We start from the raw sequence: 278,059 nt of genomic DNA, 5'->3' as shown, positions 1-278,059 counted from the left end.
TCAACAAAAAAGTAGTAGCGTGGTCTCCCCGCACCGGGCAGGAGCGCTGCAGGCATCGATGCAGCACCTATTTAAAATGCAAAGGGCTTTTTGCATCAGCTGTCAGTCTGCGGCAGACCCTCTCCCGAGTTTCCCGGGGGCCAAAGCGTGCACGAGAGGGGGACCCACGTTGCTGAAATTGCCGCTGCAGCCTGGGGAAGAAAGCGAACGTAGCGGTTAGAAACCAGCCTGGGACGAAAGTTGGGGAAGCCGGAGCGGATGAGCCGGCTGCAGCTTCGGAGCTGCCGGCGGCTGGGATATTGCGGGCGGTCGTGCGTTCGCTGCCGTCGCTCTGCGGGACCCACCCCGCATGGCGTTCCCCTCTCGCGTGGTGATGGTAACTGCGGGTGCTGCCCTGGAGGGAAAGCCTGCGTCACTCCAATTTCTGAAAAGTTGCATGAAGCAAGACATAGAGCAAGAAATGCCAGGGTGCTGCTTCTCCCCGGCCCCAGGCACTGGCAGGGGGCCGGAGCGCGGTGGGAGAGCTCGGCTCTTCCCGTGGAGATCGCCGCCGCTGCCGCCTGAGGCTGTGGGAGCCCTGACCGCCTTCTGCAAGGAGGGTTTTTCCAGAGTTTGGTTTGCTTTTCTGAGGCAGGCTGGAGGGAAAGGGTGTGTGTTGTGGATGCCTGGGAGGCAGCCTCGGCAAGGAGTTTGGAGAACTGCTTTGCTCCCCAAGGTACTGCTTAGACTTACGTGACTTCTACCTGTATCCAGGCACTCTGACTCGTTGGTGTACCCTGCATCATTCTCCTTTAATCCCAGAGCGCTCAGGGAGCAACTGGCGCTTTGTAAGAATGAGGTTTGGCTTCCCTTTCCCCTGGCTTGCAAGCGCTCCGTTCTGGAAAATACAGAAGTGAGAGAGAGAGTTGGGAGTGAGGTGGAAAATACCTTGCAAATCGATGGATGAATGAAAAAGCTTTCAGAGATGAGCATGCCTTCAGCATACGTGTGGAATAAGAATCAGGCGCGAAGATAACCTGCTCGTTGCCGCACTCGTGACCTCTGGGAAGCTTTTGAACGCCAGGACTGAAGTGGGACGGCTCTTCTTGCTGAGAGGTAGCCAGAGGACAGTGTTTCCTGATACTGCAATGGCATTAGCAGAGCACTTTTCCAATTGATCGACCCTCCAAATTTTCCCCAGGAGGAAAAGGTCCCCATCTAGCTTGCTTGTTTGTGCCTTGCTCTTTTGAAAGCTACCTTTTGCATGCGTGTTAGGAGTAGCTTGCGCAGCCTCTGCCTTCCTCCATGGGTGTGGAGACCACAGAACGGTCAAGCACTGGGGGAAAAGGGTATCGAAGTCTTGATCTTTTCTTTCCGCTTGAAGCGGATTGGAAACATAGATACAGCCAAAAGCCACTGTTGAGTAGGGTGAATGCAAGGGATGTGGTAACTGGAGACGGTCAGCTGGACATCCAGGGAGAACGGAGGTTTTAGAGGGTGGGCTAAGGCACCAGGCACCCCAGGAGGGGTGGTTTGGGAAAGCAGGGGGGAGTTCGCAGGGCACCGGTGGGGACGTACAAGCACGGTTTACGAGCAGCTCGTGGAGGCTGGAGAGGAAGGGGGACTGGCAATCGCAGGCTGGAAGCAGGGTGGGACACGAACCTGCTTGGGGCAGCGTGCATCCTCGTTGGGAAGAATTTGGCCTAGGCGTGGTAACAACCAGCTTTTCTCTTCCAGCCTGGGTGAGAGCTGGGGCAAGGAGGCAGCAGAAGGTGGGCTCATTTGAGATGTCCTCCAAGCCTGGGCATCTTCGCCTCTTCCAGCCCTGCTCCCCAGCGGCCCCCTGCCCCCATCTGCAGCTCGCCCTCCCCACTGGCGTCTTAATTGATCTTGTTGCTCTCAGTCCCCCTGAATCCCCCCGACCCCAGCTGCGCTTAAACAGAGCAACACCTCTTCCAATTTCCCCACTGCTTAAAAGAAAATTGAATCCTTTATCTGCAGGAAGAGAGGAAAACCGCAAGCAACACGTGAAACAGTAAATGGTTAAATAATCACAGCAGAGACTTCAGATCGCCTGGAAAGTTAAACGTGAATGGCTTTTCTGCTCCGTGCATGTTGCTCCCTTTTTTTTGAAATACGCTCACACCCCTTGTTCCTTTTAAGTATTCTTACCAAATCCTCTCTGTAAATAAAGGGAAAGGGAGGAGGGAATTAGCAGGTAGCAGCATGACTGACGGATCTGAAGTCCTCGTCCTTCTGTCAGGGCCCAGTGCTCTTTGGCTGTGTTTATCTCTTTAATCTAAATATCAATCCGTGAGACCGAAACGGGGTGGAATAGGAATCATGACAGCCCAGGCGCTAAGGAGAGAGACGCTTATTGCAGCTTTTGCAGCCGCTCTGCGTCCTGATGGAGCTGTCAGGATAAATACACAGCTTCAGCGTGCAGAGGTGGCAAAAACAAGACCAAAAAAAAAAAAATCACAGCCGGAAAAGATCAACCCAACCCACGAGACAAGGAGGGGAAAAAAAGGAGCAAATGCAGACCTGAGCCTGTCCAGACTGTATCCTGCCAAGCCCAAGGCAGCCGGCAGGATTCCCTCACCCTTTCCCAGTGTTGTCGTTGGATGGGTTTTGCTGGTTCTACCTGGCTGCTATTTTGACTGCGCCGGTGCTTTGGGAGGTGGCTGCGAGATGGAGGGAGATGTTTTCCCAGGTGAGGCCACTCGCTGCTGCGAGAACCACGGCTGCACCCACCTTCGCGAGCAACCCCTTTAGGGCGATAACCGTCTCCACGCCGATATCTGCTCTTCCAGACACAGCACCTCTGAGCCCGGGAGCGGTGCGAGGCGGAAAGCCCCGCGCAGACCCCTCTGGGCCTCCTCTGAGCTTTCATCCCGTCCATTCATTCCTAACCTTCCACCCCCGTGACTCCCAGCACCCACGTCTGCCCCAGAGCAGCCAGGGCTCTGTCCTCCTCCGGCCAAGACCTCCCAGGAGAGTGTGCTCCCGGCGGGTGCCGTCAGCTGGGGTGACACCGTGACAGCAGCCCTGTCACCCGGGGACAGGCAGCCTCGCGTGGTCTCCCACACGGATGCTGAGCCTCTACTGAGGGGTTAAGGGGAGGCCAGTTACTCTAAATTGGACATTTAGGAAAAGAGACCTCTCTGCAGCTGTACTTGCTTCACACTTGGGGCAACCACTGGCGGTATCAAGTTAGAAGGTGAACGGTCTTCCTGCCTGCTGGACGCAGGCCGGGCTTTGCCGTGGCCTTTCTCCAGGCCAGGGTCCAACACGGTCACATCCGTTTCCAGGCATCCATCCAGGAGTCCATCTCTCTCCCCTCCCTCTCCCACCGCGCTGGCCCCGGTGATGCCTGTTGGCCTCCTTGCCTGGACGAGACGGGGTTGCAGGTGGTGGAAAGCACGACTGGCGCTTGTGAATGTTTCGGCAATCACTGGGGATTTATGTTTCCTGCGTCGGACTTTGACCTTAATTCCTTCCGTTTTGCTGGGCTGTAAAATTCATTAGAGACCTAACAGCGAAGCGATGGAGATGTCAGCCAGGCAATTGTGTGGTTATTTAATCTATCAGATGTGCTGCTTGCCATTTAGGTGGACAACAAGAGACTATGAAATCAATACGGTTCGTTAGCGGAGCGCTCGCGCCCGGCAGCGTGGCGGGGCTCCGGTAAAACCCGGCGAGGCTGCAGCCCGAATTGTCGCGGCGTCGCCTGGCCGGCGGATCGAGCGAGCGCCGCGGAGACGGGCGCCCGCTCGCCTCGCGGCGCCCGGGCCCCAGCCCGACCCTCGCGCCCCCGCGGGGGCGGCGCGTTGGGGGAGAGCCTCGTGTCCCTTTAAGCACTGCCGCGCTCGTCCCCCGGAGCCTCCCGCAGCCGCTGCGAGCGGAGTTAATCTCGTGCGGTTTAAGGAGCCGTTCAGCGGGGCTCGGCGGATGATGGATGTCGAAACCATCACCGGCGAAGCGCCGGGGCTCCGCGGGGCTGTTTAAAGATGAGTTCTCCCGTGTCGGTTTCTGCTCCATCAATCCTTACGACACGTCAGACGTTGCTGTTGTTTCCCGAACAAATTGCGCGCCGTGCCCCTTTCCGCTCGGAGCGGGGCGAGGGCGCCCGGCCGGGGCGAAGGGGCTCGGCGGGGGTCCGGGCTTTCTCCTCCTGGGACTCTTCCAGAGCTTAGCCGTGCGAACGGGCTTTGCAGAAACGAGCTGCGCTGGTGACAGCTCATAAAAGTACAGATGTGGACCCGTGTTTTCGTGCTGACCTTTGCAGGCTCCAGTGGGCAAATCCCATTTTAATATTCCAGGCAGGACGTGCAGAGCCGTAAAACCGTGTGATTGCTTCTTCGCCGTGGAGCCCCCGGTATCTTCCGCCCAGCTGCTCATCCTCCGCTGCCGCGGGTGTCCGACGGGCGCTCGGAGAGGGGCAGAGCCGCTGCAAACAGCTGGCGACGGGACGGGCGAAGGCGGCGCCGACCGACTGCCTGCTGAAGGGCGCGGGAGACGCGGGGGAGCGAGGCGGGTGGATTTTCGGGAGGGAGCAGCCAGCCGCGCACGTTGCCGGCGGTCCCTTCCCGGCCGTGCCGGGACCGGGCCGCGTACGGGGCGTGCCCTGGAGCTCCCCTGCCTTCCGCACGGCGCGGCTCCGCGCTAACCTTCCTCTAACCTTCCTTCTCCCCTGCGTTTTTTTTTTTCCCCTCGGCAGAAGGAAATTGCACTCGCCCGGCGTTGTCCGTCACTGCAACAAGCACTTTCGACTGCAATCGTAAGGGGCCAAATGAAGGGAATTAGTTTTCCCTGCGCTCCGCAGCGCTGCCGGGTCTCTTGTAAATCACAGTGTCATCGGCAGCCAGCCTGGGCGCGTGGAAAACGCCCTTCTCGTCTCCGTGCTGTCACACCAACCGTTTAAGACTCCACGGGTCCTCGGGTCTAACAGCGGCAGCGGGCACAGATGACGCCCCAAACACACCCCGTGCCTCCACCGATCCCGGTGGGCTCTTCCGTGGCAGGCCACGGTCCACACCGCTCGTTTGGGAAGGCCGCGTATGACAGCGAGGACGCCCAGGAAAATTCCTAGATCGAAAGTTGGGGACCCGCTCGTAGCAGACGACACTGCAACTTGCCTGCCAGGTTGGACGGCAGAAGCTTTCTGCCTGGCTCCGCTGCTTTCTCACCTAAGCAGCTGCCAGCTGATGCGCGCTTCTGATGGGAGTCGCCCGCAAGGCAAGGCATTAATTAATATAATACATCTGAAAATCGTGACAGGACCAGGGGAACGTGCCAGGCGTTGCCAGCAGTGGAGAAGATGATAGCCAGAAGAGGCAGTGCGCAGGCAGCGAATGGCTCAGGCGAGACGGAAAGGCTGGATGCCGCAGAGGGAGAGATGCCCCTCGGCTCGGGAAAGGCCCTCGGAGAACGGTGCGGAGTTGCAGGTTGCAAGCCAGGACTGACCGGGCTTCCCGACCCCACGTGGGTGGGCACCCAGGTGGACCTGCGGGACCATCGCTGGCGCTGAAGGACAAGTGCTGCCAGCTGGCTCTGCACCCTATCCCATGCTCAGCCAAAGCCTCGCGGTGCTTCTCGCCCACTTCCCCACCAGCCCTTCTTCTGGTGGACCGCCGCCTAGCGACGCTGACCTCGGCCTGCCGCCTCGCAGCGCGCTGTAAAGCCGTGCTCGCTCGGCAGGCTGGCGAAGGGCGCCCATCCACACGTCCCGTCTTCAGCTGGAAAGCTCTGCAAGCAACACCTTGCTGCGATCACTCGTTATTTCCCGGGGGTAGCTCTCGGCTGCTTGGGCTATGGTTATTCAGAGAAGCTGTAGGATTTCTTTCTTTTCCCCATGGGCAAAGTATTTTGCGCAGAGGGAAATCTGGAAGGGAAAAGCACGTTTTGAGGTGTTAGCTCCTAAAAAGCAGACAGGCCGTTTGCGTTCCAGCTCTGCAGCAGCAGAAGAAAGGAAGCGGGCAGGGGCTAACGGGGGGAAACGCTGGTGCAACGTGGAAGTTTGGAAACGCAGGGAGCAGCGAATCGCGTGGTCGAGCGGCAAATCGGCCGTACGCACGGCGGGTCGGAGAGGTCCGCTCTGGCGGACAAGTCAGCTCTCCCGGGCTGGTTTTCGTGCCTGCTCCCCTCGCCCCGCGCAGTGCAGGAGGCGAGCCGGGCGCGGGGCAGCGCAGGTTCATCCCGCGCCGATATGCTCAGGCTCCTGTCGTGCTCTCAAGGGTAATCAAGGCCGTAGATAAATCAGGCAGGTTTCGGGAGCGGGGTTGTATTCCGTGCCAGGCCTAAAATACAGCCTTTCGATAGGATCTGGACATAAAATGTGTCTTTGACCCAGCTTTTTCCAAGTAATCCAGACAGGACTCAATTTAGAAAATATACTGGAGGAAGAAAAGGATATTTGAGGGCTTTTATTCCACTTTCCTCATCTAAAAAATAAAATTTTCTGGTCCTTTCTCCTGCCGCCGCTCATGCATATTTTATATATTCATTAGAGGAAAGACTTCAAAACACACATTAATCTTGGCTTGCTCATCCGGAGCTGACATGAGAGGCCGTACGCGGGAGTGGGCCGTCGCCCCGCCGCGCGCCTGCCCGCGGCTCGGGCTCCCGGCGGACGTCGCCCGCCTGCTCCCCGCGCGGGCGAGGAGGGTCGCGGGGGATTCAGTAGGGCGTGCTTTGCAACAGCTCCGTAAGCACTTCCTTCTGCTAATTAGTTTGTTTGGTGGTTTTTTGTTTTTCAGGCAACTGACAATGACGTAGGCACGTACGGAAAAGTCAGCTATTTTTTCAGCGACGATCCTGACCAGTAAGTGTGGCAGAACCACCGAGATAACTCCAGTTCTTTAAAATCCCCTTCTAAGCTTAGCAAAGAGTCACTCACATGGAAAATTAGGGGTATTTGTTATGTCCTGCCTTTGCAATAACCCACGGGAAGTGGGAAAGCTAACCCCTTATTGAAACCTCTGACTCTGTTTTTCCTTTGGGGCTTTTTTTTAATTTTAATCCCTCGTTTTTTTCCTTGCGGCTGGGTGCTCCCAGCTTCAGGCAGCTGGGCAGAGGGAGGTGGCTCTGCCTGCCTTGCCCCCGAGCCGCGGGGGGACAAGCTTCAATGTGCCAGGCTGGCAGCGGTGCTCCCTGCCCAAGGGGCGAACGAGAGCCGGTGGCTTCTCAGCACGTTGCCGAAGACGAAATCAGGCACCGAGCTTCCATCGTGGCTTACTAAGGGGCAGGGCAGGTGTCCCAGCGCCTCTGAGTGTTAAACGAACCTGAGGTTTCTGCAGAAGCGGGATCCTGTGGGCTGATCTTCGGTGGGTGTTTCCTTCTCTTCAACCCCTCAGCTTCTCGCTGGACAAGGACACGGGGGTGATCATCCTGACCGCGCGGCTGGACTTCGAGGCCACGCAGCGCTACACGCTGACCGTCATCGCCCGGGACGGCGGCGGGGAGGAGACGGCGGGGCGCGTGCGGGTCAACGTCCTCGACGTCAACGACAACGTGCCCACCTTCCAGAAGGAGGCCTACCTGGGGGCGCTGCGGGAGAACGAGCCCTCCATCGCCCAGGTGCTCCGGCTCCGGGTGAGGAACCGCGGCGGCTCCCTCCACCAAGGCCCTTTGGGAGATGAGTGTCTCCTCCATCTCCGGCCACGCCTGTGAGGTGTCTGTAGGTCTGATGCCTCTTCCAGGGCACAGGTGCTGCCTGGTTATCACTGTGCTCTGCTTAATGAGGTGGGCAGGTCCCCGGGGTGGTGCTCTGGGTGGTGCTGAGAGAGCCCTTTCTCAGTGTGGGGTGGGAGGCGAGGCTGATTTGCAAGCCCTTGGGGCCCTGATTTTGGGGTGCACCTGGCCAAAGCCCTGCAGAGTGGAGAGAGGGGTTAGAAATGTCCACTGGTGAATGAATATGTTCCTCCTGTGCTTCTCCCCTTCCCCCAGACCCAGTGTGCACCTTCCCTTCCCTCAGCTCTCTCCCACGGCGTTTCAGAGGCACAGCTTCTGTATTTACGTGCAGCTCTTTTCTGCCTCCTGCTTTCACCCTAGGCATCCGATGAAGACTCCCCTCCAAATAACCAGATCACCTACAGCATCGTGCAGGCATCTGCTTTCCGGGACTATTTTGACATCGCTGTGTCGGAGGGCTACGGAGGTAAGGGATGCTGGCTCTGGGGACGTAGCGCCAGTGCCTTGAAAGCGGCACGGTCCTGGGAGAGCAGCAGTCACTCAGGCTCCGCTCACACGATTGCAAGCAATCAGGGCAGCAGATTTTAAGAAATGGCTATTGCAGCTCCTCCATTTGCAGTGACCTTACTGGAAACGTGGTCCTTCGGGTCCTTTGCAACACTGCGTAAAATGGCTCAGCCCGAGCTGTTGCGGGGCTGTGAGATGTGGCAACTTTCAGCTAAGAGATGGAAATTTCTGCAGACACATTACCTCAGTCCCTTACCTTGCGTGACAACTGTAGTTAAAAGGAAGGATTTGTGCTTGGGAAGAAAAGGGGGCTTTGCAGGCAGTCAGCGTACGGGAGGAGGAGCTGCTATCCTGCTGCTATCCTGCTGCTTGCTATCCAGGGCAGAAGACGAGGTTTCTAGAGGTGGTTCCGTTTTTTGCCTCCTGCTGCGGTTCGTTTCGAGAGCCTTGTTTCCCCGTAGAGCGAGCAGCTCACCCTGTGCAGGTCTGCCCCCGTACATGCCTCGGGGCCGCCTTTGAGAAGTCTTGGCGGGACGTGTTGCCCTTCGGCTGAGAAGCGCAGCTTTTAGTGCGGCGAGCTGAGAGCCGGCGCGCTTCCCCGCACCAACAGCAGTGCTGGGAGCTCGGGTGGCTCTGGCCCGCGGCAAACGTGGATGCAGCTCGCTCCGGCCTATGCCCGCGTGTGCGAGGAGCAGCGCGGACCCAGTGCGTTAGCAGGAGATGTGTGGGCTGTGCGAGCAGGCTGCCCGCAGATACCCGGCGCGGCGTGCGCTTTAGCAGAGCGGGGGCCTCCCGGCAGCACCGCTGACCGCAGCGCTCCGTGCCCTTTCAGTGATCAGCGTGAATCACCCCCTTGACTACGAGCAGATCTCCAACGGCGTCGTTTACCTGACTGTGATGGCCAAGGATGCCGGCAACCCACCGCTCAACAGCACCGTCCCGGTCACGATCGAGGTCTTTGTAAGTACGGCACCCGTCTGCGCCCACGTGGCACGGGCGACGGTCGGCGCAGGGCGAGCGCGAGCTGGCTTTGCTCGGTGCGAGCCTGCCTGCTCTGTCCTGGTCCTCCCTGGGCGCTCAGCGGCACCCTCTGCGCTTCCCTAGCACCGCTCCCCCAGCGCATCCTGGGCAGGGCCTGGGCGCCTGGTGCTGGTCAGCCCGCCCCTGCTTTGCCCGTGTGTAACGCGAAGCTCGGCCGAGTCCAAAGGACTTGCCAGCAGCGTGCGCTGATCCTGCGGCAGGCGCTCAGCTGGCCCTCGGCGATGCTGTCGTGCCAGCCCTCCTCGGCAGTGTGATTAACCGGCTTCAGAATAACCCGTGGCGTGCGCTTTCCCGCCTGGGGGGCTCTCCACCCTTGCTCTCCACCGCGGAGGCTTATTCAGCGCCCGGCGAACCCCTCTCTCGGCTTGCAGGAAGCCCTTTAGCTGTCGTCCCCGTGCCCGCGAGCCCGCAGGGTGAGCGGTGCTGCGCGCGGCGCCGGCGCGGAGGGGAGAGGTCTGGCAGAGCGCAGCGGAGCTCCGTTTCCGCTGACGGGGGTCTGGCATTGGCGGACGCTGCAGGAGCTCTCCGTGAAGAGCAGTGCTGTCCTCCCTCTGCTCTCCAACGTGACGGCCAGCCCCAGGAGAGCCTGCCGGTGACTTGTGGCACGTGGGGATCAAAGTGGTTGGCGAAGGAAGCAGCTGCCTGACAGGAGAACAACTTCATTTGTTTCCAGTGCTGCAGAGTTGGAGAGGATTAGTGGAGGATCTTCTCCTGTTCCTCCCTCCCCATCGCCCCCTCCAAGACCTACAGGTGCCTGGAAGCAAACAGCGCTGAGTCTGACGGGAACATCAAGCGCACATTAGCACTTTTGGTGTCAGCAGTTATCGGTCCTTGGATCAACCGCAGACCGCGCTGGCTGTGCCGCGTGCTTTGCTGCGTGTTTCGCGCGCTGGCATGGTACGAACCCCCTCGAGAAGGGGGTTGCTGCTGGGAGAGGTAAAGCGTCTCTGTTGCTCAGGAAGATTAGATCAGATCGTCGCTTTGAGGGATGTTGTGGCTGGCGAAAGGCTGCAGGGAGGCATCGGCGATGGAGACAGTTTGTTTGATAACCCGTCAGTCTCGCAGTGATCTGATCTAAGCCGGGCTGGCAGTCACGTCAGTCTGCGAGCCAGAAGATGAAGTGAGTGCTGCTGTAGGGTGGGAACCACGTCCCATGAGCACGCCTCTCCTCCCGCTCCAGGACCAGGCAGTCCTCAAAATACTCGGGAGAGCGGGGAATAAGGCAAAGCAAGAAGGGGTTTAGTGGTGGCTAATACGTCCCTTCCATGCCGTTCTTCAGACGGTATAATCACATCTGTCTAAAGACCACTCTTGAAAAGGTCATCTCCTTCTGGTTGGTTTTGTACGCTGGTGGTTTTTAAGTAGCTGTCATGTTCTCCACTCTTAACCAAAGGGATTTTCTCTCAACTGGAGGGGGGGAAAAAAGAGAGAGAGAGGGGGGGGAAAAAATGATGAGGAAGAAATGTTTTGCAAAGGCACTTCAGGAAAAAAGATGTGGAGAGGTAGCACGAGAACAAGCATTGGAGGGCGGTAATTCTTTTTCATCCTTTGGTTGTTGGTTTTTAATAAAGTCAAAGTGGCCTTGTAGACTTCCCATTAGGGGACAATAAGCTTTTGTAGAGGGAGCCACTGAATTAGAACTAATAGCGAGCGCGACGCCAGGATCCGGGGAAATATCACCGCTAATACGTTTCTGCCTCGCGCTGACGCTGCTGGCTGCGATGAGCCAGCAACTTTTGGTGTGTGCAAGGGTGGAGTAAAGGGGTGGGCACAGCTAGGGTGGGTGCAGCAACTACCAGCCCCCCAATACCTCTGAAGATAGCAGGATGCCCTCTTAGCCTGAGGGCGTAGGTCCAGCCTTTGGGGAGGAGGGTTGTGGAGCTGGAGCCCACGCTAAGCTGTTCTCGCCAGAGGCGATGAGCTCAGAGGCCAGTGCTAGCTGGGGGCCCTCTCCAATAGGACGTGAGCTGGATCCCATCACCGACAGCAGCTGGGGAGCGGTGGAAAGCTCGGGAGTTTGCCTGCCTTGACGGGGGGATTTATTTCTCGAAGAACGCCCTGCAGGCAGGTGCGGTCCAGCCCCGTCCAGATGGGGAGCTGGCCAGACATCGAGCCCAGGCCTTTCCGAAAGCCGGTTTACCGGGCCGCGGTGGTGCCGGGCTTATTAACTCAGGCCGCTGATGTAGCGGCACAGCTTCTCTTCTGGCTTGTGCCCACTCAGCCCGGACCACTGGCCCTCGGGCGATCACGCTGACCCCGCTGACAGCCACACTCGGCGAAGACGGACGGCGCAGGGGCAGCAGGCGGTTTCCTCATTACCATCCGAAGAAGCCGTGGTGGAAAGCCGAGGGATGCAAAGGCTGATTAAAGACCACCTGCTTCCGGCAAAGAGAGCAGAGGATGGCAATTTAATTACAGTATGATGGGCATCGTTGGCACGTGAAATTGCCTCAAATACCGAGCTCAGTGGCAGCAGGAGCAGCTGAGCCTGCGAGTCCATCAGCAGTCTCTAGGTAGAAGACATCTCCGGAGCAGCCCCGGGAAAATGGCAAAGCCCATAACGGTGTTTTAATGTTCTGGCGGCTCCATTCTTCCCTCCAAAGGCTATTGAGTTTGGTTCATTTAAGGCTGATTCTTAACACTATTTAAACAGCATTTAAAGCCCATCTGGGGGAGCTTTAAACTCGTCTCTAAATCCGTTCGGAGGAACGTTTCAAGCAATTGCCCCTGACTGGTTTCGCCAGGACTGCCACAGTCTCTGGCAGAGACAAGCTCGGGGGCAGCACATTGATATGCAAACCGGCTTCCCTTTGGAAAATGCTGTACCTGCGCTCCCTGCAAATATCCACAGAATTCCTACAGCTAAACACAAGCGAGGGGGGAAAAGCCTGTCTTTGTAAGGGTTTACTTAACCCGGCATGTGCTCTAGCACTTGGGGGCAGTGCGATTTCCACCGCTTCCCCTGCAGCGCCAGCTAGCTGGCTCCACTTGTATTTGAAAGAAAGCTAGGAACCTTGCATAACATGCTCCCTAGCAAACAGTAGGGAGGAAGCAGCAGGGTTTCCTCAGCTCTACTTGAATTGAATATGGTTAAATCACAGGAGGCTGCTCTGTGCCGCAGACCCTCGCCAAATCCCCTGGACCTGTCCCTAAAATCACCGCAGCGAAAACAGCAAGAGAGAAAAGCTGGTGCTCTGCCAGAGCCGCAGCGCCTCGGTGACCCCCTGCTAGCCCCTTCGCTGGGGCAGGCGCAGGCCCACCGGGGTGCCCGGTGGGAGAAACCCTCCTGTGGCCTCTCTGCAGCTGAAGGGTGCAGCCAGCAAAGGTATTTGTGACCAGAGCGTCCTTTCTGCTTCGGTCGCCTTGCACCATTCAAGCAGCTCGGAGTGGCCAACGTTCAGGCCAAAAGTGGTAGACCAAGAAGTCTCCTTGCTGGAGGCAGGCTCCCTGGTGCTGCCAGGGCTGGCCTCTTTGCAAAGCGCCTGCTCCTCGTCGCTGGCCACAGTGTGGGGAGACAGGGACACGGGGTGGCTGTGCCGGTGCCTGGTGTCCACACGGCGCGGTGAGCCCAAGGGATGTGCGGTCTGGGTGCCTGCGCTTCCTGCCACAGGCTTGTGCCGTGCGGGACCTGGAGGCAGGAGATGGGTGTTGTTTTCTGGCTTTCTTGGGTGGTGATGGTCTGCTCAGATCGGTTCCTCCTCCGTGCCTTAGCCCTCAGGCCGCCTTCCCCCTCGCTGCTGTCTTGAGGCACGGTGGGTCAGGAGTGTCTGCAGCCCGTAGCAGCCTCTGGCAGCTATTCAATCATTTTCTCTTTTCCAAACCAGCGTCTTGAACATTTTTGTTGCTTCAGGATGAAAACGACAACCCACCCACGTTCAGCAAGCCGTCCTACGTCATTACGGTCGTGGAGGACATAATGGCAGGTACGGGAAGTGCGCCCTCGCGGGCGTTTCTCCGGGTTGGGGATCGTACAGCCGTAGCGGTTTAGCTGAGAGCTTTTGGGGGAAGCGAGGCGGAAAGCCCAAAGACCTGGCAGACAAGGCGCAGAGCGGCAAGAGAAAGAGCAAAACGCCGTGGTGTCGGTGCGTGTGCGTAACGCTCAGGCCCTTCTCTGCACGCGCCGCTGTGACATCGCAGCCCTTCCCCAGCGGCTCCCGCCTCGGCTCGCGAAACGGCCTGCGCGAGCCGGGACCCCCGGCGTCCCCACAGCGAGGCAGCCCCGGAGCCGCCGCCTGCGCCCCGCTGCGCGTTCGACGCCGTTTTGTTAAAGGCTCGCTCGGCCTGGTTTTCCCGAGTTTAACGTTAAAATTAACGTGAAAACCCCGCGTTTGCGTCTCCCCACCAGGAGCTACGGTGCTGTTTCTGAATGCCACCGACATGGACCGCTCGCGGGAGTACGGGCAGGAGTCGATTATCTACTCGCTGGAAGGGTCCTCTCACTTCCGGATCAACGCTCGCTCCGGTAGCCTCCGCGCTCGGTCTGGCTGCTCCCCTTTCGGTCGCCCCCTCGGTCCCACTCCGGTCCTCTGGGCCGGGCTGGAAAGCACAGATCTCCTTTGCCCATCTGGCGTTCCCAGGCTAAGCTACGCCGTGGAAAGGAAGGAAGGGAGGAGGCGTCCGTGTGTCTCGGGGACTTTGAGAAGCTCAGGGCTATCTGCGCGCGTTGCCGATTCGGGGCAGCTGAACCTACCCTGCAAAGGTGCGCTTAGGTGGATGTAATTTTGTGGACAGGACAGATCCATCATTATGACACACGCACACCTAAACTTTTTTCCTGCGATTAGTTCTTTCAGCCTGTGAATTAATCGGTGCTGTGAAAGTTTGAAAGCAAATATATTTTAAGAAGACCTTTAACTTTACAAATTTCTCTTACTGAGATTAATTTTGCCCCTCCGGTCGCTTTGTGGGTGAGCTCTTCACATCCCATCCAAGCTCCTCTGTAGTGAGGCACGGCCCACGTTCATCACCTTTCCGGGGCGGGAGGCGGAGGGGAGGGAGCAGAGGGCCGGAGGGGAAGATGGGACAGTCTCATTAGCCAAGTGCTGCCGACACTGGACGCTGGGAAGGACAATCCCCAGAGAAGTGCAGTCCACGGTGTTGTGGCACTGTCAGCACTAAGGGTGGGACCAGTTTGTTCCTCCGGTGAGCCTGGCGTCATCATCCCGATGGTCTAAGAGGCACTTTGGAAGCAGCTCCCTGAAAACCCCAGGTGTGTCAGTTTGCCCTTGTGGAGAGTAGTGCAGAGGTATTCAGCTCAGGGATGTCCCAGGAAATCCCAGCCATCCATTTGCAACTGAATCCTTTGTGAAGGATCTGCTCTCCATTTTCAAGCGTCTCTTTTTTCCACGCAAGCTCCTGTTCCCCATGCCATGGTTGGGAAGTCACACTTTGACATCTCTATCTCCTCCCTTTTTTTTTTTTTTTTTTTTTTTTTTGGTGCTGCAGGGGAAATCACAACAACTTCTTTGCTGGACCGAGAGGCCAAATCTGAATATATCCTCATTGTCCGGGCGGTGGATGGAGGCGTGGGCCATTACCAGAAGACAGGCATTGCTATGGTGGGTGTATCTTCTTTCCAGCTGGACCTAAGACCTCCATCCACCCGTGGAGACTACCCCACGGCTGTCCACGGCCTTTGCGGAAGGACTGGCCGGACACGAGTAGGGTGTTTAACACTGGAAAGCGGGCTCTCTTTCCTAACAGGCCGCTCACCCTGGAGCCACTTGCTCTTCCCCTGCCTTTTGTGTCCCTCTTGGCACGCACACGGGAACGCGTACCTGTGACACGGGAATGCGTACCTGTCCCACCCACGGCAAGGCTCCCTTTGTTAACGCCTCTTGAGAAAACGCTTAGCTGGAGACCTGCAGGAGTGCTTAGTTATTCCTCGTGACTGCTATTCAAATACTGCCTGGATCAAGGGTTTCCAAGCTACTTTTGATTCCTGGGGTCCTCAGAAAGTTCCAGTGGAGGCAGAGGCCATTGTACAGCAGATTTAAACCTTCTGGCAATAAGTTTGCCTTGCCCTTCACAGACCTTGGGAAAGAAGTACCTGTCTTTTACAGAGCTTACATTCTACCTGTCATTTGAAAGAGCTTTGCAAAGGGTTTGTAAGGGTCTTTGGAAATAAAAGTAAGTCAGAAGCCAAGGATCAATCTCTCGCTGCTCGTGGCACCATGTCAGTTTGAACACATCACAGCATTTAGGTTCTCTTTCTCCTGGGATCCTTGGTTTGATTGCAGAAGAGATGTCTCGGGCAACAGAGCAATGTAGAGAAATACTGCAGTTGTGCTGAAGAGTTCACTGAAATAATTGTCACCAGTGCTGAGGGCCATAGAGAGGTGTATGTATCCTAAAAGAAAACTATAAGCTTCGTATTGAATCTCCCAGAGACACATTACAGGCCTGGTTGGGCAAAGGAGTACAGCCTGGAGGATGCTGGGTTCCCTTTGGAGCTCCAGATGAGAGGATGTTCTCCTAAAACCTTTGTTAAGAGGAGGAAAAAAGCTATCTGCAACAGAGATTGCAATTAGGAGGGGAAAAAAAAGCCTACAGAATGCTTTCCATAAAGTATCTGTGGTTAAAGAACCTTAAAACCTGATGGGAAGTTGGTGGCTGATTAAAAGTTTGCCTGCTGTCACTAGCAGGAATACATGTCTGGAACTCAGAGCCATTTCCTATCTTAACTTTTGAAGTGGGATTAAGGGTCCAGGTCTCAGGGGCTTTGCAAGGTCCCTAGGACATATATATACCTGGGCATCAACTAACAGTGTTTCATGTTTCGTAAATAGGATAGTTGTGATTGCTTTGGTGATCAGAGGTACTGGCATTCGCGTGTCTAGGAGAGCAGTCAAGGAACGCTTTTAGTGAAATGAGTTACTGTTGGAAAATGCCTTTACTTCACAGTTCTAACTTTGCCTTGGGTGCTAAGTAGATTTCTGATCTCATCAGGACAGGACGGATTTCTGATCACACCACAGCCAAAAGCCAGGGGTCTGATCATTTGCTTGGGGTGCAGGGGACCCCTCTGTCTATGGGTGGCATTGTGGGAGAGCAAAAGTGTTCCTCCGTGGGGTCTCTGGGTGAATGCACGCTCTGGAAAAAGCCAACTGGCTCTGCAGTTGTCTGAGATAAGGCTGGGAGAGAGAACATGAAGAAGGGTGAACCTGCTCATGGCGGTAGCCCTCCTGCGGTCTTTCCCATCCGTAGCACCACGAGGCCGTGCTGCAGCCGTGGTTCGTGATAACCCGTGCTTTCCGTCCTCGGGTGACGGACAAGCCCCTGGGGTGCTCGGGGTGCAGGTGGGCCGCTGGCCTTGCCCAGAGGTCAACCTGGTAGCTGGGCTTGAGAATCAGCACCCTGCGCATCCCCGGGGCCTGCAGTCTCCAAATTCCCCTCTCCTGCCGCGGGGTGGCACCAGCGTTTCAGCCTGGTTCGGCCGAAGGACCGCGAAGAGCCGCACAGCATCCCCGGAGCGAAGCGAACCCAAGCGCAGCTCTTCTCCCTCTGCGGGTACAGGGCTAGGCGGGAGGCGCTAACGTCCGTAGTAGCTGTGATGTCTGCGATAGCCAGTACAGGGCTTGTCGAGTTTCTGGAGGGGTGGTCCCTGAAGAAGGGCTAGGTAGCAGGAGAGCCCAGCTGGGGAAGCGCCCCAGGTCTGTCCTCCTCGGTTAATTCCCTGGCAGGGGTAGCTGGGGAACGCTGATTTTCCAAGGGCGTGCTGAACAGCAGTGGTAGAAATCTGAGCTCGATTCAGTGAGTAACAATTCGCACAGTAAATCAGCGCCTCCGTCTTTGTCCAGCCCTGACAAGGTGACCTGCCCTGCAACCCTTGTATCTCTTTGGGGAGATCTTGGGCACCGAGCAGTAGACATTCACATGATCCCGGCAGCTTTTCTGGGAGAAACCCTTTCTCATCTGCCAGAAACAAGGACTGGCATTTCCAAAGCAAACCCTATGAGCTCTGTCCACTGCTTGGGAGCCGCTGGGTGGCTACAAGGGACCCTATTGGTGATGTATCTTCAGAGGAAAGGCAGAGGCACCACTGCTGGCATCCATCAGCCCATATTCCTCCGGCTCTGATGATCAGAGCACTCTTGCTACCTTGCAGGCAGCTGAGTTGATGATCGCAGCAGTGATTTTCCTTGTTTTCTTTCTTGCAGGTGAACATCACGCTGCTGGACATCAACGACAATTATCCCACTTGGAAAGATGAGCCGTACTTCATTAACCTGGTGGAAATGACTCCTCCCAACTCAGATGTCACCACGGTATGGGGACGCAGTCTGCAAAGTGGGAAATGCAAAGAAACAAATTTAACACAGGGTTTGTTTTTGGAGGGACTGTGCAGACCAAGCCTTGCCACTGCTTGGAGAGGCCTGCCGGGGTTTGGGATGCTGTTGCACCTCCAGATGCCTCCACGTGGGCCCGCTGCAGAGCCTCTGGCCACGGTGACCATGATTCCCTGCCGGCAGGCACCCCTGGCGCTCTCCCAGGACGGGCAGGCTCCTGCCAGGCTCGTTTCCATAGCTTTTGCTGCGTTCGGCATGGTGCGGGCAGCAGTTACTCCAAAATCCAACGACGCTGGCGTGCCCAAAAGCAAGAAAGCTTTGGGCTGTAAGTCACGGAGCTGAACAGCCCTCTTGTCCGCAGGCCCACGAATCGATGGAGCACCGCTGCCCCAAGCGCAGCGGCCGCGCTGTTTGCTCGCCTCCCACCGGGAGCGTGTCAACGGCCCCCGCGCTGAACGGGGGTGAGCTGCAGCCAGGCACCGTCCTGCCCGTCCGCCGGGATTTTGGTGTGTGTTGGCAGCAGCGGGTATTTCTATGTGCAAACTCCTCCACCCTCACAGACGCTTTTTTTTATTCCACCCCCACATCAAAATGCTGGCGGTCACGTTCGGCCGCGTACCAGCGATGCTGCCTTTGCCTGACCCTGTCTCAGGTGGGCTCCCAGGGCCGTGCCAGGCCAAGGCTTGGCCTGTCGAGCAGAGCGCAGCCTGCGCGGACTGGCCCGGACCACGAGGCTTTGGACAGCAAGGGCCGGGCTCTCGTTTCGGACTTGCAAAATGGTCCCGTGGCCTGGAGGGGCTTGAAACACGAAATAAATGAGGGGGAAAGCAAAGAGGATCCACCAGAATCATTGAACGGGGAAGACCGAAAAAGAAGCGGAGAGGCAAAGGAAGGTCTCGTAGCAAAGCCTTGCTCCCTGCGGGGAGGGAGCAGGAGACGGAGGAAGCCCCTGCAAGAACGGCTCAGGCCAGCCGGTCCCTCTTCCTCCCCCATTTTTCCCCTGAATGGGGACATTTGTTTTGCATGCGACACGTTTTTTCTCTCTTCCACGTGTCACCAGTCCTGCTGCTTATTGCCCCCTTGAAGTCATCTTGTGTTTGACATTGCAATTAGTTGCTGGGAAAATAATTATTATATCATCAGTGCAATAGAAATTCAGCTGACGGACAAGCAGCAGGGGCCGTAGAAGTTGCAAGTGTAATAAATTCTCCTTTTTTTTTTTAATGTCAATGTCCCCTGCAGTTAAAAATGTCCTGGGGAAAAGAAAACACTAAATGTCAGGTACGAAGAAGAATTCCTGAAATGAATTATTTTCAACACTTTCTAAGTGGCAGCACAAGTTTCTTAGTGTGCCTCTTTCTTTGCTTCATTTATGTTATTTTTCTTGAGGGTGCTTATTTTCTAGCTGGCTTTCTTTAAAAAGGGAAAGCAAGCCTGGTGGGATTGCTGCGTGTGTGCATCTCTTTCCGCACCAGCGCCTTCTGGGTTTGCTGGCCAGTCTCAGCAAAATACAAAATCTGCGCCAGCTGCACGAAACTAGGCAGCCAGATGGAGGAAAGAGAACTTCTTTCTGCCCGTAACGGGACAGCCCATCACGTGAGCTGAACCCCGTTATCAGACACCGGTGAATCTACGTGGCTGTGCACCGTGGGAGCCTCAGGTCTTTCTATAGCATTGCTCACAGGCTTCCAGTTTTTCCTCCTGTAACTTGGCTTCAATTTTTGCTGGTTGTTGTCCCAAAGTCCCGCTGACCTTTGCGTTGTGTCCGCACAGGTGGTGGCTGTGGATCCAGACCTGGCGGAGAACGGCACCGTGGTCTACAGCATCCGGCCCCCCAACAAGTTCTACAGCCTCAACAGCACCACGGGGAAGATCCGCACCACCGGCGTCGTGCTGGACCGCGAGAACCCCAACCCCCAGGAAGCGGAGCTCATGCGCAGGATCGTGGTGTCGGTCACGGACTGTAGGTGCCCCTCCGGCCCGCTCTGCTTGCCCGCGCTTCCGTTCCTCCCTGCATGCGCGAGCTGTGCCCGCATCGGTGGCACGTTCCTCCGGCCTCTCGCCGACGGGCTGGGGCATTAGCGCTTCTCACGCGTTAGCGTGTGCCGTCGCCGCTCTGACGTAGCTGGGCTCGTCTAGGAAACCTTGCGGTTCAGGTTATGCAAGCTTTCTGCTTTCCCGTGCCGGTGGCTTTTTATGTATTAAGCTTAATTTCTTCCAGCCTGATTTCTTTCTTGTGACAAGGTGAAATGTTTCTTTTTCCTGTTTTGAATGTCATTTCTAAGGATCTTTTTGAGGAAAAAAATGAGAGAAGGTTGAAACTCTCTGCTAAAACTAACCAGAGACTTCCAAACCAAGACCTTGATAGTTCCACCAGCCCAGACAAGTGAGATTAGAAGGTGGAAACTCACCATCAACGTTGTTTTTGCTAAGGAGACACTTCTTTGTCCCAAGTGGCCACCTTTTGGTGGCAAAGGCCACCCGAGTGGCCTGTGTGTGTGAGCAGCATGTTCTGACAGAGACGCCCACTCGGGCTGTGTGTAGGTCACAGGGTCTGCAGCACGGAGACGTGAGTGTTTGACTCAGGACGTAGGACAATCTAGTTCTTGGGACATAATGATAAAATACATTTTCCTCTGAAAATATTGTCTGAGGAAATCTTTTTTAAAAAAAAAAAAGAGAGAGAGAGAGCAAGATTAAAGCTAGCCAAGGCAGTGCGGCCAGGTTAACACGTTGATGGGGCCCCATGCTGCCCTGCTCCCAGGGGGTGGGAACGGCTCAGAGCATTAATGTCAAAACCCTGCCCTGCTCCCGGACTCTGCAGGTGGGAGGCCGCCCTTACGAGCTACCAGCAGCGCCACGGTCTTCGTCAACCTTCTTGACCTGAACGACAACGACCCCACTTTCCAGAACCTGCCCTTCGTCGCTGAGATCGCCGAGGGCCTTCCCGTGGGCTCCTCTGTCTTCCAGGTGAGTGCGGCCTGTCCAGCACAGCCCAGCGGTGGACATGGTGCTGATGTCACGGTGGTCACTGCTCTGGGCAGGAGCCCTTCTGGAAAGGCAGTCCCTTCCTCTGAGAAATCATTCCTCCTAGCCTGCTTCAACCCGTGTCCTCGCATCACGCATGTCACTGGCAAGAGGGATGCCTGGAGGCAACTTTGCTTCTACCCGGTATCTTTGGGGCAAAGAAGTGCTCATACTGTAGAATTTTTGATCGTGGGGAAACAAGACCTAGGCCCAGCTGCTGGTGAGGTCTGCCTGCCCCATGCTCATCCCTTACCTCTGCTCTTTCCACCAGGTAGTAGCCATTGACCTGGACGAGGGTCCGAATGGGCAGGTGACCTACCGCATGCAGGTGGGCATGCCCCGCATGGACTTCCTCATCAACAGCAGCAGTGGGCTCATCAACTCCACCACCGTGCTGGACAGGGAGAGGATCTCTGAGTACTACCTCCGCGTAGTGGCCAGCGATGGCGGTGTGCCCTCCAAAAGCTCCACCAGCACCCTGACTGTCAAAGGTGAGTGGGCAAAGCCCTGCCAGCCTACAGAGCCCTCTGTGGTCTCAAGGGGCGGCTGCTTCACTCCAGGAAGAGGAATAGGTGATAGGAACCCCTCTGTTTGGAGAGGGTGGCTGGGAGAGAGATGTAGTACCACGAGTGAGGTGGAGATGGTGAAGAGGGAATGATTACCAAGCTCTCAGCACCCAAGAAATAAGGACTTCAAAAATACCAAGGGGAGAGATGAAACCAAAGGGAACTACTTTTCCACACCGTGTGTTTTTAACTCGTTGTTCCAGGGCAAGATGGAGGGATTAGGAAAATGCACACAGGAAGGGTGGCCGTTCAAGTGAGCAGTCCACCTGCAGCACTGGCCCAGCAAGTCTGAAAGCCTGGAAGCAGGGTTATCCAGTCTTGATCAGCTGGAGACTCTCTCTTCATGGTGCTGTTTCATGGACATCTCCATGAGTTGTCCTGTCCCTTCCAACACATTCTAAGTTCCTAGCTAATATAGGAGACAAATTAATGAGTCGGACATCACATCTGTTCTTGTGTGCCACGGAGAATAGGAAGGGCAGCCTGTTCCACTGCCATGCCAGGATGCTTCACGTCTTGGCAAGACGGAGGTCAGCTCGCTAAGAGTGCGAGCGTAGCACGGAGATGGGGAAAGCACCGTGGTCTTGCTAGGGACCTTGAACTCTGTGCCTGGTTTTCTCCATTGCTCCCTCTCCAGCATTTCTGCACCTCTTGGCCTGCCTTTTTACCCAGACTTTTACTTCAACATGTAATTTGCATCTGGGCAGCTAGTGCAATCCTGATTTCAGAGCTGGACCTTTATTATGTGGCCTATCTTTAATTGGATGTAGTTGTTTAGTGGCTTTGCATCTTAGCCTCTAGGACAAACGCTGGAAATGAGACGACCCTGAACCTTCCTCAGGCCTATGTTTGGGGAAAAAAAAGAAAAAAAAAAAAAAAAAAAAAAGTACCTTGTCCTGTAACTCCAGCGCCATCTGCCATATGCCAGGAATTACTGATCTTGTGTTTAAGCGCCAGATTTTTTCTAGCCTGAATGGGGATGGAAATCGGAGCTCCACAGGTTTTTCTTGCCCAGGTCCCACCTGCTTTGTAGCGACAGCGTATCTACTTCTGTTGGAAACTCCCAGCAGAGTTTGTAACTCAAGCTCCTGTTTGTGACAGTTATGTAGGGGTTTGTTTGGACGTGGGGTGTGAGCTGTATGCATCAGAGAGAACCAAATGCAGCCTGCAGCCTTGGGGACCAGTCCTTACGGCTGGTCTCCAGGCAGGAGGCCCACACGGACAGCAGGTAGCAGCGAGCAGAGGATTCGCTGGGAAGCTCAGCAGCAGGAGGACGTTTCCGAGAGCCCCGTGGTGTTGGCCGGGTGTTTTTGGAAGAGCAGGTAACCCTGGGGGCACGCTCAGCTCTGCTCTCCGTTTCAGTCCTGGACGTGAACGACGAGAACCCCACCTTCTTCCCAGCCATCTACAACGTGTCGCTGCCCGAAAACGTGGCGCGGGATTTCAAGGTGGTCCGGCTCAACTGCACGGATGCCGACGTTGGGCTGAACGCTGAGCTCAGCTACTTCATCACAGGTACGAAGCCCCTCCGAAGCCCCAGGTTTGCACAGCGAGGCCGTAGGTGCAGCGGGGAGAGGCGCTCCGTGCCGGCGCGTCTCCGGACTCCCGTGCAAAGCAGCCCGGGCAGAACTCATGCAAAGCAGCCTGCCGGCAGGCCTTTTCGTTCTGCCCGTGTTTTGCTAGCCTGATTTGCATGTGTTTTCCTATGACGCCTCACAACACCGCCCACCGTAACGCGAGCGCTGGGTCCTCAGCAGGAGGGAACCTGGCAGGGGAAAGGACTCCGCGGGCCCCAAGTGAGGAGATGCAAATGCCCCCGCCGCAGAGAAAAGCGTTGTGTCAGCGGGTTCGCCCCCGCCCGGGGCGGGTGTCGGTCGGTGCCCCCGGGCGAGCAGCCGGCAGGCAGAAATCCCCCCCCCCAGCCCCGGCCTGGGCCCGGCGGCCGGCTCGTGCCGCAGCGCTGCGCACCTGCAGCGGCAGGGCAGGGGATGCCCCCGCCGCGCTTTGACTTGCAAAGCGCGCGCGCGGCATTCGGAGGGTGCAGCAGCGTCGCGGGCGAGCTGCAGGCGGGAAGGAATGACGCCCGTTTCCTGCCGAAGCAGCCAGGAAATGATCCGTCTTCCCTGTAAAGGGGTTTGGCCCGTGATTGGCGCTCCTTGCCCGCGCAGTCCCCACGTCCCGACGTGTGAGATGGGGAGATCCAGCGGTGCTTCTTCGCGCTCCTGGGACGAACCGGTCGCCCTTGAGCCGGCGGGGCAGCTTGCTTTGCAGGGGAGCCATCGTTGCGTCTCGGCGATGGGTACACTTGTCCTTGTCCTCCTCTGCAGGTGGAAACCAGGATGGCAAATTCAGTGTCGGCTTCCGAGATGGGGTGGTGAGGACAGTCGTGAGTCTCGACAGGGAGACGACGGCGTCATACGCGCTGATCCTGGAGGCCATCGGTGAGGGTTTCCCTGCGCCCTTTGGGGGACTGCCGCCACGCTGAGCTGCCTGCGAGGCACAGCAGGGAAGCGGTGACCTTTGAAGCACGCTATAAACCAGAGCCTGCGTTTGGTGGTAGCATTTCACAACCCACGTGCATTAATACGTCTCGGTTCCACCACACCTGCTGCAGACAATAAATTTGCCCCGCGGGCTGGTTCGGCCCTGCGCTTTCCCTTTGCCCTGGGGGAGGGGAGGAGGACTGCCCGCTCCCCGCAAGGATCTGCCCTGTCCCGGGGGAGCCTCCAAGCACCACTGGCACAGCAGGATCATTCCCCTAATGCCATGCCAGGCCTTGGCTCAGTGACTGCCAATTAATCCAGAGCCACCTGGCACGGGCAACGCGTTGACATGCCAACGCGTCTTGGCCATCATCCCTACAGCCTTATAATGATGCGCTTGTTTACAGAAGACTTGGAGATTCATTTGGAAAGGAGAAATAAAAGGCTGGGTCAGGCTCCTGGGGGGCACGGAGCTGACCCCACCAGTGAAAGCGGTGGGCGCTGCGCCCGCTGCCTCTTCAGGACCAGCTCCGAAGTGGCGATGGGCCCGTCAGATGGGAATGAGCATGCCAGTGCTTTCCCAGGCCCCAGACCCCATAGGCTCTCGTTCGAGGGGTTTCAGCTTAGCTTGCCTCAGGGCATGTTTGCAAAAGCAAAACCGATAATACGTGCTCCCCCTTTCTCCTGCCCTGTGCCGAAAGCAAGAGCTGCACGTCCACCGCTCGTGCCGCGCTTCGGGGCGAGCACCCGCACTGAGTCGTTGCTTTGGAACTTTTAAGCCTATTATTTTTAGTGGTTGCTTTCTGCTGGGTGAAGTCTTGGTCGCACCACGTGAGGGATCATCTTTTTTGAGTGTCTTCTGGCTGTCCTTGGGGCAGTGGCCTAAATCAGCGCTGGGAGCACCTTGCCTGTGACGCCCTTGGGGGGAAACAGGCAGCTTTTAAGCGAGGAGAGGGGCAGTGCTGACAGAGGTGCCCCCTCTGCACCACCTGCGCGCACGGGCGATGGAGGTGACCGAACCCAGCCTCCCCTCTGCTCTCTCTCCTGTGCAGACAACGGCCCCGCCGGCAACAGGAGGACCGGGACTGCCACCGTGTACGTCACCGTCCTGGATGTCAACGACAACCGACCCATCTTCCTTCAGAGCAGCTACGAAGTCAGCGTGCCGGAGGACGTCGCGGTGGCCAGCAGCATCGTGCAGGCACGTGGGCGCGCTCGTTGCCCCGGGGCTGGGGGGTGGCGGGGGCTGGCTTTCCGCACTGGCAGAGCCTCGGCCGGCCTCTTGCCCGCCTTTGCGAGCGGAGCGCGCCCACCTGCGCCTGCGTCGAAGCCGCTTTTCAGCAGGCACCCGTCAAATTCGTCACCGCAACCATAAAGCGTGGCAGGCTCCGGCTCTCGCCTCGCGATGGGGGCCGGACCTTGCACGGCGCGGGCACCTGCGCGCGCGTCAGCCCAGCCCCGGGAAGGTGCTTTTCAGGGTGCTACGCTGCAAATTATTCCAGCAGAACGCTTTAGGGGCTATTTTTTTTCCCCCAATTAAGTCTCCACTCAGGGCTAAGGCAGCTAAAAGAATAAATGCATAAACACCCTTAAAAGGGGAAAATGTTTAAGGAGCACGTCTGCTGCGAGGGAGCACACAGGTGCCTCACAACTTTCCCGAAGAAATGCAGCATGATAGCTGCGGGTGGGTGTAGTTTGGATGCCTCCCTGGCTTACGCCGGGAAAACCGTAGCATGGAAGGCATTAGGGAAGCTGTAGAGACGAGATTGCCCATTCCCTCCCTGCCACCCTAGAGCTGCAGCCTGCAAACCAGCACCTCGATGGCTTCAAAGGGCTAGATGCGAGCGTTAGAAACTCAAAGCACGGTTAGAAGCATCATTTATTCGTCTCGGCTTTAGTTAAGCACGAGTGCTCGTCCCCAGGGAGTGCGGAGCGGAGCGCTCCGGAGAACGCTTTGCTGGAGCGCCCGCGGACCCAGCTGGCCTGCGCCCAGGCAGGAGCACCGGGCTCTGCTGGAGCCCAGCAGCGTATACGGGGATATCTTCGAGCTCAACGTGCCCCGTGGGAGGCGCAAGCGACGTTTCCTCCGCGCGGTCCGGACCGACGCAGCCCCCTCGTGCCGCGCTGTTCCCCCAGGCAGCAGAGAGGTCGGGGATGCTGCGGTTGGCGATGCTCTGTGGTGTCCCGCGTGCTCCTGGACGGTGGCAGCAAGCTCGTTTTGGAAAGGCGGCAGCTCTGGTTTCAGGCCAGCAGCCACCAGGGTCTGCCTGAGGAGGGGGCCGAGTCCGAGCTCGCGGCACACGCGGCTCTTCCCCCCGGCAGTCAGCACCTCCCAAGCTAACGCGGTTGCTCGTGCTACGCCTGCTCCTTTCTCGTACTGGCTCCGCAGCCCCGCCTGCGGGTGGGGATCGCCCTGGTGCCGAGCTGCAGGGTCACATTTTGGTGGACTCCAGGAAGTCCCAGTCGCAGCGGGCAGGGGGTCTCCTGGGGCAGGCTTGCTGGCTCTGGGAGACTCCCGCGGGCCGGCTCCTGCGGAAGCTGCCGATGGAGCGGCGCAGGGAGCCCAGCCGCTTCCAGAGCCGCAGCTGGGGCTCGCTGGCATCCTCCCCGGGGTAGGGCATGCGCTCGCGCGGCCCGCAGCGGGAGCCGTCCAGGGCCGCCGGCTTGCAGAGGGCAACGAAGACGAGGCAGCTGGCCAGGAGGAGGAAGATGCAGACGAGCGCGATGATGACGGGCAGCGGGTCTGCCTTCTCCGGTGCTGCGGTGCCTGGTGGCACCAGCGTGGCAGTCGGAACCAGAAAGCCAAAGAGGGTGGGAGCGGGAGAGGTCCCGTTGGCAACATCCTCCATGCTCATCTTTCCTGCAGCACCTAGAGGAAGCAACACAGATGATCACCGTTTAGAGGCGGTGCAGACACCCTCTGCCCAGCCCGAGGGCATTTTGGTTTGGTCCAAGGCTCTCCCAGCCGTGTTTTCTGTGGCATGTGCTAACATGCAGGTAACATGCAGTACCAAGGCTCCAGTGTCAGGGTCCATAGCCTACACCTACGCTGTAGGAAGCTTTTTGAGGAACAGTAAGTAATTGGATACTAGAGAAGGTTCAAAATCCTGTCCACAAGCTGTTGGGCTTTGGTTCCACTCCCTCAAGGGAGTCACAGCCAAATGTGACCCCCCACCCACACCCAAGACAAGGGCTCTGGAAATACTGCTCCAAACCCCCCCCCCCCCCCGGCGGCTCAACCCAGCCCTCGGTGTGCCAAGGGAGCAGCCGAGCCCTGGCACGCTGGAGGGAGCGCGCTCAGCCCTGCGCTGCTTAGACATTCAGAAAAAGGTGGAAGAGACGGCAGCTACCCGTCCTTCGTTGCTAATGGAAACTACGAGACGCCCCGAGAAGGATTAGCTGGGGACGGGGCATGCAGGCCCGCAGGGCAAGGCCGCGTGCCAGCGCGAGCTGCACCGAGGTTGCCCAGGCTACCTTAATTCTGGCGTGCCCTAGCCGCCCCGGCTCGGCTCGCTGACCTCGCGGCGGTCAGGAGGGAGGGAGGGGGCTGCAGGAAGTTTCTCTGGGTTGTTTTTTGCTCTGCTGGTGGTGGCTGTGGGGGGGGGGTTGTTGCTGTTATTATTTTAGAGCAAACTGAGAACATCTCCTAGAAACGCGTTGGGAGGCATGGACCTCTTTGGTCCGTCTGCCAGGGCTCTGCCCCTCGAGCCGTAGGCTGCCTTCCCTGGGGGGCAAAGGCAGCTTTGCCAGTGGGTTTCACAGGCTTCTGCTGGCAACAGAGGGTGGCGAGAGGGGAAGTTTGGGTCTCCTTGCTGGTGGGAAAGGACAGGCTCTTCCAGCCATGCCCTCGCCTGCTGTTGTTTCTGCTCCATCCCTTCCTCATGCGCGGCTCCCTTTGCAAAGCTACGGTTTCAGGGACGCTCTGGCCTGACCCTCACCTGGTCGAGCCCCTTTCAGAAATGGGGCTGCTGAAGATCTGTAAAGTCTTTGCAGAGCACACGTGAACCGTGCTGCTTTCGAGGGCCAATAACCTGGCAGTTGCAGGGCTGGCAAGAGTTGCAACCCTAGGACACTGCTTTCTCCCCATCCACCTTTCGAAGGTTTCCTCCAAAGTACAGCCTTTAGCCTATTACCATGGACAAAACGGGTCTTCCTTCACCCCCTGCCTGACACACTGTGCTATAGACATTTCCACAGAGATTGCTTGACAATTAAAAGCACCTGAAATTAGGGTCTCACAGCAGGAAGTGTCAGGACCAGGAGCAGCTGCACTAGCTGTGCAGCATCCAGCAGGACAAGGGCTTCCTCTCCCGAGATGGATGTGGGATGGGCACCTTGCACCTCTCCTATGCTTGCAAGTGCCTGCAAAGCTCCCAGCCGTCATTCTGGGTGGGAAATGGAGGGTTTTATTTTTGCCCCTCCATAATACATAGGCTTCATATGTGCCATACCAGGCTCTCATCTCCTGGGTCACCCTGCGGACCCGTTTATGCCCCCGGCCAGTTCAGCTCGCCGGGGCAGAGCCACCCCACGCCCTGATCTGGCTTCGCAGGTCTGCAACCTCTCTGCTGCTTTTTGGCAGGGCCCTTCCTGCCTGCCCAGCCCGGAGGCACCGCTCTGTGCCCAGAGGCCAGCGGCAGGGTGGGGAGGTTTCACCTCCTTAAGTCCAGCTGGGAGAGGAGCCGCCCCACAAGCAGTCTCCTTTCAGCACATCTGCAGCCAGCCAGATGTGGCCAACTGGCTGGTAAAACGTCAGCACTAGGTCCGTCACTGCTAACGCCCCGTTCGAGCTAACTGAGCATCCGGTGGTTTGGGTATGTTCCACCACTACGGCAACGAACCATTTCACAACCGCTGGCCAAGCGTCCCCGTTTGCTGCAGGGCTCCTTCCCGGCATCAGTGGCGCAAGGAGGAGCGCGCAAGCCGTTGTGCAATGCCGCGGGGCCCGCCGAGGAGCGCCCAGCCTGGCGGAGCCCCTCGACGGGCTCCACCGCGACGGGGCCGAGGCTCGCGGCGCCAGCGGAGGGAAAGCAAGCGGGTTTCACTTTGCAAAACGCTCCTGAAAGGAGCGGGGAGGAGGAAGCGGCGCTCTCTTTTTGCAAAACTCTCTCTGCAGAGAGACGGTTGCTTTGGGGCACTTGGGCGCGCGTCGCGGGGCCGGGATGGAAGGAGCTCTCTTCCCCCTGCCCATCTCGCCAGGTGCCACTGCCCTGGAGCTCCCCGGCTTTTCCCGGCGCGCTGAATCTTTCCACTTACTTGAGAGCCGTTTCTCGGGGCGGCTGCAGGGACGAGGGCAGCAGCTCTCCAGCCGGGGACGGCCGCTCACGCTGGCCTCTCTCCTCCTGCCCGGCCGCCTCTCCCGCCAGCTCCCTCCTCCTTTTCAGAGGATAAGGGAGGACGGGAGGGAGACGGCAGCCCCGGTGGGGCCGGCCCACACTATGGTCCCCGGCACGGTCCCTGGGCCACTGTGCCGCCCGCCCGCCGTGCCCACCTTGCTCTGCACCCTCCTGCTCCCACCTCGCCTCTCCCCTCTTCCCCCTGCCCCATCCCGACCCTTTTCCAGCCCATCTCCGTAGCCATCCGTCGCTGCATTAAAGGTGGCCTGCAAAAAAGCTGCTTCTGCTCAGGCCCTCCTTTTGCTGGCCAGAGGATAAAGCAGCTCTGCCCGATACCCTCTGCTGCGCAGGGGCGGCAGAAGGAGCCGTCTCACCTTTCAGCCGGCACCGGAGGGCTGATCGGGGGCTGGCGGCTCCCCGAGCTCGGCCACGCGAGAAAGGTGCGTCGAAGAGCCAGCGCTTGCCTTCGAGTTAAATCATTTTCTTAAGTTCTGGACGGTCTGTCCGACCCTCACATCAGGCTTCGGCGTGTCCAACTGCCGGTGTCACAAGCTTACCGCCTCTCCCGCCAGGCAGGGACTCTGCTGGGGCCGGCCGAAACCAAGGAGATCTGGCTTTCCAAAGCTGGCAACTGCCAGAAAAGCAGGGAGGGAGTCCTGCCGACCTTTCTGGAGAGCTTTCAAGCTTTCCAGAGTATAGGAAAGCTCTGCCTTTATCAGGTGACTAAGGCAGACTTCAGTCTGTGCTTCATTCGCCAAGACTGAGGGGAGGGGGACACAAAACTCTCCCCTTTGCTGTCCTCAGGATGTGTTTTTCAGCACATAGCACAGCAGGGAAAGGCACAAAAAGCTGCAAACGGTTGTCTCCCTCCAGGTTTCCCTTGTAGCACTGGTGCCTTGGCACATCATTTGCCCAACTTTGCTCCGAAGGGAGCCAGGGCGTGCAGCAGGCTGGTGTCCCCAGGCCGAGGCAGCTGCTCCGCTCGGGCAACACCTGCTGGAGATGGGTCCCTTGGTCCGGGGCACGAAGCCACGCCGGGGAGCAGGCAGCAGCCTCCCAAAGCTGCATTTCAGAGGCTCTGAGCACCTGCAGCTCCTGCAAGTGTTGTTTCAAGTTGCGGGTGAAAGCCAGGGCATTAAAGCTGAGCCCCTATAAATGGCCTCCTCGTTCCTGCTGCACCTATGGCTCTTGCCATACTGCTAAGTCTGGGTGCAAACCCGCACCTGGTAAAAGGAAACTGCTGAGTAATATTTGTAGCCAAGCGGTGCAGCTGAGCGCCCACGTCCCCAAGGGGACCTAGCACAACAATGAAGTTAAAGCCATTCCCTGAGATCTCGCCCAGATGATCTGTAAACAGCAACCGCCGTGTTTGTCAGCGGGCTCTTTTGTGGGCAGCGGGAAACGAGGAGATGAGCAGGGGCTCCAGCCCAGCTGGGAAGGAAGCACAGGCCCTGCCCTTGTTCCTGCTGCGCGCCATCCCGCTGCCCAGCTGCCGGGGCCCGCAGCTGCTGCGGAGGCTTGGCAGAGACGAGTCCTGCAATGTTGTGCGGAGACACCAGAGGGGACCGTTGTGTTAAGTTTCCTTGGGAACTGGGCAGCAGCTCCTCAGTATGGCCCCTCCAACGTGTCGCCGTCACTTTGATAAGCCCTTTGAAAGCGCTTTGTGCTTTGATAAGTATTGTGCGTGGCTTATTTCACGTGTGTGCACGTCCCAGCCGAAGGCCGCTCTCCCCTTCTGCTGGGGTTCCCGCGATGCTCAGATGGTTGTCCAGAGCACTGGTGTTCACTGAGCACGTTGTGTTTGTGTTTCCTCCGGTCTTTCTCACGCGCGTTGCTTTTTGAGTTGACCTTCCTGAACCTTGCAGAGGCATTGTAAGAAAGGGTAAATGTGCACAGTCCGGTTCCCAGCTGTCAAAGAGAATAGACCCACGTGCCTGCTCCAGCACCAGCCTGGAGGGGGGTCATCCTCTCCCCATAGCGCTGTGTATGATAAACCTGGAAGCTGTAGGTCTCCATGCAGTCGCCCAGGGGAAGGAGCCCGTCTTTGGGTGGCTCAGCCGGCCGGATATCTGCTGGCATTGTACGCTGGTGCAAGCGTTAGTGCGCGGGGCAGCGCTGGTGGAGATGGCTCTCCACCTGGGTGCTCGCCCACAGACCTCACAGCATGGGCCTCAAGCTCAGCTCCAACCCTGGGCCAGTTTGGGCAGGTGACCTGGAAGCCGAGAGCTCCTGAGCCCATTAGCCCTGTTGTCTGCGACCAGTCTCCTGCCTTACAGCTGCCGTTAGCCAAGCTGTCCTGACTTCTCGGTGAGTCAGACAGAAAAAAAACAACACTGGCTCTTGCAAAACGGCCCTCGGCCCGAGCGCGGGAGAGGGGAAGGAATGCACGCGCGAGGCTGGGGTTGCTGCTTTCTTCTCTGGCTGCTTTTCACTTGGCTGCTGGAGGTGCCCAGATCCGCTGGGCGCTCTCCAGCGTGCTCTTGGAGCAGCAAACGCTGTACCTGTGAGTCCGCAAGCGATGCGGGCAGGGTTGCTTTCTTTGGCTTGCTGTCCATAAGCTCCCTGCCTTAGGTGGGAAAGGGCCACAGTGCACCGAGGAAGAGGAGGCCCGTCCTTGGGGCTGCCCGGCCCGGGAGGGTTTGGCACCGTCTCCAGAGCTCTGCCCTTCACTGCCTGCTTTTCTCCCCTTGCAAAGGTGAAAGCCACAGACGTGGACGAAGGCATTAACGGGAGAGTGTGGTACAGGATTGTCAGGGGTGAGTCCAGCAGCCCCCTTGCCACGCGTGTTCGTGCATCGGCAGCTTTCTGGCAGCTTCTGGCCGCAGCTGCCCACAAACCGCCCTCGGCGGGGCTCCTCCTGCCTTCGCGTTGCCCCTTGCAGCCCGCAGACCTGTTTCCCCTCGCCCCGGACGAAACTGCCGGGTAATTGCCAGGGGACGGTCTGTCCTCAGCGGCCCGTGCCGGGGCTGAGATGGCGGGATGCTGCAGCTCCCGCTCCTCTCCGATGCCTCCGGCACGTACCAGCTTGGCAAACAGCGCCCAGCCCGGCCCCGCAGCAGGGAGCAAGGGCGCTCTGCAGGTGCAGCCTCAGCCTCTTGCCGCCCCATCTGCATGGTGGCATGAGGGGCTTTGCTTTTGGGGGTTTTTTTTGGCCTATTGAGGCAGCCCGAAGGCGTGGGGGAGCAGGCTGTGCTGCACAAGGTGACCGCGGGCGCCGGGGAGCTTGGACGGAGCAGCAGCGCGCACCGTTTCTTCCTTTTTTGTTTGGCCCGGCAGGGAACGAGCACAACAACTTTCGGATCAATCCCAGCACCGGGCTGGTGATGCGAGGCCTGCGGCCCTTGGACCGGGAGCAAAACTCCTCTCATGTCCTGGAGGTGGAGGCCTACAACTCGGAGCAGGGGCCGATGAGGAGCTCCGTGAGGGTACGGCCGCCCGGGGTGTTTCGGGAGAAGGCAGGACTTTCCACCCTGCGCCGAGCAGCGGCAGGCGTGCAGGAAGTTTGAGAGACCTGGCATGGAAACGCTGACGGAAATTCTCCGGGGGCTGCCTGTGGGTGGAGAATAGTTTTGTTTTGTTTTGCTTTTTTTCCCCCCCTTTTTTCCCGCGACATTTTGTAACGTAATTAGGCGGCTAAGTGGCTCGGCCCAGGAGGGAGAGCCGGCGCTGTCCCCAGAAGCACGCGCGTGGCGCTGGCCCGGGCAGATTCCCCCCTTTTCCTTGTGAATTCTGCAGGCCAGAAGCTCAGCGTCTCTTTGCCGCCCCCGTAGCGCAGCTGGGGAAGGCATCGACGCATCAGCCCGCTGGAAACCGTGTCTGCGGCCAGCCGTATATTTAAATAAAACGGGACCCGGTGGCAATAATTAGCAGCGATACAACAACTTCCTTCCTTGAGGAGGGATTCCCGTGAGCCTCCATCTAGCATCCCATCCCTCTAGCAGCATCGCCGCAGCTTCTGCATCTTATTTTTAGACCCGCCGAGTTCGTCGGGGGCTCTGGCCGAGCGCCACGTGCCCACAGTGCCAAAGCCAAGTAGAAAGCCAGGAGGAGAAGGGATGTTCCCTAGGGACGGGGAGAAAACGCGGCTCGACTCATACACGAGAGCAGAGCGAGAGCTTCCGACAGATTTTCCCATTGAGTCATCAGCGTTTCTATGTTGCGGGATCTCCGACTGCAAGATCTTGAGTAGGGGATCCCAAAGCATTCAGTAACTGATAGTCAGCCTATACCGACCTCCGGTCAGGAAAGGGTTGGCCAGATTAGCTCCCTTGCTGAGCCTTTTCCGAGCAGAGCAGGCTGCAGGCACGTGCCCAGCTCGCTGATGGTTTCTCTGGGGGGTTTTGCAGGTGATTGTCTACGTGGAAGACGTCAACGACGAAGTGCCCGTGTTTACCCAGCGGCAGTACAACCGCCTGGGGCTGCGGGAGACAGCCGGGGTAGGGACGTCGGTCGCCGTTGTCCGAGCAACGGACCGAGACACGGGTAGGAAGCCGGGGGCGAGCAACGAGCATCTTCTCCGGCATCCCCATCCCTCCCTGGTGCTGAGGCTCCAACATGGGGGAGACACGGTGTTAACAGTGTCGGTCTCTTAGGGAAGCCTGGCTTAAATGGTTGTTTCCTTCTGCTGCCCCAGGGAACGGTGGTCTGGTGAGCTACAAAATCCTGTCAGGTGCAGAAGGGAAGTTTGAGATCGATGAGAGCACGGGCCTCATCACGACCATTGATTACCTGGACTACGAGACCAAAACCAGCTACCTGATGAACGTTTCCGCCACAGACCAGGCACCCCCCAACAACCAGGGCTTCTGCAGCGTTTACGTGAGCCTCCTAAACGAGCTGGATGAGGCCGTGCAGTTCTCCAACGTCAGCTACGAGGCTGTCATCATGGAGAACATTCCCCTGGGCTCTGAGGTGCTGAGGGTCCAGGCCCGCTCCATCGACAACCTCAACCAGATCACCTACAAGTTTGACCCCAACACCAACGCCCAGGCGCTCTCCTTGTTCAAAATCAATGGGATCACCGTGAGTAGCCACAGGATCACCCCTGCTCCAGCGCGGTTGTCTAGCGTGGATTAGGTGTTGGGGGTCAACATGGCTGTTGGTCCTTGGTAGGGTGTGATCACAGTCAAAGGCCAGGTGGATCGAGAGAAGGGAGACCTTTACACCTTGACGGTGGTGGCCGATGATGGAGGGCCAAGGATTGACTCCACGGTGGTGAGTAGCTCCTTGTGGTCCTCACCCAAACAAGTTCTGCCACGTCTTCTAGCAGGTGCTGCTCCCCTGCCCTGCTCTTTTCCAACCCGTGCAGGCAAACATTAGGCTCTGGAAACCCTGATTTGGGGGGGATTTGCATAAGCACAAATTGTCGTATTTTAGCTTCTGCATATCACAGGGCCAGTTTTCTCAGAACAAACAAACAAAACAAAACAAAAAAAAAGCCCAAACTGTGGAATTTGCTGATCAGACTAAAACAGCTTTGAGGTAAGTAAATTTTGAGGCCTTGAAATACCTCAGAGTGGTTTATATTTGAGTGCATTATATTTGGCAGTTTCAAAGGCGCCTGAGCAGGCGGGTGATTTGCATTTGCCCGCTGCAGCGCGGGGCACGCAGGGTGCAGAGCGCACCTCGTCCCCCGCGCCCGGAGCCCTGCCGGCACTAACGACGCCGTGCCGATTTGGGCCAGCCGGGAAGCACCTGGCCCCCGGGCGGGCTCTGAAACCGGGGTCCGGCCCGCGGGGACGAGCCGCGTTCTGCATTTCGGGAGCTCTCGCTCGCCCGCCTGCTCTCCCGTCTGCTGCCTCTGGAGATGATGTTGAACGGAAAGGGCAGGGACGTTGCAATGGTCGCCCAACCCCACCGATGGGTGCCAGCGGCTTTGCTCTCTGCGCGCTGCCGTGCTCTTGCTCCCCAGGTGAGGAGCAGATCCCCCAGGATCGCCCCGCGTCACCTGAGCTTCCCAGGAGCTCTGCCCCGCTCCAGCCGACCTCACCACCGCTCGCTCGCGCACGCCCGCGGCGCCTGCCCTGCTGTCGTGCACTGGCTAACTCTTGCTTATTTATTTGTTTTTCTCTTTTCCCCCACTCTGCTCCCCTCCGGCAGAAGGTAAGCGTGCCCGGCGCCTGGCGCCGGCTCCAATGCCACAGCCCGTGCCGGGGAGGTCGGGGCCGGGATGCCCCGCAGCAGCAGCTGTGGCATCTTCTCCAGCCTCCACCCACGCTGTCCCCGCTCCCGGCTCGGTTTCTTTCTTTGGGCGGCAGCAATAACGGCTCGCGCTGCCGGGCCTCCTCCGGGACGTTGTCCCGTTCGGTGTCACTGCGCCTGCGGACCGCGGGCGCCCATGAGCGGAGCCCCCGGAGCAGAACCGCTCCTCCGCTCGCGCTCGCGCGCGGTGTGGCAGGTCCTAACCGCGGCGGCGGCGGAGCTCCTTCCTCCGCGCGGGGGCATCTCCCGCCGCGCGCCGCCCAGCCGCCAGCCCGCGCTCGCGTGCCCGCGTCGCGCGCGGGGCTTCAGCCCGGCTCGGCGCCCCCAGGTCACCGTCACGGTGCTGGACGAGAACGACAACAGCCCCCAGTTCGACATCACCTCCGACTCGTCCGTGAGCGTGGCCGAGGACTGCGCCGTGGGCAAGCGGATCGCCGTGGTGCTGGCCCGCGACCCGGACGCGGGGCGCAACGGGCAGGTGGGAAGGCGGCAGGCGGGCGGGCGGGCACGTGCCCCGGCGCCTTCGCCGCCCCCGGCGTGCCCCGCTCACCGCCCCGCCGCCCGCTCCAGGTGACCTTCTCCCTGACGGCGGGCAACGTCGGCCGGGCCTTCGAGATCCGCACCACCAACGGCACGTACGGCGAGGTGCTGGTGGCGCGGCCGCTGGACCGCGAGCTGCTGGACCGCTACGCCTTGCGGGTAAGGCGGCGGGCGGCGGGGGCGGGCGCGCGGCGGGGCGCCCCGCGGCCCCGCCGCCGCTAGCCGCGCTGCCCCGCAGGTCCAAGCGGCGGACGGCGGCGCGCCGCCCCGCCGGACGGAGCACGCCCTGCGCGTCAGCGTCCTCGACGTCAACGACAACCCGCCCGTCGTCGTCAGCCCCGCCGGCTACAACGTCAGCGTCAGCGAGGTGAGCGGCGGGCTCGGCCCCCCGGGCCCAAGCGCGCCCCTTCCAGCAAAGCAGGCTCGCTGCAAAGCACGGTCCTGGTTAGCTGCTCAGGGGAAGGGGCAGCTGTGAAGCACATCGCTTTGGGAGCCCAAAGCGCCCCCAGGCCTGCAAAGCGCTGTTCCCAACGAGAAGTCTGCTGTTAACTGCGTTGCGTCTGGGTATTTTGTGTTGCGGCGTGTTAGAATATATCGCGAGGTGCATCCGTTTCGCTCCGCTGTATCGCCCGGACGACGAGCTTGCTTAGCAGCGGGGCCTCCTCAAGCTGATTAACGGAGCCAGGACCTGCGCTGTAACCCCAGGGTTTTACCATGAGAGAGCTTTTACACGTACGCTTTCGTGGGTGTCTCCTTCCGAGCATCCCTCTCGCTACTGCTTCCTCTCCAGAACGTCGGCGGAGGCACCGCGGTGGCCCAAGTGCACGCCACCGACCGGGACATTGGCCTCAACAGCGTCCTCTCCTACTACATCACCCAAGGCAATGAGGACCTGACCTTCCGCATGGACCGCGTCACGGGGGAGATCTCCACCCGTCCCTCACCGCCGGACCGCGAGCGCCAGAGCTCCTACCACTTGGTGGTCACCGTGGAGGACGAGGGCAACCCGTCCCTGTCCGTAAGTAGCCAGAAGAGACTCATGCTTTTCCAGGGGAAGGGAGCTGGGAAGCGCTTCTCTGCATGTGTTTGCCACTGAGGCATCAATCGTGGAATGGGGATGAGGTTGACCTGGAAACTGGGAGCTTATCTGATGACCAATGCTTGGCTGGTGGCCTCACGCTGACACGTTGTTCGCGCCACCGTGCACCATGCTCAGCTGCACATCCCTGCTGTGTTTGTACTTGGTATTCCCATGCAAAGCTGTGCTCCTTGTGCCAAGGAGTGAGGGGCCACTTCAGATCCGCCTTGGTGAGTCACGTTAGGTCTCGGGCCTGCAATGAAAGCGAGGTCTTCCTCTTGTGCCAGCCCAGGCCTTGGCTTTTGGAGGAGGAGGTGGGGGAGAACGCAGGCTGTGACTCAGATTCTCGGTTTGCCAAGTGCACGTCTGACTCAGAGCTTCCCAAGGGCTCCTTGGAGGCCTTCTCCTGGAGGAGCCGGGCAGGACCCTCTCCTGCAGCCAGAGCTGTTGCTTTGGGACATTTGGGGAAGTCCTGCTGTCCTACGGCCAAGCGCTGGCTTCCCTTTGCACCTTCACAGCTCTCCCGTGTGCCGGGCTCTCGAAACGCGACCCCGCGAGAGCTGCCGGCACACAGCAGCGGTGTCTTTGCTCGGCTCGCAGCCTGCGTTTCACCTCGCTCTGTCTGCCCTGAAGTGGCTTCAGCAGCAGCCTCGAACTGCGAGCCCCTGCGCGGGTCGGCGTGTCCGCTGGCGCGTGGATCACTACGCGGCTGCGCCGACAAAGCCGGGTTACGTCCCAGGCAATCAGCGTTTTCCAGGAGGGAACAAACTATGTGCATTTCTCCTTGTGCTGGCAAGAGCTTTTGCTGCCTCTCTCTGGCTGGTCCCTCCAAAGCGAGGCAACGAGCGGGGCCCTCTCGAAGGTGGCTCCCTGAGCCGCAGGCGCGGCGCGTGCTGCGCTGCCCTCCTTCCCCTGCCCCGCCTCGGCCTGCTATCTCGCCCCATCTCTCTGGTCCCCCGGCAGGGCTCTCCGCGCAAAGCCTTGCTCTGCATTTTGAGGAAACGCGTTGCAAGCGGGAGGTGCAGGACGTGGGCTCGCAACTCTGCCTTCGGACTTTGCGCTCTCAAACTTCTCCGCCCTCGTGCCCAGCTGTTCGTCGCCGTCCTTTTCCCGTGCCCCGCAGTTGCATTACGTCTGAATCAGTCTCTTCCCCCAAAGCGAGAGGCGGCAGCTTTCCATGGACGTGTCCCCAGTGGCCCGGCTCCCTGGGAGCGCTGCTTGGTGGGAGGATGTCGCTCCGCGCTGCTCCGGCGAGGAATGCTGTGCACGGAGCCAGCAAGCCGTGTTGCCATGGGAATGTCCTATTCCTGCCCGTTGCTGGAAAGGACGAGCGACAGAGCTTATCATTTCGTGCCACACGAGCGGGGTCCCGGCAGCCTCGCACGTAGTGCAGCTTGGACTGGGGTTTTTGAGGTACGGCCCGTGCTCGTGAGGCAGAAGAGGCCTTTACTGAACCTCTGTGAGATCCTGAGAAACAGAGATGTCGTGTGTGCCCCGAGCAGCGATCTCCTGGGGGAGGCAGAGCTGATACGGACCGCGAGCTGCGTCCCTTTCGCTTTCCACTCCACTGATTTCCACCCTCCGGTCACTGCTGTCCCCCCGCAAACGGCCTGCGAGTATTAACAGAGCATCGCAGGGCTGGGCGCAGCGGATCCGGGCGGGAGCAAGGGAATTTCAGCTTTGCGGCCGAGCAAGCAGGTTTGTCGGGCCGTGTCCTTCCAGCTCGGGACGCGCGGTCCCTGCACGTCGCCGCAGCCCCGGTGACGGTCAAAGGCTGCCGCGCTGGGGGTGCAGCAGAGCACCCGGCGCAGAGGGTGTTGACAGAGCCGGGCCCTTTCCGGAGCTCGAGGACGTTCTAGCTTCGGCGGCAGCGTGTCCCGAGCTTCACGCGGTGGCGACGGGCGACGTCCTCCGCGGTGGCCTCGGAAACCGCGTCTGTCAAGAGTTTGTCGCCTGCTGGAAACTTGGATAGGTCTGGACGAGTGCAACGGGCCAAATGCAGAAAAGGGGGTTAGTTGGTTGCTTGTCGCTCGCAGTTCCCTCCAAGCGTATCGAGATTTGTGCATGTGGGAGAGGCAGAAGAAACTGAGCCGGGAGCGGGCTAGGAAGCCCGGGGTGAGCCGTAATACCTGGGCGAGTAAGAGCGGGCGCGAGAGTGGCCCCTTCTCAGAAAAACGAGCAGTCGGGGGCCACAGGCAGCTGCAAAAGGGGGAAATACTGATGACAAACGGGAGCCGTTTACCCCAAAAAGCTCCGGGGGAGAGAAAACCTCCGGGAGCTGGAGAACGGCGACCTGGAGGCCTTGCTGCTCGGCCCGGGGCACGCCGCAGGGCAGCCCCGGGGGGTCGCTTCGCTCAGCGAGGGCTCTGCGGGGCGTTTGGGAGCAGGACCGAGCCTCGGCGGGCGGGGGCCACGGCGCGGCGGGCGCCCGGGCGCCGGTTCCCTTCCGGGCCGCCCGCTCCGAACCGCAAGTTCGGACGAAGCGCCGCCGCCCCTTCGCCGCCTCCCGCGAGCGCCGCGCCAGCCGGCCTCGCCTCCCCCCGGGATTTTTTCCAGGTCACCGCGTCCGTACGCGCCGCTTTGCCTTGGCTTCCCGGGGCGGTTCGCTCGCGCCCGTGTCCCCAGTGCCGGGAAAGGGGCCGGAGAGTGGAGTGGGGGGGCCGAGGGAGAAGAGGGGGGAGCGCCGGCTCAGGTGGGGCCTTACGTAACGGGAGCCGCAGGGCTGCAAACAGGAAAGGCGGTACGGAAAAAAAAAAAGGCAAAAAAAAAAAAAAAAAAAAGCAAAAGCAAGGCGTGAGCGAGCGTAGGGGAGAAACACAACAGCAACAAAAAATCAGAAGAGGAAACAGCAGAGCGGAAGCCGCCTCTTCCCCACGCGGGCACGCGTCTGCGGAGCCCTGCTCCCGGCGCCGAGCGGGTCCTCCCCGCAGGAAGGCGTCAGGCCCCCCTGGAGCGGGGCGCTCGCGAGGCGGCGGAGGCGCGCGCGTTTGCGGGGAGCCCCGCGGCTGCTGCACACGCGCTCACTCGCTCCCGTGGGACCGTTTCTCCTCGGTGTGGGCATTTCCCTCCTCGGAGGTGCGGGCTCCCCCCCAGAGCACTTCGGAGCGTCTGTACACGTTAAAAAAAAAAAAAAAAAAATCACAAGCATCTTTTTTTTTTCTTTTTTAACCGACTGTGATAATTAAGCAAAGAGCCACGTAAATTCTGCCGGAAACGAAACGCCTGATCTCCAGCTGCGCGGCGGGAACGAGCCTCCTCCCCGGCCGCGCGCTGCCGGGGCCAGCTGGACGCGCGGCAGCCTCCAAAGTCCTTGGCAGCCTCCAGCCCCTGGTGGGGGAGGAGGAATCCTGCAGAGGGAGGGCACCTCTCCCCTTCCTGTTTTGCCAAAAAAAAAAAAAAAAGAAAAAAAAGAAAAAAAGAGAAAAGAAAAGAAGAAGTTAGCAAAGTGCTGGCCGGTTTTGTCTCGCAGGCAGACGTGGACAGAAAGCACGTCACCATACGGAAAAGGCTCGCACGGCCGCCGGCGTAGGAACAGGTTAATGTTGCCCGGGTTGAACCCGTGATAATAAGTTAAATCCTCGGAAGGGTTTGCCAGTGCGGAGAGTCGAGGAGCGCCGGCGAGGGACGTCTCCGGCAGGACCGGCGGCAGCTCGCAGCCGCGGCTGAGCCCCCGGACCTCCCGAGCTGGGCCCGTCTGCCCCTTCTCGGCAGCCTCCGCGGCGGTGCTGGGGGCCAGCGGCTGCTTGCTGCTATCCGGCCCCGGGGATTTAGGCGCGGGTGGGAAGCGCCGCCCGCCTCGCCGAGGGCGCAGTCCGTAAGGAAAAAACCAAAACAAAACAAAAAAAAAGGCGAGGCGCCGACGTCCGCGCACGCTCGCGCGCGCCCCGCTCCGCCGAAACGGCGGGGAAGGCGGAAACCCACGGGAGAGAGGGTCGCGTCGTCGGCCGGGGCAGGGCCCGGAGCGGGCGGCGGGCAGGGATCCCGCGCGGCGTGAGCCCCCCGGCGTCCCTAGGCCGTCAGCGCGTTCGGGGAGTCGGGAACGGGATCTGGAAGAGGGCAGAGGGCGCGGGTTAAGCGCCGGGAAAACGGCGGGCGGGCTCGGGGACGCCTTGCAACCCGCCAGCCGCCCTCCCGCGTCGTCGTCGTCCCCCCAGCCCGGCCTCGCGTCCCCCTGGGCTTTTCTGGCTGCGGCGAGGGGGACCTTGAGCCCTTCCCGCCTCCAAAGTCCTGGAGCGGGATGGGAACCTCATGCAAGGTTTCCAGGGAGTATTTAGCAGGGGGTTGCTCCCACTCCCCCCTTCCCAGCTGACCCCTCCCTTTGGGGTTTTGGGGGGGTTTTTGCCTCTTTCCTCCCGCCCCTCACTCTCACCCAGCGTGGGGAAGAAGCATTCGCCGGGGCCCGGCGGCGACAGCGGGGTGCTGGGCTCGGAGAGCAGGTGCCGGCCGGACTCGGACGCCTGCCGGGCGGGCGCGTAGGCGAGCGGCGCCCGGGGCCACGTCTCGGCGCCGCCGCCGCCGCCGCCGCCGGGCACGGCCTCGAAGACGGGGTTTTCGATGCCCTGCGCGCTGCTGCGGGAGAGAAGAAGCGGGGCGGGGAGGTGGGGGGCAGCGTGAGGCTGGGCCGCTCCGTCCCACTCCTTTCCCCGCTCGGATCGCGGCTTTTTTTCTTAGTTTCTTCCTTTTTTAAGGTCGGAGGGACCCGCCGGCGGCTGAGGTTACCGCTCGTTTGCATTTTCACTGCGGGAGCCTCTTTAGGGCGGCGGGTTCGGCCGCGAGCGAGGACGCGCCCCGGCGGCGGAGGGGCGAAGACCCCTCGCGGGGCGTGGGGGGGGGGGAGCACGGCGCCGCGGGGAGCCGCGACTTTCCTCACCTCTCCATCCGGACGAGCTCGTGAGCGCCTGCGAAGGGAGCGAGAAGGCCGCGTCAGGGCGCCGGGCGGCCCCAGCGGCGGCCCAGGGGTTAAATCCGAGCGGCCCTTTGCTCCTTTTCCCTGCGTGGGTTGGTTTGTTTCTGTTTTCCTAATTTCCCAAGCAACTAGTTCCCCTTTATATATATATATATATATATATACACACACTCTCTTAAAGGCAGTTTGGATGAGATGAATGGAAACTGCTAATTAATGGGGGAAAAAAAGGAGGGGGTGGCCCGGCGGCCATCCCGCGGGATACGTACGCCTGTTGCTGACCGCCTGCCTCTGCTTGTAGATGAGGAGCAGGATGAGGGGCAGGCAGAGGATGCCCACGATGCAGGCCCCCGTCGCCAGTGCGGCGGCCGTGATATCTGCCGGGGAAGGAGAAGGCGGAGCTGGAGCCCGGGCTTGGCGGCGGCGGGCTCCGCTCCTCTTCCTCGCCCGGCGCCCAGGCGAAGGGCAGAGCTGGAAGGGAGGAGCGGGGCGCCGGGCCAGGCGCTGCGCCCGGCGGCTCCCCGGCTCTGATTTGGGGCGGCTCCCCTGGGAAACCCGGCGCCTCCGCTCTGGGCCGGGCAGCGGAGCCGCAGTGCCCGGGGAGGCTGGGGCGCGGGTGCGCGGCCCTACCTTTGCCCGCGGCGGCGTGAAAGGTGCAGTTCTGCGGCACTCCTCGGCCTGCGGAGACCGAGAGAAGAGCTCAGGGGACGCGCCGGGACGCCAGCGGGTCCCAGCAGCGGGCGGTTCGCCGTGGGGATGCTCGGCCGCGGCTCCCGCCGGCGGGGCGAGAGCGGGCAGGGCCGCGGGCGCCGCTCTGCAGCCCCGACGCAGGGCGAGGGGCTGCCGGGCGCGCGGGAGCCCCGCTCACCCTGCCGGATGCGCAGCTCCACCACGCCGTGGGCCACCCGCCGCGTGTGCAGCTTGCTGTGCTCCCGGTGCGCCTCGGCCGCGTAGCAGCAGTAATTCCCGCTGTCGCCCGGCGTCAGGTTCGTCACGACGATGTGGAAGGCGCCGTGGCGGTCGAGGAGGAGCTCCACGCCGTGCGGGTGCGGGTGCGGCGGGGCGCCGGTGCCGTTGGCCGGCGGCCCGCGGCGCCGGCCCGGCTCGTGCCGCAGCTCCCTGTCGGTGGCGTTGCGGACGTGCCTCTTGTCGGAGCAGCTCTGGTCGCCGTCGCCGCTGAAGTACCAGGTCTTGTAGAGCAGGTCGTGGCGGTCGGCGAGGGGCCCGCTGACGCGGCACGTCAGCGTGACGTTCTGCCCCTCCGGGCAGACGCAGAGCCCGTAGGGCGCCGTCACCAGGAACGCCGCCGCCCCGCCTGCGCGGAGAGAGCGCCGTGGCAAAGCGGGCAGGCACGCGGCGTAAATGAGACCAAAAAACAAAAAACAAACAAAAAAAAAATAGCACGCCGGGGAGGAGCGGCCCCCACCCCGCGCGGGGTTTCGGAAAGCTGTTAGCAGCTGCTCGCTGCTGCGCGAGGGCGGCCGGGCCGGCGGTGAGGGAAGGGCAGCGCCCGGCGCGCCCCTCGGCCCCGTCCTTCGGCCCCGCACTTGCGGCGGGCCGTAGCACCTCGGCCCCTCCTTACATCAGCAAAAGCGGGAAGCCCTGCGCCGGCTCTCCGACCGCGCTGGGGGAAGGAGGCTCCCGGGCTTGGCTCGCTGCAGGGCAGGTGGTATTATTAGGGCAAGACGGTCTCTTATTTTGGTAACATCCTGTTGTTCCATCAGCTGCACCGCAGCTTTGCTTTGAGGTTTCTCACTTGCTCTATCTAGTAGGTGGCAACCAAAGGCGGGGAGCGGCGGAGCAGCCCGCCGGCCGAGCCGGGCCCCACACCCGCGCCTGCGCCGCGCCGGCCCGCAGCGTCCTTGGCACCGCTTGCGGAGGTGCCGCCACCACCACCACCGCCTCCCCGGCCCCGTTGCTTCTCCGTCCTCGTTTGCGGCGAGCTGAGCACAAAAGGCGCCGGGGATGTGTGTACGGATCCGGGCTGCGAGGGGAAGTGTCCCATTGACGGGGGTCCCCGGGGAGCCCGGGGAAGGGAAGCCAGGGCTCTATTGGAGGAAACCGCCCTTCCAGCACCTTGCGAGCGTGCGGACCCTGCCGGGCTTCACGTTGTGCCCGCCCGCCGACGACAGGCACGGGGATCCCCGGGGCTCCGGCGCCTGCTTGGGAGCGCCCAGGTGCAGAGGCCGAGGTGTCGGCCGCTCGCCCGCTCTGGTCCGAGCCCCGGCGGCACAGGGGAGGGCGGCGGGTCCCGGCGAGGTCGGCGGGCACGTGTGGGGCTGCCGCCGCCCCCCCCCGGGCGCACCGGCCGCCAGGGACGCCGCGGCCGAGCGCGCGCGAGACGACCGCGCGTTTTCTCCTGCTCTGAAGCGCACCGGGGCGGGTGGGCGGGGGCGAAGCGGGGCTTTTCGGCAGGGGAAGCCCCGCAGGTGGCAGCGCTGGCACCGGAGGGGGGGCTAAGCCCGATACGGTGCGCGTGCTGTCCCCGCACGGGGGGGGGACCGTGCTCCTCTCCGGCCTCGTTCCCTACCCCGGCGCCCGCGGACAAGCGGCGCGTGCAGTCGGCGCTGAGCCTCTTCCAGCAGCCAGCCCCCGAGCCGCTGTCGGAGAAGCCCTGCTTGCCCGGCGCAGGTCCGCGCGCGGAGCGGCAGCCCAGCCGGCCTCCAGCTCGCTCGGGGAAGGGAGCGGAGCATCCCCCGAAAGCAGCCCGCAGTGCGGGGCGCGAGCCCCCGCGCCCGGCGCCCCGGGGCCCGTGAAAGGCTCCTTGCAGCGCGGGGCCGGAGCCGGGGGAGACGTCAGCTGGGAACACGGTAGCTTTTCTCTCCCGGCCGCAGCTCGGGATGCTGAGCAGCCGGCAAGGGGGCGGCAAGGCGGGGGGGGGGGGTCGCTTTCCTGCCGTGCAAATGAGATCAAAGCCAAGGGAGAAGGGGGAAAAACCGAGTTGCAGGAGAAGAGGGTTTTCAAGCGCAGCAGCTCCCCACGGCCCCTTTGCTCCGAGCACGTCAGGTAAAGCACTCGGTCCCGTCCCCCCCCTCCGAAGCCCAAGCATCGCGGGGCAGGCGAGAAAGCACATACCCCCCCGCCAGGCACCCCAAACTCCTCGTGCGGGCGCCACGGGGCGAAGGTAGCGCCCGAGTGACGGCGAACGGCTTTTCCGCCCCGCCGCTGCCGGCAGGAGAGCAAACGAAAAGCTGGCGCTTACCGTGGGCAGCGAGCAGGCAGAGCGCGGCGAGGAGCCGCGGGGCCGGGCGCCCGCCGCGCCGGCCGGGCCTGGGGGGCACCTCCATCCGCCGCGCTCGCCCTCGCTGGCCGGTTCGCCTCGGCCGAGCCTCCCGCTGGCACTGAGCGGCCGCCGCCAGCCCGGCGCGCACAGGAAATTTCATTGAGATGCCGCGGAGCCGCCGAGAGACCTGCGAGCACCCCCAGGAGGTGAGCGGGAGGAAGGAGCCGGGGGCCGCCCCGGCCGCGGCCGCGGCCGCGGCCGCGCACATCTGGAGCAGCTGGCTCATCTGGAGCGGGGCCCGCAGGCCGGCCAGCCGGCCCCTGGCCCCCGGGTCCCCGCCGCGGGACGAGGCTCCGCGCGGTGCTCCAGCGTTTCTGCCACGCTCCCGGCCGCCGCTCAGGCTCTGGGCTTCAGGTCCGCAGCCCCGGAAAAGCCAAGAAAACATCTGGCTCCGAACTCCCGTAGTTCTGCGAGGCGGCCGCTTCTCTCCCGGGGTTTCCGGCCGAGTTCGGTGGGCTCGGGAGGAGAGCTGGGAGCTCGGAGCCGGGCGGCTGCAGCGGAGGGCCCAGGGAGGCTCGCGTTCCCTGGAGAGTGGAGCCCCGCGTCACGTGAAGGCTTGCAAACCACATGAAACTGCTGCTAACCTGCTCTGAAAGTTTGAGCACGTAGCGGTACAGAAAAGTAGCTGATTAGTAGTGTGTGGCGTGCGTTTTTCTTTTTACTGCGAGCACCTCTGCGAAGCTCCCGTGAAAAATGTCACCCCTGTCAGGCAGGAAGAGACTTCTGACTGGGGCAGGTTTAAGCGTGACGGCCGGGGGATCTTTCGCTCTTCTGCAGCTGGCGTCGAAGCCGAGCGATACCCTGTCTCGCCCCACTGGGATGCGTGGGAAGGGCAGAGACCTCGGCCGTCCTGCTGCGTCCCGCCTCCAAGAAGATGCCTAGACACGGTCATTTAAAGCTGGAAAAGGAGGGATAGAGGCTTGCCCTGCAAAGTGGCAAAGCGTGGCTTAGCAGCTGGATCGTGCAACCCAGAAGGAGGTGGCCCAGTTGCCCAGGGCACTCACTTTTAGCCTTCCTCTGAGCCACCATGGCAGTATCTCTGCTCATTTTCCATCCTCCCACGTTGCCACCCTCAGTAATGGTGGCCAGAGCATCTCTGAGGTTAAGGGACGGGCTCGCAAAGGTCCCTTCCTAAAGGAGTAAGACACAGCGATGTGGTTAAATCACTGGGTTTTGGTGTGCCGTAGCGGTCTCGCTGGTATGGCCCACCACAGGGCGAAGAGGAGAGCAGTCCCGGAGGTGTGGTTTGCTCGGGAACATCGGTCAGATTTTGTTTCTCCAGGCCGGTCTCCGTACCGGAGCGCCAACAGGAGGTGCCTTGCGTTGGGAACGTGCCCAGCGCCACGGCTCGCTGCAGTTCGCAGCAGCATTTCGCGTGTCCCGCTTGCGTCCCCTGGCGCGTTCCCCACGCGCGGCGTCTCCGTGTCCCGCAGGCGACGACCACGGTTGTCGTCACGATCCTGGACGAGAACGACAACGCTCCCGCCTTCCAGCAGCCGCTGTACGAGGTCACGCTGGACGAGGGCCCCGACACGCTCAACGCCACCCTCGTCACCGTCTGGGCCCGCGACCAGGACGAGGGGCCCAACGGCACCGTCGCCTACGCCATCACCGAAGGCAACATCCTGGGCACCTTCCACATCGACAGCGCCACGGTCAGTAAGGACGCCGGCCCCCGTCCTGCTCGGCCCCACCACGCGTCCTCCTTACCCCCTCCGTGCTGCCGTCGCGTTTCAGGGGCAGATCCGCACCGTGAAGGAGCTGGACTACGAGATCAGCCACGGGCGATACACCTTGATCGTCACGGCCACAGACCAGTGCCCCCTCCTCTCACGCCGGCTGACGTCCACCACCACGGTAGGGAGCTGCCGGCCGCGTCTGGCTAGAGGGGTTGCGACACAGTGACATCTCTGGGGTCTTGGGGTCCCCCCTCTGGAGTACAGTTTCACATCTTTTTCCCAGGAGTCACCAGCTGCTTTTCCCAGCTAAAGGCAGGTTGACAAGTTGCTGCAGCCCTGCTCCATCACCTGGGGCAGGGTTGCAAAACCCAGAAGTACTGCTTAGCGTTGACTGGCTGCTATGCAAAAATCTGTGTTTACTGTAGTTTACCTAATTAACCTACTGGTTAGTTAGCCCAGTTACTTGGTGCTGCAGACAGAATAACGTCCCTGAATTTCATTTAAGTTGCCTTGCATCTTCTCCTTCTCCTCTCAGTTCTTCTTGCGTGAAGGGATGGTAAATAATACAGCATTTCTATAGCATTCATTTCTCTCTCATCCTTTTTTGCTCTTTGTCTGCTTTTCAGGTGTCTTTTTTGTCCATCCTCCATCCAAGCATATACAGAGGTTATTTAAAACCTCCGGGCGTTCTTTACTTCCTCTGCAGCACTTCTGTCTCCGCTGCACTGTAGTGACCTGAACTAAAGTGCTCTGTTCAAAGTGTGGGGAGCAGTATGGTAGCAGCTCCAAAGCCAATGTTTTATGGGATTTGAATGCACTAATTGTTTTGGGACCTAAATCAAAAATCAGTGAGTCATACAACAGATGTTGCCCGTGTCAAGGATGATTTCAGAGTTTGCAGGTGGAAGGGACCCGTTGTATCTTTTCCTCTGGCTTCTTATCATGGACCACTATGTTTCACTCAGATATGGAGCCAAGCACTTTCTAGTCCTCCAAAAGAAGATAAGTTCTTGTGTGCAGAGAAAAAGAGATATCAGTATGAGAGATTTCAGCAGATAAAATCTATCCCTGTGAGCCTCACAGCCCTGTGCCCCATGCTGCTTGGGTAGATGAGAAGTCCTCAAATGTGTAAATCTGGTACCGCTACAGATTCCTTGCTCACACAGGCAACCTACAGTGGAAACCTCAAAACCTGGGGGTTTACTGGCTTCATGGAAAGGGGCAACTGCTATCTGCTGCAGGCAAAGGCAGGGCTTTCTTCTCCTTTGGCCATGAGGAAGAAAATGAACATAGAAAGTAACAAGCACTAAAGGTAGGAGAAGGGATAAAAAAAAACCCTCTCTACACAGGCCATGGAGTTGCTGCCAAGGCACTATGAAAACATAACTTTTAGGAGAAGACTTAGTAATTATTTAAGATTCCAAGTGATCCATCACTCTGATAAGGCCTGCCAGGATTTGTTTTCTCTGCTGCTATGAAACAGAGCAGAAACTCAGATATGCTTTTCTTTAAAGATTGGATTAAGCAATGCCAGATGTCCACCTGATGGGTTTTGCTATGCTTTTAGTCAGGCGGTTGAAAAATTCCTAATTTTCAGTATCTTTCCCATAACTATCTGTACCACTTCTGTGGCCAGGTAGAAGAGAGAGGTGCCAAGTGGAGGAGAAAGAGTCTGTCAGTGCTCCATAAGCTCAACCTATTATTAGCCGCCAGGGAGTCTCCTCCTCAGGCAGGGACATTCCATCATGCACGATGAGGTCTAGTGAGGGGTTAACTCATCTCTTTATCCTAAAAGTGAAAGTTGATCTAATAAAAGATCTCTCTCCCTGCCGTCTCTGCCTCCCTGCTGTCCTTGTCTTTCCGTGCTCATGGCCCAAGATCAGCTGGCTGGTCTCTGCTTCGAGTCCTCTCCGTTCATCGTTCCCTACTCTCTGGCCTTGTCTGCAGGTGTTGGTAAACCTCAATGACATCAATGACAACCAGCCCACCTTTCCGCGGCCCTACGAGGGACCCTTCGACATCACGGAAGGGCAACCAGGCCCACGCGTGTGGACCTTCCTGGCCCACGATGGAGACTCGGGGCCCAACGGGCAAGTGGAGTACAGCATCATCGCTGGGGACCCTCTTGGTGAGCGGAGATGCACCATTGGTGGCTGAGTCTCCCCAGGGATGCCCAGCTCCCAGCACGTGCACAGATGCATGCATGCCCTCACATCTTTCTTGTCCATGCAGCGATTTGGGGAGCAAAATAGTCATCAGATAATCCAGGCCCTGCTGTCTGCTATTGCTGTTGCTTGCTTTGAGGATCAAGGTGGTTGCAGCCATCTTTTCTTGGCCATATGAACCACTGCCCTGCCCACGTAGAGCTCCGAATACAGCTCTAGCCCTGCAGTGCTGTTCTTTGGACACCCTGGCCCCATCGTTCTCAAAGTAGGTTAGCTTGGCTTGGCAGACACAGGACCGGGTTGTTGTGATGCTGCCCCAGTCTCTGCTTGAGGGTGTAGAGATGACCGTAAATACTTGACATGTGCCTACACGGTTTCATCTCCTCAAACCCCCGTGCCCCACGCAGCTGGGCGCAGTGACGCACACCCACACACCGTCTCCGCTCCCCTGGCAAGACCTGCGAGCCGGCAGCGCGCCGCCCTCCCGCAGAGCAGAGCAGGCGTGGGTTTCCTTCCAGTGTTTCACACCGGAGCCCGGGTCACATCTCCATTCGCATCTCTCTGCCCTTAAAGGGACCTGCGTCCCTGCCCAGGCTCTGCAGAAGACCTACTCACCTTCTTTTTTGTTAAAAAAAAACCCAAGCACAGACTTGTCATTGGGCAGGAAAGGGGGTGGGTGGAAAAGCCTGCAATAGCTTAGGAGTGCTGGCGGAAGCGTTTCAGAAAAGCCATCCTCCGAACTGATTGCTTCTGCAAATTCAGGGTTTCGACACCAGGAAATCCTGTTTTGGGCAACAGGAAACTTTAACCTGTTAGCGGCCAGTGAGAGGGGTCTAGGGCTTGCACAAGTTAAACCACAAGTACAGAAGAGACGCCCGTAGGGATGGGATGGAGGAATCTGTTTAAAAATAAAGACAAAAAAATAAAAAAAAAAAAAAGTAGAAAGAGAAACTGAGAAATACAAACAGACGGCTCCGTCACCTCACTGCCCCAAGGATTTTGCAGGGCTTGGCTCCCCCAGGAGACAGCCTGACAGGCTCGGTTTCACTGGTCTCCTCCAGAAATCACTGCCCCTCAGTTCCCGGGACAGATTAATCCCCACGCAGGCAATGCAGGCAGATGTTTCACTCGGCCCACAGCCTTGGTGCCCCGGAGCAGATGGCAGAGCAGCCCTGGGCGTCCCCAGGGTGCTGTGGCTGCTGGGACGTTGCGTGCAGCTGTCCTTCAGCAGACGGGTGGCCACCACAGCCATGGTGACTTCAGCCAAGGGTTTCTGGAAGGCGAAGCCCCGTCCCGTCTACCAGCTGACCTGAGTTGCAGAGCGTTTCCCGAACAACCTGGACACAGTCCCTCGGCTGTGTGAGGAGCTGATGCAACGCAACCTGGCAATTCCCAGGGCCCAGGAGGTGCTGGCAAGGCTGGTGTCAGCCATGCGTGAGAAAGGCAGGAACCAAGGTGTCCGGACACCTCCTCTTTGGCCATTCAACCAACCAACCCTACTCCCACTAGTTCCTGTGGGAAAATCAGCCCTTGGGATAGACCCTGGGTGTAATAAGAGGCTTTGGGGGCTGTTGTCCGTGAGGCCACCAAGCTCAGCCCTGCGGTGGCCGGTGCCTCTCGCTCTGAAAGGCGGTGTCCCCCGGGGAGAGGGAGGGCAGGCGCCCCGCGGCACGGCACGGCGCCCGCATCGACGCCCTCTCTCCGCTCCGACAGGGGAGTTTGTGATCTCGCCTGTGGAAGGGGAGCTGCGCGTGCGGAAGGACGCCGAGCTGGACCGCGAAAATATCCCCTTCTACAACCTCACCATCGCCGCCCGCGACAGGGGGGTGCCCCCGCTCAGCTCCACGGTCAGTCCCGTGCGGAGGCCAAGGGGCAGCAGGCCACCACCATCGAGGGGAGGCCACCGCCCCCCTCCTCAACCTCCTCCCTTGCCTCTGGGTCTCCTCTGCCTTGAGTCTCCTCCCTTCTTCCTCCTTCCCCTCCACTCCTCATGCAGGAGCAGGCGGGAGAGAAGAGCAGAGCAAAGCAGGGCTTTTCAGCCCTCATTAAAACGGGGGAGAAACAGTGTCATCCATGTCCGTACTGGTGTAAAACACGCCAGGGCAGTGAGCATACGCAGGCAGCAGCACCAGGGAGGTCCTAGCCCAGAGAGCCTGGCAGAAGGTGACGACCTACACCGTGAAGCAAGAGAGTGATGGCAGATTAGCTTGCCCACTGGACAGTCCAATTTTTTTTTTTACCATTTCATGTATATCAGCATTGGACTTTCCTCTTGTTGTGGGGGAAAAGGCTGGCAGGAAGCGGGGAGCTGCATGGCAGAGGAGCTGGTCCATGGGGCTCGTGGGACCCGGCTCATGGGAAAAAGCCCAGCTCTTGCACAGGAAAAGAGTGAAAGGGATGGAAACACACGTTGCCTGTCAGGTCCCAGATTGCTTCTCTCCCTGCCAGATCCTGGTGGGCGTGCGTGTGCTGGATATTAACGATAACGACCCTGTGCTCCTCAACCTCCCGATGAACCTCACCCTCAGTGAGAACGCCCCTGTCTCCAGCTTCGTCACCCGCATCCTAGCCCAGGATGCGGACAAGGGGCCAAATGCTCTCCTGACCTTCGACATCACCTCCGGCAACTCGGAGAAAGCTTTTTACATCAACAGCAGCGTACGTCAGCTGGGGCTCGGGGCTCTCCTGCACGCCAGAGCCTGGGGAAGCTGGGAGGCGGAGGGTGGTCTCTGCATGCAGGCACAGCACCCGTCTTCACCCACAGGCACCCACCCACACGTGCACCAGTTTTGCATGCTTCCTCACATACGTGGAGTTTGCAAATGCTGGCCTGGTGCAGCTTTGCCTAACCTGGGTGGAAATGGGGGGCAGGACAGTGGGAAAAGGAGGAAGGCACAGCACCAGTAGGACAGGAGCAAGTGTACTTCACTTCCATTTAATGCCTCTCCTCCCTTTTCTCTTGACAGACTGGCATCATCTATGTAAATCGTCCCTTGGACAGGGAGCGGGTGGCTGAGTACAGGCTCACCATCACAGTGAAGGACAACCCCGAGAACATACGCAATGCCAGGCGGGTAATTACGGACGTGCTGGAACTTCCCAGTGGAGTAGGAGTCTGGAGGCAGGGCGGGTGGGAGAAGAGGTTCCTGCCACAGATGCTGTATTTACACACAGCATTTCTAATAGCAGCCTCGTGTCCTGAAAGCATCCGTGGGTCACAAGGAAAGGGCTGCAAACCCAACCACCAGGACCCAATCCAGAGAACTGCACCACTAGACTTTAGGGCAAATTCAACATTTCTTGCTGTACCTTGTGGCTGTGCTCTGGCTCAGGCCCGGGGCTCTGTGGATGCGCTGCTAACTGGCACAGGGTCATTAGTGGGGTATAGTTGGACCACCTTCTAGCTGCGAGACCAAGACTGCTCTCCTGGATCCAAGCAGGGAGCAACAGGCGGGCAGAAAGGTGCCCATGCCATGGGTCTCAGGCAGCTCCCATGTCTCCATGTGTTCCCTGACTAGGTTCTTCTGCACAGGGCAAAACTCCCTGGGAACTGGCAGATAGCATTTATGTCCTGCAGCTCCCTACAGAGAAAATTAATGAGCGGGATCTCTAACTGATCCACTGTCAGCACATTTCTACCACTCTGCGTGGTGTTGGTAACTCACTCAGACCTGGAGGCAGGACTCCAGGAGACAGTAATAGCCATAGCATCATGGAAGGTAGGCCGGAGTTAATCCCAGAGAGCTGTATGACTGCATTGATATTGATAGCATCCTCTGGCCCTGCCAAAAATCTCCCCCACATCACCCTTTGGGATGTGAGCTGGGAAAGGAAGCTCAGCCATTGGTTTAGGAGCCATACAAGTCATCCAAGGTCCTCTTGGGAGCAGAGCCTTGCAGTTGCACAGGGCTCCAGGTATGAGCAGGGCTGAGCTTGATGTAGTGGCGGTGGGGCATGAGCTGAGGAAAAGATGTTGCAGTCATCGCCCTCTTGTCCTTGTTTTCCTTCACACACCTTCAGGATTTTGACCTGCTGGTCATTTCAATAGCGGACGAGAATGATAACCACCCCCTCTTCACTCAGAGCTCCTACCAGGCCGAGGTGATGGAGAACTCACTCCCAGGTAGGTCTCTCCTCATTTCCTTATGTGGCTGTGGCCTCCTAGAGACTCTCTTTTGGGGCCAGACGAGGGGAGGTGTCTCCCAGGCTGTGCTGGAGGAGCCGCCGTCGGCTGAGCTCTGACGGTGCCACCAAGCAGTGAAATGCTGCAGGTCAGTGGGAAGGGGTGCTGCCTAGGAGGGGGTCCTGCTGACTGCCAGGAGCCAAGAGCTAGCAATATTCCTCTTTTTTTTCCCCTCCTGCCACTTAAATTGCTCCCTGCTCTATAACCTCAAATATCTTCATATCCAGCCTCAGAGGCTGGTAACTACTCACAGGCAAAGACCTTGGGCATTTTGAAAAGATGAGGTTGGATCCCAGACACGCAGAGGTTTCTCAGCAAGGTCTCCATGCACACGTGCACATGTATGGGGGGATCCAGGAGCAAACCCCACTGCCCACAAAGCCTCTGTATGCCGCAGCACTGGGGACAGTTTATCTGACAGATGTGTCTGTTTGTTTTTAGCCGGACGCTACGCCTCTTCCACCTGGGCCTCACGAGTCACTCTGCCAAGGCTGCAGCAGCCACCCTACACTGCCTCGCACCCACGAGGCCTCGCTCTGTTTGCTTTCTCCATCCATCCATTGCTGTCCCTCATGCGTCACCGGGGAGAGAGGGGGCCATGGGGGGCTCCATGGGGGTGGCCGCTCCTTGCTAACCCTTGTCATCCCATTCAGGGACTCCCATCATGGTGCTCAACGGGCCCATCCTGGCTCTGGATGGTGACCAGGGAAGCAACGCCGTGGTGACGTACCAGCTCCTGGGAGCATCCCCAGACCTCTTCGTCATCGACAACAGGACAGGTGACGTGGCTTTGTGAGCCTCCCACCCTGGCCTGGAGCTGCAGGGAGCCGTGCCAATGTCATGGTGCGCGTGGTAGGGTCTGTCACCCGGCTTCTCAATCTCCTCTAGGTGCCGTTTCAGTCAAGCCTGGCAGGGTGATAGACCACGAAGCCTTCCCGAACCCTCACCTGGAGTTTACACTGGTGGCTAGTGATGTGGGAGGGCTGAACAGCACGGCAAACCTCCGGGTGACCATCCTGGACGAAAACGACAACCGCCCCATCTTCCACCCAGCGTCTGTGACAGCACGGCTGCGGGAGAACAGCCCCCCAGGTCAGGACAGGTCCAGCCGCATGGGACAGCTAGGTCCCAGCGTGGGCACTGGGCAGCCCTACATGCACCGGGGCAAGGAATATCCTTCAGATCAGTCCTTCAGACCTGTCCAGAACGTGGTTGCAGAGGAAATCTGGGAATTAGGGCTGCTCATGCTGCCCTGGGCTTGACAGTACCTGGGAAACCCCAGGTAAAGACAGGGCAGTTAAGTACTTCGTTTGTCGCTAGACTAGGCTCTCTGGAAGATCCCAGGGAGCCCTGTCCATCGCTGTGGACCATTCAATGTACATCCCTTGAAACATGCCACCGCAGCCTGGCAGCAGTACCCAGCACATCCCAACGCAGCTCGACATGCAAAGCCCAAGCATCTGCGTGGCTCCAGGCATGCGCCTGAGCAAAGGCCTCACCGTGGGGCAGGAATTACCCCTTTTCTGCCCAAGTGAGAGCGCCCAATATTGAGCACATGAGTAAAGCCCGCAGCTACCGGGCGCTCTCCAAGCCTGCTTGCCCTGTTTGCAGTGCAAACGTGTTCAGGGCCAGGCAGAGCAGGGTTTTGCCGAAAGAAATCCCCGATTGCCTAGCCAGTGCCCTGGGACTCTGGCTGGCTCCAGCCGCCCTCCCTTCAGAGGGCTGTGTCCCCTCTCCCAGGCTTTTCCGTCCTCCGGTTGACGGCAACGGACGCCGACAGCGGCCTCAACAAGCAGCTGGATTACCGTATCGAGGGCGGGGGCCAGGACAGGTTCGTGATCGACTCCGCCTCGGGAGTGATCCGCGTGGCCAACATCACCATCGACCGGGAGGAGCGGGACGCCTACCGGCTGACGGTGGTGGCCGTGGACCAAGGCACGCCGGCGCTCTCAGGCACGGCCACCGTCAGCCTCCTCATCGACGACGTGAACGACTGCCGGCCCGAGTTCATCAACCCCATCCAGACAGTCAGCGTGCCCGAGTCGGCCGCCCCCGGCACCGTGGTGGCCGAGGTGACTGCCATCGACAGAGACCTCAGCCCTCGCCTGGAGTACTACCTCCTGGAGATCGTGGCCCGCGACGACACGGACGCACCGGTGCCGGACCAGCAAGGAGCGTTTGCGGTGGATTTTAAGACAGGTAGGAGGGCAGGAGGGGTGGTGCGGGCGGCGCGGCTTCCTCTCCTCTCTTCTGCTCCTCTTCCTCTCTGCCTCGAGGTAGGTGTCCAAGACACGTGGAGGGGAGGCGACGCTCCCCTCCTGCCTCCGCGCTCTTCTCCCGGCCGGTGCCTGTCTCTCACGCCGCCTTGTTCTCTCTCTCTCTCCTGCCCTCTGGCCGTGCCGCTGGCTGACTGACTTAACTAACCCTTTTCTTTTCTTTCCGGCTCTCGGCCCGCCAGGTTTGTCTCTGTGTCCGTGCCAGTCCTGCCCGTGTCTCTTGTCCGCGCCATCCGTGGTCTCCCCCCATCTCACTCATGCCCATCCCATCGCCTCCGCTGCCGGCCGCCCTCCGGGCACCCGCCGGGCGTGCGGTGGCTCTGCAGCCTTCGCAGACCGACCGCGGGCCCCCCCGGCGCACCTCGCCGGGGGCGGCCTGCCGGGGTAAGTGGTGCGGGGCGGTCTCTGCCACGGGCAGAGGAGGCCGAGGCGGTTCCCTGCGTCCCGAGCTGCTCTGCGGGGCCGAGGGAGCGCCTGCTCCAGAGCCCGCGTGTTTTGGAAACGTAGAGCTGATTTGGGAAAGAAAATTGTCCCTTGTCTGCACGGACAAGACTCTTCAAAGAAAGAGGGCAACAAGCTGACCTGATGTGGATGGAGATCACCAGAATTTTTCTCTGGAAAGCACCAGAGATTGCTCCCAACCCCAGTATCCCTCTGCCACCGCACAGCCCAGCCTCTGCCCTGGCTGAGGCAGCATGAGACCCCGTGTGCTGGGCAAAGAGGAGCAGGCAGGAAGGCAGCAGATAGGAGGCAAAGAAATTCCTTCCCCCCCTTAGCTGCCAGTTGCTTTTCCTGTTTAGTTTTCAGGGAGATGCAGGAGAGCAAGCGCAGTAACCAGTTGGCGCAGACCTGTCTGCCTTGGCTCCCTGGCAGGATACACAGGTACAACTTGTAACCCGAATCTTTTTGGGATTCCCAGGAGCTGTGAAGATCAAAACACCCCTTAACCGGGAGCTAGTGGCCACCTACGAGGTCACCATCTCCGTGCATGACAACGCCAGCGAGGTCCTTGACCGCTCGGTCAGCATGCCCAATGGTAAGTGTGGTCTCGCACTTCAGAGCAGGCCAGCGAGAGAAGGACTGGGGCTGGCGGGCGCCTGGGGTACACGCAGCCTTTCCCAGGCAGAGGCAGAGCTCCAAATCATTCAGCCAGCTCCCGGCCAGTTCTGCTTCTCCTCATCGGGTCTCCTTTACTGGCTGGCCCAGATATGGCAGGAATGGCTGCACAAGGGGTGGCGAGGCCTGTGTGCCCATCACCGCAGCACACAATACACCGGTGCCTGGTAAATCCCTGCCTGCGACCTGGCCCGTTCCTGCTCTCAGGAGGCAGTGTGCATTAGACGGGGTGTTTGGGGGTGGTAGTGCAGCGTGCCCGGGCACGTAGCGCGAGCACAGGGTTTGTCGGGCGCCAGGGGAGAGCCAGTGTGCGCGCTAAGGCACACACAGAACAGGGGTATGTCTGGAGTCACTGAGACTGTCACATAGCCAGCTCAGGGCTCAGGGGCTTTACTAAATATTGTAATTTTTCCTGGTGAACCAGCTCGGTTCTGTCAGCTTTCCCGGAGTTTCATGCTTCTGTCTTTGCTTCTCCCTTCCTTCCCTCCCTTCTCCTACTTATTTGTCCTCTTCCTCTTCTCCTCCCCCGGTGTCCACCTTGCACAGCCAAGCTGACCATCAACGTGTTAGATGTCAATGACAACACACCCCGCTTCCGCCCCTTTGGGGCCACCTATTTCACTGAGAGGATCCTGGAGGGAGCCACACAGGGCACAACGCTGATCTCCATCTCAGCGGTGGACCCAGACAAAGGAGCCAATGGACAGATCACCTACGAGCTGCTGAACCTCTCCCCGAAAGGCTACGCCTGTCTTGAAGACCAGTCAGCAGGTTGGTGGACAGGGAGAGGTGTAAGTCCCCTAAGTCCTGTCAGAAAGACAGGGGAAAGGGGAGAGTTTGACTATGACTCCTTGACACAGCTCAATCCTAAAAGGGCCAAGCAGTATTCCTTCTGTAAGAAAGCTGGCCAGGATTTGGCTTTTAACAGCATAATATTGGCGACAAAAACTGTCTAACCGCAGCATTGGGTAGATGGGCACCTCCATGAAGGTGCCGTGTCTGATTTCCAGCTCAGTAAGTGAGCCACCCTACCCTGTAGGGAGATTTCTTTAATTCATTTCTCTCCTGTGTCCTGGCAGAAGACACTCCATCCAACGACATTCCCTCCATCCAACGAGGCCATCACAGCTACCAAGCCACATCTTGTGCAGTGATAACTCTGTCTGGGGGGGGGATCTGGGGCGGGTTTCTCATATCAGCTGTCTGCCATCCTCCAGGGAAGGTCATAGCCAACAGGACAGTGGACTACGAGGAGGTGCAGTGGCTGAACTTCACCATCCGAGCTTCAGACAATGGCTCTCCCCGCAGATCTGCTGAGATCCCCGTGTACCTTCAGATAGTGGATGTCAATGATAACAATCCTGTTTTCAGCCAGCCGTCCTACCAGGTGAGCTGGGCTCACCGTGCAGTTTTGGGCCAAGAGCTGGGTGCTCCCAGAGGATCAACTTCTTCCCTCTGTATGTGCTTGAACCATCTGAAAAAGATGGTCAGCCCACTGTTGCTTTCACTGAAGGTCTGAATTAGCTCAGTATTAACTCCTTTTCTGCAGTAAAACAGCAAGTGATGAAACAGTCAGTGATGTCTCCTCCTCTTGCTTTCAGAAAGCTGTCTTTGAGGACGTCCCACTGGGAACAGTCATCCTGAGGGTCAAGGCCACGGATGCAGATTCTGGGCGCTTTGCTCTCATCCAGTATAGTCTAGGGGATGGAGAGGGCAAGTTTGGGATAAATCCCAACACGGTAAGAAGCCAACTGAAACTGGAACAGAGGGAAAATTGGGGAGGGGAGACTGCGGTGGTCACCTGTCTCCCCCAATGGCCGCGGTTGAGGGGAGCATGCGGCTGGCTCTTAATTCAGTGCAAACCCAGGCTGTTTGGCTGCACACAGCCTTGTTGTGGGTACCGGGGTCTGGTTGAGGCTGTTCACCTGAGCAAGGAGGTGAGACAGCCTTGCCCCCACACCTCGCCTGCTGTCCCCTCTTGAGTAGCAGATCTGCCAGGCAAGAACCACTTGAAGGTTTCCGTGTGCTACAGGGTGATATCTACATCCTATCTGCCTTGGACCGGGAGAAGAAGGATCACTACACGCTGACCGCCGTGGCCAGGGACAATCCCGGGGACATCTCTAGTAATCGTCGGGAGAACTCTGTGCAGGTAGGACTTGCCTCCTCCCACTGCCTCTTGTGCAAGAGATGTCCAGCCCTGTCTGCAAGATGATGTCAAACCTCTGGCCTTCCTCCCCAGCAGGTTTGCTCTAGGCCACAATTAGCCAGAATGAAAGCCAGATGGCCCCAAGAAACAGGGTCTGTTGGGTGAATGCTGCAGAGAGAAGGCTTGGAGGAAAGAGGCCATACGGGCACATTTGCACTGCTCCAGCGCAAAGCCACCCAACACCTTCCAGTTTGGCTCAGATGGCCAGCTTTGCACAGTGGAGAGCGAGCCCTTCAGGGAGGCGGACAGTGGGGCAGGGGGATGGGGGTGCTATTGTCCCTGTGCTTCGGCCGGCTGCGGAGTGAATGGGCCTCCGCCTTGGACCACTGCTGTTCCCATTGTCCGAGGCAGGAACTCGCCCAGCAGACAGAAACGAATAGCAGGAAGGGCACTGCGGGCCTACAGCAGAGGCACGCTGTGCTGTTTGGGTCACGGCAGCGCTGCAGTTGCCTAGTCCCTGCACAACCATCTCCAGCCTCAAATAACCCACCGACCTGTGTCTCAAACAATTCAGGTGCTGATCACAGTCCTGGACATCAATGACTTCAGGCCCCAATTCAGCAAAAGCCAGTTCAGCACCAGTGTCTACGAGAATGAGCCAGCCGGGACATCTGTGATAACCATGAGCGCGACAGACCTGGATGAGGGAGACAACGGTGTGGTGACCTACAGCATTGAGGGCCCTGGAGTAGGTAGGCACTGGCAGTGAGGGGGTCCTCCATGGGAGTGGGGAAAAAATGCAGGGTTAGGAAGAGGAGGAATTGGAAGGGATGTGTGGGCCAAGCCACATTTCCCATGTCTTTCTGTGGTGAGACACTCCTAGGAGCAGCCGCTTTCGGTATTGTTCTGCAGTTTCTAGTTCCTCGTGGTGTGACATGTTACAGCCTTGCCTACCTTTGTACTGCAGCCGGGCTTTGACCTCTGCCCTGGTCTCCTCCACCCCAGCCATCTCTTCCTGGATTTTCTACATACAGAAAAGTAGCTTGTGTCCTGGAGCAAACTCACCGCACACCTTAGAGGAAAGCCAGAAGGGGTCTGGGGTGCCTAATGGCAGGGCCTCAAATCCAGTATATCCCTGCAGACTGAGAGCTGGTGGGAACTAGGCGAAAGCCAGCGTAAGTGTGGAGGGGAAGGCTCAGGGGAACGCAGAAGACTAATTTTCCTGAGACCCATGGGCTCCTCCAACCTCCCTCTGATCCATTGCCCTGTCCTAGCCAACCTAGGCGGGAGTGAAACACAGCAGGAGATGGCGTGGGAGTGGAGGCCTTTGGAGCTGCCCCGAGGGAGGGACTCAGCAGCAAGCGGAGATGCTCCAAAATGGTGCCCTAAGATCATATTCATATCTCTGGCAGGTTGCTCTGCTCTGTCACTGTTGTCACCGGGCTGGTACAGTGCAGCCCAGGGGTTTCCCACCAGCAAAGGATGGCTGGAGGATGTGCTGTTCTGGGTAGCCTGGTTCCTAATTTATAGCGCCTCATCATTTATCTGGCTGTCAAGTGTCCTGAGCCAGAGGCATGTTTATTTTGTCCCTAGAGGCCTTCAAGATCAATAAAGACTCCGGGCTCATCACGTCCCGGCGGCGTTTGCAGTCCTACGAGAGGTTCAACCTGACTGTGGTGGCCACAGACAAAGGGCGACCCCCTCTCTGGGGCACAACCATGCTCCACATTGACGTCATTGACATTAATGACAACCGTCCCGTGTTTGTTCGCCCACCCAACGGCACCATCCTGCACATCAAGGAGGTAAACGCTGAGGCGGGGGTGTCTGCTTACCGGGTGGGAGCAGCAGGGGTGCAGAGAATGATGGCGTGCTGAAACTTTGACTGGAGTTATCCACTGCCCCGCTTCAACTCTTGGTGTTCAGCTTCCGACAGAAGGGAGGAATAGTCCAGGCATCTTCCACTGTCTGGGACCAAACTTGGCTTTGTGAAGAGTTAAAAGAAAGCAAAATCAAGAAAGATGTAATAAGAGTCGGATGAGAGTCTAGGGCAGAAAAGTGGAAACGAAAGCAGGGAAACTCAGCTGAAGAGAGTGTGTATGTGGTTGCATAGCTGGAAAAAAAACAACTGAGGGGAAGAGACTGTTTTTAGGTAACCACCACCTAAGAAGCAGCCATCAGTGGAATAATCTGTTCTCTGTGTCCATCAATGATAAAACAAGAAAGCTTTGATTTAAGATGTGACGAGAGGATTTTGGTTGCACTTGCTACGGGGGGATCTGGACAGGGGATAGCATCTCTATAGGGGAGTGTCTCCGGAAGTTAGACCAGCACTTCTCAGGAGCAATGTGAGTAGCGTTAATTCTGCCTTGGGGCAGGGAGGCTGACAAAACCCTTCTCCATGTGCGCCTGAGCATGAATGGTGAATAGGGATTCGCAGTGCAGCTTTGGGGAACAGAAACTCCGGCAGCATGCAAAATAAGGAAACGGTTGGTCGCTGCGTGCCAAGGGTATTTATAGATGAGGGCTGAAATGCTGACATTTAAGACAATTTCTCCTTTCTGAGAATCCATGCTTGGCTCAGGCCAATCCCGGACGCGCGCTTGCCCAACCGAAGGAAATCGTAACTCTGCATTTCCCATTTGGGACTGCACGTCTGGGCTGCACAGCTCCCACCCTGGAGCTGGGGGGCAGCCGTGGCCGCCGAACGGGCAGCAAGGCCCGACAGCCAGACGCGCTGTTGGCGGGGGCACGAGCGCAGTATGTTGCGAGGCCGCGCGCTGCTGACACGTGCAAGCCTCGGGTGGTGTGCAGGGCATCGTGGGCAGGCTGACCCCAGTGCGGCGGGGTTTGGAGAGGCGTGGGGAGCATCCAGCCTGGGTGCAATGCCATCCCTCAGTCCGGACTGCTTATGTGCCAACAGGAAATCCCGTTGCGGTCCAACGTGTACGAGGTCTACGCCACAGACAAAGACGAGGGCCTCAATGGCGCAGTCCTGTACAACCTCCTAAAAACCGGTGCAGGAAACAAAGACTGGGAGTATTTCAGCATTGACTCTGTCAGCGGGCTCATCCAGACGGCAATGAGGCTGGACCGGGAGAAGCAGGCAGTGTACAACGTAAGCAGGGCGGGAGCAAGCCTGCAATAGTGAAAACTTCGCATCAGCAACTTAGCAAGAACCAAAGTGTCTCAGGTCAACTGTTTTCTGGAGGAGAAATTGCCCCTACCAATTCCCTGCTAAATTCCCTGAAAATACTACTCTGTCCAGCCACCACCTCCATCCCTGTCTCAGCACTGTCTCCACACCCCATTTGCCCACGTGGCCTTGCCCAAGGCAGCTCTTTCGCCTCTCTCTGCAGCTGATCATCGTGGCCTGTGACCAGGGCCAGCCAGCCTATGAGACCATGCAGCCCCTCCAGGTCACACTTGACGACATCGATGACAACGAGCCCCTCTTCCTCCGGCCGCCCGTAAGGCCATGGGCCGCCGTGGAGGGCAGAGGGCTGGGAGGGACTAAGATGTCGAGAGAGGCATCGGGTGGGAGGGTGTGCTAGACAGTGGTTTGCATGCGCCTTGGTTTGCTTGCCCTGCGGTAACACTCCCTTTCCTTATCCTGGGGCCTCCTGGCAGAGGGACAGCCCCCAGTACCAGGCACTCTCTGTCCCTGAGCACTCACAGCCTGGCACCGTGGTGGGGAACATCACCGGTGCCGTGGACGCGGATGAGGGCTCCAACGCCATCGTCTACTACTTCATAGCAGGTAAGATGGGGTGCATGGCTCTGCTTTGCAGTGGAAGGAGCATGGTGAGTTTGAGGAGGGCTGAGATTGCTGCCTTCAGCCGCTTTGTATACCTCTGCTTCTGCCCATCGAGCCTCACCCTCCCCAGCTCTGAGCCTCCTCCTGCACATCCCTCACCAATGCTTTGTGTTGCTCATGTCAGCTGTGGGCTGGGTTTCTACCGTGGTAAGCAAGAGAAGTGACACTTCAGAAGTTCTGATCCAAAAGACAACTAACTTGGCTCTCCTTCCGGCATCCCAGCTGGGAACCAGGAGAGCAATTTCCAGCTGAGTCGGGAGGGGAAGCTGCAAGTCCTGCGAGACCTGGACCGGGAGAAGGAGCCATACTACTCTATCATCGTCAAAGCATCCAGCCAGAGAAACTGGGCACCACCCAGAGGCCACCAGGCGGGCAGGGCCGAGGCTTGGGACCTCAGCACAGACCTGACACTTCAGGAGGTGCGGATCTTCCTGGATGACATCAATGACCAGGCACCACAGTTCACCAAGTCAGAGTACACGGCAGGTAAGGGCAGCCAGACTGTGCCTGGGGGCACATGCTCTGGTCTTGAGCACCTAGAGCAGCTGGTGCCCCAGGGAAAAAACAGTTTTCTCCAAGGAGGCCAGGGGGAGGGTGCAGAAAGGGGTCAGGAAAGGATCTGAAGGGAGGACAGAAGAGCCAAGCCCACAGTCAGTGTGGCAGTGGCGGCTCTGAAGAAGAGTGGCTCCTTCAACAGTCTCCCTGCCTGGCTCTGGCTCGCCTTCCCTTCTCTCTCTTTCAAAGGGGTGGCCACAGACGCCAAAGTGGGTTCGGAGCTCATCAGAGTCATAGCCGTGGACGCCGATGTGGGGAATAACAGCCTGGTCTTGTACAACATCCTGGGGATCCGCTACATCAAGCAGCACTCCAACGACTCCGAGGAGGTGGCCAATATCTTCAGCATCGGTACATAGCCTGTGTGCAGGAAGAGCCATGGCCTCATGGCCAGGGCCCCCAGACAGCACAGCCAGCCCCCGTTCCTCACTCCTTTTTCACTCACCCACAAGACAGGCACTGGTTTTGCATGAGGAAATTTGCAGGGGCTGGGGCTGCAGTAGGTTGTCCACTAGGTCCTGTTTTTTAGGTGCCTTCACAGACCTCAGTTTTGCGAAGGACATGTAGAGCTGTTGATCACATCCTTTTCCTTTCCTCTTTAAGTTTTGCTTCGGGGCCCTTTACAGGGAGAGTGCATGGTGTTTAAAGAGATCAGGGTCTCTCTGTCAAGCACAAGGAGAAAGAGCAAAAGGATCGCAGTGCCTGGCACCCCTTTGCCTGGCCTAGACCCTAGCTGTCCTCAGCTGAGTGGTCTGAAGTGGCTAGGCTAATCCCGGGCTTGTGACCATCCTTCCCCCAGGTACCCTTGATGGCATCCTGCGAACCTTCGACCTGTTTACAGCCTACAACCCTGGGTACTTTGTGGTGGACATCATGGCTTCTGACCTTGTGGGCCACAATGACACAGCCATCGTGGGGATTTATATCCTGCGAGATGACCAGCGAGTCAAAATCATCATCAATGAGATTCCTGACAAAGTTAGACAGTTCGAGGAGGAGTTCATCAGTCTGCTCTCCAACATCACAGGTGCCATCGTCAACACAGATGATGTGCAGGTAACTGCCTTCACCCACTGCTTCCCTGGGTCTCTGTCCTGAGGAGATACTCTGACGCACAAATCCAGCCAGAAGGTTTCCATCATCACCACTTCCAAGAGAGCCATCCTCCTTTCCTTCACTTTGTATTTTATGGGTCTGTGCAGGAAGCTTCTCTCTCTGGCTGTGGATGGGGATCAGAGCTGCCTGGGACAGCCTGGCTGTGTTTAAGGGTAGTTACAGGGAACATTTGGGTTGTTGTTGGCCAACTGAGCCATCACGTCCTTGTTCTGGAAAGAGGAGGTTGCTTGGAGGGGAGGGTAAACTTCCACCTGCTGCCTCTTTCACTGGTGCACTGTCTGCACAAACCAGAGGCTCCATGGAGCCTGATCCTAGGGACTGGGTTGTCCCCACAGGTGCACAGGCAGTGGTAGCCAGGCACGCTGGAGAGCACCTCTTTGCTTTTTGCAGGGAGGGGACAAAGACGTCAAGGAGGGCTTTGGATGTTTGTTTTGCAGTGAAGCATTGCCCATTTGCTGTTTGATGGCATCTGCTGCCTTGATGTGAGCAGCCAGAGTGTGGGAAAGTAGCTAGCAGAAGGGCTTGTCAGAAGCATGATAGCTCAGGAAGACACCTGAGCTGGAGGTCTCTACTGGAAGGGGCCCAGGCCGGCCCTGCGCAGGGCCTGAGGGTCTCTTGCCATGCAAGCACACTTTGGGGCATTCTCAGGAGATGCTGTGGGAGCAGACACCTGTCCTGTGTTGCAGACCTTGCTGTCTCTTCCCAGTTCCACGTCGACAAGAAAGGTCGGGTGAACTTCGCGCAGACAGAACTGCTGATACATGTGGTGAACAGGGAAACCAACCGGATTCTGGATGTGGAGCGGTATGTTGTCCAGCCCCTCACCTGGTCTGCCACTCCTCAGGCTTGTATAGTCCTCGGGGAACATCATGAATCCTGACATGCCTGAACAATGTGAGGAGCCTCCTGTCCACCCCTGTATCCCTCCTCTTCCTAGGGTAATTCAGATGATCGATGAGAATAAGGAGCAGCTGAGGAACCTCTTCAGGAACTACAACGTGCTGGATGTGCAGCCCGCCATCACTGCCCGGGCACCAGATGACCTCTCAGCTCTGCAGGTAGCGCCCGCATCCCCACTCCGTGTCCCCAGCTGCCCTTGTGGTCCCTCATGGCATGACTGCTTGGCTGCACTCACACAGAGTTGCTGTCAAAGGGACGTGGCATGTCCCACCCCATGACCCACCTCCAGGCAGCCCTGGAAAGTGCAATATTTCCAAGGTGCTGGTGTGTAGCAGGATGGGACATTCCTCTAGGGACCTGTTGGCTTCTGAGCATAGATAGAGAGGGTCACAGTTGCACTCTGCACTGGCAAGCAGTTGATGTGATGTCCCTTCCCATTCTCCATGGCCTTCTGATGATCTGGAGAAGCTTTTTCCGCAGTTAATGGATGCAGTGTCCAGAATCAGGTGCTGGATCAGTCCCAGAAGTTGCTGATACCCCTCTGTCTCTCCCAGATGGTGATTATTGTGCTGGCCGTTCTCCTCTTCCTGGCTGCCATGCTCTTCATCCTCATGAACTGGTACTACCGAACAGTGTGAGTATCGCCCGGGCTCTGCCCCGCTAGCCACACTCTCGCTCTGGCCCAGCTGGGGGGCCAAACAGGCAGCGTCCCAGCTGGGAAACTGCATCGAGCTGGCCTCTGATTGCTGTAGTCCAGGAAAGCCTTTCCAGAGATCTTCGTATCTTAAAGAGCCTGAAGCAACACATGAAGCTAGTGGGTTCAGAAACTGTCCCTCTTCCCTCAGGATATTGTTGCTTTAACCATATTCTTCTCTCCCTGCCGTGCTTGCAATGTGTGGAGGGGTTGGTTTGCAGGATTACTGCAGATCTATGTGCCTCTCTCATTTAAAGCGTCAGGCTTAATTGCTTCCCTAATTTCCTCTCTGTCTTTATTTTGCAGGCACAAAAGAAAATTAAAAGCTATAGTGGCTGGCTCCACAGGTGAGCTACGCTGGGGTTCTGCAGCTCAAAAACAAAAAGTAAGGTGTATCTAACAACCTGGAGGAGGTTGGCCCCTTCGGGGAGGGGTGTGGGCGGGTGGTCCCGCGCACGAGAGAGCATGAGCACTGGTGGCAGGGAGAAAACCCAGCGACGCAGGGCATGGAGAGACGTGGGGAGTCAGAGCGGGGTGTGAGTCAGAGGGAGCCTGCACAGCTGGAGGTGGTGGGTGGGCATACAGAAGTACTGACCTGTGCCCCGGCCGTGCAGAAATGCAACCTCCACCTCTGCCTTTTTGCAGGGAACAGGGGCTTCATGGACATCATGGATATGCCAAACACCAACAAATATTCCTTTGACGGGTGAGTTCTCCCCCAGCCCAGGGTTTGCTACGTGGCACGTCGGGTCACATCATGGGCTCCGAGACTGCTCGTGGGCGAGGGATGCCGGCTTTCTTCGGCCAGCAACCATCAGCCTCCCGTGGCTCTTGCATTAACGGCCGTGTCTCCTCCCTGGGCAGGGCCAACCCCGTGTGGCTGGACCCTTTCTGCAGGAATATGGAGCTGGCAGCGCAGGCGGAGCACGAGGACGACCTGCCGGAGAACCTGAGCGAGATCACCGACCTGTGGAACAGCCCGGCCAGGACTCACGTGAGACGCGGCCCCGGGCCGGCCCACCGGCTGGGTGGCACAGGCATTCGCTCTGGCCCGCTCCTCAGCTCCCTGTGCGGCTCCCAGGCAGTCGCTGGAGTCCAGAGCAGGGCAGGGTGGTGGAAGTTGTCCTCTGTCACGGCGGTTTGGTTCAGGATGGCAGGGATGGCTGTCCCTCAGCCTGTCGGGGGAGGACCCAGCTTCTAGGGCAAGGGGTGGCAGTGAGAAATGAAGTCGCATAGGGATGGCCACGGGGGGACGAGGACCAACAGGAAGGCAGTCGGGACCCTGATGCTGCCTTCATCCTAAGACAGAGCAAAGCTCCTCCTCCTCCTCCTGCCGTATCTTCAGGTGCCCTCTCCTCTCGCAGGGGACCTTCGGCAGAGAGCCTTCTGCAGCCAAGCCCGAAGACGACCGCTACCTCCGGGCTGCCATCCAGGAGTACGACAACATTGCTAAACTGGGGCAGATCATGCGCGAGGGGCCCATCAAGGTGAGTCGGGCTGCGCCCTCTCCCTGCCCCGGACGGCCTTCGCGAAGGGAAGCAGGGGTGTTTCCTACAGCTCCCGCTTCCACTCCGGGGAGTGGCAGCGCCACTGGCAAGTGATTTTGCTCCAAGAAATGCCAGGATGGGGCCAAAAGGTGCTCGCTCGGATAACCGTGCTCTCTCCCCGCTCCGCCCAGGGCTCTCTCTTGAAGGTGGTCCTGGATGATTACATGCGCTTGAAAAAACTCTTTGCCCAGCGGATGGTGCATAAGGCCACCGCCAGTCTGGGGGACCGCTCCTCGGTCACGGAGGTAGACGGGGTGTGCGTGGGCATGGGGGAATGCGTGCCGTGCCCTCTGGGATGCAGTGGCTCCTCCCGGCCTTTGCAGGCTCCGGCCGCTCCCCGGCAGCCGCGGTGCGGTGCGCCGGCCGCCGCTGATCCCGCCGGCCGCGGGCGGGCTCGCCGCCGGGAGCACGCGGGGATGCTCCGAAGGGGCGCCGAAGGAAAACGCAGCCCCGCACGCGACGAGGCTGGGTTTCCGCCGAAGCTGCTGCTCGCGCCGGCACTTCTTTTCCTCCTCTCCCCCTGGCTCCCCACCTCTCACAACCCCCGGTGCTTCCCCCCCACCGGCTCTCGGCGTTGTTTGCTCTGTAGGGGTGGCCGCGAGACCCCGGTTGCCCTGCAGAGGCTGGCCGAGAAGCTGCAGGTCCCTGCGCGCGCCCGAGGCCGCTGTTGCCCCTCGTGGCCCTTGCGTGGGAGGTCGCTGGGGGCACGAAGGGGCTCCAAGCGGATGAGGCTTTCAGCCGCAGACATTCAGAGCTGTTGAGCCCATCGTGATGCTTTGAGGCTGCCTAGAAAGAGAAGGTTCCCGTTCCCGCTGGGAAACGAGGGTGGCTCCTGCGGTGGCGGCGGTGGTGGTGACCTCTGCATGGGCCTTTTGCAGCTGATCCAGAAGGACCTGGACGAGGAAGAGGAGCACAGCCCCAGCCAGGGGAGCCTCCGCTTCCGGCACAAGCAGCCCGTGGAGCTCAAAGGCCCCGACGGCATCCACGTGGTGCACGGCAGCACGGGCACGCTGCTCACGTCCGACCTCAACAGCCTGCCCGAAGACGACCAGAAGGGCCTGGGCCGCTCCCTGGAGACCCTGGCCGCGGACTGCGGGGGCTACAGCGACCCCAACGCCCGCACCGAGTCGGCCAAGTCCACCCCCCTGCACAAGATGCGGGAGGTGATCATGGAGAGCCCGCTGGAGATCACGGAGCTATGACCAGCGGCGGGAGCAGGGGGCCAGGAGGCAGCGCCCAGAGCCGCCCGCGGCGCCCTGCCTGCCCCGCCGGCACGGCACGGCACGGCACGGCACGGTCCGGCCCCGCGGAGAGAGCTCGGCTCCAGGAAAGGGCTCTCAGGACCGGGTTGCTTTTACTCGCGTGTCATTTAATCATGGAATCATTAAAATTTTTTTTTTATTTTTCTTAAAAAAAAAAAGTTTTTTTTTTAAAAAAAAAAAGAGGGAAAAAAAAAGGGAAAAAAGTTAAGTGACTGCAAGTGTTCAGAGGACGGGCAGGGGCTGAGACCCGGCGTAGCCGAAAGCAACGCGGCCTCGAGTCCGGCAGACTTGGAGGCTGCCCGGGGCCGGTGGCTCCGCTGTCCCCTGCCCGGATGCATGCCAGGGACAGAGCCGCGGTGCCGGGGCCGCAGGGAGGGCCGAGTCCACGTGGCATTAATGTGTGTCGTCACCTTGCCGGAAAGGAAAACCCCCAAAAAACGAAGACATTTCTCCATTTTGCTGACTTTACCAAAACACACCGCGACGTCAAAAAAAAAAAAAAAAAAAAAAAAAAAAAAAAAAAAAAAGAGAGCGCGAGCCCGACAGTAATTGGGGTTTCTGAATGTAGCGTGTTTGTGTGTATCTTCTCCTGTTTTCCTTTTCCTTTGCTCCTGGCGTTTGGGATGCTTTGTTTCCGGCAGTACCTTGCGGCAAGCGTTGGGAATGGTCTGTTACGGGAATCTGAAATAATACACTATCTATGGCTTTGGTTAACCTGTGTGTCGTCCTTGCTGGGGCTGCTGCTGGCACCCTCTGCCCAGGCCCGCACGCCTCGGGGCCCACCGGAAAGCAAAAATGGCCTTCGATTTTTATTAACCCATATAGATATATACATACACACACACACACACACACATATATATATTATATTTTATATTTTATAAAATATATATATATACCACCAGCAATGCATCCCCAAGGAAGCCCCAGGCTTCATCCTCCTGCCAGTGTGGGAATCCGCTGCAGGTTGCATTCGTTTGGCGCCGTACCAGCCCCATCAGAACAGCAGAATTAAGGCACCAGTTCCTCTTTTTTACATATAACTATATATATGCGGTGTGTGTGTGTGTGTGTGTGTGTGTGTGTGTGTGTGTGTGTATATGTATGTATGTATAAACATACACATACACACACACATATATAGGTTTTTAATGCTTACTCAGCCTACCATATCTTCCATCCCTTTAACTCCCCTCCAAAAAAAAAAAAAAAAAAAAAAAAAAAAAAATCAGTGCACTGCAAAAGTCATGCAAAGCCAGGCATTGCAGGTAAATTTAATCCACTTTTTATTCCATTAAATGGCAACCAGAAGAAAGAAATAAAAACACGAAGCCGCCCGGCCCGGCGCGCTTCGGAGCCGCCCGCGGGGCGCGCAGGAGCGGCCTTGGGGCGCCGGGCCGGGCCACGCTGCGGCGGGTGCCGGGCCTCGCCGGCGGTCCGAGGCTGGCCGGGGCAGCCGGCGGTCCTGGCGGCTCCTAGCCCCACACGTGCCGCTTGCAGTGCTCGACGGCCTGCGGTGGGGAGGGGGAAACGGCGTGAGCAGGGTGCCCGGGCCGGCTCGGGCACAGCCACGCGCCCCGGCCGCCACTTACGTTGCACGCGGCGGCGGTGGCCACGCTCTGGCACCAGTAGTCCGGGCCACGGGCGCAGGGGTCCGAGCCCAGCTCCTCCTCCTCCTGCTGCTGCTGCTCCTCCTGCTGCTCTTCCTCCTCCTCCTCCTCCTCCTCCTCCTCGGGCGAGTCACAGGCTCTGAGTTTCTGCATGGTGGCAGGGAGGGGAGAAAAGGGGGTGGGGGGGGGGCCCCCAAGGGGCCGTCAGCAGCCGGCCGCCGGCTCGCAGCCCGCCGGGGCGCCCGCCGCTGGGCACTTACGGTGCACACAAAGGTGGGGTCCATCATCTGGACGAGGAGCCGCACGGCAGCCGGCTCGTACTGCACGATGAGCGCCTCGCACTGCGGAGGACACCGCCGCGGGTGAGGCACGTGGCTGGAAGGGGGGGGGGGGCAGCGCTTTTTGGGGTGGTTTCCAGCTCACCTGGCCCGTGAACGGCGAGGGCAGCAGCTCGCAGCCCTTCTCCAGCATGTCGCCCAGCTCCGACAGCGTCTCGTTCTTGAGCAGCTCGTTGTCGAAGTAGGTGATGACGATCTGGCAGACGTTGCAGAAGGCGCCGGCGCCGGCCGCCAGCCGCTCCAGTGCCCCGGCCCCTGCGGCGCAGGCGGGCCGTCGTGGCACCCCGGGGTGCCCGGACCCCCCCCCCCCCCCGCGCCCCCCAGCCCCGTGCGGCGGGCGCGCGTACCTGCGGGGGCCATCAGGGCCTTGGGGCAGCACCGCAGCAGCGTGCAGATGGCCTGCGGGTCGGTGGCCTCCAGCAGCATGATGACCACGGCTTTGCCGTAGGCGTCCACGAAGTCCTTGCACTGGCTGATGACGCTGTGGGGCAGCATGTAGCACACCTTCTCGATGCCGTCAACCAGCTGCTCCTGGTGGGGCGAGGGCGGCTGGCTGGGACCCGGCAGGCCCCACGAGGGGTGTCCCCCACCCTACACACACCCTATGGCCCCCATCCCTGCTGCTCCCCCCCCCCCCAACCCCCGCCCCGGCTCGGGCAGTGGTGGCACCTCGGTCACGTTGTTCTCCAGGAGGCTCTCGGCCGCCTTCACGGCGAGCTGGCACACCTCGCACAGCGCCGCGGGCTTCTCCGCTTCTTCCTCCTGCTGCCGGTTCGGTGCCAGGGGTGGGGGGCGGCAGGTTTGGGGATGGGGGGGGGGGACACAGGCTCTGCGTCAGCGCAACCACGCTGCCGTGAAAACCCCGGGGCGCTGGGCAGGAGGAGACCCCGGGGCGGCCGGGTCTTACCGCGGCACGGCGCAGGCGCCCAGCAGCCCGCAGAGCTCCCGGGGGGCGTGCGGGAGGAGGCGCGCGTCGGGGCTGGGGACAGCGGGGTGGGGGGTGGGGGTTGTGTGTTTTTATTATTATTATTTTTTTTTTTAGCAGCATCGCGACCCTTCACGCCCCGGGGATTTGGGGAGGAAATGCCCCGGAGGAGGAGGGCCGGGCCGCGGGCTGCTTACCGCGCGCCGCGCCGCCGTCTCCGCGCGGGCCTCCGCGAAGCGCCGGCACTGCGCGGGCAGAGAGAGGGACGCGCGGCGTCAGCCCCGGCCCGCGGCCCGCCGAGGGGCCCGGCCCGGCTCGGCCCGGCACGGCCCGGCCCGGCGAGGGGCCCGCGCGCGGCTGCCTTACCCGCGGTGCGCGGAGCGGCCCCAGGCTCGCGCAGCGCCGGCGGAGGCGGGCGGCGGCCCCGGGGGCCGGGAGCCCCAGCCGGGCGCAGCGCCCGCACGCGTCCCCCTGCTCCTGCGGGAAGGCGAGGGCGCTCAGGGCCGGCGGCGGCGGCGGCCGGGGCGGCCGGGGCGGCCGGGGCGGCCGGGGCGGCGGTCGGGGCCTACCTGCGGCGGGCGGCGGCGCAGCCAGCCCGGGAAGGGGGCGGCCGGCCGGGCAAAGTCGTCCCCGGGGGCCGCCGGCGACGCCGGAGACCTGAGGGCGCCGGCGAGGCGCTGCCGGGGCTGGCACAGCCTGATGGTGCCGCACACCACCTTGGGGTCCGACTGCGGGGCGAGCGGGGCCGTCAGGGCGCGGGCGCCCCGCTCACCCCGCCGCCGCGGCCTCCCCCCCGGCCCGGCCCCCCTCACCAGCACTTGCTTGCCCAGCTGGGTGAGCACCAGGATGCCCGTGTCCACCATCTTCTTGCACTTGACGGACCAGTCCTGGAAGGGCAGGTACTGGCATTTCTTGTCCAGGAAGCCCCGGAGCTTCTCCTAGGAGGGACGGCGAGAGGGGGGGGCGGCTCGGGGCCGGGCACTGCCGCGGCCGGAGCCGCGGGGCGGGCGGGGGCCGGCACCCACCTACCCACCTCGGTGCAGTTGTCCTGCAGGATCTTCCCCACCACGGAGACCGCCACCTGGCACAGGTGGCACGGGATGCCCTTCTGCGGAGAGAGGGACACGTCGGGGACCGCCCCAGCCCCCCAAAAAGCCCCGGCTGCCTCCCCCCACCCGCCCCACCCCGTGGGGCCACCAGGGGCCCAGGCCGCCGCTGGTGGACGCTGCTCCGCGGCCGAGAGCGAAGCCGCGGAGGAGGCTGGCCCCGAACCCGTCCCGCCGGGGGAATGCCCCCGGGTGTCCCCCTCCTTCGGGGCGCGCTCCACACACCCACCCCCCCAACCGGGGGCCGAGCCGCCCCCCTCCCTCCCCGGGGCCGCGGCCGCCCCGCCGTTTACCCCCAGGTCCCCGGCGGCCAGCCGGCAGTACTCCAGCGCCCCGCACCTCGCCGCCGTCGCCGCATCCCGGCACCAGTCCTGGGGCCGCTCGGTGCACACGGGGTCCCCGGCGAGGGGGCCGGCTGCGGGCAGAGCACACCGGCGTCAGCGAGGCCCCCGGACCCCCACCCCGGCGCCCCCCACCCGGCCCTGCGGCTTTTGTCCGCGCGGGGATAACTCAGAAACAACCCCAGCACTGCCCGCCCCACCGCCCCGGCCGCTTGGGCGCTTGCTGTGGGTCGCACGGGGCTCCCCCGTGGGGGGAAGGCGGCCGGGCAGGGCGAGCGGCGGCCCCGCGGCCCCGCGGCCCTGCTCCTGCAGCACCCCAGCCACCCCACGGCCTTCCGCTTGGTCCCAAACCCATCCGCGCCGGAGCCCGGCCCGGCCCCGCAAGCTGCTTTCCGCCCCTCCCGCCGTGAGTCACGCTCCAGTTTTGCAACAGGTTAAATATATATACATATATTTTTTCAATTCCAGTAACAGCCTACTTTGCTGCCCCGAGAGCAGGTGCTGAGCTGCAAAGCCTGGATAAAACCCCACCCCGAGCCCCTTCCCTCCTCCGACCCCCCCTTCGTGCCCAGAAAATCAAAGCAAGCCAGCAGCTATCATATTCCTAACGGGGGAGGAGGAGGGTATTGCTTTTTCCCCAAACCTCTGCTTGCAATGTTTGCTATTAACGCCGCTTAAGACCGGCGTGCATGCACAGTAGTGTACAGTAGCAATTTTTTTTTCTCCTTGCTAATGACCTGCATTTGGGGGGGGGGACCACCTGGGGCTTTATAGTGCCCTCCGGCCGCAAGTTGGCAACCCTGGGGCGGTGCCCGCTTGCCCCAAAAAGCTAAATAACTAGGGCCGGGAATCTTGCGACACGCACAAGCCGTGGGCGCGAGGGCCGGGCCCCGCGCACCAGCCCTGTTAGTCACCCGGCCGCTCCGCTCCGGCGTTGAGCAACGGCGCTTCCCGCGCCCGGGCGGCCGCCGCGGGCAGCGGCCTTTTCCATCGGAAACGTCGCCTTTGCCGGTCGGGATTAATTTTCCCACGGCCGGCTAGGGCAAGCTTTTCTTCCCACGCCACCCCGGCGAAGCCGCGTTTGCGGGTGGGGGGAGACGGGGCTCCCCGGTGCCCCGGGGCAGCGCGAACCGCGCCGCGTTCCCACGGAGAACCTCCCACGCGCCCATCCCTCAGCAGCGACGGTCCTGGCTCTCCCCGCCGGCTGACAGGCAGGTTTCCTGATTTTTTTTTTTTTTTTCTGATTTCCCCCCCCCCCCTGCAGGTTTTCGGCAGGGGAGGGGGATCCCTGCCGGATGTGGAGCCAGAATAAAACAGCGTTTGGTGCCGCAACCCAAATCGTCAAAGATGAAGCTGCACCGGGACAGGGGGGAGGGGGGCGGCCCAGCTTGGCCAGCGCCGCTGCCCCAGTTTCAAGGCCGCAGCGATGCTGGCTGGAGAGCGCTGCCAGCCGTATTCGCCTCGGTTAATATCTGAGTCGGTCCAAAACAGGGAAATCTCCTTGGTAAATGGGACCTGTTTCCGAGGGTTTGCAGCCCTTTTTCTCAGGATGGCTTTGGTTTAGGAAAACTGGATGGCACAGAAAAACAGGAAATTTTAGTTTTTTAATGAAAATACCTTTTCACAAGGCCTCCCCTGAAAGTGGCATCTAGGATAGCAAAAAAAAATAAAAAAATAAAGTATTCGATGAACAGCCCCTAAGAGCAGCAGGCAGCTGCGCCATGGGCCGCTGCTGGCACCGAGCCTGCCAGGGCTGGGGGGGGGGAATTGCAGGAGAAGCCTCCCGCCGCGGTGGAGGAGGAAAGCCAGCGGCCCACGCCCCTGTTAGGAAATGCCTGGGATCGGCCCCTCGCATCATCGCCGGGAATTACAGCAGCCTCAGCGGGAGCAGCCCGGCTCCGGCGAGCGGCGCGCGGGCTCGGCGCAGCCGGCGAGCGCCCCACGCCAGAAACTGGGCCGGCCTCTGAGATGCGATCAACGCTTGAAAGCAGCACCGCCTTAACGTGGCTTAGGTCACCGTTTTATCCTGCCGGGTAGCGATTAACGAGCGAAGGGGTTACGAGCAGCGCGCTGTGCCTGCAGATGCCTTATCCCAGCGTAATTCCTCCCCTTCCTGTACGAGGGAGGCCTGGAAAGCGCAAAGCCCTTCGGCACGCACACGGCCGCACACGTCTCCCAAGCCCCACATCCTGCCGGACCCACCGGTGCGCACGAGCACGGCTCCTCTCCAGCACCTCGCTCTGCGCATTTCTCGCTCCGGGCGACTCCCTGCTCAGCTTTCGCTCCAGCCCCGCGGCCAGGGCTGAAGCCGAAACTTTGGCAGCAGGTGCAGAGGGCCGCATTCAGGCGAAGCGCTGCGCCGGAGCGACCCTGCCCGGCTCGGAGCAGGGCGAACGTGCCGCAGGTAGGAAACGTTGCCGTGGGGCGGGCAACCAGAGCGCTGCAAAGCCTCGCTCAAGAGCAAAGCCCGACGCGTCCCGCATGGACGAATGCTGAGGGAGAACCAAGGCAGGGAAGGCGATGAGCCTCGGCTCTTCTTCCTCCGCCCCGCAGGGCCGAGCACGAGTGCTCAGGGCTGGGGCCAGCCCCCGGCAGGAGCCAGCAGCACCCGGCTAGGGACGCTCGCGCGCTGCCCTGACCCATCCCCTCGGTTAGGAGGCTGCCGGAGGGGCGCTGCTCCGGGAACTGCGCGCTGAGCTCTGAATCTCGAGCCGGCGCTACAGCGCCCGACTGACCCGCGCGAAGTCCCTGGGCGAGGAGGAGAGGGCGCGCGTCTGCCCAGCCGGCAAAGCCTGGCAAACAGGTTATGAAGTAAGGCACCGGGGGTGGCGGCGTGGGCCCAGCCGCTGCAGCTCCCGCCTAGTCGGCGCACACCCTCGGCCTGGCTGCGGGCAAGCTCGCTCCCTGCGACCCACCTTCCCCAAGCCGTGCAAGGAAGCGATGCACAAAACACTGCTTTTTCCCCGCGTGTGCTGCACAGGGCGAGCAGCGGCGCAGGGAGGAGCTGGAGGCTACGCTATCTCCCCCCAAAAAAGCTCTGGCGAGTAAAAAAAACAACTTGCGCTGTCATCCCCAAAACTTCAAAAAGTTAAATTGTGGTTTCCTGCACGGCTCAGCTCTCTTCTAGGTGTCTCTGTCACTAACTGCGTAGTTGCTCCCCTTCCATCCAAGCTTTGCTCTTCCCGGGTTGGTAGGTTGTACGGCAGCATCTGAGGTACAATCTGAAGTATCCTCTCTTTACCAATGCTCTCCTATTCCATGAAGTATATTCTTGCAGTGCATCTTAAGAGAATTAGGATTCAGCTAAAAACGGATGTGCAGCAGCACGTGCACTGTAATATCACAAAAGCCAGAGCAGGATCGGGGATTATTGCCCAAGCCTGAAAACAGGAAAGCACTTCTCTGCCCAAACCCTCTTGGCTCACAAGCAGCCTACCAGTTTCACAGCAAGGACACCAGTTCCCTGCATGGACGCATTATGCAAGTTGCCAAACTGCACTACGCAGCGTGGAAATAAGAACGCCCATGAGCTTCAGGGGCAGGCTTGCCTAGGGGACTGACATGCCAAGTGCTGGTGAACTTTCCTGATCTTCTTGTTGCTGGCTTGAGCACTTCTGCCTTCTTCCCCCCGACCAGAGAACGTGCTCTCAGCCATGACTCTTCCACCACAAAACCAGCGTTTCGGTGGTTTATGTCCAAGGAGCCTGACAGGGTAAGCAGAATGCAAGAGGCATTCTTTCCTTTAAAATGCATTTTTGTTGTAGGCAAAAATAAATAAATGAAAAGAGTCCCTCAGTAGTGGGGCCACACAGATTCTCCCCAGGGGAATGCGCTAGAGAATCACCAATTTATTTCCCCAGAGCCCATTTCCATGAGCACGGGTCAGAAATAGGCTCCTCCCAAGCTGTTTCCTATAACGTGGAAGAGGATGAACCAGGTTTTAGCTTTGTTATGCTTATCGGAAGAGGCATCCAGAGGACAGTAAGGCATACGCAGTGTGCAGGCAGTATTTGCTCATGAACAGCCAAAATCCCAGGGAGGAGAGCAGGCACTGGGGTAGGTGGCGTTACATTAGATAACCCTAACTGGAGCTCAGACACAAATACTAAGGAGCACAGAGCCTCAGCAGTAGAAGCATGCTGCCTCTTCTCTCCCCCCTCGCAGGAGGGGGCAGCAGGGGCAGCTTTAGCCAGTGCTTTTTTTCACCCGCTGCGGAAGGAGTAGAGCAAGGCGATTTCTTCCCAGATCCCCCGTATGCAGCGAGGTCTCTATGCAGAGGGCAGCAGCAAAGTCAGTCCTCTCCCCCCACCACTACGAGATGTCCCATGGACTTGTCTTCCTTCCTCCCACTTCCTAAACAGCCCCCCATCCCCTTGAGAAAGCAAGTCCTTGCTGTCCAGCAATGGAAGGTAGCAAAACATCATCTACCCTTAAGATTATCTTTAAGGGCAAAAAGCGCAATGCTCACTCCCAGGTGGACAGCAGTTCATGCACAAGGCCTACCCTAGCTTTCCTCTGGTTTAATTTTCAATATCACAGAAGGTAAAAAGGTATGCTATTCAATTCAAGCATTTCTGACCTTTTAAAAGGCAACAGATACACCCAAGAAGAATCTGCAATAGCTTCAGGGGTTTGGAGGGTTTTTTGAGCTCTCCTCTGAGGAGAGTCCTACCCCAAGCCTGACCTTACCTTGACAGGACCCCAAGCAAACAGAAAGGATCAGCACCCAGCCACTCCATTTGCTCTCCATGTTGTTCCTAAGATAGTCCTCAGTGGCTGGTTCCTCTCCTGTGCTTCTCCCAGACTGAGGAATCTTGGAACAGTCGGGAAAAGTAGTGAGACCTGACACCTACACACAGCAATTACCACACCCCTCTCCTTATGTCTTGATTACAAGTCATCACTAGCAAGAGGAGGGAAGAATCAGACCTCAGCAGGTACTCCTTCCCAGCAGGTTAAAACCAGCCAGACACTTCCACACAGTGCTTGAGCCCTATATTTGCTGCTCCAAGTAGGGCTCAGCCTTCCCTGCAGCTAAGAGGGGGAAAAGCTGGGGAACACCCAGGCAAAGCCTAAATCCAGGCATTCCTGCACACCAAACAGAGGCCACAGCAGGCATCACCCCCTTCCCAGGCTTTAAGGGCACACATATTACAGAGCAGTTAGGTTTAGAGCACATGAAGTTAACATATTTAGAGGCAGCCAGGTCATTGCTTAAAAGCATTTTAAAAAAGTGTATCACTTAAGAGCAAATAAAAAAAAAAAATCAAAGATAAAACTAAGAAAATGCCAGTCAGCACTGAGGCCTGGTATCAAACAGCTCCAGCAAGAACTCCAGCGCAGAGGAGTTGCAACATCAAGGTGTTTCATCACAACAGGCATTGCGTTCGTCCAGGAAGGAGACTCACAGCAGCCATCCTTGGCAAGCCTTTAGCCCGCAAGCTGTGCTCTGCTCTATAAAAGGCTTGATCGGACAGGCATGATGCAATGTAATAGCAGTTAAATAGGAACCTGAACCCTGCCATTCAGCTGCAGGTTCCTGGCCTTGCTCTGCCTTTACTGCAAAAGGCACCAGAAGAGGAACATGCCCTCTTCTGGCTCTGCAGCAGAGAAAAGCTAACAAGATCTTTCAGCAGCTAGCACATACTAGAGAAACAACACACACACTTATTGGTTCACAGAAGTTTATTGTTCATTAAAGAAGCCTTTGTGCAAACAAATAAATCAAGACAATGTTCTTTATAAAGCAACCATATTCCCTGACACACATTACTCAAGCGGGTCAGGTGCAACGTTCCACAGGAAGTGAGAAAACTAAAGAGATTCCCTGCATCAGCATAGGGCTTCCCCAATTCATCTCGCCCTAAGGTTGCCAGTTTAAGTTGTTCAATACTAAAACCCAAGAAAATTAAACTTCATCAATCTGTAAGAGCAATTCCACCCCCCACCCCACAAACCCATGTTAAAGAATGCCATCCCAGTTGAAGAGACTGAAGACCATACTACATGGCGTGGTGTAACACAACCTGTACCTCCAGGGCAACAATGCTAAAGGAGCCCATTGACTATCCAGTGCATCAACCCTGATCAGGATACACCACAGGAACCAACGCACAAACCTGCCAAGAAAGAAAATTTCAGGCTTTACGTCTTCAGGGAACTTTTTAAAAAGCAACGAGCACTTCAGGGTTCTGTACAAATACAAACAAAGACAAACCTGTATTGATATCTGTCAACATTGCCCAGGCATTTAGTATGTACAAGCAACAAAAAGCTGCAACTGAGTGGTTTTCAGTTAAACTCCAAGAAAATTAGTTTGCTTGTTCTTAAAGCATTATTATTAGAGCTCTCACCTCGCCCAAGACACCACACAGACAGAAGCAATTGCTGGCACCTTTCTGAAGGGGACTGGAATTTTCAAAGCTCTACCTCCACCCCACCGCATCCTTTCAGAGCTACTTCAGGGCCTGCATTTCAAGGATTAACTTGTTCAGAATTATGCTCTTCCCACTGGTAAGGGCTACACAATCCACAGAAAGCCACAGAAGCATGATTCTTACTGCCCTCCTCTACCCCAAGGGCAGGGCTTCTGTCTGCATAGCAGCCTGCCACAGCAGCCTTCTGTAACTGGGCTTCTTGTTCGACACTCAGCAGTGCGCAGGCATAAAGACGTGCTCAGGCACCGCAAACATCAAGACATCACTTTGCGAGACTTAGGAAAACCTTAAAGTTCCTGGGCATCTTTCCACTACTTTAATAGCTAGATTTGTGCAGTAGTAGGTTCTAGTATGGGAAGAGTCACAACTCTTAATCTGCACATCACCGATAACAGAATTTAGGGCCATTTTAGTGGGATGCTTTCTACTGCACATGCATAAAGGTGGGTTCACAGATATGCCAGTAAAGCTGTCAAGCACCTATCACAGTATACTAGCAAGCAGAGATGGTTGGTGGCAACTTAGATGCAATTACCATTACTGTATGGAAACTCTGGAAAAAACTACACTTAAAACTACTCAAAAGGATGAGTGTCAGTCTGAATGAATGGCAGTAATGGAACCTGCTAGCAAACCTCATAGCTTCTCTGAGGTTTCAGAACTGAAATATACCATGACAGGAACACAAAGCAGGGAAAGAAACGGCATTTTACTATAAAGCCACTTCCCACGCATACTGCTTTTTATACCAGCCTTACTTTGACATATACACAGTGCCTAGTGCTTCTTCCCCCCCTTCATTTCTTGTTAACCAGTCCTTTCTACCCTCCCTATCCCCAATCTGGCTGCATGTAGGAAGCTGCTGGACTAAGTAGAATTGAGCCACTACAAGACAAAGCAGAGCTATTCCCTAATTATATCAACATGCCCAAAAGTGGCTATAGGGCCTGACAGTAGAACACCCACGTTTAGACCAAGTGGTCCAAGGAAGGAAGAGACTGATCCAAATGTTGACTGAGGGTTTCCTTAGCTAGGATAACATCAAGCCCTAAGTGCGGTCACTCAAATGCAAGTGTACTTTATGTACCAGTTACTTTGAAAGCTGCCAGGCACAAAGTCCCCTCCTACACTTGCAAAGCTTTGAGAATTCCAGCCAAAGGGAATCAGGGACTCAACATTACTTCTCAGAGTTCCCCTACAGTTATACAGAAAATTAATATTCCAGGCAGATGCTAAAAATGCAAGACATGTAATCTTCCAAATGCTGACTACAGAAAGACACTTGAAAATTTAGTCACTGCCTTGTTCTTTTCTTTAATTAAAAGATAATAGCCTTGTCTCATTTCACCTTCTCCGCCATTCTCAGTGCCTAAAAACACTTCAGCCTACCAATTAAAGTCTACAACACTGACTATTTTTAGGAGCATAATGAGTTAAACTTTACAATCAGAAATATCTTTAAGTGAACAATGAAGATCTGATCCTTCAACAGCAGCACTGCTACAGAAAAGTTACAATAAAGGAACTTGAAGGTCAAATTGTTAATGAGGCAGAGGAGGGACACTGGAGATGCAGCTCTCCACCAGCCTCAGCCCACGTTTTCAGGTGTCACAGCAAGCTTTCAGAACTGGAAATACTTCTTCTAGTTCCACACATGACGTTTGCAGTGATCAACAGCCTAAGGGGAGAGAAATAGGATACATGACTTGGGGGGAAAGCAAACAAGAGTGCACCTGTCTGTACCATCCAGCACATTATTGTGAGCCAAGGTTTTGGGGAGCAAGCGTAGGTTTTCTCCTTAAAACAAAGGATTCAAGAGAAGACTATAGTGAATACTTTCTTTGTTCCCAGAAGCTTCAGGGAAGAATGTTGATGACCCTTAACCATTAAGGGCTGCCCCTCGGCAAAGAACACATCAGCCAACAAAAGCCGGTCTAAAGAGCCTGATCAGAGGCCACGGCATGTTCTGTCAGCTGCTGGACTACAAAGTTAAATACACAGCTCATCTTGCACCTTACCAGGGATTCTGAAATGCTGTTAGAGGGGCAGGAAATAAGAGTAAAGGTGAGTAAGCAGTCTGCTCTAAAAAAGTTAAGGGCTAAGGAAAAGCCTCTAGCCAAACTCAAATAATCACCTCTAGCTAGTATCCATTTTTTTGAAAGTGGAATTCATCTACTTTATAAGCATGCTACAGAAGGCAGAAGACTCTGTAAGGCAGAAGATCTTAAGGAAAATCCTGCTTTACTTACATTGCACTGAGCAGCAGTCTCCATGTTCTTACACCAGTAGCCTGGACCCCAGACACAAGCATCATCCCCTAGAAGAGGCTGTTTAGCTGATGCACACACTCCTAGTTTCTGTGAGAAGAACAGTAAAGTCAGTATCTTTTATTTGCACCAAGAGACCTCAATTCCAACCTTGCAGCTGAGCTCGTAGCTGACCAGCTACCTCCAAGCATGGGAACAAGGACAATACCACAGTATTCTCAGGAGTGCCCAGAATAGTGGGCTCTGCTGCCCGCTAGGCACTTGCAACCCAACAAGCAGATTTCAAACAGTGAGACGGGATGAAAAGTTACTATAACTGCTTTTTCATGTTAGGTTCTGAAAAATGGACAGCTTCTGGAAGGGGACCCTTTTCAATGAACGGAAATTTAACTTCTCACCAGGTTCAGGGCATGCTATTCTTTGACATTGAATTTTAACAGTGGGTGACCACTGGCAGCTCTTATCCTCTATCCTCACTTGCGCAAGGCTGCCTGGCAGGCAGCTGCTCATTCATTATGCCTGAGCCTCTGCACAACTGAATTTGCTCCAAGCATTCATACAGCATGCTGATTTTTATTCTAGTAGAGTCTGCATGTTAGGCAATGTAAGGCATACAGAAAAAGAGGGAGGACTGTATCAGAGCCCCTACTGAATGGAACCAAGCATAATACTCACAGTGCAGACAAAAGTGGGATCCATCATCTCTGCCAAGAGTTGCACAACCACTGGTTCATATTGTTCTACAAACTGAACACACTGCAACAAAACACAGGTTGATAGATTCTTCTGTTGAAGGCTGAAAAGATCAGAGGCGGCATACAGCCTCAAACTATCAAGCCTGTACACTTCTCTTGGAAACACTCAAAACAGAGGTTTGAGTTCTACAGATCGAGGACTCAGTACTGCACTAACTGTGACTAGATCACTTAGCTCATACTTGCCTGCTTCTCTTTACAGACTGAAGCATACGAAGCAGGGGCAAAAGAACCAAGCAGAACAGGTTTTAATCCGCAAAGCTTTGACTCACATGCTCAGAGAACACTGCCACCTCAAAAGCACACGGGCTGGAGACAAGTGTGCTGAACAAAACGTAGTAGTAATGCCTCTTCAGTTTTAGCACAATTCTTTTAACTTCGGAACAGGCAGCAGCAGCATTAATGCCATCCATCAATAACCATCAGCCCTCTAGTGGAGAAAGGCTCTGAAGTGCAGAGACATCAGCATTCTCAGCTGAGACTAATGACACTGATTAATAAATGAATTACAACTGTATATAAACCATCTCGCAGTAGTCAGCAGAAATAACTGTTTCATAGCCACTTATAAGCCTGTATGTTGTATGCCTACTAAACTTAAGTAGTTGCCTCTTTTTGGCACTCGGCTGCCACATAAGAGTTCAGGTAAATCTTGATAGCAGTGGTCGAGGAGGTGTTGCCTTTTCTATCTCACTGGAATTATGCCAGCACACTTCCAATTACTTTGTTAATCCCCTGAACAGGATTCAGCATTAAGAAAAAACCCTTCAGCAGTTCCCACAATGTTCTCAGGATTTCCAGGCAAACCATTACTGACTGCAAATTAGTACAATTCAGTCAGCTGAGCCAGGTCCTTGAAAGTCCATCTATTCAAAGGATTGCCAACCCCAGTTGATGGGGAATGTGAAAACCCAACCCCTAACACCTCAAACTTCTGTCAGTCTCTAGCAGAAGAGTCCCTTCAGCTCTGATCTGCTTTATGGAGGCTACTTTTATACAAGTCAGTATGAGGTGCTGTTCTCTAGCTTTTCCAACACTCTGCAACATGTCATCTGTTAATCTTGTAGCCCACCCGTTTTTGACCAGAAGGCAGGCTCATGTGGTCATTTCACTGGCCTCCAATCAAGCCTGCCCCACTTTCTGCTCTACTGTACATGAAGCTTGTATCCTTTGGTCATAACTAGGGAGAGAAATCCTAGAAGAATCAGGCTGAACAGAGGTCTGAGCCTCAGCTGCACCTGTGGCCAGTTTCACCCCCTTGGTCTCTACCAAATTCTGCAGAGCAGAATTTAACAGCTCTGGCTGGAGATAACCAAATAAAGACCTCTACTATAAATGTCCAGATATCCACAGCAGAAGTAAAGTCTCCTGAGAGAGAATGACCTAGAAGTACTATGTACACAGATTATCAGGTGAAACACTAGAGTGAGGTAGGCGTAACTCTGAGAAGAGAACAAGAACAGCTCAAGAGTTAATATTGGTTTTTAGCCTGCCCTCTGCGCAGCAGCTTTACCTGGTCAGTGACAGATGATGGCAGGAAGTGACAGACTTTTTCCAATAAAGCCTCAATTTCAGCTGTTGTGGCATTCTTCTCTAGTTCTTTGTCCGCATAAGCTACCACCATCTTGCAGACATCACAGAAGCCTCCTGCAGGTTTCATTAAAACTGAAAAGAAAAAGAGTTAACACTTGTAGTTCCCCCAAATGAAGGAAAGGGGGCAACATCAAGCCAAACAGACTAAAGCATGGGCCCTTGACAGAAGATACAATCACAGGTAAGCAGCTCATTCTGCAACAACACTGATTGCACATTACTGACCTGGCTGAGGAGGCTTGTTGATTGCACAGCACTTCAGCATAACACACACAGCTTCAGGACTTGTTGCTTCCAAGAGCATGTCAATCACAGCCTGGCCATAGACTTCTATGAAGTCTTTGCACTGGTCTTTTACGCTTGCCGGAAACAGGTAACAGATCACCTCCATTTCATGTACAATCTCCTCCTGGAGCATAATGAAGTATTCGTGGCACATGAGGAAATAGAAATTCAACTCAATTTTATGTACATTTGCTTACTTATTTGTCCTGCCCTAAGAGGGCAGAAATCTTGCTTGCACAAAAGTAAGCAATAAATGAACAACCTTCCACCTCCAAAGCAGCAATAATACAGCACAAATCTAGTCAAAGCTTTGAAAGAGTTACTGTTTTCACCTCTAACACACCTCTGTCTTGTTGCTCTCCAACAGGCCAGTCACTTCCTTCACCACGGTCTCACATATTTCACATACAGAAAATGTCTTCTCTTGAACCGATGTTTTCTAAGTATTATAAAGATAATATTTATACAAAACAGTAAGTCAACACTTGACCACATCTGACATGGACAACTAAGTTTAAGAGCATTTAAATTCAGATGCATGACATCTCATTTACCTAGCTAGTCAGTTTATGAGCCGAATTCAAAAGATCACAGAAGCCCAAAGCCTCAAAAATCCCAGGAAAAAAAGTCTTTGTGAACGAGCAGTATTTTGTACAGTTAGTTAAGAGACCACTTGCTCATTTAAGAAAGGAAGCTGATTCTATGAACATGGAATAGGAAGCATCCCCACAGTGGCTGAAGTGAAGTAAAAGGGTGTTTTGTTTTTTTTTTTTTTTTTTTTTTTTTAAACAGCTGAAGACTAGAGATGAGAGCTTCCTCCTGCTTGCACAAGAAGTCCAGACATAGAGGGACTTGGAGATTCCATTCACAGTCTGTTAATCAGAAGTTAAAAGGGTCCTCAAAAGGCTTTTTTTTGAGAAAACTCAGCATAATTTTCAACCCAAAGGCCACCCGGAAGCTAAGGTGCTTTGTCCAAACTGAGTTTCAGAGTTCAGGCTCTGACCACCCTCATCTGTATGAGCATTGCTGTCTTTATTTTTTATTTTTTTAAAGGGATTGAAGGGTAACTCCAAATATTGAGCAAATCCCAAATTTAGCAAGTTTCACCCCCTGATTTAAAAGGGCTGCTGTACTTCAATGCTAAAACAAGAGTTCTACTTTAATCCTAAAGTAATACCTTATAGCTTTGGTTTGACATAAGCTCTGCCATTCTAACAAATCAGTCAGCTCTTCTACCTCACAGAAGAGCCTCAGGAACAGGAAGAGACCACGACTGTGGTTTGGAAAATTCTACACACTCAAGTCTTTCTGCTTCATCTAGTTTATTACAGCAAAGCAACAGGGACCACAAAGCTGCCGAGAGTACTATGCAGCCCATCTTACCTCCACAGTTTCCGTTTTTACTTCATGAACCACTTGAGCTGGCACTAGTGTCTGAAGAGGAACAGATTTCAAAGAAGGACAGAACCCAACCATGGCACAAATGTCCTTTGGTTGCTGGAAAAAAAAGGTATAATCAGTTAAAGTGTCTAGATGACTCTTTGCCCTTTTTGTGGTGCATGTGTGAGGGCAAAGAGGATACAGACCATAGGTTGTGACAGAGCCTTTTAAAGGTATGCTTCAAGACTACTTCTATTTCAAGTATAATGAAAGCACTGGATATGGTTACAGGTAGGACAGCAACCAGGTGAAACTTCTAGTTTCATTAAGCAATTTTAAGAGGTTAGGACATATCCATTAAAAACCCACTTACCATGAGCTAGCACAGTATGAAAGCCCTTTACAAAGGAGTTGACTTAAAAACCACCAACACCAGACAGGCCACCACCATCACAACATCAGACCTGCATCCATGAAGCTGCTCCCCCCTCCCAAAGTCTTAAGTTACCATATAGAAGATGCTAATTATCCTGGCTTCAAGTCACCTAAGAAGTAAAACAAACGCCTAGAAGAGAATTTCCATCCACAAACTACCTTCTTTAAAGCACAGAATAAGGTTATTTTTATGTAATCTGTAACATACATCCCTGCATAATTACTGGCCACAGCCTATAAGAAACAGAAGTTAACCCATCTTAAAGCCAAACCCTACAGGAATCCCCTCTACAAAAGTCTACAAGAATAGCATTTTGAGTGTTCTTCTCACAAGAAAAAGCAGCAGAACAAAGCCTTTCAAAGGGCTTTGAGTCCTTCTCAAAGGTTTTTGAAAACATTACTAAATAAGAAAATAAGTGCTAAACATACAAGGTAGAAACTACTGCAAGAGGCCACATTATACTAGCACAAAGTAAGAGAATATGTACAGAGCAATGCATAAGCTTTAGTTTCCCCTTAGAAAGGCTGTTTAAGCTAAGTTATTTCAGTCCCCCAGACAGTATCACACTCCACCCTGTCACCAGGGCATCAAGCTGCATACAGCAGAGGCTTACATGTGTATGTATCGTGCCATAACCTCATGCACAGGCAAAAGCAGTAACTCAGAGACACAGCACTGCTTCAGACTACATCAGGCAGTACCTTTAAGTCAAGCCCTTTGGTTCATGCATTGTAATAAGCACTTCCAGGTATTAATGCTACAGTACCACCACATACACACATTCTCTCACAGAGAGATGACAGACACAAGGTTCCCCAGGACTGTTTTTAATTAAAAGCCTGAACAGCTCCAGGAAGCAGGAGTCTAAAGGCCTCCTTCATCCTCTAATTCATACACCCTGAACATCTATACCACCAACCTAGTTTTAAAGGTCACCCAACAGAAGTGCCAGGGACAGCTTCGCTCAAGCCCTTTTGACCCCAAATTTAAAACCAGAAGCTGGCAGGAGCTGGTGGCATACATTTTCCACATCTTTCTTATACGAAGGTAACCATACTTTCTGCACCACTGGCCAAGCCGTAATCAAGCTTAAATCTTAGCATCATACAAACTGGTGTCTGGAGCTGGAAATAGGACTGATCCACTGAAGGAAGTCTCTCGTTCTTTCCCTATTTCAATCCCATAAATATCCCTTGTATCTGTCAAAACTGAGTACAATCACACCACGTATACAACTAATAGCAAGTGAACTACAAGCCCTTTAACAGAAAAGCAAGGTATCACCACAGGCATGTTGCTCACCTACCTGATCCTTCTGTTGACAGGGGAGATTGGAGACAGAAAGATAGGAGAAATTAGAGATAAGTTAAGAAAAAAAAAGCATTTGAACCATATGCTCTTTCCATGAAGATGGAATGTGATGTACTCCCCACCCCAAACACCTACCACTTAAGCTCTGGCAGTGCTAGAGCAACTCGCATTGAACTGTACAGTGCTAACCCGTATGATTTATTTCAAACTACTAAAGCATTCTGAGTAAGTCTGCCTCCAAAGAGTTCAAAGGACATTTAGTCAGATGCAGATTTCAGAACTGGAAACCAACTCTTGTTGGAATAGGTATGCATTCCCTCCCAAACAGCATATGCACAGATTTAATAGCCTTCATGAACTGAAAACAAAAGCCACTGGTCAAATTCAGGCAGTTAAATCATACAGGAAGTAATTCAAATCCTGTACATACTGTTTAAGGCAAGTGTTTGAGTCAGCCACGTACTCTACTTGGCAAACCAACTCCAACATGCTTAGATAGTATTTTGAGGCTAAAAATGAAGTAAGCACAAGACTGAGATAAGAGTAGAGAGGAATGTACATAATGATTCTTTTACTGTGTCTTAAAGGACTAGAGAGCCTTTGCACTGTCAAATAGGTAGTGAAAAAAGCTGAAGTACAAAGCCTGAGACCAAATCTACTATCTGATTAAATGCTAAGTTCATAGAATTAATACTAAGACTTAGGCCAAGAGCACTCCCCAGAGTTTTATTGTTAAATTAAGTGATTTTCCAAATAAGTTAGCTACACAAAGCAGAAAAGTGAACCGACAACAATTACTACATTCTGCAGATCTTACCATGTGCATCATCATTTGGATAGCCAAATCAGAATATTCTGAGATATAACTCTTGCACTGCAGAAAGGAAAAAAATATTGCTGTAAGTCATTTCAGCTATCCAGTTTGTCTTCCTTTAATACTTCTCATAGTATTATTTACCTGTCCTGCTAAATAACTATGTTGCTGCCTTCTAGGGCTTGCCCCAAACACAACATGGCATTTCATGTTACTCAAGCATTGCACATGCAAGATTCTTATCTCACAAGTCCTTTTCTCATCAGTGCACTCCCCTTCAATGATATTACAATGCTAACTTGGCAGGTCATTATGACAAAAAAATGCCTTTACAGGCTAGCAGGTTTTCTTTCTCTCACCTCTCCCTGCTACTTTTTGGCTGGAGAGCACTGAGCCATTACACAGTGCACCATATCCTACAGTTTATGCATTCTCTTTTGTTTTATTAAATAGAAATTACATTGAAAGGACTAAGGCATAAGCTATTTTATGTTCCTACATAACAAAAGATAACTTACCATATCAGACATTCCAGGTCCCAAACGGTCACACTCATCCTTGGCATGAGCCACTAATGACTTCACAAAAGAGGAGTTTGTCCTCACAGCTTCCTGAAGATCAGTAACTAGTTGAATGCAGTCTTTGCAGACATCCCCAGTCCCCTGGAGTAAGGGAGGGGGAAAAAAAAAAAAAAAAAAAAAAAAAGAGAGAGAAACCTTTGCACAGCACATCCAGAAGCTATTTTAGTTTTTATAAACACTTTCACAAATACTTACACAGAAGGCTTAAACCTGAGCCAACATGAAAAGAAACAAGCTATGATGTGGTGGTAAGCACATCAGCCACTAGATGGGGATGAGGTACCTGCTGAACTCTAAAACCCAAGATGACTGCTAAGATATCAAGTCTTCAAAAATCCCTTGGTTTTATTACAGAGGAAAGCCTCTGCATTTGGGATAGATCCATTCGCTCCATGTAGTCAGAGCATACTGTACAACAGCATTCGCTACCCACTTGACTGTTTCACTTCCAGATCCAAGCTTATCATCAAGACTCAACCTATACTTGCAGGTTCATTGTCTCATCTAGTCCCTCTGCCAGCTTTTCAGTGCTTTTCCCATCCACTTTGTCACCTTTGGATTCAGATACAAGTGGCTGTCTGAAGGACACAGCCAAGACATTAATTAGAATGCAGGAAAATCCTGAGTACTGTCAAAGTTGCTCTTGAAAGTTTTCTCCAGTAAGACCTGCCCAACTACCACAGCTGGATAGGAACAGCCCAGCACAAGACTTGTCTTAATAGACCACAGTTGTTAACTCCAAATTATGTCTACAGTCTATAGTGGCTGAAGCTATTGTCTTATTTAGCTTTAAATATACAGATTAGGAAAAAGGTAGCAGTCTATATGCAGCAGCACTAAATTCACCGTGGGACAGTCACAGTTCAAGTGAGATGTGCTGGCTTAATTCAAGTCCAGTAAGACACTCCCTTACCAATAATCATCAATAAGCTCTCACAAAGGAGCACCAACGCTCTAGAATGGAAAACATTCACTCCTGCACACTAACACTACAGCACCCTCACCTTGGACTCTTGCTTGGGTTTGTCCTGGGGGTAAAGGAGAAGAGGCACATTAGCCATGAATGGAGATGTCAGTTCAGACAAGTCCAGCTCTGGTATCTTATTGGACTGGAGCTGCTTCTGAAGTTTCATTGCTGCAAGGTGCTTCTGAAGGGACTGGCACAATGAAAGGGCGCTGCATACTACTTCAGGTTTATCCTAAGGAAGATAACAGACACACAAAGCTCTAGACTGACGACATTTTGGCATGACATTTATTGACAGTCATTCAGCTTTAAAATCATGACACAAAGCAAGTTTCACAGCAAGGAAGCAGTCTTCATATTTAAACTGGTTTCCTCAGAATACCTAGTGTTTATCTCCAGGAAACTTTAGGAGAACTTCAAAATATTTACTGCAGCAGCTTTCAGATATAGCAGGTTTTTGGTGATTCCACAGGTTTGTCTGAAGCATTAAACATTTTTTCTTTCCTTGTAAATCAAGAAAGAACAGATAGAGCCTATGGATCCTCTGCTTGTTATAATAAAGGCAAATGTTTGTATAGTGGCTTATAAGACTGACAAATTTAATTATGACACTAGTTATCAATACAGGATGAAAGGATCATACACAAACTTACTGAGGAGAGAAACTCAGGCATCTACAGGGGCACATTTTCCAACAATTTGTAAAGGTTCAAGTTGTCTACTTACTAGCTCTTCTTTGATCATATCCATGATAACTGGTAGGTAGGAATCCACAATTTCCTTGCACTCAGAGACAAGGCCTTGATCAGGAAGAAACTCGCATGTCTTCTCCAAGTAAGAGCGAATCTCATCCTGCAAGAGAAGGTGGGTCATAGGCATCATACACACATCAGAAGAGCTCTTTCCATTCTCAAAAGGCATAACACAAAGCCCAAAAAGGTCCCTGGACTCCACTGGGTCAAGACAGTTGGCAAGCAAAATCAGAATAAAGGTTTCACATTACAGGTCTATTTTCTCTAGGCCAGGATTTTCAGCTGGACATGCTGGCATCAAAACAAATACTTCTTGCAAGCCTGGAAAATAGAGCCCTACTAGCATGTACCATTTAAATGCAAGAAGTCGTGGCAAAATTACAGACTAGGACAGATTTATTTACACAAAGTGCTCTAGGTTCACAACAGAACAAGGGGAGGGGTAATGCAGTTGAAAGAGTCCATCATCATCCACTTCTACAGACCAGAGTATCCTACCTTCTAAGATAGATGTCCCACTGGCACAAGAAAAATTGAACTAAATATTTAATCACAAATGTGTTACAGACGGAAAGCTCTAGAATTTGCCAGTCAATACTAGACTATGCCTTTCAAAAGCTTTATCCTATGTATTTTGGCTCCTTTCAGCATTCACATGATTAGGCAAACATCATGGAGATTACTTTTCTACCCCCTCTGCTTGAGATCTTGCGACAAGAAAACCAACTACCACCTTTGAACAAAGAAAGGGGAGCTCTGCTTACCTCTGTGCCATTGTCCTTCAAGACTTTGCCAGCCACTGTCACAAGTTCTTTACACAAGTCACAGGGGATACTGTTCTGGAAAACAAGTAAAAGGTTATTCTCAGACAGAATTAAGTGCATCTGAACACAGCATCCAAGTAAGAATGCAGAGGATGAGGATCACTGAGAAGCAAAGTGAAAAAAGAAACACCGACTGAAGCTGCAGAAGGAAGGAAGCAAGCTATTTCAAACATGTTCGCTTCCAATTTCTTCAGTAAATCCACACAAAATGAGAAGTCAGGCATGTTACCATTTGCTTCTTTCACTTAATCCCACATCTACAGCAAAGTTTAATAGCTTGTCACATGCAACCTGAAGTACATTGCCCTGAGAAGCCTTTTCCTGAACTCTCTGAAGAAAGAGAGTTTCCAAAATTCTGGGACAAAATTAAGAAACAATTCATATGAATATAATTAAAGTATTTTGTGCAAAATGGAACTTGCAGTGGAGTACAGAATTCCAACCTGCAGCCCAAGAGAAGACTAAACATAAATTTTCCCTCTAAGAACACCATAAATTGTTACTTAAGTTCACATATACAGGAAGCATAGCAGCTTTTCAGCATTTTAACTCTGCTAATTAACTTAAGTTCCTTCTCTTACATTTCTTTCAGCAGAGATACAGCAAAGTTGACTGCATCTACCAAAATAGATTTTCCCCAGAAGCTGAAAAACCATACAGCAAACTACAGCTACATCTAGTAAAGGACCACTCTCATTTGGTACAAACGTTACTTGAAAAGCCATGACAAATGCAATGATTATGCCTTTATTATTCACGATTTAGCACACACTATCTTGTAGAATATTAATTCATAGTAGAGACTGAAGATGCTTAAACATATCTGTATTGTATTAGATATACAGAGCCACACCACACTGATAGAAGAAAAGGTTCTGAGTTAGGAGTCATTCAGAGGACTAAACTTGAAGACCACTAAATCCATTCCACATACTGCTCAGTGCTTGTAAAACAGGTCATAGCAGTCAGCAGACAAGTTGTGCAAGGTAAAGAGTAGAGGAAAGCAAGCTCTAGCATCTAAGTTAAGGCATAGTAACCAAGGTGTAGTCAGATGTAGCACTTAATTGATCAGTGTCTTGGGAATCTTCACTAGCACATGGAAACCAGCTACCCAAACCACAAATAGAAAGACATTTCATTAGTTGATACTTACCACCGTAGGCTTGCTCCAAACGGTCTGCTGACAGTGTTTCACAGCTCCACATTGTGATGCTGTCCGAAGGCTCTGACACCATACCTCAGGGCCCTTCACGCAATCCTTCTGCCACAAAAGGGGGCTTGCCACAGCTGCCAAAAGAAAAGAATTCAACTGCTCATTTGAATGATGTTCCTTCCAGAGTAATCAGGGTAATTAACGCAGTATAATTATTCCCTGTTATGCCACTAAGCTTAGGCACATTTCAATCCAGCAATTTCTACCCTGGAACACTCACTAGTCCCAAATGCAGAGAACTACAGAAAAGCCACGCAGTTGAACTTTCCTACAAAAGCACCTGAGCCTTATCACCTCAGCAGTGTATTCCTCCATCATCCACCTTTTGGAAAACAGGACGCTTAACATGAAGAATGCATGCCACCAGATGTCACGAAAAAAAAATTGTTCTTTGCAGAAGTCCACGCCTCAGGGAGTGGATTCTAGAAGACAACACCTCTGCTCTTGCCCTTACTGTCCTTGCAGTCACTAGTTCTGAACCAGCAGTCACACCTACCTTGGCACCTGCACGTCCTCTCCTAGCTGATGCACCTTTTTCTTCACACATCAACTGAGAGAGCAAGGCAACTGATTACAAGCCCCAACATATCGCACAAAGGACAAGAGCCACATGTAGACTGAAGCAGTCTGCTTTCTCCCCCTCTTTTGCTTTGACTTTCTTGAAAGTAACTGTAAACTAAGTGAGATCTTTCAAACAATTTTTAAAAGAGTTAAACGTATTTAGACTGCTTCCTCTTGGTTAGTTCTTTAGGTGTATATAGAAAGCTTGAGACATAAATGCGGCAAGCTCTTGTTTTTGACAGCAGCAGTCTCCCGCTGTTAGATCCTTAACTACTATTAAACTACCTAGTGTTATTTGAACAAGCTATTCATTCATGCAAGACATCTTAAGACAGGTTATTCAAGTACAGCAGAAGGATCACTTTACTTTGAAAACCACTTATTAACACAGATGCCTATATCTAGAACATTTTATTGGCTCACATTCCCTTTTCTTTCAAAAGGCTCTGAGAAGACAAGGCTGGCATTACCTTAAACATTGATCTTAAAGTGCTGTCAAAACTCACAAAACTTGTGTTCTTGCCAAGCCTTAGTCTTCCTTAACAAACTCTCCAGCTTTCAACCTCTGCTCCAACACAAGAATAGGAGGTTTATTTGAAGTGCCTACAAGAGTTGTGATTACAAAGATTAAGTCAGCCGCATCCTCCAGAGAGGCAGGCTCCACAAGAATTTAATACGCAAGGCATCTACATTACCTCCCACACCAAACTGTTGCATCCAATTAAGTTTTACTTCTAAACACAAACTACTCACAGACAGCCTTCCTAATAAAGCGTGAAGGATGCGCACTACTAGTAATAGGACAAGTCCAAACCAAGGGGGGTTTTGGTTTTGTGCTAGTTCACAAAGGCCCTTGGAAGAGAAACTCAACTTTCCCCAATTTTCTAAAGTCATTTTGTCAACAAGCAGGCCAAGTTTGTTCAGCAGTCTCTCTTCTAGAAGGGTTGCACTAACCTATGAAGAAACAACTTCCAACCCAGTAACCAGAGACACCTCACGAATGCTACAGCAGACAGGCTTGCATGAAATCCGCTGTAGTCTAAGTTTGAGGTACTACTGTCAGAGTTCTGCCTGTTCAAATTTTGCCAGTTATGGCAGTCAGCAGGAATCATTATTTTTATATCAGTGCTGTTTACACATCTCACTGTTGTAAGACTATATTATCTAAATTTAGAAACAGGAATTAAGCTTTTTGATTCCCGTCATCACCTCACTAGAAACTTTATAGAAGAGTTACTTTTTTATTTCCTACCTCTTGATCCCAGGTGATTAGAGGATTAACTTAATGGCTAGATTACCAGTGCATCTCTTAGGTAGAAAGGAAGCGTATCTCATAGCAAGATAAACACAGCATAATAGATGTAGATTCTGTAGTTTCCAGCTGATTCAAGGCCTATTACCAAATCTCAAGTGACTCAATCATTTTAAGTTTGCGCTTTGCAAACAATCTTCCACACACAAGCAAGTTTACCACCTGTCCTCTCCCAGAGAGGAACTAGACTGAGTATTGTTCTTTAGCAAGACATCACACTACGACTGCTTGTAAGACCATACAAGTCAAACTTCAAGATCTGGAGTGTGCTTGGTCACAAAGTATTTATAGATGGCCTACTCTAAGTTACAGTATTGTCCTGGAGATAGCAAGAATTAAAAATGAAACACACTTAAATCTACTGGTCAGCTCTGGCAAGATGACAACAAGCAAGTATACACTCCAAGTTGAAAAGTTTTCCTGTTCAGGTATTGAAACACTGGTAAAAAGTTCCTTGAGGCAGAGACAAGATTTGGCTTGACTTAAGTAGCTGGAAATCCATAATTCCCCCTGTTTAAAAAGCATGGCTAGTAACCATGGTTTTAGTTGTAGGAAGAGATAGAAAATTACCCATCCTCTACTTTGAAACTTACTATAAAACAAGACTCCCCAAAAGTCAGCTCAATAAGTTAACTGCTTGATATAATAGACCATTAAAAAAAAAAAAAAAAATCAAGCCAAGGAGCTCAGAGCAACTTACCCGGTATTGATCTAACTCTCCAACAGCTTTCTGTTCTTGTTTGGCTTTTGTTAATACTAATCTGTCACTTCTAAACTGGAAGTTCCATTCCAGCTCCTGCAGGATGTTTAACAGCTAGTCCTGTTCCTCCTTTCACATTGCTTCTAGTCTGGTCGTTACAGGTACAGGACAGAAGAAATACTATGCTTTAAATGCATGTTCATCAGCTTTCTTTGCTGCGTACCTTTAAAATTAAATTCCATACTGCTTGGCTTCTGTATCAAACAAGTGCTGCAACAGAGCAATCGCTAATGCTCTGATTTGCCAGGACACAGCAAGCAATATGGGCAGTACAGCAGGGTTTAAAGTTATGACACTACAGCAGAAGATAACTGAAGAGTGATACAGCAGTCTGATACCCTCTGCGGTATAGAGTGAAGGTTGCAGATGATTCTCTTCCAGATTAAAAAAAAAATAGGCTTATTAGAAGATAGTACCACTAACACTGTCTGCAGTCCTCAACAGCCAAGCGTAGCCACAAGAAACTTGGAAGAACACAAAAACAACAGGAACTATGAAGTGTGAGAAGCCTCAAGCACATTACTTGTTTGCAAAACAGAAGATTAAAAACCAGCTTTCAGATGCACAAAAATTCCCCAAACACCTCCCTTACAGTATTATTTCAAGTCCTCACTCCTGAATACAACAGCAGAGCAAAAGAAGTATTAGTATACCTACATGGTCTTTTTCTTTTTGTCAAAGCCAGCAGGTTCATGAAACCTGACCTATGCAAAGAGTACTTCATCCACAGAAAATAGGATACTGATGGACAGACATACTCTTTCAGCTCTAAAGGACATAAGGAACTCCTCCTTATGAGGAAGTAACTTTCCACTTGATATTTTCATCAACACAGACCTTCCTGGTCAAATGGTAACTAGGTAAACTCATTCTTTACGGGCATAGATCACTAAGATTTGAGAATGCAGCTATAGAACAAAGATTACAGGTACTAAGCATGGTTTCCCCCCCCCATCCTCCACAGTAATTTTTAGTTAAGTTTGTATTGTTCCATAGTGCACTGAAAAGTGTTATGTGCCGATAACTTCTAAAAAAAAAAAAAAAAAAAAATCTTCACTGCAATATTATTCATCCTCCTTTTCTGAATGTCCACGGACAGAAACAAAGGCAAAAAACACTGTATTAATTCAGATGCAGATTCAGAAAGTTGTCCTCAATCCTTTGCTGCTCACACTCTTTCCCCTGAGCTTGTTCTTCCATATCATTTGAGACAGCATTTTCCTTCACGTTTTAACTAGCAGAAAAAAAGTTGTCAAAGTGTTAAGACTGTTGGTTCACAGAAGACTGAACAGTTGGTAATTTGGAATTTCAACAGTTATCTTGCCTGTTCCCTCAAAACCATCTCTCCTGTAAGAAGAGCGAGGTCTCAGCATGGTATTCCACATCGCCTGCAGAGCAACAAACCAAGAGAAAACAAAGCACTGTCAGTTACCTCACATAGCTCTTAATGCTTGCTGGATAAGCCCAATGGGATTACAGTCTTAGTTATCTCCAGCATCCCTTTATTTTATATATTGTTCTTTGCCTACTTGAGGTCATCCATTTTTAAATAGATTTCTCCTTTCCCTGCAGATTAGCTCTCCAGTCACATGTCACGTCCACCCAATCCTGCCCACCTCCCCGACTTCTTAAAGCTATTTTCAGCATGCCGAACAAGTTTAGCTGAAGGCCAGGGTGTTTCAGCACTCCTTTTGATTGTTTTTCCCCCCTCCTTGACCTGCTTCAGACCTGGTTCCTTCAATTTTAGGAAGAACTTTACTCCATCAAGCAATTCCTAATATATTAGGTAGCAAAAGAAAATGGAGAGGAAGGGGAATGAGACTTGGAAATATCATCCAAGTACCAAATAAAAAAGCTTTCAGATCTTAAACTTCCTAACCTTTCCAGCTTTCTAGCCAGGCTGATGATCCAGAGCCACTCAAGTTGGGTTCCAGTATACACCTAGTATACTTTTTTTAAACCAAAATGAGTCATACTTACTATGACCTCTGATGGTTATGTCTGTCCTGCCAAGTGACTACTCCTTTCTGTCAAGCACCATCTCAAACCGCCTGAAGTCCAGTAACAAAAATCAAAACACTCCAGAAGCTGAAAAGTAACAGAAAATAGGAGGAAGCACTCCTTTGCTTGGTGGCCCAGGTCAGTACCTAACGCTGTTAGAACACCATCAATATAGTCCCGGAAAAACTAACTGGCAAGAAAAAGAAACTGAACTATTTCAGTGAGTCAAATGCAAATCTGGGAGATTACTTGGGATGCTATCGACTCTTAAGTCTTCATGACAAAATTGATTTGTTCTTAGTATTATACTAAGATTTATCAGGAGAAAGGCTCTTTTCTCAGGTTTGTCTCCACCTGGCAGTATTAAACATTATCTCCCCAAAACACCCACAGGCCACATGACTATCAGTCTGCACCATCTTGGGCTCAGCCAGTTACAGACTTTTCCCCTCTCTTTCAGAAGCTGTAAATTCAAAGTGTACTCACATTTCAGAAGTTGAGTAGGATCTATTTCTCTTCACCAAATCTAAAAGTGTCAACAAGCCAAGGAGTGACCTCAACCTTAAGTTACCTGAAGAGCTTGATATTCTACAGCCTTTCCAGAGTGAGTTTAAGCGACTTAATTTTACAAGATGTAAGTATGTGATATGCTAATAACATCATAAATTCTATTACCGATACCGTGGCCATCTTACTGTCTCATTAATTCAAAAATGTAAAAATGCAGACAGTTTGGGGCGAGAGGAGGAAGAACAGATGAGATCTGGCTAGATGTTATTGACACTCTAGATGTCAGTTTGAAAAAAGTGTCATCCCATCCAACATCTCATAAAATAAGTTTGAAACACTTGTAACTAGTGGAATTCAGAACAGATTACTTTTGAGTTAAGCCCATAATTGGGCTTTTCCTCAAAGTGGAGAGTGTACTGCCTTTCTGATACATCATCTCTGCAGTAAAACACTGTTCATATCTCAGATGCTTCCTTGCTTTCCTCACCAGAAGATGAGCATGGCATGAGGAGCAGGTCTGTTTACATACAAGCAATCACAAAATTAATGATAGAGCAGTGAGATCAGCTCTTTACTACTGAAGTAGTATCTTAGTGAAATCTGAAACAATATGAAGTCAAATTGTGCCTGTATATTATCCAGACATCCCTTAATTTACTGGTTGTCATAGTTCCTATGAAGGATGCAAGAGAACCATAGTTTCCCCATCGACCAGAGGTTGCCAGGCAAGCCATGACTTCTGCCCAAGATTCTCTTATGACAGTCTGGAAGAGACATTTGGACATTCTGCAAAGGCATCTGGCAGTCATCAGGAGAAAGCAGTCCCACAGAGTACGTTAAGTTACTCCCAAGAGCTGAGAAGCATTTTCACCTGCAGAAATATGTCTAGGAATTTTGAACATGCTTCCTCTCCATCCCCATTCATTCTGAGGGTTCCCCCACCCTCCCACCCCCAGGGGAAAAAGGACACATCTCATGCCAGTCTGTAGAAATTCTGTATTCAACATTTGCCTTTACACCAGACGCATTCATACCACAAAGAAGTGAAAAGCCTGCTCATTATATTCAAAGCACCATATCTGCAAGACAAAGTTCTTAATCATTGATTGCAGTTTACTCAACATGCTCTGTGACTGAGCTATAAAGTCCAAAGACATCCAAAGACTCCAGAAAACAGCATGGCAGTTGAAGACACTCCAGGAAGCACTAAAAGTCTCAGGAGCAACACTGCTTTCCCCACCAGCAAAGCAGCACTTCAGGGTAGAACGAAAGACACCAGACATGGAACATACCTAGGCAGGAAGCTCCTTTAGGAAAAGGAAGTAGCTTAAACCACTGCAGCTGAGCAGAGACAGGAGTACAGTAGAGGGACAATAAGGAACATTTCAAAGACTAGCTTCCATGAGGATAGCAGTTACCTATGGAAGACTCTGGAAGTGACAAACTATGGTGCAAGAGGTGAAAGAATAACCTACCCAGGAATACAGTGATACAGCAATTGACAGCAGAAGAGAAGGATGTGCAAATGCCTAATCTGTGAATAGTAACAGCTTGCATCCTAGCATGAGTATGGTCAAAGAATTAAACTGTTACATTTTTAAAGAGTAAACCTTGAAATCTTCCTGCAAGATTTACTCAGTATCTCCAAGAAAAGTCTTTCTACAGACTTTCAGTCTGTGAAGCAGCGTTTAAACAGAAAGCAGTGCAAACTTGAGTCTCCACTCCAAGAGGAGAAATATTAATATCCAAAATTAAACGTTGCTCTGTGGCCCAACACAGAGACAAGCATTAGCCTAATACGTATGCACATCATGTACACACACACTTTAAGGACTACAGAAGCGTCCATTTAACTTGCAGTAGGAGGTCTTAAATCTTAATGGCAAGAAAACAATTACCATAAAGTGCTACACAAAGGAAAAAGATACAGGAAAAGAATTCTTGCTTTTGTCATGTGGCACCCTCCTAAAACCAGCTTTGAAGAATCAGATCAACCATGAGACATCTAAACAAACTTACCAACAGCCAGCAGTAACAAATTTTATTTCCCCATTGATACAAAGTAAAGAAAAAACCTTCCAGCCTGTTAGATTAAATTGCCCTGTTTCAGACAGCACAGTCCAACCCTCTGGAAAATCCCCCCACTAACCTGAGTCACCCGATGGATACTGATTTTGTTGACAAGCTTCTATTCACTTTTGTTCCACTATCTACAGCATCTCCTTTCTTAGATATTCCCAGGGCTATTCATAACTGGTTTTGCTATTGTAAATAGCACAAACAGATTGCAAAAAGGCTACATGGATTTAAATAGTTCTGCAGAAGGAATTACACATTTAACTTAGTAGCCATGAATGTGGAACAGTTTGTTCAGTTCCTTTAGATACAAAGGAATTCTATTTATACCTTTCACAAACAAAGGCTGTCCAAAAACAGGTTTACATGTTAAGTCGCACCATTTTAACAACATACCTATCAAAGCATCATTTCCTTGTTGTAGCTGAAAGACATCATGTACCTGCAGCATCTTATGTTATTCCTCTAAGGAAACAAGGATACAATGCAAGAGATCAAAATCCCCCCTCCTCATCTGCCCACCTTCATCTACAGTAGATGGCTGCACAGGCATAGACTTTGGTAGAAATCACATTCCTAATCAGAACAAGCCTGTAAACTTCTGAGCTTAGCCCAAGCTCAATTATCTGCTTTGTACACCTTCCCCATCCAGAAACTTAAAATAATCAAACTAACACAGCCTTCATTTTTTCTGTCTTCCTGCTAGATATTCTTACCTATATGTTTACTAGGTGATTATATATTAGACTAAAATTCAGAGGAAGAAGGAAGATGAAGGCTATTTTAGGAAAACAAACCAAAAAAAAAAGTCATCAAGCTTTCTGCTTCTCCACTCAAGCTAACTTATTTTACCAAGAGAAAGAAAGAAAAATATTTCCAGCTCAGCTTAACTAACTTCTGTCACAGCTATGAACCTAGCATGAAAGAATACCTAGCCTTTCCTTTTTCCTGGTGTGAAACACCAGTAATAATCATAGAGCATATCAGCAGTCCTGAGGTCCAGTAAGAGCTTTATGCCCTGCTTTAAATTCAATGTCTCCTTTAAAGGGAAGATGCACAGTAACACTCTAAGTAGGTCAACCCTAGCCAGCCAAGTAACTCTATTAAGCTACAACAGAGTAGCTAGATTTTGGTGCAGCTAATTTGTTAGCGGGGTAGAAGAAATCAGTATTTCAGGTGTCACAGCAAAACCTAAACAAAAGGCTACATGTTCTTGTCATAGGCAAGTCATATAGTAGTCATAACAGAACTTGAAGGAAGAGACAGATGTTTGTGTTAGAACAGTGACTTCCTAAAGAAGGACAAGCCTAACAAGTCTTCTGCTATGCTCAGCTGCTACACACATTTAACTAGCAGACCAAGTAAACTCTCATGGCTAAACTGGTTTCTCATTACAGATGCCTTAATGCACCAGTGTGAAGTTTGGAACACTTAAGGACAAATCCTTTTTACTTTAAAGCACAACACTACACCTACTTCAATGACTCGAAAACCCCAGTAAAAACAACTGGCAGCACTTAATGTGGACAAAAAACAGAAGTCATACTATTAAAGCAAAAAAAAAAAAAAAAAAAAAACAAGAGCAGAGTGAAAGCATTTGTCTTCTTGTTTCCAGGCTGAGAGTCTTCATCAAAATATCAATATATAAGTATATTAAAACAATACTTCCTCAAATACTACAGTATTGACCAACTGCACACTATCTTAGGCATTACTTACTGTTGTCTGCCAAGTGGCTCTTTCCATACCTTTTGGGCAGCTAGTCTGGTTCTTCACTGGTTGCCTTGCACGAAATGTGGTGGCATGAAGGCTCTTAAGCAAACAGGCTGCAAGCTTACGAGTCTCTTAAAAGAAAATTCTCAGAAAGCCACATAAATCAGCGTATCACCGCTATTAGACCTTTAACTTGGGTGTTGCTGGTGATTAACTATAGCATGAACTTAAGGAAGACACCCTTCTAATCAGTCCATGAATCATTTCTGCAGCCCCATCTAGACATTGCAGAGTATAAAATAATACAAGCATTGTCTTTTCTAACATCTAGCCATAAAACTGCAGACAGGAATACCAATTACCCTCCCCTGACCTTATCATTTTCACCTCAGCAACAACCAGCAAGGCAGCAAAATCCAACAGAACAGTATCCATTTGGCGCAGGAGACTCAGGAAATGAGATCGCTAAGAACATACAACAGAGAAGGCTATCTCTTGCCATCTGGAAGTAGCTTAACACCTTTCTATCCTTTAAGCAGCAAAGATCAGCTAGAGGCTCTAAAGCAGCTGCTGGAAGAAGAAAATACGGTTTCTACCAATCGTTCTTTCTTTGATCTAGAAGAGGTCATATTCATTTATGAACCAGTTACATACTTAAAAAAAAAAAAAGAAGAAGAAGAAGAAGAAGAAGAAAGAAAGAGAGAAAGAAAAGAAAGAAAAAAGAAACTGGCGTTCCTGCTGACACATTGCTATCCCAAACAAGTCTGCAAGCAGCAGAAAAGGCAGGTTTCTCCCATGCGCTTCCTCCGACTGCATCTGACTGCTGTCCTTGGGCGAGCTTCCCTCAGGTCAGCTCTTCCAGCCCCACACGAGCACCGTGCGCAAGCCCGGGCAGCCTCGCTCGCTCTTCCCACCCACCGCCGCAGCTCCGCGCCGCAGGGCGACGGGCGGGCACGGCAACCCGCCGCGCAGGAGCCCCGCAGGACCGCTAGGCGCGCGCGCGGGGCGGCCGCGCCAGGGCCATGCCCGCAGCGAGGCCGCGGAGGGCGCTGCCCGGGCAGGCCGCTCCGCCGGGGGGGGGGGGGGGGGGCGGCCCGCCGCCGCCGCCTGCCCCGCCATCTCGGCCTCCTTCGGCAGCCGGGCCGCGGGTGACGCAGCTCGGCACGGACCGGCGCCCGGGACCCCGCCGGGCGCTACAGGGCGGGAGAGGCGGCTGGAGGGGAGGGGGGCGGCGGGGAAGGGCCCCGGTGTCCTACCGGCCGCCAGGAGGCCGAGGAGGCAGAGCAGCCGCCGCGCCATCCTCCCGCGCACCCCGTCTGCAATGCGGCGCGTCACCTGACGCACCGCTATATAACGCCGGCGCCGGGCGCCGCCGCGCACGCGCGCCGCCGCCCACCGCCTCCCCTCCGGCGCATGCGCCCGGGCAGGGGCGTGGGCTTCCCCCCCCGCCCCCACCCCGCTCCGCGCATGCTCCCTCGGCCGCCGCGGTCCCTCGCACGGATTCCGCGGCGCGCGCATGCGCAGCTGCGCCGTGCCGCGCGGGCGCGGCCGTTAGGGGGCCGGCGCTGCGGCGTCTCGCGCCGTAACGGTCGCTGCGCTGTGCTCGCCTGTGTGAGGGGGCGGAGGCCGTTATTGCCCTCACGGGGGCAGGCAGCCTGCTGCTCCCGGCTACCTCTCCCTGCGGGCTCCTGGACAGGGGCCCGAGGAGAGGCTAGCCACGAGTACCGCTGTGGCCTCCCTGGACTCGATAACTTCCCAGCTCCTTCCCCTGCCACCTCCCTTGCGCTTACCTGACCCATCCCAGCTCTCATTCAGCCAGCTGGAACAACAAACTAGCTCAGAAAAGAAACGCGATAGCATTGTTCTGGGTCGGTAAACAACACGAGTTCAGCTGAGGGCCAGCACAGGTACCTCGCGGACCTGCTGAGACCACGCAGAGCGGCAGCTCCGGCTCACACGTTCTGTTAGACCCACACGTGGGGCTCTCTGCAGCGTGGTGGCCGGTCCAGAGGAGCTCTGTGCTGCTCACAGCCTCGAGAGTTTCACTGGCCATTCTCCGCAGCCTCGCTGTAACTCAAAAAGGCTCAGCGCTCCACATCTGGAGCGCTCACAACCTGCAAGGCTTACACTTCCCAGTTCAGTTGAATTTATTTTATTTTTTGTTTGTTTCTGAAGAGACGGAGAGTGGGAGCACTGTACAGTGTTACACAGTTCCACCAAAACTGAGGCATTCTCCTTTTACCTCAGAAGGTCATCACAATTCAAAAGAGTCTCACCCAAAATTCTGGGAGATACAAGGACCACTCCATAGTTAGATACAGAGGTGAACTGAAGAAACAGACTCTTTGCAAGCCTCACTCATCTTACTAGCCTTCACAGCTGCATCTTTTTTCTGTTAAATATATAATTGGTGTAGATGTGTGTTGATCTTCAGGGTATTGCCCCTCATCTAAGGACATAAGCAGTATTTCTGTGTTAGGTTTATATGAACATGTCCCTTTCTTTAGGATCAGACTTGCTGACAGCTTCTAAGGTTTACTTGCAGTTTAAAGACTAGGAGCCATGAAGACAAGCAGAGGAAGTGGATCTGTTTTGTTTCACTTTCCCAGTGTATATCCAAACAAGATAAGATATATTTCTCCTCTTGTTATAAAGATCTTTCACAATAAAAAGCCAAGTAGAAGCCTCTGCAGGAGGCTGTTGGTTAGCCTACTCTTCACTGCAAGACAGCGAGAGCGCTCAGTGATACACAGGGCAGCACAACTTCATTCGCAGCTTTCCAAGACTGCTGTTACATTGCTGCAACAACCGTAAGGAGCAAGGACTCCTAGGCAATTCCCAAACTAAAGTCAGAGGCACCTGTACTGAATCAGCTAAGCAGAAAGTCACTGCAGAAAACAATTTTGACCAGACTAAGCAAGCAACCTTTACTCTGGCCCTAAAGCCACCTTGCATAGGCAGGGCTCAAAGTGTCCATCTTATCTAGTGAATGCACACAAAGTTTTGACAAGTCACCTTGACTTTCTACTTCTAGCCAACAGTCAGCTACTAGCTTAGGAGCAAAAAACAGCTTTATGTAGAAAAAATACTTTAAAGTGGGTTTTAAATAAGACTGTCTGAAGAAAGAAAGATATTTCAGGAGGCAAGATGTTTTCCTTCTGAAAAATGAGCAATAAAGACAAGGACTAGTATCAAGCTTTCTGCTGCCACTCCCAATCTGTTTTCGTTTCAGGCACCACTACAGCCAGCACTGGTGAGGGTTTATCTGGAGCTTTGCCACTTCCAACTGATTAGGGACTTTATCCTTAAGTACAGAGCATATAATAACCAGCTGGCAGCTTCCTGGCTATTTGTCTCTATGACACTGCTTTCCTGGTTTTGCCATGCTGCCTGATTGTTTTCTCACTTAAAATAAGATTACAAAAAAATAAAATGGCATCAAGACATCAAGCACTGACCATCTGCTATGACTGATGGGACTATTTGCAAGAGAGGAAGCTCCAAAGGGCAACTCATCCTAGTAAGATCAGGCCCAGCTCACAAATATGAAGAGCTCACTGCATAAAAAGATACCTGAAACGGACAGTGTGAACGATAGCTGTTCTCTTAACTGCCTGCTACCTTCTGCTTTTGTGGAGCTTTTGTTTTGATTTAGGGTTTTTTTTTTTTTTTTTTTTTTTTTTTTTTTAAGATAAACCTTCTAGATGAGATGTCAGATGAAGTTTCTCAGGAATGACTGCGGCTTGTCCGTGATCACATACGACTGATCCAGTTTGCCGCAGCGGGGAGAGAAGCAGGTCTCTCCAGCCCAATCCCTTGCACCAGTTCTGACACATTGTGCTCTTCACTGAGCAGCTTCAACTCACTAACCTACACACAGGGCTCTCTGAGTCAGCTTTCCGCTTGCCTAATTACACTGGCAATGTGGTAGAGCTGAGTGCCACAGACGACACAGGGTAGACAGGGCAGGACCTTCTCCTGTAGTTATTTCAGCTCACTTTAATTGGAAGACAGACTAGCAGATAATGGGATACTGTCTGCAAGATGCAGATGTTTCCTCTCGCAGGCTCTGATGTCTCATACTAGAAGCCTGTGGAAATTGTTAAACCAGTACAACAATTTTTCACAATATAGCTACACAGGGAAGACTTTCCAGAGGCCTTCCCCACCTTCCCAGTGCCCCTGCCTGGTTAGCTGCACCCTGCTAGCCTTGCTTCCTGGAAACAAAGGGACTTCTGGCATACAGATTTGGGCTGCTTATCCAAGAACTTGTTTTTAGCCCCAGTATCTGAGTGGTATGCGCCATGTGGATGGAGACAGTGAAGAGGAAGAGCCCTTCCTTCCTAGGGTTGGAAAGCTGCTGGCAGCTGACAGCTGAGTGAGGGACTATCTTGCAGCTCAACACGTGACTCATTTTTCAGGGGCTGGCATCCAGGAACACTGCCTCCACTTCCAACCAGTTGGACTGGGCTGGCATCAGAGCCCAGCTGGCTCTGGAAAGCTTGATGCTTGGTTTGTCATGCCTAAGGCACATGAATTCCTTTCACGGCTGCCTCACTCTCCGTGTGCTAAATTCACTGCTTTGCATAAGCAACACACATGAGACATCTCTATTTAGCAATCTCGGGAGACCAGCCAGAGGCCCCTGCAGGCTCTGGTTTTGCAGCCCGTCTGAGCCAGCTCTGCGGGAGAATTGCTCTCATCACAAAAAGAGGCAAAAAGAGGCAACAGTGCAGCTTTTGGAACACTTTGCATTTCCATTCTGACTGTACCAAGCTGTCAGAGAGGAAGTAAAAGAAAGCCACAAATTACAGCCTGGCAACCTTGGGAAGAACCTTGAACACTTCTGAAGTTCATTCCAACCCAAGCAGAGGCAAACTCCCAGTGACTCATCAACAGTTCGCTTGTGGGTCCTGGCTGAACAAGATAGAGATTCCCCACTGCACAACGGATTCTCTGCCCTCTTCCTTGCCATAAACATAATACAGAGAAATAATTCCAGCTATGAGGTACTTCTCAAAGTGGGAAGCATTATAACATTTTCCAAACAGGAACACGAAGAAGGCCATGCAGCAGATCATCTGGCCTGCAGCAGAGGCTGCAGCAGAAGCCGCATCCAAGAGCTGATGCCAGAAGGGAACAAGCCAGGTGGGACAACAGGGCCACCCCTCTCCTTGCACTAGCCCTGGTGCTCATCAGCCCTGTGCTGGGCTGATTCAGCTTCTTAACACAGTGAAAAACTGACACAGAGAAGCAGATGGTTCTTTACTGGATTAGCAAACTGAATCAGCTCTGGGCAGCAGAGTGCAGCAAGCATCGGAGCAGCACATGATGAGCAGGAAGGGCCACAGAAACAACCCTACATTTCTCCTAGCCTCCTCCTATGTTGGCAGAAATTGCTACACAGTCTACCCTACCTGGGTGACGATCTGGCTTTAGGAGCGATTTGTTCTTTTCCAGGCAGTTTTTAACCTGAATCCACTTTGCCACACACCTGTCACACCTTGTGCCAGCACAGGATGAAAGCAGTTGAGAACCATCCACTTCTGGTGGCTGTGCCACAACAGAGTACTCGGTTAATGCCAGCATGATCCCCAGCCCAGAGTCCTCTTTCCAGGATATATTGCTTCCCACCTTCAGCTCTGCAACAACTGAATTACCAAAGGGGTCATATCACGTGCACTGGATCTTCCAAACAAAGCATGAATATAGCCTCAAGTCAGAGCAGCTAATGCTGTTCTCATTTCAGTATTTACTTTTTGGGGGGACTTGGGGGTGCCTTTGGTTTTATTCACACTGCAAGAGAGAAAAGCCATCTCTCTAACATAAAGCCCAGGGAAAGAGCCCTGCTCTTTCCTAGCTTGTCCATTAAGATGTAAAGCAGATAGCTTCCAGTACACAGCCAGAGTTACTGAATTAAGACCTTCTCCAGTAAGAGGAGCAGGCTCAACAACTTTTAAGACTCCTGCAGTGAAAGAGTGAGATGAATGGAAGAACACACTAATCTATTCCTGCCCATCTCTGACTCTCCCTCCATCAGTCACATTCTGCCGTTGCATTGAAGCTCACCATGGTTTTCTACAGCAGCCAGGTCTTTGTCCATCCCATAAAACAACCACTTTTCAGAAGCTGCCTTTACTGTACCAGCTCTGTCAGAACAAGAAAAAAAAATGAAAAAAAAAAAAAAAAACTTGTAGAAACTATCCCAGCCCCACTTCTAAGAGCTAGTCCCTCTTAGGAAGGAGAGCATTGCAAAAACCAAGTAGGTTCCTGGTTTGGGTCTTCAGAACTCAGGGGGAAAATTACCCATGCTGTTCTTAGCTTCCAGCTTCTGGAGCTAAGCTTTTGAGAGGAAATACCTAGCCATAGCTGCTGTGCTCAGGTTGCCTGCAGCCCAGCGAGGCAGATAGCCTCACTGTCTCGCTGCGCATGCCGCCAGCTGGTGCTGAGACACATGACCAAAAACCGCTGATCTGTCAGCTTCCCAAAGGCGGCATTTGCAGGATATTTTGCATATACCCCAGAGAATACTCTGCCAAGTAAGGCACACGTTTTCCACAGCAAATACAAAACAGTTTGGCCAGATCTTGCCACTAACTCAGGTGAGGATTTCTAGTGCACCAACATCACATGGGCGGACCCTGTGTGCTCAGGGTATCTCTTTCACTGCATTTTTGAGTGTGGAGGGCATTTTTTGAGTGTGGGAGAACACCTCCCTTCACAGAGTCCCTGGGCAGAGTGAGCATTACCTCCATAACAGCTCTGCCCTCAGGGAACAAAACAGCATTGCTTGGATGAGACAGAGCAAAGTTCCTCTCTTCTGTACTTTGCCCTTTCTCTAAAGCAAAATTCAGCATATTCCCCATCCTCATCACCCACCTTCTCCTTTACCTGTCTACTGCCTTTTAGTTTGTCTCGGCTCTTAACAAAGAGCCCACAGCCTCCACTTCCACTGCTTTTACACCATTGTTACTAACAGCCAGAAATGGACAAAAACTGCTTGCCAAAATTAGAATACTTTTACAAAATATGGGGCTGAGTTCTTTTTATTTATCTTCGGGCTTTGTGGTTTTCAAGGATTATATTTTGAAGTTCTAAAGGCTTTTTCAGCAGTGCAGACTATTTAAATTCTCTCCCTTTACAGCACAGTGAAAATCTGCTTTGATACAATTCAACTCAAGCGGAAGTGATTATATAATCACATGACTCCAGGAGCTAAGACTTTAAGAAAAAGCACAAAGTAGTACAGGCTTTGCAGGGAAACTGAAAGAATTGGCACAGGATAAAAAACTGCAATGGACTGTATAAGAAAGAGGACAGACAGCACAACAACCCCTTCTGACTTTATTCATACAGTTTCTTCTGCTACTGTTGCTGTTGAAATGTTTGATTTCCCTTCCTTTAGTATCTGAACTGAAAGGGAAGAAACAGAAGAAAAACATGTTTTAGGGAGAAGAGGACACAAAACAAGAGAGCTTGAAAGGGAAGTATACACACTGTACTCTTGCACCCTAAAATTCAGACAAGCAAAGAGAGTGTTTGCTGGTGCACAGAAAAGAGTGGGAACAGATCAGGAGAATCATACAATCTGAGATCTTAATAAACCCCAGAAAGCAGGCAGGAATTGCATACATGAATTCCTGCTTGCTTGCTTTCCAGTTGTTGCACAAAGTCTGCAGTCACTTCTTTAGATCAGGGCTGAAGAGAGGGCATAAACTCAGAGGTATCAGTAAAGCCAGGCAGCCCCTCTTTACATAACGCTGTTGTGTCATCTGCACAGTCGCAATCAAGGACCTTTAATCCAGGCATCGAAAACAATGAGGTTTATGACAGAAGCTCAACTGCTGATGGCCAAAATTAGCTCGAGTTTGGATTAATCAAAGTCACGAGTGTAAAATGGGGGAATTGGTGAGTCCAGCTACTGTTGCTTCCCCTGAAAGGTCTTTTATCCTCTTACGTTGCATGCATTCACCAGTGGCACGCCACCCACACCAGTCATATGCAGCCAAACAGTTAACCTCAGCACTCTTGTAAGATAGGCTAAAAACACAGGGTCTCTATGTCAGACTTTCAGTCTCCCTCCTCTATCATCGCATCTAAATCTGTGATTTCAACCAGAGAATTTTGTCTCAGACTTTACAGCCAGTTTTTCTTTCTCTTTCAAAGTACAGATAGACTGCTCTGCCCATTGTTGTCTTGGGCCTCTAGAGAACTGGTCGAGAGCAAGTTGCCCACTGTAACATTCATGCTTTTGCTTGTTCTAAGTCTGCTGGATAGATCCCAGATCAAAGTTCCTGGTCTTTAAAAAAAAAAAAAAAGAAAAAAAAAAACCTTCTTCTTCACCTTCCACTTCTGCAGGGCAAAAATATTTTTCAGCCTAGGAAGAAAAACCAGCTGGATGGCAGCACAAGTAAGGCAGACAGCTATAATCAACACCTTTGAATTTCACAGGAAAAGAGCACAAGAATTCAGCAGTACATCATGGGTTTCCTTGCTAGCAACCTCTCCTTTTGTGTCCTTCCCACAGTTCATCTGACAATGACTGGGCAAAAGCCTGAGCATCCCCTTGTAACAGCACATGCAGAATGTGACAGAGATGTTCTATGGGTTCCATGGGCAGTCCTGTGACTAATGAAAGAACGCTAATCCATGGCCTGGTTTTCCATGGTTATCACAGTTTTCCATGGTTATCACATAATACGTATCTTTGAGACTCACTCTTCACTTCTTCCTAAAAGTGAATCAATTCAGTAAGGAGTTATTAACCCTCAAACTGTAAATCACTTACCTCAAAAAGGCAGCACTGTTCACCAATGCAAACTCAGCTGTAGTCAGGAAACAGCAAGATTGAAACTCACCCTCCTGCCAGGTTTTGTTTGCCATAATGACTGCCACAGAAGAAACAAAATCCCTCTTCTCCTTCCCAGGGCAAGGACAGAGAGGCGTAGGAGTTATGTTTTCAACCCTGGGCACTACAACCCAGCCAGCTGCAGAACAAAAGCATGGCCTAGCTAACGGCAAAGAGAAAAACACAAGAAACCGCTATGCAAAGCTCTGTTGGTATAACTCTCAGCTTAACATACTAGGCCAAATACACCACTTGTGAAACTGCAGAGAGGAAATAACCAAGGACTTCTCAGGATCCTGGTCCCAGACTAGTGAAAACAAACCTCCTCATTTCCAGGTCTTTTCATCAGACCACACTGCAGCTGCCCTTTAAAACTTATCCACCAGCTGCTTTCTCTCAGGTTGTATTTCGTTGTTCAGCTGTGACTGATCTCCTTCTGTGCTCATTTGATTGGACAAGGTTCAGAGTCATGTTCTGTCCTTGCTAACAGATCTGCAAATGAGAGTTAATTAACCCTGAGAGATTTGGAAATTGTTTTACCATAAAAATGAGGAATATCAGATTTGAGCTGCTCCTGCTTCACAGGGGAGCTCAGAAAGCAAAGTTTTTGTTCTTGTTTGGTGTTCCTGATACTGCCTGGGGCAATCAAAGATACATGAGTTGTTTCAGTAACTTCTAGCAAAAGTGTCTACATTTTCCCATAATCTTTTTCTAGCTTGCTCTGAACAGCCAGTGTAATGACAGCCTCCTCTAGCAGTGGGTTGAATTGTTCTCCAGCTGTATTCAAGGACTGTAAGGTAGTGCTGTTTCCTCCTAGAGGCATCCTAAACTGGGAATGATCTCCAAGGTGGATTTGGTCCTTTTCTCTCTTTGAGACTGGTGACCTATGGGGTTTACACCAGGAAGAGTCCTGCCCAGTCTCACACTTGATCTCTCTTTCCACAACACATCTTTCAAATGAGACACCCACCACTTTCAGTGCTGCTAAGGTGGGGTACCATGTTTCCTCCTTGAATGAGGTCAGGGTGCAGCAGTGCCATTTGATGGAGCTAGATCTTCCCAAGGCCCAGCTACAGGGCTTGGATGACCTTATGGATGGTTAAGTTCCTTGACTTCTGGGCATATACTGGTTCTCTGTTCTTTATCTGCCTTTATTTCATTTTTTTTTATTTGAAAGACCCTTTTCCACTGTGAGCAAAGCTTCAGAGGCCCTAGTACCCTTATTGTGTGTTAAGCAGCAAGGATTTGGTTATCACAAAGTCAGACAAGATTTCCAGGCAGAGGCGTTATCTTCCTTTTGTAAGCAGGCCGACAAGGCTGGCGTATGACTACTAGGAGACTTTCAAAAGCCACTGTCTGCCCTTACGCAAACAGTGGCTGAGCAAACAGAGTGAGTTCAGATCCTTCAGCCAGTGGTTGGGGAATCTCAGACCTTAACAGTTTTTCAGAATAGGATGAACGCATATCCGTCAGGTCAGGATTAAATTAGGCTTCTGTGGGTCTATGACGATGTTCAGAATTATAAAGTAGATGTTTCCCGTTCACTTCAAATTTTGCTATTTGTGACTCCTTCGAGGAACTACCAACAGGTCAGACTGGTGAGAGCAAGGATGAGTTAGTTAGCTTAGTTTTAGCTGATCTAAGCCTGAACTGATGCTGCAAGGGACTACCCTGCTGTCTCTTGCTCCCTAGCCTTGCGCTCCCGCCACTTCCCTTTTATCAGGTCTTGTAACAGTGTGGCCCTGAACCAGCCCCCAATCCAACCAGAAACTTGCTCTGCAAAGGAAAAACAATAAAAGGTAAGATTTCAGGCTCATACTGCTGGAAATGACACAAGGGAAGGGAGAGAAACATGTGCCAGGGACAGGAAGAGAGGACCATACAGTCTCCTCTGTCTCTCTGCCTTAGGTTTTCTTAAGCAAGTCATGAAATGATTGCAGAGCCAGAGAAAAGAATGGGAAGCAAATAGCAGATATCAGAGTAAGGAAATAAGCCATATTAATAACCTTATTGGTGAAAGCACTCAGCTTAATGACCCTCTTCTAGTCTCAGTTTCAATCATAAACGCTTGTCTATGCAGCTGAGGATCACAGTGACCATGTATTACCCCAGAAATATGTTTGGCTTATTAGTTATGACAACCTCCAAAATTTCTTCAGTCTCTTTGTTCCTCCTGTCCTATGAGCATGGTCTGTATTTTCAGTTCCTAAATGTACCACCTTCCATTTGGCTTTTTTGAAGTGCTCATCATTTTGTCACTCCTCCCTAGCATTATAAATTGAAAGTCTGAGGGACATGTCATCTTGTTTATTTTCACTCTTACAATCCATTCAGCATCTGCGAAATTCCTGAACAGTGATCTCATGCTTTCTTCCAGTCATCAATAACAATATAAGATGCTGGGAAGAGAACTAAATCCTTTCTGACCCTGTTGGCAAAATATCTATTTCATGTTGGTTTTCCAATAACAATTACACACTTCAGTTATAAACTCCCTGAGGCAGAGTCTGCTCTTGACCTGAGAAAGATGTCTGTAATGTCAGCAAGTAAGAGCCTACCTGGCTGACCGTTTTGTAAGTTAGTATAACGGAGGTACATCACACAAAATCACAGTCTCACAAGTATCTTGAAATCAAAGATTTGGTTAATATGTTAGTAACTCATTGTAGCCAGAAATTACTTTGATATTCATGAGACTATCTGATATTACTGATGAGGAGCAGCAGAGGGGGAAGCCCTGCATGCAGTGCATTCCCAGCATGTGCTGGTGCCCCTAGCATTACAGCACCACTGGGAGACTTAAGAGGAGTTAGCAGTTAACTTGCCATGCATCTAAACTAAAGCTTTTACTTTCATAGAGCAGGCTTCAGAGAAGCATAGGGAAAGCTTCGAGCTACTTATAAATCCAGTCACAAACAGGACCCTGCACTGCTATGGAAACGTCCCGAGCAAAGCCCCGAAGGCAACACCGCAGAATAGCTCAGCACATACTGGGTGCTGAGTGCCCCTAAGCCCTAGACTGCGGCCTCATCCCGGGGTTTTCTAGATGCTGCATACTTCTACATAAAAGGCCTTGCTTGGTCATCTGTGGTTCTGACTTCCTTCTTTCAGAGGGGAGAAAATTGGATTATACTTCTGTACTGCTAAGTCATGTTTTTGCATACATTTCTTCCCCTGCTAAGGGAATGAGATTCGAAGTGGACAGCTGGTTAACTGGTGCTCTTTAACACAAACAAGCCCTTTTTGTGATAGTTTCTCTTTATATGCAGAATAGTTAGAAAGAAAACCCTGCTATTAGCTTGGGCCAATCTCTCAACCATAAATATCAGGCAAAGTACAGAAAAGAAAGAATTATTCTATTTAGTTGGTCCTAAATGGAGTTTTCTGTCTTGGTGTGTTCCAAGAGTGGGATGCTTAGACAGGGAGTTATCTGCATTTGGCACTCAGCCTTCCTGTTAGTCTTGAGAATAGAGGGAGACAGATTTCTCCCAGATGAAGATTTTACCAAACTTACTAAGATATTGACAGATATCTTGATTGCATTTCGGCAGTTCAGTGCAGCTCCAAAGCCAGCGGCACCAATAGAAGCTCACTTGCAGACTATACTGTGCATCACCCTCTCTTGCTCAGCTTTTCTCTGTGTCACAGACTTAAAAAGAGAAAATGAAAAGCTCAAGACTTCCAACCCGATTGTTTAAAATAGGTCCTGCCTGAATCAACTTGCAGTTTCTGGACAGCTGATGACCAGAGGAATTGCCATATTCCTCTTTTCAGTGTTATTTTAGGTTGAGAACTGCCCTCTTCTGCAAAGCGAATGACGCTAAAAAGATGCTTATTCATTATCTTATGGCTGGTTGCCTCTGCAGAAACACCGCCTCTCTTGGCAGTAGCCAAGACAGAGCACAAGGCAGAGCCAAGACAGTTAGGACAGAGCACTCTCTGCAAGCAACACAGCACGTGTCCGGGTAACCCGCTGCAGGGCTCTGCTTGGACCCCAAGCCCACTTCTCCTATGGGAAAGGCCATTGCAAAGAGGAATTATGGCAGTGCTATGAGCCTCTGGTTCCAGAAGGGTCTGTGCATCACATACATGTTGTCAGAGGGTGGAGAGCAATAGCCTAGGTTTTCTAGCTTTCCCCAATGTGGTGGGCATGAGAGGCTTTTTCTGTCTACATCTCCATTTTAACCTTTGTTAGCCTATCCCTTCTCCACAGACATCCCTTTGGCTCTGCTGCTGTCATAATTCCAGAGTGGATTTCGCAATGCAGGCTTGAAGAGTATTTACCATGTTGGGTTTTCTTTAAAGAAAGCTGCAGTAACTTCTTTATTTCAGTCTCAGCAGTTTTAGAGAAGTAGAATTGAAAAAGGAACAGAAAATTCAAAACAGAATTGTTTCAAAACCTTGCACTTGGTGCACGTGGGTTTGCAGGAGACTGCGAGGGAGAGATTTGCAGAGTTCAGTCAGAAGTACATTGGCAGTGAATACTGAATTTCCTACCAAGCTCCCACCCTAACTATGTTTGTTTATTTTAAAACAAAGAAATAGAATAAGGAGATACAGGGTTTTTCTAAGGGAAAAATTATTGTCCTTTCTGGAGTAAAGGTAAGCAGTTCAGGTCTGAGCTGTTCTTGCTCTTCTTTTGTCTTCTAGGCAGTAGGCTGAATTTCACTGAAAAGAGGAGGAAGAGGTCATGGCAATAGAAAGCACAGCTGCTATCAACAGGACTGTCTCGGGGGGACAGCCTCCTTTCTGGAAAAGGAATGGTCGAGCACCTGCTCTTAGCAGAGAACTGACAAATTCATGCCAGCAGCCACCTGTTTGGTACATTAGCATTCGTAGTTTCCCTGGCCCCAGGCCCAGAATTTGTCACTGAGGCAGGGTTAGTCTCCAACAAACACTTCTGGTTTACGGATTCCCATTTCCACACTGTTTGCTAGACATGATCTCCTCCCAGTCCTTGGGGCCTGTCAGCAGACCTGCTGTTTGGACTAGCCTAATGTCTAACTTCTGCTGACTCTCACAATGGCTAGGTTGGACTTTTGTCACCTTGGCCGAGCTTAAAATCTCACCTTCTACCCAGAGTATCGTTAAACTCCCCCCCGACCTTTTCACAATGGTCAGGTATTAGCTGTCTCATGGAGGAGGGGAAGCTTAAGACCCTGAAAGAGCTGAATGCAAGTAATTCTCCCATTAAAATCAGCATCAGTCAGCATGCCGCACTGTTGTTACCAAGACCGGTCGAGGCATGAGATAGGCCAGTAGATGTGGGCTCACCTGGCTCTTCTAACATCACTCACCTTTATGCTCTTTCCCTCTCACTAGGTTTCATAAATCACTTGTCATACATTCCTCTTAGGGTCTTACCCTTGAAGATTTCCCATTTGCCAGCACCTTTTAAAGAATCGATTACAATAATTAATATGCAGCTTCAATAAGCTCTGTAAATGCTTCCTTTAGACAACTGAGTCTTGTTTTCTGTCCTCTCCTGTCTTGTGGACAGTAACCTTCCCTTAAAAGCTGGTGCTCAGGGCTGTACACCGTAGAGCTTTGTTCATTCCACTGGCAGGATTTATGTGACTACTAGCGCAAGGAACCAGTTTTGATTTTTCCATTAAAAAAGAACAGTGGTTGTCTCTGTAGAAGAAGCACTGTGGAAGATCTCTTCACACAACCCGTCCTTCTTAAGGGTGATTGGGAACAGGACTTTGGTTTTATCCCTGGGATTAACAGAATCCAATCCTGACTTTGCACACCGAGTGCAAGGGTGCAGTCATTGCAGAGACCATACTCCAGAAAAGTCCAGGTAACCCAGGCCTGTCAGCACTGGTCAAGAGTCAGTACTTATAGCCAAGTGCAGCTGACCATCATCCGTCATTTCACTGCTGCTCGAGAAGGGCACAGCTTCTGCCCTAGCTTGTGCTCAGGGGCTTGGAAAGCCTGGCTGGCTCCTTGCCTGTGTGCTGCTGGCGGCCATTCCCGTGGCACTGGGCTCCTCCATGATCCCCAGGCGGTGATGAGAGTGGCAAGCAAAATCAGCATGCAACACCGATGTCTCCTTGCCCTTCCTTCTTGGGATCCTGAGCAGAACGGGCCACTCGGGTTTTCCCTCTGGGAGCGATCTCTCCATCTCCACATGTCCATTTATGTCGGCTGCCTCGCAGGCCCTGGGGTAGACGGCTGAGTGCATTACAACGCGTCCTTGCAACACTACTCTACCCCCCCCAGCAGAAATGCTGTACTTCACAGTCCGAGTCACTTCAAAATGTAAAGGCGCCCCGACTGCGGTCCCTGTTGGACTAGAGCAAACATCAGAGTCTGAGGAAGCAGGAAAGATTCTCAGCCCGGGGCCAGCTTAGACCAGCCAGAAGGCCCACGTGTGCAGCACTACGCCCTGGATGACGGGCAACGTCGTGTCACGTGCCAGCGGTGCCGAGGACAGCCTGCCACTGATGGACTGAGCGTGTCTATGCGGGGACGGGAGTGCGGAGAGGAGGCCCTGGCTGCTCCCGCCCTGCCGCTGCAGCCTGGCGCGGGTGAGGGAGGCAGCAGAACGGGGACGCATCCTGCCAGAGGCAAGCAGGGCGACCAAACTGCTTGCCTCCGAGGGCGCCGCGTCTGAAGGCCTGGCAGATGCAACCTGGCGCACGCAGCTGCGGCAGCGCAAAAGCCAGGCGGCAGCAGTGCAGCCGAAGGCTGCGGGGAGCGACAGCGCTGCGGAAGGCAGGAGCAGGCTGGGGCCTGAAACAGCCCCCTGGGGCAGCTCTGCCAGCAACGAGGGGGCTTCGTTCCCTGTGCTGGGCACAAGTGAGGGTGCTAAAAACCAGAGAGAGGCTCCGCGTGGCAGCAGAGACGCAAAGGGAGGACAGGGCACTGGGGGAGGAAAGCGAGGGCCGGGGCAGAGTGGGCAGGAGCCAGGAGGCTTTCTGCTGAATCCGAAAGGGGGAGGTGGAAGGAGGAACCGAAAAAGCAGATGTGGGCCGTAGCCACGTTCACTTTTTCCCCTCCAGCTTGCACGGCGCCACGAGGCAGGCACAGCTCTGCCCCGAATGCAGAGGCCAGCGAAGAGGCTGGTATTTTCAGAGGCAGAGAAGGGCGGCTGGAGAAATTAGCTCCTTCCTCGGCTAGTGGCTACCAGCCCACGAGACTGAGTCTTTCGACTCCTCTCCCGACTGCACCGGGCGGGAGGCAGTTCAGACCCACCGGGCCAAGGGGAGAGGCCCCTCAGAAGAGGGCAGGGGTAGGCCGGCCGGAGCCATTTCCATGCCCCGGTGCAGCCGCGGCAGAAACGGGCGCAGCCCAAACGCGCGACGCCCGCGCGGCCGGCGCAGCGGCGCCGACGGGGAGCGGGCAGCCGAGAGGCGCCGCGTCGGGGGCTGCTGCGGGACCGGAGCCAAGTCACAGCCTCCGCCGACGATAACCGAACAGCGGCAGGAGCAGGAGCTGGGGCCGGGGCCGGGGCCGGGGCCGCGCCGGGGCTCGGGCGGCCGCGAGGTGGCGGCAGTGCCGCGCCCGGCGGGAGGCGCCGAGCGGGGCCGGCGGCGGCGGCGGGGGGGAGGCTCGGGCCGCTCTAGGGGCCGGCACCCCCCTGTTTTCTCTACTGATTTTTCCCACCCCACGGCACGCTGCCAAAGGGGTGGCAGGCGTAGGATCACGTTAAGAACCGTCGAAGTTGAGCTAATATCCTTTCCAGGCGTTAGCAGGAAGGCTGTCCATGGTGGAAGGGGTAAAACACCCCCGTATGATTACATGGGAAAGTATTGCAAGAGCAAATGTCTCGGGATAGCTGTGTTTATGTTTAAAAGCTATCAGAAAGATCATATAAAAGGTCTATAAAAGTTTCAACTAATATTTTTGTAGTCTCTGGTAAGCAGGCTAGCGTTGGCAGAGAGGGTCAAACACCCTTGTACAGTTACGTGGGAAAGTCTTCCAAGAGAAATAATCCTGGGCCGTGTGGGTTTCTCTTTGACGAATGAATTGAAAATGGCATCCCGCCCTTGAAAAGGCTATTTTCAGATTTATGCCTTAGTCATATCAGCCTGCAGACAGTGAGTCACTAAAGATGTCGTTAAAGCACCTGGGAGCGCTTTTCCTCAGGAGGTCAGGGTAGATTAGGACTAGGCAGGCTGGAAAAGTGGGCTGCTCTTTGGAATGAGCTGGGCTGGCCCCTGCGCTTCGGGCGCACACAGCCTCAGCGCTCCAGGGTGGCTCTGCAGCCATCTTTTGGAGAAATCCTGCCGTTTCATTGCGACCATTGAGTCGAGGTCTCTCTGGCCACTAGAGAATGTTGTTTGCCAGGCTGCGTTGCAAAAGGCCCTAACGCCAATGGAAACGGCTCTGTTTTCTTCCTCTTTGCTCCCCAGCTACTTTTCTGTCAACAGCATGTCCTAAACTCTGACACATCATTGCTGCGCTTGCTGCCAGCCACATTTCCCGTTGAGACGTGCCGAGTTGTCCCGTCCAAGTGCCGGGCACTCCTGCTTTTCGCTGTTGGCTGTGATTCACCGCTGCAGAGCAGGTTTGCCCCGCGCTCCCTTATCTGCCAAGCGCCCGCCGTGCTGGCTGCAAGCGCTGTCTCCAAGCGACATGCTTGGTGTTATTTTTGCTCCCTCTCATCCTGCATCTGGCAGCTCGTCCCCTCGTGTCGTGGCTGGTTAGCCATGGTGGCGTGCCCGGGCTGTGCTCCTACCTCCACCCATTGTTCACGAAAACGAGAGCAGCGCAGGGAGAGCAACATCCTCTCCTGTCCTTCCCCTGCCACAAACCTCACAGCCCACTTCACTTTTTATTTCAAGCATTGAATTTCTCATTTCTCCTCCCCTTGTTGACTGAATGAATTTGAAAGTGCACCTGTGAGTGCCTCAGGCTCTCCAGCAAGGAGTGAGAGCGGAGGAGACATCCAGGCAGGAACGAGCCCAACAGCACCTCGCTGGGACGCAGCCACTTCTGCACAAAGAGCAGAATGAGGAGCATCAGCAATTTTCAGCCTTTACAGGGACTAAGTAATAAATCCTAAATGAACCCCTGTGGTTTCACCTGTGGAATTACTCCAGGACACCTTCTCTGTCTCACAGCAGTCCTTGCAAGCAGCTGGACAACACGGGTGCTTCCTCTTTCTCCAGCTTCCAAGGCACATCTTTGCTTTTTGGGAAATAAAAGCCAGAAGTGCCTCCGAGGGAAGCAGGAAAGCAGAAGAGAAGTGAGCTTCGCCCGCTCGGTGTTTCAGCACCTGGACTATTTCCAGCTGCCGTGCAACAGTGTCTTACTGCCAGATGCCACCAAACAGTGTTTGAAGGAATGAGGGGACAGAATTTAACTACATCTAACTCATAGGGAAATTTCTGGAGAGATGATGCCCTGGGTTTAACAGAGCAAAGGCCAGGTAAGGCTTTTTGAAAATGAAGCTGAGCGTGGTCACAGACACACCACGCATTTGGCTCAGGGGCAGGTAAACACAGCTCCAGACTGAAAATGAGCATCAGCTGCTTTTCTTCCCCAAGCTCAGGGCATCCTGGTTGCTACAGCAGCATGGTCCCCTCTCCAGGCTCCTGATGTCACTCTTGGACCCATCACCCCTCTGCCCTGCTGCCAGCTTTACTTTGCATGGTGCATGTGTGTGCATGCATGCACATGCCCGTGCACAACCAGAGAAACAAGGAAAATCATTTTTGAGCTGGGAGCTGTTATCACTTGGTGGGACAGGGGTAGCTGAGGAAGGGAATGTGACCTTGCAGCTAGCAAAGGGTGGAGGAAATACAGCGCTCTGCCTTCCTTTTCGCCTCTCGCAGCAATGTGCAAGTTGCAAAAGGCTCTTTGTTCTTCCATGTTTGAGTTTTGCTTATTGATGGGATAGGAATGTGAGCTCCATCTTGAGATTCGTGTGTGTTTATAAAGCAAAACGACAGACACAGGAGTAAGGGCCGCGCGTGAATCGCAGGTTTGGGCCAGGGGAGGTTGAAATCCGAACTTTGCGGGAGCACTCGTCGCAGCCTCACAGCGCCTGAGCGGGGAAGATCCCCTGCTTCGCTGCTCCCGCCATGGGGACGACTCAGAACACCCTACAGAGCCAGGGACTCTCCGCTAACTCACGTGTCTCACCGCTGACTGTCCTCTCTCTGCACCCGTCTCAAAGTTATGAGCATCTTAAGTATGTTTTTTCACCAAGACCGTCTTTGACCCCAAAACCCGAGCCATAAGTGCCTTTTCAGTTGAAACAACAAATGAAGAGTTTAAAAATGCTTTGCTGCATTTCAAAACCCCACTAAATTCCTGTCGGCTGCAGCCAGCCCAGACACATCCGCTCTTTCTGACATGATTAATCTGACAGCCTCCACAGACCTGATCCTGCACTGGGAGCACTTTTGAGGGAGAACGTCCCCGGAGCTCCCACTCGATCTGTACCGGCCACCCCAGAGCCCCACCAGGAGCCTGTTTGAGCTGCCATAGCCACCTGCAGCAGGACAGCAGCGCTGTTGGCCCCAGCATACCCACGGAAAGCCCAGAAAGCGAAAGGCTGCGTACAGCAAACACGCTCAGCCGCTCTGGCACGGCAAGCAGAGCGTGAACGAAAAGCGGCGGCAGCAAACGCCGGTGGGTGTGGTGGAGAAACGGGGGCCAGAGAAGCCGCTTGCCAAAAGATGTGGAAACATCCTGCCGTTCTCCACCAATAAAAGGAGCCTTTTAAAAATAAGGTACTTCCCGTTTTGGGATCAGCTTCCTGGAAAATGAGGTTGGTGCTCAGCTAATAGCCACTCATGGCTAGATGGAGGTTATCCCATAAAGCGTTACGCTGCGGCTCTCCGACTTCGACGTTTGTGGACGTCGCCTCCGCCAGCCCCCCGCACTCCGAGCCACAGCAGCAGGTCCGCAACGTCCCACGCCTCTACGTGCCCATACACGCATACGTACACACGTCCAGGTGTGCACACACCCGCTATTCCGGAGAGCACGCACACTGGCATCGCACGCGGAGTTCACATACGTTACCTGCGGTAATAGGAAGCCACCACGAGGTTTTGCAGGTCGCCACACGAGTGCCAATAAAACCTGCCGGTTTTGCGTGCGCCACATGCGTAGCTGAAAAACTATTCTAGGAATGTTAAAGAGGGCCAAAACGTTTTATGGGGACTATTTTGGGGGGTCTTTCTGCCTGCAAAGCTCCTCCGAGTGTAATTTTGCAGAGCGCTGAGGCAGCCGCGCCAGTTCCCGCGCGTGAGCCAGAACAGCCCTTCCGATACGATTGAACGTTGGGGCTTGTAAGTCAGCGCTGCAGGGACGGAAGCAGCCTCTGCGTCCCCCAACAGGAAGCTCCCGGGCCGCTTGCAATAAGAAACTCTTACTCCCTGTGCTGCTGGGCACTGATGTTTTTACGTTCAGAAAATCTCACGCTGTTTCAGGCCTCAAATCGTGCCTGTGCACGGAGCTGTGCGTTGAAAAAATTCAGACGGGGCAGGTAGAGACTATTGGCGAGATACCGAACAAAAGGTGTGAGAGGAGGGAGCGCCCCGAGAATGGGCAATGCAGTCACAGCAGTGGCGACGAGTGGATTTCCCAGCTGGGCTGCTTATCGCACGCGTATCGCTGCTCGCGCTGCTGCCGGTGCCGCGTGTCTCGAGCGGCCATGCGGGTGGAAGCGTGCAGCAGGAAACGGCGGCTGCCTGCGGCGCCGCTCTGACCTCCCCCGGGGGTGGCGAGGGCCCAGATTTCACCCCGGCCGGCGGGTTCTCGCGTGATCGCGCACGCGCAGGAGCGTGGCGAAGCCCCGCGCGCTCGCCCGCATGGCCTGTCGCGCGCGGGGCAGAGCATGGCCGTGGCGTGCGTGGGACTGGGACGAACCCCCTGCAGGTCCTGCGCGGGGAGGGAGAACGAGGGTGGTGACGCTGGGAGACCCTCGAGGGCTGCTGCCCGGCTCGGCCCCCGGGCTGGCAGCCCTGGAGGCGCGGGCAGACAAGGGGCAACAGGCGCCAGCTGGAGCGAGAGCGGCCCGGGGCCGGGCCCGGGGCCCCCGCGGCGGCGGCGGCCTGGGCGGGCTCGGGGCGGGCGGCGGGAGCGCAGCCCGGCCGGGGGGGCCGGGGGCGCGGCGCGGCTCCGCCCCGGCACCGCTCCCCCCGGCAGGGAGGAATCGGGCGAGGAAGGAGGGAGGGAGGATGACAGCGCCGTGAAGAAAAGCAGGGGCGCCCCGCTGCCTGCCGCACGCCGCGACCGGGCGAGCTCGCCCCGCCGAGCCGCCGCCGGGTAGGTGCAGGGCGGCCCGGGCTGCCCCGGGCCGGCGGGAGGGCCGGGCCGGGCCGGGCCGGGCCGGGCGGCAGCGCGCACTCGGGGGAAGTTGAGCGGGCAGCGGGAGCGGCCCCGGGGCAGCGGTGAGGCTCCGGGCTGCGCCCGCCGCCGCCTTTGTGTCTCCCTCCGGCCGCGCCTTTGTCTCCGTGCGGGGCGCCCCGGCCCCGGCCCCGCCGCCCGCTCCCCCCTTCCTTCCTCCCTCCCTCCCTCCCTCCCTCCTCCTCCTCCCCGGCGCGCCGCGCCGCAGGGCAGCTCGCAAAATGCCTCCCCGCCAGCGGCGGCAGCTGCGCTCCGGTCCAAACTCCGTCCTCGGGGGAGAAAGTCTTTCTAGCACATGACCGTCCGAGGAGCTCGGGCGGCTGCTTTTTTTAGAAAGGAACAACAACAAAAAAAAAAAAAAAGAAAAAGAAAAAGAAAAGAAAAGAAAAAAGAAAGAAAAAAAAAGAAAAAAAGAAAGAGACAGAGAGAGAGAGAAAATTAAGGACAAAGCTCGCACTTCTGTCCGAGGAGAAAAGCGTCTGGTCTGACAAAAAGCCTTACTCACAGCTATGCTGGAATTGCATCAGCCATCGTGCTGGTCCCTACTGGGGAGCATTGGAAAGTTCTCCTCGGCCGCTGCCCGTCCTGCCCGCGAGCTGCTTGGGCATCCTGGTGCGCGCCGGGTGCCACGGGGTTTCCTGGTGGCGTTTCGGCATCGCTGCCCACCTGCACCCCGTGGGCTTCAGGCGCAGAGAGGAAAGTGCCGACTGCTGCTCAGCTAGCGGGTTACTGCAGCCAGACGGAGGTGGAGAAAGGGCCTGCGGGCACGGTCTGCCCGCAGCCCGGGCAGGGGGATGCCGGACGCGATTCCTGATGGTGCGCCGAGGAGCTGCCCACATCAGTCCCTCATCGACCGGCGGGAGAACGGGTCCCCCGCGCGCTTAAAGCGCGGGACGCAAGCCTGGCTTCCGTCCCCGGGGCAGGCGAGGGGCCCAGGCAGATGCTGCGGGTCGTTTTTCACTTCTGGTGATTTACGGCTCCAGAGCCCCTGACGACAGGGCAGGGGTTCGACTCTGCGCTACTCCCACATCTGCTGCATCGCTTTGCCTCAGGACTAGTTTGCAGGCGCTGGTTTTCCCGTGCTAGCAGGACCCAGGCCTGTTCTGCTGTTTCCCAAGGGCAGGGTAACACATTTCTTCCCTAGCAGGAATTCCCTGTTTCCTAAGCAGTGCCGCTCGCTGGCAGCCCTTCCCGGAGGCAGCCGGCGGGCTGCACACTGCTTGCGTCTCGGAGCAGCGTCGCTGGAGGAGCTTCCAGGCTGGGGGGAGGCTGCGGAGCAGCGCGGCAGGGAGAAGGCACGCGGGGCCGCAGGAGCTGCGTGTAGTGCCCGTGCCCCGGGGAGGGGGCTTAGCTGAGCGGAGACGGGTGTTTGGGGTTCCTGGCACTGCCGGGCAGCGCTCCTTTCGGCAGGGTAGCCGGGGGCTGGGAGATGCCCTCTCCCGCCGGGCATCCCTCACTTCCCAGGGGACCTCCCTCTCCGCGGGCACTTGGTTCGGGGGGCAGCAGGGCGGGTGGCAGTAGGGCACGGCCGCTTTGCCAGCTGCAGGGTGTCGCTCCCAGCTCGGCACGAGCCAGCGCCAGCTCGCTCTGGCACTCCGCTCGTTCCCTCGGGCTCGCGACCAAGCTCGGCTCCGCGAGGCGGAGGCTGTCCGGCGCGGCGGGCTCGGGCAGGCGCAGAACTTGGCCGCAGCAGAGCGGCACGACTGGCTTTTCAACGCTTCGGCCTCTCCTTCGAGATGGGATTCGCTGTCCGAGCCCCCCTGCTGCCCTCCTTCCTCCCCGCTCCGGCAGGGTTAAGTTCACCCGCCGGCGGTGGCAGGTGCCCACGCAAGCAGCTTTGCGTGGGAGCTAAGAGCCCCATGCTTCCGACTCCGCCGGGAAGTTTGTGAGGTCTTTTATCGTCCCGGCAGTGGAATTGCAGCCGCCCGTGCCAAAGCGAAAAACCTTTCCGGCCCGCGCTGGGGGAGGAGGCGGGGAGCAGCAGCAGCGCTCAAGAGCTGCCTGCCATCAGCGAGGTCAAGTGCTAGGGTACGGTGCGGGAGCAGTGGCCAGCGCAGGATGGAAGAGCCAGCACAGGAGCCGGTGCTTGCTGTCCCCCCTCCGCGGCGCAGCCCGCGGGCCCGGCGGGGGGTGGGAAGCGGGGCCCGTCTGGTGCCTGCGGACGGCAGCGAGCAGCCGCGTCCCCGCGGAGGAGCGCGCCGAGGCCGGAGGGCCGCCCGGAGGAGCCGCGGGCGCTCGCGGGCGCACAGAGCCCCTCTGTTCCCGCAAACAAGGGCCCGCTTGTGCCGCCGCCTCCGGGTGCCACGCTCGCCGGCCAGGGAGGCCTTCGGGGCCCCGCACGGCCCCGCGCATCCTCGGCGGCTCTGTCCCGGGCGCCAGCTGGTGCGCATCCCCCCGCAGATGACACCTGGGGACTGCCTCCTCCTCCTCCCCAGGCCCGGAGGGGAAGCTGCGGCACCCAGCGCTCTCCTTTTCCTCGGCCAGCGGATGGTTGGGAAGTGCAAGCTTGGAGCTCGCTGGAGACCACCCCCCCCAATCCCAAGTATCTTCTGTGGCACAGAAGCTGGAGGCTCGGAAGAGCTCGCAGGCACTGCGGCAGCACGGAGAGACACGGTGCTGCTCGGAGGGGGTTGCCTGTTTTATTATCCGACAGGTTCTGTCGCAGCACCGAGCGGGACCCCGAACGCTTTACGGCCAGGGCAGAGCGGGAGTCGGTGCAGCGACTGGCACACGCGTGCCAAGCGCCAGCCGCGTCCCGGCAGCAGGGTCTTGGCCCTGCTGTGGATGGGGACAGCAGCTGCCTCTGAGCAGCGAGCAGCCAAATTCCCACAGGAACATCCCTTGGCAGCCGAGGCAGCTAGTACAGACGGAGCCATGTAATCCTCCTCCTCCGGCCGCACCTCCAAGAGCATCACGGGTCTCTCCGCCTCTCCCTTTCCTCCACCGTTCCTTCCCCCATCCATCCGCGCCAGCCCCTTCCCTCTCGGCTTCTCTCCTCCTTTGCGCTCCGGAGGAGGTGGCCCCATCCCAGCAGGAAGGACGTATGGCGAGCACCAGCTGATAGCCGGCGTGAAAACCGTATACGTTTTGGCAGCAGATCGTGCTCAAGAGTTTTCCGCGCGACGCAATGCCTGGCGCAATGTTTCCCCATCCTCACCCTGCTGAGGGCCAGGGCTACCGTGGCTTATCCAGGGGCATCTTCTCTCCTGCGAGACCCAGGGGCTCCTCGAAGGACCAGGCGCTCCCGGGCTCGCCTCCCTCGCCCTTTCAAACAGGGGCCGGCAGCAGGAGCAGCACGGCCCGCGTGGGTCCGCTCCGCGTGCCTGAGCCAAACCAAATCTAAACAGACTTTCCCCAAGTCGCAAGGAGTCTGGCCAAGAGGAGCAAACAGCCTTATTCACTTGGCAGCAACACAAGCCATGCAAACAACCAGCTAAGTAACAAGCAGCAGCAAGTGTTAAACGTGAATCAAATTGCATGTGCTGGAGAAACATGACATCTACCAGACTGCAACCTTAACCGTGGCGTGCTTAAAGCAAGGCTCTGCTTCAGCAAGTAACATAATGATTTGTTTCAAACCATTTTCCTACAAAGAGCCTGTCCACAGCATTTCGCATGGAGCCGGCCCCAGACATTGCTGCGTCCGCAGCCTCAGCCCTCCAGGCTCTGAGGGCTGGTGCCCCCAGATGCTACTGGATGCATGAAGTTGCAACCCAGAACCAGAGGTCCCAACCTAGACATTAGGTGGAGAAAAAGCATCTTAAACAACAGTGAGAGAAATAACCCCCTCTGGGAGAGGGACAGACCCCCACCACCACCACAAGGGCATCAACAGTTCAGCCTCCAGCTGGGCAAAGGAGGTGCCAGGCAGCTTGGCAAGCACGTGGGAGAGCACAGGTCTGCAGGAGCGGCTCCCGCAATACCTGCTTCCTGGGCTTGCTCCTCCTCTCTGCAGGGAGGACTGTCCTGCGTTGCTTCCAGGTGGTGCGCGCAAGCTCCGTAACTTTGGCATCAGCTGCCCAGAGGCACCGCTCAGGGCACTGCGAGCACAGCCCCACTGCACAGGTGCTGCAGGCTCAGACCTCCTTCCAGGAGGGGTTAAATAGGAGCGGCAGAGTGACCCGGATGCTTCTCATTTAGCGAGTGTCAGGGAAGAGCTCCCAGGTGTGTTCGTTTGGCGATGGCAAACAGGAACCCGCCGCTTGGGTGCCTGCGAGCAGGGCTGCAGCCCCTGCAGCTCCGGCCCCTTTCCAGCCTTTTTGTAGCCACAGAAAGCGACCCGGGCAGGGGAGGCTGGGTTTCCCGTGGGAGCGCGGGCTCGCCCTTCCCTGGGCTCCCCTGCGGAGAGCGAAGCCGCCCGGGTGGGGGTGCCAGACGCAGCCCCGGTTCGGCCGCGCAGGGCGCTGCTTTCGGGAGCCCAGGAAGCGCGCGTGAGCGGAATGTGGCTTTTAAGGGGCGTCCGAGGAGGGGTGCGGGCAAAAGAGCCTTTGGTCTTGCGCGCTGGAGCTGCAAGAGTCGGTGAGGTCAAACCCGCCCAGAGCAGCCTTTCCGGAGGACGGGGAGTCCATTTATTTTATTTTCATTTATTTGAAAAACGAATGCAGTCCATCGCCGCTGGCCGCAGGCAGCTTCGCACCGCCGCGGTGGCCAGGCTCTCCCGCGGCCACCCCACCGGCACGGCCACGGGCGGCGCAAGGGTGGCAGGTACAGCCCGAAGCGGCACGGGGGGAGCTGGGCCCGGCGCTGCAGGCCCTCACGCTCACGCTGGGGGCAGCTGCGGCAGCAGGCGCCCCGCCGCTGCCTGCTTTCCTTCTCGGAGACCTCCCCGGGTTCCTTTCAGTGGCTGCAAGGAAGCCTCCGAGAAAGAAAACAGAAGTAACGCGCTGGGTCCTCTCCCCCTCGGCCCCCGGCGCGGGACGTGCGCGGGTGCTAACCCCTCCGTCTCTCCCTGCAGGCCGAGCGCGGCCCTGGGAAGGGATGCCGAGGAGCAGAAGATGCCTCCTAGATAGCCCAGGACGCCGGGTGCTGGGAGAGGAGCTCCTCTGAGGAGCGCGGGGACTTTCCACCGATACGAAAGCCTCGGCTTCTTCAGCCTCTCCCCATGGAAAGGAGATACGCTTTGCCCCAGGATTTCCGGGACGTGTTGCACTGCCTGAAGATGAGGAGCAAGTACGCCGTGCTCCTGGTGTTTGTCGTAGGGCTCGTCATTATCGAGAAGGAGAACAACTTCATCTCGAGGTAGGAGAAGGGGAGAGCAAGGCCTTGCTGCAGCGGGAGGGAGGTGCGGTGGGACCCGATGCCGCGGCGCTTCCTTGGTGCGGCGGGGAGAGCCTCTGCGGAGAGCGCCTCCGGGGCGCCTCGCGTTTTCCCGCTTTTCCGTCCGGTTCAACCTTTGCGCCCTCCCCTGCGGCCTCGGGGGCCCTGCCAAATTCGCACTGGGGCCTCCACGGAGCAGGACTTGGCTCTAGCGGGGGGCTCTTCCCCCCGCTCACTGCCTCCGCTGCCGGGAGTGAGCGCACTGAGCCCCGGCCCCCACTGCGGCCCCGCGCGGTCCCCGAAACCCCGGGCGGAGGGAGGCGTAACGGAGGGGGCGGCCGGGCGGGCTTGCACCTCCGGGGGCTCTTGGCCAGGCTCTGCTCGTCGCCCGCAGGGTGTCGGACAAGCTGAAGCAGTCGCCGCAGGCGCTGGCGGAGGCCAACGGCACGGACGCCAGCCTGGCGCCGGCCGAGAACGGCTCCCTCGAGTCGCTCCGCGAGCTGGACGCTGCCTTCTCACGGCTCAGGACCCGCCTGCGCAACGTCACCCTGGAGCTGAGCGGGGGCCAGGAGCCGGTGGGCACACCGAGCCCCGGGCCCCGGCGGCACGTGCTGCTGATGGCCACCACCCGCACGGGCTCCTCCTTCGTCGGAGAGTTCTTCAACCAGCAGGGCAACATCTTCTACCTCTTCGAGCCGCTCTGGCACATCGAGAGGACAGTGACCTTCGAGCCAGGGGGGGCCAATGCCGTGGGGTCGGCCCTCGTCTACAGGGACGTCCTCAAGCAGCTCTTCCTCTGCGACCTCTACATCCTGGAGAACTTCATCTCCCCGGTGCCCGAGGGCCACCTGACGCCCTTCATGTTTCGGCGGGGCTCCAGCCGCTCGCTCTGCGAGGAGCCCGTCTGCACGCCCTACGTGAAGAAGGTCTTCGAGAAGTACCACTGCAAGAACCGCCGCTGCGGCCCGCTCAACGTGACGCTGGCGGCCGAGGCCTGCCGGCGCAAGGAGCACATGGCGCTGAAGACGGTGCGCATCCGGCAGCTGGAGTTCCTGCAGCCGCTGGTGGAGGACCCCCGGCTGGACATGCGCATCATCCAGCTGGTGCGGGACCCCCGGGCCGTGCTGGCCTCCCGCATGGTGGCTTTTTCGGGCAAGTACGAGACCTGGAAGAAGTGGGCCTCGGAGGGGGCGGCCCCGCTCAACGAAGACGAGGTGCAGCGGCTGCGGGGCAACTGTGAGAGCATCCGCCTCTCGGCCGAGCTGGGGCTGCGGCGGCCGGCCTGGCTGCGGGGCCGCTACATGCTGGTGCGCTACGAGGACATCGCCCGCTCGCCCCTGCAGAAGGCCAAGGAGATGTACCGCTTTGCCGGCATCCGCCTCACGCCGCAGGTGGAAGAGTGGATCGGCAAGAACACGCAGGCGCCCCAGGACAGCAGCGGCATCTACTCCACCCAGAAGAACTCCTCGGAGCAGTTTGAGAAGTGGCGCTTCAGCATCCCCTTCAAGCTGGCCCAGGTGGTGCAGAACGTCTGCGCCCCGGCCATGCGCCTCTTTGGCTACAAGCTGGCCGGCAGCCCCGAGGCGCTCACGAACCGCTCGCTCAGCCTGCTGGAGGAGACGCGGGCCTCCTGGGTCACGTAGGCGCCCGCGCCGAAGCCGACCGACGGGCGCGAACGGGGGGGGGAGCAGGGGGCTCGCGCGCGTCCCCCGAGGCGTGGAGTCCCCAGGGGACGCCTGGGCTGGTCGCCCTCCGTAACCGGGCTCCCCGGCTGGCCCGGGGCGGGGGCAGCCCGGAGCGCCGCCGCTCCCGCGCCTCGGCTCCCAGCCGGCTGGGAAGGACGCGAAGCCGAGACGAGCGCCCCAACAAGGAGAATCCAAGCCGAGCCCGAGGGCGGCGGCCCCTTGCCCAAGCCGGCGGCCCAGCCCGACGCCGCGGGAGCAGGAGCGCTGCCGAAGGCCGCTGCCGCCCGTCGTGCCGCTGGGCTCGTCCAGCTGGCCTCGGCACCGCGATCGCTTTGGCGCTGCGGCGGCGCCGAGGCTGCGGGGACGTCAAAGCCGGGCCGGATGCGCTCCCGCCGGAGCGGACGTTTACCGGCAGCGAGCTCGGCAAGCCCGCCGGGCCGCCCCCCTCGCGGGCCTGGCCCGCTCCCGGCGGTGCCTTTTCCTTGCGTTAAGGAGCCCCCGGCTGCCCGGGGAGGGCAGAGCCGAGCACTTACGTCCTCCGGAACGCGCGGAGCAAAGCGCTTTCCCAGGTGCTTTTCAGGGTGGTTTTGTGGGTTTGGGGTAGCTTTTTTTTTTTTTTTTTTCCTTGCAAGGAAGACGCTGCCAACGCCTGCCCTGTCCGAAATCGGTTGGAGAACGGAGGCTTTAACAGTGGCGACTGCGAGGCAAATTTATTTATTTATTCTATGGAAAAGAGGGAAAATGCATCAGGAGTCAGAGCTAAGCCCAAAAATCAGAGCAGCAAAGAAACGGAGGGACTCTGCCAGCCCCCGGCCCACCAGAGTCGCCCAGCGGTGGTTAGGGCAGGTTTGGGGAAGCGGCTTTCCCCCCCCGGCCCAGGGCTGAGCCGGCCGAGGAGGCCAGATACCCTCTCCCAGCGGATCCAAAAAGCTCGTTTTGCTCGACGTATTTAATTAAAAAGAAAGAAAGAGGAATTGGAGCAGAATCGGAAGCACCTCCCGTCTCTTTGATGCGCGTGGGCACCCTTGCTCCGCCGCACAGCGGTTTGCGCGCCGAAGGCCGGTCTCCGCAGACCGCCCGGAGGCCGACGCCGGGGACGTGCCTGGGGCGTCGCGGGCGCTGGCGGAGCCCCTCCCGCCGCGGGGAGGCGCGCGGTGCTCTCCGCCATGCGCCGGGCGCAGCGGGCCTCTCCCCGCGCCCCACCGCCACCGTCAGCCCCATAAATATCCACCACCGGTGCCGGCTTGTAATTTATACCTGAGGTTTGGTAAAGCAGCAGAGCGGGTTTGGGTCTTTGCCACGCTGCGCAGTAGCCTGGTGCTGAACCGTCCCCTCCGGTTAGTATTTAGTGAATTAAAATCACTATTTTTAGCGCACTTTGCAGTAGGTGCCTTTACTCCCAAGCCAGCATATTTTGGGTTATAGTGGCCACCAAAGAGCCAAGCCACACGCTTTGCTCTGTGCTGTCCTTGCTGCTGAGCCCATGCAGCAGGTTTCACAGAGTTTTGGAGCAGACGAGTCATTCAGCGGACCTTCGCGTTAGAGGCGCGTTTTAGCGGAGGCCGGGGTCAGGAAGGCCGTCGTGTCCTCCCACCGCTCTCAGCGGAGGGGCCCAACCCGTCCCTTCGTTCTTGACCTGAGCACGACCGGCAAGGCGAGGCGGGATGTTCCAGCGCTCTTCAGCGAAGAGCCGCGCTGTGCCGGGCTGGCGATCCAGCATCTTCCATCAGCGGTGACAGCGTTCCCAATTAGGCACCTAATTGTCATTATTTTGCCGAGTCCCAGAAGCCCAAACAACAAACGCAGCCAGTCTTTCACATGCAATCACCTTCACGTTATGCCTCATTGCTTAAGCCTCATTGAAGCCAATTAAATATAACGATTGTCTTCGCGTAAGACAGCCGAAGGGGAGCGGAAGCGCCGCGGACGGGACGGGGCCCGGCAAAGGCAAGGGGCAGCAGCCGGCTGCGCGGGAGGGAGGCTCCCCCGGCCAGCAGGCTCGGCTCGCGTGCCCCTGCGCCTGTCCCAAGCCGGGAGAGACGGCGGGGCAGGGAGGGCAAGAATGAAAAAAAAGGGGGGGGGGAACAAAACCCACCCCCAAAGCAAATAAAGCCGCGCCGGCTCCGCACAGCTCCCCCGCGCTCGTGCATGCCGAAAGCAGCCGGCGGCGCGCTCGAGCAGCGCGGGCTCCGGCGATCAGAGCGAGCCGGGGACGTCTACAGAAACGCGCTTCTGCACCAAGCGCGGCGGAGCCGGGAGCACAGAGGCAGCACTGAGCGCGCGGGGCCGCCCGGCCTGCTGCGGAGCACCCGGCCTCGGTCCGCCGGCGGCTCCGATGGACCCGAGCTACTCGGCGCTGGCTGGCTCGGGGGCGGGAGGGGCGCAGGAGCGCCGCACGGCGCATTTAGGGCCGGCGAAGCGGCGGGCGCGCGGGGAGCTGCCGGCTCCGGTCCGCTGGCGCCTGCCGCCCCCCCGCGTCGCGCGCGCGGCGCCTCTCCCCGGTCCCGCCGGCCCTGCCGGAATAACAAGCAGCCCTCGGCTTCCCGAGTGAATTGGCTTTTTGTGTCTAAGCTTCCTGCTGGGAAAGCGGAAGGGTCACCGAGTTCAGCCGGGTATCCCGCAGATGTGCTCGGGGCTGGGAAAAATCCGCCCGGCGTGTCGCTGGAAAGCGCGGCGGGGGTCACGAGGGGGCAAGCTGCCAAAGGCAAAGCGGCGACTACGGGGGCGGCGCGCCGCGGAGCGGAGCGCGCGGCCGGAGAGCGCGGCGGAGCGCAGCCGCAGCCGCCGCCGAATCCCGGGCACGAGCCCCAGCGGAGCGGGGCGGGCGGGAGAGGATCCCGCGCGGTTGCTCCGGACAACGCCCGACTAAATACGGGTTTAACTCTCGCACCGAGAAACGCGCCCGGCAGCCCCGGCCCCTTCCCCGGGGCGTCTCAGGCAAAGCATACAACACCCTTGGAAAAACTTTTTCTTTTTTTTTCTTTTCCTCCCCTCTGGACACTGCGGAAAGAGGAGACGGTCTCCTCCGGCCCCGGCTCTTCCTGGGCATCTCCCGCCAGCTGCAGCCACGCGTCTTTCCTGCCCAGAGGCTCTCCCGTTTCCCCAGCCCAGCGCCACGCTTGCTGGCGGCACGGCACCGGCTCACGCAGCCAGCGCCAGCGGTGCGTTCAGGGTTGAGGAGCCCCCGCCAGCCCTTGAAAACCGCCACCCCCCCCCGCAGCAGGGTGAAGGCACCTCCTGCCCACCCTGCCCCAACCGCTGCCAGCCCCGCTGCGGCTCCTTCTCCGGAGAACAAAAAACAGAGGCGCGGGAAGACAGCCGGGACACGAGCAAACCCCCGCGGCAGGCAGTGCCTGGAGAGGAGGGCCCGCCTGCGAAGGAGCACGCCCGAGGGAGCCGCGCCGCGCGGGCACGGGCGCTTCCCCGCTTCGCACCCTCGGCCGGGGCCGTCAGTGCCCGTCTGCGCCGCCTCCGGCGTCCCCGGCTCAGAGACGCACGGGCCGCCCTTCCAGGGCTGCGCCCCTCGGGGGAGACGGGGCTGCGCCCTGGCAGCGCTGGTTGCCACCAGAGAGACACCTTCTGCAAGGTGGCCTGGAGCAGCGGGGGCACAGGCGCGCTCGTGCCGGCCGGTGCCTGCTCCTTCTCACCGGGCTTACCCGAGGGGGCAGGAGAGGCTGCGATACCAGCGAGAGCTCTAGTAAGTTATGTAGGTACCGGTCCCAGCCTAAACGGGGTCTCTCTGGTTAATGTTTTTCTCGGCCAGTTTAATCCAGACTTGACTTTGGACCGGCAGCTGCTCCCTGCTGTTTCTCCGCCTTTCCGCCGGAGACACTCGGGGCTTGTCTGGAGCTCCGCTGGCGTGGCGGGGTTTGCTGCGGAGAGACAATTCTTGTTTGAGTTGGAGGTGACTACCAGCACCTGAAGGCGGCTCCAAAAATCACTCACCTGCAGGAAAAACATCATCAGCCATTTTGACTTCTCCCATCGGCGAAGCACATCAGCGTGACCCTGTAAACTGGGGGTACCGGTATTTTCTCTTCTTATCGCACTCTGCTTGAGTTTTCTTCTGCTCTTTAAACAGCAGGGTGTTTTGGCGGTGATGTCTGGGGAGCGATGGCATTAGCAGGGCAGATGGCAGCCCCAGCGCAACCAGGTGCAGAGAAGGGGGCTGCAAGGGGCGTGCAGAGGGACGTGAATGCTTTTGGAGCAGGCAGGAACAGAGCCACAAGGGAAAACGAAGCAATGGTAAGCAAGCCAGGCTCCGTCGGGAAAGGCATCCTGGAGGAAGCGAGCACCGAGAGCAGTTAATGTCTGCTGGGAAGAGCAGCTGTGCGAGAAGCTGTACGAGTGCGGAGGGTAAGACCTCAGTAGAAGGCAGTACCTGTTAAGTGGGTGGTTGGGGCTGATCAAGCCTACGAAATATCACCTTAGATCACTGCGGACTTCAGCTCGGTACAAAAAGCTCAAAGGGAGGAGAGAAGGCCGGTCTGGGGGGCAGCGAATGTGGGTCCAAGAGCCCTGGCTGACTCTGCCCTGGAGGTACCGGGCTGCTCCCAGTGCTACGACACAGGAAGGGTAGGAAGTAGCGTATCCATCAGGAACGGCGGCCATGAAAGCATGGGCAAGCCTGGAGGTACCGGGCTGCTCCCAGTGCTACGACACAGGAAGGGTAGGAAGTAGCGTATCCATCAGGAACGGCGGCCATGAAAGCATGGGCAAGCCTGGAGGTACCGGGCTGCTCCCAGTGCTACGACACAGGAAGGGTAGGAAGTAGCGTATCCATCAGGAACGGCGTCCATGAAAGCATGGGCAAGCCTGGAGGTACCGGGCTGCTCCCAGTGCTACGACACAGGAAGGGTAGGAAGTAGCGTATCCATCAGGAACGGCGTCCATGAAAGCATGGGCAAGCCTGTAAGTCCGGCCGCAAGCACCTGTGCGGGGGGCTGAGGTACTCGAGCGGTTCAGAGCACAGCCGTCCCATCGGTGGCTGCGTCCATCCGAGACAGCAAAGTGTCCCCAGTAACAGCCCAGCAGGTGCCTTTTGCTGGGCCATGAAGTCAAACCAACAGACCGGCCCGTGTAAACGGGGCTGGCCCCGAACCAAAGTCCTTGCTGCTCGGCCGGCTATCCTCACCCACCGCCCCCTTCTCCTGCTTGGTTTAAGGGGGTTGGACGAGCTAAACCCCTGTGTCCCCCCACCTCGCTATCAGATGGGATGAAAAGGAAACCTGCAGCCCGAGCGATCTCGCGCGCTCGCACAGCCCAATTGACTTCTGCTGGAGGCCCGAGCACCGCTGCCGCTGCCCTGCCCCAGCCGCGCGGGGCGCCCACTGCCCGCTGCCGGCGCAGCCTCCCTTCTTCCCCGCGCCCAGCGCCAGCCGGGGCGGCGCGTTTCCCCGTCCCCCGGCTCGGCGCTCGCCCCGCTGCCGGCCGCGGGCTGGAGCTGGGCTCGCAGCGCGTCTCGGAGGCCGAGGGAGCGGGCGAAACGGCGGGCGCAGCTCGGGGCTCCGGGAGGGATCGCTGCGTCCGAACGGCGCCGCTCCTGGACAGAGCTGCTGTGTTCATACGGTCGCACCACCCCAACGCTGGCTTTCCCCCGGGGCAGAGCCTGGACCTGCAGGCCAGCGCGGGACCGGGGGCTGCAGCGCGCACACACCTTTCAGAGTTAAATGACAGCCTTGTTTTCTGTTGTTTTTTTTAAAGAGATGGCATGCCTGACCAGACCACATTTTTTTGGTCCACGTCCCATATTTATCCTGTAATTACACCTTCAGACAAAGGCTGCCTGTCTGTGAGATTGTTTTTTTAAGGAGTCTTATTATAAGAGTCTTATTATATGCCGGGCTTTTGCTGTGCTGGCATGCTGGGGGTGGGGGGTAAGCAGGGCGCTCCCACAGTTTGGGGGTGAAAGCTGGTCTTTCTTTGAAACCTAAGGCTAAAGCAGGACTTGCCCAGACCCGCTCCCCTCCTCTCTCGCTGCTCCTCGGGAGAACTCACCCAGCAACCCCCTTCCCGCTCCGCTGCCGCCCCTCGAGAGCTGCGGCCCGGCCCTTTCCCTGCGCTGCGCCGGCACGGGCCCGGGGGGGGGAGAGGTGCCGCCGTGGCTCCCGCTGCCGAGCCGCGCCGGAGACGTGCCCGCCTCGCCGGCTGAGCTGGGCAACGCGCACGGAGAGCCGCCTTGCACCTGCTCGCGTCGCGGCACCGCGAGCGACTAATTCCCGCAAAAGAGCTGCTCCATAAAATGACTAATGGCCGGCACGTGTTTGGCCTCGGAGCGGAGCGAAGATTCACGCCCGTCGGAAAGCCGAGGGCAGCTGCCGGAGCCGCCCGCGGGGGCGCCTAGAGCGGGGGGCCCCGAGGACCGGGAGAGCCCCGGGGCCGCCGGCTCGCCGAGGCCCCTTCGCCGCACGCAAGGACCGGTTCAGCCGCCGCGACGGGCGCGTTTCGCCCCCCCCTCCCCCCGGGGTTTTCCTGAATCCCTTTCCCCGCGGGATCTGCGAGCCGTTTATGAGCTGGCACGTGCACAGGCCCTGCCTATAAATACACGTGGTTCGCGTATCCAGCCGGACAAAAATAAGGCGATTTTGGGGCCGAGGACTGTGGTTTATGGAAACGTGCCAGGGGCTGCTGTTCTCTAGCTGATGTCACAGGAAAAGTGGAAATGAAAAATGAGTTTTTTGGGGGGAAAGAATAAATAAAACAAAATTGTTGATTTTTGTTAAAAGTAAATTTTATTTATAAAACAAAAAAAAATAAAAAAAAAAAAACAGCCACTGTTGAAGCAGAGAAACCAGGAACTGTCTGAATTGGTTTTCCATCCCGGGCTGCTGCAGAGGCCCCCGAGGTGCACGGGAGTTGCTAAGTCGCCGGCTCTACCCCCGGAAAAGCGGCGGGGAGCCGCAGGCGAGACCCCAGGGCCGGGCGGCGCGGCTTGTCGAGCAGAAGGCGACCCCCGGCGAGGCACTGAGCCCCCTCCTCAAGGCCCGAGCCGCGGCCGGAGGGACATCAGCGGTCTTAAACACGGCGAGGGCCAGCGCGAGGCTGAAGGGACCGGACCCCCCGGCGGCCGCGGCGGGCGGGAGCGAGAAAAGCTTCGCGGGGGCGAGCCGGCTCTCTGGTACCGTAGGCATCTGTTCGCAGCCAGCCAGAGAAATAACGGCAAAACAAGGAGGTATGCGACAATATTTGCCGGTGCGGAGCACGCGCCTGCCCGCGGAAAGCTCTCTCCAACCAACCACGCTGTTTCAGCATTCAAAGTTTTTTCCCGTTTGCCAGCAGTTCGATGCGACATTTCCCGAGTCTCTCAGAAAGGCTTCTTTCGCCTCAGCTGCTTGTTTTGGGCACTGCTCTTGCCACTGGCGCTGCCTTTCTTGTTGGTGCGTCTCCAGCACGCTGTCCCGGAGGTTTTCCAGAAGCAGCAGCTGGCTCTGAGCTTCTGCTGTAAAGAAGGTTCACCTGATGGTCCTCAGCACCTGCATGCAGAAGCACCACCTGCTTCGGGAGGCTTGGCCTTCCTAGGACTTTGTCTGGATTTGCACGCACACGAATGAAAACCAAACCTACCGCTGGCGAAGCGCGGGTGGGTTTTGCCTTCGCCTCGGGGGCGGTTTGAAGACATGTGCCTTAGGACTGGCCACGTTAGGGAGGGGACGGTGTCTTTTTCTTTGTGGGGAAATCTGGTGGAAATACTGTGTGACTGGGAAAAACAGGGAAGTACTATGACAGTGCTCAGTTTTTCCGGGTAGCAGGTTTCTGCTGTAAAATGTATGCAACGCCTGGCATTATGGGGGGAGAACTGCCACTGCAAAAGCAAGACCCGGCCCCACAGGTACCGGAGGAAGGGGCAACTGCATCCTCAGCCTCTGCATCTTCGAGGCTTGGGCCTCTAGATTTGCTCCAGCTTTGCTCAGCGGGGTGAAACGCAAGGGGGAGCTGCGCAGGCGAGGACAGCACCGGGGGAGGAAAAGAGCCGTCCACGCAATCTGCGGGAGGAACTTAGAGCGGGCCTGGGGATCGCCGAGTTCGTCCCTTTAAAAGGGATACGGGTGTGTTTTGTTTTTTCCAGTTGCTGCGCTGAACCACCTTCCCAAAGTCCGGCCGCCAGCAGCCTGCTGAGGCATCTCTGGGCACCAGGAGAGCACGCAAAGGTGGGGCTCGGAGCCGGTCCCCCCTGGGGTGCGCCTCCAGCCGTTCGCGGCCCCGGGACGAGCGGGGGGCTCTGCGCCTGACTGCTCCGCCGGACCGTGCCGGCCGCGGGCTGAGCGTGCCGCGGGGCAGGCCCCTCGCTCTCGAGGGGAGCAGAGCGCTCCGCTCGCCGCCCGCGCCGGCAGCCACCAGCCGATCTCCAGGCAAAGGGCCGCGAAGACGGGTTCTCCGCACGCAGAGCTGACCCTCGCCAGAGCGAGCAGGGGCTGCGAGCCCGCAGCCCGTGGCGGCAGCGTGCCTCTTCCCAAAGCAGCCGTGGTTCCTTCCCGGCTCCCCCCTTGGGAGCTTCGCTCCCGACGCCGCCGGGAGCGGGCTCCAGCACAGAGCCAGAGCCCGCCGAAGGCGGACACGGTGCAGAAAGCGGCCTCCCAAGCGAGCGCACGAGCCTGGGGACGGCTTCGTCCGCTCACAACGCTGCAGTGTGTGCGGCAGCTATATTTATCCGCATCGCCGGCCAGCTATATTTATCTGGCGTGCCACAGGAGCCGAACGTCCGAGGTGTGATTTCTGAGCTGTGAGAGCGCGTGATCGCGATGTCCTTTTTACAGTAAGCCTCCTTTTCTGCCTTCTGCCCCCCTTCTCCAGGAGTCACAGCCACCTTCCAAGCCCCGTACGGTCTTGCTCTTCCCTGCTCCTCCTTACACCCCAGTACCCCCACCGTGGCGATGCTGGGCTCATCCCACCTTGGTCCCCCTCCCAGAGCCCTCTCTGAGCCCCTTTTCCTGCTGCCATCTGGAGCAGATTTTTCTGTTTTTTTTAAGATGAGCTCGTCACCTTTTAATGCTCGGGGTTGGCAGAACTGACCGCAGAGCCTCAGCGTCAGCGCAGCCTGCAGCATCGGTCCCGTCGCCGGCTTTGCTCGCAGCGCCAGCACCCTGCTCCTGCCGGGCTGCAGTCACCGCCCTCGGCCCGTGGGCAGCCTCTGCCAGCCGGGCCGGAGACGTAACCCTGGGTTGGTAACGGCGGCCGGAGCGACGGCCTCACGGCACTGAGTCTCTTTCGGTCACGGGTGTCGGGCTTTTCCGTAAAGGAACCTTTAGGGCTTGTTTACGGCAGTGCAAGGACCCGAAAAACGTCACTGTTTCGGATTTCATTTTCCCCGTCAGGAGTCGAGGGCTGGCCTACATGCCTTCTCCTGGAAGGCTCCAGGAAAGTACCAAACCCAGGAAGACCATGGAGAGGAAGAGGTGCCGCGAGGCGTCTCCGGGGCCCTGCAGAGGACCGGCCCGGCCAGCGCCGCGGCGGCGAGGCGGGATGCCGGCAGTGCCCTCGCTGCGAGCGCGATGGAGCGGTGCCAAGGCAAACGGACCCAGGCCGCTTCGTGGCCCCCCCCCCCGGCATCCTGAGAGACACCGGCTCGGCTCGGCCCGGCTCGGCCCGCCCCGCCCGCGCTGAGTCAGCGGGGCGGAGCAAGGCGGCCGCGCCGGGCTGCGGGCGCCGCTGCTGCCGCCGGTGAGTGCGCGGGGCCGGGCCGGGCCGGGCCGGGGGCTGCCGCCGCCCCCGGAGCGCTCTGCGCGCCCCCCCGGAGGCCGCCGCCCCGTCCCCAGGCGGCAAGCCAGCAAAGGCTGCAGGCTCCCTCCCTCCTCCTCCTCGCGGCCTGCCTGCCCCGCACGGTGTTGCAACCGCCCCGCGCGGCAGACCTCGGTCGGCGGAGGGGAGGAGCGCGGGCGCTGGACCCGGGAGGCAAGCTGGAGCGCAAAGCGGGCTGCTGCCGCAGCTGCCTGCCTGGTTTCCCGAGCTGTCTTGAAGCTAGGCTGCTCCCGGAGTAAAGGCCGGTAGTCGTGTCCGTCTCGAGCCGTGATGAAGCCCTTCGTGTTCCGAAAGGGGCACTCAGAGAGCTGCTTCTTCCTCTTCCCCCCTCCAGCTCTTCCTCCGTGCCGCCCACGATGGGCTCCAGGCTGTCCGTGGATGACTCCGTGCGTGTCGTGGTTGTTGGAGGTGGCTTTGGCGGCATCGCAGCTGCCAGCCAGCTGAAGTCCTGGGCAGTCCCCTTTGTGCTGGTGGATATGAGAGATGCTTTCCATCACAACGTCGGTGCCCTCCGGGCCTCAGTGGAGAGCGGTAAGACCCTAACAGCCTTATGACCACAAGCTTTCCCCCTGCCTGGTTCCTCGTAGGTCAGCTCCCTCTTACACCCCGCTACAGATCTGTCTAACCCTAATCCAGTCTTGGCTGCAGCCACTCACTGGTGCTCAGGGAAGAGTGAGGAACAGGCTAAATAAAGTGCCCTCCCTGCCCCATTTGTGCTGGAAGATCTGACATTTTCTGTCTGGAAAGGAAATGCATAGCTCCGGGAGGACCCGCAGGCCACCTGTGCAAAGCTAACACCGTAGCTCGGCAAACCCAGAGGCTCGAGAGCCTTCAGCTCCCCGGAGCAGCTTGCTGGAGGATCGCAGGGAAGTCCTTGCCTCCATGCACGCGCACAGGGCGTGGAGGCAGATGGGGCCCTTCCCCGAGGCGAAAGGGTAGGCCATCTCCTCCCGAGCTGGCTGGCTTTGTTCCCGCAGGATTACGCGGCAAATGACCCATGGCCCACAGGAACACGGGGAGTGCTTCCTAATCAGAGCCTTTTTTTCCACAAGGGGTAGAAGATGACGAAGCTAAAACCAGTAGTAGTTGGAAGGGGCAGTTGAGTGGTGTGATCCTGCCTGCCTGGTACCTGAAATGCTGAGCAGCTTAACTGCAAGGCCCGGGGTTACAGCGTTCTGCCAGTGAGCTGGTCTGCACTGCGGGGTTTGTGCTGGGATTACACGTAGGAGTTTTGGGTACCCCCTTTACTCCAGTGGCTCGGGGCGTAGGGGGAAACTCCAGCACTCAAGGCTTGGAACAAGCATCAAAACTACTGCAAAAGTTTGGTCTGAGAGGTAAATATGACAAAGAAAAGCCTCTGTCGTCCTATCTGAAAAGCCTTAAATCACAGTGAAGCAATAACTGGCAAATCAGTAAAAGAGATTCTCAACAGGGAGCAAGACAATCTAAATTTGCATTAAATAACCTATTCAGAAATGTCACAGGACCTCCGAGAGGCTGATCCTGCGTTGTCAAGTCTGAGGGAAATGATCCTGAAGCTTATTGCCGGGCAGCAATAATGCATATTAGGAGAGAGGCCCAGCCCGGGGTCCTAGTTGCATACAATGCTCTTTATGTAAGCAAGGATCACTTGAGCAGAGAAGGGAACAGGGGCTTTCTAACTTTTGCACAGGGAGATCTTCTTGCTGGTGTCTCCTCTTATTACAGGATTTGCCAAGAAAACTTTCATCTCCTATTCTGTCACCTTTGGGGACTGCTTTCGACAAGGCAAAGTTGTTGGAATAGACCCTGGGAAGCAGCAAGTCTTGCTCAGTGACGGTGAGGTGGGTGTGCTGGCACGACAGCTGATGAAATAAGTGGTAATGAGTAACTTGATTGTATTTACCTGATCACTTGCTAATGCTGAAAGCCAGTGAAACTCTCCTCAGGGAGGTTCTTCAGCTATGTATTCACTGTGAGAATGCAGTACTCCAAATCAAGGCTATTTTGGCTTTAACTGGGGGTGTCTGGTTGGAGAAGGGACTTGAACTTAAGGTTTCAAACTGCTGTCTGTGCTTGGAGTCCCTCTGGGGAAGCAGAGCAAGAGCAGTAGGATCGCAGGGCATCTGGGCACGCAAAATGCGCCCCTGTCTTGCCTGGGGCAGCTCTAACAGAAGTTGGTCTAGTTTCCCCTCCTGAATGGGAACAGCAGTATAACTCATCTGCAAAGCAATGGGGTGTGTGTTCTGGATGGAATCCTGTCCTGGGAAACGCACAAACTGGACCCTGCACTTTAAGTTGGATGAGCTCCAGGAAAGCCTTTCTGTTGTGGCAAACAACCTGGAAATCTCCTAAAGTAGAGTTCAGCTGAGCACGCTGACCCTTACCTATCAAATAGCCATGGGGCTCAGAGTTCACGCACACATCAAGGTTCCTGTTCTGATCTAAATCTCAGGCTGGCTGAAACATTTGACCCCAAGCAAGTCCCAAGCCAAGCCCTTTTGAAAAGCACTGATTGCTTTCCTCTAGGCTTCTACTATCTGTGGGCAGGCAGCTAAATGCTCATGCTTAACACTTGCCCTGAAACTCCAGGAGGTAGAGAGCAATGAAACCAATGACCTACTTCTGTAGAGGGCTGTCCCAGAAAGGTGGGTGAAGCAGGCCCCCGACTGTCCCTTCTAAAACCATTTCTGGAAATACTATAGCGCTTAAGTCATCCTGAAGCGCTCAGGCAGAAAGACTCTTTGCCTGTATGCACTGAAAAGCAATATCCCCTCTATCCAAGTTAAGTGGCTACAGCTGCACTGGAATGAGTGTGCAGTAAATACTGCACCCCATCTAGTGCTCAGATCTTTTATTTTTGTGACTGGATGTGGAGCTCAACATGCAACCTTGGAGCTCAAAGATCCTTGTGTAACTCCAGCAAAAACTATGGGCAGCAGCTCTGGAAACTTCTCAGCCAGGGCATCTCAAGAGTCTTCAGAAGAGGGTGAAGGAGAGAAGTCAGGCTGTATGTACATGTCTCCCTCCAGACTCTAAACTCTGTGTTCCAGCTGACCGCTGGAGCCACTGTGATGGTAACTTCAGCAGTGGACATAAATATCCCAACTCACAGCTTTTCTAAGCCGTTAGACCTAGAAAAGAGACCGAGGTCCCTTAAACATGAGCTCTTCTTGTCCCTGGAGAATTCAAGTAGTTTCCTGTAAGCTTATGGTAGCCTTTTCAAAACACTCAGTTCTTCCAAAGAGAACTGCTTCTCTCAAACCCCGAAAAAGGCAGTTACATGGCTTCACCTGAATCAGGTCTCTTGTTGAAGTAACTTTCTAACAGTGGCAAATGGTTTCCTAATTAAAGGAGGGTCAGTGGGGGGCTGTAGGAGATAAGTGAATAGTATGCAGGAGGAAACAACTGTGTCTTAGGCCCTCTCTAAAAGATCTAACATCCTGTTCTACCTTCTGTCTTTCACAGGAACTTCACTACTCTCATCTCATTCTTGCAACAGGCAGTGATGGGCCATTCCCTGGAAAATTCAACAAAGTCATTGACATGGAAAGTGCCATCCAGACTTATGAGGACATGGTTAAGGAGGTGAGGAGTCAGCTTCTTTCCTAGGAAGTGTTGCCTCCTTTAATTCAGCCTCCATGTTCTAGATACCGCTATGGGTGCCTGGAGCCACCTGTATTTGAGAAGCAGGAGCCAGGCCAGAACAGGGATCACGTGCCGTCTCATCTAGCACGCTGCAGTGGACCATCAGACATCTGCACAAGGGGAAACCTGAAGTGCTCAACAGTGCTATGATAGATAAGAGTGCCTGAGTTCTCTTTTTTTTCCCCCGCTTAACAAACTAGGTGACTTATTACTGTTAGACTAATGCTGAACAGTGGAAAGGTCTGCTTGCTGAGGGGCTGGTGGCAATTTCTTCCATGAGACAGTTCTCTTGTAACCTGTTTGTTTATTTCAAGATTGAAAAATCTCAGCGCATCCTGGTTGTGGGAGGTGGTTCTGCTGGAGTCGAGATGGCTGCAGAGATCAAAACAGAGTACCCAGCCAAAGAGGTAGTAGCACGTTAGTTGCAATTGACTTCATCCACGTTCTGAGACTGTTCTGTGATGGGTCCCGCTGGAAGTATCTTAGTCACTGCAGATCAGAAACTTCCATAGTGGCAGCCTTCAGCTGACCTCTTCCTCTTCTGAGAGCTTCCTGCAGCCTGCCACCAGCAGTGACTGGCTCCAGAGGCCTTTCATTAGCTTTCTCCCCTTAGGCCTTAAGAGGGATAAAAGGAAGCTATCTATCTATTGCGCTTCCTGCCCTGCATGCAGGGAATTCTCTCCCATTGCTGTTCCCCCCCCCCTTTGCTGTTTTCTCCTCAACAGGTCACCCTCATTCATTCAAAAATTGCACTAGCTGACGTGGAGCTGCTACACAGCGTCCGTCAGGAGGTGAAAGAGATCCTCCTCAGGAAAGGAGTGCGCCTCCTGTTAAGTATGTATTTAACAATTGCCTCTGAAGATTGAGACTCTGAAGCTCTACAAGCAGTTCTTTCCTTAGCTAAAGCACCCCTTTCTGGTTTCTGACTAAGCATAGTTGCCTTGAATTCCTGTTTCTCTAGCAACATCTGGGCTAGCTGGAAAGGGCAGCCAGTGAAGGCTTGTGACCCTGAGCTCTCTGTTACAACAGGTGAGAGGGTCAGCAACCTTGAGAACTTCACTCCAAACCGGTTCCAGAAGGATACAGTAGTAAGGACAGAAAAGGGCACAGAGGTTACTGCTGATATGGTGATCCTGTGCACAGGGATAAAGATTAACTCTTCAGCATATGCCAGTGCGTTTGGTAAGTGAAAAAAACACTGGGTGGGGGGAAGCAATACAGTTCTTCAGTGTCTTGTACTTGATTTGTGTCATCAGGAATCAAACTTATACATCCTGCATGGTGATTCCATGATACAGCAAATGCTCTGACATTAAATACTTGACTGTGAAACGTGATCTTTTGAAGCCTGCAGAACAGACCATATGTCAAGTGGTCTGCAATCTTCTGCTCCCTCTGCTACGATGTCCAAGGAACCCTAGTGTCCTAGTTCAGGATGGGACAGATTCAACCCAGAAACTGATGGTAACTCCTACCTCCACCAAGGCTAGGATTTGATCCCAGATACACGATGGCTGAGTTCTGAGCAAAAATAGTGCAGCAAGAATGCTGAGGGTGGTGACCCCATCAGTGTCACAGGGCATCTTCAGTCTGATTGCTCTAATAGCCCAATTTCAACTGCAGCACAACTATAAAGCAGTATGACCATTATACATTTCCCCCCCCCTTCCCCGGCTGTGTACATTAGCTCTTAATAACTTTGATGTTTCAGGACAACTGATTGCCTGAGAACGTGCAAGAATTAACCACAGAGAAGCAGAAAACATCTTTTCCCTGTCATGTAGAAATAAGGGGGAAAAATTCACTTGTAAAACATGTCACTGACAGTCAACAGTATTTTGGGCTCTTAGCAACTAACTTAAAAATCCTTATGAAAATTTTCTATTTGGCAAAACAGGAGATAAACTGGCAAGTAATGGTGCTTTGAAAGTTAACCAGCATCTCCAACTGGAAGGCTATGAGAACATCTATGCCATTGGGGACTGTGCAGATCTGAGGGAACCAAAAATGGCCTACCATGCTGGGCTCCATGCCAACATTGTGGTGACAAACATCATCAACAGCCTGACACACAAGTCTCTTAAAACCTACCAGCCAGGTAAGGCCAGGTGTTAGGAACTTACCTTAACTGTTGGGCTCCTCTTCTGCAGAGGACAGCTTTGTGTATCACGTACATATTGAAACTTGCACGGGACGCTAACTGGAAATGAAGGGACCTGCAATTGGGGTTGACTATTGATAGATATAGCCTAGGCTTCATCTTAGTTCAGTCGAAGAGTGACACAGGTAATTAACTTCTACAGTGTCTATGTACTCAAAATGTCCTTTCTTCACTAACATCTGCTGATAAATCTCGGTGGGTGTGTTTTATTTGTCAAACTTGTTTCCTTTTCCTTAAATTGCATACAATCCAATTAAATCCTAGGAACAAGGAAATGACTTGACTCTCTCCTCCCTTCTCCAAGTAACCTATACCACAAACATGAAGTGAAAAATCTAGCTAGGGAGTGGATCTCATTAGTCAGCAACTGATGTAAATATTTACTAAGCTTCAACCTTGAAAGCTGTTGCATATGGATGGAGAATAACTGGACAGCCATTTCATTTTTGAATGGCTGCCCAGTCTACTTTAAATTTTGTATTTTTGCATTTCTTGGACTCAGTCTTGAGAGGAGAGGGTCACTCCATGCCACAAGTACAGACAGCCAAATCCTTCTATTGCACAGCTCTAAAACAGTAAGAATTCCTCTGACTTTCTTCAGTTGGAAGACCAGAATTAGCCTTCAGTTTTCCAAAGGCTGACCCTTCCCTAGAAGGGGGGAAGAATAAACAAGTCTCATTAACGAAAGAGGTAGAGCAGATGGTGGAAAGGCTAGTGTTGCAAGCAGTTTTCCTTAGGTCTGCATCTGTAGAATTCTGACTTTTCCACTTGCCATACAGTACATGGGCTACTGGGCTTGGCAGCTGGGAGGGGGAGGGAGAGGTGGGAGAAGTGCAACACCTACAGGGGAGACATATCAAACCCTAGTAGGGTTGGATACTTAGCTTGGAAACTGCTTAACTTTAACTGGCACTTACTCCTCTGCATCTCCTTTCCAGGGTCACTAACATTCTTGCTTTCAATGGGCAAGAACGATGGGGTTGGTCAGATTAACGGTTACTATGTAGGACGTCTCTTGGTGACTACTGCGAAGAGCCGGGACCTTTTTGTCTCCAAGAGCTGGAAGACGATGGGGCAGACAATGCCCTAGTAGGGAGTTCAATAAACAAACCAGAGAAGGCTCTACAAACTGAAAGATGGCATTGCCTGGGCAGGCTGATACTGTCTCCTACAATGTCGCCTAAAGCCGCTCTTCAGCATGGTGCGGTAAAAGGAAGCCTTGTGTTGCTGTAAAGGGGATGAAGGCACTTTCCAAATGAGCTGCCACAGAAGCTCTCATGGTAAAAGCAGGGGAGGAATGTTTTTCTTAACTTACCTGTGGAGGTAGCTCTGAGCAAGAAGTTTGGTTTACCTTGATTTGTAACAATAAACATTGATTTTCAAAATCTCTGTTGTTTGTTCTTATGTAGGTTTTTCCCCAGCATTCTCCATGTCTGCTCTTCTAAAAGGTGAGTTATCACCAATATCTACCTGTTACTTTGGTAAAGATGCAGCTTACAGGGAGACAAAAAGCTGCCTCTGGAAAGCATGAGCCTTGACATGGCTATACTAATCCTGGAATTCAGAGTATAATGCAGCTTTGTGGCTACATCTCCTCAGCAGCTTTAATTTGTAACTTACACAACACTATACTTCAGGTAACAGCTGATATTTGTGTGTTAAGTGTGATACAGCAAATACTTTAAGCTGCTCTTTTTTTTTTTTTTTTTTTTTTTATACGGTGAGACATTTCCAGAGCAAAATTAGGGTTTATAACAATAACCACACTTGACACATCTTTCTTCTTTTTTCTTATAAAACAAACAGGAAAATCACCATGAAATATTCTCAGTAATTACAGAGATTATTGTGAGTTAAAAGTAAAAACAGAAGCTCCTCATGCGTCACTTCTAAAATCCTTTCCCTCTCCCCGCCCACATGGACTGGAGGCAAAAGTTCACCATCCACCCTCAAGGGAGAGGAAAAGGGAACAGAACATTTTTAAGAGCTTTCTTTAATGTGTGCACACGTGTGTGTGCATATGTGAAAAATCCATCTCTACAAATCTAAAATAAGGTTACTCTTTAAAACTTCTAAACTAAAGTAACAAGGGACACTAGAACTCCTGAAAAGAGATGGTAATTCAGTTGCTTAAGGTGATATAAATGGACAGAGGATGTTGATAGCATGAAGGAATCAGACTAAACCCCTCTCATCTCTAGTAACAGCTCCTCATCAAGTCACAACACATCACACTACTACCATTCCCTCTCCTCACCACATTGAAAAAATAAAACCCACCTCTAATGCTTTTAATGCTACTCAAGTTTATGTTGAAAAATAAAGTTTCATTTGGCTGCTGCTGCTACTTAGTGTCTAGCTTGGCCATTTCTTGCACATAGATGCCAATACTTTCACTGTCGAAGAGCAGAAAGTAAATGTTCTTCAAGGAGGAAGAGCTGGTGCCATCAAAATGGGTGGAAATGGCTCTGAGAGTCACCTGGGCTGCTGTCTGTTTTGGGAAGCAGTTTCTATGTGGTACAGAAAGAAAACAAAACAAGTGAGTGTCAGCCATCTGTGCAAGCATGCTGCTGAAAGGAACCATAGCTATACCAACTACAGGCTGATGTTAAGATACTGGCAGCTTTCTAATGTGTGAATCTCAAAAGCCAACCCCAAGGGTTTGACAGTAACATTTACCTGCTACTGTACTAGGTTTCTAGCTAACATAGCTACTGTATTTATTTGCTTCTATTTTTTTAGGACTAAAAAACATATTTAAACACTATTCTTTAGGATAAAGCTTTCCTATCCCATGTAGGGCAGGCTAAAAAGTTCAAGGCATGATTTGTTTTTTAGTGAAAAACTAAAAAAAAAAAAAAAAAAAAAAAAGAAAAAAAGAAAAAAGAAAGAAAAAAATCAGACTCTTCCTCAGAAGAACTGAAAAGCTACCAATCTTTGCACTAAATGTAGCTTTCAATTATGTTCACATGTCTTAGGGCAGCTGGTCCATGTAACTGAGACTGGAGTTTCTAGACCACAGTGTTTGTTCCATCTTAAATCATTCTCATATGCCTGTTTTGAGGTACAAAACCATTCAGCTGCAACTCAGTTTCTTCACCCTCATCTCAGTGTCACAATATAAGAGAACTGGCTGAGAGCACATCATAAATGTGACACATCCTGTGTCACTGACATTTGGGAGGGAAGAAAACTCTTTCGCATTCCTTGCTGGGGTTTTTCTGCTGCCCGACAGTGACAGACTGCCTCAGAGGTTCAGCAGAAGCATGCTTATACTAGACCTGCTGCTTTTGCAACTGAAGTGTGTTGATGCAATTTGCTTGCTACATAAGCATGCAGGAAGTCAAATACCTAGGAGAGTCTGAATGAGACTTTATCAGGGTACACTGAATTGCTTGAAGGCGGGTTAAGACCTGGCTGAGATTTCAGACAGGCCTTTGGGCATAACTATTCTGGCTGTTTTTGAGTTTCATGACTCTTATTTAGATTCTGCTGCATGGTAACACTCCAACAGAGGTCAGATCCATGCCAAAATTCTGACCAATACAACCTAATTCACGCCCTTGTTCTAAAGCAGGATCACACTTAACTTTTCTGCTTCTGAAAGCAGTTCATCTAACCTGTCCTTAAAAATGTGATGGGGCTACATCAAAATACACAGATACCACAATTTTTCAACTGTAAAGATTGTTAAGCACTGGAATGGTGTATCTCTTATAACAGCATCCAGACCCACCTTTCCAGTCTTTTTCTTCCTTTCCCACCCCACAGCAACATTATGTTGTGTATTTGTTTTTATTCTCCTTCCTAAGTTTAGTACTACTCACTAGTTCTCACTCAATTTCATGTCAATGATTTCAGACTACTTACCACATTTATACTAAATCATGTCCAAAAAAGAACAGTTGAGAACTAGTCATCCACAACTGTTGTATGTTTACTCTCTACCATCCAAATGATTACTAACAAACAGTATTTACTAGCTTTAGTTCCACGACAGTTCTCTGCAGCAACCCTCCTGATGTGTCTTTTTGGCATGGAGCTAGTGAGAAAATTTTGAAAATGTTTATATCCACTTGCCACCACTACTTACTTCATCTAGACTGCATTTTCTACTTTTTATGACAAGGTCATAGAGGTGCAAAGCCCTACTAGAGTTGAGATATCCTATCTTCTGCTATTTCCCCAATATCATATCTGTCACTCCAAACAGTTCCTAAGCTGGACTCAAAAAAAAAAAAAAAAATCTACAGAACTAATACTGTGTAAATCCTGATCTACCCAACAAAAACAGCATTTCTTATGCAGAGATGCAGGCTGGCATAACATGACAGCAAAAGCATTAGAAGCCTTTGAAAAACTCTGTGCCTTTTTTCAGACAACTCTGAGGTCCTCTGATGAAGTGCAAAAGAGCAGTATCTGCTAGGACCTACCCTCTTTCTTCTCTAATACAGCAGTAACTTTAAGAGCAAGAGAGAGCGAAGAGGAGCTAAGCAGCAAAAGGATCTGCACTAATTCTGATGCTCTAGGACTAGTTTATTCTTAAACAATGTTCATAAGAGACCCCGGGTCTATAAAGACTATTTTTATTGCTGTAAAAGTTACAGTTCACATTTTTAAAGGCTACACTTTAATAATAAAAAGTTGTAAAATGATTTATCATACTCAGTTTTGACTGAACGCTCTAAACAGAGAGATCTGTGCATAAAAGAAATAAAATCACTAAAATTATACTGCTTTTCTATTTACTCTTTTATCCTGGTCCATAATAATGTTGTTCTTGAAATAGTGTCTTGAAAAGTGTCTGTGCAAAAAAAGGCATTTGCTCCTTCTGTATATTCAGTGATGTGTGGTGATTTCAGTGATCAAAATGCAGTCTTACATTGATTTATTCACTACAGGGTCAACACAGCTTGCATGGGTTATGCACTCTATTCTTTGGGTATTACTAACAAAATCAGGCATTATATTTCAAATTAGTCATAAGCATGCAAACTCTAACATAAAAGAACAACTTTGACAATCAGCGGGGCTTGTGTAAGACTTCTTATGATCAGGCACCAGTCAAGATTAGAAAACAGGTTTAAGAAAAGTGCTTTGGATTTCTTAGTCAAGCACATCTTATTTGCTAGCTGTTAAGAGAAAAAATTGATGTTTGCCTTTTAGAACATAACTATATTTGAGGAACAGAGTGATTTTCCTCTGAAAGAAAACATTTCATCCAACTAGTCTGTTTAATATATACTCTTGGGATGACTTAAGTAAATACGCTGTGTCTACCTGGCCCAAATTGTCTTAACTTGTCTTCAGTATTATGCCAGTGTACTCTTATTAATACTAATGGAGTTTTAAACAAGAATCACTACAATACAATGAGGGGACATAAAAACCAAGGCAGTGCAGGTCCAGGTTCTAGAAAAATTGAAATTACTCACTAGTAAAAGAAAGCATGTGATTTAGCTGATTTCTTTACATAAAGGCTTTCTGGTCATTCCACAGAAATAATGCGCTTTAAGTTCTTTTACTCCGGAGAAGCACTGTGTCACCTGGCCTCAGCCCTCAGATGAGCAAGGGTTGGCCCCCTTGACGTCACGGATGAGACGGTATCTCTCTACCACAGCAGCAGCTCTCTGACAGCTAATTGTACAATTACAATACAGAATTCTCTTACACAGAAAGATTCCTACCTGCCACTGGGAAAAGGGGGAAAAGCCACAGACTTCAACTTCTTGTCTTCTGCAGCTGTTAAGCAGTTCTTTATAGTCTCCTCAAGCTGCTCTTCACACTTGTCTGAGCCCCACTGTGGGATGTGACAGTGGATGACAAACTTTGCTGCTAGGCCACTAGACTGGGTAAGTGCAGCTAGAACAAATGAAAAGACAACACTTAGTTTTGAACAGAAAGCACTCTGCAATGACCTCTCAATCCAAAGCAATCTTTTATATTACCTTTCCAAAGAATACATGAGGAATTAGCATATGCCACAATGATTCCCTTGCAATCATAATCTGATTGTCTTGCCATCAATCACTACTTCTTTGGAGATCAAAGGACTGAGGGTTCATTCATTAACACGTAGTTTTTCAATAATTTTTTATCTTTCTCATTCAACATGGACTCTGGATTTATTTCATGCAGAGTATCAAAACACTGAACTGAAAACAGTTTAATTCCTCAATAGACATTTCTGTTGCCATATTAGAATGCTTCATCAACATCCTGCATCATTATAGCTCGAGAGTTCAGGAGTACTATCTACTCCCACTTCACAGCTAGGTAATTTCAGAGATAAAGACACGAAAATCCAAGAAGTCTGTTGAAAGTAACCACTAGTTAGGTCTCATTATCTATGCATCCTGTGAGCAGCACTTGAACTCACGGCCCGTTAGGCTGGAGCTCAAGTATTTGCAGCAGACCTCCAGTCACTAAGAGCCATCTAGTACTGCTTGCCTCAAAAAATCAGTGGAAGTGGCAATTTCAAACACAAGAATACAGTGCAATGGCTGACAGAGGGTCAGCCGTCTATTAAACCAAGATTACCTTCTTTCCTCTTAACAGCATAAAAGGAGCACATTTTCTAGTGATGTAGTGACTTTAACAGAAAAAAGTAGTTGACTTATGTTATGGCATATATTTATAAGCAGTGAACACAAAGTAAAGTGAAAATATATTGTATAAAAATTTCCCTATCATTTGGGAATATAAAACCAAGCTATCTATTTCAGGAATTTTATGAACTATACTATTTAAGCATTTGACCTCTTTATTATTGAGATACTAAGTCAAATAAGGCACTAGAAAATATACTATAATTTCCCTCCATCTGCCCTCTGCCCAACTTCAGACCCCAGGAGCTGGTTTAATTTGTTCACAAAGGAAGATATAATCTCAGGCCCCAAATTATTCACTGCTATAGATATGCTAAACATGTGAATTTGAACATAAGAGTTCTTCTATATTTCTATAAAGTAGAGGTAGTACCTGGAAGAAGAGACGCAATTTAAACAATAAAGCATCTAAGTTCTAAAGATCCTATCACATCTTTATTTGTGATCAAAGTAAGGAAATTGCGTTGACTACACTGTTCATTATATATGCAAAAGCAAGAAAATTTATGAACTACCACTGTTCTCATAGTTCATGTGGTAAGACTGTGAGCTAGCTCTGGCTCTTGCTAAGGAACATAGTGCAAATAGAAGAGGAAAGATGGCACAGAGGAGACAGCATAAATTTTCCTTGATTTGGGGACCCCACAGATAGAAATGGCATAAGGTAAACTAAACAGCCTGCTTTAATCTGTGTTGGCAGCTAGAAACCCAAAAACAGAATGGGCACAGGACAGAGGTACCCTATTCCTCTCCCCCCCCCTTTTTTTTTCCTCCTAAATATGCTGTCTGTATCAGCAACAGCCTTGAAGAAGAAACAGGATCTTTTATATCACATAAGAGAAGGCACATGCATAACCAAGAACAGATCAGAATGTCAAGAGAAAAGAACGTATGGAACGTAGTATTTTCAGAAAAGAAAGTAGCATCCTTTTTACCTTCAGCAACTTCCAAAGGTCCTTGAGATTTGCGAAGCTCCTTCACAGTTTCTAAAAACTCTTTTCCTCCAGCCTTTTCCAAAGCCTTGCCTGCAAGGACACAAAGCAAAAGACCTTGGCTCCAAAGTATCCACACGGAAAAAAAAACCTCTACAGTATTTAAAAGAACACTTTACATGTATTATCATGTTTAGCAGCAGCTTGTGTTTATGTTCCCACTTTATCAGCCACAGATAAAGGTCATTTTTTATTGGTTTTGAAAAACCTTGCATGTTATTACTGGAAGTACTTTAATGTAATTATTTGCAAGTATGCCACCTTCCTCTGCCTTAAGGTTGAAAATGTGAATAGCAAGATTTGCAGGACTTGTTTCCTAAACAGACCAGAGAACAACAAAAATAAAGCATCCTTATCAGCTTAAAAACTACCACAAACAAAGCGTTCATAACCCATCAACAAAATCAACATACGAAGCAGGCCGCTTTCCTTCAGGAATAGTATCCTAGCAAAACTCCAGAACTCTTGTAACTTCTAAGTTGGACCAGGAATTTCGAAGATATGATGCAGTGCTTATGAGCTCTATCCCATAACTTAACTTAATGTCCCTTGTAGATGAGCAATATACATCAGTATAGGTATCATTCTGTCTCCTACATCATTGCAACACGCTAACCCCAATTACTTTCCTGAAATAATTTATGAAATAAACACAGTTGGGATGCCAGTGAATAGAACAACAATCCAAAGCCTGCAGCTGGATTCTCTGCCTCTCAGTGCAGCTGACTGTATCATAGGCAAGTAGTTTACCTCCCTACTGCGTCAACTTCCATATCTGTACAAAACAGATAATAACATTTCTTTCACATGAGCAGTACAAGGCTTTGCACATAGGTTTTTCTGAAGCATGTAGAATTCTATAGTGAAAAGCACAATTAGAAGTGTTATTAATACATATAATTTTCCTCACAAAATTTTCAAAGGCAAATACAAAAAAAATCCAATAAAGACTAATAATGATTATTTACACCTTTGCTGCCCATATGCTTTAAGAAATTATCTGTGTTTTGAGTGTTGTTAGCCATCATTAAAAAAAGAAAAATAGTGATTAGCCTGTTATACCTAGTCAGTTCCAGCCTGATTTTCAGAAGTGTTGTAAGTGATATTTTATGGCCTGGGGAAGATTCAGATGAAACAGGATGGAATCTCAGCAGGCAGCTAGTAGACCAGATACTGTTCCAACTTAGATTTGCTTTTTCTGCGTGCAGCAGAGCCTCACCTATTTCCTCCTTGAGGTCTATTTCAGCAGTTGTAGGGTGAACAATGCCTTCTACTTTCATGGAGCCAATATGGCTGATGTCACTCTGTGTCAGAGAAAGCTGTAAGACGATGATGAGAGAGTAGAAAGAATTAAAACTAATAATCTGAGGACAAAATAATTTTCATATCAAATAACTAAACCAGAAGGGTGGATTCTGTTTTTCAGAGATCATTAAATTTATTGTGTTCAGTATTGTGTGATTCTGTCTTTTAGACTTTGATTTCTACACCAGTTAGACTGTTCCATGATATTCTTATAGTTTGGAAGCTTGCTCAAAAGGAAATTATTGCAAGAAATGTTTTTCCAGATGAGCCTACTATTTGAAATAAAAGTAATAATAAAAAAAAAATTTACTACATCTCCATAGCTAAACCTGCAAGAAAAACTGCAGCTTCATTCAATGGTACAAAGATTAAGGACAGCAAAAAATCTTCTTGGCTAGTGAAGAAAAAGAAAACAAAAGGAAGGAATGGGATGGACAGTCTGACTGGACAATATCAACATGTCGGTTGTTTGGTGGGATAGTTTTGTAATTCTGGACTGTCACAGTCTGTTCTACACAGAGATAGGCACACACTGCAGGTCTGGTAAGGCCTTCAATTTGAAGGGAGTAGCACCTCGTGGCCTGCTTTCAAGCTGGGGCACCCAGGCTTCTGGCACAAACCAACATGTGAAAGTTGCTGGGTAATCCTAGGGACTTGGTCAAAAACTTAGTTGGGATGCAGCTGGGGCATGAGAGCTCAGAAATGCTTCTATATCCACCCGTTTGGACGTAGTTTAGAAGACAAAATTTGGTTCAGCAGTATACAGCTGAGTCCAAACCGAACAAAATCCTAGAACAGCTTTACCAGTGAAATGAATCAGTATGGCTCTCTCCCCAAGAAGAGAGACTGACCAGCCTTATCCTTAGAAATCTGTTATTTGCAGCCCTCTTTTTTGGAGAGGGCACACCCCAATGCCTTGAGTTTAAGATCAAGTCTTAAATTTGGGACCACTGATAGAAAATGAAGAGAAGATCTCATACTGGTACTGGATAAAAAGGATCATTCTGTTCATACTAGGCTTCACTGGTGTAACTCCCATCTGTTATAACTTTGCATTACCTTTTGTCCTGGCACAAGGCTTTTGGAGGACAAGATAGTGAAACCATCCCCAGGCCCATCTTCAGCTGTTGAATTTGAAGCCCCTTCTTTTTCACTGTCCTTTTGTTTGTTCTATTTGGGGAAAAAAAAAAAAAGGATAAGCAAAAACCCTCCAAACAAAGACAGTGTTCACCATTACTCAGCAATGAACAGATTTAACCAGTTACTAATGATCTCATCTTCTCAAGGCAATATATTATTCATAGCCTTTTATTCCCAAAAGATTATATAAGAGTTCTCTGTTGTCTGTAACACACTAAATGATCAGTGGTTCATCTAAGGCATTATATAAATTTGTGGTCATGGTAAGAGTCAGAGGTATGCACACCCATTTCTGGTTTTACTCGTGATTACTGTTGTCTTTATGGGTAGGTTTGCATTTTTTTTTTTTGTTTTTGCTGCTAACAGAGGAGAGTCCATTCTAAATCAAACTTAGTATCCCTGTCAAATGCTCCAGTTTGAAGGAAAAAATATCTGAACAACATAACAAGTCTCAACTAACAAATCATAAATATTAATCCATACTGACAATAGAGAGCCATCACACCTCAATATAAGCAGGATAAAATGAAATACCTAATCACTAGCTAAAGTTTGAGTGCAAAATCCCTTTTGTGGGACACACTCCTTCAAGCAACCTAGCTCCAGAAGCAGGAAAGCTGTTCCTACCAGGGCTGTGAGAGCACATACTCACATCTCTCCATATTTGGCTCAAGGATGTCAAGAAGCTAACTATTCCTGATGAGCCCCAAATCCTGCACATGTGCAATTCCAAGTAAGGTGGTAACTGAAATAAATACACAGAGGCATCCTACTCTAACTACTAAGTAACTCTATTGTCTTCTTAAATGTAATCTTTGCCTATTCCCAACGATGCAGATCTGTCAAAGATCTATCAAAGTCTATTTCCAGAAAGATGGGCTCAACACAAGAATTTAAGAAGTTTAGATCACAGCTTAAAACAACTTAATTCCTATCCAAGCAAAACTTTGTTAACATTTTAACATCCACACACTGGAATGACAAACCAAGGAGCATTGGTCTAGGTTATTACTTTACCACAATAAACTATCTTGGACAGCAACAGAGGATGGGCCACTGTTAGGGAAGGTGCAGTGGTCAAGTTCCAACTTACTTATTCTTCTCTCAACTTTCTAAAAACCCTTAACAGCACCACAGGTAGGACCGAGTGAAACAAAGGGCTTGTCAAAATGACTTTTATATACCAGCTCAGAGCAAGTTCTCTGACCAGTGAAAACCTTCAACAGCAATCTGGTAACTGCAGAGGGCTGAAGGCATGGTATCTATCAACCAGAGAATGACTTAGAATACAGTTTCCTCTATTTTAAATGCTAGAGCTCATTCCTGCACAATTAGTGTACCATCTATGTGAATTATTGTGATTCTCTAACTATTCCTAAAATTCAGAGAAAAATATCCTGGTCTCTCTATTTTCAACTCCTACCTCCCATTTCAAGCTGTAACAAACAAATAACTAATGCACAAGCGCTGATCTATTTATCCTTATATTCCTAGATATTTTCTGATCCATTCCTTCTCCCACACTTTCAAAATCTGGTACCTGCCTCATGCTTACCTTTTTGGGTGTCCTGGCCTTGGCAGACTTTGCTTTCTTCCCACTCTTTTTGCTCACCATGGATTTCCTTCCTTTTTTCTCAGGAGTAGGGGAAAGGATGGTCTCAGATTTGCCTTTGGCACCCCTTTTCTTGGCTAGGAGCTCTGGTTGAATTCTGGGCAGGACACCTCCACTTGCAATAGTCACACCCTTTAGCAACTGCACAGAGAAATGGTGTAAAGGAGCAGAAAATATCCTGTTACAGATTCTCTTATGCACTCAAGCTGCTTCACTGACCACCCATACAAGTAGAGCACATACTGTCCGAAAGCACTGCACTTTGTTCCTTTACCATGAGAGAATCCGATTAGGAGGAAATCCACAACAGCACAGAAACCTGGCAGGTCACACTGTTTATAAAGTCCACACGTGCCAGTGAACACTGAACTCTACAGGCCAGTCACTCTTCTTTCTCTCGGTGCTGGTCTTTCTGCATACCTACTCTTGCTGGCTCACAAGCAGTGAATGAAGTAACTGCTACAGCAGCAGGCTACATAAAATTGACAGCACCACAGCCCTGTTCAGAGAAAAATGCATTATAGATCCTTCTGGTAGGAAAGTGGATTGAATGCAGGTATGAGCTCCAAGCACCAGCCTGGAAGAAGGAAACAATAGGAATGGCACTTAGAGAAGAATGGGGATCACTCTCACTATACCAGAGTGGGCCATTATACTATCTGGAGGACAAAATCTGTTTAACTCCTAACTGACAATGTAGATCTAGTCTCCACCTCACAAGCCTGTGACTAGTACTACCTAGCAGGGAATGGACTGATATTATCATTCTTTGTCCTCTTCTAGCCTCTGTTTTGACATTTCAGTCCCCTGTAACAGAAAAGCAAGAGCTGGATGACTTCACAAGCGCAGCTTTTAATTTTTTTAAAGGAGTCAAGCGTAGCACAAGAATCTGTCAAAGTATGAATGATGTTTCCCATCTTCCCGCTGGGCTAGCCAAGACGAGATCCTCTGATGTTGACTAAACCTCTCCAGCACTGCTGAATACTGCAGTTCACAGCCCGTGACATGACCTCTCTTTTCACTCAACAAGTTTAGCAGAAGCAATTCCACAAGCAATCCTCAAAGTCAGAGCTTTGAAAATCACAGTCTGAGTGCTAATGGGACTCAGGCATATGGAGGGGGAGGCAGTCCTGGATGCAGCAGTCACAGAAAGTGAGCCAGATCCCTATCCAAGATGGGCCTCACACACAGTATAATAGAAAACACACAGTTCCACAACTTTTGAAAAGAAGTTTTCCATACAGCACATTTTATATGAGAATTGGATGTCCCTGAGCAAAAAATAAATCATAAACTTTACCCCCTTTAACAGGACTCTCAGCCTGCAAAAGAAGCAAAATTTAAACCCAGAGATATGTTTCCCTAGAACCGCAGTAAAAGGAGACATACCAGTAAGGGAACAAAAAAAAAAAAAGAGGCCAAAAGATCCTGGTATTTCTCAATGTAGAGATAAAATATTTAAAAAGTTGCCATTAAGGAATCAGCTAATTAGTTTAAGCTACATTAACAAAAGCACTACATCTAAGCCTAGGGTTGCAGCCATTGGAAGTTCCACTTCAAAACACAAAAAGGAACACCAAGCTGTTGGGTATATATCATGCCCTTTAAGAGCTAGGTACAGGTAAAGGTACTCAGGTCCTATACGGACACTGTCGGTTCAAGAACTGGTCTCAGGCACCTAAGGTATATTTCTATCCAGAGAGAAACAGAACGATGAATGACATGGAAAGAAAAACTAATTAGCCATAAAGATGAGGGCATACCCAACCTCTTCCAAAAGGCCACTGAAAGAATAGGATCCTGGATGACAACTAGCAAAATTTCTCCCATAAAATCACAGAGAAATTCACATATTTTAAAACTTCAAACAGAAAACTGTGAAAGATTCCTTGTGTGCCACTTGTAACAGCATGATACCTACTTGAAACAGAAAAAACACAAGAACATGTAGGTTTAAGATTCACCACATCTAACCTACCCATATAAACTTACCCACACCTCTTTTTTTCAAATCAGTGTTTTTTGGTCCTTTTTAGGACATTGGAGAGAGATTTCAGTTTAGGCATGTGTGGAATTGCTCAGAGTCACTATTTTCCAGTATTTTACTTATATGTAGAGTCCAACAGCTTGAGAAGAACTGTCAAACTTTTGGATACAATGAACCTCCCACCTAACATCTTCCTTACCATGTCCCTTTCCATACATATTTACATAGCTAAAGGTAGATGTATACAAATATTTTGCTTTTATAAAGGTGGGCATAATCTTGCTTTCTTCTGCTCTAATATTTACATTCTCATTCATATGTCAGACTACGCAGTTTCTAACTTTCAGAAATAGCAGTTTCACTTGGACTACAGAACATAACTCTTCCACTGAAATGTAAACAGGTACCTGATTCAGTTCCTCATCATTTGCAACTGCCAGGAGGATGTGTCTGGGGGCAATTCTTCCTTTCTTGTTGTCTCTTGCTGCATTTCCTGCTAGTTCTAAAATTTCAGCTGCAAATAGATTGAGATAAAAATGAGCAACAGAAATGTAACTTCTATACATCTGCATATACATTCCTATACATTTACAGTCCTTTTTAATATCAGTTACCTCTTCAAGGGTGTTTCCTGCTTTAAATGGTCTTTGCCATGGAAATGCAGAAAGTAAACCACGGTCAGTATGTTTGCAAATTTACATAAAATAATTTCTTCTCTAAAGGATACCTAGCAGGAAATACCCTAAGCTTGGTTCATATAACTGCTTTTACAAGTCTCAAGCCAGATTCTTTTTGAAAAAAAATAAAACATTCTCTACATAAATACACAGTCCAAAATTTAGCAGTAACCCTGTAACAACAGAACAGGAAAGCATGCAGAGAAACCCCAAACCTCGTAAAGAAAGTTCTGACAAAACAGCAAGGATTCTTAGGACCAAGTAAGATGAAGACTGAGGTGCATTTGAAGAAATACTCTGAAAGCCAACAGACAAGCCAGGCAGTGCTACAAAACTGCATTAAAGGCCACTGGAAATCTGTGAGATGCTTCATTTCAGATTAAGATACGCAGAGTTTGGCTCAGATGCAAGCAGACAACTTAAAGAGTTTCAATGCACAAACTACCGGTAGAAAATTCCTTCTATATTTTCCAGAAGTAAAAGGTCACTTTAAAAGCAGTTTCTCTAAATCTACAACATTTCAGCTGTGACCTAAAGTTTCTGAGGTTCTTCTGATCTTTATAGAGGAAACAGAGAAATTTTTTTGAGTTAGTCTTCTTTAAACTGTAACAATCACTAGAATTAATTAACAGTTTGACCCTATTTAGAAGTTATTTCTCATGTAAGAGAGAGAGAAAGGAGTACTTCGCTCAGAATAATCATAAAAAAAAAAAAAAAAAAAAAAAAAAAAAAAACTTTGACAAGGAAACAAGCTGCAAATATCTAGTGTCCCTTTCCTCAGTTTTTAACTTTTGTTTTTAAAATTATCAACAATACGGGCAAGAAAAAGATAGCCCATTAGTATTCTGTTAGCGACATCTTATTCCCCTTTAGTGGATTAAAAAAAAAAAAAAAAGAACTGTAAGTATTACAAACAGACAACTTTCAATCTAGTGGAAACCTACACAATGATCTCTGGCTAAAATCCAAAGAATATCATCAAGAGGTTTAGCTCTCAGTTCACAGGAAAAATACAAACCTTCAGTTTCACTCAGTTAGAATAACAAAGGTGCATACCTGTCATCCAGCTTTCACTACTATGTAAGATTATCTCTAACATTCAGTTAAATCTGTATGTTAAGAACAGCATCTGCTGATTTTTTTTTCACAATTACACATGAAAACTTTCAAGAAATAGTACCAAAGTTGCAAAGACAAGCATTTAAATTTTAGGAAATACTGGAACTATGGTTATCATAACCACAGAAGTAAAATCAGTGTGTGATCAATCAAAAATGTTATCAATACAAATACACACCAGACTTTTATTAAAAGTTAGATCAGTAACCTCAGCTCTGGCTTTTGCTAATCTTGGAATGCCTGACTTGCACTTCCAAATAGAAGATTTGGGGGAAAAAAAAATCCTACATAGTCCAGCTATATTCACTCATGCTGGGCTGCAGGCCTGGCACCTCACATCTACCTCCCTGACCTCTGCCATTGGAGCTAATGCAGTAGCAGACAGCAGTAATAGATTGTCATCTGTTATGCAGACCTGCGTAAAGCAAGAAGAGAGACCCATACTTCTCCAGTGGGTTTTGCAGATATATGCTCACAGCAGAGGAAATTTGCATCAGGAAAAAACCATACTTACCTGCATGGTAACCGAAGTTCTTTCAGATGTGCCAACAATAGGCACATTCTGCTAATGTGTGCTCACCCCAGTCCCCAAGGTTCTGGGTCCTCTGGCCAGCGTCCAGATGGTGCACTCAAATGTCCTCTGCCTAATGTTAAGAGCAAAAAATGCAGAACACTCAAACGCCAACCACTTTTTTTTTTTTTTTTTTTTTTTAAGTCTACCACAGGACACCAGGAAGTAGGGAATCCAAGGTAGAGACTATACAGGACAGACTACGGAATACGCACGTAAATAACGTATCAAAGGATGCTAATTATTTGCACAGGTAAATACTTGCCTTACCTCCTTCTAACAATTGTCTATATGCATATTTTTCTACTTTGAAACACAGTGATGTTTGATATGCTTGAAGCCATATTGATTGCTTCAGAGTGGAAGTAGAAACTCACTATCTTAAAAATACAAAAAGGCACTTGTAAAATGCAACATCACATCTGGAGGCTTCAGTAATCACACTCTCAGCAGATGTGAACAGATCCCTAAAGAAACTGCTTTATATTTCAAATAGAAATATCTTGACAGTTGAGGCCATTTAAATTCTATGGAGACTGAAGTCTGAAAATATAGGTCCTATAACAATGTCCTATCCTCTAACAAGCTTTTTGCAATCAAATGGCTTGATATTCTCAGACATAAGTTGGTTTTACATTATATCCTCTCAGCAGCAGATGCTAAGAATTACAATGAAATCTTGAAACAATCTTGTTTCCCTCAAGGTTTAAAATCCAGACCGGAAGTGTAACTTCAAGGAAAGAACATAGTTCAATGAATTTTCTTGTTCAGATCAGTCTCCAGGAGGCAATGATCTACTCAAATTCAGATATCTTTAGCACAGGCAGGTAAAAGCAAACCAGCTCATCTACACATCTCACAGTTCATCTTTGCTTCAGTAGACACCTAACGTAGGTCAACTGAACCATGCTCAGCACTGCCCACTGACTCTACACATCACCTAGACATTTAAGCTCGTATGTAAGGTGACCACATTGTCAATATTTAATACTGAGTCAAATCTCACCCTCTGTGAGGACCTTTACAAAGAATTAGTGCGTTTCTCAGATTCTCTTCTGGCTACAGGACAGTACAAAGGAAGATTGGGCAGAAGTATTTGTACCTCCAACTTGCAAAAATAAAAGTGACCCCAAAAGATACTTTAGGTCTTTTTAATGCAGCCTTTTCGGGATGAGTGAAGAACAGAACTGTCTTTTAACCAATATAAGCAGGAGCTAAGCTATAAACTGAATTGGATTAGATTGTCTTATCTAGCGACAGCACATACAGAGAAAAAAGGGGTTTCTTTAGGTATTGACAGATCAACAGATTTGGATGTCTGGAAACTAAAAGCATCACAGGCAGGCCAAAGCTATTTGTTCAGCTGAGTCTGGTCTGCTTTTGTGCTCAGTGAGACCAATAGGTAAGACATATGGTAACTACCAATCACAGAACTAGAAAGATTTCAGGCAGGTTATCTTGGTTTTTACTTCCCCTTGAGAATAAGCTGTGACAGCTCCTGTTACACTGCCACATGCAAGTCTACCCAAGAATACTTTTGCTCTGAAAAGATGTATTGGATGATGGAGTCCTTAGTCCCATCTGTGAGTGGAAAAGTATCTGCTCAGTGTGCCTCTTGAAAGCAGGTGGGTATACCAGACAGAGGAGAATGTTAGTCGATGTCCTTTGAAGGAGCAAGTATTTGCTGGTGTTGTCCTGCCCCTGAATTAGAGAAGATGGCTTTCTGCTGACAAATCCAACAGTCAATCAGCAGACCATTTATATATCTCCTGCTTCCTAAGCAACAGGCATCTGTATGTTTAGCCTCACGCTTCGGGAAGGTGCCTTACAGAACACATTCAGACGATATTTGATTTAGACGATGACTACTGCTGTCAGCCCTGCACACACACAGACCGCAGTCTGGCATGTTGCAAAGTCTATAAATCCAATGAGAATGTGGCCATTTTTTCCTGGTTGGCAGTTTTGACTCCAAAGTCAGTGGAGTAAAAGACTGCTCCAGTAAACTCTGCCTTCTGGACAGGAACTAAGCTGCAGTTTTGCAATATGACTTGCCTAAAGTCTGAAACAGGATAGAGAGGATATAAAAAAAGAGCTTTAGATCCTTGATGATATCTTCCTCACATTAGCTAATCAATTGAGGTTAAAAAGTACCTCTTCTGGTAATAACCTGCAGTGCCTGCTGGCATTTTACCAATGGGGCTGACAACCCACAGCTCAGATTCAGCATTGATAATGGCTGTGAGGTGCACAATATGCACACACAAATAATGCCACATATGCCACAAACAATGCTGCATACAAAGGAAAAAATGGGCAACTAGTGGCTTGTGACAGACAGCACCTACCAAAGCCAAAAGGCAGTCTAAACTACTTGGTGACTGGGAACAAGGATGTGTATGTTCCACCCAGACGATGCTACTCAAGAGGCTCTGTGCTTCAGGGCAACCCAAATGCAGGGTTTAAACGGACCACATGGGTGGCCAATTGCACCTGGACAAATCGCTGGTCCACTCTAGGCCATGGATGAGTGCGAACAGACAGTTCTGATCCAGGTTTAACTCTTCCTGCCTCATCCATCCTGCCTCTATTCCAATCATGTCTCGTTTACCCAGCTCCATAGCCCAACTCCCTTCCTAGGCAATCTACACCTGAGATTTCTCATCTGTTTCCTTTCCCAAATGGCCTCAGTTTCTGCCTCCTGCCCATTATTCTCGTCCGTTTTAATACTCAGGCTCACTTCCTTTCTGGGTTCTTTAAAAATCAACATTTCCCACCATTCAATCCTTGGCCTTTGCTCTAATTTTCCACTTTGTTATCCAGCTCCCTGACAGATATGGTTAAAGAACCAGACCGAATTTCTCCTGCTCCTTTACTCCCAGTCCCCCAAATTTAGCCCGAAGCAACTCCCCTGTATGCAGACTTTCAGCCCAAGTAGTCATTTCATAGCAAGTGACTTCACTTTCACAAGTGAGCAAGCGAAGACTGGAATTTATGATAGGGAGTATCAGGTAACATTAAGAAGCATTACCTGTTTGATATATAACACCTTATTTGACAACAGCCCCAGGAAAATATATTTTGTTTCCAAAGGCATGCTAGAAAAAAAAAAAAACTATATTCACACATACTTAATAGGAATAACCACATCAGAAAGGTTAGACATACTGCTTTTTAATTGAACTATCCCTCTTTGAAATCTTATCCCTTCCATCCCCCACAAAAAAACAAATAAAACCACCCCACTCAACAACAACTCTGGACAGAGTAGAAAAACTTTGGTTTAGAAATATCATTATGTATGAGAAAACAGGTGTTTGCTCAGAAACATTACTCCATACTATTACAGACGCAATATATTCAAACTTGGAGTTTTCTTAATCTCTCTGCTGAACCAAGCTGCTTAAAACAACACTCCTTTACAATTTATGTTGGCCTAATGCCTACATATCTAGCAATTATCTTGCCTGATTGACTATACAATCTTTTTTTTTCCAAAACACAGTGAATTCTTGTACATAATCTGCCCTTTCCAAATTAATGATTTAAATTAAGATGTACTTACTACACAGAAGCAGAGCCAACACATACACTGCCCTAGTTCAGACTATAGATAAATCGTGCTGAGTTGAATGTTATAAGAAGTTGACCACAGCTAAGTCTGCACTACAGAAAAAGGGCTGCATGTATCTGATGAGTTATTGACAATTTACTACTACACCTTGTAAAACTGCTACAGCTCAGAGAATGATTATGTCCAAATGCTTATTAAAGAAGCTTATCAGAATGCTATGGATTTTCATGGACTGGGAAATGAAAAGTAGCATTCCTTCCCAGCTTGAAGATCAGTAGAACCATTATGTAGCAGGTTAGTCAGCTATAAAATATAGCGCAGTTTCCAAAACCTACGTAATACAGTTTTCAAGTTGTGATATCCAGGCATCCAGAAATCCGTAGATGACTTCTAGGTGATCCACAGTCGATGATAAAGAAAATCAAATACAGCTTGATATACAGAAATCCATATTTATGACAATCTTGAAGAGACCTGAACCTCCATTAGGTAACAAACAGAAGCCCACAAATCAAAACAAGGTTAAAAACCACTGTGTTAGAGCAGGGGAGCTACATGGGCTCTGAACCCTGTATCTCCACCTTTTCATCTAACTTCCAGCAGCCACTGAAGCATCTCTGCCACATGGCACTTCATACTGCAGCTAAGCAAGCTCTGCAAGTCAGACTTCCCCTGTCCAGGACAGCTGCACCAGCTCCACAGAGAAGTTTCTGTTTCATAAATTAAAAATGAAGTCTTGGAACTGCAGAATTGTGCATATGAATAAATATATGTTCTCTAAAAAGTGAAAGATCTCCTCCAAGATCATTTACAGAACTGATCTTTCTCTAGAGGAAAGATGACTGCAAAAGCTCTTAAATCAAACATGTTGAATCTTACACAATAAAAGATCAAAAGAGGAGGAGGTGTGCTCATCATTTTGGACTTTGATTCTGCTTTTCAGAAGTATATTTTATTTTAAAGCCAGCTCCTTTTCTGGACTTATCTTTTAGAGGAAATGAAGGTGAGCATAAATGTAGGCTTAAATATTTTGTTTATATTTCTTCCATATAAGCAGTATTTTTTCATTCCAGCTTCAAAAATAGCCTCAGAAGAAAAAGATAGATTCTGATTCTGCAATTAATTGGCACAAACACTTAAGTTTCTCTAACATGCTATTAGGCAGCATCAGAAATTTAACATGCAAAGTTGATTATCACTACTTCAAGTTGTCTTCGTATCTTTAAAAAGAAATAGTGTTTTTATCTTCTGGTTGAGAAAGCAGGTTCTCATGTGTAAAGGAGACAACAGTATTTACATAAAGACTGGTATGCCATTACATGGGCAACCAGGCTTCAGGCACACTTCTTCCATGTCATTTTGGAGATAAACTATACTCTGAAACACAATCAACTCAACTAATTGCAGCTTGTGACTCTTCACAGATTCTCTAATGCACCTCAGTCTTGATCTGTAACTCCTAGAGTAACTTGAACCATACTCTTTTCTCCACGGAGTTTTGTTACAATTTGCTAACACGCTGTTTTCCACACTTAAATAAGAATTTGAGCACAGATATTTTCATAGGACAGTATGAAATACTGCAATATATCACAGTATATTGCAGTATATATTATCACAGTGTGACATCTGCCCCTTCCTCTGAAGTAAGGTCAATTTCGTAAGTGAAATGAAGAGTTCTGGTACCTAGGAAGATTTAAACCCCGACACAATCATAGCTTTTTATACACTGAAGAAAATCAAAAGGATTAAGAAAAAAAAAACACAGGTGAACGACATCTATATTTCATAGCACTTAAACGCTGTTCTGTGAGGAGAGAAGACATCAAAAAAAAACAGCTTGTCTGCTTAAAAAGTACTATAGATGTATAAGGTGAAGTTGCTTTTGTCCTCTCATGTTATTCATCTCCAATGCTATCAAACTCATACTTCATATCTGTTTTCTCTTGGCGGAGGGGACTACCTGGGTGTAACTCCTCACTCTGCAGAGCAATGAAAAACAACCCTCTCAACTAGCAATCAAGCATAGTACCCCTAAAAGAAAATTTCTATCCTCAAGCTTTCCAAGAAGCAAATTAACTCCCTTAAGCATTTTAAACAAATTTCAACACATTCTACGCTTTCAGAGGTACTGATCATATTCATGTCCCATGGATATCCCTAACTTCCGTGTGCGATCAGCACTTCTAGTATCTGGTTATTGGATTACCTGCTAGATACTCTATGACGGCTGCCATGTAAACTGGTGCTCCAACGCCTATTCGGTACTTGTATGTCCCTTTCTTTAAGTAGCGCATCATCCTCCCCACTGGGAAAATAACACCCGCCCTACTTGAGCGTGATAGTTTGGACATTTTCTTTTTCCCACTTCGGCCCGACATCTTGCAGCTTTGTGCTTTTCAATTTGTTGGCGATTCTTATCTCCTTGCTCCAATCCAAAAGCTGCAAGAGAAAAAGAAAAACTGGATTGATGTTCAGTATGCAAGAAACATCTTTATAGATCTCCTTGTCCTTACAGGAGGAAAAAAATCTAAACCCTGTCTCAATAACTGTTAATGCAGAAGTATTATTCATTAAAAGATGGATAACTAGAACATTTGCTATAGTTTTTCCCTTGGCTACTGCACTGTTAGTTTAACAATACCACAGAAGGATGGTTTGAAAAGTAGAGATATATGTTAAACTACATCTTAAAAAAACAAAAAAAGCAAATCATACCAAGGCAGACAGCAGCAGCATGGAAAATTTCAATGCCGATTGTTTAAGTTTAGCAGGTTATAAACAAAGGAGAAGAACTGATATAATGGATAGCATAAAACCAGTTGAAAAGCAGATACTGGTACCATCATCACCAAAAACTAGAGGAAGCTGTACCACTTGCACAACAGAATACAAAAGACGATACCTCCAAACATACTGCTTCACATGTCTTTTAAAAATATAGCTTCACTGATTTTAGCATGTTTGCCTTAAGATGAGAAGCTGGGAAACAACTGTGTTTCATGCACCTCCTCTGTCACTGCTCTGGCCTCAGGAACAGAGGCCGAGTGGCAGCTCACAGGCTTCACTGCTTTAATAATTCTCTCTGGATCACCTCCACAGCAGCCACTAAGAGCTGTAGAAGCCTGCCTCCACAGATGTAAATGGACTTCTTTAATCTCTCATCTTAAAAGGACTGACTTTTTTTTTTCCTCCCCTTCCTCATCTAGCTCTCTGAAGATGTTTTTTCCCCATGAAGAGCCAGCCTAGGCTATACACAGGAGCAAAGAAAACAAATCTGCTTCTCTCCTTGCTTTTCTGGCAACCATGAGATTCCAAATAAATGGATAACAAACCCTACAAACTCTGGAGTCAGCCAGTCCATTTACAGACTGCAAGCGGTCTGAATTACACACACAGATCCCACTCCAAGTCAAATAATGGTGAAGTTTTAACTTCGTTTCCAAAGATTGTTTTTAACTCCATTTTGATAGCTGCCCAAGTGGCCTAACTATGATCCCAATTACAACAAAGTAGATCCAGATTAATATCTTGGGAGTAAATGAAAAGTGTGACTGCAGCAGAAGACATTTCCATAATGATCACATAACTATATAATTCCCAGTATTCATTCACTTCAGTAAAACAAGGGAACAAAAGAAGGAAAATTTGAATAATATTTTGATGACATTAAGTGATACTGTGAAACTGAATCATACCAGACCAGTGAGATTATGATCTGCATTTTAAACAGCCTTCTAAAGAAAGTCTTTGACACCACACCAGACCCTTGGGAACACTCAACATTGATTTGAAGAGGGCACAGAAATCTGTGTTTGGTCCTTACCCTGCTTATTACAAACTAAATGCATATATGAAGAGGGTCACCTGCCCCATACTAAGACAGACATTCACACAAAGTTGCTCATTTCTAATAGCCAAATTGAAGGGTGGTTTTCTATGATAATCTAAATTGAACAGTGGTTCCACTTACGATGCTGAGGAAATATAATCACCACAGGGTCTGCAGGGATCTATAAAACCCTGATGTGTCCTTGTCTACAAGCCAATTTTTCTTTCTGTGTGCAATATATTATATAGACACAATAATTAAAGCTAGGAAACATTAAATCAGTAAACCTATTAGACATGGATCCATCAAAATTTATGTTGTTCATCATCCCAATCTGAGTTGCATGAGAACCACCAGTTTGGAATCAAGAATGGTAGTAAAAGAGCTAATAAACTGCTGCTTTTCTGGCTAACTACAGATTAAATGGCACTGGCCACTGCAAACAGATACAAGCCAACAAAAAAAGTCCCAAGAAACATATTAATTGCATTTATTCAGGAGTAACCAATTTTATAAGATGGGGAACAACTGCAAGGACGGAGTTCTGCTGACTAGGACTAAGAGGTTACAGTGGATAAAGAAAGATCATCATCAACGGCCAGTACTAAGCCTTAGATGAGGAGATACCTCACTTCAAATACCTGGAGCAATCAGAGAGAATCCGAAGGAGCGTGATAAAAGTAATCAGAGGTCTCAGACACATAAACAAATCATAAAGATTAAAAGAAGTGGGAAGACATGATAATGGTCTTTGAAGACATAAAAGACTGCTTCAAAGATGCCAGGAATGTGTGTTCCATATATACATGTCAGATAGGAAGAAAAAGCAGACTGGAGAGGGACTCTTAAAAAAAGCTTCATAACTGGGAGAATAGCAGAGCATTGGAATACATCACCTGGGAAGGCTGCAGAATCTTTCTACCAGAACAGCTTTAAACAAGTTAGAGAAATGTGTGTCAGGAAAGACACAGGGAGCATTGGATCTGACTTGGGACAGGAGGATGACTAGATGATCTCTCGAGGTCTCTTTATCTAGTCCTCTTATTTGTGGAAATCTGTAATTTGTGACAAACCCATCATTAACCTTTCTAATATAAAACTGAAACGTTTATCAGTAGCATAACTTGTCCTTTTCAGTTTGTGTGATAACTGACATTCAAATTAATGAACAAATGTAGGCTGGGAATTAGGTTTCTAGCCATCAGAGGAAAGAACTTCCGGAACAGCCTTCTGTTATGAGTAATATGAGCAACAATAACTCATTTTAAGATGGCACTTAATGTATGCACTAGGTTATGATTTGATTCCTACAGCACCAGCAGGCAGCTTCATGGCCCAAGAATTCTGTCCTGCACTGTAATCCCTACAGAGAACCACAGTGAAAGAGTACACTACAAAGAACCATGTATCAAAATCTTATTAAGCTAATCTCTCGAGTACTTGTTCCTATAGTACCAAACCCCAGTTGCTTGTAAATCAGTGAAAAAAAGCAATGCCACAAGGTTTGAATTCACAGAATTCAACTGCTGTTGTACTTGGTCTTTGTGATTGAAAATCAAAATATTCTTGTATAACTAAGCACCACACTCCAGGGCACACTACTACATTATATACATTTCTGTGTATAATTAATCACTTCTGGTTCCTTCTTCTGTTGCCTTATCTACATTTCCACCTCTTTCTTTACGCTTTTATTTTTTCCTAATCTCTCACAGGCACTGCAAGTTTCACAGCCCTATTTTCCCTACCATCAAGGCAACCTTTGGATTTCTAAAACATTTTTTCAAATACACTGCCAGTAACAAATCAGGTGTATTTGCACAACTTTTTGAAAGTCTAAACATGAAAAAAAAAAAAAAAGGTTTCAAACCTGTACTAATGCTCTCTTTCTCTCTTCTTTGCAACTTATAGGGAACTGGTTGTACTGGGCAGTGACATACAAATAAGTATGTGAAATCCCATGAAGCTCTGTTCTTGCCTTCTCCCCTATGCAAGATGACTTTTGGTAGAAAAGAAAGCTATAGTATAGTCAAAGCTATCAGAGTATACTTCCTGTCGACCGTGAACAAAGGAAATGCGATAAACTGGCATGGCCAATTATCTCCCACCACGTAACTTTGAGTGGATGCTAAGGACTGCAGAGACTACAGGTGACTCTCGATACTTGCGATCTCACTGCTCCTAGGTCTGCACCTAGGCCCCAAGGGCCAGGATTTTGGGCCCTGCTGGCTCATTTCTCCCACAGGCAAGGATCTGGTTTACCTAGAAAGATTCAAATCAAGTCAGACCTGACACCAGTTACTTGATGCACCCACCAGAACCGCTCCAGAGCCACAGACAGCTGAAGAGGTACCAGCTGAACACTTCTGTCCTAATTGTTCTCTTCAGGAGGTCAGCTAAATGTCAACAGGAAGAACTCAAGTTTACCATATTAACTGCCCTATTGCCAAATGGTTGATTATCTCTGGTCTTGCCTTTATAAACTATTGTCTGCATTAAAAAATAAGGCCATGCCATTTATGTGAAGTCCAGCTTAGCCGAGTTAGAAGAACTGCATCTGTATCTGACTATCGTGACATCACGAAGATTGGGCCATTTAAAGCAATTAATGCCTCCAATCTCCTAGTTGGTCACGGCACACTCCCACTCCACCATGACTCCAACATCCCCATGTTGCTATGGGAGATTTAATAGCTACCAAATCTCCTGGAGCTCTCCACAACGTGATGAAAACAGGGTAGACTTTTGCAAGCTGAGCCATCCTCAGTGTTATATCTTCCTTAGAGCTGAAAGCAACCAGCAACATTTTCCTTCTGACACCCAGAAAAAGAGCTATGCCTCCTCTCCACTCTTAGGTGGGCCTGCTTTGGAAGAAAGCATCTTCCTTTGGCCACTTGGAAGGCTCCTCCACTACAAACCCTAACACCTCATTTTCTTCCATTATTTTTTTTTTTTTATCTGCACAGAACGATGACTAACCCACAAGCTCGATGCAATAACAGACTACCCTGAGATATTCTGCTAAGCTCACTGACCATTGTGCAATTTGCATTCCGTGCCCATATCCAAGGTTTACCAAAGCAACCTTAAAACTACTTTCTAGTCCTTCCCACACTGATGCTCAGAAGAAATTACACAATCATCTTTAGGTGGTAAGAGTATCATTTTAGAAAAGCAAGGATAACCTAGGGGCACAGGAGAGACTGCAGCCTTCAAGCTGGAATTGTACTTCAAAAGCTAGCCGGGAAACAATTTTAGAGATTAACATGTCAAAATGTGGTAAGAAAGCATGAGTGCATATCAGAAAATTCAGTGCAGTGCAAAATGCATAAGATCTTCTGAACAGAGTTATTAAATATTCTTTGATTTAATAGCTGATCAAAAAGAACAATATCTAAAACTGTGTCTGCTCATATAAGTCTGAAGCAGAAGCTGTTCTATTAAGTGATGTTAGCAAGCTAACAGAGAAGAGAAATGAGTGTGCTCTTACACTCACAACGACCCTTTGTAGACATATCCTAGACTATTTATTACAAGACTCAAACTGCAACCCTGAATTCTCAGCCGCCACAGACATGCATCAGTTCAAGCAAGCTCCCCTTAATCAAGAGAAGGTCTGAATTTCTCTTGAGAGAAAAACAGCAATATCGAAGAAAAGAAAGTCTTAGTTTGTATAATGGATCACCAAGACCGTTGCAACACTGGAGGAAAACAAAGTAAATCCTGGTTGTTATTCTTCACATCCCCTGTAAGATACAGGAAAGCTAAGATAATTACTGCACCAATACGAAATGCACATTAGCAACTAGTTATCAGTAAATATCTGAGTAATGATTAGGCAAATTTCTCATCAGTTTGAACCAGCAGTTATTGCAGGCTACCATTCACTGTGTGCATGAAGAAGAGTATGCATCTTTCTAGGCTTCACAGGTGGCTACAACATCACCCGGCAGACTGATCCGTAACACAACATGTTAAGTGTCCTCCTTCAAATAGTTGTGAAAAGACATTTATATAGAGACATTATACTTTGAGCTAAATCAGAAGGTCACACTGGTTACTTTTACCCAGGCTGAAACGTTCAGAAATGGCTAGATGCCAATGCTTTGTGGCAAGTGTCTTTGAGTGGCCTCAGGCACAGAACTAGCACCAGAGTCTTTTCAAGGCTTTGCCCTGTGACTGTTTCTACTGAAATTATTTTTCAGTGGTTTGTTGAATACCATTTCTTCATGGTTCACACATGCTAATCACTTGTGCTTGGCTTCCCAATACTGAGAAAACTTAAACTCACAAGAAAAAAACTGACATCAAGAACACACAGGACTGTTACCAAAATAGCTGCATTTTCCTCATCTTAAGCTTATATCTGTTTGAACAGCTACAACCTCACAAGTGACTCAAATAAACCATATCTAGCAGGCATCCTAAACCACACTCGCATACGAATATCACTTTGTCAAAATAATTCAGAAGATTTAAGGCAGAAACTTATTTCCTGACCCAAGTGGTAAGATAAGACCAGTGAACACAGCACAACTCAGCAGGCAAAGAGCCTGTCCCCTATGCTCAACCCACCCCAAAACAACGACAGAGTACATTTGTGCCAACAGAAGCGTCGATGGCACACTGAAGCCAACAAAACACGGCCTGGCCGATGGCCCTTCACCTAAGAAATTACAGTTACAGACAAGACACTGATTGCCACGGTAGGGCAAACGCTGCCCTGGAGAACCCTCAGAGGCGGAAGGCATTAACCTCGCTCCAAAGCAAGTCTTCCTCGGACACCGCTCCTCACACAGCGGAGAGCGGCGCGGGGGCGGGCCCCAGCTCCGAGGCCTCCAGGCGACGGCGGGGCGCCGCTGCGGCCGGCACCGCTCCAGTGCAGCGGCGGCAGGACGCCGCGGCTGCGTCGCCAGAGGCCGGCCCGGGCCGCGCGCGCCGGCCGTTACAGCCCACGCCGTTGCCCTGGCGGCACGCGCCCCGCCCACTGCCCCCGACGCAGCGGCGCGTCCGCTCATTGGCCGCCCGCAGCGCCGGGAGCGCGGCGCGAGTTCTCTTCCTCCCCCCACCCCCGACAACCTCCGCACTCGCTGATTGGCCGGAGAGGCCAAAACACCTGAGAGCGGCGCCCGGCGGCGCCAGCCCATTGGCTGGCAGGAGCGCTTACAGGCGCCGCGCGCGCTCACACCCGCGGCCGCGCAGGCGCCCTGCGGCGCGACGGTGGAGGGGGTGTGAGGGGGGAGTGGCCGTTGGCTTTCCCGCGCAAACAGCCCCCCCCCCCCCCCCGCCCCCAACAAGGGGCTCGCTGCCGCCGCCACGGGAGGCCTGGGGGGGAGGCGGCGGCGGCGGCCATGCCCGCCGCGGGGCACGTCCCCGGAACGGGAAGTGCTTATCTCGGCCTCGCTCCGGGCGGGCCGGGGAGGGGGGAGCCACAGGCACGCGGGGGCCGAGCGCAGCCCCCGGGGAGCGGGCGGTTGGGCGCGCGCCTCGGGCCCCCCCGCCTCCCGACCTCATCCCCCCCACCAACGGCCGCAACGGCCGCCGCGCGCGCCCCAACGGCCGCCCGCCCTGCCCCCTTCCTTCCCCTCAGCGCGGCGGCCCCAGAGAAAGGGAGCAGCGGCGCCGGGAGGGGAAGCGAGGGAGGGGCGGGAGCGGGGCCTCACCTGCCGCCGCCGCCGCCGCCTTCTCTTCCCTTCCTCGTTTTCCTCTTTTTTTCCTCCCCCCACCCCCGCCCTTGCTCCGCCTCAGCCGCCGGCTCGCCTCCCGTATTGTACGATCCGACGGCGATGGCGGCGGCTCCTCGCGAGGGGGGTGGAAGGGGTTTCCTCCCGCTCCGCATACCGCCTCTAGGAGGAGTCACTGCAGCCGGGGCCTCCAGCAACCCCCCTATCGCCGCCGCCCTCCCCGGCAGCCAGCGCGCTGCTCCTCCTCGCCTCGCCGGGGCCCCAGCGCTGCCGCGCCTTCCCCCGCCCCCCGCCGCGCGGGCTCCGGCTCCACGGTGTCGCCTGCCGCCTGCCCCGTGTCGGGGCAGCGAGCCGCCCTGCGGCAAGGTGACCCGCGGCCGCTCGGCACCTCGCATCCAGCCCGCCGGCGCCCAGCGGGCTTGAGCGGCGCTAACAAAGAGGGCCGGCGGCTCTTTGTGTCCTGCCGCGCCGGGCCGGGCCGGGCCGGGCGGCCGCCCGCTCTGCCGCGCCTCCACCGCCAGCTTGCCCGCTCGCTACCGGAAAGCTGAGGCTCGCCCCCCGCCCGGCCCCGCCGCAGGAATTCGGGAGCTGGAGCGGCAGGATGCGCGATGAGTGATTGTATTACAAGCGCGTCTGCTGGCAGCGCCGAATGTGTCACCGCGGACTGGTGCAAACACACGCGCGTAGGACTGCCCCTCGGAAAGCACCGGTCTCGGGGAAAGACTGCATGAAATTGGGCTTAGGTTGTCGGTCCCGGACAGATAGCGTGCGTCGCTGCATGGAATTCATTTGGAAGATGTTTGGCGGCTGCTGTAACGCGCTGCAAGATTCAGCGTTAACCCAGAGCACTCCGGCTCGCGTGCAGCGCTGCCTTGGCAGGGTGGCTAGGAACAACAGAATACAGAGATAAAGAGGCATTCATGCGTTTAGCCTTCTCCTCACTGCTACAAAAATTACAAAGATTCACTTGCCTCCTGGAGTTTCTCTCTCTTTTCTTTCTTTTTTTTTTTTCTTTTTTTTTTGTCTCTGCCAAAAGAAACTTTTGTGTCTGCAGAATTGCATTTGCTAGGAAAAGTAGACAAAATATTCCTTCAGATTATATTCATTCTGGAGCACGCCGCCTCCCAAAGAAAGAGGGCGTGAGCTGTAAGAACCTAGGGTTTTCTTCTCAGCCTTTCTGCTCAGCAGTTCTGTGATCCTGGGTAGAGCGCGGCACTAACAATGGATTAATTTTGACTGTCATTAAAATGGAAATAAAGATATCTTTTCTCTTTCCATCATTCAGTGAGCAAGAGAGCTGACACGTTTCTGTGGATTAACACTTTGGGGTCTCTTTCCCCTCTTCCACTGTGGACATTTTTTGATGTATTATGAGGGGTGAGCTCTCATTACAGCCTTACCTCAAAGGGTTTTCTCTTTCTTCTGCTTGGCCACTTGTCTTTACAAAACTTTCAGGAACTTAAAGTATTTGTGATATGAACGTCTATGCCAGATTTAGATGAAACTGGCCACAGATTTACTGGATAGATTTACAAGGGACAGACCAACCTGTAATGAGATAGCAGAGGTTCATTTCTTTTTGAAAACGAGGCCAAAAATGCTCTGAAGCCATAGGAGAAATCCCATGTATATGAGCTCAAATTATTTTAAATGTAATAGGAAGTCTTATTTGATGGTCTGCATTGATGCTTCTCACTTTGAACTTAGCAAAGCAAGAGATAGCTGTAGAATTGCAGATGTATCGAAATATCACTGGATTTGAGGGAGTGCAGGGGGAATAGAGGGCAGATTTTAAAGTACTAAGCTTAAAAAGGAAAGAAAATTTAAAACCCATATGAAAAAGAAGGAAGACCTATCTACATTTTTCTATTTCAAGATACAAATAATCACACCCACTGACACTAGCAATCATGCATGTGGTATATAACTTTGTAAACAAAAATAATTCAAGACAAAATAAGCATCACATTTTTGTAAACATTCCCAGTTTGTTACAGATTAACATCAAATAGTTGCTGTGTGATAACAGCACGTAGGAGGTCTTTAAAGAAAAATACACATCTATGTCTTCTATGTGAGACAAATCTTAAACATTAAGACAACTCACTCTGTTTACAAATAACATTTTTCTATTTATATATAACATTCTGGTTTCATTCAGACGTATTTTAGGCTTTTTTTTTTTTTCACATCCACAGTATGGATGATGTGCCATTCAGCAACTAAGTGTTTTTCTTTCCAGCTCTGTGTTCGAATCCAGTATGGTTTAATTTCATTAAATAACGTGAACTGCTAAGGCAGCAGCAGAAAAGATGGCAAGCAATAGCTCATCTAAAGGACTTGGTGAGGAATTGGCAGTGGTGGATTTCTTCACAAGTCTGTAATGCCGATGATGACTGAAAGTCCAAGGGCTTTGGCCACGATAGCTATAGAACGTGGAGGAAGGCAAGTTTTGCCCTGAAAGAAATTTTTTATTGTCAGTTAGATCTAGTTGCGCAGGGGAAAATTGTCCTGCTAGCTAACATTCTTCCAGGAGGGAGATTTACAATGTTGGATTAACAGAGCTGTTCCCCCCATCAGCAGGAGTGGAGTATGCCCTTAGTAGGTTGTGCAAAGACCATCTGCCAGTTGACTTCCAAGTGCAAATACAATCTGTTACTTTGTCAAAATAAACAACATGTCTATTGATGGAGAATTTATGGAGTGCTGACTGCCTAACTTGCAAGCTATCGGAATAAAACGGGATGTTGATGGCACTCTCACTTTTGGACAGAAGCTGTTACATTTCAAACACTGTAATGAATATTTCATAACTTCAGAACCAAGAGATACAGCTTTACTATCGCTTAGGCTGGCAGACATCCAGGATTGTCCTGGCAGTATAGTCACGGTGTCCTCTATCAAATACAGATATCCATAAGATATTTATCCATAAGATACTTATCTTACAGACATACATATGATCCAGGAATTTTATCAGATCAGCTAAGTGTTGTCATGTCATTAGCATTACCTAATATCATTGATGTGTGTGTATATGTTAGGGTAGTAGATAACAAATGTGATAACTGAGTTCTGCAAATATTTTGTGTGTCTGTAATTACTTTTTTTTCTTCTCCTTGAGCCATTTTTGAACCATTTCCTCCATTCCCCATACTGTTTACATGCTTACTATGCTGGAAGGTTGTGTAAAATGAGCTTTTTTTAATTAAATTTTTTTTTCATTTTTTCGTTAAAAAAACCATAAAAGCTGTATCCTAACTCTTTGGAGAACTCTGTTACAGTGGTATTTTTCAAATCAGATCATCCCAAATACTGCAAAATTAAGCTTTTCTCTGTGTGATGTTCTGATGTGGCGTTTAAGGTAGACTCGTGGTTAGGATGTCTTTTAAAAAAGTAGCAGTCTAGCTAAAAGATAAGGAAGAAGAAGAGAGGACTGTCACCTGCCTGAACACCAACTGTTTCTAAAAGTTAAATACTGCTTGTTAGCTAAAACACTAAAAAAGAAATGTTTTAATCGCTATTACTTATCCTTAAACATAGCGGTGCAGAGGTCATAGTCTTGATTCGATTATCTCTTAACCATATAAACAAAAACACTAATTTAAGTGAAATATTTGAAAGATTGAATTATTTTTGCTCAAATGGAGATTTACAAATATATCGTTCAGAATTAGGGAAAAAGAATAGGGAACAAAACTCAAAATAACATGTTCACTTTGTGAATACTGTGTACAGTTCTATTCTTCATAGCTCAGTATATGGATCAGGAAAAGTAGAGGGGAGAGGCGTAGTGATCACGGGTATGGAGTGGCTTCCCTGTGAAGAATTAAACAGATTAAGAAGTTTAGCTAAGAAAACTGAGGGGGTAATACAAGAAAGGACACAGCATATTCTTTTGGCTTGTTGCTGTGTACCTTTAAAGCAATGTAATATTAATTAACAAAACCCCTATTTGAATCTCTGAGTTCAAGCGAAGATGGATGGATAAAATGGTAAATTTGTGAGTAGTGCATTTGGCAAGAGATTAATATGATAACCAAACACTGCTGATCAAGGAGGCGGAAAAGTCTCCATTTCTGTAAGACACAGGAGTTTCTTGAAGCAAGCTATTTGCAGCAAAGTGCTTGTGCTTGTACCACAGTACCTTTTTGTTAGTGATGCCTGGAGGGAGATAGAGAGAGTAACACATCCAGGCAGGCTTTTGGGTGCTGCTCGTGTGCCTGTGTTTCGGCTTTGGAGGTTGTGGGACTTCATCTCTTTGTAGCAGGAGCAAAGAAGTAGCACTTTGTCATTGCATTATCCATTTATCAAAGCACTGATCTTCAGATCGCTTCTGATGTGTGCTTCACATTATGTTCTCAGTTAACTGCCCTATCCCGTGTAAAACCAGATTTTATTTCCCACTTCTCACTGTTTTGTGAAGGGATTTGTTTGGGGGGGGGGGGGCAATTATTTCTGATCAGCTTTTCCAGTGCTAGTAAAGATGTTTGCCCCTTTGCACTTTAACTGTTTGGCATAGGTATAAACTATGGTATGCATTTCCTTTTCCTCTGCACTTTTGCAGAGGAAGCATATTTGTCTTGCTGGATGGGACCATTAAGCTCAGAGCTTTTTTTTCAGAGAAACTTTGAAGGACAGGATAGCACTGCTTTTGCTTGTCTGCTTTCATAATTCCTTCTTAATTTTATTTAAAACATTCAATTTAAATCATTAAAAGAGTTGACTATTTTTTCAGCTTAAACATGGAGCTCTCAGGGGAGAAAAAGAATCAAACCAAGACTGTAATCTATAAGTAAATGAAGATGAATTGAAATAAGCTTACTTCTGGGTCTTATGCATGTCTGAGGCAGTATGCAGCTCACCTCCAAAACATTTATCCATTGCACAAGTGCAGAATTTTACTACGCTCACAGGTACCATAATATACACCCAGGAGCCATCTTTTTTTAAAAAAAAAAAAAAAAAAAAAAAAGGTTAACCTTAGAGCCTTAAGGAATCATATGTTTTATACACATATCTCCTGATTCAGGGCTCATTATATGTAACCCCCAGAGAAGGTCAGGAGCAAGGCACTTACTTTCGTTGTCTGGCAACTCAAGGGCTAAAGGGTTTTCAACAAACCATCGCTTCCATTTCAAGGAAACGTCACTGCATTGCTGCATGTGTCTCCTTTGGATTAACATAGGAACAAACCCAGCTGTATGGAAGAGAAGAAAATATCAATCTCAAAGCTGGATCAATCACAAAATATCAGTCTCAAAGCAGAGATGAACATTCATGGAGCAGCCTGCTTCTCCCCCCTTTGGCCGTAGAAGGGGCCAAGGGAGACTTGCTCAGATGTAGATGACTAATTTCCAGATACCTACAGCTAGATGCGATGCATATATCACTGCGGGGTATAGTACAATCATCCTAATAGCTGTCACAGCATTACAACCCAAAAGCACCTTTCCAGGTATTAGCATACCTTGCCCAAACCACGTCAACGGGCCATATTCTGCTGTCTGCAAATGATTTGCCAAAGGCCCAGTCATCTGCTTTTCTTTCAACAGCAAGGATCCTTAGAGTGATCAAATATTTTACTTTAGATAGGGCCCCTTAGCAAATAGCTGCTGCTTCTCTTGAGTTTTGAGATTGATGTCTGCCTTTGCAGTGATTCTCTCAATCACAAGGAAAGCAAGACCGTCACCAAACTGATGATCATGATAATCTCAGCACAGACATAAGCCTTCTGAGAGCCAGTCTCTGCTTTCCTGTGGTTTTGGCTCTGTTCCCCTCTGATTGCCTTCTACTCAGATCCACAGTTCATGTAGCTTTGTGTTTCATGGTTGATTTTATGATTTAAGTGCTCCATTAAAGCTTCTCACGCAGTGAGAGAATTCAGAGCAGCTTTCTACCATGCAGATTCTCCAATGTCCAGTAGTACTCATGTTGCATCCTTTCCCTTAGCAGAGGCTCTAAGTAGGACTCTGTCCAGCTGTCTGTTTTCATAAAGCTTGTGATAATGGCATTTTTGAGACTCGTCTCTCTGCCAAATTGGTTAAAATTTGCTAAACTAGTTCCACAGTTGTTAGGGATGACTGACAAACAGCAGATGGCGTGAGTTCCTTCGGATATTAATCTAAAAACCATCCCCAGGCAGAAAGAAGATGTGTAAGTGGATATATGGTTTATTTGCATCAGCCGTCATTTACAAAAGACAGAAACTATGTATAAGTAAACAGGTATTTATAGAAAAGGGAAAACAAAGTATGTACATCATATGAAACAAATGCAGATAGTACAGAAGTATGTAGGACACGCAAATTAAAATAGAAATCTCACCAAAATGTTGACACAAAGGATCAAAGCTTCAGCATAAGGCACAGGGAATTCATCAGACTCCTCTTGGGAAATGATGTGATGGCACATTAAATATGGTGCCATCTGCAGCACTGTGACAACCATCCGGCCCAAGACATCTCCCATTACTTCCTGCCTAGTTTTATCAGCCCTCACTTGGTTTTCCAAAAACCCGCTCCCAAAAGCAACTCTCTGCTGCAATCTCTCGTGCTTTTTTCCTATAATGATGTAGTGAATAGGCCAAGCCGTTTAAAATAGAAGTGCATGGGTCTTGCATAGCACTTTTCATCGAAAAATAAACAGCGACTCAAAAAAAAAAAAAAAAGGCACTACTTTCTCTATTATCTGACACATGGATATTTGGTGATTAAATATATGCAATTTCTGGGTTTTTTTTTTGTTTCTTGCAAAAAAACTAGAAAAGCTTTAACAGCATTATAATTAAGCAGTAACTTCTACAAGACTGAACTTTGTTTACTACTGAGCAGTGATTCAACAAGTTCAGCTGGGAGCCCAGTTTCAAGCATGGGAGCGGCTTCATTGAAATTAATGAATTAGTCAATGGACACAGAAAATAAGTAATCGAGTTATGGTTTTAGTTCTCTTGACATTCAAAATTCTTAAGCTAAATTTCATTCAAATTGGTGGGAGTCATTTAATTGAATCCCTTTCCTCATACATGTTAAATATTTAATCCTTTAGTGTCTTTTTCATTTTTAACACACTGAGAAACTATTTGTTTAAAAACTTAACAGTGGAGAAAAATATTTCTTAACAAAAGCAACACCAAAAAATAAAATCAAATTCTAATATGATCAGTAACTCCTTATGGCATAGGTCAGTTCCCAAGCGAACACAACAATCTCTCTTCTTTTCTAAAATATTGTTAAAAATGCTTTACCTGGAATTCAGAATTTCCAAGATTAAAACACAAATCAGTGTTCTCATATTATCAATGAAAAGCAAGGGAAAAAATGCCCATTTTGTCTGAAAAAGCTGTTACTGAGTTGGAACAGATTATGGAGAAGAACAATCTTTTGTTCTCTTTGTTCCAGCACTTTAGTGCAGAATTTTCTTGAAGGCCAAAAAATTCCAAATAGTTGAACTAGGTCAAAAGGAGTTGAAGTAATGTCTAAGAATCAGCACAATGATAATAATACGAAAGTATATTACTAATACAAAAGTATATTAGAGCATTTACACTGGTGAAAGCCAAATAACATCAAGATATTTAACATACAGGCTGAAAAGTTCAATGTAACAAAGGTAAAACGTGTATACAGATTTAAATGTTATCAATCAGTATTTATACGAGATATGCAGAAACAATGCCCCATCAACATTTACCCGCAACTCAACACCTCACTACAGGTATAGTAAATATTGTACATTCTATGCCATCAAAGAAGAAAAAAGTAAAATCCCTCTTGTAAGGTTCATGGAAACCAGATATGTAGCAACAAATTGCTTCAGAAATCATTCTCCTGCAGTGATTAATTTCTTAATGTTGGACTGATGTTGGCAGATAGCAGATCTTTGACCGAAAGCGTTTCCACATGAAAGAACATGTTGCCCAAATTTTTATATAATATATAATTTGAGAAATGGGTAGCACCAATGGCACTAATAGTCCACGTATGGGAAAAGGACGTGAGGGAGAGCGTTTTCTATTGCTCTGGGGACTCTAAAGACTAACAGATCTATCTGACACATCACAGCCTTCTAGGTGGGCCTGATTCACCTGGATGGAGAAACAAGAGCAGCACCCCTCTCGGGCCGCGCCTCGCGAGGCACGTCATCGAGAGCCGTAGCTCTGCTCTGCACTGCGTTACGCCACGTAGACCCACTCGAGGGGGAGTTCCTTTTAGGTGAAACTGAACCAGAAGAGGAGCTCCAAGAGCGCACCTAATGCATTTTTTCCACTAATGGCAGTCAGTCCGCTAGGCCAGACTGGAACAGTTGAAAAGTTTAACTTTGTGAAACGAGATAGTTCCTCTGCAGGACTTGTTTTTCCGCTTCAGACCTATTCCCCTTATACTGCACAATTTGCTGATGCGGATATAGTCTGTAACTCAATCACTGTGAGTTATATATGGCCTCTGAAGAGCCCTTGATGTCTGGGTGCTTTCCCCATACTCTGAAGTCGAAACCTCCCCTCCCGTCATTACGCTCTTCAACATCTGGAATCACTTGTGTGTTGAAGTCTATGAAAATGTCGAGGAGTCAGGCCATCCCACCCAACAAAGGGATGCCCAGTCTTCCCCCCGCACATCTCCGCTGGGCTCTTCATTCGCGCCCCCACACCAGGCCCCGCACTGCGCTCTGCTGTTTTGAGGGGTTGCTTTCTAAGGTGGGCCAGTTCTCAGCCAGGTCGTTCTGCGACCCCACAAATAACACTGTTAGTAACACGCAGCGTAACAGGGGCGCTGGCGCAGGGAAGGGAACGGCGTGGAGGTGGCAATGAAGGGCTAGGGACGAGGAGTGCTCGTGGTGGTCTACGCAGCGTTGCTGGCAAACATCAAATGCTTCTTTTCATTGATTTACCCCCTCTGCTTACCTGTTCCAAAGGTTTCTAGCATTATTACACTGATAGGGCCCAAAAGCCTCCACAAACCATAGGGCCAATCCGCGAGTACTCAAACGCACAGCACAGAGCCTCCCCTAATATTGTATGGCATCAGCGTGGCCGCCATTGTCTTCTGATCTGGGCCTGAAGTCACAGAAACAACCCCTTTCCCCTACGTAAGGTGGGCCAGCAGTAGAGAACTGCAGCAGAAAGGCCTCTGCATTTTAAGGAGATTGCCCGTTTCCTTTGAAAGTCTCACCAGAAGGGTGGAACTGTTTGGTCTGTGGCTCTGCTGGTTGCAAGCAACATCAGGGTAAAGAACAAATCTTTGCAGGAGAATAGCTGTACTGAAGTAATATTTTGAAACGTTACGCCGAGAAAACAATGGAATTATCTCAAAATGGAATTCCACACTCCCAGCACACCCCAGCCAGGGACGCTGGGTTGGCAAACACAGTGTGCAATAAAAAGCATGAATCCAAGATCTACTCCACAAGTTTTACGATCTGTCTGCTCATACCGACCACTAATACATCCGACCATCTAAACTCTTTGTGTAACAGTTAAACAAAGTAATATTTTGCAACAAAGATTATTTTTTCTTTAAAAAAACAACAGTATTTTGACTAATACTGAATCTGTTTAACAAGAACAAATTTCTTCAATAATTAAATAACTTCAAGAAGCAAACAAAATCATAAGCTATAAAGCTAAACTGGTCTCGCTGTGTAGCAACTTAAACAGTAGAAGCTTTACAATCAATTCCAAAAGTTATTAACAAAAATCCACAATCCTAGTTCATGTTTCATCTTGATGTTTTCATCAGATCAAAACAAATAGCAGAAAGAACATGTAAAGAAAAATGAGAGGGGGAAAAAATGATTAAGATGTGACCAATAAGGATTTTCTGAAAACGCAGAAAAGCAAGTAGCCATTTTGTCCGGGGCAAAACCAGCTGGAAAGAATAGGGAAGGAAACAGGGCAAGGCGAAAAACGAAGAAATAGGAGAGGAACAGAGGCCCTCATCCTGCAAAGCTCTTGCACGCGTGCTCGACGTGAAGCAATGGTGCCACTGAAATGCCTAAAGGCAAGCTTGAATGTAAATCGTAAATGCATTGCTCGATTTGGATGAGGGAAAACAAATCAAGAGCGTGTTGCTTTCAAAAAAAAAAAAAAAAAAAAAAAAGTTTCTCTTTAATTGCGAGCTGTCTAAGAAATCTAGAAACCTGAGCTTTCAGGCTGCCGAAGCGAACGAACACAGTGACTCTTGCCAGACTAATTGCTTTTTGACAGACCACCTCAGACTGCATGAGACCATTTGTAATCCACTGGTCCCTAATATAGCCCTTTCGAGTTTTGTGAATGCACACGCAGAGTTTTAGAGAGACTGTTTTGTCCGGGAGAGGTCACAGGTACCTGGTCCCCAAGGGTGGCCTGTGTGGACATGTTTATCCCCACTGAAAAATTGGTTTGTCCATGGAAAGCACCGGTTTAATATTGAACTAGGGAGAAAAAGACAACAGGAATGTCCTTAGGACATTTTGGGCGAGGAGCTTTCTCAAAAACTTCTTCCAAAAGCCCCCTCCCCCCAAAAAATATACCAAAAAGAAAACACAAGAAAACAGAAGTGAGCAAACAAATTGCCCCCAAAATATTATTAATAAAAAGAAAAGTAGAACTAACAATATCAAACTATATATATATAATTCATTAAAAAAGAAGAAAAAAGAAGCACACCTACCGCCTGCAGTTCTGGTCAGGTTCTCCCCTCATCCCCCCACAAAAACGTAAAAACAAACATAAGAGTTACAAATAAAATAAGTTAATCCTTTCATCAGCCTGGTTCTTAACTGAAACAATTTCTTCTCCTGCGCTTGTATTTATTGAACAAATCTTTCAGAGTTTCTTTTTTTTATTTTATTAAAAAAAACCCTCCAGTATGTGTTCTTTAGAGGAAAGAAAGAAGAACTTTTTTTTTCCCTCTGCTCTTTTTACTCCCTGAAAGATTTTAAAAGTAGGCTTTCTCTGAAATGGTGAAGAGCAATGGTGAAAAGCAATGGGTGCTGGACACAGGTGTCTCTATCAGAAGGTCAGGATTATTCCAGCTGAGCTGACAACGGGTGTTTGAATGAAGGTTACTGCACTTCTGGGACTTGTTCAGAAATTAAAGATACCACTTTGAACTTGAAATCAGCCCTTTCTCTCTGAATCATAACATGAATTGCTTATCATTTAGTTCTGCCTAATGATTTAGATAATACCATTCATTAACTGTAATAACAATGGCCCTGATTCATCAAAGTGCTTTAATATGCAAATAATATCATTAAGGCCAATGAGAATCATGCTTAGCGTTAAATGTGTTTTAGTGCTTTGGCAAACAGGATTCCCAATGCACTCAAATGAAGCAGATGCGTTATATTTGTACCATTTGTACTTAATAATTAATTGTAGCAATTTTTTTTAACTGTATTGCAAGAACTCATGTGGAAAGACACTATAGAGTACATATGAACAGAATTTAGTCTTTGGCAATGGGAACTGAGTCACAGATGTCAGATTTGTGTGGCAGTTGCTATGAAGTATCTCGAGTTGTGTATTCTGACCCTCGGATAGCTGGGAAACATCCTCTGCATCCTTCAGCACCTTGCCAGATCTCTAGTTCCCTTCAGTGGATGTATTAAAACATGTAGCAGTGGAATTTAACCCTTGTCACCCTTATTTTCCATCTGCAGGTATGTCTGTTGAAAGGTGCCCATGAAAAAGGGCCTTCACAGGATAGCAGAATAGTTCTGGAGGGCTCCAGAAAAAATACACAGAGTTTGCATGATGGAGACCAAAGCAGAAGTACAGGAAGCTGAAAGAACTGTTCAGTGAAACCAGATTTTTTCCATACTCCTTGTTTTCCCTCTCTCCCAAGATACATTATGACTTTAAAATTTTTGCTTTTTGGAAAAAAAAATACAACTTACCAGGAGAAGAAAGTTAGTGATGAAAGGGTTAGAGATGGAATCATCAAAGGTATAGATGGAAGTTTGCCATCTGGTAACCAGAAATGGTAGAGTAAAAGATTTTGTCATGTCCTCTCAGAGCAGCACTCTAAACTGAACACGCCAGGCTTGACTGATTTTCTAAAGATAATTGCTCAAGAAGAATTTCTTCCTTGGATCAAAGGATTCCCCCACAGAAATATTGTCTATATGTCCTGCACTCATTTTTACAGCGGCTGCTGGAAAATGAGCCTAATTCTTCATCTGAAGAGTCTGACCACAATAACAGAATGAAGTGAAAATGACCAAAAAAAGAAAATACATAAACGGTGTCATTTTCAGCCTCTGCCCCAGCCTCTGCGAGAGGGCAGAAAGCAAAGCAAAAGCTGTTGGCACGCTGAGCTCCTACAGCCCCACCAGGCATCACCTGGGCACAGACTCCTGGGGCGCGCGGTTGAAGAGCTCTTCCCACGCTCCAGGGAGGGAACTGGCAAAGCATCTCCGGCAAATCTTCAGCAAGGTCCTTCTTCTCCTTTCAGCTTGCTGTCATTTCCCAAGCTTCTCCACCCTCACACTTAGCTCACTTTTTGGCTATCAGCCAAGGAGTTTGACCCTTGAAGTGGCAGACAAATGATACCATATGAAAACGGCCGGTCAAAAGTAACGGTAACCAACAATGACAACACCCCAGGTACGGGTTTAGGCAGGATGGACCCTGAAACTAAACTGCTGGGTTTCAGGGTGGCACATACCCAGCTTCAACAGCAGGGCTTTTTTTTTTTTTTCTTGAAGCGCAAGGCACTGACGTTTGGGAGGAGCAGCCAGCTAATCAGTCGAATCCCTCTGGTTCACAGCCTCCGATCTCACCACAGCGGCTGCCGAGACTGCTGTTCCCACAGCAATCGTATTGATTGCTCCCACAGCCCGTCGGGTTGAGACAGCCTGAAATGGGTATCTCCTGCAGTGAAACCACCAGGCTGTGGACCGCAGCGACCACAGGGAACGTTTATCACCGTTCTGCTGCCTTCAAGGTGGGCAAGTGGTTATCTTACATGTACTTTTTCCCCCCAAGCATTAAATCAGTTGTCTATGCTTTTTTTTTCTCCCCCTGAGACTGCTACAAACCACCTTGGGTTCCTTACCTCTCTCTCTGTGTAATCCACCTGAGGTACTGCAGTTTCTCAGTAATCAGCTGTGTGAGACACTCATGAGTCAATACCCAACAGACACAAAGTCTCTAGAGAGGCACCATGAGATTGTCAGAACAATCTCAGGTGATGATACCAGGTGATGATACTCAGGTGATGGCACTGTCCATCAGTGGGTAGTGCCACAAGCTGGGCTCACAAAGGCAGTGGCTGTGCCACTCCAAATAAAGTGACAGATTCCTGGAGAAATCAGGGAAATTATCTAGCTTGGTGCCCTGGAGAATTTGGTCTAAGAGCTGAGAGTCCTTCACAGCTGAAGTCTATCAATCCCTTTTGCCCAGGTGTGAGAGGGCTTGCTATTTTTCAGTTGAAAGTAGAAACAAGACTAAATTTCAAGTCAGTAGACTCTCCTCTGAAAAAAGTCAGCTTCCCAAAAAAGAGATTTAAGATGCTTTTTTTTTGAATTAAGTTCATCTTTTTAAGGGAACTCAAAAGGAAACATCAAACAAGCCTCTGAAGGTCACGCATTCTGATGCCCACAGTAAGCTCTTCAGAGTCCAACAGCTGCTCTGAAGCCAAGCCACCACTGTGAGCAGAATGCTCTGAGATAAAGAAGAGCAAGGAAATAAGGATGAATTTGCTGACCCTGTGTGTGTGCGTACCTGCACACTGCTGATGGGAAGTACCTGAGTCCTACTGGAAGTCATGGCACCAGTCTGTTGCTGTTTGCACTGGTGTAAATCAGGAACCCCTCTACTGCTAACAGTGGAATTACACTGGGGCAAAGCTGGAAGTAAAGAAAACCGTCCTATTTTGCTCCCAATTTCTCTCCTCCCTGATTGTTTTGCTGACACAAGTCAGGTCCTTTGAAGAGTTCTGGCAATTGCATTTCAAGGTGCCCTGTGCCTCAGACAAAAGCCTTCTCTCTCACAAATGTATCAGTTTAGAAGTAGCCCAAGAAGTTACAAACAGATTCAGAATCACCTTGAGACTCCTTTAACTCTCAGTCGCGATGTTAAGACACCATAACAGACGTATGCTTTGTTGGCATTTAGATGAAGGTAAATCCAGGCAAAGACAATTCCATGCAGTGCAATCACAAATAACGGCTACGAAGCAAAAACACACCACAGACACCAAAAGGAACAAGAGGTTTTGGTGCTTTCTTCTACAGATCCACCAGGTTTTGAGGATTAAAAACAGGCAGCATTTTTAGAAGGGGCTGGAGCATTCAAACAACCTATCTTGCATGCAAAGTGCTACCAGACCAGAGTAGGAATTCCCTGCCATTACCATCATAACCTTCCAAAAACAAAGCCGCCATCAGTAGAGCTGGTGGGGGTTTTTAGTGACTATTTTAACAGGTGATTAATTAAAACACAAGAACTGTGCAGTATAAATGCTTAAGTAAGTCCTATTTGCTAAGCTTCACAACTGCAAAGCTTTGTAACAGGGATCTGGATTTTACATTAATGAGATATATTATCGAAAAAACAAAAAGAATCCCTCAGCACTCTGCAGTTAGTTTTCTTACTGTGCCATTTCAGCTGCAGTACCCCAGGCATCCCATCGAAAACTTCATGAACGGAAAAGTTTAATCCAAAGGACAATGTTGGCACAAGAAGAGATGGTTGCGAAGCGCTCATGGATTAATTTAGGTTGAAAGTTAGCAGCAGTGTCCCGGCCGAGAGCAAGCTGGCTCAGGAAGAGCCTCCGGGAGCGGGGGCAGCAGAGCTGGCGCTGCTTTTCGGCGAAGGCCCGTGCACGCCTTTCCAGCTGCGTACCACATACTCTGTTGCCTTATTCTGATGGTCTAAAAGGCTTGGTGGAGTCAGCTGGCTAAAGGAACTAGCAGGGAGTTTGGTCACGGGGCGCAGCTGAGGACGGGGTCCGGGACTCACAGCTACTGCACGGCAGGAGCTGCGGTGACAAGACCCACACGGCCACGATGCCCGGAGGGCGCTGAACTCCTTTTACAGGGGCAACATTCGCGCAAAGAGCACGATTTCAGTGGATCCTGATAACTAATGAGTTCCTGCTTTTGTTTCTCCCTGAAAATTCATGACAGCTAATCTAGGCTTGAGACATTAACGCAGGTAAGCCAAGAAGGGCAATTCGGATCTACACATGCACATTACAACGATGCGCTCCGCCGATTTGCATGCCCCTTTGGTCAGCATTAAAAGAGCCCTGTGGATTGCTTTATCGAATAAGCATTCATCAGGATAGCCTCCAGGTAACTAGGCCACATGCTTAATTTTAAACGAGGCTTTCACCAAACGACTTGCAGATGTACAGCTTAGAAAGACGTTTGAGTTCCTCGCTGACCTGGGCTAGCTGTCGTGAGGGTTATTTCAGCCAAATAACTGGTAACAGGAGGTACTGTTAGCAAGCATCAGGCGAGTTAAGAAATTCTCTTTGTATGTGATGTTGCCTTTCCTGCACAGCCAAGGAGCAGCCTCTAGAGGAACTGCCTGGACATTGCACTTGGCTATCTGAATCCAATCTTGTCTGATAATTATTAATCACGGAATTTCTCCTTTTTTCAAAAAAGTGGCTATTGTGAATTTTTCCAGCGATACCTTTCATCGTCAAAAATTGTTAATGTTTCAGTTTAATAAAAATGCGTAATATTTTTAAATATTCTCAGATGATTCCAGCTTGAAGAATGAAAATGACCTTTAATGTATACAGGACAGATCCTCTGGGCACTTTTAATGCAATAATTTATTACGGTCCAATAATCATCATGTGTGCACAAATATCATGTAAATATTACAGCTGTACTCCATGACAAAACAAGCATAATGAAGACATAGAATTATACAGAGAATTGACAAACGAGGAGGAAGGGAGAATTTAGCATTTTCTGTACAAAAAATATGCAGCCTTTTGATAATTTGTAAAAATGCATAACTTCCGGCATTTCAGAGAGGAACACTGTATAAAAATAAATATTCTATGTACAGTAACACACACAGGCCAGTCCAGGGTTAGAACCATCACTGCAAATACAAAACAAAACAAAACATAAACAAGTGTTAGCGACAATTCACTAATAATTTTGTTAGTGACGGTTCGGCGGGGCGGAAGGGCAGCGGGACAGCGTTAAGGGAGCTGGCTCCAGGGCCTCCAGTAGGAAGAGAAACTGTGCTGGCCTCCAGCAGATGACCTTCTCGCTTTCCTGGGACAATCCAGGCCGGCCCTTCACCTCCCCTTCCTTCTTCCCACTACAGCTCGTGGACTTTGCGTTAAGGCACGCAGCAGGGAGCGAAGGTGGAGCGCCTGGAGGTCAGGAGCATCCAGCCACAGCTGAGCAGCTCCACGGAAAGCATCGTACCGAAAGCTGTATTTCAGCTCTCCTGAAAGCTGCTTATGCGTTCAGGCGTATCTCTGCCTTGCTCCCACGAGCAGCCTGCGGTACCTGGACGCCTGGCAGATGCCAGCTCCCTACATTCTGGCGATAGAGTTGACTCTGCACTATTTAGTGAGAAATCTAACTTTTGTGCTAATACTTGCCAAACACTATTTGGTCCTTTTTAGCCCATAAAACCAAGCAGCAATGTACAAACAGGATGGAGAGTTTTGCTGGCTGCTTTTCAGAGCTGTGGTCTTGGAAAACCTCTGCGTGCCTCCACACCTATTTTGCTCTCAGCCAGACTCCTAGAAAAACACCAGCCCGACCTGCAGGCTGTAGGCCAGTCACAGCATAGTCGCAACATTTCCAAGGTTATTTTACCTTATTCCAGCAGCCTTGAACTGGCAGGCCATCTTCCCCCTACAAAAGAGACAGGTGAAAGAGCACTTTAGGACACGGGAAGGAGCGCAGAGAATCAGGAAAGAAGGACAGGGTTAAGTATTACAGCTGCAACAAACCATCTGAATCGGGGTGGGAGGAATAGCGTGGAATATCTTCCTCCCCCATTTGGCGTGACCCAGGCCTCTGGCTGAAGTTACTAGCCCAGCCTGAACCAAAGGTGGGGGCTGAAGAGGTTTGATTCCTGGGGGCTAGGTGAGGAGCACGCAGGGCCCATAGGCTCGTGCACATCCTCGTCTCCTTCCGCTCGAGGAAGGTGTTTAGCCAGGCTTCCCTTAAGGAGAGGGGCGAGCACAAGAGCTCCCATTCAACCAGAAAAACATTGCAGGAAGTTGGCAGGGGCAGGCGTGAGATGGCTGGTTTATGTTGTCATGCTTGTCTCCAAAGCGTAGCGCTGAGCGAACTGTTGTGCCTGGCATGAGATGGCCAAGCAAATCCCAGATGCAGCACTAACCCTGGGACCCGAGGAGGCTCTGGAAAAAATTACATGCATTTCCTTTCTGCCCTGTTAAAGAGCCCTGCACTTTACCATTAAAAAGTTAATTTATCTTGGCTCTCCAAGGAGATTGTCTTAGGCCTCCTGCAGTCATGGACAACAGCAGAAGCCCCCGTGCAGCGACTCAGGCTGCCAAGAGCCGAATCGCCCTTCTGCTGGTTACAGAAGCAGCTTAGGCAGACGATGGTTCTCGCTCAGGCACCTCAGTTAAGTACCTGCCTAAAGATGGAATAAACGCAAGTCGGACCAACTGCGTTTCAAGGCAGCCGTGCTCACGCCAGCCTGGCTGTACTGCCCTCCTTACTTCCGAATAGGCGCGTCCCTTAAGAGATCCCTCCCGTGAGCTCTCCCAGGGCATGAGTCACGCCTGGGACCTCTGGGATGTCCTGTTCCTCCGCAGCAGGGGAAAAACACTGTCACTGGGCATTTGCTAGAAAAGCACGTGTTACGCCGGAGTCTAGGACACGGCTCCTCTGTTCATCTTACTGCAGTCGCAGGGTTTCTGCTCAGCTCGAGCTCGGCCAGGCAAGGCAGACGCACGCCGCTGCCTTGTCAGCCGAGTCCCTGCTGCTGCTCCCCAAGAAACCGGGAAGCCAGCAAGGAGCTGGGATCGGCCACAGGCACGTGGGACACGTACGGGTCACAGACCTCGTCAGGACCGGGTAAACCACGGTCCGGGTCTGGAGGATAGTTGGCATTTGTCTGTCCCACTCTAGGTTAGCCCCCGTTTGCAGCAGGGCTGCTGCCTTTTTGATGTCAGTTCCTCCGCCACAGCATTTCTAATCCAACAAGATGGGACAGAGGGAGGTAATTCTGGCCCCTAGGACCGTGTGGTTCTGTGATTCTTGCTGAAAACAAAGCCATCTGCTTTGTGCCAGCAGCGAGGATTGCAGATGTTCGGTTTGGTGCTCTGAGAGGCTTTGGCAAAACCCTGAGGCACCGTTCCCCAAAAGGCTGCACCGAGATCGCGATGGGAGAAATTACTGTGCCTATCCCCTTCAATGAGCAAAACGCAGACAAAGGACTCTGATGCTGGAGAACAGACTTCCTTCTGCTTTAAAAAAATATCTGCTAGGCTGTTGCTGTTCCCCAAGGGAGCTCAACTGCAGGTAGCGACATTACAGGAAGCATGATGCAGGCCCGCTTCTTCAGTTAAATGACTCAGTTTTCACTTCCCCAAGTACTGCATGAGAAATCTGCAGAGCATATCGTCTCACTTGAGAAGGGGAGAGGAAGAAGAAAGCAGAGAAGCAAATGCATAGTAATACACTGAGAGAAGCTATTTACACGAGATACGTCTTCAAGGGACTGATGAACTGAATATTGCCACGATGCTATAACCACATTGCTTTTCTGAAAGCGTTTCTTGGAGCATGGTCTCCTGGTGGTATTTCCTCCCAGATCATCCCCCACCACCACCACCACCTCACCTTCCACTGTGCAGAAACAGAGTTATGGGTTAACCACTGGGTAAATGGTGGCATTCCCATTGGTACACTGGTGGTGGTAGGAGTGACTGGTGTAGTGCATTGCAGGAAGAAATGGAAAGTTAGGTGTGTGAAGGAACACGGGGCCAGAGAGTTACGGTTTAGGGATCAAAGGAAGACCAGGGTCACAAGGAAGTGTTTGTTGCAGGCTAATTTGCAGAGAACGGAAACACGGAGTGCTTATTAGTACCAAGTACGTCAGTGCACATATCAATCCACATATCTCAGATTTACAAAGCATTAGTTCATGGACTCTGTTTAAGTTATGAGCATGGATGTGTCAGTGGGATGCTAAGCTTTCAACCTAGTTGGATCAAAAAACATGCTTATTCAAGTTCCCAAGCTGGCTTGCATGCCAGAACACTACATATATAAAATGGCATCTCTATTTCACCACATTTTCTGGCAAGTTTCCCTTAACAAAAATAGGTATGAAAATAGGTTTCCATTCTAATGTGGCCATGCAGCACAAATCCTATTAGAGAGTAGGGACAGAAAAAGATAGACAGTGTATATGGGGCACTGGCAGAATCTTTACACCTGTAAAGTTAGGTGCTTTGTGTAGCCAAAAAGCTGTTCCATAGAACCTGACTGTTATTAGTGGGAGGTGAAACGCATGGCTCAGCCGTTCTCCTTACACTGCTCTGGGCAAGTACAATTTCACCTGTGGCATTAGGAGGAGAGTTTCTTTACATTACCCAGAAGTTACAGAGCAGCAACAGTGACTTTGCAAGCAGTCAGCATTGCCGGATGGGCAGTCACTCATCCCAAGGAGAAAATGAAAACACATATAAGGAGAGAATGCTGGAAGGAACGACAACGTTAGCTCTTCGCAGCGGCCAAATAGCAGAAGACTTCTAACGGCAACTTCAGGGCTAATTTTCTCAGGAAACTAACAAAAAAGCCCTTCCAGATGAAATGTCATTTTTTCTTGGGACATATTTTTACAGCTAGCTAAATGAACCAGCTGAAATCATATCCTTTGCAGATGGCATCAAACACATCTAAGTGAGCACAAGGACCGGCACGACCCAGACATAAGTGCCAGCAAACCTAGGCATGCCACATGTCAAGCAGGGCTCGGGAGGGCAGGACAGCACGAGCTGCAATGCATTATGAAGCCGTCAAGCCAGCTGTAGCTAGCAAGAGCCTCAACTGTACGCTGCATCTCTGCAGAGTATCTCAGCGTAAATGACTAAATTGGTGATGTGATACTTAGAAATCAGCTGAGGCAATTTGTTCCCGACTACCTTCGTCCTGCCACAGTTGGGTTAGACGGGACACTAATGTGATAATCTTCTTTTAATACCTGCATAAGATGGATATCAGGAAACAGTCAATTCCAAATTCAAGTTTCTTCCAATACTCTTTTGCTTCCTGGGGAGAGCCACAAGTAGGAACTGTCTGGTGGGAACATAGGTATTAAAGCATCCAATGAGATGTTTCTTGTGGCCTCACCAGCAGTGTAACTATCCTTTTACTCAGTGTCCTTTAAAACATCCAGGGTGACTGAAGCAACACAGAGAGGTGTCAGACTGTGCCAGCTGCCTACAAGCGCTTGCAAATAGAGCAAAGGATGAGCGTAAGCATTTTAGTCCCCTGCTGGAAAGCCAAGCCACCGCAGAGGCGGGTGTTCACGCACGAAAGCTCTGAAAGCGAGCGCAAAGGAAGAAATGAGGCAGTGTTCAGTAAATCCTCACTCCTCCTCCATTTCCCCCACCCACACCCCAAAGCAACACAGAGAGCGGCTGGGAGTCGCCACATGCGGGTAGGGACCGTCCTCGGACAAAAGCAGCACGAGCAGAGTAGGATGGAGACAGGAAAGGAAGGAACTGCCAGATGTTTCCAGGGCGTGCAGCTATCTGGAGGCAGCAAGCTCAAAGCAACCAGAAACGTGCAGGAAAGGGAAGGTATGCCATACCAACGGGCATGGGGCATCCAGCCCGTCCAGCCCAGGTAACCCCGGCTCCCCCTTCTCGCCTTTAAAGCCTCGGAGGCCCTGTTTATGAAATCAACCACTATCGTTATTTCAGTGAACGCCAGCCGCTTCCGTGCCACGGGAGGAGAGCGCGGTCGGGTCCTGGGACTGTCGCAGGGCGCTCTGGCTGCATACCCAGAATACAGGTGGCTGCTGCTTTCAGTTTTGGTTTATCTGCAGACCCAGCAGCAGCAGTTTCCTTTCTGTTTTTCTATACTCTACAAGCCAAGAGATACTTTGCCAGCCGAGTTGAACCTGGAGGATAGGAACGGTGCTTCCTCACCTTTGGGACCACCTGCTGTCCCTATCCTCATGAGGGCACCCGGCAGTCAAGCTCCTGGATGCACAGCATACGAGTGCTCCTGGGATTCGTGGCCATGCTACAGATCTTTTGCAGTGGGCTCACTGCCACTTATTGGTTTAGACAAAAGTTTTTTTTACATATTCATAAACATTCATTTGTCTAGATTTATAGACAAAATAATTAACAAATACATCCCATTTAAAATAACTGGGATTTGTTTTCCTTCTGGGTACTGTGGCTTGAGCGCCCTGTGTCATTCTCAGGCGATCGCATCAGCTGGCCATCGTGTCCAAGGCAACAAAAACAGCATTCAGGCTTCGCCGCGTTACGTAGACATGGCAACACTACACATTTCCAGAGAAGAGCCAGAACTAGCAGCAAGGGAGGACCAGGGCTCCATCTGCAAAGGAGAAAGCCCCGGGCTCCCAGCACATGGCGCTCAGCCATGTACCCCAAACCTTTGTGAGCTTCTGAAGAGGAAGGAATATAACCATGGTCACCCAACAGCCTGGTTGCTCAAGGGATCGGTGGCTTGCCACTGCAGAAAGCAGCCTTGCTGCAGACGGCAGTGGGAACCAGCCTGCGCCTCATCCAAGTGTTGTTCTTTTGCAAGACCATTATTTATGTTATGATTTCCTTCTTTCTTCCCCACCAACAAATCTTAAAGCAATACATTAGATAAAACAGAACATACCAACGGACAGGGTGCATCTAATCCAGGCGCTCCTTGGTCTCCCTTATCCCCTTTAGACCCTCTAGAGCCTTTCTTGCCCCTCTCCCCCTGTAAATAATAGTTTAGTCCAAGAAAAAAAAAAGAACATACAAAAGCTTTAGGATCATCCATTTCAAACACATGTCAGCGATAGTTTTAAAAAAATGATAAACATTTAGGAAACATCTTAAAAGGAGAGAAATCTTCATTCATTCAAGATGCTCTTAAGAGAGAGCTGTGTGTGGAGCTGCTGACCTTCTCACTTAGCTGTACAAACACGACCCCTCACCAAGCCTGCACTGATAGACTAAGGCGTGCGCATCAAAGGGATTGCGAGTGCCTCTGAACTTCATGGAGGGGCCTACAGTTGGCCAACAGAGCAGCGTTGGTAGCTCCGGTGGTGGCACCCTTGTCGGGAGACTACTTCTCTCTACGAGGAGCTTGGAGAACCCCAGAAGGGTTCACCCTGCACTCACGCGAGGGGGAAACGCTCCTCCAGAGGCGGCGAGGCCTCGTCTTGCCCTCCGGCTAGGCTGCTCGGAGGGTCCCTCCGCCGCCCCAGGGGTGCTAGCCCTGAGCTGTGGGCCAGCGGCTCGTCTCCAGCCCTCCCTCCTTCGGCGGGGGCGGCGATGCACCGCAGGGGGTTCGTATCGACCCTGCCTGCATCGCCACCAGGGCTTCCGGCGTAGCACGCGGGAGGAACTCAAAGCTGCCGAGCACAAAACGGGGAGAAGGGGCTGCTACACAAGGAGCTGAATTTCGGGTCCTTGCGGGGAGGGTGAAAGGAATTAAGGAATAGATTGAGGCAGCACAGGTTGCTGTTTCTTCTCTTAAAAAAAAAATGTTAAACTCAAAGCTGGCAAGAGAAATGGATGGGAAAGGAGAGACAATAAGGAGAAATCACCCAGAACCAAGCACTGGAGCAGAAAGGATAATCCAGGAAAATGCGGCGTGGGTTGCTCTGCGGGGAGGAACAAGGAACCGGGAAGAAAGGCGGAAGAGGAGGAAGGGATAAAGGGGACAAAGGTGGACCTGTAGGAGCAACGAAGACACACACATACACACACACGAGAGAAAAAATACAGGCATTAAAACAAGAGCGAAGACGTCAGCTTGACAGCGCACGTTCAGCGTTGGCCCTTTTTCAGCTGGGGCGCCCGGGAGGCTGCCCGCGCCGGCGGCCGCCCCGCGCCTCGGCGCCGATCCCCCACCGAGCGGGGCGGCCGGGGACGCAGGGGCGGCCAGAGCCCCCCGCCTGGGCCGCCCGCGGGGCTCCGCGGGCGAACTGGGGCCGAGCTGCTTGGGGGCCGAGCTGCTTGGGGGCCGAGCAACGCGGCTCCCCGTTTTTTCCGCGGGCTGCGGAGCGAAAATCCGAATACTATAAAGCGTTTTAAAAGCAGCCTCAGGGCAGCGGTTTTATTTAACTCCCGCAAGCGTAAGGGGCCTATCCAGGGCCCGGCAGGAGGAGCGGGGGCAAAGCCGCAGGCAGGCAAGTCGCAGGGGCCGATGAAGCTTCCCTCGCCTGCTCTCCAACTCCTCCTCTGCCAGGAGGGGCTGGTTCTCCCACTTTTCACTCGCTTTTACGTGAGAGCTCAGGGAAACCGTATCGGCCCACCTGCAGCCAGCAAGAAACCCTTTTTCTGAACAAGGCACCCAGTTTAAAAACCAACTGAAAAAGCCAAGAAATCCTGTCAAGGGTATTTTCTATTTAGAAGCCATACAGAGAAAACAAAGCAAAATGCATCTTAATAGAACACGGAGGAAGTTAGGAAGCAAAGCCAGAAATGGGATGATTAAAAAAGGGGAGAACTTTGGAACTACCATGAAATTTGGACCTTTCTCCCCTAGTTTAAGATGCCGATTGGCTACTGCTTTTCAAAACTGCCCATCTGTGCAGAGTGAGATCAGAAATACATTGCAGGTGATAAGGACAGAGAACATTCACTATGTATGAAAAAAACAAATTCATATAATGAAATCACTGCATGTGCACATGCACCAAAACACTTTGTTTTCAGATAAATTTAGGTGATACCGGAGTCTTATGAAGAGAAAGTATACATGCAGATATGAATACACACACATACATGTGTACTATAATGAATTGCTTGACATATATTTATACAATTATAGCCTTAGCAACTATAATCTGAAGCAGCCATTCATATTTGCAAATATAAATTATATTCAACTATATGTCTCAACTGTTGTTATCAAAAAGATTCAGAGCTTTAACAAACAAGAGATTCCTTGTAGGTTGTTGAAAGCCTGATGAAAAAGCAAAGTGCTTAAACACACACTTTGGTCGTGTTCATCTTTTTATAACACAGGTGACAAACACAGCCATTCATGTTATTGGTTGTCCATGGGGGACCCAGCTCTTCATCAGTCACATCCATCCAGGGCAAAGCCTGAGGAAACTCGATGTCTCATTCTTTAAGGTATATGAATTTATCCTGTCCAAATTTCCATCTTCCAAATTCTCTGGAAGATCATATGCTAGAAGCCAACATTTTTTCACAGACTTTAAGGGGGAAATTAAGAGCAATGTAATCAGATTTGCTGCCTTCATCTCAATTAATTCTCATGGGAATCCTTAGACACACCCGTAAGCAGGATTTCCTAAAGCATGCCACATTGGCCTAACTCTACTATCCGTGAAGTCCCATGCTTCACTGAGAGCAGAGCTACGGCAGCAACGAACACACTAGCAAATCCCTCTGCATCTTTCAGATAGAGCTACCATGATGTCCTAGATGATGATTAAACTGCGGGTATCACCTTACACACTACAAGTTTGTAAAGTTACTTATATGAAGGTTTGGCAGACCGAATTACATGCTAGCTATCTTCAGGTTGCTCAGAAATCAACCACTCTACTACTGCATGAAGACGTTAGTAATCAAATACAAGGAGTTTGCCTGATAACCTACCCGGATTCCTTTGTCACCACGTAGACCTTGTAAACCCTGAAACACATCAGTAAAAGAGCAGTATTTTAAAACACTTAAGTCTTATATGCACAGTCAAAAAAGAAGAATTTGCTCAAGAGTTTGCCGCCCCCCCCTTTGTTTTTTTAAATCTATATCAATTGTTTTAGCGTAACAAAAAACCCAACTTTTCCTGCAGACCTCTTCATCTCCACTAAACCCTCCAGGCTGTAACACCACTATTACTACTGCAAGGCTTCTTTGGCAGAAACTTTCTCTGAAAGAACCAGCAACCTTCTTTCTTTGTAAATGATGAAGCAGCTCCAAGATCACAAGAACAAGCTCAAGTTCCAAGACTTATTTTTCAAAAATAATCTCAAACCATGGCAGTAACCTCAAAGGCAACTTGTATCACTCTCATGACGAGACAAGGCCTTCTCAGCAATTTGGAGGGCAGGCAGCCGGCTGTGGAAATGTAAATGGAGCAGATGGGCTCAATAGCAGCAATCTGAATTAAAATACATATCCTGTGAGCCCCACACAGCTTCTTTTGGTAGTGTGAGGTTCAAAGTGAACTAACAGTTTCACAATGTCAGCTTCATCCATCTCATTCTGAATCACTGCTCTGAAGCTATTCAGCAATTCCTCTTGCTCCTCTAGGGAACCGAAGCTCCTAACTTCGGTTGTACGAGCTACCTAACCCTAGCTGCAAGTACAAATGCTGTATTACAGCAGCACCCTTCAGCTGTCAAACACGGGAAGGAGGTAGGCACTGCAACAGACAGAAATCCCAAGTGCTCCCATACTTACAGGGAGCCCTGCTGGCCCCATTGGTCCTACAACTCCAGGATCTCCTTTACTGCCCTGAAATGGAGACAAAAGGAGTAGTAAAGTTACAATCCCATACAGTACGGACAGATAACACAGCAACAGCTACCACAACGTTGCAAAAGAAACGTAAAGACATCCCCTTCAAAGCCCAAGATCAAGATACTTAAGACCCTGAGCTGGGCCTCTGATTTTTTATACACATAAGGAGGGAGAAATCCCAGCTCCTAGAAAGACTTAGAGCTTCTGTACCCTAACAGGCTGTGTTACCGTCAAAGAAGTTGCAGAGCTTAAAAACTAACTGTAACTGCTAACTCACCCTTTCCCCTTTTGGTCCTGCTGGTCCCGAAACCCCAATTGGTCCTGGAGTACCCTGCAATTGTACGAGGAAAAACACATCAGGCTGGTTTTTTTATTCTTAAAGCCAGGAGATAGCACAGCTCCTTTATGAAAAAGCACAGCTGGGAAGGACAGTCCAAAGGTGGAAGGTGCCTAGCACCACTACAGCTTTCAGGGTTGGTGGTGAAGAAGTTGCTACATGCAATTGGAGAAGTATGGGAATAGCTGCATTGGATCACACCAGAACCATTTTACAGAGCCTTATTTTTAATTTTGAAGCCATACCAATTGCCAAGATACAGCTGGCATTTCTACCAGTACCCCATGTATGAATTTTTTTCTCTATAGTTTATATGAGACAAAGCTGAAAGCTGTAGCAGAATAAAGGCCACGTGGACACATGGTAAGCAGTTTTCTTTTCCATTTCTTTGTTTCCTTGTTTGTTTCCCCTCCCTCCCCGCTCAAGTCAGCTGAGTTGAGCAAAAATGAAAGAATTTGTATTACTTGGTGGTAGGCAGCCAGTCATGCAGGTCGAAAGACACCATGCTGCAAAGATGATCGCGGATGCATACGTACACAGATGCAAATCGAGAGGGGTATCCTTCATTCCCAAGCCCTGTTCCCTTTTTGCCATTTATGCCGCTCCACCAGGCTCTCAGCCAAGCTAACATGAAAAACTAGTCTTTTTGCTGGCCCTTTGATACAAGGGCTATCTCCTTCTACCATACCAAACATCTTAGCGCTGAGACTTGCTTTGGCTTTAAGTGAACCCAGCTAAAGCGCATCTTTAATGCGGATTATAGTCTATAGGCTTCCCAGCTCAGAAAAGGGTCACAGAGCATCAAGGCCAGATTCAGGGAGCTTCAACCCTGTATAGATGCCTGTAAGACCTGGAGTGTCCTGTGTCAGCTGGAATCTCACCTTCTCCCTGTTCACATTTGGCAATCCAGATCAAGAACTGCCTTCTACTCCTTATTTCTATCATTACAAAAAAGGGTCTCAAGCCTTCGCTGTGGGTTTATAATTCTTAGTCACAAAAATAACCCCGCTAAGTGAGTGGAATGACTTGTGGATCAGGAGAAGTTTTCAAAGTCAAGATCTGCAGAACATAGGTGAAGTAGTTCACGCAGCGCACAGTTTTGATGCATCAGAGCAAGGGAGAAAAACCCTGCTCTCCTTTGATCCACGCACAGGAATTTAAGCCATGGAAATTTTGGTTGCCTGCACACTTGCATCATTTTCAGATCATTTACAACCATGCAATACACCAAGATCTTGCATGGACATTTATAAAACTAAATCTACAACTTCCCAAAGCAAAGAAGCCGATTAGCTGTCACTCAGGTTCGGTTTGGAATCTGTTCAGAAGGTGCAGAGCAGCCAAATTATTTCAGTTCTACTGAGAAGGGGAAACCCAGTTCTGGTGGGGTTTTTTTGGTTTGGTTTGGTTGTTTTGTTTTTCAAAGTGGCCAGTTAGACTGTACATGGGCACTACCTGATTTTCTAAGAGGGGTTAAAAATGTTTGATCTGCATTTAATAGCTTTTTCCCCAAGAACAGCAGAATGTTTTGCAGAACCAGGGTGGTGTTACTAGTCTCATTCCGGATCTGACAAACTGGCAAGCTTAGTGGCAAGGAGTTCGTTTCCCTTCCATCTCAGGCTGAGTTAGCAACAAGACGTAGGAAGCTTGCTTCTCCCTGCTCTTAGACGCCACTGCCTCCCAAACGGACGCAGGCAACTGGAAAACCCTCCCAGATACGCGGGCCTGAACACACAGGTTCTGCAAGCAGGACTGGCCTTCTGCCTGCCGGCGGCCGGACGCCGCGCAGCTGCGGCTGCAGCTCCTGCTCGAGCAGAGATGCTTCCCAGGCCGCAGGGAGGCACCTGCGAGCGTACCGGCAGCCCGCTGCAACGCGGCCCCGAGCGCCACGGTGAAAATGATGCGCGACAAAGCTTTTTGCTCGCAGGACAAAAAGCAGGGGCATCACTACGCCTAAGGCGAACCTGCAAAGCTACTGCTGCCAAACGGCCGCAAGCAAGGATGGAGCCTGCTTGCAATAAAGAGGAGGAGAGCAGAGCATCGTGGCATCACGCAGAAGTTTCATTCATCTTGGTACGGAGATAAAGTGGAACAAATAGGCTGAGATCCCAGGATCGCAACAGACACGCTACCAAAACCAGCAAGTGTGTGACTTATCCCCTCTCACCCCTCCAGGTTTAACCCCCCTCCACCCCTCCACCTGCTTTGGGGACAAGAAGGTTATTCCTGGTGAAAACAAGACTCTGGCGGGAAAGACAAGACAAAGCACAGAACTGGGAAGGAGCACCATAGGGCAACGGAGAAATGGGACTCACCGGTGGTCCAGGCCTGCCGTCTAAACCTGAAGCACCCTGAACAGACAGGGGAGGGTTAACAAAAAACAAAACAAAAAAAAAAGGCAAGGAGGAATGGGGAGGAGGGTGAGAGGGGAGAGGTGAGTGAAGCAGCGACTTGAGACAAACATACACTTGCAATAAACAACCACCGAGGTCTCCAGGACGGGTGATGGTGCTTTCCGGCAAACTGACAGAAACACAGAAACGCTGAATACACAGAGTATCGACCTGCAACTTTCACCCCCCCACACCCTTGCAAATGCGATTTTCCCCTGTTCCTCTGTGCCCCCGTGAGCCCCCTGGGGAAGAAGCAGCTCTGCTGGGTGGCGGAGGGGACAGGGCCAACGTGGCAGCGGTGCCGACGCCTGCATCGCCTTCGCGACAGGCTGGCCGGCACGGGCCGCCACGCAGGGCTCGGGCGCTCCAAGGCTGGCTGCCCCAGGGCGTTTGCAAGCGGTGAAGAGCCACCTTCAATTCCTCAGCTGCCTAGCAGGAGGCTTGGGTGCCGAGGAGGCACGCTTCGGCAGCTGTGGACCATCTCCCCTCAGCATCTCCCAGCCAAAGGAGGCGGCCAGACCCCTCCAGCATCACCAGCGCAGCGCTGCAGCCCATGAAGCGGCCCGACTTCTGCCTGCACTGCTCTCGCTCTGAATTCCCGCACGATTAAAACCTGAGCTAGCCCAGCGGCTCGTCCCTGGCAGCGACCGGGAGAGGGAGCCCAGGCAGGACGCGCACGCCTCCGCCCGGGCACGGCGGCTCCTTAGCTCGCCGGGCAGTCGCCGGAGGCAGTGCCGAACCCCTGGCCCGACGGCAGGGGCACGGGAAGGGCCGGCAGAGCCAGCCCTCGGATTTTACAAGGTCCGTCTTCGTGATGAGAAGCGCCGTCAGGCACCAAAGTACTTCGGCCGCATTCACGGTTTGACAGACGGAAACCCTGTTGGACCGGAGCTAACCAGGAGAGCCACTAGCTCTGAAGGCAGATTTTAGGTCCCTGCGTGTCCTTGATTTTACTAACAGCTCCCTGATGCGATTCTGATCCAATGAGCAATACTTTGTGAGGATGCTTCTGAGCAAGCTTTTTCCTCTCCATGGCTCAGGAGCTGTTGTGAAAAGCCAAATTACTTTGTAATATCTGGACCGGGTGGGGAGGGGGGATGGGGGGGGGTCAAGAGACCAACTGCAGGAACACAGGCAGTGCACCCCATCTTCTGACGGCAAGACCTGCCGGAGAAGCGGCCAGGGCCCTCCCTGCACACTCATGAGCTTGTCTGGGTGATTCCCAGGGCATCTTTTGCTCACAGTCATGAGGACCTCCTTATCCTGTCCTCATAACACAGAGGCAGTAACTCGCTACCATCCGTTAGCAGAGTCTCAGACCCTGGGCATGGGGCTTGTCGCAGATATAAGCTGGGTGCCTTTTATTTGCAAAGTCTTTGTGTTTGCATCTAAATCTCCCGTAACTTTGTCCTAACTGGACCAAAACTCTCCCTTGCTCAGCTGAGCGGTGCACTGCCTCTAGGTCAGCGTTACTGGACTTGCGTACAGGAGGCAACGCGGCAGGCTGCTTCCACTGCATGCTTCTCCCTACCGCTTCGGCAACGGAAAGCGTTGCACAGCAAAGGCTGCGTACGTTCAGAACCACCACAGGCCTCGGTGCAAAGCCCGGACCAGGGACAAACTGCGGGGAAGAGGCGTCCTTTCCCCTTTTGTGCACCAGGGCAACGGCAAGGCCAGACGAGCAGAGCCCCCAGGAAAGCCTCCCCTCGCTGTTGCCAAGTCTGCCGGAAGCAGGGAGAACCGAGGTGACCACTGATCTATTTCATAGGCCTAAAAGACGACGGTTCTGTACAGAAGTTGAGACTTTATCAGTTTAAGAAGCAAAGGTACAGTTATTTATAGTCCATCTCTTTCTCTCGACTTTCCCTTCGCCTATCAAAGCCCCATGCATGCTTCTTATTGAGGGATCTTTTTACGACCGACGCAAGTTTGGCTTGCAAAGCCTTCCTGGATACTTACGGGTAATCCCAGTGGCCCTCTGTCTCCTTTCTCACCCTGGACACCCTTCTCTCCTTTCAGTCCATCGATCCCCGCTTCCCCCTAAAGGAAGGATGGAGCAGAAAATAAACTCACGGTAACACCACTTATATAACAACCATTCCTCCGCCCCGAGCGCGCCGACGCAGCAGAGTACAGGGGGGGAGCGAAGGAAGAGCAACGCTCCAGCCCAAACCGAAGAAAGCCTGGACTAGTCAGACCACCAGGTTCACATCAGCGCCAGGAAGAGGAGAGTCGGGCCCAGGGCACGATTAAAGATGGTCAAGGTGAACTGAGCTCCCTGCTGTATTGGTCTCCCTGCTCACACAGGGAACGTCAGTTTAGTACATATGGTGAAGTCACTGGAAATTATCTGATGGGTTGGTTTTAGAATTGGGATTCACTGGAAGTGGATGACAAATGTCTAAAAGCTCTTTAAAGAGGAGCCATATTGATATCTTTTCTGGAAAGAAAGTGACTTCCTTCAGAGCAAAGGCATCCATTCCAAAATCCAGGGAAAAAATAATTTCAGCTTCCCTTTTCCCAATTTTATATATATATTTTTAATTCTATACCATAAACTATAAGGCAATATAAATGAAATATTCCATTTTGATAAAGCCAAAAAGTTTATCAACCTGAAGGGTTTTCTCCCCACTCCAGTTCACAAGGTATCTAGAAATACATCATCTTTGTTGCATTTTAAAACAGAGGAAATGTCAGAAGTACCAAGTTTGCACAGAAGCCAAAGGCGTGGTTGCTGTACTCTTGCAGAGATATAAAACACCACAGTGCTGGCTCACACTACCAGCACTCTGATTTGTTTCTGTACAACTATGCGCCACTTCCCATGCTACCCTACAATATTGTATTTGACTTGGGCACGTACCTAGAGGAGTCTTACCTACTTCTAACATGCATGCAAAGGGTAGAAAATGCTCTTCCTCATGATTATAGAAAGCTTTTATACCAGTTACAGGGAGGGAGCAAGATCTTCCGCACTCTGGACATCTAATTGCCCCTGTTAATTAGGCCTACGCAGATCCTCCATTCAAAGAGCAATTGGTGCAGGACTTCTCTGTCCATAATCCTGTCTGTGCTGCATGAGACTTTCACCTGCTTTAGCTGGCGCGTGCCTCAAAGACAACTGTGTCTTACACATGTCTCCCAGACAGCAGTGGCCAGTGAGTTACAGACGAGCAAGACACACAACTGTCTGTGGTCAGCACTTGGAGAACAGATCCATCAAGACAAGTATCTCATCCCCTTTAGCACCTAGGTAGCTCTGGCAACCAAATGCCAAGCCCAGCCAGAACTACCACACTTGTTGCACAAATGCTTTCTAATCTTTGCTGAGAATGTCAGAGAGAAAAAAAAACACACAGATCTTACTGAAAATTTCCACTCAAATTTGTTTTCCTCTAGATGCAGTGCTTTGCAGCAGATGAACTGTAGTGCAGGCTAAGCAACATGTGTAGCTGGAGATTAGAAAGTTTCCAGTCACCTACAACAGCGAAGTTCTTGAATGGTTTTCCAGTGGCATTCACACAGTTTAAAGACTTGGCTGGTTTTAAGGCAGAGCTCAGGTTTTTAGGACTGTATGACTGGCTTTCCTTCCCACCACACAGACCTTTGTCCGTCAAACAAAGCACTATTTCAACCGTGTGCTCGTGGGAAGATTTCCAAGGGGCAGTGGTTTCACAGTTCTCTGGGTAAAAAGAGGAGAGAACGACCACTTTTCTTGGTCCTACAAGAAGCATTGCTAATCCCTTTCCTCCTCAAGAAAATATTCAGAAGGCTTTGTCTCCTTACCAATATGGAAAGAAAATAACATTTGAGAGTTAGGAAGTTGTTGCTGAAAGGAACTGTTGCCTTTGGGAAAACTCTAGTTAAGTATCACTGTTCAATGTTTTACAGCCTTACCTTCAGTCCTGGAAGGCCCTGAAGACCCTATATTTGGGGTGAGAAATAAGATATTGAGCAACATTTAAGGGGTCACTTTAAAATCCAGGTATCCCCATTTCCTGTGCAGTGCAGGGCTTTCGTTTCCTGACACCGAGGGCACAAATGCTTAGCCCAAAGCCCTTTTTATTTGCATAAAGGCACTTCACATACTGTTCTAGTCTAGTAATGAGGACGTCCTCGCCAAGAACAACCTGGCGACCAGCCAGGCTATTACGACCATTTATGCAGTTGAGCCCTTTAATTCCATCCATTCCATGTCTCTACAGTCTTCCCTTTCATCTCAGACTAACACAACCTTCTCTCTTTACCCCCCTAGCCCATCATAGCTCTGACCTGCCCTCAGGGGCAGTTTTGAAATTTGGTACCAAGCATATTCCTGCTTGAACCTCACAGCATTTGCAGTAGTTACCTCCAGCCAGCATCCTCCCCAGCCACTTCCCACTGTACCCCAGTGCCTTGCTCCTCAGATGAGTCACTCAAAACTTACTGGAGGTCCTGGTGGGCCTTGGGGTCCAGGGGGTCCTGATATCTAAAAAGCAATGAAAGAGAAGTCACCATCATAACATACTGCTCTCAGCAGGGGAACTTCTCTGGGCACAGGGTGGAGTTGAGTTCTGCTGTACTTGGAAACCTCAACTGCATTAGCAGGTGGCAGCAATCCAGGACAGAGTAGCTGAGAAGCACCAGGATGACTCCAGGGAGGGTTATGTGGCACTTGCAGGGACTGAGAGTAGGGAAAGCAGTGACATTTGTTCAGAAAAAGGTCCACTTTGACTACTATCACTCTTTCTACAAGGAAGCACAAGGTCAACAGCTAGCAGGCAGCAGTTTCAAAATATATAAAAGAGGTGGCTCCGCACACAGGAGTGGGCTGTTAACCTGTGCAACTCCTTGCTGCAGGATATTATAAAAAGTTAAGAGTTTGAGGGGAGAATGGACAAAGTCATGAAAACAGAACCCATTTAAAGTTGCTATATATCTAGATGCAGGCAAGCATGGTTCAGGAACTCCCTCCACCACAAATGCCCAAGTGAATATTTGTTATGCTTTCCTTGTTCTTCTATTCTTCTCTAGACACTTATTTAGCAATCTAGGTCATGATGATTGATCCTGTGTAATGGAAAAATGAGGGTATCAGGAGCAAGAGATAGCTGGCAACTCTGTCACACAAGAGGAAGCTTCCTGTACTCAGTGCAGGATGTGTATCATAAGAGGGTGAGATGCAGCACTGCTGCCAAATCTTCCTGTTCTGGCTGCTGAGATTACAGAAGAAGTGCGAAAAGTGACCTACCGATTCTCCTGGATTTCCTTTGTCTCCACGCTCCCCAGCTTCTCCCTTTTCTCCCTGCACACAACAGACCTTGTCACCACCAGCTGCACTCTAGAGACTCCTTTCATTAGGGCCCATCTGCGAGCCACCCATATGTTGTGGGGCAGCAACTCCCCAAAGAGGAGTGGGGACCTAACATGCATTTTGCAAACATAGCCTGAATGTGTCCTTCCTGCATCTCTACTTCGAGATGAGGCAACCAAAGAGTCAGTTTTCTGGGAGCGGTGTCTTGTGGCTGTGTAAGGAAATGGCCACCCAACCCTGCCTGCCTCTCCCCAGCAGTAACCCGGCCTGTCTCTGCTGTGCTACAGCCTTCAGCAGTGGGAGCAGGGCCAGCACTAGTGTGACACTGTGAGCACTAAGCATCTTCACCGACTTAGCCATGCAGGTGCTGCAGGAGCCCAGCTCCTCCAGAGAGGAACCAGAGCAGATGCCCAGCTCATGTGCTGCAGGCAGCTCCCTGGAGGAACCCTTGCCTTCCACAGGAGACCAGAGCTGATGGATAGTCAGTGACACCTAAGCACCTGACTCTAAGCACTTCTGAATAGAGGTCTGAGGCTCCTGAGATGCTCGCCACTTTGGGAAGTGTCCCCTTGTATTTTACCCTACGCTGTTTTCTCTTTGCCCAGTGTGAAAGTTCAGCCTGTCTTTCACTCTTACTGTCAGTCCTGGAAGTCCAATGGGACCTGGCAATCCTGATGGTCCTGGCATCCCTTGGTCACCTCGTTCTCCTTTCTCTCCAGTTGGGCCATCAAGACCCTATGAATCAAGAGAGATTTATGTTTCTTGCAAGACTACACCAGGCAGATATAAGAGACATCATTAACAGAGCTCGGACAAGTCCAAGCAGCCTTCTGATACCCAGGGAAATGCAGGGCTTCACTATTTTTGAGCCCAGGTGGTCACATGCCTGGGCAACCTCCTGCCACAGAGGATGTGCCATTCCCCAGAGCGGAGCAAGAACACTGCTTTCCTGCCTCTAATTCTGCTTGGGGTTATGCAGTTTGCTGGAGTCCATGCCAAAAAAAAAAAAAAAAAAAAAAATGCCCTGATAGCTAGCTGTGGTGACAGCAGAGTTTTATCCCAGTAACTGTGCAGAAATTCATTCCCTGAAACCCTCTCCACTCGTGCTATATGTGGTGATACGGAAGCTGCGACAGGCTGAAGCTGGAAGACCAGGCACTCTGCCTCGGCCAGCGGCAGAGATTTAAGCAGCGACCGTGCGCGGCTGCCGTCCCAGGAGGGCACGCGTGCCCGTACCTCCACCACCTTGCTCACAGCCTGGCCCGCTCGCTCACGCTGCTGCTTCCCTCCAAAGCAAAGGCCAGGCAGCGAGCTGAGGCAGCAGTCCAGTGCCCAGAAGAGAGCAGGGCACGCAGCTGGGCACACAAACTCCTAATGTTGCTCCAGCAAGATGGGGCAGTGTTCATCTGCCAGGGACCCAAGACCTTGCATCTACACCGGTACACGTTATAATACATCAGCAGTCACCTTGGAGGGGCTCCGAAGCATCTTGCCCGTGCCTGGGACATACTCAGGGCAGTGCTCCGAGAGGCTCTGATTTACTCACCGGTAACCCAGCTCGTCCCTGCTCTCCTTTCTCCCCCTTTTCTCCTGAGGTGCCAATACGTCCCGGTTCTCCCTTCATTCCGGGTGGTCCGTCCTTTCCTGGCGGTCCATGAGGACCCGGGGGACCCATTTCTCCTGGCTTGCCTCGTGGTCCCTAAAAGAGGTCCAGAAAGTGAGACTTCTATAGGTAAGAAGATTAGTCCTGCAGTTACTCCCTAGCCCAGAGCCTTTGTCACTGCCCAGTGATGCCATTTGAGGAGTCAAGCGCAGGACAGAGTAGATTTGTCCTGCCATCCCAGCCACTCCTTACAGGTTAGGACTTTGCTAAACCTTTAATGCTCATTTTTGCAGAGCAAAAGTTTTTTTTTTTTCCCTTGTGGGAAAAGCAACTATGCAATGTCAGTAAAGAGATGGACACGCTTACTCCAGACAAGACCACAGAAGGAAAGAATATTCCACAAAGGCACCTTGTCTTACCTTCTCTCCATCATGGCCTGGAGGACCCGGCAAACCAATTTCACCCTGAAGCACAAAATCGTTACTTTGATACTTTGAAAGCAACTATTCTGGCTGCTTCTGTTTGATGTTGAGATGATGAAAGATGGCCATTACAGAAATGGTCAGCAAGGACTCTGACTTCCGAAATTTACAGTCTCAGAAAGAAAGCGTGCAAAACACTGGTGAAACAGTGCATCCTGTGAGTTCGTAAAAACTTCACCAGCTTTATTTATGGGCGGTCAGGACCTGAGTGCTGCAGCCTACGTTATAACCCCCAACCAACACAATCCTGCACAGAGATTAATTCCCATATACAGCTTCTTAACGGAGAAAGTGATTAGAGAGGTTCTCCATCTTTCAGATAATGCCTTAGCATTGCGGGAGAAGAGATTTCCAGGACTTCAGGCATGGGGAGGAAGAGAAGTGTCAGGGGGATAGAAAGTGAGGTAGTGGCGGACAGGGAGAAGAGGAGCAGCAGGGAGAGGTGTGCGCACAGACTGCCTGGACCGCTCCTGCTTCCCTTGAATACGCAAGAGCTGAGCAAATACCTTCTGTCCTGGTGGCCCTGGAGGCCCAGCCACACCTGGGAGTCCTGGGGGTCCCTAAAAAAAATTAAAAAATCATTTTAAAAAAATCATTTTCAGAATGAATTTATAGCATCTATTTTCTTGTTTTGAAATCGAACAGCTCCTCTGAGTTTAAGGGGAAATCGAAGCACATTTTCCCTGGGACACCTAAAGCTGTATTTGCTTGGGAAGCCAAACAACAGAGGGTCCTGAAGGAGCTGCAGGACCAGTTCAAAGTGAATTGTAGGTATGTACTTATTTCTCTATTTCCCCATGGAGGAAAACAAAAGTGACCACAGCAGCACATCTATTTATCTGCTCCTGACACTGAGGTGGACTTAAAGTTGCCCCTTCCTTCTATCTATAAAAATAGAAATTTTATTCTAAAGATCATAGGAAATACTACACCCCTGAGATGCCCAGAGCAACTCAAGTAGAACCAGATAACAATAATATTCATGAGTAGATTTGCCACACAGAAATTATTTGTTATGCTGTTGAAAGTCCTCTGACCTCAGTTTTTAGAGGTGGCCCCCAATTCTGGCTGCCTCAATATTGGCAGGGTTTGGGAGGCCCTGCTTAAGACAAGCCTACTGCCACAAAAGAGGACACCTGGGCAGAGACCGTTTACAACCATTCCCTTCTGAAAGTGCTAGTGTTATCTGAGCTGAGGAGCTCGGATATGCACAACCTCCCAAGAGCTGGGTGCACAGATGAAGGTGAAGGCAACTGTGTTATGGTCTTCACCTCATTTTCCCTTGCTTCCTCAAGGAGAATCAGTCTTGGCAAGTATCGCTTTAAAGAGAGCTAAGCAGCAGCGTGACCTACCAAATGGTGCAGCTTATAACCACCTTGTCCTGATGCATCCTCCTGCATTTGAGACATCCAGCTTTTTTTCCAGCTGAGCATCATATTGCTAAATAAAGGGTCACTGCTCCCCTTTTTTGTATTCAAATAACCGTTTCGCTGTACTCTCCCTATTCGTCGGCTTTGTACAGGACCGTTACGTACACTTATACTTACCAATGGTAAAAACACGCCCTCCCCTCCCTTCACAAGTGTCCATCACGAGTTGCCAATATGAGCTTTTTCGCAAAGCACACAAGGCCTCCTCCTGCCCAACCCTTGCTCTTCCCTGTGCTCTGAACTGCGCATATGACCTCTTAAAGCAGAGAAATTAAGGGCCTGATTATTATTAAAATGCCAAGATCAGAAGACAAGATGAGTTATTCCTTCAGCTGTCAGCACAGCACTAGCTCACAACAGCAAAAGGCGAATGTTTTAGCAGCACCAAAATTGTCATGCCATCTGCCTGGCATGAACATCCGGCTACTTGCTTAAAACACAAAGCACATGGCTAAGGACTTACCATCAAGGCCAAAGTTCGTATTTCCTAAAAAGAGTTAAAAAAAATAAATAAGTAATCAAGGGAAAAAAAGATGAAATAATCATTTGAAAACTAAGCTTTTCTCCAGATGTGGTAATTGTATTTGTTTTCCGTCAATACAACATTGGACCAAATGAGCAAGGAGTCTACAAAATGGACAACTGTAGAAGAGGCAAGTACTTCTCATTGCTGTTATTGCCAAGATAGCAGGCTTCACTACATCACTGCAGGTTTCCTGCATCCCCTGGAAAACGGTAAAGCACCCAGCCGGCACTGTATAGGGCGGGAGGACAGTTTCTCACCTGCAGAGCTTCACTAATGTTGCCATCATAGTCCATCATTTCATCTTTCCCAGGGTCTCCTTTGGGGCCCTGCAAAATATCAAATCTCCCGTCAGGGCTTGTGGCTCGCCCTTCTCATGGGATAGTCCAAGAGCTGTGGTTAACCGCAGAAAAGGGGTGCTGGAGAGAGGGGCCCATTCTTCGTGTCTCCTGTTTTTCATTCATTGACTGAAGCTCTTTAAAGCACCTATTATAAAGGAAGCACTAAGGAAACGTAGCCCAAAGAGCCCACATCACCATGCCATGACTCAGAGCTGGTAGGTCTGGCGAGTACATGCAGAAGTCAAAGCCCAAATCCAGGAACTCGGCTGACTGCCAGATTTTGGCTTGCACCAAACACCCTCCTGCTGCCCTTTACTGATATGCCAAAGGCCTGGATTCAGACTGGAGTGTCCAACCAACCTCCTCCTATGAAGTCACCCTGAAACGGCTGCATTCCAGACCTAGCTGCAAACAGCACCTTCTGACGAGGGTACGGAGTGGAGAAGTGGCCCGTCTCAAACTCGGGCATTGCCCAGTACAACTATAAACACTTTAATGATGGTGAAAACATCTGTCAAGACAGCTCAGGTCCAATCTACAAGACCATCAGTGTGGTCCCGCTATCCTTACACCCCCTTTGAAGGGCCAAAACTCTTCAAGCCATTGTGAAGGGGCACCTACCCGTGGGCCCATGGGTCCCCGCTCTCCAGGTGCACCAGGTTCCCCCTGTAACAGTAAGAACATGCTGTTAACGACGCTTATTAGTTCACAAGCTTAAACGGCAGGAGCTGTTCCTCTGAAACAGCCTGTGGCTAGGTTGGCTCCTTCATCTTTTTAGTAACATAGGTACAACTGCTAAGGACAGTCAATCTTCAAAAGCAGTCCCTTTCTCTGTTTAACCTTCTGCTTTTCTCCTGCTTCTTGCCTCCTAAATGATTGTGTTTTAAAATGCTCCATTTCAGCTAAGTTTTCTGTGTGGGAGAACAATTTTGTAGCTACTGAGCCTGAGATAGGACCCCCGCGGCACTGGGCGGAAGCCCTCTGTACCTTTTGCCCCCGTGATCCTGCAGTGCCAGGCAGGCCAACGTCACCAGCTTCTCCCTGAGAGAAAAAGAGAAAGGGATGGGTTTGTATCACGTGCAGAGGAAGCGATTCCAGGGCTGGCTCTGTATTTCTGGGAGGAAGAACTGCACCAGCCCAAGTGTCCCTGCCATGCCCCTGTCTCCTTGCATAACCAGAATCTCCTGGTGTGATTTCACACCCAGTGTCCTTCTCTGCTACCCAGCTCTGAGGGCTTATTTAACATGAAGTATCTGACTGCAAGTGTGCAGCTCAAATGGGGCTCTGTCCCGAGCATATCTGAGATGCGACCTCAGATTTGTGTTCTCGTTGTCCTTTGCCAAGGAGCAGAATTTTGGGGCTATTCCTTCTTAAGGGAGTAGAAGGGGAGAAGGAAGCTCTCCAAGGCTTTCAGAGCCCTGCCTCTGTGTCCACCCTGCCTCAGGTATTGCAATGGGACTAGAGGCCATCATTAATTCCGAGGGACATTTTCTCACAGAGCCTAGAGAGGACTTATATGTACACAAGGAGCATATTTTCCTCCCAGAAGTGCAGTTCATGGATTTGCTCACCTTCAGCATTTCAAACAACAAACTAAAGCACCGTGCAGTTACCAGATATCCCTTCAGTGGGTATTTAGAGCCAGGTGCAGACGAATGCAAGTTTTGGTCCTTCCTACACACCCTGCGCTAGGCACAGTCCCTCACAATCCCCCAGAGGGGAAAACACTCGCCTTTGGTCCGGGGGGTCCAGGTAAGCCTGGTGGGCCGGGTTCCCCTTTACCTCCCTCCAAGGCATTCTCAGCATTCCCTTTCTCTCCCTGTTTGTGAGGAAGAACAAACTGCGTATCAGTCCAGTCTCTCCAACTCCCGGCTTAGAGACATACAGCAGGGCCCAAAACAAGGTTTATCAGTGTCCCCCACACACACCAGTTAGCCTCTTAATAGCCTAGAAACATCTCTGTTCGGGGAACACCAGCCGCGTGTGGCAACCAGGCTGGGGGCCAGCCCTGCCTGGGGTTCCTACAGCTAACATCACCATCCATTTGGCTGCAGATCCCAGCCGTGCAGCTCCTGAAAAGCCTTTTGCCTCCTCACATATGGGTCTTGGAACAGAAAGGAGGCTGAAATACCACATTACAGCTGAGGCTGTGCTTTCAAAGTGGGACTACTGGAACACCATACCCTGGTCACATTCCCATGGCCACAGCCTCTCCCTTGCTGCATAAAGGCAGGTCCAAGGGCACAGGATTCCTCACAAATAGGCATCCTTCGTGTGGCCCCAGTCATATCACTGCCAGGAGATCCCAGCACTCAGCCAAGCTCTGCAGAACATGCTGCTGTACCCCCTAGTAGTGAGCAATAAATGCATGGGGAAGGTCTCCATCCATGGGGGCTCTGGGGGGGTGGCATCCCAGCTGCAGGGCTGCATCCAGCTAGCACAGGGGAGAATAAAATGGGAATAGGAGCAGCCTGCATATCAGAGAAGGATACAAACCTTTGGGCCTGGGAGCCCAGGCAGCCCAGGGTCACCAGCTCGGCCCTTCTCACCCTGTTGGTGAAACACGGACATGGTCAGGGGCTGACTCCGCGGACTCTGCCCTGGAAGAGCAGCCAAAGGAAGAGGGTTGCTCCTGTTTTCAGACATCTTTTCCTTCCCCTGGGGAGTTTTGTTTTAGCAGTAGTCAATGGTTTCAAAATGGGCACCTCCCTGCAGTATCTGCACAGGCAGGAGAAGGTTTTATCCTGTGGCTTTGGCTATCCCTACACATCAATTCCAATTCTTTCCAAAAGCAGCTGAGTGGGAAAGGGATCCAGGATCCCCCCTGGTGTATCTTCATTACCCTGATCTAAATCCTTTTCCCTCTGCCAGCCCGTGGTCACAAGCTCTCCTGCCTTCACGTATCCGGAGAGAAAATTGTTGCCCAAGGGTGGATTATTTTATTTGGAGTGCAGGACTTGCTCCACACCCTGATGGAGTTCAGCTCTTCCCCACAAGAACGGTCCCTTGCTTGAGCCCCAGTTTTCGCACCTGGTCAGTATGCTGAATGGTGGCATTGCTTTGGCTAAGGTCTCACAACCACCCCTCCCTCATCTATCAAAGGGTGTTTCCTGCTCCTGCTCATCATTCTCAAACATTACCACCCAAAAAAGTGCAGTGTCTCAGTTAGCAGCCAAGCTCTGTGACACACAGTGATGACAAGCAGTAAAAACCAGAGCAAGAAAAACTACAAACACAGACGACGATGCAAAACCCCTGGTACAACGCCTGGAGAGCAAGGCCTGCAAGCCGAGCTGCGTGAGGCTTGCTGGAGTACAGGTAAGGCGCAGGCAAAGGAACAGCACAGGGCACCCAGCACCCAGCGTTCACCTGGTGAAGTGACTTTGCTTAGTTCACTGTGACATTTGGATCGTTCCTTCAACACTAGGGCTCACCTAGTGACCTCCTCTGGGAAATGAAGCTCTGTTCAGCCCATTCCATACAACTGCTAAACCCACAGTTTCGAGCTGCGGGGTCCCAATCTGAGTCTGCATTTTGCCAGGGTGGAGGGTGATAGCTGAGGCTTCTTTGTTACCGTGAAGAGAGGTTTCAAATGCAGTAACACACCGCTGGAGAAAAGGTGTGTTCTTACCTGCAGTCCACATGTCCGAGACATAATTTGTACCGATTGCAAAGAGAAGTGCAAACCTTCTCACCCCCAGCAGCAGCACACCAGCACCACTAGCAAAGGGAGCTCCTCTGGGGGCCGTGCTGCGGCCTGCCTGGGACTGCTCTCGTTCCTCGGGAGCACAGCACAGGAACACATCGGACATGCAGGGGACTTGCATCGATGCGCCAAGAACAGACATGCACTGGTGGCTCCATGGGAATCGATTAACAAGCAACAGTCTTGGTTAAGTCTTGACTAACTAACAGCAACGGTTAAGACCATCCTGAAGTGCAGCGATCCCTTCCTCTGAGGTAATTTGGCCTCCAGTCACCTCTAAGGCCCTCCTGTCCCCAACTTTCCTCCCCTGTCAGAGCATGCATGAGCTCTCCCCCCAGAAAGGAAAAAAATGCAGGACCTAGCGTTCAGAACAAAAGTTTAGCCTTCGGAGTTTTTGTGAGGATATCTGAACCTGACCACCTCTAATCCTGTCCCAGGCCCCCGAGCGCTGCACTCTGCTCTGCACTTGGTATACCTGCTCTTCATCCAAGGACTAGTTCAGTGCAACTGCCCATCAGGGCTACACAGGCCTAGGGTGGAAGGATAGTGGAAACTACTGAAAACACCCTGTGCTGCCTGAGTGATGACGGAAAGCTGATTTCTTGAGGAAGGAGGCCAGATTACTGGATCCCTGTTTTGTGTGTTATACTTGGAGTTAAAAGATACAGAACTGCCCCAGGGCAGGACAAGGCCACGTTGAGCCCTTTGCTCAAACATCTCACCACGCCTGGAGTGCTGGCAGCCCACCCACCTCCTGCAAGCGGGAACACACACACACACACTCCACCAACAGGGCAAGAGCCAGAAGAGGACACACAACCGCCTGCAAGCACGGCAGCGCAACGCAACACAGCAGCAAGCAGGCTCCCGCTCTCAGGGCACGCGGCGCAGCGGTGCCAGGAAACCGAGCCCAAACACACGGTGTCCTACCCGCTGCCCCCTTTTCCCTGGCAAACCTGGGGGGCCCATCCTGCCTTGGACTCCAGGCTCTCCCTTGGTCGGGAAGAAAAGAGATAGAGAAGACGTCTGTTACATGGCTGTGGCACGCTGTAACACAACCCCAGAAAGTCTCAAATAAGAGGAGTCAGCTGTCCAGAAACCAAGCCAGCTGCCTAGCGCTGGAGAGCGACGGGGTATTTTTGTACCGTGCCTGCCGCAGGAACTCGAACCAGGGTCATGCTACGCTGAGACAGGGGTGACTGTGCAGGACCAGAGGCGCCACACTGAAGACCAGCCCTCCACCAGTCCCTGCTGTAGCATGGGACTCTGGTGGACACAGGAGTACTCAGAGGCAGAAGGGGGTGAACAGAAGGGGGAGAGGGAACATATTTGCCAAGTAAAGCATCTTGCATGTATTTTGGCTGGAGGGAGAAAAGGAGGAAGGCTTTGGGAGGGTATTAGTGTCAGCATGGGCCCAGGTTTAAGTGCTGGGAAGTCCAGAGCCATTCCTTGGCTCCCTCAGCCGCTCGGAGAGGGATGGACCACCAGCGAAACAGGGAAGCGCAGACTCAGAGCGCCAGCGCTTTCCAAGAGTACCTTTTCTCCTGGAGTCCCCGGCTCGCCCTGGTGAGGAAGAGATAAGAAAAAGTGAGAGCAGGAAAAGAAAGTAGGTAACCTCTAGAGCTATCAGAGGTGGAAAGCATTCCTGTGTGGAAGCCTTGAGCTTGTAAATAAGGGCATGAGGATGTTTTAAGGATACAGTAGGTCTTGCCCCTGGAGCTTGTTTTTAACCTTCATTAGACAGCACCTAGGCTGCCGTAACATAATCCAGCAAGGCTTTTGTGGGAGGCTTTTGTGAAACTCCGAGTAATCACCCCACAGCGCTTCAAGAGCTGATTTACGACAGGATAAGGCCCATCTGCTGGCACCAAGGGATTTGCCAGCTCCTAGCTGGGTTTGCCCAGGAGCAGAGCTATAGAAGGGGCCGGTCAGTGGTTCTAGGGAGAGAAACCCTGCCCACCAGCCCCAAAGTTAACCACCCTTTCGGTCCTTTTCCCCTGGCAGCCAGAGGGGATGGGCCAGCAGGGGTTTTGCTGTCCCCACCCGTCTCAGTGGGCATCTCCGGCCCCTCTTTCGCCTGGACGCGGCCGCGCAGTACCGCGGGGGCTCGGGAGGCTGCGGAGGGAGAGCGGCCCCGGTTCCTCCGCCGAGAGCAGCGGCAGTCCTGCTACTGCCCTTTAGTGGGAGCTCTCGGACCATTTTCCCACGCCCCGTGCCCTCGCCCCGCCACGGGCCCCGCCGGAGGCGTGACACTGACCTTCATCCCGGCGGCAGCCGTCCCCGGAGCGCCCTAGCAGGGGGAGAGACGAGAGCACCTTGTCGGAAATGCAGCGAGCACGATGCTTCACGGGGCAGCACCAGCCAGGTGGAGCCACGAAGGCACAAGCAGCATCTTCCCCACCACCACCCCTTACGAAACTCAGAAGTAGTGTTGCAACACCACACAGCACGCATCCTCCTCTCCTGTGCAGCTTCTTCACCCATGGCAGTGGCTCAGCTTTCCAGAAAGCTCATCCCAGGCAGGAAAACCAGATTTCCACCACCCCCCGAGTCAGTCCTGCCACTCACAGTGAAGCCAAGTCCAACACGCAGAACAGCGCCAAGTAACAGAGGAATGCAAGGACTCAGACTGAGGACCAAAAAAACCCAGGACAGCGCTTGATCCTGGACCCACTGATTCAAGCATCCTCAGGAATGCCAGTTCATAACCCCAGGGCCTTGGGTTTGCTACTTCTCTCATTCTGCTTTTATCACAGAGGACAAATCTTGCACACAAGTGTTTTCAGGAGAGCTCTGAAGCCAGCCGCCACAGGGAAGGAAAAAAAAAAACCACCCACACACAAAACAAAACAACTTCCAAGCAGCGCAGTTCAGGTGCAGCCAGTTCTGCACAGCAGAGCAAGCCACCGCCACGAGGCCAAGGAATCCAGCCTGCCCCTGCAATCTGAGACGGGTGCTTAGAGACCCCGGGAGACAGGTGCTCTGCAGGGACAGCCACATTTCCCTCAATAGCAACGGTGCAAAGAGCAGATCTTCGGCATCAACGCTTTGCTCTGAAATCTCTGTACGCCCTGCGTTAGTATTAGTTAGGTCCTAGTGAAGAGGTCCAGTTACAAAAGCAAATACAAGGGATAAAAGGGTCTAAAGGATAGGGGAGGAAGAGGTGAAATAGTGTTAGAAGGTGGGAAATGAGAGGGGTTGGGTTGTAGCACATGAGGCAAAGAGGATTGGGAGCCAAGTTCAAAGTGAAAAGAGCTTGGAAAAGTTCAAACAAGGAGGAGTGAGGAGCTAGAGAGCAGCAGGATCATACCTCTCAGCTTTCTGAAACAGAAATCAGGGACAAAGCTAAAAAACACAAGGACAGAAGATGGAGATCAGGGATTCTATGCAATAAGAGGGAAAAAAGCATTCCAGAACGTCTCAGAGGTCAGTAGGTTTTAGTGACTATGGGCTAGAGTCATGAAAGGAATTATGTGCAGAAGGTGGCTTGGGTTAGGCTTTCACAGTACATCTGGGATCCCTGTTCCTCACTCTTTAAAATGGCTTTAAAAATGGCAGTGAATGCAGACGATGTTATTTTCTAGTATTCATTCCAGAACAGCAATGCACACGCATGTGAGTTGGCTCACACGCGCTGACCCCGACTCATTGTCGCATTAGTCCAGGCTCACGCTTGCATAACCCTACCGACTGCAGCGGACTTGCATACACATCACACTGAAGTCTGCAGCAGTCACAGTTCACAAAACACCTAATGCCAATTCCCTAGAAACACTGGCAATCAGCAGCTCTCCCAAGCAAAAAGCATTAAAGCCCAATGTTGCAAGGCAGCCTCAGACGAAGAGCATGCCACTTGCTCTGGTAAATAATTAGTTCTCCCCCCACCATCTGCATTATGAACTAGGCCCTATATTTTGCATTTTAGAAGCAGAAAGAATATTCAGCTGGGGAGAGTCGTTGACAAACACACACACAAATCCAGGCGATGCTCGTGCATCAGGGACAGCCGAGTAGTACGGGTGGGATCAGGCAGACAAACGTCACTCTGCTGTTCGCAAGGTACCTTAGTGCCATGTCTTCCCGGCAGCCCCGGCATGCCTCTCTCCCCCTGGAAGGGCAGTGAGAAACACAGAAAGAGAAAGCAACAGACACGACATGAGTCCTCCCACAGATCTGTGCAGAGGGCCAAAGGCACAAGGGTTAAGAAAGCCTCCTGGGTGAGACAGGGCACAACCCTTCCTCCACCTCATTTTTGCAGCACAGATCCCCTTAGCCATGGCTGTTTACCATCAGCGCTACCTCTTCAAGACCTGCTGGAGATCTGCAGAAAGCACCAAAGCAAAGATCACCTTCCTTTGCACTGCCAGGCCCCACCACAGAGGTGGCAGCAACTTCACCTTGGAAGGAAGAGGAAGGTGAATGCCACTGTGGCCTGTTTGAACCAGGGCAAAGAACGTAGCCCCTCTGCAGCGCTGGGCATTGCCCCTCACACCTCAAACTCATCATTTGTTGCTCAGCTGACCTGCAGCATGCACCCAGGTCTGCCACAGAGTGAAAGCCCAAAATACAAAGCAGCATCAGAGCCCGCGGGTGGGTGTTCAGCAGTGGTGGAAAATTCCATGGCAGATCTAAAAATCCAGGGAATTGTGTAAACCACCAGGTCAGCAAAGACTAGAGCACATTTAGGATGTTCTAGACCTAAGGCAAGAAACATCCTGCACGGTACTGTGCTGGTCCATCTGACCAAGCAGAAGTGACACTGAGCTGGGTGTCAGGATCACACCCAATATTCAGAAGCTAGAACTAGAAAGGACTCTTTTCTCACACATTCATTGTAAAAACATCGTGTAACAACTACATGGCGCGTTTTAGCCGCTTAACTCAAACTTTACAAAGATTATAAGTTCCAGTCAGGGAAAAGGCTGGCAAAGAGGAGAGATCATAGAATAGACAAGCAGTAGAGCCAGAACAGAAAAGCAGTCTTTATCCGCCGCCACCACATCCTGTGCTACAGTATTCCCTAAGACATAGGGGTCAGAGCTACTCAGCCTCCAGGGACTGCAGGATGAACAAACATCTTTGGAAAAATGCAAAATCCAAGGCCTGCCTTGTGGAGTATTGTTACCATATTTTTCATTTACAACAACAAAATCCAGGCTATCTTTGGACATCTGCTTATCATTGTTATTCTGATATGGGCCTTTAGTCTTTGCTTGGAAGGCCTGCATAGCAGGAATATATTCTGTATCTTGGATTATTGACTATATTTTGTAAAATACTGACCAATGTTATAACCTCTATGGTCTAAGTAGAGCAGCTGCCTCCCATTCTATGCAGCATGCGGTATTTTCAGGCTAAAAAAAAATGTTAATGATTATTTTTAGCTCAAGAAGCAAGGATCACTCTCCGTCCCCCTTCATCCTTCCCAACCGTACTCCCTGTTTTTCCTCTTAAAACAGACCAAGAAGGTAAAACTGATGCCTTCTGCTGCAAGGCACCCAAAATGCTGGCTCCACAGAGCAGCTCTCTCCAAAGATAATTCCCCATCCCAGAGACTTGCCTGAAAAGAGGATCTGTTTAGCTCTTTCGCCCCAAAAATGTAAAGCCACCTTGGCAAGAGGGAGCAATTCTCAAAGTCAAGCAAGCTCCAGAACAAGCAGCTTCCCTGCCTCTTCCAGTGCTGGCCTCAGCTCATGGCACAGCCCCCATGGACACCAGCAAGATCACACAGGTGCTCATGCTAATTAGAGGACAGGAGTAACAAGGCTGCTACTGCACAGCTGCCAGAGCAGAAAGAAGTCCCAGAGGCAAAGCCAGAGGGTAAACAGGAAGAGCAACACTTCAGAACATCTTTGGACCTCTAAACATCTGAAAGCTGCTGTGATATAGCAAGTACCACAGTGCTAATTACTTAAGGATCCTCCTGTGCCCTTTTGGCCTAGGAAATATCACACTGGGTGTCATAGCCAGGCAGCAGCAAGCAGCCCAAGACAGCACCAGAATGGTGCATCCAGAGCAGGAGCTGGGACACCTCACCAAAAGCAGGCACGCAAGGCAAACCTCCCAGCTCAGATCCCTATTAGGCTCCAGAAAGATAGTCAGCAGCACCTCCCAACTTCCATAAGCTTTGAGAAACACCTCTGCATTTTCCCCAGAAGCCCTAGAGGAGAGGGGGAGCATCCCTTCCCTCCAGATCACAGCAAAAACACTTGCTTTGGGTCAGCAGCTTTATAGCTACTCAGTGCCCATCACAGCAGAGGACACCACATGCTGATCAGCTCGTTAGCAGCAGTGGGGACTAGTTACAGGCTGCAAATTAAAACAGAGGCCCCTTTTTTCTCCTTGCTGTGAAAGAAAGATCATGAAGAGGTTATTAAGCAAGTTTGTGGCTAGTTTCTGTATTGCTCTTTCCTCTGAGCATTAGGAAAAGCTATGGAGAAGTCCCAAAGACTTTTACAAGAAAACAAGAAAGGAAATGTCAGGTCAACTGAATGTGACAGCTAGTCTAGGGGACAGGGAATGAAATACTTATTTGAAAGACACGTCTGATGACACAAGGTGTCTAATGACTTTCATGAAACACAGGTGTAGGCCAATATGATCAAAGTATAATGGTGGCCACAGGGGCCAAGAGGGACTCTGCCACACGCTGTATCCATCACTGGGCCGAGAGAGAGGGGGAAGCTGCCAAATGAACAAGGGTTTGGGTGACACCAGTAAGCCTCTTCAGCAAGGCAAGAGTTGAAAGGTTCCTCATCGCCAGCAAAATCCAGCACACCAGCCAAACTATGATTCAGCTGTAGTATTTGACCTGGGCTTCTCAAAATAAAGAGGAAGTAGAATCTAGCCCATATAACTGGAGCCAAAGGTGAACACATTAAAAGCCTTCTGTAGTCTCAAATGACCCTCCTACAAGGAAGACAGATAGAAATAGCAGTCTCCAAGGACAGCAAACTCTTGCATCATGTTCAGGAGCTGCTACCGGCTGATGACAGGCTGCTGATTCAGGGGTACCTCTGCATTTTCATTTCAATTCCTCTGAGCAGAGAAGAAAGGAAGCAGAGAGAACAGTGATGCTGACAGTAACAAATGAAAGTCTGTGTACAGAGAAACAGGCTGCACTGGGACTGGCGGGGGCCCTTTGGAGCTTGGATTTGTTATCACAAAAAGCCGGGCAGGATTCATCTCCAGTCTTTACCAAATGGGACGAGCAAGGGTCCAGGTGGTTTGAGCATGCCTCCAGGTTCACACTGAGTCACGGCTGTCTAACACAGAACAGAGAAGGCTCACGTCTGTGGATGAGGCCAGGGAGAAACGACCCTGAGACATCGCTGGAAGACTTGGAGGTCTCCCCTTTGCCAGAGCCCCAGTGCAAAGAGCAGGCCGGCTTGCCAGAGGAGGAAGGGACTACCTTGCTCTCTCTGCCCAGCGCAGGCAGCCTTGCAGATTGCAGATGCCAGCCCTTTCCCCTACGTCTGCTTCCGTTAGCCTCCTAGAGACGCCCAGAAAATAGGAAGCGAAGCCTCTGGGGAACCCCTAGAATCCCTACAAAACGCAGGGACATGAACAGCTCAGCTGGAGCTGGCCAAAGGGATTAGAAGGCTTGGAAGGCTTTCTCAGCTCCATTACCTCTTGCAAAGGATCTGTTTGCCTCTTGATTGAGAAGAGGAAATTTCAGTTTTAATTCCAGAAGATGAATCAAGGTCTGATTAGTCCTTGTAAGTGGATGCAATCAGAGCAGATGTCTGCTCACCATGAAACACGGGAGTATAAGAAGGGGTGGAATGTAGCTTCTTCCAGCTTTTTTTGCTCACCTAGGTCCATATTCCAATTTCATTTTTCCAGTTCAGCTTAATGTGAGATTATCTAGCCCCTGAGACAGCAGTAAATTTGTAGCTCCCCAAACACACTGGTTCTGGGTGCAATTCTGCTTTTATTTTTACTGGCAAAAAAACAGAAGCGATTCCTTTGTGCTTGACGGAATTACACTGACGTGAAGACGGACACAGGGGAATCTTTGGACTTTGCATGCACCATGCTATTTCTGAGGGAATATAGCTTTCTTGTAGGAAGTCAGTTGCACGATATTCAGCTATTAACCCAGAGCCTACATCCCCCAAGAACATTTCTTTAAACGTGGTGTAACACATCCCTGTCAAGTTCTGAAGGAGCCTTTTCTCCCTTCAAATAATAATCCACCCAGATGGAAAAAATACGGAGTGTATGTGCTGCACAATAAATAAGATGCGTGCCACATACTAAATACTTGAAATACATATATCACTGTTATTGCCTCTCAAAATATTGCAAAACCAGTCTTTTCTCATGATGTTTAAAATGCACGGCATGACACAATATGCTCTGACTATCACAAACTCTTGCCAATGTTGTAATGTTTTAAGCACAGTCTGCATTGAGTAATATATTTTAAGTGTATGGGTACAGTAAATTTCAAGCAAATAGATAACATCTGGGCATAAGCCATATGAGACTGTCAAAAGCATCCAGAAACAGAGACAGAAAAGCCCGGTGCCAAACCTCAGCCTGAGTTGCAGAGTTTGGGTGGATTTGATGCGTCAGCTAACCAGATTTTACGAGGAAACCCCAACCCGTCCCATCAGATGGGGAGATGTAACAAACCATTAGCAAGCTTCAGAGTCAGAGAAATGCTTTCGGTAAGAACCAAACCCCCCCAAACGGATAAAGGCTGCTTTTATCGCCCGGCTCCGCAGTGCCTGTTTGCGGCTCATCGGAGCACAGATGTGCACTCCATCAACCACCCCACGGCGCTGCCTCGGGCCCGACTTCCTCTCGCCACCCGTCAGTCTAAAGAGCGGTAGCTCCCAGGTGACCTGCCGGGGTGGAAAGCCGTATTTATCATGCCTACCTTTATGCCTGGGTCCCCTTTTTCACCCTGCCCAGGGAGGAACAGAGAGAGGAAACACAGAGAGGCACGGTGAACACCAAGAGAAACCCCGAAGGGCAGAACAACCTCAACAGCGCGGGGCGAGGAGAAGGTGCGGGAGGGAGCGTGCAGAAGGTTGCCGACGTCTTGGCACGGCGTCTTGGGGCGCGGACTCGCCAGCCCTCGAACCGCTCCGCGGACCGGAGCGCCCGCCGCCTCCCAGCCTTGGCTCCCGCCCCGCGCGCCGCAGCGACCCTGCCCGCGGGAGGCGGCCGCGCCGGCTCCGGGGGAGCGTTACCTGCGGGCCAGCAGCTCCGGGGAGGCCGCGTGCACCGGGCAGGCCCGACTCGCCCGCCTCGCCCTGAGGAAGAGAAGAACGGGAGCGGGGGAAGGAGCAAACGCACGGCGAGCGGCGGGAAAAGCAGCCCGCGGGGACGCGCGGGAGGTCGGCGGGCACGCGAGGGTCTGTCCCCACGCTCCAGCCCAGCCCCCAGGCCTCCCCAGGAGAGCAGCGCCACGCGGCATCGAGCCGCGGACCAACGTCCCAGCAGCCTAGCTGGTATCCGAGCTGACGTGTTTGCTTGGCTCTTCGCCCTATCCGAGGAGGATTTCCTCCCCTACTTCCCTCCATCTCCTGCACCTTTCCCGGAGGAAGGGCACAGCCCTGGGCTTGCTCCTCCGAGAACAGCGCTTGGTGGGTACGCCTCTGCTTGGTGGGTACGTCAGCTGGACAGGCGGCCTCCCGTGAGAAGAGCCCCAGGAGAGGCCCTTGCAGGGACCCCGCGGGGCTCCCGCACGCTCAGAGCCACCCTCCCAGCGCACTCAGATCCAGATCGGCTCCCAGCAGGAGGACGGGGCAATAAATTGTGCCTGTCTGCGGGAGCGGGCTGTTGTCCACCGGGGCTATAATTTCTACTTCCTGACATAACGAAAACTTCTCAGTTTGCACAGAACTAATTAAAAAGCTCTCGGGTCTTGCCATTTTGCCCGCAGAGCGCCCATAAAGCAACATGGAGAGAACAAGGGACGTGCGCCTCCCCCTTCTCCAACACCTCAGCGGCATCTCCTCGTTCCCCCTTCACCCTCCTCTGCATCGCTCCCCACCTCCCTTGCTGCCGGCCCGCTACGCTGCCCGGCTCGGCTCGGCCGCGCCGTCACGGGGCCGCTGGCCCGGACCCGCGGGCGACGGCCGTGCCCGCCTGCGAGCCCGGCGCAGCACGGCGCTCAGCCGGAGTCCACGCCAGTCCTGCGAAAGCGGGTGCTGAGGCTGTGACAGCGCAGGAGGCCAGCCAAGCCGCGGCCCGCGCGCCTTGCTCCATCCGGGCGCGACTCGGCCGCGCTGCCCGGGCTCAGCTCCCGAGTCAGCCCCCGGCTGCGCCCGGAGGCCGGGCTACAGAGCTCTGCCGGCTGTTTGGTGAAGCACCCTCCTTCCCCCACTCCGCCTCCCCCCACCCATCAAAGGGTCTGCGTTTCTCCATCAGGCCACCACGCGTCATCCATCAGAGCTTCCACCCCTCCGCCCACCCTCGCCTTCCCCCTGCTCCCCCGAGCGAGGGCGGATGTCTCACCTTTGGTCCAGGAGGCCCAGGTAAGCCCTGCAGAGGGAACAGATACTGGGGTTGGCAGGTGCAGAAAGCCCTGCGTGAACTGCACAGGGATGACCCGCGCTGGCGAGCTCAAGCCCAGAAGCACACAACGGTTGAGGCTGGAAGGCACCTCTGGAGATCACCTAGTCCAACCCCACCCTGCTCAAGCAGGGTCACCCAGAGCACGCTGCACAGGATCGCACCCAGGCGGGTTTTGAATGGCTCCAGTCTGCGTGCTCCCCACTGGGGAAATACCGGTTTAATCCACGCCCCTAAGCACGCTCAGGTTTAGGTCTCAGGCAGGTTGCTGGCACCTACCTTCCCGTCCCTGCCGGGCTTCCCAGGTTCGCCTGCTCTGCCCTGTCGCGAAAGAGAGAGGCCCGTCAACACGGCTCCTGCCCCGTCGCTGCCCCACGCCTCCGCCGGCCCGCGAGCATCTCCCTCCCCGCACGCCCCCCGCGAGCCCCCTCTCCCTTGGGTCCGCAGGGGCGGTAAGGACTGGAGGAAGCTGTCTGCATGCAGCCTAGGGAGAGGGGAAGTGTAAAGGGTTTTTTTGGGGTTTTTTTTTGTTTTTTTGGTTTTTTTTTTTTGCAATCGGACTTACAGGCGGCCCGACCGGCCCGGGCTGTCCTGGGGTTCCCTCGGGTCCGGCGGGCCCCGGCGGGCCGGGCGGCCCCGGAGGACCTTGTACTCCTGCTTGTCCTTGCTCGCCCTGCGGGTGGTTAGAACGAGGGGTTATGAGCAGGCAGAGCGACCCCGCGGCACCCGCGGCGGGTCAGCCCGGCCAAAGCAGATGAGGCAGAAGCAAGCCCCGAGCTAGCGCCAGGAGAGGTTTCCAAGAGCGAGGCAGAGCCTTCTCGAGGAGGGCCGGGGTCGGGAGCCAGCACCATATGCCTTGCGGAGACGTCCAAGGGCACCTTGTCGGAGCTCTCTTTAGGAGGGGTCTGCAGATGACGGGGCAGTCCAGCCAGATCTTTCCCTCTGTCTTTCTGGATCGGTGAAGTACAATTTATACGACAAACGCCAGCGTCTCACGGGCTTCCTAGTGCTTTCCAAAGCACTCGACAGCCACGAGTGAAGCGAAGCCCCCCCGTGACCGTGCTGGCGCTTCCAGGCGGAGCCACCGTGTCTCACCTCAGCCTATTTTTTTCCCTGCGCTCTGTGTATTGGACAACGCTGCCGTGGTTTTGCCAAGGACCAGAAGCAGAAATGCCACAAACCCAAAAGAAAGCAACGTGCTCGCCACGGCACTTCTGGAGCGCGCCCGAAGCGGGCCTGCGTAGGGCAGAGCGAGGCTGTTTCTGCGAGACGCGCGCGTGCAAAGCCACCTGCCGCTTCGGGCGCCCCGCGCCCAGCCGTCTGCGCCGGCTCCTCCCGGGCCCCGCCGCAGCCGCTCGGCGGCCGCGGCTCATGCCTCAGCAATGTCATCTGGCCCAAAGGACCAAGACTTGCGACCGCGCGGCGCTGAGGAGACAGTGGGTTGGAAGCGCCCTGTTTAAATACCAGACTGCTGATCTGCAATCGGTGAGGCCAGCAGACGCCCGGGGCACGGCGGCGCCCGCGCTAAGCGGCTCGTCTCGCCCTGCCGCCCACCCCTTCCCCGCCCGGGGTACCGCAGCACGGCTTCCTGCTGCCAGCGACCCCACGTAAATTTGCAAAACCCCTCGGTGGGGAGTCACGGGAGGCTACCGATCAAACAGCGGGGTTTCTCCAAAATAACGGCTCCGCAGGAGCAGCTGTTGGGTCCCTGCTGCGTTTAGGGGCAGGCTGGCACACTGCTGCTGGGCGAAGCACCAAATCCGTGCCCTGCACGCGCGCCTCGCGCGCGGGCTGTTTATCCTGGCTGACTTCGGTAAAACGTGCAGCTACGGGGATTTTCGCTCTATTTAGAACGGTAGATGAAAATAATAAGCTGCAAATTTCATCCCTTTGCAATGAGCCCTATTTAAAAGAAAATTTCCAGCACGTGGGCAAGCCTCATGGAAAGCTCAGTAACACGTGGCGCTCCTGCCCTGCCTGTCTCCCTGCGCGGAGGCGCTGGCAGGAGCTCACCCAAACCGCCGTTAGCGGTGCCTTTGCTGCGCTGCGCCGGCCGGAGATGCTGGCTTCACGCGGGAGCCCGTCCGTGCGGATCCCTAGGCACGCAAGGTGCTGCTGCCTCATCGTTGTAGTCTTACCGATGCAGTCAGCACAGAAAGGCCCCCTGAGACCGAGCTGGACGGCAAGTGGAGAGCGCAAGCTGGAGCTCAGGTGCCATATCCGTCACGTGTCGTTCTGTATTTTTAGCCGTTAAGCAGAGCCGTTCCTCAGTTCTCGCCTGCTCCTCGGCGACGCAGCGCTCCTCCTGCCTCCTAACCCGGGTCCCCGCTCGTCCCGCTTCTCCCCTAAGCCCTTGGCCGAGACGGCCTTGCCCACGCGCCGGGGGCAGCAGCAGGATCCTCCTCTCGCCGGCGCTAGCGTTTATTTTGCAGCCTCGCTTTTTTTTCTTGGTATTCAAATGTCAGGCTCCTGGAACGGCTCAGCGCTGGCAGAGCCGTCGGGACGGATTACGCGCGCTCGCGCTCGGGGAGCGAGCGCGGCAGCGGCCAGCGGGCCCACGTGCTTTCACCACAAACATCCTCAGGTGAAGTCAGCCTCTGCGGATGGAGGGGATTTGCAGCCCTGGCTGCCGACAGGACGCAGGGCAGCTGTTCAAGTTTCCCACTTCATCCTGGATACGAACATCAGCTTTCAAAGCCTTCCCAAGCGGTCGGGCCTTGGCCCGGCTCTCCGGACCGTCACTTTGAAGGGCGGCCGGTGCAAGCTGCGGGGCTTTCTGCGCTGCAGGCACGGCACTGACCTAAACCGGGCCGAGGCCGCCGGATCCCGCGGTAGCGCCGGGAATTTTGCACGGCCCCAGGCACGGAGCAGGCGCCTGGCTGCAGAGCGCAACCCCCTTCGGCACCCGTGCAGCGGGACGCAACGCAGCCGCCGCGTCCGGCGGTGGTTACAGCGTTCGGCCCCGGCCCGGGAAGGCGATTTCGGCCCCGGCCCGGGAAGGCTGTTTCACGGCCCGTTCCCTTCAGTCCGCAGAAGGGGCTTTTGCTTTAAAAAGAGCCGCGTCTCTTTTCATGGCGCCAAAGATCTCCTCCGGCTCGAGGGAAGGCCCCGAGCTCTGCCGGCGGCTTTTGGAAACCCCTCCGCCGCGGGAGGGAAGCGAGGGAGCGAGCCGGCGGCGCGGGCGGCGCGCAGGGAGCTCTACCTGGAAAGTGCGTCTCTTTATGACCGGAGGTGGAGCCAGCCGCACCGAATTGAGGAGAGGCAACAGCTGAAGGAGACCGAGCCGGAAGGTCCCGGGCAAAGCAGGCCGTTAGGACACCGAGAGTCAGAGAGCAGCCAGGCGAGAGAAAGAAAAGAGGGGAACAGAGAGATGGCGGTGAAACGGAGCCCGCGGGCGCCCAAGCGGCGTGCGACGCCCGCTCTGCCTCCTGCCGCCCTCGCGCCGCGCGTGGCCCCCGCTCGGGCTCTCGCCCACCAACCTTCAGCGTAAGGATCTGGTTAGAGCGCAGGGCCGCGAGGGTGCTGCTTAGCTCTTCCTGGGGGACACGGGAGACGCACGGCGTTACGGGGAGCGCGGCCGGCACCCTCCCCCCCCCCCATCCCCGCCCCGGCGCGACGCTTCGGGAGCGGCAGCGCGGGCCCCGGCGCCCCCGCGGGTTTGCAGCCCGCCGGCGGGCATTTCCTCGCCCGGGCCCCGCGCTGCGGGTCCTGCCCCCGCTCGTCACCTCGAGCGCCCGCGACAGCGGGGGCCCGGGGCTGTAACCGGAGCCCGGGGCCGCCGCTCGGGCCAACATTGTCCTTAGCTGCTTCTGGACGTGACAATCCGGTGAGCCCGCTCGCCCGAATAAACACCGCCGAGCCGCCGCTGCCGTCCCGGGGCCGGCGCACGCGCCGGGCCACGTCCGCGCGGCGCGCTGCCCGCGGCCTCGCAGCGCTCACGCGGCCCCCCCCCAGGGCCCCGGCGATTTCCCACGAAGAGCCCTCGAGGGTTACGCTAACCACTTACTTACTTACCCTGTGCGGGTACTCCGCGCACTGGCCCTGCGGGAGACGGGGACGAAAAGCAAAGAGGTTAAACTCCACGTAGACGGGACCAAAACAGCCACCGAGGCAGATAACACGCATTAACTTGCAGCCCGAGTTGCAGGTGCACGCTACAGCGCTGGGCCAGCGAGCCCGTTCCCTGCTCGCTTTTTTGCACTTAATTTGCAACGCGTCTACCACTAAAATTACCTTTTCTCCTTTTTGTCCGGGGGGTCCCTATGAAAGAAAAGCGATAAAAAAAATAAAGAAAAAAATCAGCGCTGGGTAAAGGGAAGTTTGGTGCATGCAAGGCAAAAAGGAGCGCGGGGAGGTGCAATCGCAAGGGAGGAGGTACTTACGGGTTGTCCCCTGGGACCTGCTGCGCCCTTCAAAGAAACACACGGTCGTGAACGCGAGAAGAAGCCCCGCTCCCGGCAGCAACCCACACGGAGCGGACGGAAACACCGCGGTTAAAGCCGTCTGCGGAGCAAAGCTGCCGAAGGGTGGAGGCCCCGGGCGCGAGCCGCACGCTGCCGGCGCCGCTTCCCGCGGCGCCCGCGCGCGGAGGCCGCCCCGGGGCTCCCACCGAGCCCGAGCCTGTCTTTGGCCCCCGAAGCCGCTTCGGCACCGCGTGCAAACGACGCGAGGCTTCAGGAGGAGACAGAACAGTAAAACACATGAAAAGCGTGCAAGCTGCCAGACGGGGTTTCAGAAAACTTTCCATCAACTTTTACTTGCGCTCCGAAGCCAGCTCCCAAAGCGTATTTAAAGAGCTTAATTGCTAACTGCAGGGGAAACGCATCCCGCGCGTAACTGGCCGGGCGCTGCTGCGACGCCGTAATTCCCACAGCCGTAATGCAAAAATTAGAGGGGCGCGTCCCAGCTCGGCTGCTACGGGGGACGCAGCGGCCCGCGCGCGGGCGTGTATGTAGATGTACAGATACGCATAGATATGTATTTTTTGTTGCTGCTGCTGTTGTTACCGTCTCGCCCTTCTGTCCCGGATGACCCTGCGAAGGAAAGAGGAGGCGCCTCAGCGGCAGGCGCTGCGGCCGGGCCGCGCGCTGGCCTGCGGATGAGGCCGGGCGCTGCCCGCGGCCGAGGCCAGGCCTCCGGGAGCTGGCGGGAGGCAGCACGCCCCGGGGACGGAGAAGCCCTTCGCTTACCGGTTTGCCGTCCAAGCCGATAGGGCCCTGCAAGGGGAAAAAAATAGATCAGAAAAAATAGATCGGTAGATAGAAAAAAGGGGGGACAGCAGGAAATGCTTTACCCTTTGCTGGATCGCTTCTCCTTCCCTCGCCCACCTCGCCCTTACAGCACGGGGGCCTGGCTTCAGCCATGTTATTTTAACAGCATTTTTTTATTTATTTATTTTATTAATTTTTAAATGAGCGTTCCCAGGGCTGCGGGAGCAGGCCCGCGGTTTCGGACAGAACTGACGAGCCAGCTAGCGCTGAGGACGCTCACGGGCAGCGCCGCGCGAACCGCCGCACTCACCGGGAATCCGGGAAAACCTCTCGTTCCGGGCTGTCCCTGGGAAGGGCGAAACAGAGGCAGCGGCTCAGCGGCAGGGAGGAGGCTCGCGGCGGCCCCGCTCCCGCCCCGGCGCGCTCGCTCCCCTCCCGAGCCAAACTCCGGCGGGGACGCGGCTTTTGGGGGTCCCCCCCCCGCCCCGACCCGCAGCGGGACCAGCGGGACGAGGCGAAGCGGCGCCGCCGCCGTGCCGAGAAGCCCAGCTGTTCCCTGCGGGCTCCCGCGCTTCTCCGGGCTCTGTTTTGGGGGAGAAAGCGCCTTCCGAGGCGCTTGGGCGTGGGGCGACCGCGGTTCCGCGCGCGGTGCGGGGCCTCGTCACGCTTGCGCTGGGGGGGTATTTTTTTGTTTCGCTTCTTTTTTTAAGTCCTGCTGAGCCGAACCGCGCCAGCCTTGCTCTGCAAGCCGGGCCACCTGGTGCTCCTGGCGCCCGACCCGGCGGGGAGGAGCGCAGGGCTCCGGCCGCGGCTGGCGCCCGGGCAGGCGAGAGCCCAGGCGAGCCGAGCCCGCGGCTCCTGAACCTGGGGTGCCCCTCGGACGCCTCCCCGCACGAGGAGCGCTAGCAAAAGGCAATTAAGGAGAAAAGCTGGAAACGGCGCGGTTTGGCTTCGTCCACGGACAGCAGCCTGCTGCCGCCTCCTCCTCCTCCTCGGAGGACGGCAGAGCGATTTGCACGGTGTCACGCCAAAACAACAGTCCAGCAGCGAGCGCTTCCAGGAGACTGTTTTTGTTGGGTGGCTGTTCCTCCTTGTCTTCCTTTTTAAAAATGTTGATCCTGTGAAGTATGTAGTCCCGGGAGCTGCCAAAAGCCTGGAGACCGTCTGTTTCTGCCCCTCTCCGGCCGGGCGCCGAGCAGCTCCGCGGGGGAAGCTGCAGCCCTGGCCGCGGCGTCGGCCTTTCCCCGGCCAGCGCGGCGCCTTCGGGGCAGCCGCAGCCGCGCCGCCGAGGCTCTGCCAAGGTTTTGGGTACGGATCGGAACCGGTGACGTCCGGGCGGCCCCGAATCGCCCATCTCCCTCCGCGACGCCGGCGGGCTTGCCCTCCGCCGCGGCTGGGACCGGCACCGCGCGGCGCCCACCTCCCTCCTTGCTGCCCCTCCGAAGCGGCGCCCCGAGGCTTCCCCGCGCCCCTCCAGAGCAGAGCAAAAAGCCACTTACGGGCGGCCCGCGGGGCCCGATGACGGACACGCCTGCTTCTCCCGGCGCGCCCTGCAGAGACGGGGGGGGGGGGGGGAGAAAGCAAGGAGGCTGGGGGGGGGCGGCCGCCGTCCCCGCCAGGGGCTCGGCAAAGCCGCCGCGGGACGGAAGCCAAGGGGCGAGGGGGGGGGACGCGCTCACCTTCTCTCCGGCTCGCCCCTTCGAAGTCCCGCGGCGCCCGTCGAAGCCGGAGGGTGCGGGGGGGGGGGGGAACAGAGAGAGACACAAGCAGAGGTGTCAGCGTGCGCCCCCTGCCCCGGGGGACCCCCCGCGGGCAGGCGCTTTGTCGCCCCAGTGTCAGCTATTTAGCAGTGCAATTAAAAAAAAAAACAACAAAAATCCCCCCAACCCGCAGCCCTGCCGCGGCCCCGGTCACTGCCGAGCCCCGGGGTCCCCATCCCGTCGCGGGCCCGCGTGTGAAAGTGGCGCCGGGCAGCACGCGGGAGGAGCCCGCCGGGAAAAATGAAGCATTTACCGGGAGCCCTGGTCTTCCCGTAGGGCCCTGAAACGGAACACAGAGAAAGAGCGAGAGTTAGCTTAAAACCCCGAAGGGGACGTGCAAGCAGTTAGGAAACGGGGGGGGGGTTGGGGGTTGGGGGTCCTCCGGGCACAGGTCCATCCCAGCCCTCCGCGCTGGCCCCGCAGGTGTCGGGAAGCCCGTGGAGAACCAGCTATTCAGGGGGCTCTGCCCTTCTCCCCGAGTATCCGTCTGCTAAACGTTACTTTTTCGCGTCCGGAGCTGCCGCGGCGCTGCTGGGCGCTCGGAGACGGCGGGGGGGGGGGCTCCGCTCCCGCCCCGCGTTTGCCGCCCCGCGCTCCTCGTCCCGCGGCAGAGCCGCCCCGACCTGCCGTCGCGGGCGGGCGGCCGCCGCGCTTGCCGCTCGGGAGGTCCCGGGGGCCGCGAAGGCAGCAGCCACGGCGCCGGCCGGGCTCGCTCGAGCCCCTCGAGCTCTGCGACGGCACGAACCGGGTGCGGAAACACCGTGCAGCCTCGGTACTTACGGGAGGGCCTGCAAGAGAGAAGGAGAAGACGCCGGCGTTAGCGTTTCGGACCCTCGCGGGAAGGGCGAGGGGAGACCCCCCCCGGGGCGCGCTCGCGGAGGGGGTGCAAAGGCACGCACAGGTTAACGAGGAACTTGCAGCCCCTGCGGATATTAATTGCGGGGCTCGTTCTCCCGTTGGCCTCTGCCAGCCTGCCCTCTTGGAAGGGACTCCCTTAAAGCCTTTTTGCTTTTTTATTTTAGAAAATCTTTTGGAAGCTGCCAGTGCGGAGAGCTGCATCTTCTTCCTACGGAAACGCTGTGCAGCGTGTATCAGGGCTTAAAAAACACATTTCTTTCATCAGTCCCCAAAAATTTCCTCCAAATCCTGACAGATACTGTGTGCGGAAAGAAACCCCGGGACTCACTATTTTGTGGTTTCCTCTCTGTGGGAGAAGCAAGACACACAATACAACTGTCAAGAGTTTCTACATTTTCCATACTTTCCAGACACTTTTCATTATTATTTTCGCAGCAAGTGCCAAGAAGTAACACTAAGCGGTATAGCAGGCAGGCTGACAGGTAACAGGCAGCAGCGTCCCCGTCGCGCGGGAGGCAGACACCGAGGGGAGCACCTGCGGATCATCCCCCGGCCAAAAGTCCACGCAAAGGAACTGGATGGAGACTTTGGATGAACAAAGATTTTTCCACGCTGGAAATCTCTCGCTCGGCCCGGCCCCTGTGTGCCCAGGGCAAATGGCTCGGCTGTGAAGCTTTGACGCCCTCAAATTGCACCACCAAATGCCATTCTCGCCCTTTTGCTCAGGGTGCTCGCGGCTTGCGTGAACCAAACCGCTGAGCTAACGCTGAAAGGGAAATCCGAAGGCGAGCGGATCCTGCGCTACCCCGGCCTTTCCACGCCGAACGTGATCCGAGCGCAGCGCCGCCGGGAACGACCCGGCAATACCGCTGGGAGCAAACAAGGCCGCGGCGGCCACGGAGGCTAAAGCGCGGCCGGAGGAGCCGAGTAAACCCAGCGCTGCCGGCAGCTCTGGGGCCGTCAGGCTGCGCTCCACGAGCAGATCAAAGGCAGGAGCCGTACCAGCGGCTCGTGTTTGCTGTACGCCCCCTGTAAAATCGACGGCTAGGCGAAGGAGGGGCTCTGCGGTCCCGTGTAAACGCGCACACGCATCAGAGGGCTGCACGTCCTTGCGGGGACACAATCTTGGCTGCAATAACTCTCCCGGTAGGGACCGGCTGGGGACCGGCTTTCAAGTGCCAGGAGCATTAGTACGGCCCGGGAGAGGGCTAAGCGCTCAGAGGCGGTCACCGTTAACGAAAACGTCGTTTTGCACCGGTGGGAGAAGGGGGAAGGAAACCGTGCCCGGGACGGCGGGACGGGAGGAGGCGCCGCTGAACGAGCTGTCGCAAAGCTCTGGGGATTTTACAAAGTGAAATAATGCTTCAGCAAAGTGGACTTGGCATGTTCTGTCACGGTGATTAACGGGAAGGCTGAGCAGAGCTTCTAAAGAGGCTCAGCCTTCAATATAACAACAAGTAATTTAACGCGTATTAGAGAAGAGAGGCAGCGAGGGAGAGAGGGGATCCTTGCATCTCCCTCTCATCTGCTCCGGCCACCAGCAACTGGGTTGAATTAGACTCTCCCAGGCAGCTTTGCCCAGGGCCTCCTGGAGAGGTACTTACTGCACCGACAGCGGGGACTTTGCTGGGGACGCCGTGTGGCTTCCCAGCGAAAAATTAGTACGCAAACCTTCAGTACGGTGAAGGTCTCACCACAGCCGGTTTTGTTAGCTCGGTGCCCCGTTACAGCTAGACGAGAAGTGCACCGGGCTGTCCACGGCGCATCAAGCTTGCCCCCGTCCATCTACTGCCTCAGGGCAAGGGTCTGGGAAAGCCATTCCCGTCTGGCAGGAGACGTGGACAGCCCCGTAAACCGAGGGAACAGATGGGGCCTGTCCTCCCAGCGCTTCCTGAGGAGGGCATGACCTACAAGTTCAAAGCAAGAGTCTCTTAACAGGTTGTCCATCTGGACGAAGCTCGGCCGTGCTCTGCAGCTTGGCCACGCCAGTGCACGGTGGCGTTCTTGCAAGGCGATGGGGTTGCATGGGGCCTGGAAACTGCCCTTCGAGAAACCAAGGTGAACTGCAGCAAAGGCCCAGTAACGCTGCTGCAGGTTCCCCCGACATTCCTGGGGGAACTGGGGCTGCAGCATAGAAAAAGACCTGCTTGTCCCCAGACGGGCCAGGTCTAGCTGGTGGCAGACCCTAAAGAGCTCCACAAACAAGTCAGTACATGTTCAAAACAAAAACCTCGACAGCCACAAGTGCGAATCACACCTACGGAGGTTCCCCATCTCCCATTTTTCAGTTGTCTTTTTAGGCGTGAGATAGAGGCCACGCTTTTTAGGAGATGATGTAGATCTCCCCTTCATAAAGAGTCAACAAAGACGGAGCACAGGGTCGACGGAGCAGGGACGAAAGCTTGGCGAGCGATTCCCCGAAGCCCAACCAGCCGACAGACCCAGAGCTCCCGAACCACCCAGTTCCTCGGCCGCTGCATCCGCAGACCGAGGAACCTACGTTTGCCATTAACTTCTCCATGTCCTTTGTGCCCTGAGCCCAGTCCTACTTCGCCCGAGATGGAGGTGATGCTTGTGCTCATAGGCAGGCTGATGCCTGGCCCCAGTGATGGGCTACTCAGGAAGCCTCTCTCCTCGCTGGCTCCCTCCTTCTGAAAGACGCTGGAGGGCCCTAAGCGATTGTTATCGCTGTTTATCCAGCTGCGGAGCTCGTCGAGCAGCGGGGGACAGAGGAAGGGATGGAGCAAGCGCGTCGGGAATGGAGGAGTGGGAGGAAGCAGCCATCTCCTGCAAAGAGGAGACCTCTGGAGCACCTTTGGAAATGAGCGTTAAGAAAGCCAAGAATTCTTGCGGGGGTACCCGGGGTCCCGCCAGGCAAGCGGCGTCTGTAAACTGCCGCCATCTGCACTGTCCCTTCTCAGCTGCCTGGGTTTTTATGCAGAAAGAAGCCTTCCTTAAAGCAGCTCTCCCTTTCTGGCAGCCCAGCTGGATAAACGATCAGCCTTGCTCCGTGGGCTGGATTCGCCCGTCTTATCGCACAAAGAGAGGCGAGATGCGTGCAATGAACTGCACAGCCGTGTCGGAGCACCCACTGCTCACTCATCCTCTCCGATGGCACATTCAAACAGTGGCTCTGTTTAAAATAAAACTACAATGACTCCTTTTCCCTCACCCACGCAAAGAGACAAAAAGCCACCCTCCGAGCTGCAGCCCTTTTGGGCCCAGAAGAGGGAATACTTAGTTTTGTAAGTGGGTCGTATTTTTTTAATCTGGAAAGCCCCATGTCCCAGGATATCAAATCTGAAAAGCTTGACATTATTAAAGCGAGTCCCTTTGACCTGAGACCTCCTGCTGAGAGGAGAGATATCCCCCAGCTTCAGACACACAACTGCTCTCCACACTGATGGGATCATTGAAACCATCCCATCCATTTAAGGGCATTTCCCAACGTCTGGAAAAGTGGCCGTTTTAAAAGGCTCTCAAATGTTGTTGCAAGAGATTGCAAATGAGGGATTTTTTTTTCTGTTTTCTCTGTGGCATACATGAGAAGAGGAGGGTGGAGAGGGGACATAAAGATGTCGTTGCTGCTTCTTTGGGTCATCCTCACCACACACTGCAGCAGGAGGAGAGATGTAAACATGTAATCCATCCCTGTGAGGAAATCCAGCCATTTCACAGGCCCAGAAGGCAGCCTTAGCAAGTTAGAGAGATACAGTTACTTCCTGACATTCAGGACTATGTTAATTGATAACAAGATAGCTGTGGCAAGGCAATTAGTTATGAAATGCCGATTAAAATGTCAGCAGCCCAAGCATGACCTTACCCAGGGTGGCAGGAGCCCCTCACTGACGGCCCTGTAGAGGTTTCGATCAACGCTACCCCCGCCTCGAAGCAGACAGACCCAGAGTGGGGTCTGAAATGCTCCCAAGTGATTTGGGCATGTCAAGCCCAGATGGTGGGTTTGGTCTGTCTTAAAGTCAGGCCGTGCTACAGTTTTCACCCAACAGATCTGTGGTCCAGGTGCTGGTATCCTTTCAGAGACACCTTCCCTGCCTCTGTTGGGGGACAAATGAAACAGGGAGAAACGGAGGGAGCATTAACCCCGAGAGCTGGCAATGGAAACGGAAAAATGCCACGTGCCTGCCACGGGACGCTGGAAAATGCCTGCCACAATTCAATGTTCTTAGTGATGGGCTGTAGGAAAAATTAAAGACAATAGGAATCTTCACAGCAAGAAGAAAAAAGTTGTGAAAGAAGTCACTGCTTAGAGTACACCTTCCAGAAATTTTGCTTTAAGTGGTATCTGCATCAGCAGATAATCCGGGTCTGAAATGCTCTCCAGATGGCCCTAGCCCATGGCAGAGGCCAGCCTCATCAACCCCAAAACCAGCACTCTTTTGGCTACATCCTCAGCGTGACAAGAGGTTCTTCAAAGGATCACAAAAATGTTGGACAGCAAAGAGGCTATCAAGATTTCACTGCCAAAAAATGTGACTAATGCTAAGCCGAGGCACCAGGTTACACCAGTCACTCGAGCTCGCCTCCAAAATCAAACCCATGACATCACTGAGACTCAGCAGTTAATATCAGCAGCTGTTGAGGATAAAAGTCACTGCCCAGGCACTCTGATCATCCCTGCGTACCGCCAGCAGCAGCCCCAGAGGAGGGAGAGGTCTGAAACAACACCCAGAGGGAGCAAAGAGAGGAGAAGTCAATGGGAAGTCATTTCCGAAGGGAACAGCGAGTGGGAGCCTTACGGAAACTAAACCAATTGAAGCGATAATGGAGAAATTAAGAGAACTAAGCAGCAGTCACAAAAAAATAAAATAAAAGACTTGATAGTAGAATTAAGCCACAGGCACAAAATATGCCTCTTAGCATCCGCTTGTTCAAAGAAGTGTCTAGAAGGATGAAGAAACCAGCTTGAGCTTCCAGAGCCAGAAGAGCCCCAGCGAAGAAAATCTGAGCCGTCTGCATAACTGCAGTGGGACCATTAGGCAGATTAAAGTGGTTGAAACGAGGTTCGACAATAGACAAATAGAAATATTATGACAAATATTTGGGAGAGCCCTTATGAAAACAAAGGGCTTGAAAGGGCCAAGACCAGATGGCCCACACGGTGTTTGGCTGCAGCACGCTGCATTGTGGCCGCCCAGATTAACGCGGCATCTCCCGGCACGGCTCTTAGGAGGAACCGCTGGACGGCTGGTGCGTGGTAGAACAATGCTCGTTAGGAGGCAGCTTCCACGGGTCATCAAGTTCTTTCCAAACACCGAACAATCACGTTTGTCCCAGCCATGCTGAAGCACTTAGCATCACAGAAAGCAGAGAAAACAGGGCCGGGAAGGGCCCCGAGGAGTCAGCTAGCCCAGTGGATTTTAGCACTTAGTGGGTTTCAGGCCCCCGCAGGGGGTTCCAGTAACAGTGTGGACCCCTGGATAGTAAATTGAAACCTGATGACCGCAGGCTCGCTTTGCTCGGTCACCTTCTGCCAAAGAGCCGGCGTGCCCTCAGGCATGCGCAAACCACAAAGCCAAAAACCACTGTTCTTGACTATCCCCTTTCTCTTCCCCTCCCACCTCCCCTGAGCAAACCAAACAGAGATGAAAGGATTCCCAGGGAATGCGAGGGACATGAAATCTAGGAGGCAACATCTTCAAAGCAACGAGAAAAAAAATCTCTACCTAGCCCCTTCGGGCAATATTTCTCTAACCTGTTCTTTTCCTCTGGGATGGAGACCCCTTCCCCAAAGATCTAGTCCTGGGAATACCCCTGCCCTTATTCGTAAGGCCGTATTTGTTATCTTTCTTACAGGCTACCCAAAATTTCCCTTGTTGTTGTTGAGGCCGATGGATGACCTCTCTGATGCACAGCAGACTTGGAGAGACTTTTTTTTTCAACTTCTCTCCTCTTTCTGGTCACCTTTTATGTGTTTGAAGTCTGCTATCCTGTTCCCCACAGTCTTCTTTTGTGTTTAGACTAAACAAACTTAATTCTTCCAGTCTCTCATGGCGGAGGCCATGTTTTCTGGACCTCTGGTCATCTCCCTCGGTGGCCCATTTACCTCGTGAAGAGCAGGGCTCAAATCTGGACACGCTGCTCCTGCTGAGGCCTTTCCTTGGGGAGCAGAAGGGGAACTACCAATGCAGCCAAAAGTGTTACGCTACTGGTCTCGTTGAGCCAGTTCACCTTACATGTTGTGTCCCAGACGCGCTGCCTTTCTCCGGAGGCAGATCATCGGGTGTACCTGCGGGTAGTTATTTCTTCTTCCTTGTATTACTCTGCATTTCTCCTTATTAGATGGCATTCTGTTTTTTTTCTCCTTTTAACTACACTTCCTCTGAGTTCTGCTTATCCTCTCTGAGTCTGAACATACATATTTCTCTGCTATGCATGCCACCAATAAAAACACCAAATAATCTGTTCTGCCTTAGACATCAATCCACTCTTTCCCAACCACAGAAAACTGCCTTTTAGAAGCTACATTTCCTATCAGTTTTGCACCTCTCTTGTAATAATATTGTCCAGCACATTTCACTCACCTGCTTATGAGGTTGCCACATGAATCAACAGCATAAGCCTTGTAAAAGCCAGAAAAACGTGGTATCTATTTACCTCCCCCACAGGCTCTTAAACACAGCAGGAAACTGAGTTTCTCCTTGCTGCTACCTCTGCCTTGCCCTTGTCTTCTGGAGGGTCATTCGTCCTTGTCCTCCATAAGCCCCCTCCGAGATTTCTTGCAGCACTTCTCTAAGAAATTGCGTTTCTTGCTTTTTTTGAAGCCTGCCTCAGAGGCCTGGACGTTCCCACGAGCACCTTGCAATCCAAGGACACGCACGCTGATGCAACAGAGCCATCACACCAGCAAAACCCTACCCTTGGACTGCCCCTCCTTGACAGTCCCTCGTCAGCCCACGCTTCACATCCACTGACACATACGCTGCCACCCCAGGAGTACGGAAGATGACATCTGGAAACTCTGGAGTTTCAAACACACTTTGGAAACAGTGACTGGTTACTCAGAAGAAGTCTGAAATGCCTCCACCGAGGAGCTGAATGCTTCCTCAGCTCTCGGCCAGGCCCTGCACAAGTCGTATTCCCCAAAGAGCTCCAGAATTAGGCAGGAACCACAGGGAAGAACTGGCCAAAATAAATCATGGCTGGGGAAAGCAAAAATAAAATCCACTGCACTTTTACTTCCTGCTGAAAATTACAATCTCTCTCATAATGTGGTTGTCTGGGAACAGTAGAAAGTTGGAATTTACTCTAGCTAATAATTATTTAAGTAAATTCTCTGATCACCCACTTAAAATGCAGATGATACACTCCACTCTCTTGCCAAATTGCATAGATTCATTTTGCTCTCCTATGTCATTTTTGAAATTGCCGGTTGATTTTAAAATTTAGGGCACTAAATGTTGCTTTCTTTCCTAACTCTCGTTACGTCTTCCCTCCCTTTCATCTGCTTACTGTTTTCTTGCGCCTTCCTCTTCCCAAAATACTTCACAACTTTTATAACAGTAAATTCTACCACCTAACTCGGGAGGAACAAAAGACCATTGTGTACAACCTATCTTTTAATAGACTCCTTCCTCAAATGCTTCACGGACTGCCAATGCTGTCTTCCAGGCCCCGTCTCACACCCTTTTGAATTATGAAAAGGTTTGGGAGGGTCTTTCCTTTAACCGGGACGTTTTTTCCACCCGAGATGATTGATAGCTCCCAGTTACCACTAATTGCCCTATCAGCAGTTGGACGCAAGCCTAGCCTCAGCTCTGTTCCTCCGGACGCCAGCAACGCATCCCGGTTACTCGTTATCCTCCTCTTCAAGGATGGAACAAACTGACTAATTAGAGCAACCATAAAAGTCTTCCTTCGGGCTCTTCCCTGATGGTCTGCCTTGTTTCCAAAGAGCACATGTGGAGGGGAGCAGGCCTGAAACTATTCCTTCCCAAAGCCAGAAGGCGACGGAGCTTCTTAGCATCGGCGGGTTTGCACAGCGTGTTTCGTTACGGAGGAAGGGGACAGCGTTAATTCACTCACCCAAAGCTGGCCGGTGCTTCGTTAGCCCACCTCAGGCTTGGAGGTGCTTTGCCTAGCTTGGGCCACCCCTGGATGAGACCCTGTCCCAAGGGAGCCGGGCTGGAGTAGCAGGCGCTATGGGGCAACTCACGGTGACGGAGCGGGACAAAAGGAGTCATGGCTTTCCTCGCCGGAAAGCAAATCCCCTCCCTAACACCTCCAGTGCCCAAACCGGAGAGAGCGATGGGACTGGGAAGGCGCAAGCATCCAGCTTTGCCCCCAGAAGCTGCGGACGCTGCCTTGAACCCGTACTCTCCCACCTCCTTCTCACCCTGCCAAAGGTGACTCCACGGGTAGGGTAGATAAACTCTGCGGCAGGTCTGGGGACTTGCCAGTCATCCTGCCGCAGCTGGCGGCTGGGCATGCTTGCCGGGACCTCAGCCTCCTCGGAGGCCAAAAGGTTTTTTTTACTGCACGTATTTCATAGAGACTGCTATTTTTAAAGGTAGCAAGAGATCCCTCGATGATCTCAAGAAAAAAAAAGAGAGCAGTAAGGATGGAAAAGAAACACTTTTTTTTCCCCTGGAGCAGACAAAAAATAACTTGGAGGAAAACCAACTAAATTTAGAAGGTAGTTACTCTGCAGCTCTTCCTCCCAGCCGAAAGGAAAGGCCCTAAGGAGCGGGGAAAGGGCATTATTTTTAGAGAGGAACCTCCCCCAAAGGACCGGGGTGGGCAGCGAGCTCGCCGCAGCCACCGTGGCCCCGCACCGCCGGCGGCACTCGCGAGCCCGGCCGGCCCCTCGCGCGCGGCACTGCCGGGGACGTAGCGTTCGGGATGCAACGCGCGGCTCCACCAAGGCCAGCGGGAGCCGCGCGAACGCCGACCGCGGGCGAGAGCGCAGCCCCGGGACGGAAAGGCCCACAGCCGGCCCGGAGCGCGCCCGCCCGCGTGCTCAGAGAAAGAGGGTTAACGGCCACGCAAACCGCTTGCTTGCTGGGTTTCTTCTTTTCCCCCCCGAACTGTTCATCCCCCTCTGCGGAGAAGGGCTTGCAGAATCCGTGGAATTCATTGTGTGGTTTGCATCTTCAAAACAAATGCAACAACAGTATGCCTAAACCAAACAAACCCCAACCCAAAATACGGCCAGGAGGCCAGGGCGCATGAGCAGCCTTCGAGGCTGGAGTGTGTGTATACTCCGGAGGGCCAAAAAAAAGAAAAAATGCGGGTTGGGGAGCACATTTAAATTGCAGGGAATAATAGAATTCCCAGGGAGATTTCTTACAAAGCAGGGAGGGAGGGGGGAAAAAAGAGAGAAGTATTGAAGCAACGATTATGCTGCAAGTTTGGTTCCAGATGTGCGTGCCGGGCAGATGCTCCCTAATCACATTTTTGGATGCCGCAACTCCGGCTTTCCGGCGGCGCCTGTGCGGGACGCCCAGCCGCGGGACAGGTGAGCAGCGGGGCCGCGGCGGGCGCCACCGCCACCTGCTTCGGTGATGGATTCGGGGGGAAAAGCCAACGCGGAAAGCTTGCAGCTTTGGGGGGGAATGGCCGCTTGCGGCCAACGTCCTCTTCTCCGCTTCCTGCTTAGAAAAAGAAGCATCTCCCCAAATTGTCCTCCCCGCCTCCCGGGGTGCTACGAGCACGACGGCAGCTCGACGCCCTCCGGCTGCCTCCAGCGCCGGGAGCACCCAGAGCCAGCACCGTCCTCCCCCCCGCGCTGGAAAAGGCCTGGGAAAGCCCTCGGGCCTCCTCCGGAGCGCCCGCTCCGGTGCCTCCGGCGCCGCGGGCTCCTGCCCTGCCGGGGGGAAGCGGGGACCAGTGCAAGCTGTGCGGGGGCAGAGGGAAGGTCTACAGTGATTTTTCTTTTTTTAAAAAAAAAGAATATAGAAAACTGGAGCGGGGAGCCAGCGGAGTGAAACGTGACCCCCATGGGCACCGCAGAAGTAGGGGCCGAGCGGAGGAAGATGGGAGAGGTCTGATAAAGAGGGTCCCGGCGTACAAAACGGGGGGGGCACCCGGGGTGTCCCCGCGGCGGCCATCTCGGGAGGGGGCCGCCCGCGAGAGGGTCCTCCGTGCGCCGGCGGGCCGGCCTCCCGCGCCGTGCCGTGCCGTGCCGCGCCGCGCCGCGCGCACCCAGCCCCACCACGCGCCGGCCCGAGGAGCGTCGCCCAGCCCCGGCGAAGGAAGCGGAGATTTCCTTATCGCTCGCTATAAATACAGCTGCGCCGTTTTCCTGCCCGCGTTATTCCTGCCGCCCTTATCAGGAGCGCTCGGCCGCGCGCTTAGCCTCCTTGCTCCCCCATTCCCAGCCTTTTCTAACCGTCCCCGCTGGCAAACGAGGCCCCCGGTGACCCGGAGCCTTCCCACAGTGACGAGCGACCCTGCCGGGGACCTCGACATCCGCAGGGAACAGGTCAGCGAATGAACTTGCCTTCCTCTTCCCCTTCCCGGCCAGGCGGAGAGCCGGCGCGGGAGCAGGGATGTGCTCAAATGTCACTTCTGATAAACATTTATTTCTGGTGAGCAGCGCTGCGTGCGCTTGTTTATCGGCGGTGGAGGCGGCCGGTGAGCAGCAAGGGGCATGCGCCAAGTCTTGCAACATCTGGGCTGTTCTCAGCGCTCCCGAATACCTCCGGCTCCCGCAAGGGTGGCTTCGTCTGGTCCTCAGGCACGTCAGGCACGAGGCAAAAAAACGCCTTGGGCGAAACGGTTCCCAAGGTGGCCAGCTGGATGGCAGACCATGCTGAAACAGCACCACGGCGCGTTCAAGCGGCCTGAGCGGATCAGCCTGAGGAGCAACGGGAAACACCCGTGGCAATGGGGCTGAGCTGAAGCAACGTCTAGCTGCAAGCGGCTTCCTCTCTGCACGGCCCGAAGCCCATCAAGACTTCACCTGCCATAGCGTCCACTTTGGACCATCACTTCATTGCCCTCGGTGGACTAGCTCATAGAGGTGGCAGGAAATTTGGTAAATGGCTTCTGTAGCCACAGAATATTTGCTGAAGACAGGCAGGTTTGACGTGCAGCGAGGAAGCTCGAGCCTCACCTCCATGAGATGTTTGTTGTTCTCCTGGATCAGAGCTGCCCTTCAGAAATACCATGAGCTCAACCGAACGAGAGGGCACCAGCGTCCTTTGGGACACCCAGCACTGGCTACTCCAATGGCTTCACAAGGGATGGGAGTATCCACAGGCAAGTATCATGATCCTGATGTAGAAATGCTCAGGTGATTCATCTATCACATACATGATGCTGTAGGTCATGCTCCAACAGCTTTAAAAATCAGCAAATCTCCGTTTTCCCCTGCTCTGCGTTCAAGTTCTAAGTTTCCTTCTCCAAGCTGGCACAGAAACACCAGGAGGATATTCATTCCTGTGTTTTTTTTGGCATTTGTATGTCAAGTATAGGCAGGAACTTGAAAACTGAGCAGTGCTATGATTTGTGTTCCAGTTGAAGGGAAAATGTTTAAAAAAATGTTTAAAAAGAAAGAGTTGAATTCAGTTTTGATCTCATCTTTGGGGGAAAGTTACTTAGATGACACTTCATTTGTGCTGTCCTTTTAATTTAAAGCTTAATGGTTCCTACTGTTCCTTTGCAGGACTAAAAAAAAGTCCAACAGCCCTGGTCTGTGCTAGGCAAATCAGACGTTATTCAATGTTCTGCAAGTCCGCATCCTGGGTTTTAGTTCTTTCACATACCTGTGGGGCTCTACCTCTTGCTTTCACATGCTACTATCTTACCAACCCATTGGAGTGTAAAAAAAAAAAACCTGTCTCCTCTCTCTTTACCTCGGTCTGATTATGCAGGGCGTGGGAAAATATTACCCATAGCAAGGACAGGCCCCTTGGTCATTTCATCCACTGCTGTTCTGCTGTTGACCATACTTAATTACTCTCTCATACATACATCATCAGGTCCAGCTGCAGCCCTTACGTTGGACTCCAAGAGAACACAGAGTCAAGAGAAAAGCCACGGAAAAGGGAAACGTCACTTTTAGATGCTCATCCACACACACCTTTCCCTGCCTCTTCCTTTTCCAGCCTCAACTACTCAGTTTGGATAGACGCGCTCAAACTCTCTCAAAACTTCAGCAACTTTGGGTGTGAGGGGCGGCCAGCACTTTGCTATTTCTTTTACACAGTCAAACGCATCAGAAGACAATGAGGAAGGCTGCATGACTCACAGTCATGGAATGAAATACCATTCGCAAATGTTTTTTCCATAGTAGTTTGTCACTTATTGTATTGAAAACCACTTCAGAAGATGTGTCTCAAAGAGCCTTTTGATATTAGCATGATTAAAAACATAATGCAATTAAGCAATCCCATAACATTTCTCTGTTATATGAGTAGGACCTTGAGTGACCACTTCATTCAACCGCCCCCCCCGACATGTACGGCCGCTTCTAACGCAAGGCTGCTTCCCTGCAAGATACCTCAGACAGTTGTATGGCACCAAGGAATTCGAATCTCCTTGCCCCAGAGTCACACAAATAGATGGCAAGAGGACAACTTTTGACTTGCGATTCATCTCACCAAATGAGATGATTCGCCATCTCTGGTGCTGAGTCAAGCCAAGCTGCCTAAAACCCTTCCCTGATCAGCCCAGAAAGTTCAGCACCTCCTGAGAGGCATTCTGCCCATCTCAAGGTTGATGCACAAGGTAAATGGAGGATCTGCTCTTTGGACGTCTCTCTCATGCATGCCTTGACCATCCAGGGTGACTATCTGGACATCTACCGGTTTTCCTGTAGTTTCTGTCATATGCAGTACTGGTATTTATATACGCACCCAACTGGTTACAACATGCCAAATTAATTTCCTGTACCTCAAGCGCACCATGGAAAGCATAGATTTGCATTCATGAACCACTGAGCACTAAAACCTTTCAACAAGAGACAGATTAAAAAAAGAAGAACCCACAAGGTGCCAGCCGTCTCGGATCCCTACCTGCTGGGCAGTTGCATCGCTGGTGCACGTCTCGGACCTCTCGATGTCTCGGCAAGTGGAACTTCAGTTTCTGTCAAGGGAGGAAGGAGACCAAAAGGATTCATTAGAGCTGTTGAAACCAAAGCCCTAAACTCTCAGGGAAGCGGGCTGGGGGGGAGACTGCCCAAGGAGAGGTGGGGAAGGCAGAGACGACCAGTTTGGGAACAAAGAGCGGCACTGGAGTTCATAGTCTTTAACCAGAAACGCAGGGGCTGCTTGATTGGAAGCAGGCTGCGGGAGTTTCGAAATGGCCTCCAAATGTGGTCCCTCGCACGGGCGTTACAAAATCCGGAGCCTGCGGCAGCGAACAACATGGTGGCCGTGTCCTCATGAGAAAGCCGCTTTTCTCAGAAGACCCACGTGGCAAATGAAAAATTGAGACCTGGAGCAGGTACACCGAAGTCTATGAAGAGCTTCTGCAAGGTGCAATCACATGAAAACATCCATTTCCAACCAAGCGGTTGGAAAAAACCAACCTCTAATGCTGCCTGCACCCTGCCGCTGGGTGCACCCACTCCCCGGCTCCAGCTCCAGCCGGCGGGGAAAGAGCCCAGCCAAGGCCACAGTTCTTGGCAACGTGATTAAAATTGACCCATGTCCTGCACAAAATGTGTTTTGGGGATGGCATCCACACCAGCCCTAATAGGCATTATTAAAAACCAGCGATTTAGTGAAGAAAATGCAAATCAATCCAAAAAAGTTATTCATTAATGCCTGTGAACCTCACCGGGTTAATGATTGGAGATGCTGCTGATTCGAGAAGACCTCTCAGCAGAGGCTGAGCTGCTGGGGTGTGGTGCTAAGGGGATGCTCCCCATTCCCAAAACACAGCTAAATTTAAGCCCCAACTACGCACCCCAGCTGCACCTTCTTCTTGTGCAACCTATCTCATAGGGCCGGCGCTTTGAAAGAAACGGTCTCACGTTAGGCTCAGCAGAAGCCCACGCTCAGACGTGCATAGAAGCGCCTTGCTTGTCACAAGCGACAATTTTCACAATATTTGTAATCAAATATTTTTGTCCAAAAAAATGACATTTCCCTGCCATTGCATCTTCCTGCAAGAACACGTCCATTTGAGGGGAATTTGTCTTGGAGAGAGAAACCAGCCTGTTTCTGCCTGGGACGGAGGCGGGCAGTGCCGACTGGAACCCCCCCCCGTTTCCCATTTCGGCGCAACTGACTGGTTGTCTTACTGCGAGTCCAAGCCAAAACGGGTCGTTGTGGCTGGCCAGAATCGGAACAGAGCCGGAGCGTTTTTGTCGCGCGGCAGACCGAGATGTTTGGGTGCTGATTCGCTTTGGCAGCGGGGCAGCGAGGGGGGGGGGGAGGGCGACGCCTCCGGCCCCAGCCACCGCAGTGTGTCCTCCAGCGCACAGGAGCTCAGCAAACCCATCGGTTTAGAGGATGGCTGATTTTCCCACCACGATTTGGCAGTACCGAGTCGGCGCCGCGTTTCCCGCGCTCCCGGCTAACTCGCCGCTTGCGGGGCGCCGTGGGGCCGGCTCTGTCGGGGGCGGGAGCGGGAGCCAGACCTCCTCCGGGTAGGAAAGCACCGTGGCTCAGGCCCCGAGACCTTTCAAGTGCCCGTGTGTCTTGGACTGGCTTGTGAGAGGGGGCTTCTCCAAAGGGGGCAGGTTAAGAGCCCCTTAGCAGACGCGGTCATTTGCAGTCACCCGGGGAGGCGAAATCGTTTCCCACCGCTATCTCCGACTGCTAAAAGCAACATGTCTCGAATAGATCATCTATTACAGCCATCAGGAGGATTTCAAGGGCTGGTGGTTTTGTTCACGCTAATTGTTTTATCTCCGACTTCACTGGTTTTTCTCAAAAGCCCAGCTCCCGGCACGGCGGGATGACGGGGCAGAGGGCAGGAGCAAGCGGTGGGCAAAAGGCTGGGCTGTGACACCGTCCGGGTTCGAGGACGGCACGCCGACGAGAGGAAACGTGGCTCACCCGCCCGGCAGAGCGCTCCCGGCAAGAGGTTTTAACGGGAGCGAGGGAAGCGCAGCGCCGGCCCCCACTCCTCTCCCCCCCGGACTCGCTCCCTCTGCTCGTCCCCAGGTCCCGCTGGAAGGGGGGCACCTCGCAGCGAGCTCGGCCTCGGGGCCGGGGAGCTTCGTGAAACGGGGCGCGCGGGGAAATCCCGCGAGCCCGGGACAAGCCGGACCGCGTAGCCGGGAACTCGGCAGGGAAATCGTTGAGGGCATCAGCCGGCGCGCGGCCCGCACTGCCCCCAGCACGGGAGCTGGTGCAAACCTTCCCCCGCGGGAATGGGGAATTTCAACCTGGCAGCACCACCGGCGCAAAAGTACCTTTTTATATTAAAAAAAAAAAAAAAAAGGAAAATGGGGGAAAAAGAGCCAGGCGTGCACACGCGCGTAAGATCTACCGCACGGCGTAAACGAAAGGACACAGACCTCGTCGAGCAGTTGGTCAACTCTTCCCAAAATAGCCGTCTCCATCTGGTCTGCCGAGAGCCAGGCGGGGAGCCGCGCGGGTCCGGCCGCCTCCAGATGCAACACGCGGGACTGCAGGTCGGACGTCCGAAAGTAGAGCAGGAGGCTGAGCGCCAGCGAGAGCAGCGACACGCCGGGGAGCCCCGAGCCCAGCAGCAGAGGCAGCCGGCAGCATCGCTCCCCGGCGGCGGTCCGGGGGGGCGCCGTGCACCCCCCGGCGAGAGCCGCCTCGCCAACGCCTTCCCAGCTCTTCTCCTCCAACATGCCCTCCCTGCCCCGAGGAGCAATAAATAAATAAATAGAATAAATAAAGCCTTAATCCCACTCCAAGAAGAGCAATCCGGATGGCATGAGGGGAAAAAAAAAAGAAAGAAAGAAAAAGAAATAGAGTGTCCAAGGGGATCCCGGTGCCGGCAAATAATTGCAAGAAGAGCAAAGCTGGATGGGGGGAGTTCTCTTTAAAATATATATATGTATGAGAAAGAGAGGTGCAGGCAAAAGGATCTCCCCCCCAAAAAAAGTCCGATCAGGCTTTTTTCCCCTCGCGGGCAGGTTTTTCTGCTTCCTTCCAAGCTGCCAGCTCGGGCGGCGGGGCAGGGCGGGCGGCGGCCCCCCCGGGCAGGCGGCGGCTCCGCGGGGCTGCGGCGGCCCTGGACCATGCCCCCCGGCACCGCGGGGCTCGCTGCCTCCCTGCCCGCGCCGCCGGGCCCCGCTTATGTACGCGCCGCGCCGCGGTGGGCTGGGACGGGCCGGGCTGGACGGGGCGGCGCGACGCGCACCCCCGGCCCCAAACGCCGCTCGCCGGCCAGCCCTTCCCTTTGAAGCGGCTCTCGCCGAGGTTATTTATAGCGGCAGGAAAGGGGCCGTAAAACAGCGGAGGCTGCGCGAAAGCCCGGCGGCGGCGGACGGGGCACCCCGCGGCCCCCGCCGGGCACCGCTCCGGCCGCGGGGCGCCAAGCGGCCGCCGCCCCCCCGGCGAGCCCCTGCCCGCGCCCCGGCCCCCCCCCCCCGCCCCGCCGCCCGCGCAGCCCCTCGCGGGTTTCGGGGGCACGCCTCGGCTCAGCCCCCCGTTAAGCCACGTCCTTCCCGGGGGCGGTCTGGAAGGCCGAGCCGAGCGCCCCGAAGGGAGCGGGCGCCGCGCTCCCCCGCGACGCCCCGGCGCGGGTCCCCTCCCGGGGCCGGCCGGCGAGCAGCCCCGGCGCCCGCCCCGCGCGCCTCACGTGCGCCTTTGCTGTTTTCGTTTCCCCTCTCGGGAGACGCGGGGGTCTTGGTTTGCTCCAACGAGCCATTAAGCAGCAGCCGACATCTCCAGCTATTGTAAATATATTAACTCGAGGCCTTTCGTTGCATTTATTAGACTGGAGAACAACATCTGGAAACAGATGTTTTCCGAGACAGAGCAGAGGAGGGAGGGAGAAGAAAAAACAGGGAAAAAAAAAAAGAGGAGGAGAACACGCACAAGTGGAGGGTCGCGGGTCTGCGGAGCGGGGTCCCCTCGCAAAGCGCCAGCGAGCCCGTGCACCGAGGAGCAGCCCGCTCGGTGCCGTGGGCTCGCTCCTCCCGGGCAGGGCAGTCCCGAGGGAGGCGAACCCTCGGAGGGGCTCCCGCGGGGGTCCGAGGGGCGCCCTGACCCTTCCCTTCCGCTCGCCTTGGGGCGACGAGCCGTGGGAGGCTCCCGGCTGCTTTCGGGCAGGGACGTCAGCTGGGAAAAAATCCCCGGGTGGCAGAGGGCACCCGCCAGCCGGACCTCCTCTTCCTCCTCTATAGCTCAGTGCCATCGCTGTTGCAGGCAACAAGAGCAAAAAGCGCCTGAAAGCTGCACTTGAGCACCGGTACCTGCTTCAAATTTGAGAGGCCTGTTTCCGATTACGAGCAGCGGGGAGTAAAGTATATATACTTAGTAGATCAGTGTTAAAAAGTAGTAAAAACACCCGTGCAACTTCCCTTTAAAAGGCATGAGACTCTAAAGGCAGATCAAGCCCTTCAGGCTCAAAATATCTTTTTTTTTTTTTTTTTTTAATCCGTATGCTGCTACTGACAGAGTAAATAAAAAGGACCGCGTAAAGGAAGGCGTCTGGGTGGCGGTGCCCAGACGGGATTCCCCGGGCCCCGGCGCTGCCGGTGCTTCGGCGCATCGGCTCCCCGCGCCGCAGCCCAGCTCGTGGGTTGTCTCAGGGCGGCTAAACCACCGAGAACGGGTGACATTATATAACCGCCCCGTCCTTAGTGCATTCGGGAAGGGGACCCTGACAAGCAGCCAGATCTAATTTGTACTTTAAATTGGCTTCTGGGCCAGACGGTCATGATTTCCAGATGGAAAAGCCAGTTGTGCTCAGCAGCGAGCGCTCCCGGGCGTTACGGTCCCGGATCAGCCCTGTCCGCATCCCTCCAAAGCTTGGTGCTTTGCTTTTTCACGGCCTCGCGGAGATCCTCCTAAGGTCACCGTAGGTCCTGGCGAGACGGCACCGCTTCCCGTCACCTTTATCAAGCTCCGCCGTCCGGTTGTTTTTCCTAGAAGCCTCTTCGACAGCTGCAGGAGCTTTGTGGCTGCCCGAGCGGGGATTCGTCTCCCCGCGGACGTCCCCGCGCGGCGCCTGCTCCGGCCGTCGCCCCCGCCGGCCTACGGGCAGCCTGTTTAGCGCTGAACTGAAAATACTTTCAAAAAAGCAACTAGCGCACTGCTTTTCCTGCACACGAGCGCGTCCGGGAGCAGCCCCAAGCTAAGCGCGGGCACAACGCGAAGCGTTTCTGGAGCGGATTAAAGTATAGCGCCTGCTGGAGGCCCCTTTCCTTGCGGCGGCCTGCTCAGGGAGCAGCCCTCGTGCCAGCAGGCTCAACGGCCCACCGCCTGCAAAGGGGGGAAACTGAGGCATGGCCAACACAGAGCCGCTGCCAAGGGCTCCCGTGCTGCGCCTTGCCCCCCGCTCGCCGGGAAATCCCGCTTGCAGTGCTTTGAAGGTTTAGCACCTTTGAAAAAAAAAAAAAAAGGAAACAGTGATGGTTCTGATAAAAAATAAAATCTCCAAATGCAAAAATAAATAGTGAAAAATGAGGCAAGACAGTGCCGGTGTCTGGCAAAAAGCGATGGCCGTGCCGCCTAGATTGGCCGCTGCCGAGCGGCGCCTGCGCGAAATTGCATTGCCCTCAGTTAGCTTCGCACGGATCTACCAAGTATCCCATAGTCAAAACAGCTCGTCTCATGAAACACGTTATCAGCTGCGAGTGTCGGAGCAGCTTTTCTTCCTCTTCACTTAGACAAAACACATTCTCGCCTAGTGAATTAACGTGTCACCGGTTTCATCACACAGTTCCCAAAACCTGGGAACCTTGGTGCCAAAGCCGCCTGTCCCAAGTTTGCCAAAACGTCTAGTGCTCCGAGACTAAAAACCCAACCCAGACTCCTCCCTTACCTGTTTATTAATGAAGCAGTGAAACCAAAAGCCCTGTGTAGCCAGCAGCCTGCACACCAGTCCACAGGGCTGGAGCCTCCAGCTCAAGAGCAGTCACCCGAATCCATGTCCACTTAAAAAAAAAAACACATTCGTGTCCACTTAAACAAAAAACACTTTTCTGTCCTTGTTTTCATCCTCTTCCTCATATAAATGAGGCAATCCAAGAGCATGCGCAGAGGGTTGTTTTTACCTGACCTTGGCGGCTTGGAAATCCAACATAAGGTGATGCATCAATGGAGCTTCAGTGAGGAGACACCAGTTTCTCCACAGAGGATCACCAGATGTCCGTGGCGCTTTGCCTCAGGCTGCAGACGTTGTCCTTGAGGGTCTAGGACTGCAGCCACCAAAATCAGAAATTACCTTGTATTGCCTTAAAAAGCTGCTCACCTCAGATCTGCTTCCACCAGGCTTTTGTGGTCGCCCCACAAAGCTCTTCCACTCTCAGCCACGGACACCCCATGGCACAGAGGCAATTTCCTGACCCGCTGCAGGGTGCTCTGCAGGTGGATGCCAGCAGTTTCCCAGCGCTGTCCAGCCCCACTGACGCTAACGCCTGTTTCTGCTCATTAGCGGTGAACCTTCTCAGGGAGCTTGGGCAAGAGCAGAGCAGCCAAGTCTGGCACAGCGTGTGAGCAAGTGAAAACCCTCCTGGATAAGGCAATGGAAGGCATCCAAGTCAAACAAGAAATTGGATAGTTGCAAGCACTCATGGCCTCTCTCTCTCCACAAATTAATTAGAAGAACCAGACACACAGTTTTGCTCCCATCCGCCTTCCGTTACTGGCCATAGCAACATCACTGGATGGGCACTCGGCAGCACATAAGCAGGGTGGCAAAACACATTGGATAGCTTTACGCCCCAGTGCCTCTGACTTGATGTGTTTTCTAGATGTTCAACCAGTTCTTGGCCTTCTTTGTCCTATTCCTCACAAGACCCAACATTTGAAATGGTTTCAGGGGACCTAGAAAGTTGCTATGGGCTGCCTGAAGCTCTGGCTGGGGTCAGGTCTATGGTCGTTCCCTATTTATTCCAGCACTAGCTGAAACAGAGCTGTCATTGTGCCAAACATCTCTGCCCCCAGGAAGAGAGTTGATGCCTGCCCCCAGTGATGGAAATGCTAGCAGCTGGCATGGGGCAGCACCAGAGCCCCCATTCCCAGCCAAGCCTGGGCTCGGGATCGTGTGGAAGCCCAGCCCAAACGGAGACGAGAGGGCTTCAGGCAGTGTTACACTCAGGCAAACCAGGCCAAAACGCATCCCTTGGCTCGCCAGCAGGCAGGATTTCATCCTTCTGTGAAAGCAGATCGTAGAGCTGAGGGATTGCCCGCGGTAAGTGATCCTGTACGCATTTATGGATGTACACCCGTGCTCCCAGTGCCCTGCTCACCCCACCTTGCTCCAAGTTTCCAGAGATGACAGTAATTAAGTTGTAAATGCAGTACTTTTTTCCCCTCCTCCATATGTTTTCACTTCAGCCGTACAGCAAAAATATTTCCTGGCATCTGTCTTCAATTGAGGGCAGGGAGGGAGGGAGGGAGGGAGGTTGATGGAGAGGAGAGGAGAGCTCCATGGAAGGGACATGTTCTTGGAACCCTTTGGGGGGAAAAAAATAAAAGAAAAAAGGAAGAAGGAAAGGAACAGTGAAGATGGCATTGCTCAATTTTTCATTTCAATAGCGCGAAGAACAGTCACTCCAGAGACCGAGCGAAGAAGGGTTCTGCCATCTGACCAGACCACACGTTGCTATGGCTTGAAGAACATAAAAACCACAAGATGTGCCGCATCCTACTTCAAACCTGTATCCCCCTGAGTGGGGCTGAGGGCAAGGAAGAAGAACCTGGGCAAAGGCTGCCCGGATTTTGCAAGAGGATAGCAACCCACTGTGAGATACCTTCAAGATGCCCCATTTTAAGGAACACAAGTGATGGATGAGAAGAGATCCAACCCCCAGACTTTCAGCCCACTGAAACCCATGACCACAGGGTTGCCACAAGACAGCAGGCACCAGCACTTACACGGGCTGCAGGGAGTCCCCATCCTTGTAGAAGAGTTCATGGAAGTAATTTGCATTATTTGCATTCTCCTATCCATCACCCACTCCAAATGTTCATTGCGGAGCATCTGAAGATGCAGTCATCTTGTGTAAGAAGTTAAAAATTAAGTATCCATCCACTCTGCCCCAAGCTGAGCACCTGCATACCTGGTCTGATCATTTCCATGTGGAAGCCTGAAGCACTTTGCCTTCACAGCTGAGGGGAGCCCAAAGGGAGCAACAGCAAAGGACTCTGGTTGCTCTCCTCTTTCACACACAGCTTTCCAAGCCCTGGAAACCCGCGTCCCTCCTGCATGGGAGATCCTGGTCACATGAGGTAGAAGATGGTGCTTTTTTAGGGGGCTTTTTTCACTGCTTTTTCACTCCTTCCTTCAATGAGCTTGTGCATCTCCCTCTCCCAGCAGGGAATTCTGCTCATGTTTGGATGCAGAGGAAAATGTTCTCATCTTTATTTACATGTTTTCTCATCTGAGCTCAAAGGAGGAAAATCCCTCTTGCATTAAAACACCAGATATCAGTGCAAGAGAAAACTGGAGACGTTACCATCTTAGCACACGCCCCAGCTGGCCTCAGCTGAGCACTCCCAGATGGGGAAGCACAGAGGCATAGCACATCCCCACTGCTATGTCCTCATGGGCAAGCTACAGGCCTGGCGTGGCCAAGGATTAGCCTTTCCTGCCCAAAACTGGGCACAAGAAATGGGTGTCACAGGCTGAGGCGGGGTGGGGGGGGGAGTCGGAGATCGCGACAAGGTGGAGAGCTGGATATGGACCTGCTTCATGCCAGGGAGCGTTTGGAGGTGGGCTTGGAGCCCAAGCCCCTGCCGAAACCTCGGCAGTTCCTCTCCGCTCGCAGTACTCATACTAGCATGTTTCTCGACAGTTTCCTCTTACCGTGTGAGCAATGTAACACAGTGAAATATTGCCTGTAAGCAGTTCTTGCTCTTACAAGCCGATTTCACCTCACCCCTGCACTCTGCACGCACACAGAGAGCTTATTTTCCTCTCTTTCCATCTGCAGGACATGAGGTTTTCTCTTCAATGCTATAACCCTTACAACAGATCCACTTGTATTTTTTTTTCATATCCTTGCTGGGACATATTAAAAAAAAAAAAAAAAAGAAAAAGAAAAAGCTTCCCAGCACAAAGCTGTTTTCCATGGCACACCCTCCCAGCTGCCGTGCTCCTTCCCATAATCCCAGTCTTTCTCCCAAATCCACCTTGTACCAAAAACCAGTGTTTGTTTTCGCTTGAAACCTGTTCCTGCTGTGCTGTGCTCCCCTTGTTAACGCACAACAGCGTTTTGAAAAGTTCCTGCCGTTTCCAGGGGGAACACCAAGAGGTTAACCGCTATTAAAGATCTGGCTGATCATTTTGCACATGTCGCCTTCGCACAGAAGCCAGTGAAATAATAAAATCCCCTGGGCCAGCCATGAGCATGGATATCCCCCAATTTGTCCGTATCTGGGCAGGTGCCCAAATAAGTCTCAGCCAGTGACGCCTTGAGCAGGGAAGAGTGAGATCCCGGCCACACGGATGCTAAATCCTGCCCAGCACGTGGCCAGAGCCCAGGCGTGTGAGCAAGGGCCTTCAGGGACTTGCACGTCCCACAGAGGAGCAGGGGGGACAGCATCACCCCAGACCCCATTCCTCGCCCTGTGAGATTTCTCCCCATACTGCACTGCCACCCATGAAATCACCCGTTACTGTGTTATTACGCATTTCTCATACTACCTGTGCTATATATTACCCATCACTAAAAAAATGCAGTCCCCTCCTTCCTCCAGGTCATTCTGCTCCCAAGTTTCTTTTCCTGCATTATGCATTAAATAGGCCAAAGCTTTCAGGCAGCTCCCACTGTGGCCTAGAAAATTTCAAAATCTCTCATCTAGGCACCCACCATTATTCTCTACCCAGCTATCCTAGGGAAAACCCCAAGATTTCCTCCCTAAGAACACTAAAACGTGCATCACGGTTAGAAAATGGGGGGAGGGAGCTGCCCAGAGCGCTGCGTTAGGTGGGAGCACCCAGAAGATCCAGTTTTCACCTGCAGCCTCTCCGGTCGCTCCAGGTTCCCCTCCCACGACGGGGGAAGCTAAGCCCGCCGTTTCAGCAAGCGCTGCTGCTCAGCGCTCGCAGCCAAGGGAGATCAGCAGGGTCATGCTTCCCACCGCACTTCCAGGTGGTCCCAATTAATTGCCAGGGGTTCGAGCGCAACACGTAACCGGGAGTTCGCCCGCGCTGTCGGCAGCTGGGAGCCCCAGACGCTACGTATTTATCTGTAAATCAGAGTGAAGCTGAGCAGCTCCGCGGACTCTGACAGCGCTGGTGCATCTCCCAGAACATAGTACGAACGCTTTTCAGCACATGCCGTGGGGCTTTCCGTGCCGGACAGAATGTTTACTCAGGAGTTTCTTCCTAAAAAAATGCCGGGGGCTGTCCCTTGGGATCAGAATAAATCCAAGAGGATGTGCTGGCCTACTTTATTTTTTATCCATCAATAGCCATTGTGCTGTTTAGAGAACTAAGAGTGGAAAGCTTTTCAACACCGACTTTTTTTTCTCTCTCCTCAATGCAAAATAACACTTGCAATTCCCCATCTTTTTTCTTCTGGGTGGTTATACTAAAACTTCTAGCCAAAGGTTTCTAGCCAAATTTTGCCCTCAGAAATGTGCATTCAACTGCCGGTGAAAATAGTAGCTTGTTTGCGTGCATGTTGAAGGAAGGAATTTGGCTCACTCGGCAATATTTTTGGAACAGCCGCAGAATGCATCAGTGGTCAGGCCCCGCGCTATGGACACTATGGCCCAAGGATAGCCAAAATTTCCAGACCCCCACGAGTTGCATACCAACATCTTCACCCTGGTGAGATCCACAGAAACATAGCTCAGCCCTGGACAACAGGAGAAGGCTGGCCCCAGGGTGCCGGCACGCAGGCAGCTGGAGCCACCACTGAGTCTCACCTCCAGCATCTTACCTCCTTCTCGGCCCACAACCCTGCTCGGCTGTCTGAAGGGAAGCCACAGGCAGGGCCAATGCTGAGGAAAGTTCATACTACACATCAGGATTATGTTATACATTTGTGTTATTCACATGCTGAGGATCTCACTCAGCTACTGATCCAGGTCAGAGAGTGACCCAGCTCAGGCAGGACCTGCCTTGGGTCCTGCAGGAGCCTCTCCTCATTGACTATAGAAGGAGATGAGCTGAGGTAGGGGCTTCAGGAGCTGCCTGGTTATGTTACCCCACATCCCCAGCCCTGTCACATCCTATCTGCCACCACACATAGAGGTGGAGTACTCCCTGCCAGCAAATACATCTCAGATTTGCTCTTGGGTTAAATATTCCTGTGACATTCAAGACAGATTTACTGCCTGCTTCCCACCTTGGCTGAGCTCTAATCACCATGCGAGCAGTTGACCTCTTGCTGGACAACACTGGAAGCTGGCTTCTTTAGGAAGACCTTTCAGTTTTGGTCCCACCCCTGCTCCAGGACCCAGCTGGCAGAAACATCTCCCCTCCTCTCAGTAAGCAAAAGGAGCCCTGATTTTTGTTCATGCAGCTAAGAGCAGGAAGCAGACCCATAGTCCTGTCTGCCTTTCTCAAACGTAGCTCACTAACTTGTACCAGGTTTATCCACCTCTCAAGCTCCCTTCCTCATTTGTGACCTTAGAGCCTTCCTGATGCAATCCCATCTCCTCTGAACAGCAGAGCCAGGCTGCCTGGGCAATGGCTCTCTCTTGGGAGGGAAGCTACCTCTAACGACTCCTAAATCCTCTTCGCGCACACAGAGAAGGACATTGGTTGCTTCCCGGTAGAGGTGCATTTGCTTTCATCCTTCCTGGTATTTCAAGACTCGCAGCTCCTGATCTGCCATCTCCAGTTGTCCAGGTTACTACCTTGGCGTGTGGTGGCAGGAGCAGTGGAGCTTTGTGGAAAATGAGGATTTCTTTCCAGTGTGGCTCCCCCAGGTCCTTCAACTGATGCTGGCAACTGTCAAGGATGGCAAGTCCCAGAAGAACTGTCTTTAGGACTGCAACAGACTTGAATAGCAACTCAGGCAACACAGAGCCCAGAAGTCAGACAAAATCCAAACCCAGACCTTTCCCATAACTTCAGAAAGTATGGTGGAGCATATAAACGTACACACACGTGCATACACAAATGCATAAAATTAACTTCCTTCTGCCCTTCCTCATTCTGGTGAAAAAAGTTACAATGAATACTAGTCCTCTATTTTCAATTCTGGTAAAACCAAACTGATGTAAAAGAAAACGTCTGCCCATGGGCACACACGGAGCTTTGTGGAGAAATCTGCTGCTACAAGAAAACTAGGACAAGAAGAAGACATGTTATGTGCAGCCGATCACCATGTTATTTTAGTTAGTACAAGGGCGGGTAACAAATTCCACGATGGGTGGAGGGCGGAAGAAAGAACCAACCCAGCATTAATCTCTTTTGTTCATTCAGCTAACAGCATAATCTCCAAAAGTCCACAGCCTGTTCTTCAAAAGAGAAGAAAAAGAGCAAATGTTGTACCATGCCCACCACAATTCCAGCCCAAAGGCCTTTCTGGCATTTGCGGATATCCATGTTCCAATTTTAATAACCTTTCTTCCACTCTAAGACACTTAGGAAGAAAACAGTATCCCAACTCAAGACCCAGCTCAGCCAGACAACAGCCATTGGGAACCTCATTATTCCCTCGCTTAAGCTTTGAGAGTCAACCTAAACATGCACAAAACAAGCTGCTCATAGACATCTCCCAAGTTAGCCGCTGAACTGAAGATGAAGGAGGCGCTTTTGGTATACAGATGTGCTCTTTCTGTCAATGCAATTTGCAGTTGCTCAATAGCTCTCCAGACCAGCACTTCTTTCAGAAGTCCTTAACCATCTCCTGACAGAGTTATATGAACGCTGCAAAATCTTTCAGTAATTCAGTTGAATTTTTTTTGGCCCTTATCCTGCAGCTGATCTTCTGTTACAGTCTCACTGAAGTCCATGAAGCAAGTCACTGACTAAAACACTCGCTGCCGTGAACAAGCGCATGTTGCGTGGCGACCTTGCGGGAGCACACGTGGCTTATAGACCTATTGACACTGTGCAAGATTTTCAGACCTTCAGTCTAGACAGTGCACATACGTGATGGACTTCCAACAGCTGTAGTTTTGGGTTCTGACCTGGAAATATTAATAACCTTCAGAAGTCTCCACATCTCAATAAATGCGAAGGTGGTTTTTTTTTCTTCTTCTTCTTTAACTGAATCTTTTCTCTGGCATTCAAGTAGTCCCAAAGGAGCCAAACCAAAGAGAGACCAATAAACTGCTTGACTAAAAGAACAAAAATAATTATACCCAAAGGAAGAACCTCTCCAGCGTCTTGGCTATGTAACACAGTGATAAAGCTGAGTAAAACCGGTCGAGGTCACTGCTGACTCTGGAGACCTGGATGGATTTTGTTGCCATCACTTTGAACTAAAGAACACAAAAGGCCTCATTTATTCTTCCTTCTTCGTTTGCCGCCGTAAAAGCCAGGAAATGCAGTAATATGGCATTTCCAGTGCCCTATTCATTTTGCTCGCTTTGTGCCTGAATTATTTTTATTTCCCAAGACGAAGGGAGAAGTGTGAGACAAGCGGCTGTCCCTAATTCCAAATTTCCTGCCGCTGACCAATTTAAACCATAGGTCTGATGTTGTTAGCACAATATTTTCCCTCCATACGTATCGCAGCGGCGATGTTAACTCCTCGCTGCTTATTTCCGAGAGCAGCCGGGAACACGGAAACGCGTACGGGGAGGGCCGAATCACTCCCGCCTAACGTTAGCCTCGCCGCCAGGCTGCGGCTGGGCCACCGCGCTCCAGCCTCCAAACCCGGGAGCCTCCGCGGGGGCGGAACGTGGACCTTCAGCGGCAGGACGCAGGCGGCGAGGAGCCCTGCCCGCAGCAACGGGGAGCGGCGAGAGGAGGAATGCCACGCGAGGGCCGTGCTGCCCGACCTTGGTCCGGCTGGTACTGCTCCCGAGCTTCGCCCTCGAAGCCAGGGGTGGTTGGAGATCTTCTCCTTCCTGCCCTCCAGGCTCCTCCTTTCCAAAACTTGCCTACGGAAAAAACAAGCAAAGACTACAGCGGAGGGGTGATGGTGGGAAGAGCTGGAGCACTTCCTCCAGGAATCAGGCTGGGAGTCCGTGGTGGCCCTTGCTGCCAGCAAGGGGTGTCCATCGTAGGCAGGAGAACAGTAGTATGAGAAAAACAAGGTGGTTTTGCTTTTGGGGGTGGGGGGAGGCAGAAATCACATAAGACAAGGCTGAGGGATATGAGACTGCCAGCAGGAAACCAAGTCTTCGTGGGGAGAGGTGTAATGAACAGAAAACACCAGTCTGCAGGGCTCTCTGCAGGGGATGGTCGCAACTGTAACGGAGCCATCAGAAAAATATTGTTTTCCTTGCAGTAACGCCTCGAGCCCAATTTACTACAAAGAGGAGGGAGCTGTAAAGGAGTGGGAAGTCTCTTCATCCACTGCTGCTTCTCGGGGACTGTGTGAGGCCCGTTCAATTTGCACCTTTTATCACCCGTGCCTGCGTTTCACCGCCTTGCAGGAGCCTGCTCCCCGAGGCAATAAAACCAAAATTACTGCAGAGCGCAGACCCTGAAAACAGCTCACCGGGAATTCAAAGGAGCCTTGCCGGGGCGACAGCCCGCTGCTCCTCTGCTCCTGTAACCTGGGTCTGCTGGTAAAATCAGGCTGCATTTGAAGCGAGCCTAGGCTGTGCCCAGCCAGCTCCTCATCCCTGCCTTTAGTGTCAAAACCAGAAAAAGCACGTAAGCTCTGCTTGGCTTTCGCTCCAGCCCGTCAGCGCCGCTCGCTACAAGCCTGTCGGGGCCGTCATTTCGGGGCCCCGCTCCCAAGTGGCAAAAAGCAATTCGTTGTCGGGTGGGATTGCACGGAGCCGCGTCCTAGCGAGCGGTGCTCTCCTCCACAAGAAAGTTTAGTCTTGCTGGGAGCCTGCATTTATACTGTGGCCAAAGATATTTCTCCAAACTGGAGACCAGTAAGTTAAACAATCTCCCCAGCTTGTCTTTGTGCTGCAAACACGTTACACAGCGTTTGGGCAGCAGTGGGTCTCTGTGTGTGTGTGTGTCATGTATTATTTCTGGCCATCTGGAACAAGCATTAACCACAAATAAGTAAGCGTGCTTGTTCTTTGCTGCGAGGAGAGCAGAGCCTTGCCAGAGCAGCGCTGGTTTCCACCGATGACAGATGTCTCAGGCATGCTTGGGCACAGACCATCCAAACGTGTGTAAGCCAGAAATCACCCGCCTCCGTCCTGAGGACCCCCAAGGCTTGCAGGCCAAAATTCAGAAAATTTAGGGGAAAAAAAAAATCCAGCCTTTTAAGTCCATTTGAGTTTACTTTTCCTCTGTTCTTTGGGCCAGGTCTCCCCGCGGAGCAGAGCTTACCCGTTGGCTCCCATCGCCTGCTCCTCCCCACCCAGCAATTTTGGGAACCACGGGCGGCGGGAGGTGCATTGCTGTCGCTCCACGCACGGCCGCGGACGTCTGCTCCCCGACGCGCACCCCTGCACGTGCTGGGCGAGAAGCGACGTGACCTTACGCGCAAGCCTCCTTCAGCGCCCCGTGGGTGCTCTCTCCCCCGCCGCTCCCACGCACGCGGCCGCTCTCCCGCTTTCCACCTCCCACGCAAGCCCCAGGGACGAGACGAGATCAATAAATAACCGCTGCTAGCTCCTGCCTCTGCAAAGCGGCGCGCGGGGATTTCAACGCATGCAGCTCGCATTAACCCCGCCTGAAGCCGAAAGCCCAGCAGCCCGGCCACGGCTCTGCAGACGCGGAGGCTGCGCGGCGAAGCGCCAGCGCTGGCGAGCCCCTGCTCTTTCCAAGCCCAGAAAGAGCTGGATTTGCGGGGGGAGGGTTGTTTTTATTTTTTAGGGGGGCAGCAGCTACATTGCAGTTTGCATTTCCCCACGTTCTTGCTTTCTCAGAGGGGCGTTAGAGGGGGGAGGGCATCTGCAACGCGGCGCCGCGGTGCCGCTCGGCGCCCACGCTGCCCACGCCGGTCCCAGTGGCGGAGGCGAGCCGCCGCGGCGCGTGCATTCCCGCGCCAGCCCTGCTCCTCCTTAGGGGATCCTCCTCCAGGATACCGGTTTGTAGTCGGGGCTGGGCAGAGGGAAAGGTGGGAGCCTCTTCCTAGGCTCGCCTCCAGCTCCGTGCGAGCAAAACCGTGGAGCCGCGCGCGAGCCAACGCGACGCGCCGGGCTGCAGGCGCGCGAGCCCGGGCGCGCGGCCGCACAGGATCGGCGAGCCTAAAAATAGGCGGCCACCGACAGCTGCTCTCGGCGCGAATTCCCGAGGAGCTTGGCAGGGCCGGGGGCCCGCGGTGCAGCCCCGCTTCGCGCTCCCGGCCGCCCCAAGCATCCTCGCGGCCCCCCGCCCTTTAAAAAAACTCCTATATCATTATCCTCGCTTTAGGTAAGGGAAAAAAGGCACAGAGGAATAAAGTGACTGCCCACATATACCCAAGCCCCGTGTCCCTTGAGCATCCTGGAGCCTATGAGCCCAAAGACATCGAGAGCATCAGGGCAGCAGTAAGTGAAGGACACTTGACTGCACAGGTAACACTTACCTTCCTCCTTGTCTCTCTCCATCAGCATTAAGGGCCTGTTCTCACACGTGCAGAAACTTGAAAGGAAAAAAAAAAAATCACATCTACCCAACCATTAGATTGATATTTGGCTCAGTCCAGAGGAAAAGTCCTGCTAAGTCACCTCCTCACAAGGCTTCCACCTCCCTGCGAGGCACTGTAGTCTCAAAGATGCAGGACCCAAGGGTTGAGAGGGTGAAAGACCGCATCGCCCCCAGCATTTCTCCCCAAGGCTGCCACGGCTAACTTGACCCCTTGATACTGTCAAGGAACAAGGGTTTTGACTTATTTTTTAAAAACAACATTGCAAGAAGGTCAGATTGCTTCTCCTGCCTGAGGACCTCTGGAGCCTCCTAAGCCAGCATTTCCCTGGGTGGTCTCCAAAGCACACTGGCAGTTGCACTTTCATGGACAATTCGAAGTCCTTATGGATGGAGAAGACCCTGCGGGAGCAGGTGCCAGAGGCAGCTCAGGGTTGTGTCTCCTCTCATGCTGTTCCAGGGGCACAACAACGGGCTGGAAAAGGCAGTCTGGGATCACGAGAGGATGCTGGTCCCCAGACAGCTGGGGAGACCACAGGAGACCCACCCCACACGCTCTCGATGCTATGAGGCTCCCTGGCCAGCCTGGGATGAGGGAAGCACCCAAGCAGAGATACTTTGGGCCACCAGCAGAAACTGTAGTGTTGCCTCCAAGAGAAAACAAACCTCTCCCGTGCGCCCCCTCCGAAGCTGCAGGCTGGGCTCCAGCCCGACAGCCAGGCAGCAGGGGCCGGCGGCAGGGGTTATTTCTGAGCAAGGCTTGGGCGCCTGCATTTCTCCCGCAGCCCCGGAAGCCCTCCAGCTGTCTGCTGGAGCCTCCCGCAAAGCCCCAGGGCCCGCGAGTGGCAGCTGGGGCCTGGGCATGTCCTCCCCGGGTCGTGTTGCAGAGTCAACTGGCCAGGCTGAGCAGGAGGAGGAGGAGGAGGGCAACCGTGGGAGGGGATGCAGGCTGTCACGGAGGAGCAGGTGTCCTCTGTGATGAGTTTGTCAGGCTGCTAGATACACTGGGAGGCAAGTGAAGCAAAGGGAAACAAGTCCTTCTGTTTCCACCCAGACACAGCATGTTTTGTCTCCAATGCCCTCAAAAAGTGCAAGAGAGGGACAAATCCCCCTCGGGAAGAAGCTGGCTCTTAGTGCAGCTCAGCCACTCACTTGCTGCAATGGATCCAATGGGGCCTCCCGGCACGGCTCCCTACTTCAAGCTGTGTCCTCAGCCCTGGAGACCCCTCATGAAGCACCCAGGGCCACGGTTGCCTCTTTCCCTGGGCACATGGGTCCCACCTGTGCTAGGTGCTGCATCCGTGTGGCCCCAGCCTTCTTGTCTGGAGCATTCAAGTGACGAGAAACATCAGTAGTAGGGAAATACAGCGCCGAGGAGAGCAGGTGAGGAGCTGAGGGTTCAGCAACGGGGCCTGCAGGACAGAGGCAACCAGGGATGGTTCTCAGGAACCTGCCCAGAACAAACCCTCCCAAAAGAAGTGAATCTTTAAAAAGTCATAATAAATATACCGGTGACAAGGCGGGAGCCACGCAAAGCAAACCTGGGCTCTCCAGCCCAGGCTCGTATAGAAGTAACCGTAGTGCTGTCCCAGCTCCTCACTTAGCCCAGGCAGCACCCACCCCAGAGACTCGCCAGCTCCTCAGGCGAGGAGGAGCCTGGTGGCAGCGAGCTCCAACAGCCAGAACAGCCCCCAGAGCGTGCAGGAACGAATCTGGCACTCTCAGGCTGGCCTCGCTCCTCACCCCGCACCATGGCTGGAGCCAGCCTCCGCTCAGGCACCGCGCAGGCAGCAAGGAGATGGGGTGCGAGGACACAGGTGCTGCCAGGAGTCTGCCAGAGGTTGCCTGCTCCTTTCCCAGGAGGTCACCAAGTAGCTGGTGGCAATGAAGCATCTGGGGCTGCCTCAGGCCATGTCCCTGCCTAGGGAGGGGAGGGCCAAAGGGGCCCCATTGCTGACCACAGCCTAGAGACTGGCACAAGGGCATCTGACGGGGACGGCCAGACGTGCCACGTCCCACAGCCACTGCCCGCACCCCAGATGTCTCAGAGCCTTTGAGTGCAGCGCTGCTTCCTAAAGCGCTGCTATCAGGTCCAGGCTGACTCACGGAAACGAGGGAAGCGTTCTGCTTCCAGCGAACAGCTGGATCATGGTGGCACCACAATCTAAACAACAATAAAAAGTAATAAATAAAACACTATAAACTGCATTAAAAAAAAAAAAAAAGACTCATTTCCTGGAATTAGAGGTCGCTGCTTTGTGCAGAAGCTTTATAAGTTTCAGCAACCGAGGCGGCGTGGCCCCTCAGTAAGGGGATCAGTGCCTTCACCCCCCTGCTCCCGTCCCCTTGTTCACAAAGGTGCTTACGTGCCCCTGGGGCCTGCAAGCAGCTCGCAGAGGGCTCTTCCCACCAGATGGAAATTTTACAAGGTGACAATTTTCTGAGCGCTTTACACATACAAAAACCAGCGGCAAAATCCCTCTCGTTGCCCGATGAGCCCCAAGGCGCCCCAGGCTGCCAAGGCCCAGGCGCTCGCTGCCGAGCCGGGAAGCCTCCCAGGTCCTGGGAGCCACGCGGGGAAGGGGACCCCCACGGCCCTGTGCTCGCCCCACCGCCAGCTCCTCAAAGCCCCATCACCGCTCGCACCCCCTTCCTCCAGCTTCCCGGCTCCGGGCACCTCGGGAATCCTCCAGAGCAGGTTTGACAGGCGGCCCCAGCTTCGAAAAGCTGCTGCCACCTCCTGGAAAGAGGCTCCCTCCCCGGAGGGAGTACCGGGGCCGGGATGCTCCGGAGCCCCGGCAGCCCCCGCCGGAGACATCAGAAGCCGGGAGCGGGGCTTGCAGCGGGGCGAGCGCGCGTGTGCAGGGGCACGTTTTCACAGCCCAGGGGAGGACGGGCAGAGCTGGACCGTGTAAATCGGCAAGGAGGGCTGCAGTCACAGCCAGCCAGACGAGCCCTGGAAGAGCCCGTGTGCTCCCTTCCCCATGCCCCGGGCAGGGCCCTGCAGGCACAGCAGCCTCCAGGCGATGCTGCCCGGGGACCAGGCAGCTTCAGGCTGGCTTTTTCTTTGGCTCGGTTCTTGCAGCCTTGCTCGGTTCCCCTTACCTGGAACGCACACGGAAGAGGAACTGAGGTTTCCCTTGGCCAAGCAGAGCCCACGGTCCTTCCCAGGGGAGCCCTGCTCCGCTCGCACCCCTTTCTTCTCTTCTCACTTAAAACACACGGAGGGCAATGTCAGGAGAAGAGCAAGATCGTGATGTGCAAGGGCCAGGTCCACCCAGGTGCTCAGGCAGCAGCGGCTTGGGCTGGATTTGGGGGCACAGCAGCTCTCCAGAGTCAAACCTCGCCTGCTCGGGCTCCCTTAGGACGTGCCGCTTCCTCGTGGGAAGGAGATGGGAACGTGGTACTGCTGCAGTAGCAGGTACTGGCTGAAAACGATCCCTCTTGTTCCTCCCTTTCCTCGCAAGCAGGGAAGGCGCAGAAGCAACCAGCGCTCAGCAGTGTCCCCAGGGCCGAATGCCACAGATCTCCCCATGCGAAAGCCAAGACAACATCGGGGTCTCACCCCACGCTGCTCCCCAGGAAAGCAAGCTGGTGCTGTCCGTGCCTCGGCCTAGATACGTGAGCGGGGGCACCCGTGCCGAAACCCAAAAGCACGCGCCGTGGGGCAGGCCAGGGGCACGGCGGGGAGCTCGGGGCGAGCAGAGATGGCGGGGTTTCCTCCGCGGCAGCCTCCAGAGAGCCGCGCTCCCGATTCCCACGTTTCTTGCTTTAAAGGATAACGACGCACTTCGTAACGGGTGAAACCACGATACCTAGACCAGGTTCATCTCAGCTGCTTTTCCCAGCTCCGCCGCTCTCCTGCCTTCTCAGCCGCATCTGCCGCCACCTCCCCGGGGCCCGGGGGGTTGAACACGTACCTCTGCCACGGTGCAGCTCATCCCGGCATCGCGCTGCGGCACGCCTGCCGGGCTCCAGGAGCCGCCGAGACCTTCCCGTGCCGGGCCAAGGTGGGATCCCTCGGCTCCTGGGTTTCCTCCTCGCTGCACGCGCACTGGGCTGCTTTGCCAGGCCGGCTTTGGGGCGGAGGGGTGCAGGCTCCGCTCTCCTCCCGCAGCAGGGCAGAGCAAAGCTCTTGTGGTCTCGCCCCAGCTCCCTCTGCCTGACCAAATGGCTGGAGAAGCCGGGGAAGTTTAATGCAAAGATTAAAGGACTTGCCTGAGGTCACTCCAGGTCTCAGAGGTGGAAGAAAAGCCTGAGAAAAACGATCTCTTGGGCTTGAAGCCTGGTGCTTTAGCAAGAGCCTTTTCCAAGAGGAATATCCCTTTCCTCAGTGAAAAAAGTGCTGGGCACCTCTCACAGCCAACCGCCTCAGCTTGCATATCTACGTAACATCTGGCTCAGCAAGGGGAGACCTCTGTCCTGCACAGAGAAGATGCTTCCTTTCCCTCCACAGGGACCCACCAGGAAACCAGGAGTCAGATGGAAGTTTATGGGCTTCCCCACTTGAAGACTTATCCAGGCAACTCTCCCCCACTGGATCTTTTTTTTTTTTTCCCTGGTGAAGGGATGAAGGAAGGGGGGAAGGAGAAGAGGCAGGGGCAATACTGCAGGTCGCATGCTCCGGGCGGGGTGGCCAGGCTGCTCCCCAGGGCTTCCTGCACGAGCCGTGACAGCAGTAGGTGACGTGGGGCTGAGCGGGAAGCAGGAACTCGCTTCCAGCTGCACATCCCAGATTTGTACTGGACCAGTAGGAAAACCCCCATTACCGCAGCTCGCGGCTAGAAGCGCCAGCTCCCAAAAGAAGCAGGCAGGCGGGTGCATCATCTTGAGGGCTCTCCGGGGGGGGGGGGGGGGGGGGAGCCGGGCTTGGGGGTCGCAGGGAGGCTGCAGAGGCGCAATCTGCATTTTGCGCCGCTCACCCGACGGCACAGGGTGATCAATCCCGCAGGATCGATCCTGGCGCCGGGATCGTCTGACAGGAAGAGGAAACGCCACGCATTTCCCAGCTGCTTGTACCCGAGCCAAGGCTAAATGCCACCCCTAAAAATACCGCGCAGCAGGCGAGGCACGCCAGCAGCCGAGCCGCCGCCACCGAGGGTTTATTTCCGAGCGAGGACGCTCCAGGGAGCGGCTCGAGGCTGCCCCTTGGCTTTCGCCTCCCTCGTTTGGGTGGGGGGGTGAAGGTGGAAGTCATTTGGGAAGCAGATGTTTCCCAAAGCAAAGCTGGGGGGGAAGGGGGGAGGTGTTTCAGCACATTAGAGAGTCCCCATCTTTCTAAAATGCAGTACCCCTGCAAAACCCACTGTGCTCTGGCCAAAAAAAACAGAAGACACCTCTCAAAGGAGAGCTTTTGCTCTAAAAAACACCGGTTCACTGAAACGCCATTCACCTGTGCAAGGAAAACCTCCCCCAAGAGGCTGAGCGCAGAGACTAGGGCTCTCCTAGCACCGATGCAACTCCTCCGTGCTTGTTTAGCGCGAGCTCGCTGGGGTTTTTCCCTCCCGTGCGCTCCGAGATCGCCTCTCTGAGGCCATCCCAAGCCTTGGCTGGATGTCGGGACAGGGCAGACCCACCTGATGCTTGCAGAGCCTGGACAAAAGGCTTCTGTGAGCCCGAGGCGAGCGGTCGGAGGGGGAGCGCCGAGGCCACCAGCAGCACATGTGCAGCTGCCGCGGATCCAAAGGGGAGCCCGGGAGCAGGGGGAAAATTAATGATGATGAGGGAAGTCCATCACGCCCCGCACTGGCCCCACAGATTGATTGCCTCCGCGATGAGACGCTCATAATGGCCAAGTTCAGGCCGCGGTGGCGAGGAGCTGAAAAGCGAGGACCATAAATAAGCTGGGGAAAGGAAGGAAGACAGAAGGCTGGCAGGGATAAATAAATACTCGCTCTTTAACAGGGCTCGGGGGAGGCCTGTGGAGATGCTGGAGCACTGGGATGGGAGGTGGACCACGGGCTGGACATCAGACAAACCCTCAGGACTTGGGGAGCCAAAGCCCACCATGAGGCGTTTGCCCTGACACAGACATCAGTCACCTCTCTGGGGAAGGTCTCTTCTCCTCTTGGGATGAGGACAGGTAGAGATGACCCTGTATTAACACCAGTGGTTATAAAAAAAAAAAAAAAAAAAAAAAAAAAAAGTATCCTCGAGACAGAGTTTGGATAAATATCCAGAAGCTGTTATGGTTTTGAGCTTCTGGGAATAGCAATAACTCTTCTAAAAAAGAAAGTGTTTCCAGGTGAGGCTTCTCATGTTCCTCTGTCTAGCTCAGCTGGCAGGTCCAAGACTTCCTATCAAAAAACATATTTCCAAAGCTCCTGCTATTTCCTCCTCCCCAGCGTCCCCCCTCCTCAGCATTTCCTCATTTGTCTGCCTCACTCTAGCTCTATAATAAAATAAATGACCCAGGCAAGGCTGCAGGGGAAGGAGGGATGGGAGGGGAAAACATTAAGAGCTCATTTAAGGACTAGTTCTGCCTATATTCTCCTCTCGAGGAGGAATTAATCATATGCTGTGGTGGATGAGCCAGGGCACAAGGGCGGCCGTTGTCCTCTGACAGCTTGTCCTTGGAGGCTGTCCTCATCCAGCTCACTCAAAACATACAAAGAAGGTGGCCAAGGTACCAGGCCACTGTATCACTGCCAGTGGCACCTCGCCCCATTGATGTAGGACTTCTTGATAAGGGCCAAGAGGGGGAAAAAAAAATCAAATCCAGTCAGAACTGCCAACGGAGCCAGAGCCATCCCCACGCTGGGACAGAGGAAGAAGTCTGAATTAAGTCTTCAGCTTGTCATTGGTCTCTGCAGTGGCCAGAAGAGAGCTGCTGGCTCAAGCCTTTCAGGGCATCTTGGACAACAACCATGGCAAATGTCACCATGTTGTGTACAAACACCTTCATGGAAAGTGGCATCCTTGGCTTACACCAGCTCCCAGTTTGGTTCTCCTCCCAGAAGCCACCAAAGGTGGGTTTTTTTTCCATGGCCATTGCAGTAAGTTTGCTGCTTTCACCACCCCCTTGGAGGCAAGCTCACAGACAAAATCTCAACAGTCATGCTGGCTTTTCAGTGACTCCAGAACTTCATCCTAGATTAGAAAGAGATAAGAGAAAGCAAAGGGCCTTGACACCCCTTGCTTCAGGTGTGTTCCTCACCAGGACACCCTGGAGCCCCCACCAGCCAGGCCTCGGGGAAGCAGGGATGCTGTGCACAGAAGAGCTGGAGGCGTTTTGGCTCAAATCTCTACTCCAGACCCAATCCTCCCCAAAACAGGGCCAACTGCTAAAGGGACAATGTCACACATCATCCTCCAAACCACACTGGAGGGAGAGTAGTAAAGAGGCTCAGCAGGGGAAACTTAGGGCAATAACTGCACCTTTACCAAAGCTGACCACAGTCTGACACTTCCCCCCGAGACCTTTAAATCTCAGCAGGTTTCTCCACGACTGACCCAGCCTTTTGGGCTTCCCTCACTGCCTTCCTCAGCCAAAAGAGCCAACTTTGGATTTTTTCCTAACCGCTTCAGCCGTCAATGAACAGCAGACACGGGAGGCAGAGGGCAGGGGGGCCCCGTGTTTCGCCCTTTGTCCCCCATCTGCTTCTTTCGGCCCGGTTATCTTTCTCTGGGCTAAATAAGCCCTTTGCATTTTGTTGTGGTTTCTTCTCTTTCTTTCTCTCCTTCGCCGTTTTGTCAAGAAAAACCTTACCCAAAGAGTCACCGTGATTTACTGCGGCGCTAACAAACGTCAGGGCTTGGGAGCCTTGTAGGAACCGCTAGCTGGCAGCCTGCCTGGACAAACATACTAAAAGTCAACCCTGGCGTGGATACTTGAGGAATTAGTGTCCATACAAAGATGCATTAAATACAGGCAGAAAGATGTAGGTTTTTACAACTGAGGCTTGAAAGGCTCCTCGAGGCCGTTTAACATATGGCGCTTCTCCGCTGCACCTGCCCCGGGCGCTCCGTGCGAGCCGGGCTCCTGCGGCTCCTCCTCGCCGGGCTCCGGAGCGGCTCCGCCGGCCGAGGCGACCCGGGCATCGCCTGCCGCGAACGCGGTGGGAAAGGCCCGGCCACCCCACGGGAACCCGTTTTCCATCATTTTCACTGACCCTAGGCACAGCGCCTCCAGGCAGGGCTCCCTGCCGCCTGGAAGAAACAAAACAAGAAACAAGTCTTTTTAAGTGCAGTGAGTGGGGACGTGCACAAGTCGAGCCCTTTGCTCACCGCCCCACAGCAAGCCCATGCTGAAAGGCAACCCGGGCCAAGCCAGAGGGAGAGGGAGGGCTGCAAGCCTCCCCGCGAGGAGCCCCGGCCAAAGCACAGCCCCCGCGCAGGGCCGCTCTGCCTAGGCACGCAGGCGGGGAAAACGCTGGCCAACACAATAAGGTTTAAAAGACGCGCGGTATTTCCTCCTCTACGGGCAGCGTCTCTTCCCACGCAGCCCCTCTGCTCTCGCCATTTGCAGGGATCCCAGGCGCTGGAGCCCGGAGGAGAACCGTGCGGGCACACGCGTGCGTTTCAGAGGTTGGTCTCTCCCTCCGGCACCTTCCGCCCTGCACGTTTCGCTGGCCCGTGCCAGGCAAGGCATGCTCAGCCTGACCAAAGACGCCCAGGCGGCGTTCCCTGTCTGATGCCAGGCTTAGAAAAACAGAATAGAGAAAAATATCATGTCCTAAAAACAAAAATAATAAAATAAATAGCCCTTGGGGCTCTTGATAGAGAAAACATTTTTCCCAAGCAAATCCATTCCCATATATGCACTGTGCTGCTGTGAGGACAGCTTGATTGCAAAGTCCTCTGGAAAGGAGCTTATGCGAACTGATGCGCTGTCAATCTCATGTGTTAAGAGAGGGATTGCATAGCCAGCAGGTAATTTAGCAACTTAATGATCAAGACAGTCGCCCAGCTGACACAACGTTACCTTAATTTACCTCTGAAGCAGAGCTGCTCGCCCACAAGAGCAGGCCAGGGGCCAAGGACAGCAGCAGGCTCTAGACCCGGTTGCGTAGGCAGGTTGCAAGAGAGGGAATACAAGGAAGCCCGTCTGGCAGCCCCAGTAAAACCAGGGAGGACACACAGAGTCTCGGAGCTGCCCTCCCCAACGGCAGCTCCGTCTCCATCGATTACAGAGGAAATTTGGGCAGCAAAACGAGTCAGCTTGGATCAGCCTGCTTAATGGCTTATCCAGCCAGACACGGGGGATGAAAAGCCCTCAGAGACCCCCAGCACCCCTAAATTAACACCCACACCCGCAAAGCCCAGTCTGCAGAGCCCTCCAGCCCTGTGGTGGACCCCAATCCCTCAGAAAGCCAAGGCCAGGGAGAAGCTTTGCCAAGCAGGGAGGACCGACTCCAGCCAGGCGCGGGGGAGAAACGGGAAAAACAGCAGTCGTGCCCGCCCCGGGAAAGCGGTTTTTACGGCGGACAGCAACGGCCCGAGGCCGAGCTCGCTGCGCAGAGCTCGGGACGGACCTCGGGCACGAGCGGGCGTGCGGCGCTTTCCTCTCCTCTCTCGCCCTGCGAGCGTTTCGCTTCCTGGTCCCAAGGACTGGCAGAAACGAGAGCCTTGCAGTTCAAAGAAAGAGGCTGCTCTCGTAACATTTCCTGTCTCAGGAGGAGCAGGAAGCCTGGAAATATCCCAGGACAGGCTGCTCTGTCCTCAGCCACTGCAGCAAATCCAGAGGAGCCAAATACACATCCCCACAGAACCTGAATTGGGGTGTGGACCCCCAAATAGCCGTTTTGTGCTACATTTAGCCCCTTTGCAAATAGGGGTGGGCACTTACCCTTGCTGCCCCCCAGCCAGGCTGGTGCATTGCTGCATCCTCCGCTCTGCATTTATCCCCTGCCCAGCACCATGCGTTAGCACTCCAAATGCAGGGCACCTGGGGCACAGCAAGCACTTTAAAAGCAAACTGAAACTTTCTTTTTTTTTTTTAACCAGCCAGCCCAATTCTGGGAAGCTCAAGGAAGAGAGCTGGATTTTTTTTTTCTTTCTTTCTTTTCAGGAGCACTGTGAGCATCCATCTGCTTGCAGCTCGCGAACTCTCTCTCTGCCGAGACCCAGGGCTTTCACCTGCGGTTTGCAGAGCCCGGTCAGCGGCGCTGAGGCCCGTCAGGGGAAGGCAGAGCCGCGGGGCAGACGCGTAGCACCGAGGACAAATTTGGGCAGGCACCAGGAAGACTCCTGCTCGGGCTGGGAGGCATCCAGAAACAACACTGGCCGCTCCGCGCTCGAATTACGAGGGCTTCCGTCAGCCCCGGCCCCGCGGCGCGGAGCGGAGCGGGGGCTGCCGGGGCGATGCCCGACGGCTCCCGCCTCTCGCCAGCGGCACCGAGCGCTCGGGCGACCGAAAGCCAGAAGCTGCTGCCACCTGCGGGCTTCAGCGGAGCGACCTCCCGCGGGGCCGGCACCGAGCCCGCTCCCCGCCGCCGTGGGCCGCGCTCGGGGCCGGAGGAGGGAGAGAAAAGCGGACGAGGGAGGGAGCAGGGGGCCAGCAGCGGCGCTGGGGGCACCGCGGGAGAGTCGCTGCACCAAGCCCGGGAGCGCACACACGGGCACGGAGCGGAGCGAGCAGCACTTTGGGCAGGGAGCTCAGCTTCATCCCCCTGCAGGCTCACAGGTAGACACAGGCTTGGCCCATTCCCGGGAGCCCCCCTCATCCCCCAGGGACTACCTTGCCTCCAGCCACCTCCACTACCCACCACCCAACTGCCCTGCCAGAAAGGCAGAGGCTCCTCTTACTCCAAGCCGATGGTCCAGCAAGACAGGAGCAAGAACCAGCACACAGACACAGAGAGCAACATCCCCAGGACCCCACTCCCTGCCTCGCCTGGGCCTTTATCCCTTCTGCTCCCTCCTCCTGGTGCCCCAGGAGCTCCTCATCCTCTTCAGGTGGGCTCCACCAGCCAGAGCAAAGCAGCTCCAGGTGGCCACCACACAACAGCAGGAGCTAAGTATTGACCGAGTGCTATCTCAGTGACAAACTTATCAGGGAACTGGCCAGCTTTGGGCCCAGAGCACCTGCTTCATTAATCTTCCCCCTGTCCCGCAGGCGCGAGGTCTCGGCGGCTGCAGCAACCTGTTTGCTGATTGAGCAGAAGAGCTGGGCTAAAGCAGGGGGCTGGCTGCCCCTCGCTGGCAGCTGCCCAGCAGCTGGCCCTGATACCCATGTTTTCCAACAGGTTTAGGGATGATGGATTGGTACCTGGGAGGTGGAAAGGGAGAGGACCTTTTTTTCTCCCTTCAGTTCCTGCCATCCCCGCTGCCTAGGGGGAGGGGAGCGAGGACATGTAGGTGCCTTTCTAACACGGGCATCTTCCAGGGACATTTTGCTGGCTAATGCAGGCTTTGGGGATGAATGGGGGAGAATGTGAGCTCCATACGAACACCTAGGGTGGGAAGAGAATCTCCCTGCAGCTTCAGGCTTTCACCTGAGCTGAGGTCGCTCAGCTTAGGAGGCCACTAAGAGCATGCCTGTATCACGCAGCAAGTTCCTGGCACGCAAGTTGTTGGAGGCAAGGAGAGTCTTCAGAGGCAGGACTGCTGCGTGTTTAGCCCCCTGTCTGGCTTCCAGTGACGGCCAAATACAGCGTGCTGGGGAAAAACGTTTCCTGGGTGTTCCCCATTCAGAGAATAACCACGGAGGCAGGAAGCCCGGAGCTAAGCCGGTACCGAGATTTTGCCGTAAAACCCACCGGAGGACCCGCAGGAGCCTGCCAGGCCTCGCTCACTCTCACCCTGATGCTTTTGCCCTTTCCTTAAAAAAAATAAAATAAAATAAGCTTCTTAAACCCTCTGATCACATTTCCTGTGCCATAGAAAGGCCCAGATCTTTTGGAGAGGGCGACACTAGAGTCGCAGGCACAGAGCTGATGTGTCGTTGGCTTTCAGGGGCTCCCGTCCCACGTCCGTCTGTCTGTCCCTCCCCCCTCCCGGCCGCGGAGCGTGCGCAGCCCCCGGACCAGACGGGATGAGGTCTCCCTCTTACCCAAACTTGTGATCTCCTTTCAGCGATTGCTTTTTTTTTGTATCGGCTTTAAAAGGGGGGCACCGCAGCTTGAGAGCGATTCCCAGACTAGCCTTTGTGACCGGAGGAGAGGGTGGGGTGGTGGCGGAGGTGGGGACCCAGAAGAATGAAATAAAGCAAAGTACAACAAAAAGAAGTTAAAAGTGTGAGTGACAAGTTTTCGGCAACAGGCTTCAGCCCCTGTGGGGTCGTTCGCACCAAGAATGGAAACAAATGAACAAATGAGCTGGATTTTCATGCTTGGTGGACAGTGAATGAATAAGCATCTTTTAAAACCCCATCAGGAACTCTTTGGATTGTCGTTATAGCGGGGCGGGAGGGGGGGGGGAGGCCGACTTTTGAGGGCTGGCCATGTGAAAGCATCCCGATCCCTCGCCTTTTCTTCGCCAGGGAGCGTGGCTACCCCGCAACGCGCAGCCGGGCCGAGAGGCTGGGCGTGCAGGGGCCGGGTGTCCCGCCGGGCGCCGGCCGAGGACACCCGGGCCGCGCGGGAGCCCTAGGGGACGGCACCGGTGGGTTGTCCGCGTGAGGAGCGCCCGCCGGCACGGAGGGCTGCAAACTCGCCGCCGGCCTCCTCGGCCAGGAGACCTCGGTGTCAGGCGCAAACAATGCGGAGGGGCGGGAGGCGACTCCCCACGAGCCATATTTATAGCCCGGAGCGGAGGCCTGGGGTCAAAGGAATTGCCCTGGGATTATGGGAATCACCTCAATTTTCTCTCCAGCCTTCAGGCACGGCTGAAGTTCAATAGCAAAACACAGCTACGTACCGGCTGCAGGCTGCTAGAAGAGGAGAGAGAAAGTCTGGGGGGACAGGTTGAACGCTTCCGTGTTTGAATAAAAGGAGATCATAGTAGGTATTCAAAAATACATACTCCAATATACACAAGTGATCCCAACACCCAGCCACAGCCACCTCTGTTTCCCAGTTGATCCTTTCATGGGATGAGTCTTCTTAGCTCAACAACCAGAGATCACCTAAACCCAAGCGTTTTGGGCATGGAGACGTCAGCTGGTGATGAGAGGGCTTCCCCTGGCTGCAAAAATGAAAGGCGAGCCTGCCTGCCAGGGGGTTTCAGTGACCAAATCTGGCAACGCATGGGCAAAGTTTGTTTTCAGGCTGTCGTTGCAAGTGCAAGTGTGTTGTTGCAAGTATGCGAGGGCACAAGTTTGTGTCTCCGAGATGGTTGCGGTCCCAGCGGCCACCTGTTTGTTCCACATCAAAAAGTCCGGAGGCCGTTACAGAAGCCGCGGCTATAAAGGCAGGGCACTGGCGCCGGGACAGCCCCGTGAAGAGAAATGAGACCATCATGCACTAAACATAGAGAAAAGATAAATGGAAAAGGAGTCTTTCAGTCTTCATTATCAAGTTTCCATGGGTTTGCCAAAACCATAGCAACCAGTTCAAGCAATGATTAACCTAATAATGTGGAGGCAAAGAAAAAAAATGCATTCAAGCCCCTAAAGAAGTCACTAGTTCCCCAGAGGTAGTAAATTCCCCCCGCGCACACCCCCCGCCCCAACATACAGATGCACGGCTGGAAGACCAGAGGCATCCTAATCTCCAGAGAGAAGAATCTGCGGTGTAGTAAAACCCACTTGAGTGACCACTTTTGGAAAACAGAGCTGTGCAGTCACCTCTTAGGACTTCTCTAACACCTGCAGTCCACTGGGCTCTCAGGTTCTCCCCTCTTCTCTTGTCCATGAGCTCCATTTTGTAATTTTTGCAAAAAAAAAAAAAAATGCTACTTGTGGAGGGTAACGAAGTGTATAATTATCCTCCCCACTCCCGTGGCACACGCAGAGAGTGCAAGGTGATGTTCTCCCATAGGGAGATATCGGCGAGGAGCTGGATGGGGCAAGGGGGAGAAGCTAAATGATTTTATTCCCCCCTTCCCCCGGTAATCGCGGTGTTTTGGCCACGGCCACACACGAGGCCTCGGAGCACTTTTGCAGGCTAAGTATGAAAACAATAAGCAATTCAGCCGGCGAGGGGGCAGGGGGGGCGGGGGTGGCCAGGGGGAGGAATACCATTAGGTCTTTCATTCTGCCCATCTGATCTACGGCGCAGCGAGACCGCGGCCCGGGATGCCTGCGCGCCCCGACGGCCGCGGGCCGAGTCCGCCGCCGCGTCCCGGCTCCGCAGCCGCGGGCGGGTGTTGCCGCCCCAAACACAGGTGCAGGGGGGGGACGGGGGGGTCCCCGCGGCCGGCGCGGCGCGGCCGCCTTCAGCACCATGGCCAGGGCCGGCGGCGCGGGGGCGG

The 278,059-nt window shown here is 52.7% G+C and overlaps 11 protein-coding genes across 16 annotated transcripts in view; 4 read left to right on the top strand and 7 right to left on the bottom strand.

The window, feature by feature from the left end:
- Positions 1–26,015: 26,015 nt before the first annotated feature.
- On the bottom strand, positions 26,016–26,438 carry C7H10orf105 (chromosome 7 C10orf105 homolog). Its single transcript, XM_062580701.1, has one exon. It carries the CDS (start codon positions 26,436–26,438, stop codon positions 26,016–26,018), a length of 423 nt encoding a protein of 140 aa, XP_062436685.1.
- A 9,936-nt stretch (positions 26,439–36,374) lies between these two features.
- LOC134142910 (cadherin-23-like) lies at positions 36,375–51,269 on the top strand. The gene is made up of 6 exons (XM_062580478.1): positions 36,375–36,392; positions 36,451–36,678; positions 46,361–46,582; positions 46,665–46,784; positions 48,554–48,734; positions 51,220–51,269. The coding sequence occupies exons 1-6, from the start codon at positions 36,375–36,377 to the stop codon at positions 51,249–51,251; spliced, it is 801 nt and encodes a 266-aa protein (XP_062436462.1). The 3' UTR covers positions 51,252–51,269.
- VSIR (V-set immunoregulatory receptor) lies at positions 40,650–44,933 on the bottom strand. Its single transcript, XM_062580595.1, has 7 exons — positions 44,847–44,933; positions 42,513–42,959; positions 42,275–42,322; positions 41,914–42,021; positions 41,609–41,636; positions 41,108–41,307; positions 40,650–40,784 (listed from the first exon to the last, which is right to left on the bottom strand). Exons 1-7 carry the CDS (start codon positions 44,929–44,931, stop codon positions 40,747–40,749), a joined length of 954 nt encoding a protein of 317 aa, XP_062436579.1. The 5' UTR covers positions 44,932–44,933; the 3' UTR covers positions 40,650–40,746.
- A 1,560-nt stretch (positions 51,270–52,829) lies between the features above and the next one.
- On the top strand, positions 52,830–68,810 carry CDH23 (cadherin related 23). The gene is made up of 23 exons (XM_062580594.1): positions 52,830–52,894; positions 56,150–56,266; positions 56,893–57,117; positions 57,564–57,733; positions 57,948–58,085; positions 58,379–58,498; positions 59,070–59,247; positions 60,089–60,300; positions 61,419–61,613; positions 61,855–61,965; positions 62,126–62,255; positions 62,535–62,798; positions 63,057–63,218; positions 63,667–63,923; positions 64,690–64,787; positions 64,921–65,041; positions 65,438–65,517; positions 65,884–65,924; positions 66,223–66,283; positions 66,442–66,571; positions 66,942–67,064; positions 67,256–67,369; positions 68,003–68,810. Exons 1-23 carry the CDS (start codon positions 52,876–52,878, stop codon positions 68,324–68,326), a joined length of 3,390 nt encoding a protein of 1,129 aa, XP_062436578.1. The 5' UTR covers positions 52,830–52,875; the 3' UTR covers positions 68,327–68,810.
- Positions 68,811–69,796: 986 nt separating this feature from the next.
- On the bottom strand, positions 69,797–75,048 carry LOC134142909 (prosaposin-like). The gene is made up of 13 exons (XM_062580477.1): positions 74,909–75,048; positions 72,659–72,788; positions 72,293–72,367; positions 72,072–72,197; positions 71,829–71,987; positions 71,626–71,736; positions 71,457–71,504; positions 71,004–71,099; positions 70,682–70,865; positions 70,420–70,589; positions 70,257–70,337; positions 69,979–70,143; positions 69,797–69,897 (listed from the first exon to the last, which is right to left on the bottom strand). Exons 1-13 carry the CDS (start codon positions 75,046–75,048, stop codon positions 69,862–69,864), a joined length of 1,521 nt encoding a protein of 506 aa, XP_062436461.1. The 3' UTR covers positions 69,797–69,861.
- Positions 75,049–78,373: 3,325 nt separating this feature from the next.
- PSAP (prosaposin) lies at positions 78,374–102,613 on the bottom strand. The gene is made up of 14 exons (XM_062579592.1): positions 102,511–102,613; positions 92,262–92,395; positions 91,049–91,123; positions 90,259–90,384; positions 89,570–89,764; positions 88,503–88,646; positions 87,988–88,044; positions 85,427–85,540; positions 84,387–84,482; positions 83,984–84,167; positions 83,679–83,830; positions 82,086–82,166; positions 81,393–81,500; positions 78,374–80,821 (listed from the first exon to the last, which is right to left on the bottom strand). Exons 1-14 carry the CDS (start codon positions 102,551–102,553, stop codon positions 80,786–80,788), a joined length of 1,545 nt encoding a protein of 514 aa, XP_062435576.1. The 5' UTR covers positions 102,554–102,613; the 3' UTR covers positions 78,374–80,785.
- Positions 102,614–122,194: 19,581 nt separating this feature from the next.
- CHST3 (carbohydrate sulfotransferase 3) lies at positions 122,195–131,234 on the top strand. 2 transcript variants are annotated; one of them, XM_062580489.1, is made up of 3 exons: positions 122,195–122,333; positions 127,369–127,652; positions 128,065–131,234. In XM_062580489.1, exons 2-3 carry the CDS (start codon positions 127,516–127,518, stop codon positions 129,311–129,313), a joined length of 1,386 nt encoding a protein of 461 aa, XP_062436473.1. In that variant the 5' UTR covers positions 122,195–122,333; positions 127,369–127,515; the 3' UTR covers positions 129,314–131,234. The 2 variants fall into 2 exon arrangements, with proteins under 2 accessions (XP_062436473.1, XP_062436474.1); XM_062580490.1 differs by lacking the exon at positions 122,195–122,333 and adding an exon at positions 122,818–126,578.
- A 7,733-nt stretch (positions 131,235–138,967) lies between these two features.
- Positions 138,968–146,263, top strand: AIFM2 (apoptosis inducing factor mitochondria associated 2). 2 transcript variants are annotated; one of them, XM_062580581.1, is made up of 9 exons: positions 138,968–139,012; positions 139,425–139,621; positions 140,798–140,913; positions 142,538–142,657; positions 143,032–143,124; positions 143,443–143,551; positions 143,747–143,899; positions 144,615–144,815; positions 145,817–146,263. In XM_062580581.1, exons 2-9 carry the CDS (start codon positions 139,447–139,449, stop codon positions 145,966–145,968), a joined length of 1,119 nt encoding a protein of 372 aa, XP_062436565.1. In that variant the 5' UTR covers positions 138,968–139,012; positions 139,425–139,446; the 3' UTR covers positions 145,969–146,263. The 2 variants fall into 2 exon arrangements, with proteins under 2 accessions (XP_062436565.1, XP_062436566.1); XM_062580582.1 differs by lacking the exon at positions 138,968–139,012 and adding an exon at positions 139,038–139,331.
- Positions 146,264–146,651: 388 nt separating this feature from the next.
- LOC134142503 (core histone macro-H2A.2) lies at positions 146,652–174,224 on the bottom strand. Of its 4 annotated transcripts, none has more exons than XM_062579610.1 (9): positions 174,137–174,224; positions 166,673–166,905; positions 158,930–159,036; positions 156,479–156,676; positions 154,843–154,953; positions 153,698–153,797; positions 152,422–152,511; positions 150,566–150,740; positions 146,652–147,388 (listed from the first exon to the last, which is right to left on the bottom strand). In XM_062579610.1, exons 2-9 carry the CDS (start codon positions 166,842–166,844, stop codon positions 147,223–147,225), a joined length of 1,119 nt encoding a protein of 372 aa, XP_062435594.1. In that variant the 5' UTR covers positions 166,845–166,905; positions 174,137–174,224; the 3' UTR covers positions 146,652–147,222. The 4 variants fall into 4 exon arrangements, with proteins under 4 accessions (XP_062435594.1, XP_062435595.1, XP_062435593.1 ...); XM_062579611.1 differs by lacking the exon at positions 174,137–174,224 and adding an exon at positions 173,959–174,126 and having other exon boundaries at positions 166,673–166,925; XM_062579609.1 differs by lacking the exon at positions 174,137–174,224 and adding an exon at positions 173,959–174,126.
- Positions 174,225–189,753: 15,529 nt separating this feature from the next.
- On the bottom strand, positions 189,754–250,077 carry COL13A1 (collagen type XIII alpha 1 chain). Its single transcript, XM_062579777.1, has 42 exons — positions 249,525–250,077; positions 247,069–247,138; positions 234,014–234,021; positions 233,474–233,513; positions 233,153–233,205; positions 232,973–233,023; positions 231,784–231,819; positions 231,453–231,479; positions 231,270–231,296; positions 230,646–230,672; positions 230,497–230,523; positions 230,278–230,304; positions 229,466–229,531; positions 226,829–226,936; positions 226,543–226,584; positions 226,207–226,233; positions 224,937–224,999; positions 224,621–224,647; positions 217,991–218,023; positions 217,270–217,296; positions 216,664–216,726; positions 214,524–214,577; positions 213,760–213,846; positions 213,015–213,068; positions 212,649–212,693; positions 211,947–212,015; positions 211,627–211,650; positions 210,240–210,293; positions 209,671–209,715; positions 209,195–209,347; positions 208,285–208,383; positions 207,586–207,639; positions 206,782–206,823; positions 206,253–206,279; positions 204,312–204,392; positions 202,275–202,310; positions 199,900–199,953; positions 199,563–199,616; positions 198,756–198,791; positions 195,805–195,891; positions 190,768–190,806; positions 189,754–190,033 (listed from the first exon to the last, which is right to left on the bottom strand). Exons 1-42 carry the CDS (start codon positions 249,825–249,827, stop codon positions 190,031–190,033), a joined length of 2,349 nt encoding a protein of 782 aa, XP_062435761.1. The 5' UTR covers positions 249,828–250,077; the 3' UTR covers positions 189,754–190,030.
- Positions 250,078–271,655: 21,578 nt separating this feature from the next.
- NEUROG3 (neurogenin 3) overlaps positions 271,656–278,059 on the bottom strand; it is a gene marked incomplete at its 5' end in the record, with an annotated part of 7,740 nt that continues 1,336 nt past the window's right edge. Inside the window, one exon of the mRNA XM_062580476.1 lies at positions 271,656–271,915. Coding sequence (XP_062436460.1) covers positions 271,656–271,915 — 260 coding nt within the window. The remainder of the gene's footprint in view (positions 271,916–278,059) is intronic.

This window comes from Rhea pennata, chromosome 7 (genome assembly GCF_028389875.1).
Source record: "Rhea pennata isolate bPtePen1 chromosome 7, bPtePen1.pri, whole genome shotgun sequence".
Classification (NCBI taxonomy): Eukaryota; Metazoa; Chordata; class Aves; order Rheiformes; family Rheidae; genus Rhea; species Rhea pennata.
The sequence above is the reverse complement of the archived record's forward strand: the minus strand, read 5'-3'. Positions and strand labels throughout refer to the sequence as shown.

Excerpts from the sequence above, each read along its gene's own strand:
- C7H10orf105 (XM_062580701.1), bottom strand. The coding sequence starts at position 26,438 with ATGAGCATGGAGGATGTTGCCAACGGGACCTCTCCCGCTCCCACCCTC.
- LOC134142910 (XM_062580478.1), top strand. Across the intron at positions 46,583-46,664 it reads TCCACATCGACAGCGCCACG|GGGCAGATCCGCACCGTGAA; the intron begins GTCAGTAAGGAC and ends GTCGCGTTTCAG. Across the intron at positions 48,735-51,219 it reads CATCGCTGGGGACCCTCTTG|ATCCTGGTGGGCGTGCGTGT; the intron begins GTGAGCGGAGAT and ends TCTCCCTGCCAG.
- VSIR (XM_062580595.1), bottom strand. The coding sequence starts at position 44,931 with ATGGAGGTGCCCCCCAGGCCCGGCCGGCGCGGCGGGCGCCCGGCCCCG. Across the intron at positions 42,022-42,274 it reads TCACGCCGCCGCGGGCAAAG|ATATCACGGCCGCCGCACTG; the intron begins GTAGGGCCGCGC and ends CTTCCCCGGCAG. Across the intron at positions 41,637-41,913 it reads GCAGGCGGTCAGCAACAGGC|GCGCTCACGAGCTCGTCCGG; the intron begins GTACGTATCCCG and ends CTCCCTTCGCAG.
- CDH23 (XM_062580594.1), top strand. Across the intron at positions 60,301-61,418 it reads CCATCCTGCACATCAAGGAG|GAAATCCCGTTGCGGTCCAA; the intron begins GTAAACGCTGAG and ends ATGTGCCAACAG. Across the intron at positions 62,799-63,056 it reads CAAGTCAGAGTACACGGCAG|GGGTGGCCACAGACGCCAAA; the intron begins GTAAGGGCAGCC and ends TCTCTTTCAAAG.
- LOC134142909 (XM_062580477.1), bottom strand. The coding sequence starts at position 75,048 with ATGCGGCCCTCTGCACCTGCTGCCAAAGTTTCGGCTTCAGCCCTGGCC. Across the intron at positions 70,144-70,256 it reads ACCCCACCTTTGTGTGCACC|AAACTCAGAGCCTGTGACTC; the intron begins GTAAGTGCCCAG and ends GCCACCATGCAG. Across the intron at positions 69,898-69,978 it reads CCACCGCCGCCGCGTGCAAC|GCCGTCGAGCACTGCAAGCG; the intron begins GTAAGTGGCGGC and ends TCCCCACCGCAG.
- PSAP (XM_062579592.1), bottom strand. The coding sequence starts at position 102,553 with ATGGCGCGGCGGCTGCTCTGCCTCCTCGGCCTCCTGGCGGCCG. Across the intron at positions 89,765-90,258 it reads ATATGATCAAAGAAGAGCTA|GATAAACCTGAAGTAGTATG; the intron begins GTAAGTAGACAA and ends TATCTTCCTTAG. Across the intron at positions 88,045-88,502 it reads GACCTGGAATGTCTGATATG|TGCAAGAGTTATATCTCAGA; the intron begins GTAAGTTATCTT and ends TCCTTTCTGCAG.
- CHST3 (XM_062580489.1), top strand. The coding sequence starts at position 127,516 with ATGGAAAGGAGATACGCTTTGCCCCAGGATTTCCGGGACGTGTTGCAC. Across the intron at positions 127,653-128,064 it reads GAGAACAACTTCATCTCGAG|GGTGTCGGACAAGCTGAAGC; the intron begins GTAGGAGAAGGG and ends CGTCGCCCGCAG.
- AIFM2 (XM_062580581.1), top strand. The coding sequence starts at position 139,447 with ATGGGCTCCAGGCTGTCCGTGGATGACTCCGTGCGTGTCGTGGTTGTT. Across the intron at positions 139,622-140,797 it reads CCGGGCCTCAGTGGAGAGCG|GATTTGCCAAGAAAACTTTC; the intron begins GTAAGACCCTAA and ends CTCTTATTACAG. Across the intron at positions 144,816-145,816 it reads TCTTAAAACCTACCAGCCAG|GGTCACTAACATTCTTGCTT; the intron begins GTAAGGCCAGGT and ends TCTCCTTTCCAG.
- LOC134142503 (XM_062579610.1), bottom strand. The coding sequence starts at position 166,844 with ATGTCGGGCCGAAGTGGGAAAAAGAAAATGTCCAAACTATCACGCTCA. Across the intron at positions 156,677-158,929 it reads ATGATGAGGAACTGAATCAG|TTGCTAAAGGGTGTGACTAT; the intron begins GTACCTGTTTAC and ends TTCTCTGTGCAG. Across the intron at positions 153,798-154,842 it reads GCCTTGTGCCAGGACAAAAG|CTTTCTCTGACACAGAGTGA; the intron begins GTAATGCAAAGT and ends ATCGTCTTACAG.
- COL13A1 (XM_062579777.1), bottom strand. The coding sequence starts at position 249,827 with ATGTTGGAGGAGAAGAGCTGGGAAGGCGTTGGCGAGGCGGCTCTCGCC. Across the intron at positions 231,820-232,972 it reads TCGGGCCCCGCGGGCCGCCC|GGACAGCCCGGAACGAGAGG; the intron begins GTAAGTGGCTTT and ends CGCCCTTCCCAG. Across the intron at positions 204,393-206,252 it reads AGGGCCTTCCAGGACTGAAG|GGGGAAGCGGGGATCGATGG; the intron begins GTAAGGCTGTAA and ends TCCTTCCTTTAG.